We start from the raw sequence: 288,358 nt of genomic DNA on the forward strand, positions 1-288,358 counted from the left end.
CCAGGCCCTCCGGGCGAGCAAAGCTGATGTCGAACTCAGACGTGCCATAAGGATGGATCAGGGCATAGATGTCATTTGCCCTGAAACCCATCTTCAGCAGAAGCTCCACCACCTTACTCCTGGATGGGCACGCGTCATTGCCTCTCCACTGAAGACGAGCCACATTCCTACGGCCAATGTCCTGCCCGGTTGTCGGCAGGGACCAGACGGTCTCCCCCCTTTGTTCTCGGAAGGCACCAAGACCATGTCTCTCCACCCAGAGAGACAAATCCACAACTCTGCCCCCTACATTCATCGAGCTCTCCCCCCTCCTCAAGGCCTCCAGGAGGCGCTGTTGCAAAACGCCGTCCCCAGAGCCCAAAGACGAGGAGGACGCATCCCCCCTCCCTCCAGCGGCGACACTGGCATAACTTCTACCAGATGTTGTTGCCGCTGGAGGGGCGACTGGATCCTGACCCACCCCCTGACTACCCTCCAAAGCCCCACCCTCCCGTACAAAAGGTGGCATACCAGCCGGGGAATCGGGGACACCTGTTCCTGCAGGAACAGGGGCAGCAGGAACAGGGGCAGCAGGGGTACCAACAGCCGCATCCATTACCGCACTCACTTCTCCATTAGCTGCTGGACCAGGACCCATGTTACCTTTACTCTTAATTTTCTCTTTATGCCCTGAGGGCAAGTCCATGGCACCTTTGGTGGGTGGCTGAAGATGTACTTCAACATTTCTTTTACATTGGTGGCTGTAGCTCCGCCCACCTTAGCCACTCTTGGATTTGCAGTTCCCCCAGCTTTCCTTCCAGCAGCAGAAGGATGTTTACCATGTGTGGGAGGATCGGCAGACCCAGCCACCACCCCCTGCGCCCCCTCTGCACCGGAAAGGCGCTTTAGGGACACAGGGGGGACAGCTAAGCCACCACCGGTGGGACCTGGCGCCGGATCACGCCCCCCTCCCACTGGGACGTGACCAACAGCGCCAGCACCTCTGGACTGGCCGCGACTCTTCGCTTTCCGAACGCTCTTCTCCACCTCCTTTACTCCTCCATTCCCACTACTAGCACAAGTGGGCTTGGAGTTTTGGGCCGCATTAACCCTCTCTTCCCCAGTCCCCTGCACCAGACCCACCATAGAGCCCGGGACTAGGAGCTCAGGGTTACCACCCTGGTCTGACTTTTCAGCCAAACCAGAGTGCTTGGTGACATAAACGAACTTTTCTTGAATATACGTTTTTTCCTTTTTCCTCCTCTTTTTGCTTGAGGTTTCTGGGGGCAAATCCTTTCCAAAGTAGCAGGATTGTAGCCTCTCTGGGGACTCCTGCAGCTGTATCTGCCGCATTATCAGCGCCCCCTCTCCACTGCTGCTGCAGCTGTCATCGGTGTCCTCCTGGTCAGATTCGCCTGACGTGGGGGGCAGGCTGACCTGTTCAGCTGGGATGCTGGGCCCAGTAGTCCCACCTGGCAGCGACGATTGCTGCTCACCAGAGCACCCAGCTCGCCCATCCTCAGCACTGTCTGATTCGCCTGTGCTGCTGCTTGAGCACCTGGCAGAGCGCTCTTTAATGCCGCAACTGCTCACAGATGCCATTTTGCTAAACCTTTCGTCGTTTAACAGTTTTTCTTTGAAAGGCCCACTTCTTTGCAGAATCCTTTCCCTCTCCTCTGCATAAAACTCAATGGCCTCCTCACAGGCTTCAATCTGCCGCGATATGGCTAACTTCCTGGTGCGGGATCTGGCCCGCTCCGCATCATAGCGGGCAACGTGCAGCTCCTGCTTATATTTATTCAGCTGCCTCCCGACATGCCCAAAGTCCTTCATATACTTGGCAATGCGTGATGCCACATCCGCTACAGACTCGCCCTCCTTGCGATCAGCCCAACTTGCCTGCAAACGTTGTTTTGCCGCATGGTCCTCCACTCTCTTCCTCTGGCTGCGGGTCCTCTTGGGCTCCTCCAGGGGAGTCAGGGTGACATTGCTGCCACTCCGACCAGGTGTTCTCCCCTCCTGGGGTGCAGTCCTCCCTCCCCCCGACCGAGGCCAGAGGGAGGAGGTCTGGGACTCCATGGCTGGAGCAAGCCCAGCACCTGCAGCCTTTGCTGGGTAGGTTTTTCTCCAACTAGTGACCACACCCTGGATCCTGCAGAGCTCTCACACACCCAACCTTCTCCAGAGATGCACTCACTATTCTGCTGCTGGAGTCACTGTGTACATACATTACTTATCCTGTACTGCTCCTGAGTTACATCCTGTATTATACCCCAGAGCTGCACTCACTATTCTGCTGGTGGAGTCACTGTGTACATACATTACTTATCCTGTACTGACCCTGAGTTACATCCTGTATTATACTCCAGAGCTGCACTCAGTATTCTGCTGCTGGAGTCACTGTGTACATACATTACTTATCCAGTACTGATCCTGAGTTACATCCTGTATTATACTGCAGAGCTGCACTCACTATTCTGCTGGTGGAGTCACTGTGTACATACATTACTTACCCTGTACTGATCCTGAGTTACATCCTGTATTATACTCCAGAGCTGCACTCACTATTCTGCTGGTGGGGTCACTGTTTACATACATTATTTATCCTGTACTGATCCTGAGTTACATCCTGTATTATCCTCCAGAGCTGCACTCACTATTATGCTGGTGGAGTCACTGTGTACATACATTACTTTTCCTGTACTGATCCGGAGTTACATCCTGTATTATACTCCAGAGCTGCACTCACTATTCTGCTGGTGGGGTCACTGTGTACATACATTACTTATCCTGTACTGATCCTGAGTTACATCCTGTATTATACTCCAGAGCTGCACTCACTATTCTGCTGGTGGAGTCACTGTGTACATAAATTACTTATCCTGTACTGATCCTGAGTTACATCCTGTATTATACTCCAGAGCTACACTCACTATTCTGCTGGTGGATTCACTGTGTACATACATTACTTATCCTGTACAGACCCAGAGTTACATCCTGTATTATCCTCCAGAGCTGCACTCACTATTCTGCTGGTCCCACAGTAGTCACATAGACTGTCTTTTGTCTTCGCTGCTCACTGCTCTCCGATTATGAATCATCTTGCGACTCCTTCCATTCATTAGCTGCAGAATAATGCAGTTTTCCTAATAAAACGGTCTGATGGCTCCCGGCCAGGTATACGCTCTGTTTAAGCGACGCGTTTCGTTCCATCCATCTTTTCATCGGCAGCATTTTCTAACCCCACAGAAGTTAAATGATGTGTGATACGGCTGGAATTACTGTTTATTATTAACATGGGCTACTTAACAGAGATTCAATTGGCTTCTCAAGTATGTTTAGGAAATGAGGAGGTGTTTTATTATGTGTGCGGGCGGACTGAGGCCGCTTCTCCTTTGGCTTTTTATTACGTGTGCCCTTTTAACAAGTAATAAGAGGCTGTCACTGGGCTCTGTTTGTTCTCCTCTCATATCAGGCTGTTCACACTTGGTTAATATTTATACACACTTTTCTATTTTTTCATTTTACAAATTGCCTTTTCATTTATTTTTACTATTCGGCCTTCATGAAAGCGGAGAGGGTTTTTTTTTATTTACATGCTACTTCTGATGGAAGGTATTTTTTTATTAATTTCGTTTCCTGCAAGGAACTGAAGCCAGGAGCTCTACCGTAACTAAATGACTATTTAAACGGGAGAATATCGTGTATTACGAACGTGTGAATTGATCCTGCTGGCACCAATATTTACAATAATAAGTCAGCTCCTCAGAGGGAAAAAAGGACTGGAGATTTTTGCTTTTAGGATTTAAAGCGTGTTTTCCCACCATACGCTGTTATAGCATATCGACCATGCCCTTCACGTCTGAATGGTTGGGGTCTATCCATTGGAACCACCAGGATCCCTAGATCAACAGCGCCTGATCCATGTTCCCGCTCACTTGGTTCCATCTATGCCATCCATTCACTTCAGTGGAGAACATCCATGCTGAGTACCCCTGATTTTGGTATTGGCGGTGCCAATTGGTGGTTTCCCACCATACACTGTTATAGGATATCGACCATGCCCCTCAAGTCTGAATGGTTGGGGTCTATCCATTGGAACTGCCAGGATCCCTACATCAAGGGCGCCTGATCCATGTTCCGGCTCACTTGGTTCCATCTATGCCATCCATTCACTTCAGTGGAGAACATCCATGCTGAGTACCCCTGTTTTTGGTATTGACGGTGCCAATTGGTGTTTTCCCACCATACACTGTTATAGCATATCGACCATGCCCTTCAAGTCTGAATGGTTGGGGTCTATCCATTGGAACCGCCAGGATCTCTAGATCAACTGCGCCTGATCCATGTTCCGGCTCACTCGGTTCTATCTATGCCATCCATTCACTTCAGTGGAGAACATCTATGCTGAGTACCCCTGTTTTTGGTATTGGCGGTGCCAATTGGTTGGTGTAATCAGCTCTCATTCCATTTTTTTTTAACCTGTGCTGAATATCAGCTTTGGGGCTAAACGATCAATACGAATTTATCTCCAGCTTTGCATCCCACGAGGAGATGTGGATTTTAATGCTCAAGGTTCAGCCGACAAACAAGCGTTCACTCATTCATTGGCTGATTGTTGGCCTAGTTCTTTGTCGAATGCATGTTTGGAGGCATATTTGTACCCAATAGGGCCGCGCAAAAGGACGTTCAAAACCACATTGGTGCCCTTATTTCTTTGAGAACTTTTGTTAATGGTCTTTAACATGGGTCACATTATTGAACTTTCACTTGCCCAATAATTGGCCCATATGAATGTGCCACCAATCACCTACCGCATGAGTAAATACTGCACGAAAATCATGGCTGATGACACAATATGGATACTCTGTGTGTGTTTGGGGAGGAGGAGGCGGTTAGGTGTCATATGATCTGTTGGTCATCCCCTAGTAGTGTCTGAATTACCCTTGGTGAAGGCCAATGATGAGCGCTGATTTTGGTAGGAACTCATCATTGTGGTGTGTTGCCCGATGAATGATTAATATGAGAAGACCATTAACTACAGTTCAATGATTCCCATCATCGCTCGTCTACATAGGCCAGCATCTCCCTGTTCACATGAGTAGGTGTACAGTCGATCGGCGAGCATCTTTATGCTCACTTAAAATGAATGATGAGCTGATGAACAAGAGTTCACCTGTTCAATGGTTGATCGTTGGTCCTTTTACAAACAAATGTTTGGAAGAACCTGTGAACTCAGTAGCAGGCCATGTAAAAAGACCTTTAAAACCAGCTGCCCCTTTGTTTCGAGAACCGGTCTTTAACATGGGTTTATTATTGAACGTTTGATTGCCTGATAATCTGCCCATCTGAATCTACTATCAATCATCTGACAAACGAGCCAATGCTTGTTTGTTGGATGGATGCATATTTTATATGACACAAAAAAATGTTATTGTTGATGGCTCATTTCCCTTTGTGAACACGGATCGTACTTCTGTCAATGATATCTATAGGGGGTTGAACAATCATAAAATGAATCGTTCATCCCATAATAAAGTTACAAGACCATCTGCTTCTTCTTTATCATTCGACATTTAGGCTTTGCCAAAAGAGTAGCCATAAAGATCATGGTTCTGAAAACCTGTGTGTCAATCATCTACCCAATGACTCAAGGGAATACTGTATGTATCATAGCTGCTATGGGACTTCATTAGAACATTGCCCATGCCCCTGTCCACCTATCGGTGGGGATGAATCCTTGTTCTCAGACAATGCAGTATTAGGCAACAGAGTAGAGGAGATTAGGACTAGAGATGAGCGAGTACCAAAATGCTCGAGTGCTCGTTACTCGAGCTGAGCTTTTTGTAATGCTCAAGAGCTCGGTTCGAGTAATGAACCCTATTGAAGTCAAGACTCGAGCATTTTTCAAGGTGCCCCATGCTCGGCATAGGGGATATCTCTCTCTCTCTCTTTCTCTCTCTCTCCTCTGAAATTTACCCCAGCACCTCATGGTGAGTGACGAGTACTTTTGAGTATGCTAATGCTCGATCGAGCATGATCGCTCATCTCTAATTAGGACCAAGGTTCATAGATTACCTGTCTTCTATGCTTGTTGGGAAAGATGATGATCACTAGACCTTCCCTCAAGATTTCCTGTCTTGGGATGAGTAGAAGTGGAGGTGTAGTCTTCTATGTAGGCTCCTGGGAAGAGCCTGTGATCCAGGCAGCTCGATCAGAATGAAAAAAAATAGTTGACCTTGAGAATATCGATAGATGGAATAATGCAGAGATGGTTAGTGGCTGCTTTACAGGAACAACTATTAGAGAAATTCAGGTTTAAATATTTTGTGCGAAAAGTAAGACGTTCCCAATCAACATGTGTTCTTTGTCAGCTGTATCAGTTTCATCGTCATTAATCTTAATGAAATGGCAGCAATATCCAACACATCCGAATGTCAGCACTTACTAGCGAGTGTATAATTATTATTAATGGGGCTTCCATCTTATGGGACAGAGATATATACGATTATGGCTGGAAACTGATCACATTATAGCCATACAATTAGCATGTCACTGTATGTAGATGATCCTACTGGATTCATTAGTTGCATCAGAATGTCGCTGGGTTTTAAAATAATGACCTTCCTTTCTATGGAAGCCAGGCAGGGGCATAATGAGAAATTACCGTGCCCCACGGCATACTGATACCCTACCCCACAGAGCATTTCCCAGCTCCCGATGAAAGTTAGGATTATAACGCAGGGGTTTTAGTAGACACTACTATAAATCCAGAATGGTGGCACCCATGGAACTGGTGACCTTCCACCACATGGGCCCGGTCATTTTGACACACTTGCCAACTGAATCAAGGTGGGAAAAAAAAGTACAACTCCGGGAGATTTACTGACTGTGCCGCCATATGTCGTCTCAAAGATATATTATAATAAACATCACTGTGACGTTAAGGGGACCCTAAGCCAAGGAACAGTACATGATACAGTTATATATTAGGTCAAAACCAGTAAATCTCTGGTTCCATGCCCTCTTGAGTCCATGAACCATCTAGCAGCTGGCACCAAGGCGCAAGGGCTTTAGTAGACCCTATTATAAATCCAGAATGGTGGCACACATAGAACTGGTGACATTCCAGCCGCATGGGTTCAGTCTTCGTGACACACTTGCCCACTGGGTCATTGTAAAAAATAAATAAAGCTCCAGATTTACTGATTGTGACGCCGTATGTAGCTCCAAGACATATTATGTTGTCAACTGACCAATAAACTTTGCAGTAAAGACCTGAAAATAAATTCAGACCCTAGACCGGACCCCAAAATTAATCCAGAGACCTGAGCAGCCCCCTGAAAAAAATCAATTTAGAGCCCAGAGGAGACTGCTCTATTTACTTAGTACTCCTCGCTCCTAGGTTTTCTTCCAGTTGTTGCTACACACATGTTCCTGATACCGGCCATCGTCATGACACCATGCAAGTATGGCGCCTTGAGGTTAAGAGGACCCTATACCAAAAAGCGATAAATCATACTAACCATTATAAACTGGGTCACAATTGATAAATAATGGCCGTTCCATGCCCTCTTGAGTCCACAGACCCTGTAGCATTCGGCGGCAAGGCACCAGGGCCCTAGTAGACGCTATGATAAATCCGGAATAGTAGCACACATAGAACTGGTGATCTTTCAGCCACATGCCTGCAGTCTTCTTCTCTTCTGCCGTGGTGGGTTTATCTTTGGGGAGTTGGTAAAGGTTCATGAGTCTGGTAGATGGTGCTGATGTTTCTTACAATTTGGACTAAGCAGATGTGTTTCTATCCTCTCCACAGTAAGACCTCCGGTTCCCCTCTCCCCTCCCCGAGAACAATTCTGTTCAATGTTGAGGAGAAGCACCGTGCCATGGATGTGAAAGAGAGGAAACCTTACCGATCCCTGACCAGACGGCGTGACACAGAGCGTCGCTATACCAGTTCCTCAGCCGACAGTGATGACAGCAAAATACAACCAAAGTCTTACAGCTCCAGTGAGACTTTGAAAGCTTACGACCAAGACACTAGGCTGTCCTACAGCAATCGAGTGAAGGACATGGTCCATCAGGAGGTCGATGAGTTCTGCAGAACTGGTGAGTGCCAACAATGAATGTTTATGTGTATCATTTCTACATAAATTAGACCCGAAAATTCATTGCAAAACCTCCTTATAGACATCTTCGCACGGAAAACTCACCATCCAAAGCCATGCCGCTATAAGGGGGCGCCAGTACCATTGCAAGAGGGTCTGGTGGATGTCAATGAGCCCCTCTGTGGGTCAGGGTATTTAGGTACAGGGCAAGAGCAGCAAATGAAATCTTTGCCCCAGCTGAATGAAAGACGATTAGACCTAGACAGGAAGGGGTCATCGATTCATGCTGCTTGCGCCAAATTATGACCCATCTGAGGTGAACCTGAGTCAGCAACATATTGGTTTTCAGCATACAAAAAAGAGAAGGTTGCCATTTGCTAACATTTACCCCTTCCTGCCACAAGACTTACATGTATATCATGGATGGGAAGTGGTTCATGCAAAATGCCATATACGCACGGCATGTAGATGGTGCAGGACCAGGAGTTGAGCCCATGCAATTTAACTGGCAACCAGGGGTTCTACTGCAACAATGGGGATCAGAGTGAACTGCTATCCCTGCCGTTAACCCCTTATATGCTGCAAACAATGTTGATCACAGCATGTAAGGCTTGGTCCACACGGGGCTCATTTCCAGCAAAATGTCGGCAGCGGGCATTGCGCTACAGATCAGCCGCGGATAAGCCTGCCTCCAAATGGTGCAGGTTTTATCAGAAATTCCTGTGCAGAATTCCGCCCTGTGTGGACCGCAAAGTGTGAGGTCACTCTGTGCCATCATCTGCACTCCATCATCTAATTGATGGGTTACCATGGTATTGCTAAAAGATAATATACTTAAAACTGGGACGAAGAAAAAAGGTAAAAAAAAGGTAGTCAATAAAAAGTGGAAAAAATAGTAATACACACTTTTTCTGGTAAAAAAAAATGCATAAAAAAAATAGGTTTGTTTTATCAATAATAAAAATTAAAAAAAACTCTGTTCAAAAACACAATACAAGTGATCCAAAAATTCTTTACACACTACATCAAAATACTACCAATGTAAACTACAGTTTGTCCTGCACATAACAAGCCCCCGCACTGCGCCAGGTTTGGAAAAATAAAAATAAAAAATTCTGGGTCTTTAAATGCTGTGATGCAAAAACTCATTATTTTGCGAAAAGGCTTTTTATTCTGCAAAAAATGAGAGACGGAAAAAAAAGTTTAATTTTGGCATCTTTGTAATCACACCGACCCACAGAAGAAAGGTGATTATGTCATTTAGGTCTCTTGTCCACGTGGAAAATCAGGCCCGCCGCGGATTCTTCATGGAGAATCCCGCAGCAGGTCCCTCCTCCTCCGCGGACATGAGGCTAAAAAGAAGAATTTACTCACCTGTCCGGATGCTGCGGACCTGCCCTCCGTCACGGCCAGACCTTCTTTCTTCAGCGTGGCGGATGTGCTCGGCACGCCGGCAGCATGCCACGCACATGCGCCGGGCAGAAATTCAGCTGCGGGTGTACCGTGGATGCAGACGGTATCCATAGGCTTCAATAGAAGCCTGTGGGAGCCGTCCCCGCGGGAGACCCGCACTAAAATAGAGCATGCCGCATTTTTTCCCCCGCACACGCAATCCGCGCCTCAAGGGTAAAATGACATCCGCAGGTATTTAACTACCTGCGGGTGTCCAATGCATCCCTATAGGGTGCGGATCCGCGTGCGGGAAAAACGCTGCGGATTTTAAATAATCTTTTTACTGTGGACATGAGGCCTTATACCGCATAGCGAACACCATAAAAGGAAACAATGGCAGATTTGATGAGCACTTTCACTTCTCCCTCCAAAAGAATTGATAAAAGTTATACAATACATTATATGTACCCCCAAATGGAACCAATAAAAACTACAGCTCGCCACACAACAAAAACACTCTGCTGCTCGCTGAGGGGAGAACTTTAAAAAGTTATGACTTTTGAAAGATGGAGATAAAAATATTTTAAAAAATCATTGCGTCCTTACAGGAGTTGTCGAAGTTATGAAAGGCCCTCTCACCGGGGCTCCCGTGCTGTAAAATAAGAAAGCATCTGATACTCCCCTCTCCCGGCTCCCCGCTCATCCCCCGCCACCGGCTCTGGGCTCCTATGTGTTTGTTTTCAGGCTGCCTGTGATGTCCCGTAAACCTGCTTCTACAACCAATGACAGTGATAAGCCCCAAGCGCTGTCATTGGCTACGGCAGCTTGTTTGTAGACAGCTAAGGCTGACTGCAGCCTGTAACGATGACGTCAGCGGGGAGACCAGAGTCAGCGGTGGGAGATAAGCAGGGAGAAGTGAGTATCAGCTGCTTTCTTATTTTACAGCATGGAGGACCCTGTGATTGGCCTTTACATGACTCAGACAACCCCTTTAAATACCAAGCTAGGCTGTGTCCTTAAAGGGGTTTTGTGGAAACATACTTTTGTTCAAAAACTTGTTCAGCCTGCGGTAGTAAAATAACAGAGCACTTTCCGTCCCTGCTCCCCCGCCACTGCCGTTTCACCGACTCTCAGTTACTGCTGGTCTTCACTTTCCAGTGCAGGAAGACAGTGATGACATCCCCATCAAAATAACCATGTGACTGCTGCAGCCAATAACTGGCTCCCTTCAACTGGCCAATAATTGCTGTGCTCACGTGACCTAGTGTCGTGCCATTATCACTGCCCTCCAGAAAGGACCGGGGGGGTGGTGAGACGGAAGTGGCGGGGGAGCAGGGAAAGTGAGGAAGGGCGCACTCACATGGACTGAAACCGCTTGCATTTACTGAGTATTTAGTCCTTGTTGCATTTTTTTTTATGCACTGAACTTTTCACACGTGCGGAAAAAAAAACTGCCAGAAAGGCCAATGGATTTCCCTTCTTATGTAAATACACAGGGACTACACATATATTATGCACATTCATCATGCATTTTTAACACTCCCATAGATGTGCATGGATGATTTTGATCTGTAATACAGACCAAAATAGGACATGTAGCTATTTTCTTCACACGCATGAATAACGCTCATAACCCGTTTCCCCGAAAATAAGACCTAGTCTGATTTTTTTAGGATTTTCGGGGAGGCTTGAAATATAAGCACTACCCCAGGAATAAGCCCTAGCTGCATTACATGTAAAAAAAAACAATAGGAATACGTTACCTAGCAGCCCCGGCCCAGGTCCGTCCTACTGCTCTCCACAGCTCTGGCACAATTACAGCCATCGCATTGTGGAGGCGGGATTTATAAATTAGCAGAGCCGCGGCATACAAAATCCCGCATTATATCTGCTCAGCCAATTCATAAATCCCGCCTTGACAACGCAATGGCTGTGATTGGTTCATTGAGCTCTGCATTGATTGGCTGAGCAGCGTCCGAAGAACCAATCACAGCCATCGCATTGGTTCATTGAGCGCTGAATTGGCTGAGCAGCACCTGAAGAATCAATCATATCCATTGCTTCATAGAGGCATGATTTATGAATCCCGTAACCAGGAAGTGATCTTGTATGGGCGGCTGAGGACTACGGGGACCGAGCCGAAACTGGGGAGAGCAGCTGGAAGGACCTGTGCCGAGGTAATTAAACTAAGACATTCCCCAAGAATAAGACATAGTGCCTCTTTTGGGGCAAAAAGTAATATAAGATAGGGTCTTATTTTCGGGGAAACGCGGTAAGCATCCCCCAATGCAAGTCTATGGGGTTTATGCTGTCCGTATTACACGCATGTAATACGAATGGTAAATACACCCATGTGAGTGAGCCCTTTAGTGCTCTGTTATTTTACTCCTGCAGGCTAAACAAGTTTTGAACAAAACTGTGCCCACAGACAACCCTCTTACATGAGTTAAAACAAAGATCTTGAGGAGGGCGTAGGATTGAATTGAAGGAATTGCCCAGTATAAAATATTAACGGACTATTCTCATAATAGATCATCAATATTAGATTGTTGGAGGTCTTCCCTGATACCACTGATCAGCTGTTCATTCGGCCGGAACACTTTTGTACTGAGCTGATTTCTGCAGGAAGCGGACAGCTCCATTCCTACTGCAGTGGAAAGGCTTTGTATTGCAGGCCAAGTTCCCATTGAAATGAATGGGAACTTTGCCTGCAATTCCAAGCCTGGCCACTGTGTAAAGAATAGAGCTGTCTACTTCCTGCAGAAATCAGCTCAGTGCACAGGCACAGTGGCAAACAGTTGATTAGTAGGGGTCTAAGGTGTCAGACGCCCACTAATTTACTATTGATGACCTGTGCTGAGGATAGGCCATCAATAGTTTCCCATTGGACAACCCTTTACCTTCTGCTATAATGTTCATTGCTAAAGTTAATATCAAAGTGTTTGACCAAGTACAGTCCCAGATTTAAGTTGACAGTATAAATATATTCCAAAGTACGTGGTCCAGTAATTTCGGGGTGATTACGAACATTTTACATTCCTTAGAAGCTCCAGGATGTAAGATGCTCGAAATGGCTTTTCTAGTTGCATAGCACCTCACATCTTCAGGGAGCGGAGCGGCTGCACACATCTCTTAATGTAATTGCAGATGTCTAATTCAGCAGTAAATGGCTAATGAATTGCATTTTCTTGAACCTTATTAGGCTCGGTTATTGATAAAACAGATGGGATCATGTAAACAGCGGCTTTGCTGGAGGTAGAGAAAAGTCAGGAAACGTTGCATTAATCTCTTCTCAGCCGTCATGAGCTTGTTGTTACAAATGAGTGAGGTTAAGTGATCGCACCCACGACGTACTAACAGGAGGAGAACGCAAGTGACAGGCCGAGGGGCCTGCCAACGCATTCACTATCTTCTCTATCCTTACATCAGGCATGATGTCCAGAGGCGTACGGTAGCTATAGGGGATGCAGAGGTAGCAGTCAGAGGTGGGCCCTGGTGCCCGAGGGGGTCCAAGGACCTATCTGTCACATAAATGGCATATAGTAGAGGGCTATTGGGGTAGATTCATTTGTGGTGTAAATATAGCAGTATTCGAAGAGCGGACCCACAGCCAAGGAGACAGCGGGGTAGAGAAGGCCTTATCATGGGGCTCTACCATCTCCTCCCCTAGGGCGTAGTTCGGGACCCGACCAAGTCACTGCTGAGGGAGATCATTAGGAAAAAGTAACTAGCAGTTACATTAAAGCTTCTTATCACTCGTGACGCCACCATTCCGTCCTCTGCGGCGAATCCTGAAGTTGTAATAAACAGTTCACACGCAGACGAAACTTTCTGAACAAAACCGGGAATGGTCGGTAATATCTTCTAGAAGGCGGTGTAACAGGGAGGACTTCTCAGGGTAATCCGGACAATCCACAGTCCCAGTTATCTGTGTGATCCCGCTCCCGGCAACTCTTTCTCTCTCCAACATCCTACTGGTCAACACTCACGCTTAAGGTGCCTTTCTCTCTCTCCTCCTTGGTGCTTTAGTGATAGCACCGTCACTTCCTGGGTAGAGTAGACCCAGGCCAAGCTGAAGGGAAGCGCTCAGCTTCTTCCATTCTCCACACATAGACCGACCAGTGTCTGTGGGGCTCACACACTTGCAGGCTTGACTGGACTGCACTGAAAAACTACTCTTCTCTTGCATCTACCTTGCAAACACATATATAAAGCAGAGTCACATGACACACAGCAAGATACATTTCTCAGTCAAATCCAGGCATTAACCCATTCAGTGCTGCAGAGGCGCAATACACATAGCAAATGCACACTACATATAGGACCCTGACAAGCCAATTGCACGAGACAAACATATAACATTATGGAAGAGCCCCACTAATTCTGGGCCACTACAATGTAAGCCACAAATAAATCCACTACAAAACCAAGGTGTTTTAGGGTAGTAATAATAATAATAAACTTTATTTCTATAGCGCCAACATATTCCGCAGCGCTTACATAGACGGGGGGGATACAGAAAGACAAAAGTACAAACATTACAGAACCACGGTTACATAGTAATCAGCTGATGGAAACAATAGGGGTGCGGGTCCTGCTCCAACGAGCTTACATACTACAAGTAATGGGGTGATACAGAAGGTAAAGGGGCTGGAGATGTGCACGGTATGGCGGGGTGGAGAGTGAGGGGTGATATACACATAGACAATGGTCAGACATTTAGCTGTGTGACGGCAGAATAGTTATGACTGCAGGAGCGGTTTATGATGGCTAGCAGGGATTGCAGTCAGTAGGTCAGGGAGCATGTTATCAGGCGGAGAACAGAGGGGTTTGTTTAGGGAATGCGGTATGCCTCCCTGAAGAGGTGCGTTTTTAGAGCACGCCTGAAGTTTTTCGAGTCCTGGATTGCCCGGGTAGCCTTTGGTAGTGCGTTCCAGAGGACCGGTGCTGCTCTGGAGAAGTCTTGGAGGCGAGAGTGAGAAGTTCGAATTAGAGGAGTGCGCAGTCTAGTTTCGTTAGCAGAGCGGAGAGCCCGGGCTGGTTGATGGATTGAGATGGGGGAGGCGATATAGGGGGGGGGGGGCGCTGCGCTGTGGAGGGCTTTGTGGATGAAGGTAACGAGTTTAAATTGAATTCTGTATTTAACGGGCAGCCAGTGCTGACATCACCAAAGAACTGGAAAGCCGAAAGCTGAAAACTGTGCAAGACCGGTCCAACTAGACTTTAGCTTGCACACTAGTAGAGACAATGACAGATGGACGACTTCATCTCCCTGAAGGTAATTTAATGCGGAGGGTATGACGCCATGTTTTACGTTACCGGTTAACTATGTTAGGTCGTGAGTGTGACCATGTTGAGTATAGTTGGGGTGTAATGCATTGGTAAAATGATATAAGAGTTGGTAAGGCACTTATAGTGACAGCGCTATGCTCTGACAAGGAAGCCTCTCCACTGTAGGTGGCGATAGGCATGGGGTGTTCTCTTCTCCCCTCCATAGCCCATCTTTATCAACATGTGATCCTTTGCTATAGGGTTTGCCATTGCCCATCCTTGCCATGTAAATGGCCTCCTTGTATTTTTGCACTATATCTTTATTGCTACATTTGGTGCTACAAATACATGTTATCTATCTCTATAGGATATGTATCTGCTGGGTCATTATTTTGAATGGGCTCCATATACACTTGTTAGGTGAGGTTAGTGGAAGGAAGGGTCTTGTATTGAATTGACCTCCTTGGGCTTTGCATTCACTGTTCTTGATTGGACACTTTTTAAGTGTTTTTAATCTGTTTTGTGTTTCTGTTTATATGGCTAAAAGGTGTTATTTAACCCTTTCCAATCCAATGTCTGACGTCTAAAGACATTCTGATTGAAGACTGTACGCCTCTGATGTTGGAAGACACCCGGCAGGGTATTCTTACTGTAGAATACTGTCCGCTCTGTTGTCGTGGGGCCTCTCTGACAAGTCACATACTGCAGTACTGGCCCTAGCCAGCAGATGGCGCCATTGTATAATGGCAGAAAGAGAAAAGCCCCCTAGGAAACCCCGAATCCAAAATTGGATTGCAAAGGGTTAATACAGTTTTGTGGCAGTTCTATTTCCGCCGTGCAGGAGGTTTATCGGACCTCTCCTTCTGAGCTGTTTTTGGATTATACTTTAGTGGGTGTTTTCTGTACCCGGTTGGGATACATGTACATTGGGTGGCGTTCATATCCTTTTTCCATTTATGCACAGACAAAAGCACCTGGGGCGGTGTTTCTAGGACGGGGGTGTTGATACGCCCCTTAGATGTTTTTGGGTCCTTAGGGATGCAGAGCTCCAAAATTTAGCAACGTACTCTGGCCGTGATCTTGCTATGCCGCGGACCCTGCAGACAATAGTACAGAGTACAAAGGATGATGATGAAATACTGGGATGAAAATGGGTAAAAATGAGAGAGTCGAAGCGTCTCATCCCACCGAGGTGATCCCGTCATGTGTAATTGCAGATATACGGAATAAGAATGAAACCCAGTTCCAGATGCGGAAAATTTAAGTTCGCTATGCCTGTGATTTTGTGATTTCCAGTTATACTCTGCAACATTTAGGTGCAAATACCTTCCTATAGAGTTATAAAACCAACTAGAGTTCAGTAATGTTATATTTTTGCCTCTGCCCTGGTTTGTCGCCATGTAACAACGACCACGAGTACTTCACATGTTAGCAGTTAACAGAGGGAGGGAGCTCCCTCTGTGATGTCATCAGCACTCTTTCATCCAGTCACGGAGAACCGATGGCTTGTCATGCTACCAGACACCTGACAGTTTCCTCCAGGTCTACCATAGGTTGTGATAGTTAAGATAAGAAATAATATACTGCAGTACAAAGGTACTGTGTGTACTACCTGAGCTATCATAGTACAGCAGGTTCAAGTTCCCTACATGGACATAGCATTGAGAGCTGTCAGTCTACATAATCGGGGCCGGGAGAGGCCGTCATGACCCACCTCTTTGACTCGGACCTCCGTTCCAAGTCAAACTTTAAAATAGATTTATTCTGAAACACCGCAGCGTTCCAGAATAATATTGGGCAATGGGCATATCTGTCCCAGGTTCATGGGCATCATGAACGTGGTCACAAGTTTCTTTTAAGTAGGTGGTCCCCACCGCTCATTGTCAATCACATCTGTCGTTACCCACAGTGAGCCTTTGGGCTTTCGCACCCGGCACAACTCAAGTTCTAGAAGCCAAATGTAAGAAGAGCCCATAATACAGAAAAAGGGTATAATAAACCTAATGTTGTGAGAGATTGAGCAGGGCTGTGGCGGTGAAGCTTTGCGGCGGGCGCCGCTGACATGAGGACTCGACACATCCTTCTCAAAGACTTGTAAAGTTGCTTCATTTAGATGCATTTGGGAAATTTAAAAAAATGGTTGCAAAGTCTCCTCTCCCCGGGCTTCTCTTCTTGCATCAATGAGGAAACGAAATGCTCGAGGGGCAGCGGTTATCAACCTGCTTACTGCTGTCTGAATCCATTTCCCAAATAACTAAGTCTGTATTAGTGTCTCGGGAAGAAGGTGAGAAAAGTGAAGGAGTGTGAGCGGGGACTAATAGTCTTCAATACTTATCAGCTTCCACCGATCGACATGACTCCAGTTCCCGCACTTAAAAGGCCACATATCGCCTGAGACGTGAGAATCATTGCACTTCATGCCGCCTCCTGCAAATAAATTAGATTTTTAGTTAATTGTAGCAATGAGCCGCATCATTATTTTTTTGAGTTGTAGCTCCGGAGGAGATCGCTGCCGCCCGGGAATGGAGAAATGTTTTTTGACACCGATGGGCCACTGTTGTGTTAACCCTCTGCCAACCGATCACCTCGGCGTCTGTCTGTGTATTAATTGTGAGGATTTTTAGCTCAAGATTTTTTGCTGGGGTCAAAGGGCACAAAGGAAACACAAAGTCAGCAGCCAGGAATAGGTTTCAAACGTACACTTGGCCAAACTTACACTTATTAGAACAGTTGCAATTAAACAAAAAAACAGGACACAGCAAGAAAGAAATGCCTTGCCTGTCCGACACTAATACACAGTAGAACCATTCTCTACCAACTGGAGAGCTTCTCTCTGGCAGCTACTAGAAAAGCAACTCTAACAACTGTGCCTACAGATCAGGTTTTGAGACTCACACAGAGCAGCTTTCTGTGTCCCCCACCAAAGCCCAGTACTGGTTTCTTAGCTGCTACTTAAATATCTGCCCACTGGCTAACTTAATTAATTAGCCAGCAGGTGAGACTCTCCCTGTTACTCCACAGGGTGCCTTCACCTTCATTTTTATGTGATGCGTTTTTAACATTAGAAAGTCCCATTGACATTCGTGTCACAAAAACTGCAGCGATATCGTGATCGCAAGTGTGAAGGCACCCACAATGGAGAGGAATCTGGGCGATATATACCTGCCCTCTACTGCTTAGCCTGTATAACTGAACATAATTGACAGTGGTGTACTTAGAAGAGATGGGGCCCAATAGCAAAACTTTAAAGCAACACTCTAGTTTCATTATAGTGTCCAGTTTTGCCGCCCAGGAAAGTAGGGCAGGGTTTTTTTCCCCCATGCCCTTCACAATAACCTCTGGGCCAATTCTCTACCTCTGTTTTTGCTGAAAATGCAGTTCCTCTTTGGAGGAGGGCCAGTATATGTGCAGCGAGCACAACTGAGCGCGAACCAGCAACTTGGGTAAAGCAGCGAGGAGCGATAATAGGGTAGTCACACTGGTTCTACTGCTTACCTCCAACTTGGGTAATCGCGGTCACGGATGGTCAGTGAAAATAAAGAAATAAGGGACTCGTGTTAGGCAAAAACAAATAAAAACAAAAATGCGGGTAGGAGTCCTTACCCTCCTGCAGAGTTGTGTAGTACCTCAGTGTAAATGTTGTAGATGGTGGGAAGGAATCCAGCAGAAAGTCTTTAGAGAGAAACAATTTTCAACTCTTTATTGCAGGGGAGAGAGGGAATAGTGCCCCGTGCCAGCAGACAACCACGGGTCAAATTCACGGGCAGTAACGGGTGGATCACATTGATGAGTGGTAATATAGACCTTAAAGTCACATGGGCAGACATGGCATTGAAACGTTGACCCAGGGCGGCCGTGGCAACAAATTGCAGTAAAAATCTTCCAGCTTTCATCCCTGCCTTGGACCAATGTTAAATAAATATATTACTGACTCTCTTCTTCTCCCCTCTTTTGTCTGCTTCTCTCCTCTACTTTTATCTCTCTTCTCCGTCCTCACTTGACCAAAACTCATCTTCTGTTCCTTTAATTTCTGATCTCTCTCTCTCTCTTTCTCTCCATAATTCCTTTGGGCTCATACTCACACTTTGCATTCTTCTTCCCACCACACTGGTTTAACCTAGATGACCTCCTTCTTCTCCCCGGTCTCCTTCAGTCTCTATTAAGCTGGCTAGACTTAGATGGAACTCTCTAACTCCAACCCTCTCTACCTTTAATACCCTCTGTGTCTACCAATCCCGAGCGAGGGCCCAATTAACTGTCCAATACCCAAAGCTACCTAAGAATGATTGATGGGAGTGAGAGGGAGTTAACCCCTAATAAACCAAGTATTCTTGTTGCCTGATAGTTAAAACATGTAACACAAATCATTTTCCACATTTTCTCCCGAGTATGAACATTCATCCTGACACAGTGATAGATGTGCTGTGGGACCCCAATTATGGGGTACCACATATGTTCTCGCTACCCCATAGCAAAACAATGGTTCAGTCAGAACAGGGGCCTGCTATCTCCAAGAGAAACATAGCAATTAGACTGTCTGTCTCTATGGTACATATGAGAAACAGAAGAAGAAAAAAAACGGGCAGAGCATCCCAAAAGAGATAGACATATGTGGATGGTGCACTTACATACTGGGTTTATGAAAGGTGTGAGCAATAACTTTCAAAGGTGTTGCCAGCTTAGAATGCTGGTCTGCTTCTATGGTTCGTATGCCCTGGCTAATTAGGCAACACATGGATATTTCTGCCTTGAAGGCAGTACAAAAACCTTTAAGCGCAACCTGAACATGCTTTACTATCAGGGGCGTAAATAGAGTCCTACGGGTCCAAAGGCAAATTCTGAGTGAGAGGAATCATAGCGAAATTTTTAGCATCAGAACCAAGCTCACAACATAAATACAGCACCAAAACCAACTGCATAACATAAAGACAGCACCATAACAAAGCTCAGTACATAATTGTATCCGCAGAACCAAGCTTGTAGCATAAATACTGTACCAGAGCCAATCTCAGTACATAATTACAGCACCAGAGCCAATCTCAGTACATAATTACAGCATCAGAACCAACCTCAGTACATAGATTCAGCACCAGAATGAAGGTCATAACATAAATACAGCACAAAAACCAAACTCAGTCATAAATACAGCATGAGAAAAAAAAAAGCTCATAAGTACATCCCCAGAACCGAGCTCATAACATAAATACGGCACCAGAATAAATCTTATTACATAAATGCAGCCCCAGAACCAAGCTCATTACATACATACAGTAGCAGAACTAAGAGATTATGTTAAAGGTGTGCTAATGAGCTGACGGAAGCACCTCAAAACATCAAAGTGGAGGAGACTCAAGAGGAGGAGGATTATTAATGTAGCTTCACAAGATGCTGACGGTCAGCGGAAGAAGATCATCTGTCCGAGCAGACCAAGGCGGGTGATCGCCCCCCACCCTACATCCGAGTGGTTGTCCCCACTACCACAAGCTGATGGAAGGCACCCTATACGACCGCACGGGTCATACATAGCTAAGACTGGCCATGGCTAGAGGTGAAGGGGTATGTTAAAGCCCCATTCACTAACAATGTACTATATAAAAGCTGCAGAATTTCACTGCGGAACCAAGACCCGAAATTCCACAACTAGTACAAGATGTATGAAAGCGGCTAAAGGATAAGGCGGCGTTGCTTCTAGGGGAGAATATGTTAGCGCCATATAGTACTATGGCCTGTAGTATGACCTCGCACGGGCTCGGTGTGCCGCCATGAACAGGGCTCTGTTGTATGCCTGCACCCCCCCCCCCTCCCGCCATACCTTACATGCTGAAAACAGAACCTCTCTGAAGTCAGCCCCTCAGGACCCGCTTATTAGTGCGAACACACGACAAATGAATAAGAAATCCTTCGGCATGTTTGTCTCCATCACCTCTGTTTCTAAGAAGCGGAAAAAAAAATCCCCAAACAGATCGGCGCTTGAAAGCCAGGCGCAAATTACAAGTTCTCCGTAAATCAAGTTGGTTAATCTTTACAAGTTTAGCAGAACATTTGAAGTTGAGCAGCCGCAGCGTTTTGTCAGAGCAAGGAGGGTTTTGTCTGGGTGCAATTATCACAAGCTGCTTTGTACTACACGTTTGGCTGCTGTAGTCAGAGCTGTGAAAGCCTCAGTCTCTCCGCCTGTCAGACCTGTCACAAAATGCAACCTGCCTTGCTTAATTAAAAAAGGTGTGAAGTGCAGAAAGTGATTTAGCCAGTTGGATGTTCCAAGTTTTGCCAGGCTGGAAAAAAAACTTCAAACAGATGTCAGATCCCTTCGGCTTGAGAAACCTGTTCTAGTTCTTAGAGGGGATTTTTGGTGTTTTTGTTGTGTGTTTTTTGATTAAGTTGTGTAAAAAAAAACAGCATTGTTCCCAGGGGGCGCAAAACCAAAATGGGCCCCTCTTGTTCTTCTCCACTTCCCATGCTTGTTTGACCCTCATAAGACGCGCCATGTTCATGTTCTCATAGCCTATAACAATGGAGGGTATACCAGTGTACGAAGGTGGGCACTGCGCCTGGGCACAAGGACACAGACCTGGTAACTTGCCATGTAGTGTTTAAAGGGAATCTGTCACCATCCTGTTCTATAAGGTAGCACCGGTCACACTGATTACAGTAATATGTCTTCTCTGTGTATCTGTGCAGGAGTTTGGGAGAAACTTGTATTTTATGTCTCTTTGTTTTTTGTTTTCCACTTCTGTTTTTGGCAAATTGGACTTCAACATCCATGTTGAATGCAAAAAATGTGCCTAAAACGGAAAGTGTTTGGTTTAGGCTGCTCTCACTCCGAAAATCGCGCAAGATTTGTGCATTTGCAATTGCGGCATGTCCTATCTTTGGGCGCTGTTTTCAATGGGGCAAGCAGCAGCAACGCACCAAGTACTAGATGCACGCAGTGTGATGTATCCCATAGGAACCAATGGGAAACACTCCACGATCCTCGAAGTCATCGCTACTTCCACAAAGTGATGCAGGGCGGTTTTGATACAAAAATTCCTCGCATCTGCGGCAAAAATCGCATGTTGGCGAGCGTGATACCGGCCGAGTTTTATTGTCTCAGCCCATCAGGTCCGTTGTGTGAATATACCATAAGGGTCTGTTCATACTGGCATATGTGTGGTTTCATAGATCGTCCGCTAAAATTGGTTGTTGCTGTTAGCCGCTTAGTTGTTCTTGACCCTAAAAGGCCTCCTTCCCACGGACGGATTTCCGCCGCGTAATACGCAACGGAAATCCGCTGCGTTGCCCGCAGCTATTGGGTTCTATTGAACCTAATAGCTCAGTGCTTACGGTGCGGAACTCCACGGTGGAATTCCAAACCGTAAAATCACCCGTCCTCACCCACGGCATGCTCTATTTGCCGCGGGTTTACGCGCGGACGGCTTCCATTGCAGTCAATGGAATCCATCCGGCACGCTATATTCCGCTGTAGCACAGCGGTAGATAGCATGAAATCGCTTCTCCGCCCACCACCAGCCGCACTATATGACGCGGCCGACGCATCATGTGACGCTGTGGGCGTGTCATATAACGCGGCCGGTGAGTCACGTGCTCTATTGCGCATGTGCGCCAAAGCGTCATACCGGACGTAGGACGCCGGATCCGGAGGTAAGTATTGGGGTCTCTGGGGGGCCGGCCTAAGAATCGCCTGCTTTGCTTTTCTGTCCTACAAACCAAATGCATGGAAATGTATAGGTTATTTTTAGTATTGCAGTCAATGGAAACATATGGCAAGGTATAGCTGTACATTTCCACGCGCTTCACGTATACATTCCTTGTGATCAAGAAAAAATAAAGTGTTGGACTACAAAAAAGTCAAAAACTTATACTGCGTATATGATTTTAAAAATGTGAACGGACACTTTTTTTCATGTGCGTCTTTCGTATACCTGACGGATGTGAAGGTGCCAGTGTGAGCAGCGAGCTCTGTCCGATAGCGATATGGCTGGAACGCACACGGGAAAATAACACTCTTTTTGGTTGACTGTATTTCAGAATCGCCCACTATTTACTATCAGAGCTAAAAAAAAATATATTGCATCGCACTCGCCTGTAAGGTCGCATTCACACAAACGATTTTCTTGCGCGCGTTCCGTCCGATTGGGAAAATGGGAAAATAACCCATTGGTTTCAATGAGTTAATTCACCTGCGCAATATTTCGCTTGCACAGAATAATCGCTGCAGGTCCTGTTTTGGGGCCATTCCGTTTAACCCCTTAATGACATAGGAAGTACATTGACGTCCGGCGCGTTCGGGATTTGTATGGAGGGGATTGAGAGTTGATTTCGCTCCATACAATGCCGGGGTCGATTCTTTCTCACAGTTGACAACTGCCGTCAACAGCCATGATCAGCGTGAACGCTAATCGCAGCGGTAAATCTTTAAATACCCCAATTGGCTTATGGGATCTTGAACAGTCCTCTCACAATGGGATTGCGAGGTGTCGTTCGGTTGCCATGGCCTTCTGAAGGCTCCAAGGGTTGCCATGGTTAATTGCCCATGAAGCCATGCCTGTGGCTTAGCTTGATAGACTGCCTTATAATGTAATACTATGGACTTACATTATAGGGCAGGAGTGATCAAACAATCGCAAGTTCAAGTCCATTATGGGGACTTAAAAAAGAATGTAAAAATCAATTAATGAATGAATTCAGGAATGGGTGAGTGCTGCCTCTGATTGGCTGAGCGCAGGGACCAATCACAGGCAGCTCTCAGCTGTCATTCAATAGCTGAGAGCTTCCTCTGATTGGTCACAGTGCTCAATCAGAGGCAGCCCATTCAGCAGGTGGGGATTTTAAATCCCCGCCTGCTAAATACTCCTCACAGCAGTGCAGGAGAAGAGCTGGCTGGACTCCGCTGAGCCCCAGCAGCTAAGGAAAGGTGATTTATTTTTTTCTCAATCACTATTTTTTTCTTATTTTTCATGGAAGAGCTTATATTTAAAGCCCTTCTCTGAAAAACAATTACAGGATGCCGGCAGGTGGATCCCCTACCACAGCTGCCATCTGTGACAGCTGTGGTAGGGAATTCATTATTCCCTGCAGGGATGAATAATTCCTCTGCTGCATCTGTCACAGATGTGGCAGGTGCAGCAGGGAATTCTTTTTCCTAGCGGGGATGAAGGAAACATCTGCCGCATGCAACAGATGTGTTCTTCCTCCCCGGCGGGACACGGCAGATTCGGACAGGTAAGTTGTTTTTTTTCAAGCTCTTCCCTGAAAAACAATTCAGGGGTGCCGACAGACCAATGCCTTCAATAGAGCCGCCGGCATTGAAGACAATGCGTGCATTCCCTATGGTGCACGCATGTCCTATCTTTACAGGCACGCACCTGTAAAACATGGACATGTGAACATACCATGGGGAATGCATTGGTTCTAATAGAAGCTTGTTTTTGTGCGTGCGTATGTGGAGCCACCCTTATAAGTGCGCTATCACTCCAAGTTTCTTGGTCTCGCCCGTGTAAAAGCGTCCTCAATGCGTTGGGTAACGGAAGAAACCAGGATGTGGTTCTGCGGAGGATCCAGAGAATCACCATGGGGAAAACATCAAGTGGTTGCGAACAAGGCCCGGAGAAACATCCAACACGGGGGCTTTAGTTTCAGTTGGCTAGACACCCGTGTAAACTGCGAATTTCCTGCTCGGTATCCCTATTCGCCGCGCCGTGAGACTCATTATCGTGCAGCCTGTGTAGCAACATGCAGCTTGTAGTACCGCAGTCCACCACTAAACAATCACTATATCCAAAGTACGAAGTTCACCTCTTAACCCTTTCCAATCCAATTTGTATCCTGGTTTTCCTAGGGGGCTAACTCTTTTTCTGCTGTTTTACAATGGCGCTATCTGCTGGCTAAAGCCAGTACTGCATGAGGTAACACGTTGTATGGGCTCCAACAGTAGAGAGGCTGGCAATATACAGTAAGAGAACCCCGACAGATGTCTTGTATAGCGCCAACTTATTCCGCAGCGATGATGATTTTGGCCTGCGTTCTTCCATATTTGCTGCCTTCTGCATGTTATTCTCTGCTGCGCAGTTTCCTCGTACGGATATGATAGGGGTTTTAGTGAACTGCTGAGCGCTCGCTGCTAGTAAATAGTTTACCTCTGCCTGCTAGGGAGCATGGGAGTCGGCATACAAAGTGAACCCATTAGATATGCACTTAGAGGCCGTTTACCAAAGTACTAAGTACGAGGGGAAATCAGCGGCGCGCTGTGACAGACTCTTATATGTCATTACTGAAAACAGATTAAACCACTTCTTCTACAGAAAGCGGAAAAACACTGTGATTTTTTACATCTCTCTGCACATTAGATCAACTCTAATATATAATCTCACCTCCAGATCCGCACAACAGCTGAGGGAAACATTTATGGTTAAAGGGGTTCAGAAAAGTTGCCGATGCCCATGATTGTTCAGGCTTTCATAATCTCTTAGCAGAGGTTTGTGCTCCAGAGCTGATGTTCCTCTTGTAACAGGGAGTTGTTATCCTAGTCAGCCAGTCTGAAACCTGTAGACCTAGTATGCAAAGACCTGTTTTCCCTCGCAGAACTGCCTGACCCGTTGAATTTGTCCTACTCCTATAGTAACGCTTCCCAGACTTCTGCGTGTTTTGGGAGTGTGGGGGGAAGTCGGATTACATGAAGGAAACCTGTACAAAACACGAGGAACAGCCACTTTATTAGAGCCCCATCCAGTAGAACCGTGCACATCCTAAGGCCTTCATCGTGGTGTAGATTCCACTAGATGATTAAATGGTTCTGCAAGAATATCGGCCCCTGCGGACAGGAAGCTTCTTGTAGTTGTTGCAGATTCGATGGAGGTGCTGACATGTTCTGACCAGCTGACAGGAAGGGGTCAGCGATTCATGCTGCTTGCGCCAAATTCTGCCCTCCTATCAGCACGGAGCAACAGAAATCTGGATCCATCTGACCAGATACTCAGTGATCCAAGTTTTGCTCTTTTGCCCCCTGGAGTCTTGTCTTTCTGTTTCTCTTAGACACAATAGCACTGGAACTGGTCGTCTGTGGTTATATCCCATCCGCGATAAGGAATGATGAGTTGTACGTTAGGACACGTTAGTTGGAACACTGGTGTTGTATTCAGCTGCAATTTCCTTGACTGTGCAGCGCCTGTTTATCAGAATGATTCTTGACATCCTCCTTTGACCCCTTTTAGTCGTTTCCATCTACAGCATTCCCTTTCGCTGAATACTTCTATAATCACACAAGGTGGGCAGTGACATCCTGGCCCCGGCTAGTCTAGCACTGATGACCCGGCCTTGTTGGAAGTCCCTCCGATCGCTGAATTTTCTCATCTAATGTGAATTCACTCTAAATGGATCCATGAAAAAGTTACTTGATTTTATGCTGCACTCTGGGAATATGGGACTAATTTATATATATGGAAGCGCCAATCGTAAAATGGTCTGGGGCTCTTATAAAGTGGCCATTAAGTATAATTTAGCTTGGAAACCCTTTAATTGTAGAATAAGGATGATTCTCTTCTTTCTCTCCGTAGGTGGTAGTTTCACGCTACACGAGCTGGGTCTTGGTGAAGTCACGCCGCCTCATGGAACGCTCTATCGGACTGATATCAGCCTGCCACATTGTGGCTATTCTATGACTGGTGAAAACGATGCGGACAATGAAGCTGACTGCGTCTTATCACCGGAACATCCTGTGAGACTCTGGACAAGAAACACCAAATCTGGACGGAGCTCCTGCTTGTCTAGTAGAGCCAACTCCAACCTGACCCTCACCGACACGGAGCATGAGAACACTGAAAATGGTGAGTGGGTATATGGAATGTGTTACTTGTGTGTGAAGCGGTATGCCAAGATGAAGCAGATACATTGCCAACGGCTCCCGAATATACTTCAGATGACAAAGCTTGAATAGAATCTGTGATTTCATTGGTTGTTGTGAAGTGAGCCGATGTGTCCATCAACTACGGTTGGCTAATTGGTGAATTGATTCACCAGGATATACTGAAGGAATCTATTTAGAGTTGTGCTTTCGGCAAATTGATTATAGTTGGCAAGTCGATTGTTCCATTGTCTCCTATGGTCTGGTGGTTTGGCAAATCAGTTGGATTGATTTGCTTAGTTTTAGCCATGGGCAACACCTTATATATCTGTCTTTGTCTAGCTGCACTATACATTGCATGTCTGCAATATAGTAAGCACATTTTGACATGGGCTCACACCAGCTCCAGGCTTTGTGCTTGGATGTGTGGCCCCCAGAGATGACACTAGGCTCTACAGAGATGCATGTCCCCCTAAAAGAACATACATATAAAGTAATAGAAACCCCTAGTGCCCCACAGAGTAATAATGTCCCCATTGTGTCCCCATAAAGTAGTAGTGTCCCCATACAGTAATATTGACCTCACTGTGCCATCATACAGTAATAGCGTCCCCATATAGTATTATTCTCCACATGTTGTCCCCATATAGTGTTTCCATTGTGCTTTCATGAGTATTAGAGCCACATTTTGCATCCGTACAGTTTTAGTGCCCCCATTGTGTCTCTTTATAGTAATAGTGCCCCACGTGTGCCTTCATGCAGTAATGGGGCATCAACTATACCTTCTTGCAGTACTAGAGTCCAAACTATACTCTCATTCAATATTAGTGCCTTCACTATATTCCTCTACAATATTGGGGTCTCTGGAGTGCTCCCATGCAATAACTGCACTACCACTGGGCCCCCATACAATCATTGTGCCCTCACTGTACCCTAATACAACGTTAGTGCCTCCACTCTGCCCTTATACAAGAATTGTACCCCACTGTTCTCCCATAGAATATTGCCTGCATTTAGTAGTAATGCCCCCACTGTGCCTTCATACAGTATTAGTGCTCCATATAATAATTGTGCCCCCACTATGATCTCATACAATATAAGATACCTCCATTATGCCACACATAGTAGTGCCCCCATATAATACTAATGTCCCCACTGTTACTCCATAAAACATTAGTGCCTTCGCTGTGCCCCCATACAATAGTTGTGCCCTTCTTTACTCCCATTGAACACTGGTGTCTCCACTCTGGGACACACAATAATTGTGCCCCCACAAAGTACTTGTGCCCCCACTTTGCTCCCTGTAGTGCCCTACATAGTAACAGTGATGTCATCGCCCCACCTGAGCCCCTGGGAGGCCAGTAAGGCTTCTGACCAATATAAGTGATGGGACAAGAAGTCAATGCCTCGCCATTACTTTATACTGGATTTGAATCCTGAGGATGGAGATCCAACTGAAAGTGATCCTCGCTTATGGATCCCAGTGGGCCTCCTTCTCAGGCCCGGGTGCGGTGATGCCCCCCGTGAGACCACGATCATTATGCTCTTCATAGTAATGGAATAGTAAGTTGGACTGAATAAGATTTCTTCTTTTGATCTTGTTATATTTTGTATGCTGCCTAGTGGTATCCAATCTGTGACTTTCCAACTGTTGTGGTATGTCAAAATGATGGAAATGTATGGGCGGATGGTATGTGCCCGGTAGCAGGTTATGGAGTGGTGCGGACTAAAGTGGAGACGACAACTTTTTATCAAAGGCAGCTTTACTGAACAGGACCAGTCTTTACATTGTGTCGCTCCATATGAGGGTTCAGATACTTAAACATTGCGTAATAGCTTGTCACAATATCATGCATCCATATTTTGTTTGCATCATCCAGCCTAATTCTTAGGTGCTTGCATCTCCTCATCTTCCTTCTGTTGGTCTCAGCAGGGCACAAGTCTCATGGGCCATCCTTAAATAGGCCATACTGTGACCTAACCTCTCATACCCCACATAAATCGCTGACACGTCAAGCACATAATTTCTTCAGAGTTTTCCTGTACAATAACTGCGGCCTTACTCCCACGTCACATCCATCTATAAATATAGCCTGCACCCTAACAGATGCCTTGCTGCGCCATCACATAAACAATGTACATAGCATCAAACACGGCAAGTCACGTTTACCCCCCCCCCCCCAACAAGATGGGTACTCATTTTACCGACCTCGGAAGGATGGAAGGCTGAGTCAACCCTGAGCCGGCTACCCGAACCAAGCGGAGATTGAACTCGCAACCTTCAGGTCGTGAGCGAGAGCTTAGAACTGCATTTCTGCTATCCTTACACACTACGCCACATGAGGCTCTAACACAGTACATCCTAAATACATAACATGCAAAAAAAGCTATCAGCAAACAAAATATTTTCTGCGCTCACAAAATAGTGTGAATCCACAAATAGTATTCTGTCAAGAAAAATGCATAGGAGTTACACTTACTGGGGAGGAGGGGGGTATGATGACCATGAGCCCCCTCCTTGAAGTGATATCTCCTTCTGTCTCCAAATAGATGTTTCCACACGTAATAATAACACCTTTTATTCTCAGACTTCACTTAAAACAACGGGCAACGCGTTTCAGTGCGCACAGGCACTTTTCTCAAGCCATGACAAAGCAGTATAATCATTACAAATATATAGTATATGAGTCACTTACATTGCATGCTGCTGGTGTCTCTCAATGGCCGCAGCCATATTAGAGGTGTGTCTCAATTACCAGCATCATCGCGCCGGTCACATGACCGGCACGCTGGTGTTCCATCACTGTCAATAGGGCCTGATGTTAGCGGCCATATTGGGGGCGTGTTATAGCGAGCTCACGTCATCGCGCCGGTCACATGACCAGCGTTCCGACGTCCCTCGTTATTAGTGTCTCCCGGAGGTTGTGACCGTATTTAGAGGTGTGTTTTATTCGATCGTCATCCCGCCGGTCATATAGTCGGCGCAAATGACGTTCTGCCTCTGCTGGAAAAACCTGGAGATGACGGCCATATTAAGGGCGTGTCGTAGCAAGCCGACGTCATCACGCTGGTCACATGACCAGCGTTCCGACGTGCCATTACTATTAGTGTCTCTCAGTGATAGCGGCCATATTCATGGAGGGTTTACCATACAACAATGTAGGTCACATAATCGGCATTTTGACATACCACTTTAGAAAGGTAGGAGAGTGTTTAAAAGATCAGTAGAGTCATATTTAGTATATAATACACCGTGACCGGCGCGATGACGTGAGCTCGCTATAACACGCCCCCAATATGGCCGCTAAAATCAGGCCCTATTGACAGTGATGGAACACCAGCGTGCCGGTCATGTGACCGGCGCGATGACGCTGGTAATTGAGACACACCTCTAATATGGCTGCGGCCATTGAGAGACACCAGCAGCATGCAATGTAAGTGACTCATATACTATATATTTGTAATGATTATACTGCTTTGTCATGGCTTGAGAAAGGTGCCTGTGCGCACTGAAACGCGTTGCCCGTTGTTTTAAGTGAAGTCTGAGAATAAAAGGTGTTATTATTACGTGTGGAAACATCTATTTGGAGACAGAAGGAGATATCACTTCAAGGAGGGGGCTCATGGTCATCATACCCCCCTCCTCCCCAGTAAGTGTAACTCCTATGCATTTTTCTTGACAGATTACTATTTGTGGATTCACACTATTTTGTGAGCGCAGAAAATATTTTGTTTGCTGATAGCTTTTTTTGCATTCTATTCCTTTGGGACCACTCTCTTATGAGAGACCCCAATTATTTCTGCAGCTCTCCCCCTTGCTTTGGAGGATTTGAATAGTGTCGCTTTCCACTGAATGACAACCTGAGGCGCTATCTGGCGACATCTTCTTGTAAATACATAACATGGCGACTACACTGCAAGGCCTTGCACTATACTCTAAACCACGGTGCTCACTCGAATTTTGGAGTCCCATAAAGTCTGAGTCCCCTACCCTGGCCAGGGATTTAACAAATCACAGTCCCAGAAGAGTTATTACACTCATGCAGACGCTGCTCTGAGGCCATGGCGCTGTCATCTTCTTTAGCCCGCAAGTTCTCAGGGCTCGTTGGTCTGGTAGCATCATTTTCTTCTGCCCTCAGGTCGTCAGGACTCAGTAGTCTGGTCTCTCCTGGCAGCTCCCTAGCATGGGAAAACTGTTTTCTGCACTGCCCTGGAGTAGGCATCCGCCCCTTTAAGGCCTACTACTACTGGCTCGGTCTGTGGAGGAGATGTGATGCAGCCCCTTCCTTTATATAGCAGAAGCCTGAGAATATTCCTGATGATTCTTGAAGGTTGGAGTAGTCTAGACCTCTCCTTTGTTGCCTGCTCCCTGGCAGTGAGCCAAAGAACCTGTTCACTGCATCAGAGCATAGCTCAAGGTCCTCGAATACACAACAATGCAAAGTCAGCAATCGGTAGGCTTATGCGCAGAACTCCGACTTCAGCCAGGATGGACGGGCCGCTCACAGCTTGTGACGTGCTTGCTGTGGGTGGCCCGTCCATTCACCTCGGAAGTGGCTGACAGATGGAGCAGAGCAGGAAGCCGTCATTTTGACTGCTCCTGCTCTGCTTCTAGAAGCCACCGAAGAAGATGCCCAATGGAGGGGGCATGCCTGGCAATCGATCCTGGCCAGGCAAGGTGAGTAAAAAAAATTTTTTTCGGGTCAGAACCTCTTTAATACACGGAACCAGACCGACTGGCACACAGGACACAAATCACATTCCAACTCACTAGGGCTAGCATGAAAGACAGAACAACCACATAGAACAGGACAGTTCACTCTTCATGTCTAGCCACCCGCACAGACATACAGAACATGACGCTGTTCACACCTATCCACACCTGATGTCTGGCCATATGCACAACCACTGGACAAGCCACAGTTCAAACACATACCACATCTACAGGCATGCAAGACCAACAAACCCTAGAATGAAAGGATACCAGACACCAAACACACAGCAAGCTGCACAGACAAGAAAACCAGACACCAAACATACAGCAAGTTGCAAAGGAAATATGACTGCTCACCAGGGAAACCAAATCATAGAGTGAAGGGATACCAGCTTCCTCTTGCAGAGGGAGAATACTTAACTGAAAACAGACTGGAAGTGATTGGCTGGCAGGAGAACACCACACCCAGCCAGCCAAATTCCCACACCTGAGAAGGTGTGCTCCTGGAACCCTCTAGAACAACTGATCCCAGCAGCACAACTTGACATTTGGTTGGGGGAGGGATCGTCTCTGCCGTCGACCCCAAGAAGTTTTTGAAAACCACTCATCCGTCATTGGGGATGTGGCCCCTGAATAGTGAACAGTCCCTTTAATCCTACAACAGGAGATGTAAGGGAAGAGATTTCTTCAGTCCCTCACCTTTACCTCAGATGTCCTAAAGTATAAATCCTTATTTCGGCAACGACTGTCAAGAGAAGCAACTGTGAAATTCTTTTCTTGTCTTTTAGAGACTATAATTTATCACCTCTCCCGGGGAAGCTGCTAATATATTCCTCCAGGAGAAGTTAAACGAATGTTAATTTCAGATTCACTCATTTTTTTTCTCTTTAACCATTGCTGAGAATGTAAAATACAGTAGATTTCATGCCAAGGAGTCACACGGGGGCCGGACATCATTATCGCGCTGCCAGGAGACATTCGGTAGGAGGCTGCTTATTATTTTACGGAGCTTCGGGAAAGGTCCTCCTGCTGGGAAGAATGTGGAACCCATGCCAAGTAGCAGCAGATCCTTGTTAAAGTCCAATTGTCAGGCCATTTTTGAGAACTGATGAGCAATTTAGTAACAATTTTTTGCTTGGTTGTAACTTTTTGCCAATAAACTAAAGCTGGTAATTAGTGCGCCGCTCGCGCCAGAGAAATGCCGCGTCCCATAAAACGGCCTTAAATCTAGACATTCATAATAATAATCGGCAGAATAAATCTCATTAAAATAATAGGACTTCCGAAACTTCTGCAGCATAGAACATACTGAGGCTCCAAGAACACCGCAATACTTTAATGTCATTCTTCCAGGGGGAAGACTGCGAATACAAACACCACTTATGGGGCCACGGCGGCGGCAGATCTTATGTTATATTATGTAGCAAGAGGATTGGGATAGTTAAGACATTGAATATGGAATGAACCGCTACCTAATGCCGAACAACACCGCCTCCGATCTGCTGTGGAAAATCAAAGGTTATACTCTAGACCCAGCCTACCTATAGAAGGTACATTATCCCCATAAGGACCAGGCTGCTTTGTACCTTAAGGACCAGACACTTTTTAGGGATTTTACCCATGTGGTGGTTTAATTGTCCTATATTTTTTTTTTCCTTCAGCTACCAAAATTATTTTTGCTGCGTTTTTTTTTTCCGTGACATATAGGGCGATTTTTAAATATCTTCTTCACTGAGGTTTTTTTCCGTTTTATTGGTTATAGAAACCTAAAAAAATTTAACATTTATAGTTTTTTTTTAAAATTAGAATATTTACGCTAAAACAAATGGCTTACTCAACTGATATATAATATGTATGGTTTTGGATCACAGGGTGCATACGGTGACGGTTTTGGTTGGCGTCGGCTTTGGGTTATTTTCTTTTTTTATGTATATATTTTTATTATATTCTGTATTTTGTTTTACTTATTTATGTAATTATTTTTTTTACTATCTTTGTCCCCCATGACATCATATAAGACCTCTGGGGGACATTCAGACGTTTTTTAGTTTTTCTTTATTTGACACTTTCCCACTGTAGCTGGGGCATCCATAAGAGCTGCATCCATAAGAGCCCCAGTTACAGGGAAAAACATCCCCTGTAGTGACAATAGTCACTGGCAGAGCTGGTCAGGGTATACCAGGACCCTGCAGCTCTGCTGTGCCAGGAGGATCCCAGCAGTCACGTGACCGCAGGCTCGCGTAGTGGAAGTTATACTTCCACTTTCTTACTACATAGCACTCATTAAATGCTGTGCACTCGAGAAAGGAGAAGGCTGAAGGGGTTAAAAATCGCTTCTCTCTCGTCCTCCGGGTTATCAGCTGTGACTAACAGCTGACAACCCGACCTGCTCCTGATTTTTAGTATCGGCTGGGATTAAAGCCCAGGACCAAGCTCCGTAAATTTACAGTGCTTGGTCCTTAATGGGTTAACTAGCTGTTTGAATATGGGACTTGGATATAAAAATAATGGGTTATTAAAATGCACAAGTTCTGTGTGTTGCAAAACTGCACAGAACTCACCTGTTTTTCTCACCCATGTACATTGCACCTGTATGGCACGGTCTGCCAGAATCTTGGCAATCATTTGCCCCCACTCAGATCTCTCTCAGGTTATATTTACACGGATGAGAAAAGCAATTGTGAGATGCCCAAAACTTACGCCTTGAAATTGCCCATTATTTCCATTATAGTGTTTTTTCTCTCCCACGTATACTGGGAGACGGAAAAACTGGAGTCGGTCCTATTTGTGTGCGATTCTCACATGGGCATCGGACTTGCAATGTGCTGTGCGAAGCGAGTTACGCCTGAGAGTCACACTGCTATCGGCAGTGTAAATATGGCCTGGAGCCGGGGGTCCATATACCCATTGTGCCCGGCCAGTGATTTTACACCAAGCTGGACATGACTGATGATATTTTGGTGCAGTTTTTGCACCCCAAGATAGCAGGACAGGAAAATGCTATATACTAGTGCATTAAAACTGATGTGCCAGCTGCCATAAACTGCCCCATAAAGATCTGCGGGGTCATTTCTGGCATCCAGATAGCGAGGATATGGGAACCCGGCTAATAACATAAATGAATGAATACATACTTGCGCTGCTCCCCCTCTACGCCTGTTTTTCCGGTGGCCTGCCCCCTGCTGGTCTTCACTTCTAGGTGCACATCTTGTTTGTGGCATGAAAGGGGTGTAAGCGCTGGGATCTGAGGTGTCTCCACTCCTGGCGGTTAGAGCAGGAGCCCGGCTGTCAGCCCTCAGACAAGCCAGCAGCTTAAAAAAGAGATTTGATCAGGTTTAAAGCCCATTAGTGAGTTCAGTAAAAGGGCGCACTGCGGTCACTAAGGGGTTACATTCAGAAAGGCCGATGGATGGAGGCCACGCTCTACTTCTGGTGACCGTATAGCGGAGCGCTCTAATACGTGGCTCTGCCCATGCATTCAGGAGCGAGTATGGCTACCTGCTTACATCTCCACATCAGGAACCGCGGCGCAGGCAAGCGTGGCCGCCGGCAGCCGTCCCGGTCACTTAGATCAACAGATTGAGGGGAGATTTAGTCAATCCAGGAGAGCTCTGCCTACAGGGCGGCGCTGAGCTACAAGGGTAGCCGCGCCTCAGTGCCCTCTCTGGTTACATTACATTGGGGATTTACATAGGACTGCAGGTAACCGACTAAGTCAATGCGGCAAACTAGCTTCTATAAGTAATAGATTACAATTAACCCCTTAATGACGCAGGCCTTTTTTATTTTTTGGTTTCTCCTCCTAACTTTCAAAAAAATCTTAACTCTTAAGCCAGCTGCACACGGCCGGGTTTGAATTGCGGAATCCGCGATCGTATCCCGTGCGGACGATCAGTGGCATGCCGCACCAATTCAAACCCATGGAGCATCTGCACCCAGAGGAAAAATCGCAGCATGCTCCATTTTCGTGCGGGCTCCGGACGGACAGCTTCCATAAAGTCAATGGAAGCTGTCCGACCTGCGGCCCTTGCGGACAGGTCGCGGGAGTTACTTTGATAGATCAGACTTTTACGGACGCAGCGAGACCAAATATATTTATTTTCATTATACATATGAGAAAAGGGTGTTTTTTTAAAAACCTTTAATACCTTTTTTTTTTTTCAACAACTAGTAAAACTTTTTTTAAACTCCTTATTCATTTTTTTTAAAGTGCTCAATCTTGCGGTCCTGAAGTATAATGTAATACCAAAGTATTACATTATACTGCGATCTGACAGGCAGTCTATATAGCCACGCCAGATAGGCCACCCAGCTGCTATGGAACTAAACGGCACTCCGCGATATCATCGTAGGCGAGTGCGCATTGGAGCACTGAACTTCGATTGGGGCATTTAAATACTGTAGTCTGAATCACCGGTGGCTATTAAATGGTTAACAGTCTGATCGCGCCTGTATTGTATGTGGTGGATTGGCTATGGAGCGCTAGGGAACGATTTTCCCGAACGACTTCGGCCCAATTACAATATTGACGGAACTTGGACGGAAAAATAACCCACTGGTTTTAATAGGTTAAATGACAATTTTTCGCTGGCCCTGGTAGTGCGGGATCGACTAATAACTGCTATTTTGGGCTGATTCTGTTAAAGATTCGCCCATTGTTCCCTATAGGCATAGAAAAAGTCGCAGCTTCGTGCGAATACGATTTTTTTATTGTTCCTATTTAAACATCGTGCGATTTTTCTCGCAAAACCCATCCCACTCACTTGTTTGCACGTGCGATATCCGTCAGAGTTTCTCAGGCCTGTATCGCCCTCGCCCCTGTGAACGCGCCCGTACTCTTTAAAATTAGAGCCAATGGAGTACAACAATAAAGGCCGACAGCTCCGCGACTCTCTGGTCTCTGTGGAGGTCAGGTGATCACTGCCTGCCAATCAGAGGCCGCAGCCTCACCGCCCAATTCTCCTGGCATCAGTATCCCATGTTGGGTGCCATGCTGCTAGGCATTCCAAACGGTGATGCTGCGGCCACTGATTGGCAGGCAGTGGTCACCTGACTTCCACAGTCTACAGAGATCAGGAGGATCACAGGGCCGCAGAAGAGAAGGGAAAAGGAAAAGGAGAGAAGCAAGAAAACAGCTGTAATACAGGGAGGAGAGAAGGCTGAATATCGACTGGCCAGAAGTCATTATAAGTTTGTACACCTCGTGTTATGTTATCTGCCAATACGAGGAAGTCGCTAATAGATCTACCCTGTTTCCCCCGAAAATAAGACGCGTCTTATATTAATTTTTGCTCCCAAATATGCGCTACGTCTTATTTTCAGGGGGTGTCTTATTTCGCCGCGGCAAATCCGTCTGTGGCCGCTAATCCCTCAATTGGCCAGCTTTGTGGACGAAATTTCTCAGAAATCTCGTCCACATGGGACAGCAAATCTGTCACGGCAAAGCTGGGAGAAGCCGGTGTTGTGGTGTGGATTCACCGGCCACAGAAACGGAAAAGCGTGTAGCCAGGTCGCTTCAAGCGGCTGAGTGCCGTGGGTTTTGAAGCAGCGCTTTCCCGGCGGAAATCTCGCTGTTTATCGCTGTGGCCAAACTGCGAGATTTCCGCTGGAAATACGCTCTGTGAGAACCCAGCCTTAAGAATCACACACAGGTTGCCTGATTCACACACAGAGCCATAAAAAAATAAGGGCTGTAAAGTAACGTACCTGTCTGCAGACAGAAGTTCCTGTACCACTTGTAAGCAGGGATGGTATAGCAGCATCCGGCCACCAGGGGGAGCTCATCATAGCAGACATGTACAGCAGGAACAGAACGTACAGTATGGACTTTTCCAGCCAGCAAGGGGAGCTTACAACAGCATACTCGTACAGCACAGCAGGGACAGGATAACAGCAGACTGTCTGCAGATCTACCTATACATCTGGAGGTAGGAGACAACGGGGATGGCAGAAGGGGGCAGGCCTCTTGACTTGCCTGCACACTTTACTATGCATTACTATCGGGGGTGCCTTATATTAGGGACTTCTGCAAATTTCAGGGGGTGCCTTATTTTCAGGGAAACACGGTAGTAAGTAATGAAGGGCATTCGAGGAATTATACCATAAATCCCATTTTTTAGGATATTTCCTGTTATTATAAACCATGATCCTATTGGCCATTGAGCTTCAGTTGGGGTTCGCCTATCCATCCCTTTCATCACTATTGTTTCCCATAGTAACATTCCTATATGATAATGCCATTGTTCCACATTCAAAAGACCCAGTGGACAAACTTGAGGAATTTTTAGAACAGGGAGTATAGCTTTGGCTAAAGGCCCATTTACACGCAACGATTATCACTCAGAATTCGTTCAAAAGATGTCATATGAGCGATAACTGTAAGGAAAGTTACAAAGGTGAAGAAGTCCCCCATTGTTCCACAAGGGAGTTCAGATGGAAGCTCTTGATATCCTGCCACTTGTTCGGCCAAGTCCCATATTCCAATGGCAGGCTTATGTAGGAATAATACAATACTAATACAAGCCAATGAAGGGTCAGAGGGGTTTCCAGGACTGAAGTATGATGACCTCTGCCACCGGTCACAGGGGTCTGCTGATCAGCGGGCTGCTGGGCTGAACACATTGGTGCCATACACTGACCCCAATGATCATGACGTTCTCCCCTCTGCTGTGGCACAACCCCTGCAACGCAGTGACTGATCAAAAGGGCCTTTTACATGGTCTTGTTATTGGTCCAGAGCGCTTGCCCGTACAGCTGTATGCCCAATTATCGGTTCATGTAAACGAACAGACGATGAACTGATGAATGAGCGAACGCTGGTTGGCTAGTCTGATCATATCTGGGAGCATCAGACTGCTCGCTGGGGGATTGCACATCTCACCTTGTGGACTTCTTGTTCTCTCCAGCTCACACATGATAGTATCACACATGTATCACAGCTATCACATGATAGGATTAGATACACAGCTCAGCAGACAGCATCGCACATTATAGGATTAGATACACGGCTCAGCAGACTGTATTACACAGGATAGGATTAGATACACAGCTCAGCAGGCAGTATCACACATGATGGGATTAGATACACAGCTCAGCAGACTGTATCACACAGGATAGGATTAGATACACGGCTCAGCAGGCACTATCACACAGGATAGGATTAGATACATGGTTCAGCAGACTGTATCACACAGGATAGGATTAGATACACAGCTCAGCAGACAGTATCACACAGGATAGGATTAGATACATTGTTCAGCAGACTGTATCACACAGGATAGGGTTAGATACACAGCTCAGCAGACAGTATCACACAGGATAGGATTAGATACATTGTTCAGCAGACAGTATCACACAGGATAGGATTAGATACAAAGCTCTGCAGACAGTATCACACATGATAGGATTAGATACACAGCTCAGCAGACAGTATCACACAGGATAGGATTAGATACATGGTTCAGCAGACTGTATCACACAGGATAGGAATAGATACACAGCTCAGCAGACAGTATCACACAGGAAAGGATTAGATACAAAGCTCTGCAGACAGTATCACACATGATAGGATTAGATACACAGCTCAGCAGACAGTATCACACAGGATAGGATTAGATACACGGCCCAGCAGACAGTATCACACAGGATAGGATTAGGTACACAGCTCTGCAGACAGTATCACACAGGATAGGATTAGGTACACAGCTCAGCAGGCAGTATCACACAGGATAGGATTAGATACACAGCTCAGCAGACAGTATCACACAGGATAGGATTAGATACAAAGCCCAGCAGACAGTATCACACAGGATAGTATTAGATACATGGTTTAGCAGACAGCATCGCACATGATAGGATTAGATACACAACTCAGCAGACTGTATCACACAGGATATGATTAGATACACAGCTCAGCAGACTGTTACGCACATCATAGGATTAGATACACAGCTCAGCAGACAGTATCACACAGGATAGGATTAGATACACAGCTCGGCAGACAGTATCACACCGGATAGTATTAGATACATGGTTCAGCAGACAGTATCACACAGGATTGGATAAGATACACAGCTCTGCAGAAAGTATCACACATGATAGGCTTAGATACACGGCTCAGCAGACAGTATCACACAGAATAGTATTAGATACATGGTTCAGCAGACTGTATCACACAGGATTGGATTAGATACACAGCTCTGCAGACAGTATCACATATGATAGGATTAGATACACAGCTCAGCAGACAGTATCACACAGGATAGGATTAGATACACGGCCCAGCAGACAGTATCACACAGGATTGGATAAGATACACAGCTCTGCAGACAGTATCACACAGGATAGGCTTAGATACACAGCTCAGCAGACAGTATCACACAGGATAGGCTTAGATATATGGTTCAGCAGACAGTATCACACAGGATAGACTTAGATATATGGTTCAGCAGACAGTATCACACAGGATAGACTTAGATACATGGTTCAGCAGACAGTATCACACAGGATAGGATTAGATACATGGTTCAGCAGACAGTATCACACAGGATAGACTTAGATATATGGTTCAGCAGACAGTATCACACAGGATAGACTTAGATACATGGTTCAGCAGACTGTATCACACAGGATAGGCTTAGATACACCAGGGTATAAGCACATACTATAACTGCTCAGATATTTTCACTTGCTCAGCCCTATCACCTCTCATATAACGGGCGGTACGTTATATCGCAGTTATGGCGTTGCGGTAAATGTATCCCACTGTTCCGGGTCACGGCTTATTAATTACCCAATAATTGCTTGTCCCCATCCAGAGGTTATGTGTAACCCGGAGGTGGATTCTGCGCTCTAGTTAACGCTCGGCGGCTTCTCTGGGGTCTCTTTTGCTTCCTTCAGATTTATAATTTTCCTAGCAGTTGGATACAGAGGTTAGCTTAAGCAGCGGCTCCGTCCCGCCACCCAGATAAATCCGTCAGCGCCCGCAAACACGCCGCTTCAGCCAAAAACCGAGATTGAAAACACAATTGAAAATAAGCTTTAAAGTCGAATCGCAGTGTGAAGCCGACTCTCATGACGCCAAAGCATCAAACAGCGGAGATTCTGCAAGAGGAGATGGGAAAGGCTTCGACTCCTCAGCATCAGCGCAAATGTGTGATAGTCGTATCAGCAATGCCGAGGGAAATATGTAGGCCTCATGCGCACAGCACAGTCCCCACGGTTCTATCAGCGGGGAGGGGGCCAAAGGGCAACGGGGGTCCCTATTAGGGAGTTCGTTTAGCATGAGACCCCACAAACCCCTTGTTGGCTTACAATGTAGCTCCTCTATAGAAGGCTATGAGAGCCACCAGAGCCGGACCTCCGCTCTCCAAGGGCCTCATTGCACCTGCCCCTATGGTATCTACACCAGGGATCCCAATCTCACTATTTTTTGCAGGATTGTTCCACGTGACGAGTTTCAAAAAATTGCATGGCTAATGTGAATGCTGCATATAAGCAGGGGGATTTGGGGGTGCTCCCAGTCATGTCGGGGCTACCAGTTTTGGGTGGTATGTGTTTGTATGTCTCGAGTTCCTTAGTACAGAGCCGTAAACACTTTTCCATACGGCACGGTGTTGTGGTGGTGTTGTCCCACAGAAGCCATGAGAAAGCTATGGAATATACACTGTTTATACTTAATGAGAAATTACCTAATGCCTTCATAAGAAATCAGCGTCGAGCTTAAGTCAGATGACAACCTGGGGAGAATTCGTTTTCTGATCCACCAGCCGTCATCAGAAAAAAAAAGATATTTAGTGCGCTGATAGGCAGTCTACATGTATTCTGCTCGTGCAGTTTACCCACATCAGAATAGCTTAGTGAATAAATACTGTACCAGAACTAAGCTGATAACATACATACAGCCCCAGAACCAAACTCATACCATAACTACAAAACCAAGATCAGTACATAAATACAGCACCAGAACCAAGATCATAACATAAATACAGCACCAGAACCAAGTTCATAACATAACTACAGAACCAAGATCAGTACATAAATACAGCACCAGAACCAAGATCATAACATAACTACAGAACCAAGATCGGTACATAAATACAGCACCAGAACCAAACTCATAACATAAATATATTAGCAGCACAGGTCCATAACATAAATACAGCACCAGAACCAAGCTCAGTACATAAATATATTAGCAGCACAAGTCCATAACATAAATACAGCACCAGAGCCAAACTCACAAATCAATCTCAGTACATACATACAATACCAGAACCAAACTCATAGCATAAATACAGCACTAAAACGAAGCTCAGCACATAAAACACCCCTTGAACCAAGTTCATTGCATAAATTCAGTAGCAAACCCAGGTTTACTACATAAATACAGCAGCAACCAACCTCAGTATATAGATGCAATACTAAAACCAAGCTGATAACTAAATACAGTAGTACAAGTGATTGTGTTATGGGGGCGCCAGTGGGTTTTATAGCGGTGCCTCGGAACATCATAGGGCAGGAGATCGAACCAGAAGGAGGATGATTCATATAACTCCACAGGACGCTGCCACACAGAGGCTAGGTGAACCTAAGGGGGTTGATTGCCCATAGCCTACATCTGCCTGGTGCCCCCACCGTACACAGGCGGCAGGATTGCACCTAGCTAAGCTGATTAGAGGTATATGAATGTACACTTTAGGCCATTCATTTCTAGGGGTGCCATATAACAGCCCTATGTGCTGTAGGAACATGATCATGCCCATACGGCAGCCGTGTGCATCACTACTACTATCACCTACTATGAGCCTGAAGGTAGGGAAGATAAAACCACATGCTGATATCATAGGCACATAATATCACATGAGGCTTTTATCTAATGGTTTGGGGGGCAGTCTTAATTAATAGAGGGGAAATTCTCCTTCTGGATGTTGATCTTTTAGTGGCCCCTCTCTCTGGAGGACCCAGAACATCCCCCATTTATACAGACAGCTCATGAACTTCAATAGGTAACATGTAATGCTTCATTTTTCCTGTAGTAGTGCTGTTGGAAAATGGAACACTTGCCTACAAATCCTCCTACAGATTGTAGCTGATCACTGACGGGCTTTAGAAGCCGGACACTCTGTCATCTGCCTATCATGTTCAGACCTTTGTAATAAAAAGTGATCAGGCAACATAAGCCACATCCCTTTAAAGAAACCCCTCCCAGACAAATACGGAGGGGCTTCATCTATTGGACGAGCCCTGTTTTCTCATAGGCTATGCAGAAAGACAAATACGTAAGATTGTTAGATTATTCTCCACTTTTTTCATTTTTTATGTTTTTGCAGAAAAAAAAAATCATATTTATTGCCAGTTTTTTTTTTATATCCCATTTCTGATTTAATGGGCAAATTTATTTTGCAAGCTCACTATAAAATATGAATGATGTGAATTGTGGTAACTGCGCTCACTAATGATGTGTCGGCGGTAGATTGCCGCCTTTTGTTATTTTTCACATAGATGCTGCTGCTTCAGATGGATTTTACTTGTTATATGGCTTTTATTGGGCACATATGTTTTCTCTGTATTATATTTTAATGATATTTAAGTAAAAGTATCCGCTCACCGGGAGAACAATGGATGCCGACGAAGTAATTTGCAGCATATGGCGATGCTGGCATGAGACATACAAATAAAGTGTAATGTATTTGTCTGCGTTGGGGAACGAACAGACTGCTGGTGTTATAGGGGTTCAGCTGCCGCACAATACAGCCGTACATACTGGGTATCCCTATACTGGTACAGGAGGGGTGGATGTTTGCCCCCTCCCACCCCACTCTTTACCCCTTTGACAAGAGCGGTGGTCCCACGGATCAGCTCTCTCACTTGTTTCCTTTTGGAATAGACCTTTATCCATGTCACACAGGGAAAGAAATGTGAAGTGCTGTAAAATGTCACAGAGGGAAAAACTTGGGAGAGCACATTTAAATCCTGCTGCAGCGGGCTGACACTGATTGGCTGGACTGCGCTCATTATGGGGACGTTCACACGCTGCAAATTGTGTGCAGATTTTCACATGTTTCTTGATACGCACACGCAGTGGGTTTAGATTTCACTCTTGAGATTTTCTTGTGCGTTTTTTTACGCAATTTTTTTAACGTGAAAGTCAATATGTATATGGATAGATATGAGATAGTTATCAGATAGATAGATATCAGATAGATATTAGATAGATAGATATGAGATAGATAGATAGATATGAGATAGATAGATATGAGATAGATAGATATGAGATAGATAGATATGAGATAGATAGATAGATAGATAGATAGATAGATAGATAGATAGGAGAAAGATATGAGATAGATAGATAGATAGATATGAGATAGATAGATATGAGATAGATAGATAGATATGAGATAGATAGATATGAGATAGATCGATAGATATCAGATAGATAGATATTAGATAGATAGATAGATATGAGATAGAAAGATAGATAGATAGATATGGGATAGATAGATATGAGATAGATAGATATGAGATGGATGGATGGATGGATAGATAGATATGAGATAGATGGATGGATGGATAGATTGATGGATAGATAGATATGAGATAGATAGATAGATAGATAGATAGATAGATAGATAGATAGATAGATATGAGATAGATGGATGGATGGATAGATTGATGGATAGATAGATATGAGATAGATAGATGATAGATAGATAGATAGATAGATAGATAGATAGATAGATAGATAGATAGATAGATAGATATGAGATAGATAGATAGATAGATAGATAGATAGATAGATAGATAGATATGAGATAGATCGATAGATATCAGATAGATAGATAGATAGGAGATAGAGAGATAGATAGATAGATATTAGATAGATAGATAGATAGATAGATAGGAGATAGATAGATAGATAGATATGAGATAGATCGATAGATATCAGATAGATAGATAGATAGATATTAGATAGATAGATAGATAGATAGATATGAGATAGAAAGATAGATAGATAGATATGGGATAGATAGATATGAGATAGATAGATATGAGATGGATGGATGGATGGATGGATGGATGGATAGATAGATATGAGATAGATGGATGGATGGATAGATTGATGGATAGATAGATATGAGATAGATAGATAGATAGATAGATAGATAGATAGATAGATAGATAGATAGATAGATAGATAGATAGATATGAGATAGATGGATGGATGGATAGATTGATGGATAGATAGATATGAGATAGATATGAGATAGATAGATATGAGATAGATAGATACGAGTTAGATAGATGGATAATAGATCGTCCATTTGAATAGCCAGGTCAGCTATTATAGGTCTGTGGGATATTGATAGAATACACAGACAGCACGGCGTCTGATAACAAACACTTGTCTGAATGGGCCTTATAGGGAAGACGTTTTTGTAGAGGCGCTTGAAACAATCACCGCATTCGATGTTCTTACCAAATTAGCGCACTTCCTGTGATGAATGATCAATAGGCACAAGAATTTGGTAATATTTCTGGGTCGCCCCGGACCGCTCACATCACTATCTCAGTGATTGTATGTAAAGGTTTGAGAGTAGACGATAGTAATTAATCTTCCAGAAACAACCCCAAGTCTTGGCTCTGTCCGGCCCCGGAGAAGGTCTATAACGCGCTCATTAATGAGGGGGCAGCTGTACGCTGATCCTTCCTGGATCCTGCCAAGTCCTCCCCAGCTACATCGGCTTTGGCGGCCTAATCGTAAGACCAGGCCAGGACACCGGTAAATATTTGGTCAATTACTAGTAAAGCTGCAGGAATACAGATCCATAAACCCTGTCCGCGCTCCAACTCATTTGTCCTTTTGATGTTTTAATTAAGATGTTATGAAAATGTGGAAGATGGAATAGAAAATAACTCAGCAAGTGGAGAAGACTTAAAGGGGCTTTCCAGGATTAGACAAACATGGCTGCTTTCTTCCTCAAGCAGCGCCACTCCTGTCACGGGTTGTGGCTGGTTTTTCTGTTCAGCTCCATTGAAGTTAGTAGGGATGAGCTGCAATACTACACATAACCTGTGGACAAGTGTGGCGCTGTTTTGGGAAGAAAGCAGCCATGTTTTTCTAATCCTGGAGAACCCATTCAAAATGGTTTTACCATTAAAGACATTTATTGCCTATTAACAAGGCCGGTTTCACACGGCCGAGAATCTCACGCCAGTTGGATGCATTGCAAGACTCCCAAAACCTATGAACCCAATTCTTTTGAATGGAGTCATATACATGAGCGATGTTTTATCGCCCAAAAGGAAAAATCGTGCTATGTCTTATCTTTTTGCATTTTTTGGAAGTCATCGCACGGTGACCCTACACCCATGTGAATGAGCCCTAACACACGATGTACACGCGAATGTGATGCGAGGTTACCAGTGGGAAACAATTGGAAATACTTGCCAATACTCTAATGCGCCTGGAAGCCGCGTCGGAGGCTCGCTACTTCACAGAAGGGATGGGAGGCGTTTTTGCCCAACGTAGCGGAAAATGTCTGATCGCTGGGGGTCTGACCCACTGACATACAGGGGAAGCCCCACATGAATAGAGCAGGGGTCCACATGTGTGACCAGTGATCCAGTCATTCTGTGGGATAGAGGGAGATTGATGAGCGCATCGGTGACCACTAGAGATGAGCAAGCATACTCGCTAAGGACAATTACTCGAGCGAGCATTGTCCTTAGCGAGTACCTGCCCGCTCGGAAGAAAAGATTTGGGTGACGGCGGGGGGCAGGGAGCGGCGGGGGTGAGCAGGGGGAATGGAGGGGAGATCTCTCTCTCCCTCTTTCCCCTCCACTCCCTCCTGCTCACTCCCGCTACTCACTGCTCCCCCGCGCCGGTACCCGAATCTTTTCTTCCAAGAGGGCAGGTACTTGCTAAGGACAATGCTCGCTCGAGTAATTGTCCTTAGCGAGTATGCTCGCTCATCTCTATTGACCACCTGTCCCATAAAAGCGAATGCAGACCTGGTTGGGCATGCGCCATTCACAAGGGACACACAGACGCTTACTGTATTTGCAGCGCAAAATCTACATCTAATTTCACATTAAGACCTCTTTCACACGACCATATGCATTTTTACGGTCGTCCGCACGCGCTGAGAAATCGCATGAATGAAGAATAGCCCCGATCTTTAGCCGTGTGTTTTCCGCCGTTCACACAAACGGCGTATTAGCAAAAAAAATAGGCTTCAGCTCGGAAGCCCCGCGATCGACAGAAATCCGCGGAATGACTACTGATGCTTAAATAGAGGCAGCCGTCTCCTCTTCCCATCGTTGGACGCAGATAAACTCCCTTTTATTAAGGCTCCAATAGGAGTCTAGGGAAGCTTCCAGTGTCTGTCGGCCAAAGATAGGGCAAGACCTATCTTTGGGCGCAGCATATAAAATCGGCGACCGAAAATGGCCGCCGACGTGCAGTTTTTTTAATCGCTCCTCTGAATGCATATATTGGAGTCCAATGCCTCAGATGGTCGCCATTTTTGGATATATAGTTGCGTGAATAAGGCATAACACCCGTGCATATTTTGACGCAGAGCCGCAGCAGACGTCACCCCTTCAATCTAAAGGGTGGATCCAGCTGCATATCCGTGCCAAAAACTGTGTAAATATCTGCGCCAAATGTTGCGGGTTTTGGAATGGATCCGCGCTACAATCCACTGTGTGTGAACGCGCCCTTGGATAGAGCTGATCTATGAACGCCACGACTCCTCGGCTCTGCTACATCTTCAGTGGGTGCCAGCGTATGAGGTTACTGCTCCTTTGTAGCCATAAATCAGCGGGGTGGCGGCTGGTTCTGTCCGGACGCTCCTACATATACGGTACTAATAGTGACTCGCGGGAGCGGCCCATGGCATTCCCCTCCATCACACGCGGCGGCTCGCCGTTACGTATTGTCTTTAAATGATGACACATACGACGCACTATTATTTTTACTTTTATTCCTACATGAACCATTACGGAGAAATATGCCCCATCAATCCCCTCCATTCCTTCTACTCAAATCTTTCAGCACCAGCCGTAAAAATCCCATCTATGGGGGAGCGGAGAAGAAGGACGAGGGGGGCAGATCCCGCGCCGGCGTAAATCTCTCACAGTGTTTTATTCTCCGTAGGAAAGGGTTTATATCCGCCATTACTGTATATGGATGGAGAGCCGTATACATCTCTTTACTAAGGTCACTGGGAAGACTTTACGGGCTATATACCACACGTCTCATGGCAGCTCTTTAACCCTTTCGTCACTGCGGTATTTTTTAAATTTTTTTTACAAAATTTTACTCATAAATGTTTTAAAGAAAACTATGACCAGCAGGAGCGGAGCGGACCCAGAGGGGCCTATAATGTGCGCGGCTAGAGGTGAGCGAGCATACTCGTTAAGGACAAATACTCGAGTAAGCCTCCCTGCTCGTCCGCAAAGATTATGCTCGCTCGCTCATCTCTACGTGCGGCCATACGGATGGGACAGATCGGCCCGACCACGGAGTGGGGGAGCAGTTTTGGAATCACGACACTATTATTATTACTAATGATATGGGGTATTGCGTCACTTATTGTTGTGGGGCACTGTGATTATAATTTAGAGGTGGCGTTGTAGTATTGGTGTGAGATGCTGCGGCTATCATTAGTATGGGGTGGTGGCATTATGGCAACTGGGTGGTGGCATTATGTGTAGTATTTATGCTGGCATAATGGCTATCATTAAGAGGGCACTGTGTATAGTAGGGAGCACTGCAGATATCATTAGTATGGGGGTAACGTGACTATAATGACACGTGGCACTACTATAATTGGGAGGTTGCATTGTGTCTAGTTTTGCTGTGGGGCACCATGGGTATTATTAGTATGAAGTACTGTGGTTATCATAGGTTTATAATTAGCAGGTGACATAGGGGCATGTTTATTGACTTCTTTAATTTTTGCTCAAGGGGGTATGTGCGCAAAACTTTGCAACTTTTCTTCTTTCACGCCGGCCCTCTCACTTTTTCTATAAGTGGGCAGGGCTTGTTGGGAGGCCCCGGACCGGCAGATTTATGTATAATTTATACCAGTAATTGATTCATATTATGCCAGGACCCGTCTAGATGCCGAGATGCGCCTAATACATGAAGAAGTGTGCGCCTGGGGAAATTATACTTAACAACAGGGACGGCACGCTGTGTTCTGCACAGTAGTCAGAGATTACATTGTATTACATCAGTGTCCATTAACACTTTATGCAGAACATGCTAAAGCTGTCAATCTTTCAATCATTTGAAAGATTGTCTTTGCGTGTAAATGGGCCTTAAAGGGGTTCTGTCACTAAAAAATAAAAATTCTATACTTATCTATTCCTCACCCGTCAGTCTACTTACCAGATCTTCACCTCCCTTATCTTCTCCTGTCTCCTGCAGTCCAGGGGGTCACTTCACCTCCAGCTGCCTGATTCTTCTCCTTCCTGTGAGGTTATTAGGTTGTCAGTCTTCCAATGTACATTACGTCACAGCTCACAGGCAAGCAGGGGGACTGCCTATCTTATTCAGAGATTGCTCATGCGAGCTGTCTCTGAAAGAGATTACAATTCCTTCCTAGGCAGTGAAGCTACAGCACAAGGATGTGACCTTCACTGACCCAGCCGGAAGGAATTTGTAATAAGCAGCCCTCATAACAAGCTGGGCCCAGCCTGCTGTGAGCTGACCTGGGGCACTGGAGAAGCTCAACCAGGAGAAGATGTGATAAGGAGACAGACGGGGAAGGAATAGGTAAGTTTAGATAATTTTTTTTTTTATGACAAAACCCCTTTAAGACTCGTGTTGAAAATGCCAGGCTTAGTAAATTTCTCCTATTATGTCTAGCATTGGTGTGGGACACTGCGACTATCATAAAGGCCCATTTACATGGAGCGATGATCGCTCAAATTACAGTTTGAGTGACAGTTTTGAGTGATCATCTTTGCATAACTCTAAGTAGCTAATTAGCTACTAAAGAGTTAATGCAGGCGGAGCGGGATATTGCCGCGATAGCTCCAAGAACAATGCAGCTGTTTTGTATATGCAAACAGCTGCTTTGTTCTCGTTGCTTTCAGCTGGTGTCCCACTGAGAACTGCCAGCGGGATTACAGCTGAAAGAATGCTATCAGCACCGTTTGATGAGATATCAGCGTGTGGTGCTGATAAGGCTTATCGCTCAATTGTAGCTGGCTAGAAATGAGTGATGAACGAACAGTGCACGATGGTCACGCATTTACACGCAATAATTATCGCTCAAAAGATGGCTTTTGAGCAAAATTTGAGCGATAATCTTTGTGTCTCAATGGGTCTTTAGTATGGGGGCACTGTGACTATCAGTGCTCTATGATTGGGAGGTGGCATTATGTCTAGTATTGTCGTTGGGCACTGTGACTATCATTAGTATGGGGGCACTGTGGCTATCCTTGGTAGGTGGCATTATGTCCATTATTGATTTGGGGCACTGCGGCTTACATTAGTAAGGGATACTGTTATTATCATTAGTATGGGGCACTGTGGCTAGTATTGTGAGTTGGCATTGCATATTATTGCTGGGCACTATGGGTAAACTCATTAGTATGGAGGAACTGTGACTACTATTACTAGGAGGGCACTGCGCCTATAAGTGATATGGGGGTATTGCGTCTGGTATTGTTATGGGCACTATGAATGTATTTGGTGTCATTCTGTCTATTGATGTGGGACACTGTGGCTACCACAAATATGGTGTCACTGTGACATTGTGGGAACTACTGGCAGGGAGCTCTCTGCTTATTGGTTTGGGGGTGCTGTGGTTATCCTTTATGTTTATGTGTATTTTATGATGGGATCATGTATGGACAAAATCCACTTCCAACATAAAGGTAGTTGTGTGCTTGTCTATGCCGGAGGTTAAGGGGGTCTGTCAGGGTGACTGATGTTCTCTAAGGTATACCTGGGGGTGGGGTTGTCCTAAAGCATACGGCCCCCTACGGTGTCCTCCATCTATGACTGCTGTAGCTGCTCCTCGTACGATGGAGAGACTGAAGACTGCGGAGAGACATTTCTCTGCTGTCATCCTTCTCTCCGGGACGTCTGCAGCACAAGATGCCCACATCGACTTGCAATGATTGCAGGCGTTTCAGAGTGGAGCAACAATTCATTTGTCAGCTGGAGAGACGGCCGACTCCAAGCGCTTATTATCCCAAGTTCAACACTTCGCATTGTGCGGCACAATATATATGAGAGCCGCGGAATGAGCGCAGGCTGCTGTTTTTACAAAGCCAAAGCACATTACTGACAGAAAGTCAAAAGCAAAAGCTTCTGTCGGATGAGATTGAGCCGCGAGAACAACCGGAAAATGGCGGTGCATAATTCACTTATACACCGTGGAGGGAAATCTTTGACCTCCAAGTCCATTGTGCATTCTGGCAATTCATAAAGAGCCAAGGGAATACCAGGGGTCACTGCTACGGGGCCCATAGGGAATGGTGGCCCCAACTCAGGGTTGCTGCTATGCGGCCCATAGGGAATGGTGGCCCCAACTCAGGGTTGCTGCTATGCGGCCCATAGGGAATGGTGGCCACAACTCAGAGTCGCTGCTATGGGGCCTATAGGGAATGGTGGCCACAACTCAGAGTCGCTGCTATGGGCCCCATAGGGAATGGTGGCGCCAACTCAGGGTCGCTGCTATGCGGCCCATAGGGAATGGTGGCGCCAACTCAGGGTCGCTGCTGTGCGGCCCATAGGGAATGGTGGCCACAACTCAGAGTCGCTGCTATGGGGCCCATAGGGAATAGTGGCCCCAACTCAGGGTTGCTGCTATGCGGCCCATAGGAAATGGTAGCCACAACTCAGAGTCGCTGCTATGGGGCCTATAGGGAATGGTGGCGCCAACTCAGGGTCGCTGCTATGTGGCCTATAGGGAATGATGGCCCCAACTCAGAATCGCCGCTATGGCGTCCATAGGGAATGGTGGCACCAACTCAGGGTAGCTGCTACGGGGTCTATAGGGAATGGTGGCCCCAGCTCAGGGTCGTTGCTACAGGCTCCATAACGAATGGTGGCCACAACTCAGAGTTGCTGCTACGGGGTCCATAGGGAATGGTGGCCCCAACTCAGGGTCGCTGCTACGGGGCCCATAGGGAATGGTGGCCCCAACTCAGGGTTGCTGCTACGGGGCCATAGGGAATGGTGGCCCTAACTCAGGGTTGCTGCTATGCGGCCCATAGGGAATGGTGGCCCCAACTTAGGGTTGTTTCTATGGGGCCCATAGGGAATGGTGGCCCCAACTCAGGGTTGCTGCTATGGGTCCCATAGGTAATGTTGGCCCCAACTCATGGTCACTGCTGCCTGAACCCCAAGTATCATAATTTCCCATGATGCCTCATGTTTGGATCAGGAGACCCATGTTCAAGCCGGGACACTTGTCCATATCACAGATGTAGAATCGCAGCCTATGGAGGATTTTGAGAAAAAGCACTAATAGTAATGATATTCCAGGGTTGAAGCATTTGGCCCACCCTTTATATCTGGTGCTTCTAAGGTGCCATCGTTAATGTATAGTTGAACAAAGCCAATAAGTATTTCCTAGGTTTAGGGAATTGTGATGCTGACCATTAAAGGGGTATTCTAGCCATCAACATGTAACACTCATCTATGGGACATATGATAAATGTTAGGTCATGAGCATCCTAAAAGAAGGATATCCCATCTCTTCCAAAGAAGATGTCCATGATGGGGCGCAGTCATGTGGAATGGCCATTGAGCATGTTTGCTGCTGTATGGGATGTATGAAAACAGTTGAGCATTCTCACTGTCATAGATACATAATAAAAGGTAGATTAACGAGGTTATCAACGATTCTTACAATGAGGGAGCCTCTGTCCCGCTCCACAAGGACGTGCATGATAGAAAAGAGTTGTGTGAAGTGATGAGTAAGTATGCTCACTACTGCTCCATACAACTCTATTGGATGTACAGAAACAGCCAAGCACACTCACTCCTGTGCCTACATGATACATTGTAGATCAGGGGCGTTATGACTTGTGGCCATCAATGATTTTTAGCATAGGGGGCTTTGCCCATCTTTACCAAGATGTCTTTGATGGAAAAGAATTACAATAGAAGAGCGGCTGAGCATGCTCTCTACTACTCCTTACAACATTGGATGTGCAGAAACAGCCAAGCGCACTCATTCCTGTGGATATATGATAAGTGTTAGATCAGTGGTATTATAATTACTGGGGTGAGTGCCAGTTCTTAGAATGGGGAAGCCTCTGTCCCTCTCCACCAGGATGTTCCTGATAGAAAGGAAGTGTATGGAACTGTAGATGAGCATGCTCATTACTGCCCCCTACAACTCTATGGGAGAAATAAAAGTACACTTGTTCATTAATGTGAATAGATGGAAAATATCAGGCCAATAAGGTTCTTAGCACTTGAAATCTCATTGTTGCTCCATAGAACTCTGTGGGAGATATGGAAAGAATGGAGCATGCTCACTCACATTTGTAGATGTTAACAATTGATGTTTGGAATCAAAGTGCTAACGACCACTTGTCTGTGAGTCCGTGTGTGACTATGTGAGTTACATGCTACACCCCTGATCTCATGACGGTGACATCATCACAGGTCCTAAAGCATAAAACATGCATAGCCTGACAGCAGCTGAAAACACCTGTGTTGATGTCACCATCATGTAATCAGTTACCGGCTCTTAGCTCCGACCCAATCACATGACTGTGACGCCATCACAGGTGCTGCTTCACTTTATTAACAAACCTGCACAGCCGGACAGCACCTGTGTGCTGACGGGATCTGTGATGATGTCACTGTCATATGATCACTCATCCACTCTTAGCTCCGCTCTTTGATGATGTCACCATCATATGATCATTTACCTGCCCTTGTTACATGATGGTGACCTCATCACAGATGAGCAGAGCAGAGCTGTGTGTGCTGTGTGTGATGCACATGTAGCAGAGCTGTGTGTGCTGTGTGTGACATGCATGTGGCAGAGTTGTGTGTGGTCTGGTGTGTGTGACACACATGTAACAGAGCTGTTTGTGGTCTGGTGTGTGTGTCACACGCGCATGTAGCAGAGCTATATGTGGTGTATGTCATGGACATGTAGCAGAGCTGTATGTGGTGTTTGTTACGCACATGTAGCAGATTTGTGTAAGCTGTGTGGAATGTGCATGTAGCAGAGCTGTCTGCACTGTCTGTGACGCGCATGTAGCAGAGCTGTGTGTGGTCTGGTGTGTGCATCACGTGCATGTAGCTGAGCTGTGTGTAGTGTGTGTCACGTGCATGTAGCTGAGCTGTGTGTAGTGTGTGTCACGTGCATGTAGCTGAGCTGTGTGTAGTGTGTGTCACGTGCATGTAGCTGAGCTGTGTGTAGTGTGTGTCACGTGCATGTAACAGAGCTGTGTGTGGTGTGTGTCACGCACATGTAGCAGAGCTGTGTGTAGTGTGTGTCATGCACATGTAACAGAGCTGTGTGTGGTGTGTGTCACGCACCAGTAGCAGAGCTGTGTGTGGTGTGTGTGACACGCATGTAGCAGAGCTGTGTGGTAAGTGGCGCATTGCACCACCAGAAATACTGCTACTATAATTTCAACTCAACCCACAAAAAACAAGACCGCTGCGTTGACTTAAAAAGTGGGGAGGAGTAAACAAAAATGGGGAAAAAAAACAAAAACAGCCGCGTCTTCAAGGGGTTAAGTAACATCTACCTCATGTTAAAGGAATCGAAGGAATGAAAAATCAGCAGCTTCAGTTATAAAAAAAAAAAGTGCTGAGGGCCGTTTTTTTTCTCCCTCTAAAGTATGCGATTATTTTGAAAAGGAAAGAGGGATTTCTAAAACTGGATCCATTAATTGAAAGCTCTAAATCCACTTGTAACATTTGTAGGAGACATAATTACACATTGTGCGGCTGCGGTTGTGGTCTGTTATCAGGAGCGTTCAGGAAGGTTTACCGGGCTCCGCTTCCACATCAGGAATTCATAAGCCGTTGCCAGATAAAAGATGTTTCCCTCCGTTCGTACCTTTAAGCAGAGGTAGTCAAAGTCGTGGCGCATATTTGTGTAAATATTTTAATCTGCCATGAAAAGGAGCGGGGTGCAGCGTATAATTATGCTTAGTATCCCCATACAGCGCTAGACCTTTAGACGGAAACAGAAATTAAATCAGCAATCCCACACACGCGGTATCTATCCAGGTGCGGGCTGTGGAGGTGTTATATGTCAAGGAGGAGAAGAAGAATATCCCCGGCACACAGTCTTCTTAACCTTTCCAAGTCCGCGCGGTCTGTGTGCTGAGCCGGAAAGGGAGAACAAGAAGGGACAAGGCCGCGGCTGGAAGGTAGGACGCCGGAACACAATCCTTTATCGGTCACTGGACAACGCGTTTCGGTGTCAAAATGATACCTTCATTGGCATTCGACACCGAAACGCCTTATCCAATAAAAGGGTAGTATTCTTTTATCAGGTCCCGTCTTCCAGCGGGGCTCTTGTCCCTTCTTGTTTTCCCGTTGCAAAATTGCTAGTACCCTGTTTCCCTGAAAATAAGACATAGCATGATTTTCCAGAATTTTTGAGGATGCAAAATGATTTTTCAGGCTTTTTGAGGATGCTTGAAATATAAGCCCTACTCCAAAATTAAGCCCTGCTAACAGTTAATTAAAAAAGTCAATTTAAATAGTTTCCAGGCAGCTATACATGTAAAAAAGTTTAACCTTTTTGAACAAAAAAAAAAATAAGACACTGTCTTATTTTCGGGGAAACACGGTATGTCTAGGAGCAGGTCACAAGCTATCCACCATGGTACTAACTTTCCAACTTTTTTCCCTTTAAACCGTAGTCCTGCTGCACCGTGGAGCACTCCGTTGTGTTTTAGCACCAATTCGGACATTTCTGGACAAAAACGGCAATGCTAAAAATTTGGTAAATTTTTATTAAAATCACTATAGACACAGGTTCAGTTTATAAGTATATATGGGGAATATATGATAAATGATGAATGCCTGCTAAACAATCAATTGCAGGGCCAACTAGGAGGTGGAGCTGAGGTGCCTCTGTGGACCCGACAGCACTGCCCACTTCTTTAGTGATGGGGCCATGGTCTGCCTTCTGGTAGTGGAGTGACTGGAAATGGCAATGATGTTATGGACAGCTGGCTTTCCTCCCCATGGTGGCCAATAATGTGCCTCTCTCCAAAGCAGCTCTACACAGTTGAAAAGGTTGGGTGTTGGTATTGTGTTGGTATTGTGAAGATGTTTATCATGCAGTGCAAGCCCCAGATAAATGGTCCAGAGAGTAGAGGAGACAGGTGACCCATGATGCACTTGTAGCAGAAAAGCCTACAATATGCAAAGATGAAGGCACAGTCCTTGTACTTAAGATAAACCAGGCTTGTTACTGGTGGTTTGTCCTCCCAAGTTGTCTTGCTCTCCGTACTGCACTATAAGGAGGTGTTCTCTTTGCCCCGGAGTCATCAGGTTCCTAAGGACTCTCACACAAGAGGTGCTGTGCTTCATGTAGTGACAACAGGAATCTGGAGAACAGTTAGCACTGTAGGCACTCTTGGGACCACACTGAGGCTAGCACTCTAGGACACATTGTGGCTGGCGCTGTAGGGCTACGATGACTCTGGCACTTTATGGCCACACTATAACTGATGCTCTGGGAGCCATACTGTGTCCGACACTCTAAGGAGCCCATGAACCTGACACTCTAGCATCCACACTGAACCTGACTGTCTATGGACTACATTCAGTCTGGAACTCTAGGGACCACACTGTCTCCAACATGACCAAACTGTGTCCAACACTCTATGGACCACACTGTATTTGACATTTTAGGGACTATACTGTGTCTGGCGCTCTAGGGATCTCACTGGGCCTGACACTGTAGGGACCACATTGAGTTCGGCACTCTAAGGGACCACACTGTGTCTGACATTCTAGGGACCCCCCTGAGCCTGGCACTCTGGGGACCACGCTGAGTCTGAGACTCTAGGAACTATAGGTTTAGAGTCTGTGAAGCTTACAGCGAGTTAGGTACTGTGGTCATTACAATGAATCTGACATGACGGGGTGTGTTAAAAATACAGGTCATAGAGGGGAGGTTTATATCCCCTACCTTTCTGCTGTACGTAGAGCAACAGGGAGAGTGCCACCTACAGGCTGATTAATCAGGTAAGCCAGTGGGTGAATACTTAAAGTGGTTGTCTCGCGAAATCAAGTTGGGTCTATACACTTCTGTATGGCCATATTAATGCACTTTGTAATGTACATCGTGCATTAATTATGAGCCATACAGAAGTTATTCACTTACCTGCTCCGTTGCTGGCGTCCCCGTCTCCATGGTTCCTTCTAAATTCGCTGGCGGCTTGCTTTTTTAGACGCGCTTGCGCAGTCCAGTCTTCTGCTCTGAGCACGAGCCGCTTCAGTGTGCTCGCCGCTACAGCTCTTCTGCGCATGCGCAGACGAGCTGTATCTTCTCGGGAGCGGCCATTCTGCTACCATCCTCTCTTAGAGGAAGGTGCAGAGCCGCCCAGCCGAGCCGCCCAGCCGAGCCACCCAGCCGCCCAGCAGAGCCGCCCAGCCCAGCCGCCCAGGTAAGTGATGGGTGATGGACTGACGGGGGTGACGCTTGACGGACTGCTGCTGTGTCCCCGGAGCTTACCGCTGTGGCCCCGGGGCCTACCGCTGTGGCCCCGGAGCCTACCGCTGGGCCCCGGGGCCTACCGCTGGGCCCAGGGGCATAGCGCTGGGGAGCCGGGGCGTAGCGCTGGGGAGCCGGGGCGTAGCGCGGGGGGGCCGGGGCCTAGCGCGGGGGAGCCGGGGCCTAGCGCCGGTTACCTGCTGCCTGGCGGTGGGTGACTGGTCGGCCGCGTTCAATCCCGGGGTCCGGTCGGCGGCTGCGGGGCGTCTGGTTGTCAGGGAGACACAGCTGGTAGCGTCTCGGGAGCGCGCACGTCGGGCTACAGCAAGCGGCGGGAAAAGAGCCGGCGGCCATCTTGGGGAAACTTTTTATAAGTTGCTGAAATGCTGGAACTGTAAGTAGAAACCGGCTAGAAAAGTCATTTACAGGGGTAATTAGTAATGTATGCTTAATAAGGGGGACTGGGCAAAAAAAAATTTCACTGCTTCCTCGAGACAACCCCTTTAAAGGGGTTTTGTCATTAAAAAAAATTATCTAAACTTACCTATTCCTTCCCTGTCTGTCTCCTTATCACATCTTCTCTGGTTGAGCTTCTCCGGTGCCCCAGGTCAGCTCACTGCAGGCTGGGCCCAGCTTGTTAATAGATAAGTATAGCATTTTTCTTTTTTAGTGACAGAACCCCTTTAAGGAGCAGCTAGACAGACCAGCGGCTGCTCTACCTGGGGAACACAGAAAGCTGATCTGTGTGTACTCAAATCTATTGTTTGGTAAGCTGGCAGGGAGAAGTTGCCCAGCTGTTAGAAGGGTCTGTCTGTGTACTGGTTAGTGCCAGGGAGGCAAGATATTACTTTTGTTCCTGCTTAGTTTTATCCTTAACAGCAACTGTGCTAATAGAGCCGGCCACATGTCAACTGACTACTGGCTGCTGACTCCGTGTTTGGTGAAAGACACGCGTCCTTTGACCCCAGTAAAGGCAATCCGGAGCTAATCTCCTCTACTATATGGGCTTTACTATAAGTATGACCAGAAGTGCTTTAGAGGGCGTACCCAGCAAATTTAGGGGTGGGGCCTAAATCTGAAAACACTTGTTTTAGTATGTTGTGTGTCCCCATCCATCTTTTAGGAAGGGGTGGGGGGCTGCTTCCACTCTCCACCTCTGTCTCTACCCATGAAAGTGGGACTGAACCAATTCCTGCAAGCCAAAAATATTACTATTTACTCTTGCACAAGAGTTTGGATATTTCCGTATGCTCTTCTAAGCTTCTCGCAGTCTTCTTATTCCCGTAGTCAGTGGCGATGCCAGCTTTGCAGGCTAATGTCAAGCGAAATAATTATAACAGACGAAGAACAGATGACGCTAAACATATCAATGTTGTGTATCATTTCCTTGACCCTCTCCTTGGTCTCCCCGTTAATTAATTTTGCTAATTGTATTATTTTTAGAAATTAATATTAAGAAATACTCATCAGTCTCAAATTTCCGTTTTTTTTTCCTCCCTCCCAAGAATTCCCCTTTGAAGAATAAACAAATGCCTTTGGATAGGAGGTACAATTATCTCATTAAGGAGAGGTGTCACGGGAGACCCCAGCTGCGTCTTTTATAAGTCACTTTGTAGAAGTGCAGGGTCCCGCGTGGCTCGCTCTACGCCTCGAAACTCATGGATCCTGTTTAGACAGCCATAATTTTCCTAAAAGAGCCGGCTGGGTCCTTCCTGCCAACCACGCAATTACTAACCCATTGGAAAACAGTGATGTGATTAGGTCAGGTCATCACTATTGCTCATACCACCTGACGTGTTGACGAAGACTGGTGCTAACGAGGACACGGAACACAACTCCTAATTGCACATTAAAGGCTGGTTTAAACAATCCCTCCATGGACAGATACAGATTTTACTGGATGTAGTGGAGGCAGAAATGGTGCGTTTAACCCACATTTTCCCCCACCTCTGTGCCACCTAAAAATGCTCATTCTCTCTCTTCATGCTTACAGACGGGATCAGCAGACTTGGCTGCAAATTTTGCTTTGAGCCACTTCGACCTCTCTATTGCTGCTTTGCATCCCTCTCAGGGCTCTTTCACTCGGCCGCATGCGTTCTTACTAGAGATGAGCGAACGTGCTCGTTTAGGGCAATTACTCGATCGAGCATCGCTTTTTTCGAGGAACTGCCTAATCGGGCGAAAAGATTCGGGGGGCGCCGGGGGTGAGCGGGGGGTTGCAGGGGGGGTGATAGGGGGGGAGAGAGGGAGAGAGCTCCCCCCTGTTCCCCACTGCTACCCCCGCTCCACCCCGCCGCCCCCTGCCCCCCGGCACCCCCCGAATCTTTTCACCTGAGTAGGCAGTTACTCGAAAAAAGCGGTGCTCGATCGAGTAATTTCCCTAAACGAGCACGTTCGCTCATCTCTAGTTCTTACGTTTTCTTGGCCACGCCGTAAAATTACATGAACGGACATTTTTCGGCACTCGTGGACAGCGTTTTCTCGCCCATTCACACGACGGCGAGCGTCGTTTTTAGCAACAAATACGTCACACCCCACAAAACCCTCACTCTGCAAAAATGCTGTGTAAAGGGTAACCACACCGCTTTAAGGTGCTTCCGTTTTGCGTACAAACTTCGGAAGTGTGTTCTGGCCTGATGGCGGGTCTCCTGCCCAGAACTCCGAGCTTCTTATGTACTTACTGTTGAAGACATTTTGGTGCACGGAAGGGGATTGTGATAGGAACTATAGGCAGCTAGAAGGTGAAGAAGATGCCATTTCCTCTATATAATGTATAGGGCAAGTTGACATGTAGTGAACTGTTTTCCATCATGGATTATGCCACAAATCCATGCCAAGTTCCACATGTAGCAATTGGCCCCTTTATGAGAGCCCTCAGCCCTCTCATGATTGGCGTTTCCCTGTATGATAATTAGAGCGTCACCCCAGAGCGCAGAATCACATCTTGTGATAAGTTTTCCACAGATCAGTGTGAATCCACATTAGAAAGGAAAATCCACAAATCTGAGCGACTTTCAACAAGGCCGGTCATCGGTGATAGACTAGCCGGGGCCGGGATTTAACTGCAAACTGTGTCTTTCTTGTGTAAAGGTGTGGAGAGTATACCAAGGATGGCGCAATCGAGAAAAAACATCCAGCTAAAGGGGGTTCTGTGGATGGAAACAACTTGTCGGTGAAAGGGGTCAGAGGAGGATGTCAGGAATCGTTCTGCCCAACAGGCTCTGCATAGTGAAGAGCAGCAGAATACAGTGCTGGTGCTCCAACTTACCTTTTCTTAGCAAAGAGAGGCTATAACAGCAGATGAACAGTTCCAACGCCATTGCTATAAAAGAGGAATTGAAAAGTGGGACTCTGGTGGACTAAACTGTGCTGGTCAGAATTTGGCACAAGCAGCATGAATTGATGACCCCTTCCTGTTAAGCTGTTCAGAGCCTCTGAGTAGCTCCATCTTGTGGCAACTTCAAGAAGCTCTCTTGTCCACATGGAATCTACACCACAATGCATTGCTGCGATTCTGAAGACTAAAAGATGTCCAACATCTAATAGAAGGGGGTTCTAATGAAATGGCCGGTCAGTGTGCGTTGTAGAAAGTGACACTCACAGCATAACTCCACATCATTTCCACAAAAGAATCGGCTTGTAAAACCCAGGGGGTACTCTGATTTTCAGGCTGATTTTTGGAGGGAAGAGTTCTGAAAACTCCATCCTCATGAATTGTACTCTAAATTGGGGTCGACTTTTGGTCCTCACTGGACGTCGGTGGTAATTCCGTCATACCTGAACATGGCCTGAGCGTATCTTGGATGTTTGTATCAGATTCCACACCAAAAATATGTACAATTTTACCGAAATTTTGTAGTTTTGTCTTATACAAAAGTGTAAATCATCGTGACTCCATCGACACCTTATAAAAATGGTTGTTAAAGGGGCGGCTTTTATCAGCTACCTCTAGGGTTGTACCTGTCCGCTAAACCAAATGAGGTATGAAGGCCGTTGCCGGTATTCTTTTTTTACAATGTTTATTGCCAGTAAAAGATAGTTTAGGTCCGCACCGCCGGCTGAGGGGTAGCCCTCGGTTTGACGCGCGCAGCCCTGCTTGCCGCCAAGAACATTGCTGTGCCCTCCGCAAGCAAATGTACGAGAGGGAAGCTATAACTTAGGGCCAACGGGTACACAACAAGGAACTAATAGTATATTTGGGGGGCACAGAGCGGGGGACTACTTCAACAGTGAGGCCACTGTGGGGGTCACTATTACTACTGGGGCTACTAACAGAGACACTATTACTACTGGGGTCACTAATTGGGGTCACTGTCTATCTCATATCTATCTATCTATCCATCTAATATCTATCTATCTATCTATCTATCTATCTCATATCTATCTATCTAATATCTATCTGTCTATCTATCTATCTCATATCTATCTATCTATCTATCTATCTATTTATCTATCTATCTATCTATTATCTATCTATCTAATATCTGTCTATCTATCTATCTATCTATCTATCTCATATCTATCTATCTATCTATCTCACATCTATCTATCTGTCTCATATCTATCTATCTATTATCTATCTATCTATCTATCTCATATCTATTTATCTATCTATCTCATATCTATCTATTTATCTCATATCTATCTATTTATCTATCTATCTATCTCTCTCATATCTATCTATTTATCTACCTCTCATATCTATCTCCTTATCTATCTCTCATATCTATCTATCTATCTCTCATATCTATCTATCTATCTATCTATCTATCTATCTATCTATCTATCTATCTATCTATCTATCTATCTATCTATCTATCTATCTATCTATCTATCTCCTTATCTATCTCTCATATCTATCTATCTATCTATCTATCTATCTATCTATCTATCTATCTATCTATCTATCTATCTATCTATCTATCTATCCCTCTATCTCATATCTATCTATCTATCTATCTATCACCACACATCCCAACATGTCCCAAATCTTGTCACATTTTAATCTTGATGCCCCAAACTTTGTCATTTTCTTGCAGAACAGTCACGTAAAGTTATAACACCCGCCCCGATCACTAGCCGTGGCAACGCTTACATCACTCACCTGAGTCACGTGGTTCTATATGTACACTTTTATTTCCGAACATTCTGTTTTTCCATTTGAAGAGCCCCTTTAGGATTCACTGAGTCTCATTAACACCTTGGCGAGAGGAAAGTTGATGTAATTTCTTCCTAAGTACTGAACACTTTATAAGTATGGCAAAAAAAAGAACCCGTAGAAATGTGAATATCAACATGATACCGGGAGCCTCAGGCGCTTCTATTATAAAAGTTGAGTCACCCCAGTGGAAACACCCCTTCCTTGGGAATGTCTGTGACTGGCGCTCGGCCTCAGCGATTCTTTCATTGACAGATGGTGGTGTAAAGCATTTCCTCGGGCTCTTCTTGTAAGGAGTCCTGTGGGGCTATTTACCAAGCTGATTTCTGAGCCATTTTAATGTACGTTTCATGCAGCTAATTCCACTCATCGCTTGGGCTGAAATAAACCTATTTATTAAGTTAAATAACAATTTTTATCCTTATCTACCTGCATACAACAGCTGTAAGGAACTGATAAAAACTTTACCTGAAAGTCCAGCTCATTAGCACACAATTAACATGGTTGTATGAGCTACCCTGTTTCCCTGAAAATAAGACATACCCTGAAAATAAGACATAGCATGATTTTCCAGAATTTTTGAGGATGCAAAATGATTTTTCAGGCTTTTTGAGGATGCTTGAAATATAAGCCCTACTCCAAAATAAGCCCTGCTAACAGTTAATTAAAAAAGTCAATTTAAATAGTGTCCAGGCAGCTATACATGTAAAAAAGTTACACCTTTTTGAACAAAAATTAATATAAGACACTGTCTTATTTTCAGGGAAACACGGTAATACGGGTTCCTCATCTACAGGGTTAGCAAAAGTAAACTTAACAACTCCGAGGCCTCTGGAGGGAGATCTGCTGCCACAAATGAGACACATTTCAGACAACATCCGCTTCATATGATACTCTCGCCATTTCTGACAAAGCATTTTTTTTAAAAGTTGCTAATAGGTGGCGCTGCATTTATGCAAATCACATTACAAATGTTCTATAAATTGTCCTTGGTTTTCAAAAACGCTCTCCATTCGCAAGACCATGTTTTCCGTCTCTGAATGCAGTGTGTCAGGTTTAGACTCTACAACATACCAACAATGCTATGCGGCAGATCTGAAACTGATGCAGGTCTGTCCCGGTAGACCTGGTCCGCTACAGCGCCACCTATCAGTTTTTACTACATGTTTTTCATAAATGGCACCCCCCCCCCCCCCCCCCCCAACACACGCATACAGAAAAATGGACTGTCTGTATTGTGTTTAAAATATCTCTATGAGCTTAAGGCCGCATCCACACGGGCAACACGATAGCTATGCGAGAAAATCGCAGTGATATCGCATTGGTGGTCCGTGCAATATCGCTGCGTTAGCGCGATTTTGTGGTGCTACAAAGTCGCATGACTTTTTAGCGCCACCTGTGAGGATTTTCAGTGGGGAACCCTTGAAATAAAGGCCTACCCCAAAAATAAGCCCTAGCTGCAGTAAAAAAAACAAAACAATACATCAACTAAGAGGCGCTGTCCGGCTCCGGTGCCGGTCTTTTCTTCCCGTCCGACACTCGCCTTCAGTCTTCTGCCAGCCCTTCCTGTATTGGAGGATCAAAATCCCTGCCTCCGGGAAGGGCTGGCTGCGATTGGTTCACGAGCACCAGGGGCTCAGCCAATCAGAGCCAGGACTCGATGAACCAATCACAGCCATTCATTCATTTACAGCACCTGTTAGGTCATGTGTTATTTTTTTTTTTTACTGCAGCTAGGGCTTTTACAGTAGGATTTCCTACTGTTAAAGTTGCATCGCACTGCACTAGAACCGCGTTTTCATGCGATTCAACAAAAAGGAAGGTTCCATAGGAAAACATGGGCTAGAAAAAAAATCGCAGCTGTATAGAGCATGCCGCGATTGTCGCAATGTCGCAGGCAAGAAAACATCACTCGTGTGGAAGAACCCATAGGAAAGCGTGGGCTGTACATACATGCGATTTGTAGCACTGTCGCATTGTGAGAAAATCACCCATGTGGATGCGGCCTAAAGCAGACATCTGCCGTAGTTGTGGAACTGTACACAGAAAAACATGTATCATTAGAGGTGTTGTCTCGCGCCGAAACGTTTGTTTTTTTTTTCAATAGGCCCCCCGTTCGGCGCAGGACAACCCCAAAGGATGTGTTAAAAAAAAAAAAATTTATTACTTACCCGAATCCCCGCTCTGCGACGTCTTCCTTCTTCCTTCGTCTTCCTTCACCAAGATGGCCACCGGGATCTTCACCCACGATGCACCGCGGGTCTTCTCCATGGTGCACCGTGGGCTCTGTGCGGTCCATTGCCGATTCCAGCCTCCTGATTGGCTGGAATCGGCACACGTGACGGGGCGGAGCTACGAGGACCAGCTCTCCGGCACGAGCGGCCCCATTCACCAGGAAGAAGACCGGACTGCGCAAGCGCGTCTAAAAAAGCAAGAAGATATCAGAATTAGACGGATCCATGGCGACGGGGACGCTAGCAACGGAGCAGGTAAGTGCATAACTTCTGTATGGCTCATATTTAATGCACGATGTACATTACAAAGTGCATTAATATGGCCATACAGAAGTGTATAACCCCACTTGCTGCCGTGGGACAACCCCTTTAAATGAAAATAGCTTCTGTGGTTAAAAAGCTGCAAAAAAGGATCTGTGAAGGAAGCCTTGTAACCGTGTGCTGAGAGTGATAAGTAGCAATAGTGCAAATCACTTTATGTACCTTAAATGGTCATTTAGCTAAAAATTCCTCTGAAGTGCTGCCCACTAGGGGACTTACTTTCTTCTAATTTGCTGTCCACTGCCTGTTGTCATGAAAAGTCTGTATCTGGTCATAGAAATAGGCCTCATGCACACGGGCGGATTGTTGCTGCGGAATCCGGAGCGGGACGACCATCTCCGGGTTCCGCAGCAATAACCCTCCATAGCATGCTGTGGAAAAATTATGCTTCATGCACATGAACGGAAACCAAATGTGGTTTCCACTCGCGGATGAAAAATCGCAGCATGCTCCATTTTATACTGAAGTCAATAGAAGCCATCCAACCCGCAGCCCATCCGTAATTGACATTGCGGACAGGCCGGGGATTCCACAGGAAAAGCAGGATTGCAACAGCAAACCGTGTGCACCATCCGCAGTGCAAAGAAGCCGAAGGAAGACAGGTCCATACGGACACCGATGAAGAAGACAACAGGTACACAGGGTCACCCGTCGCGGTCAGCGTTGGATTCTGTGGGGGATTCCGTGGCCGGATTCCGGATGTGGCATGTGACTTCGGCCATAACAAGATGGAGAACAAGAAGGTGGAGGGTGTTGTCTCATGCAAGTCTATGCAGAGAGAAAGGAGGAAGATGAAATTACTGCAGAGTGAGAGAGAAGGTGAGAGACTCATACAGAGACAATGCTGCAGCTAGTAGCAAGTGTTTACTGTGTCACAGTAACTGAAATCACATCTTCACTTGTCAGCATAGCGATATAATGTCTTCCATGATGCTATGTTTTATGAGGGTATGCTAGAGATAGAGAAGAGGAGATCCTGCTCATAACTGTGCAGTGTATGGAGACATCATAGCAGCAGTCTACACCCACCAGCTCAGAGATACAGAAGAGATCCTGACCTCCTATGTGTATAGTGTATGAAGACATCATAGCAGCAGTCTAAACCCACAGCTCAGAGATACAGAATAGATCCTGCTCCCCTATGTGTGCAGTGTATGGAGACATCATAGCAGCAGTCTAAACCCACCAGCTCAGAGATAAAGAAGAGATCCTGCTCTCCTATGTGTGCAGTGTATGGAGACATCATAGCAGCAGTCTACACCGACCAGCTCAGAGATAGAGAAGAGATCCTGCTCTCCTGTGTGTACAGTGTATGGAGACATCATAGCAGGAGTCTACACCCATCAGCTCAGAGATACAGAAGTGATCCTGCTCCCCTATGTGTGCAGTGTATGGAAACATCATAGCAGCACTCTACACCCACCAGCTCAAAGATACAGAGGAGATCCTGCTCACCTATATGTGCAGTATATGGAGTCATAAGAGCAGCAGTCTAGAACCACCAGCTCAGAGATACAGAAGAGATCCTGCTCCCCTATGTGTGCAGTGTATGGAGTCATAAGAGCAGCAGTCTACAACCACCAGCTCAGAGATAAAGAAGTGATCCTGCTCTCCTATGTTTGTACAATGTATGGAGACATCATAGCAGCAGTCTACACCCACCAAGTCAGAGAAGACTGAGAATAAGAGACACAGCTTGCAAAAGGAAAACTGGTGATAAATACAGGATACAATTCATATAATGGTCTGATATAATGTTATTCCTTATGCACACACATGAGTTTATTCTGGAAAATCACCTGAAAGTGCGGAAACACCTTAATTAAAAAAAAAAAATCATGGAACCTCATAACATCTAGTTCAGATGCAAGGAAAAAAAGTATGTCTAACAAAGTTCCCAGCGTGGTCCGCTGCCACAGTCTAACACTTCATTACAGCTTAATGTCATGCCATATTGGCACAATGATATCGAATCTGGATTAGACGAGTGTGTTAAATCTGCGATAACTCATGCCAGGATGTGTGATTATGAGGGAAATAATTGCACAGTGTGAGTGCTTTTAAGGAGAGTGACATATTGATGAAAATGAAATAGTGCTGTTTGCTCTCTCATTATTTTGGCAACTTTCAATAATTTTGTGTTATTTTGACCGCCATCGACTTTTATGAGTACTCGCAGCTGCCGCACACAATATGCAAAGTTCACTTCTTCCTATCTTATTATCACATTGGGGGAGAGGTAGTTATTGGGCCATTTTTTCCTGTTTCTAAGTTTAACGCTTTTCAAAGTGTTTTCTATCAGCTCAACCATAGCGAAAAATAAATATACGTTTGGAAAGTAGTCCCGAAAACCTGCTACTGATACTAATTACTAGACAGCGAGTCCTGCCCCATCACGTACTGACAGGTTGTAATCACCATTTCACTCTTAAAGGTCCACAGTAATCGCTTTACTTGACACAAAACCTCACAAAATCGGTTCCACTGCTACTTTCCCCTTATTTAGGGTCACAGAGTTGAAACAAGTTTCGACGTGACTTTAGAAAAGTCCAAACATTAATGTGAAGATATAAATAAATGTGATCCAATATCTCATACGCGTGCAGTACAGATGTGGCAATTACAGCAAGTGTCGAGAAAGGAAGGAACATTCATCTTAAACTGGACATTCAAATTTCATGAATTTCATAGAAAGTATTCCAGCAATTATATTTTTGTAAATAGGGGGGCATAACACCATTTATTATGTAAATGGATGGAGCTGCGTATATACTATACTGTACAAAAATATATATACTATAATACTGCCTCCTATGTACAAGAATATAACTACTATAATACTGCCCCTCTGTACAAGAATATAACTACTATAATACTGCCCCTCTGTACAAGAATATAACTACTATAATACTGCCCCCTATGTACAAGAATATAAGTACTATAATACTGCCCCCTATGTACAAGAATATAACTACTATAATACTGCCTCCTATGTACAAGAATATAACTACTATAATACTGCCCCTATGTACAAAAATATAACTACTATAATACTGCCCCCGATGTACAAGAATATAACTACTATAATACTGTCCCCTATGTACAAGAATATAACTACTATAATACTGTCCCCTATGTACAAGAATATAAGTACTATAATACTGCCCCCTATGTACAAGAATATAACTACTATAATACTGCCCCCTATGTACAAGAATATAACTACTATAATACCACCTCCTATGTACAAGAATATAACTACTATAATACTGCCCCTCATGTACAAGAATATAACTACCATAATACTGCTTCCTATGTACAAGAATATAACTACTATAATACTGCTCCTCTGTACAAGGATATAAGTACTATAATACTGCCTCCTATGTACAATAATATAACTACTATAACACTGCCCCCTATTTAGAAGAATATAACTACTATAATACTGCCCCCTATGTACAAGAATATAACTACTATAATACTGCCCCCTATGTACAAGAATATAACTACTATAATACTGCCCCCTATGTACAAGAATATAACTACTATAATACTGCTCCTATGTACAAGAATATAACTACTATAATACTGCCTCCTATGTACAAGAATATAAGTACTATAATACTGCCCCCTATGTACAAGGCTATAACTACTATAATACTGCTCCCTATGTACAAGAATATAACCACTATAATACTGCCCCCTGTGAACAAGAATATAACTCCTATAATACTGCCTCCTATGTACAAGAATATAACTACTATAATACTGCCTCCTATGTACAGGAATAGAACTACTATAATACTGCCTCCTATGTACAAGAATATAACTACTATAATACTGCCCCCTATGTACAAGAATATAACTACTATAATACTGCCCCCCTATGTACAAGAATATAACTACTATAATACTGCCCCTATGTACAAGAATACAACTACTATAATACTGCCCCCAGTGTACAAGAATATAACTACTATAATACTGCCCCCTATGTACAAGAATATAACTACTATAATACTGTCCCCTATGTACAAGAATATAACTACTATAATACTGCCCCCTATTTACAAGAATATAACTACTATAATACTACCCCCTATGTACAAGAATATAACTACTATAATACTGCCTCCTATGTACAAGAATATAACTACTATAATACTGCCCCCTATGTACAAGAATATAACTACTATAATACTGCTCCTATGTACAAGAATATAACTACTATAATACTGCCCCCTATGTACAAGAATGTAACTACTATAATACTGCCTCCTATGTACAAGAATATAAGTACTATAATACTGCCCCCTATGTACAAGGCTATAACTACTATAATACTGCTCCCTATGTACAAGAATATAACCACTATAATACTGCCCCTATGAACAAGAATATAACTCCTATAATACTGCCTCCTATGTACAAGAATATAACTATTATGTTACTGCCTCCTATGTACAAGAATATAACTACTATAATACTGCCTCCTATGTACAGGAATAGAACTACTATAATACTGCCTCCTATGTACAAGAATATAACTACTATAATACTGCCCCCTATGTACAAGAATATAACTACTATAATACTGCCCCCTATGTACAAGAATATAACTACTATAATACTGCCCCTATGTACAAGAATATAACTACTATAATACTGCTCCTATGTACAAGAATATAACTACTATAATACTGCCTCCTATGTACAAGAATATAACTGCTATAATACTGCTCCTATGTACAAGAATATAACTACTATAATACTGCCCCTATGTACAAGAATATAACTGCTATAATACTGCTCCTATGTACAAGAATATAACTACTATAATACTGCCCCCTATGTACAAGAATATAACTACTATAATACTGCCCCCTATGTACAAGAATATAACTACTATAATACTGCCCCCTATGTACAAGAATATAACTACTATAATACTGCCCCTATGTACATGAATATAACTACTATAATACTGCCCCCTATGTACAAGAATATAACTACTATAATACTGCCCCCTATGTACAAGAATATAACTACTATAATACTGCCCCCTATGTACAATAATATAACTACTATAATACTGCCCTCTATGTAGAAGAATATATTTCCCCCTACATGCAGGAATATAACTAGAATATTACAAGCCCAAGGAACATTTTAGCAGAATCTAATATACTACGTTGTGCCTAGCGCAGGGTTTGAGGGGGCATTGTTTCTTGAACCCCTGTGCCATGCCCCACCCCCCAGACCCTGTATTAGACATTACGCAGTGTATATTGTATTACCTAGAGTATCCTTCTAAATGTGTTCCTACCTATTGGCAGAGTTTTCGCCATGTTCTTTGTCATGTTAATCGCCCGTGTTCCGTGTATGTTTACATGTTGTAACCATCTCAATAATTGAATTTCTTCAATCCAGCATCAATCTGTTTCCCCGCGGACTAAACGCAAAGACGATGGAATAAGGAAGCTGAATTTCAATGACTCGCCCCACGCTAAACATCTCTCCACAAATAAATACATTTCGCTATTTCCTCTCAGTCTCCACCTGGGCCTCCTCCCCTGCTGAGAAAGAAAATTGATGATTTCAGTAGAACACTTTGAAGGTATTAGAAAACATATTTAAATGAGAGCCTCTGCCGCTCGCGCTCCGCTTCCAGGCTATTTTGTTTTAACGGAAAGGACAAAAAAAAATATCTCTGAAATGCAAATAGCTCAAATTTTATGATCTCCAGTATACAAATAAAGGTGCGGCCTTCCTGACTGACATGGGGATGAATAGCAGAGGGTCTAGGAGACAAAATGTTAACAGTGATGACATCCGTTCATCCATTCCGGAACTTCACTTTCATAGGAATGTATGAGGGTCGCATAAAATCGCATAAATCCGGTAGATTAAGCCAAAAAAGGTTGTGACTAGAGATGAGTGAGCATACTCGTCCGAGCTTGATACTCGTTCGAGTATTAGGGTGTTCGAGATGCTCGTTACTCGTGACGAGTACCACGCGGTGTTCTAGTTACTTTCATTTTCTTCCCTGACAAATTTGCGCGCTTTTCTGGCCAATAGAAAGACAGGGAAGGCATTACAACTTCCCCCTGCGACGTTCAAGCCCTATACCACCCCCCTGCAGTGAGTGGCTGGCGAGATTAGGTGTCACCCGAGTATTAAAATCTGCCCGCCCGCGGCTCGCCACAGATGCATTCTGACATAGTTCAGGGACAGTGCTGCTGATGCCGTAGCTGCTATAGGGAGAGTGTTAGGAGTGATTTTAGGCTTCAAGAACCCCAACGGTCCTTCTTAGGCCATAGAAATCGCACCTATGTGCGATCTGCGATTTCTGTTCTCTTCTCTATATGCGCTCAATGGGGCCGGCAGCAGCAGCGCCGACCCCATTGAGAACATATAGAAGACAAATCAATCTTCTCTCCCACAGCTGTAACAGCTGTGGCAGAGAAGAACGATGTTTGCCCATTGAATTCAATGGAGCCAGCAATACAGCAGGTTCCACTGAAAGCAATGGGCTGCCGGCGATCGCAGGATGAATTGTCGGGAAATGGTTAAATATATAAGCCCTTCCCTGCAATTCATCCAGAAATGTGTTACAATAAAAATATATACCGGCGTATAAGACGACCCCCCAACTGTCACCTTATACGCCGGCAATACAGCGGAGCAAAGAATAAAAATCATTACTCACTTCTCCTGGTGTTCTGCGCCACTGCTGCAGGCTGTCGCTCCCTCCTGGTTCCCGGCAGAGCATTGCTTTCTCTACGAAGGGCTTTAAATCCCCGCCTCCAGAAACACACGTGCCTTCAGCCAATCACAGACAATGATGTCATTGAATGGCTGTGATGGGCTGAAGGCACGTGTGTTTCTGGAGGCGGGGATTTCAACCACTGCGTCCAGAAAGCAATGCTCTGCCGTGGACCAGGAGGGAGTGACAGCCTGCAGGAGCGGCGCAGAAGCATCGGTGAAGTGAGTAATGATTTTTATTCTTTGCTCCACTGTATTCCCGGCGTATAAGGTGACAGTTGGGGGGTCGTCTTATACGCCCCGTCGCCTTATACGCCGGTATATATTTTTATTTTTACACATTTCTGGATGAATTGCAGGGAAGGGGTTATATATTTAACCATTTCCCGACAATTCATCCTGCGATCGCCGGCAGCCCATTGCTTTCAGTGGAACCTGCTGTATTGCTGGCTCCATTGAATTCAATGGGCAAACATCGTTCTTCTCTGCCACAGCTGTTACAGCTATGGCAGAGGAGAACGATCTTTACGCTGACAGTGCGGGGGGGGGCCACTCTTGCCGCTATTGTGGCTTAATAGTGGGACCTGTGAACTTGAGATGCAGCCCAACATGTAGCCCCTCGCCTGCCCTATCCGTTGCTGTGTCGTTCCCATCACTTTCTTGAATTGCCCAGATTTTCACAAATGGAAACCTTAGCGAGCATCGGCGAAATACAAAAATGCTCGGGCCGCCCATTGACTTCAATGGGGTTCGTTACTCGAAACGAACCCCCGAGCATCGCGAAAATTTCGTCCCGAGTAACGAGCACCCGAGCATTTTGGTGCTCGCTCATCTCTAGTTGTGACTATTTTTGTAACGCGATTTTAAATGCTGCAACGTCTCTAAAATTTACAAAAAGAAACTTTCTTGGTAAGTGCGACTTCACATGGGACTATTATGGCCAAAACAAAAATCACTCGAGTGACCGAGAGCAAGCAATAGTCGTTCTGCGTAAACATGGCTGCCAACAGGGTGACCAATCATAATTCACTCATTAGCGCTTGCCGTTTCGTTGTAACTCGCCTGTAATATAGTCGTTGATTGATCAACGTGAAGCCGCAGTTATTTGTACTTGAACGACTTGCGAACGAATATATGATAAGCCATCTGCGTAAAAGTAAAGGACTGCGGTTCACGCGCTCCAGCGACTTTTCTGAGCGACTATCTGAATGGTGGTATCTCATGTAACTATAGTCATTCAGCGTAAATGCTGGAAGCGACTGAACGACCAACATTGTTTAGTTTCTACAGGCCTGAAAATCAAACAATGAACGGCGCCTATTTACTATGAATGGAGGCTGTTGGGAGGAGTGATCTCCGACCCGCTCACCCTACATTTAGGACCGATTCGTGTAAAAGCATAGGAGGAATAGTCGCTAGGACTACTGGACTGTCGGGGGTTTCAGTGTAGTAGGACCCTAATTCATGACCACATGATTAGACTCCACAGGCAGGGGCGTAGCTAAAGGCTCATGGGTGGAAAAGTTTATTTAGGGGCTTCCCAACTTCTCTTAACCCCTTAATGCAGAGGTGTAACTTGAAGCTTCTGGGCCCCAATGCAAAACCTGTAACAGGGCCCCCAACTATAATGCTTTATTCATAGTACTGGGCTCCTTATATGGAAAAGAGAGGCCTTATGGTTCCCCTAAGGCTCCTGGGCCCGGGTGCAACCGCATCCCCTGCATCCTCTATAGTTATGCCAGTGTCCACAGGGTCTTTTTCTGGTCTGGGACCATGGAGACACATAGGACTGCGTAGGAGCAGTATACACAAAATAGATAAAGTATCTGCCCTTTTTTTTTTAACCCTTTCCAATCCACTGTCTGAAGCCTGAAGACATTCTGATCGAAGGCTGTACAGCTGCAATGTTGGGAAACGTCCGGCGGGGTATTCCTACTGTATATTACTGGCTGATCTGTTGTCGGGGACCTCCCCAGCATGTCCCATACTGCAGTACTGGCTCTAGCCAGCAGATGGCGCCATTGTATAATGGCAGAAAGAGAAAGCCCCCTAGTAAACCCTGAATCCAAAATTGGATTGCAAAGAGTTAATGTACGGAATGGGCGATTGAAAGCATTTTTGCTACATGTTTTATTAGCCTGTTCTGTGTATTTTTCTCACAAAACCCCTCTTCTGCTATACAGCTAGATGAAGACGGGGCTGAGAAATCCTTCTTCACCTAACAGTAGTGGGTGCTCCATCCGGATGTGTCTGCAGCTGTTCTCTATAGAGCAGCTGCAGACACTGTTCTCTTCGCGCATTACAGTTTATCAATGTCACTACTATATAGCATTTATTTTTAATTGGCCTGCGCCCCTTGTGTCCCACTACCTGTGTTGTTTTACTGCTCTTCCGATTGAAATGCCCTCATCCCCTGGCGCTGTGATGTAGAAGCCTTGTATTTCTCGGACACCGATTCATTATGGCCAATTAGGCTATTTACACAAGTAGTGCGGATTAGACAGTTTCAGGTCGGACTGTGCTAAATGTTTGGTTCAGAGAGAACCCGAACCTCGGACGGTTCGTCTCTGCCGAGCCTGCTAGCTGAAGAAGAAGGCAGAAGAAAAAAAAAGGAAGGCAAAGAAGGAAAAAGGAAAGGTAAGAAACAGAGGAAAAGTAAATTTTCCTTTTTTTTTTGTTTTTCCTTCTTCTTTTCCCTTACCTTCTTTCTCCTTTTTCTTCATCTTCTTTCCCATTCTTCCTCTTTTCCTTCTCCTTTTCTCATTGCCTTAAAAAACAGCTGAAAAGTACTTGGATACACGGCTGGGTGATCTCAGAGGCTTTCATAGCTCTTCCTGAATGCCATGCACCAGGTTAAAGGGTCTTCTTGATGAAGTTCCGCTTCACTTCCAACGAATTTGAACCAAACCAAACTTTTTGCAGAAATTCAGTGAACTGGAATAATCACATTTTTCAAAAGTTCGCACCTCACTATTTGTAAGGGCTTCTCACACACCAATGGTCCATGTGAGAAACAACATTGCTGCATATCCTATTCTGGTCAGTGTCACGGATAACAAGCAATGTCCACTATCTCCAGCCCTCGGAAAGCACGCAGACCTGGATCCATGTGCGGTCCCATGCGAACTGCACCCCCAATTCTCGGAAGCTACTAGCAGATGGACATCTGAATGCGGTCTAATAGGTTCTGCAGAATTAGAAAAAAATGGATGTTTTCTACTAAAACAGCGCCACGTTGGCGCATAGATACGGTGCGGCTTTTGAAAGAAAGCATCCATGATATTCTAATCACTCAGCCCAAAATTAAAATGCCTTGAAGGTGTGAAATCAATGGGGCATAAAGCCCCTGCCCGGTGCGAATGTGTTGGAACAAGAAGGTAGGAGTTTGTAACTTATACCGAATTTGTCAAGGGAGGGGGGGGGGGGGGGGCTGGGGGGGCAACTCAATAGATGGGCTACATGCTAGATACTAGTGCTAAGCGCGGACACTGTGCGCCATTTTAATACATTTTTACCTCTGTTTTTGAATATGTTATTACTGTACTGATTTCTTCGAGTTGAGGTTGGAGGCCTCTTGCACCTGTTCGCATGACAACACTTCCAGTACTTATCATAGGAACGCTGGGCATCCAGTGGAGGTAAAGGTTTTGCTCAACTTTATAAAATCTCACAAGAGTATATAGTTTAGAGGTCTCATGTGAGGAAATCTTCTGTGCTTCTGTCCCCATGACAACACCTCCCGTTGTGGTGGCTCACTGTTACCATAGGAACTCTGGTCATCAAATGGAGGTAAAGGCTTTGCTCATTTTATGTAAAATCTCACTGGAGTGGAGCTTGAGATTACAGGCCTCCTGTGAGAAAGTCCTCTGTGCTTTGTCCTCATGACAACACTTCCTACACATCCTGTGTCGATAATAATTTATTGTTATCATAGGAACTCTGGGCCTCAAGGTAAGGTAAGAACTCTGCTCAATTTTGTAAAATCTTTCTGGAGTGTATAAGCAGTGTTACTTTATTGGAGCTTAACGTCAGAAGTCTCCTGTGAGAACATCTACTGTTTCTACATCCTCATGATAACACTTCCTGCTCTGACAGATCATCACTATCATAGATACTCTGGGCTTTAAGTGGAGCTCAGAGGTCATTATTGTAAAATCTCACTGGCATATATGGGTATAAGTAGTAAGCTAATTTATTAGAGCTTGAGTCTCTGTTGTGAGAGCACCTACTGTCCCATGACAACACTTCCTGTTCTGGTGGCTCATTGTTATCATAGGGACTCTTGACCTCAAGTGGTGGTAATGGTCTAGTAAGCCAGAATAGAGGTGATAGTGTGTTCTTATGGTGTTTGCCCTACAGCTACTAAGTGAAGCACTCCCCAAACAGCATAAAATTTTTGCTCTCTGTTATGTTGGTATAGTTTAATGTAATGTCTCCCGGGAAAATGAGAGTCCAGAGAGTCCAATTGAGGGTTACAGCGTAATTCTCATTTACTTGATCCAGAAGCATAACAGTTCAACATCAGACTGATGAAGGCACAAAACTTTGTAATCAAGTCCTGAGGATGGTGGCTTAAGCAAGGACTGCCTTTTTTGATCCATACTGTTTGTGCGGGTTTCTCACCACGGCCCCGGAGGCTGCAGCTGTGCTGTATACCACTGATCTTAATAGAACTTATTCCAAGGAGGGCTGTGAGCTTCTGTTCCCTAAACCAGCTTACTGTTTGCACCACACTCTACTCCCTTCTATTCAATCATCTTCTGAACTTTCTAGAATGTTCCAAGAAATGTTACAATTTTTCCTTCTGCCACTGCTTAGTGCTGATTGGCTGCTAGGAAAGGAGCTGAGTCAGTGGGCTGTTCTGTCCCTCTTTCTACACTATACTCAGACTACCATCTTCAAGTCTGGACATTAATACAGTGTATAACTAGTGATTTTGCTAAATGTTTAGTTCATTGTGAACCCAAACCTCGAGCAGTTTGTCTCAGATGGACCCACTGAAATTCTTCTTCTCAGTGCTAACCCCTGTACTCTACTCCTCTTCTTTCTTGCTTCTTCATGGTGGCTTAGTTATTAGTACTGTTGCCTTGCAGCACTGGAGTGTAGGTTCAAATCTTACCAAGGACAAGATCTGCATGGAGTTTGTATGAATGTTTGTAGAAATCCACACAGACATCCATGCAGATGTTGTCCTTGGTCGAATTTGAACCCTGGACCTCAGTGCTGCAAGGCAACAGTGCTAACTACTGTGAGGAGGAGGAAGATGATGATGGCTCTAGACAGTTTCATACACCAGTTTTACGAGTATTGGTAAAGTTCCGGTTCGAACCAAATTTAACTAATTCGAACCAAAGTTAACTTTTTGCCGAAATTTGGCAAACTGGCCAAACTGAAATTTTTTAAATTCCCTCCATGTATAACCAATTTAAAGGCACAGCTATACAATTTTTCAGAACTATCAATATATAGTGACAGTTCTGGGTCGCTACAAAATTTAGGTAATTTTTGTGAAATAGTAAGTAACCTCCTATCCATTGATACGTTACTTCTTCTCTTTTGAGAGATTTGGATACTTCCCCGAATACGTCTGATGTAGATGGATGAAATAAAGATATGAGCCAAAAAAAAAAAAATCAAATTTGATATCGGTCCAGAAGAATGTACAATTGGACGGGCAGAGTCTTTGCCAGAACAGGCTGTGTTCTATTTCACTGGAGACCACATGCGGACGCTTTATAAATAGGCAGTAAATTAACATAAGTAACCCACAATAGTTTCAGAAAATTGGAATTAAAATGGCGCACGTTCAATTAGAGCGCAGCTGACAACTGTCTCCTCGTCTGCGAGCTAGCTGCTTTTCTTGACCTTGTAGAACAAGCATCCTTCTTTTTGGAAACGACTGGGCTTTGACGAGCTGGATCGGTATTACTTGTAGAATTTTGATGGCGGCCGGTCACCATCTGGCTCGCGAAAAGCAGGTGCCTCATTATACAGAGCTGAAACAACGCACCAAGTTACTGCAAGAAACAGTCCAACATTCCATGGAATTAGAGAAGATCTTAAGGCGGTTTCTATTATTAAATACCGTAGTTCAAGGGATTCGAAAAAGTAGAACTTTTATCAGTCTCTGGTATCTGATGATGAAAGTCTTGGCGCCAAAACACCCCTTTTCCCGAGTTTAAAAATGAAAAATTGAGCTCTCTTCTTCCTGATCCCAGATATGAAACATTGTGGGCAAAGTGTAACACACCGGCAACAGAATGACTATTGACGAGGTGGCTGGTGGTCATCTGATGCCAACTGAGATGGAGAGTGGCAAGAGTTAGCACTGCTGATCAAGGGAGGTCACACTTTGATGCACAATAGTTATGGGCATCTTTAGTGTCCACCAATGCTTTGTATATGGTGTTCTCTGGACGTTGGCAGCTTGTGGTGGTTTTTCCCCATCTGCAGGGGAATGAAGAGAGGAAGCACACATTGTGGTAAACAATAACAGTCCTTTACTTGGCAGCTGAATTAACAGCACAGTCAATTTAATTTGGCACACAGTTTCGAAACGCTGTAACATAGTTTCAAATACTTTGGCAATTCTGGATTAACTTTTTATTAACACTGTCTTGGTTCGTCAGTGGAATCAAGTCTCAGTCTCTTTATATATTCACAGTCTCTGTCCGTTCTGTCTTTTTAGTTTTTAAGCAGGACTGGAGTAACTCTATGGATACTCAGCTTGCCCCTCAATGGTGTACTTAAATGGTGTAATTCTCTCTCGCTGAATTGGTAATTCAAAGAGTGATTGCATGCCTTATTTCTGCTAGTGCATGTCTGCAGTGGCCCGGGGTCAGACCTTTTGCCGGGGGGGGACAGCGGGGATGCAAGATGGTGCAAAGTCATGTTGGCGCTACCATCTCCTCCCAGTACCTCCAAAACCACGGCCCATTCTTGCTGCACGCAGGGGATAAAATTAGCAGCCATGCTATGGAACTCTGAGTACTTTTCTGTTCACGTGACGCCAGTGCCTCTTCTGAGTAATAAATACCCCGAGTAGAATAAATGAGTCCACAGTCAAAGATGTAGTTTCAAACCGGAAGCACGCAGTTCTCTTTTACTCATGATTTCCAACTTTGATTTCCCAAGAACAACTCATGACAGACAATCTCAGGTACAACACTTTGGTTATTAGGAGTCACTCTTCTCCAGTAGTACAACCATCATCAGTCTCAGTTATCTGATGGTAGAACTCTTGAGAGAACTTTCCGGACACAGAGGGGAAACACTTATTCCTCATTCATCACTCGCTTACTCCCTGAACTCGCTTCTCTAGCGGCATTCTTGCAGTGCAGTTGCTTACATAAAACTTGTCCTCTGACCTGCAATAGCGGGGTCAGTCCCTTCCTTCCAACATTAAGTTAAACAGAGAAGTGTGTCATACTATCCGCCAACTCCACACACAGGATCCGGTCTCTGAGCTCCAATCCCTGGAGGGGATACTTCTCATAGCAATTGGGTAAAGGTCACCTGCTCACACGTCCTCCTTCACCGACTACATCTCTACTCTCCTCGACACTACGAGCTCCGCCCCATCCTCTCTCACCACCAACCAAACCACAATGGGCAGGTTAGGGACACAGACACACCGTCACTACAAAGAATGGTGACACCAACACGAACACAGTACATAGACCAACATACACACAAAGACAATCCCACTGGGGTAGACAAACACCAACTAGAAGTACCCTAACTCTGGGCCACTAGATGTCTATGAGCTGTGTCCAATGCCAGCTACACCCAAGATTCTTGGGCACAACCTGCACACATGGGATGTGTGCGCCCCTCCCTACATGCAGATTCGGGTGCCAGATTTTTTTGCAGCAGGATCACTACTGAAAAATCTGCTATATGTGAATGTAGCCTAAGGTTTGTATGATCTTCCCATGCTTGCATTCGATTCTTCTGGATACCAAGATGCCTTCATACATTCAAGAAACCTGGTGTAACGATATTTAGCTCTGTAGTGTGTGTGTTATAGGGAAACTAGACTGTCGTTCTCAGATAAAGCCTGCTTGGCATATAAATCTGCATTCCTCTCTCTTCTCTACTTCACTGCCTGTATAAGTGTCAGTATTCTCTGCAGTACTGACATTCTATTCATATAACAGAAATTTCAGCAGTAACGTAGCTATGGGTTCTGCCGAGTACATAATGTATTTTGCGTTGATTTTCAAAGTTAGGATTTAAGTCGAGAAAGAAACTTTCTCCCCAGAAGCAGAAGATGTTCTAGCAGAAGAGAGGATGTTGCTTTGCACCTTCCGGATGAAGCAGATGGGATTCATACGCTGTCTCGATGAGGTCGGCCTCTGAAGGAAGCGATGGATTCAGAAGCCGTGAGATTCACTTGACTGCTCAGTTGCGCCCTTGATAAAATCTGTTCCTGCTTCTACCATTTCTCCTACCCAGCGCTCTCCACAACATTCCCTGCGGCTACCAGATTCATCCAAGTGTACGCCAGAACAGAGCGGCTCCCCCAACATCCAAACAATCCTCGCACTACGAGTCCTTCAGTCGTCCTCTGCTGACAGGTTCTAGTCAACTGTTAGATCTGCGTCGGGAAAAGCTGAATGATAACCAGTATGGTCGCTGTTACAAGGCTTGTCACCCAGCTAACTAGTTATACCGTCATGCAGATACGCGGGGAGCTTCGCCTAGGGTGGGGACATCGACACAAAAATATCGATAGTCGATAGTATCGCCTATCACTGAACAAACTATCCAGTATTGTAAAATATTGGTGGAAAACTATCGATATTTCGATATATCAACTTTTTTAGATGCTGTATAAAAATAAAGCAGGTCGAGGGTTAATAAAGCAACAATCAACAAAAAATATATAGTTTTCTTTTAGAACTTTAGGCCGGCTTCCCACGGCCTCGACGGCCATCACGGCGCCCCCCAGAGAACCCAATACTTACCTCCGGATTCGGCGTCTTCCGTCCCGCATCACGCTTCAGCGCGCATGCGCAATAGGGCGCGTGACGTGCCGGCCGCGTCATATGACACGCCCACAGCGTTACATGATGCGCTGGCCGCGTCATATGACGCTGCTGGCGGTGGACGGGGAAGCGGTTTCACGCTATCTTCCGTTTTGCTACAGCGGAAGATAGCGTGACGGACGGCTTCCATTGACTGCAAATAGAGCATGCCGCGGGTGAGGACGGGTGATTCTATGGTGGAATTCCGCACTGTGAGCATTGAGCTATTCTGCTCAATAGAACCTAATAGCTGCAGGCAACGCGGCGGAAATCTGTCCGTGGGAAGGAGGCCTTAAACTGTTGCATTTATTATTAACTTCTAACTATTAAAGGGGTTGTCTCATGAAATCAAGTGGGGTTATACACTTCTGTATGGCCATATTAATGCACTTTGTAATGTACATCGTGCATTAATTATGAGCCATACAGAAGTTATTCACTTACCTGCTCCGTTGCTAGCGTCCCCGTCGCCATGGATCCGTCTAAATTCGCCGTCTTCTGGCGATTTTAGACGCGCTTGCGCTGTGCGGTCTTCTCCGTGGTGAATGAGGCTGCTCGTGCCGGAGAGCTGGTCCTCGTAGCTCCGCCCCGTCACGTGTGCCGATTCCAGCCAATCAGGAGGCTGGAATCGGCAATGGACCGCACAGAGCTCACGGTGCACCATGGGAGAAGACCCGCGGTGCATCGTGGGTGAAGATCCCGGCGGCCATCTTGGTAAGGTAAGTAAGAAGTCGCCGCAGAGTGGGGATTCGGGTAAGTACTAAACGTTTTTGTTTTTTTTAACCCATCCCTTGTGTTTGTCTCGCGCCGAACGGGGGGCCTATTTAAAAAAAAAAAAAACCCGTTTTGGCGTGAGACAACCCCTTTAATAACAGGAAAATTAAAGTTACAAATGAAAATCAACAATTACAGATGAAGCATATAATTATAATGAGGTTTATGAGAAGAGGTTTTTTACCATTGGCCCCAATAATCGTTATCTAATATTAATTTGCTGCCCGCTCTTCCTTCACAAGGCTCCTTCCAGCAGACAGAACTTCACCAGATTTTGAAAACTTTCTTTTTGCAGGAGCCAAAGTAGCGACTACAGAAGGATATTATCTACCAAGCCGTACATATGGAGTAGTAGGGTGGGCATATTTACCTCCATATTTTAAAAGGACCGTCTCCTAAACCACCTGGGGGGTATTTTTAAGAACAAAGAAAGTTCTGACAGGATGTGACCATGATCTCTGTGTTTGTGGGGCTGCATTTTTTCAAGTTGCCGCTGAGGGACCACCCATCTCCATGGCATCTTGTAAACAATGCAGGGCCCGGTAACGCGAACGCAATTGTAATTGTGTTAGATGGGTCTCCTATCTTTTCTATGGGCACTGCATTCACGTTAGACGCTGAACGCACAACACGTAGCGTCTCCTTTTCTGGATGCGACCTTCGTGCGTTCAGCGCAGCTCTCCATGTTCATGTGGAAATGCATTGCCCACAGCCATTGCGTTAGAGCAAGCGTTCAGAGCCTGTGTCTAACGCCATGAACAAACGCATGTGGAGGAGGGGCCGAAGACCCCAATATTCTGAGAGTTGTTTTGCCTGGAGCAAACCTGATTGGTGACAAAGAGTCTCCTGACACTTTCCAAAAGTTTCTACAACTTGTTTATAAGTTCATTAGTGCCGAGAGCAAAACTACATCCTGACCAACACAAAGGAAATCTGGTCACCGGACCACAAGACACGTTACTGCTTTACAAATATCGATATTATATCGCCTTAAACTATCGATGTTACCGATATATCGGACAAAACAATATCGATGAAAAGTATCGCCAAAGCATTAGCGATATATCAATATTTCGATATATCGGTTTTCGATGTCCCAGCCCTAGCTTCGCCTACATAGCTAAGCAAGTTTACAGTTTCCAGCCAAGCTGGGTTGACAACAAACATGGCCGCCATAACAGCTCCGGCTGCCTTCTTACAGAAACGTCGTACCTGTCCACAGGTGATGTCAGGTATTGCAGCTCTGCTCTATTGAGGTGAATGGGTCTGAGCTGCAGTATCACACATACCTAGGGTTACCACCAGGCCAGTGATTTACTCCAAAGACCGCTGCCAGTAATTATATTTTACAAGGCATATCAATGGCCAATAAATAATAACTACTTGGTATGAGTATCTCCGGCCAACTCTGAAGTTCCCGTCAGGACGCCACTGCAGCGCTCAGAGAGGATCCCCCCCTTCCTCCCGACATCGTTACTGCATACAGTACATGCAGATAGGATGGGGAGCAGTGGGCATATTGTCTGAGCGCTGCAGCGGGGTCCCGACCCGAACCTCAGAGTGAGTTATAGTGATAATGTGGTTGCTGCCTGGCCGGAGGTACAGTAGTAGGAAGCGACCCTAACATTACTAGGGCCACTACAGGGGTCACTATTACCGCTGGGGCCACTAAAGGGGGTCCCATTATTACTGGGGTCACTAAAAGGGATGGAAATAGTGCTCGGGCCACTAAAGGGGTACTAATAGTACTGGTGCCACTAAATGGAGCACTAACATACTAGGCCACTAAAGAAGGCACTATTACTACTGGGCCACTGGAATAATGAAGGTCAAAAGATATGTCTTGATGAGCCATCCCCCTAACCGCACCCCCAAAGCACGCCTCCTTTTACCTTGGACAGTACTTATTGGTGACAAAGGTGGCGACCCTACGCACAACCTGTGGCGAATGCAGCACTGCTTTGGGAAGAAATCAGCCATGTTTTTCTAATGTTGGGCAACACATTTAGACACTTTGGGCCTCATTTATCCGAACGTTTGGCCATGGCAACCAATCACAGTGCAGCTTTCATTTCACCTCAGCAGCTTCAGAAATGAACTGCATTATTTGCTTTTAGACAGTTTTGGTAAATGAGGCCTATTAGCTTTCCCATGAGCCACGGCTTTTGATCATTCCTTCATAGTATGGTAATACTGTAGGACACCAGTGATGATCGTTGAGTTTCTGCAGAGTCTGGTCTGGGGGTCTGTATTTATTTAGCGGGTCTGGTTTGGGAAATGTAATTATAGGAGTACGTTCACACGGGGGAATCTGATGCAGATTTGTGCGCCCATTCACACAGCATGGGGCCTGGTGTATATGCACCAAGCTCACCATGCCGTCGCAAATTTCCCCTCCCTCCCCATTGCAGGCTCACTTGTCCTCTCCTCCCCGCTCACATATATCTATATTACTCCCCACTTCTACACCATTTGCAACCTGATTGGTTGTTTGGATATACTCATTCCTGGTGATTGGTTATTTGAGTTGCCTGATTTACGGTGATTGGATATTTGGTTTGGGTGATTCACGGTGATTGGTTTTTTGGTTTGGCTGATTCACGGTCATTGGTTTTTTCGGTTGGCTTGTGTAGAAGTAGGGAGTAAAAGGCTAATATGCTCCCCACATGTTCCTTGCAATTGGAGGGGGCGAGGCAGGGTTGAGCTAAGTGTCATCCCATCCCGCCTCCTCCCATTGATGGCTGTGGACAAGAGGTGGGGAGGGGGCGGGAGCTTAGCTCTGCCCATGTCCCACCCCCTTCCATTTCAGAGATCCAGTGGAAAGGAGAAGAATGGTGAGCCTGCACGGGGGGGAGGCAAGCAGAAGGTGGGAGTTTAGCAGCCATGCTGCTAAACTCCCTCCCACCTGTGGCCGCTGCCATGGGCTCCCATAGGAGCCCATGCAGCGGCCGACGTATTCCCGCTCAAAATATTGGACTATCTTTTAGACCCGACGTTGAAACGCCCAGCGCTATAGTGGGTTGGCCGGGCGCCCTTATGTCTCAGGAATACGGCTATGTGATCTGATGCATTGGAATCCAATGCATCAGATCACAGCGTATATCAGCCGGCCGTGAAAACGGCTGTCTGATATGCGCTCATGTGAAAGAAGCCTTAGTCTGTATTTAGATTTGGAGTCTGTAATATTTTAGGGGTCTAGTCTAGGTTTTGTATTTAACTAGAGGGCCTGCTCTGGGGTCTGTATTTAGGTGGTTTGATCTCAGGTCTATATTTAGAGGGTTCGGTCTTTGGTCTATATTTAGAGAACCTGTTCCGGGGTCTACATTTAGGGGGTCGTTATCTCTTTAGAGTCTGCTGTCAGGGCTTAATTTGTCTTAGGTGTAGTCTGCAGTTTGTACAGAGGTCTCATCTCCACGTGATACGGAAGACTTTCTCTTCAGTACTCCCATACTTTGATCACCAATTTTTGATCCCCAAACCATGAAATATTTGTAAGCCCCACCCCCGAGGAACGCCCTCAGACTAAAAAAGAAATGTCCTATAATATAAATTTTCAGAAACCTCAGCCCTTTTGAGATTGCATTTCTAGTACCTTTAAAATTAGGACTGTTACCAAGTACAGACTTCAGGAAATTTGGTAGCAACTTTATTAAATGTCTATTTAAAGGAGACACTAATGAAGAAATAAGGCTCAATTATTTGTATTTCTCAACAATTCCCGGAACGACATGCCTCCTAAAGACTTTTCCTGAACCTCCAAAATTAAAGCATTGTTGAGTCAGTAATGTATCCGGAGGATTAGATATCACAATGCATCCTCTGATCTATTACGGTCATATTTCTTGTTTATCTGTCTGAATGAAGGATCTTTTTGAGTGGAAACCAGTCCCCAAGGAAGATGGCAAAATAATAGAACCTTCTGGAAAAATAAAAACAAATCTCTTTATTCCAGCGCTGACACAACCTTCTCCCCCTCCGGCGGTATCCTAGGCTGCCTGGCACCCGAATGAGTTTGTGCAGATATTTTTTTTTTTGTTATATAACTGGTGAAACAAATTGGTTTTCTGAAAAGAGCTCGACAAAGTAAATAAGTGGACCAGAGGGGCCCGAAACCGGCTCCAAATGAAATAAATAGGGGAAATGGATTGCCATTTGAATTGCTTATCAGAATGGAAAAAAAAACACAGCCGAGATCCGGGAGAAAATAAATTCTGCCAAAGAATAGCAAAATGCACATCAATCCCCATTGTTTACGGAATAGGAAATATAAAGCGGGAATCTATAGTTATTTTGAAGCCTGAAGATGCCCAGGTTATGCCAGCATGGTCCATATCAGTATATACAGGCGATGTATAACTTATACCAGCTATACATATATAATTATATACAAAGGATACCCAGGTTATATAAGCATTGTCCATATCACTATATATAGGCGATGCACGACTTATACCAGCTGTACATATATAATTATATACAGGAGATACCCAGGTTATATAAGCATGGTCCATATCAGTATATGCAGGCGATATATAACTTATACCAGCTGTACATATATAATTATATACAGGAGATACCCAGGTTATATCAGCATGGTCTATATCACTATATACAGGAGATGCATAACTTATACCAGCTGTACATATATAATTATATCCAGCAGAAGTTCCCAGGTTATACCAGAATGCTCTATATCACTATATACAGGATGTATAACTTATACCAGCTGTATTTATATAATAGTATACAGGAGATACCCAGGTTATACCAGCATGCACCATATCACTATATACAACAGATGCATAACTTGTCCCAGCTGTACATATATAATGATATAGAGGAGATACCCAGGTTATACCAGCATGGTCCATATCACTATATACAGGAGATGTATAACTTATATCAGCTGTACATATATAAATATATACAGGAGATACCCAGGTTGTACCCGCATGGCCCATATCACTATATGCAGGAGATGCATAACTTATACCAGCTGTACACATATAATTATTTACAGGAGATACCCAGGTTATATCAGCATGCTCCATATCACCATATACAGGAGATGTATAACTTATACCAGCTGTACATATATAATTATATACAGTAGATACCCAGGTTATACCAGCATGCCCCATATCACTATATACAGGAGATGTATAACATATACCAGCTGTACATATACAATTATATACAGGAGATACCCAGTTTATACCAGCATGCTCCATATCACTATATACAAAGTTACAGTTACCTATAAAGAGATAGTTATAGCTATATAGCAATGCTGCAGTTCATTGTCTGGATGCTCATTGCCTGTGAAGGTCAGTAGTGCAGACCAATACACAAGACCAGAAATGATTATAATTACTGACTCTTTATAAAGCCCCGACTTTGGACCTTGCCTAATGCTCTGCTCTCTGTCCCCGGGACATGCAGGATGATTCACATTGGTTATTACGGTTGATAGGATTCCCTGCAAAGTAGTAGAAAATGTAATAGCAGTCGGATCACATGTGCCATCCTCCTCGATTTGGACAGTCAGTAATGAGCTAATGAGTCATGTCCTTCTACCAGCCAACTGAGACGTTCCCATAACTTGGTAAACCATAGAACTCATCTTCTCATAATGTGACTGCATTGCGTCCAATCACCAGCTCGCTGTTACATATAGCACAACAATGTAAAAAACTGCAAACTCTTAATTGTACATAGGGGGCAGCATTATAGTACTGTAGTTATATTCCTGTACATAGGGGGCAGTATTATAGTAGTTATATTCTTGTACATAGGGGGCAGTATTATAGTAGTTATATTCTTGTACATAGGGGGCAGTATTAGAGTAGTTATATTCTTGTACATAGGAGGCAGTATTATAGTAGTTATATTCTTGTACATAGGAGCAGTATTATAGTAGTTATATTCCTGTACATAGGGGGGCAGTATTATAGTAGTTATATTCTTGTACATAGGGGGCAGTATTATAGTAGTTATATTCTTGTACATAGGAGCAGTATTATAGTAGTTATATTCCTGTACATAGGGGGCAGTATTATAGTAGTTATATTCTTGTACATAGGGGGCAGTATTATAGTAGTTATATTCTGGTACATAGGAGCAGTATTATAGTAGTTATATTCCTGTACATAGGGGGCAGTATTATAGTAGTTATATTCTTGTACATAGGGGGCAGTATTATAGTAGTTATATTCTTGTACATAGGGGGCAGTATTATAGTAGTTATATTCTTGTACATAGGGGGCAGTATTATAGTAGTTATATTCTTGTACATAGGGGGCAGTATTATAGTAGTTATATTCTTGTACATAGGGGCAGTATTATAGTAGTTATATTCTTGTACATAGGAGGCAGTATTATAGTAGTTATATTCTTGTACATAGGGGCAGTATTATAGTAGTTATATTCTTGTACATAGGAGGCAGTATTATAGTAGTTATATTCTTGTACATAGAGGGCAGTATTATAGTAGTTATATTCTTGTACATAGGGGGCAGTATTATAGTAGTTATATTCTTGTACATAGGGGCAGTATTATAGTAGTTATATTCTTGTACATAGGAGGCAGTATTATAGTAGTTATATTCTTGTACATAGGAGCAGTATTATAGTAGTTATATTCCTGTACATAGGGGGCAGTATTATAGTAGTTATATTCTTGTACATAGGGGGCAGTATTATAGTAGTTATATTCTTGTACATAGGGGGCAGTATTATAGTAGTTATATTCTTGTACATAGGAGCAGTATTATAGTAGTTATATTCCTGTACATAGGGGGCAGTATTATAGTAGTTATATTCTTGTACATAGGGGGCAGTATTATAGTAGTTATATTCTTGTACATAGGGGGCAGTATTATAGTAGTTATATTCTTGTACATAGGAGCAGTATTATAGTAGTTATATTCCTGTACATAGGGGGCAGTATTATAGTAGTTATATTCTTGTACATAGGGGGCAGTATTATAGTAGTTATATTCTTGTACATAGGGGGCAGTATTATAGTAGTTATATTCTTGTACATAGGGGGCAGTATTATAGTAGTTATATTCTTGTACATAGGGGGCAGTATTATAGTAGTTATATTCTTGTACATAGGGGGCAGTATTATAGTAGTTATATTCTTGTACATAGGGGGCAGTATTATAGTAGTTATATTCTTGTACATAGGGGCAGTATTATAGTAGTTATATTCTTGTACATAGGAGGCAGTATTATAGTAGTTATATTCTTGTACATAGGGGCAGTATTATAGTAGTTATATTCTTGTACATAGGAGGCAGTATTATAGTAGTTATATTCTTGTACATAGGGGGCAGTATTATAGTAGTTATATTCTTGTACATAGGGGGCAGTATTATAGTAGTTATATTCTTGTACATAGGGGCAGTATTATAGTAGTTATATTCTTGTACATAGGAGGCAGTATTATAGTAGTTATATTCTTGTACATAGGAGCAGTATTATAGTAGTTATATTCCTGTACATAGGGGGCAGTATTATAGTAGTTATATTCTTGTACATAGGGGGCAGTATTATAGTAGTTATATTCTTGTACATAGGGGGCAGTATTATAGTAGTTATATTCTTGTACATAGGAGCAGTATTATAGTAGTTATATTCCTGTACATAGGGGGCAGTATTATAGTAGTTATATTCTTGTACATAGGGGGCAGTATTATAGTAGTTATATTCTTGTACATAGGGGGCAGTATTATAGTAGTTATATTCTTGTACATAGGGGGCAGTATTATAGTAGTTATATTCTTGTACATAGGGGGCAGTATTATAGTAGTTATATTCTTGTACATAGGGGCAGTATTATAGTAGTTATATTCTTGTACATAGGAGGCAGTATTATAGTAGTTATATTCTTGTACATAGGGGCAGTATTATAGTAGTTATATTCTTGTACATAGGAGGCAGTATTATAGTAGTTATATTCTTGTACATAGGGAGCAGTATTATAGTAGTTATATTCTTGTACATAGGAGGCAGTATTATAGTAGTTATATTCTTGTACATAGGGGCAGTATTATAGTAGTTATATTCTTGTACATAGGGGGCAGTATTATAGTAGTTATATTCTTGTACATATATGGGGTAGTATTATGGTAGTTATATTCTTGTACATTGGAGATAGTATTATAGTAGTTATCTTCTTGTACATAGGAGGCAGTATTATAGTAGTTATATTCTTGTACATAGGAGGCAGTATTATAGTAGTTATATTCTTGTACATAGGAGCAGTATTATAGTAGTTATATTCTTGTACATAGGGGGCAGTATTATAGCAGTTATATTCTTGAACACAGGAACCAGTATTATAGTAGTTATATTCTTGTACATAGGGAGCAGTATTATAGTAGTTATATTCTTGTACATAGGGGGCAGTATTATAGTAGTTATATTCTTGTACATAGGAGACAGTATTATAGTAGTTATATTCTTGTAAATAGGAGACAGTATTATAGTAGTTATATTCTTGTACATAGGAGACAGTATTATAGTAGTTATATTCTTGTACATAGGGGGCAGTATTATAGTAGTTATATTCTTGTAAATAGGAGGCAGTATTATAGTAGCTATATTCTTGTACATAGGGAGCAGTATTATAGTAGTTATATTCTTGTACATAGGGAGCAGTATTATAGTAGTTATATTCTTGTACATAGAGGCAGTATTAAAGTAGTTATATTCTTGTACATAGGGAGCAGTATTATAGTAGTTATATTCTTGTACATAGGAGGCAGTATTATAGTAGTTATATTCTTGTACATAGGGGCAGTATTATAGTAGTTATATTCTTGTACATAGGGGGCAGTATTATAGTAGTTATATTCTTGTACATATATGGGGTAGTATTATGGTAGTTATATTCTTGTACATTGGAGATAGTATTATAGTAGTTATCTTCTTGTACATAGGAGGCAGTATTATAGTAGTTATATTCTTGTACATAGGAGGCAGTATTATAGTAGTTATATTCTTGTACATAGGAGCAGTATTATAGTAGTTATATTCTTGTACATAGGGGGCAGTATTATAGCAGTTATATTCTTGAACATAGGAACCAGTATTATAGTAGTTATATTCTTGTACATAGGGAGCAGTATTATAGTAGTTATATTCTTGTACATAGGGGGCAGTATTATAGTAGTTATATTCTTGTACATAGGAGACAGTATTATAGTAGTTATATTCTTGTAAATAGGAGGCAGTATTATAGTAGCTATATTCTTGTACATAGGAGACAGTATTATAGTAGTTATATTCTTGTACATAGGAGACAGTATTATAGTAGTTATATTCTTGTACATAGGGGGCAGTATTATAGTAGTTATATTCTTGTAAATAGGAGGCAGTATTATAGTAGCTATATTCTTGTACATAGGGAGCAGTATTATAGTAGTTATATTATTGTACATAGGGAGCAGTATTATAGTAGTTATATTCTTGTACATAGAGGCAGTATTAAAGTAGTTATATTCTTGTACATAGGGGGCAGTATTATAGTAGTTATATTCTTGTACATAGAGGCAGTATTATAGTAGTTATATTCTTGTACATAGGGGGTAGTATTATAGCAGTTATATTCTTGTACATAGAGGCAGTATTATAGTAGTTATATTCTTATACATAGGGGGCAGTATTATGGTAGTTATATTCTTGTACATAGGAGACAGTATTACAGTAGTTATATTCTTGTACATAGTAATATTATAGTAGTTATAGTCTCGTACATAGGGAGCAGTATTATAGTAGTTATATTCTTGTACATAGGAGGCAGTATTATAGTAGTTATATTCTTGTACATAGGGGGCAGTATTATAGTAATTATATTCTTGTACATAGAGGCAGTATTATAGTAGTTATATTCTTGTACGTAGGGGCAATATTATAGTAGTTATATTCTTGTGCATAGGGGCAGTATTATAGTAGTTATAGTCTTGTACATAGGGGGCAGTATTATAGTAGTTATATTCTTGTACATAGGGGGTAGTATTATAGCAGTTATATTCTTGTACATAGAGGCAGTATTATAGTAGTTATATTCTTATACATAGGGGGCAGTATTATGGTAGTTATATTCTTGTACATAGGAGACAGTATTACAGTAGTTATATTCTTGTACATAGCAATATTATAGTAGTTATAGTCTCGTACATAGGGAGCAGTATTATAGTAATTATATTCTTGTACATAGAGGCAGTATTATAGTAGTTATATTCTTGTACGTAGGGGCAATATTATAGTAGTTATATTCTTGTACATAGGGGGCAGTATTATAGTAGTTATATTCTTGTACATGGGAGGCAGTATTATAGTAGTTATATTCTTGTACATAGGGGGCAGTATTATAGTAGATATATTCTTGCACATAGGGGGCAGTATTAGAGTAGTTATATTCTTGTACATAGGGGCAGTATTATAGTAGTTATATTATTGTACATAGGGGGCAGTATTATAGTAGTTATATTCTTGTACATAGGGAGCAGTATTATATTAGTTATATTCTTGTACATAGGGAACAGTATTATATTAGTTATATTCTTGTATGTAGGAGCAGGATTATAGTAGTAATATTCTTGTATATAGGGAGCAGTATTATAGTAGTTATATTCTTGTACATAGGGGGCAGTATTATAGTAGTTATATTCTTGTACATTGGGAGCAGTATTATAGTAGTTATATTCTTGTACATAGGTGGCAGTATTATAGTAGTTATATTCTTGTACTTAGGGGGCAGTATTATAGTAGTTATATTCTTGTACATAGGGGCAATATTATAGTAGTTATATTCTTGTACATAGGGGCAGTATTATAGTAGTTATATTTTTGTACATGGGGCAGTATTAAAGTGGTTATATTCTTGTACATAGGGGCAGTAGTATAGTAGTAGTTTTATTCTTGTACATGCGGGCAGTATTATAGTAGTTATATTCTTGTACATAGGGGCAGTATTATAGTAGTTATATTCTTGTACATAAGGGGCAGTATTATAGTAGTTATATTCTTGTACATGGTGGCAGTTTTATAGTAGTTATATTCTTGTACATAGGGGCAGTATTATAGTAGTTATATTCTTGTACATAGGAGGCAGTATTATAGTAGTTATATTCTTGTACATCGGAGGCAGTATTATAGTAGTTATATTCTTGTACCTAGGGGCAGTATTATAGTAGTTATATTCTTGTACATAGGGGCAGTATTATAGTAGTTATACTCTTGCACATAGGAGGCAGTATTATAGTAGTTATATTCTTGTACATAGGGGGCAGTATTATAGTAGTTATATTCTTGTACATAGGGGGCAGTATTATAGTATTAGATGTTATGTAAAAGAGTGGTGTGCATTAAAATGTTATAAATATTTTGTTCATTTATGGCATCTGGCTGTTAATATCGTTGATCTTTATTTTGTCCTCTGCTTTTCTTGTTCTGCACCTGGAGTTTCTGGAGCCATGTTCTCTCCACATCAGTTTCACCCCATTACTTATTAAGGAGCTGTCTGTCAGTAATTAACATATCCAGAGTAGACTGACGAGCTCACGTTAATGGGATTTTTTCTCCCTTGTGACCAGTTTAAAGGTTACAGAGTGAAAGCCCTGTCATTTGTCTGTCCTTCCCCTGGAGACTCTTTCTGTAAACATTGAAGGCTTGATGAGATGGTAGAGTCACAGGGCACATATGTGAGTACATATGTGCACATCAGGACAGGTGTGTGATCAAACTGGACGAAATCTAGTGAGAATCACTTCCAATCTGACACTTTAAAATATGAAGGACTGATGGGCAGTTGTTATTTCCATATACTTCTATTTTCAAGTACTATAATGTTAACCTATTTCAGATAATCACAGCAGCAGAGTGTTTCAGAAATCAAGTATGCTGATCATGTTGGAGGCATTAACTAATGCACCTATATTATTATCTAGGAAATTAAATGTGGGACTGCAACTCTTTCTATACTTTATTTTCCAAAATTTAAGTTTACACAAGCCATAAAGGACCGGCCGTTATTAGTCCTGCAAGGCCGTGAGTGGAAGCCAGGGTTAACAGGGAGTGGGGGAGGTAAGGGGTTAACTTAGATGTAAGGAGGAGTTGGAAAAGAAAGTGTGGCAGAGAAAGTGCGGGAAGAACAGTTGGGGAAGTCAGAGAAGAAGAGGAGAATGAGAGGCGAAGAAGGAAGATTGGCAAGGTGAAGAAATCCTACTTACCCATAGAGATCTATCATCTGATCCTCCAGGTCATTCTCCTGCTGGTTCATGTGCCAGAGGTGAGACTAGGCCTGGGAGGAATCCCGTGAGATGGTCGAGCCTTGCGCTCCGGCCTAGATCCTGCTCGGAAAAGGGGGCAGGGCTTAGTGCGCAGATGAATTCATGGAGGAGAGGAGGTGCTGGGGTGCTCGCCCGGCAATGATTTGGTCGGGGTGCCACATCACGTGAGATGGCTGTTGGTTCCAGGAGTATGGCAGAGGAGGATCCAGGAGAAGTGGCAGGATCGTGAGGACATCGGCTCGGCGGTTCAGCTTCTCAGAAGAATGTTCCGTTTGCAGAGAGATCGGTGTTGGTTCCAGGAGATGAGAAGTTGTCGCTGATGTTCCTGAGTCCAGATGGGAGTCTCGACGGCAGAGGAGAAGTTGTCGTGGGGCAGTTTAGACAGTGGCATGGGGCACGCGGGTCGCAGCTGCGACGTTGGGAGTGAAATTACTGCCTCATTTTATTTGTTTGAGTAAAGAGCACAAGGAGGATTTGGATGGTTGGTTGACTTTTTTTCCAACAGTATAATGGCAAATTGGTGATAATTTCAGAGGTATTGGAGAATTTTTACTTTGAGCTTTTTATGGATGCAGCGGGCAGCACAGGTTTGGGGGCTTATTTTCAAGGACAATAGCGTGTGAGGAGTTGGCCTGAGGAATGGAAGGAGTCGGGTTTGGTTAAAAATTTGGTGGCATTGGAGTTGTATATGATTGTTGTCACTACGTCGTAATGGGGTGAGTGTTTGAAAGGCAAGAAGGTGTGTTTTCACTGCGACAATTTGGGGGTGGTTCAGGCCATCAAAAATTTGAATGCATGTTCTTCCCCGGTAGTGAGTCTGCTGTGACATCAGGTGTTACAAGCATTGGTATTAAACATGTGGGTGGTGGTGGGGCATGTACCTGGTGTGCAAATCTCAATAGCTGATGCTCTGTCTCGTTTTCAGTAGGCAAACATAGAAGGAATAAGTTCCCTGGCTCAGCTTTCGAAACTGGTCAGCAAGTAGCGGAGCACCTGATAAAATGGAGCATTGGTGCCAGGTACAAGCGGAGCATATGAAGCAGCGTGGGTAGAGTTTTTGGAAGACATAATGAATAATGACCATAGAGAGGGAGCGTTATCGCTCTGCTTTGGGAGCGCACATAGGAAGAGATTATTAGCAGCGAAGGTGAATCGATTTAAGGCTGGGCTGGCCTTTGGCTTTAAATCGAGAGTGATGCAGGACATGACAAAAAGATTTTTGGTAGTACAGGCCCTAAAAGGTTTTTAAAAATGGTAAAAGATAACTGGATAAACATCGGCCTCTGTCATTTAAATTATTGGATGAGTTGGGAGTGGCACTGGAACGAAGTTGCTCAGGGGTTTTTAAGTTGGCTTTATTTCGGTTGGCTTTTTTGGGAAATTGGTTTCTCCTAGTAGGAAGATGGGTGGGGGGTTATTTACGGAGGACGTGAGATTTGTGGATGAGCGTCTTGAAATTTAATATACGAAGGTCCAAGATAGATCAGATGGGATAAGGAAAAAGGATTTTTCCAGGACCAGTTAGGAGGGCACGGTTGTACCCTGTAGGGTATTGGAAGCTCTATTTTGAGTTGTCCAGTGTACGGACAGGGCAATTGTTACGGCATGAAGATGAGTCATTATTATCCAGTTTTCAATTTATTGCAGTTTTCTGGAAGGTTTTTTGGGTATGGATAGTGCCAGTTTCGGGTCCCATTTGTTATGGGTAGGGGCGACGATGGAGGCGTTAAAATGAAGTTTGAGTGCCAATATATTTAGGAGGATCAAGGGATGGGTGTCAGGAAGGTTTAGGTCTTATATTAGACCACAGTTGTTATTAGAGAGCAGGGAATTAGGAATTTGTTCTATTGTAGTTTTGTCGTTTGTTCTCTCTTCTTTTACAGATCCTCTCCAGGTGCTAGTTTGGATTTTGAGGCATTCATATGTTTTTTGGGGTGCTGACAGGGCAAAATTACGACCTAAGGGAAGGCAATTAGGTTTTGTGGAAAGATCGGCGGTGTTGAGATGGATAGGAATACGGGAAATGTCATGGAGCAGGGACCTACCTGAATTTCATCATTTTGTGGAATTAGACAGGGCACTGCATATCTTAGTGCTGCATGTAGGGGGTAACAATTTAGGCAGGAGGCCTTTTTGGAAGGTATCGAGAGATATCCGGTATGATATCTTGCGCTTGTTGAAATAATTTCCTAGGCTGGTGGTTATGGTCAGAAGTTGTTCCATGAAAATCGTGGAGGGATGCAAGATCAGTAGAGATGAGCGAGCACCAAAATACTCGGGTGCTCGTTACTCGAGACGAACTTTTCGCGATGCTCGAGGGTTCGTTTCGAGTAACGAACCCCATTGAAGTCAATGGGTGACCCGAGCATTTTTGTATATCGCCGATGCTCGCTAAGGTTTTCGTTTGTGAAAATCTGGGCAATTCAAGAAAGTGATGGGAACGACACAGCAACGGATAGGGCAGGCGAGGGGCTACATGTTGGGCTGCATCTCAAGTTCCCAGGTCCCACTATTAAGCCACAATAGCGGCAAGAGTGGGCCCCCTCCCCTCCCAACAACTTTTACTTCTGAAAAGCCCTCATTAGCAATGCATACCTTAGCTAAGCACCACACTATCTCCAACAAAGCACAATCACTGCCTGCATGACACTCCGCTGCCACTTCTCCTGGGTAACATGCTGCCCAACCCCCCCCCCCCCCACACACACACACACACACACACGACCCAGTGTCCACAGCGCACACCAAACTGTCACTGCCCAGCTTTCAGCTGCCCTCATGCCACGCCACCCTCATGTCTATTTATAAGTGCGTCTGCCAGAGGAACTGCAGGCACACACTGCAGAGGGTTGGCAAGGCTAGGCAGCGACCCTCTTTAAAAGGGGCGGGGCGATAGTCCACAATGCTGTACAGAAGCAATGAGAAATCCAATCCTGTGCCACCTCCATCTGGAGCTGCACACGTGGGCATAGCAATGGGGAACCTATGTGCCACACACTATTCATTCTGTCAAGGTGTCTGCATGCCCCAGTCAGACCGCGTTTTTTTATAAATAGTCACAGGCAGGTACAACTCCGCAATGAGAATTCCGTGTGCACCCACAGCATGGGTGGCTCCCTGGAACCCACCAGCTGTACATAAATGTATCCCATTGCAGTGCCCTGGACAGCAGAGCTAACGTCAGATTACAAGCAGGTGGGCTTCGGCCCACACTGCATGCCCCAACCGGACCAGGGTTTTTAATTCATAGACACAGGCAGGTACAACTCCCTATTGTGAAGTCCCTGTGGGCCGACAGCATGGGTGGGTGCCAGGAACATAAATATATCCCATTGCAGTGCCAATCACAGCTGAGGTAATGTCATGTTTAATGCAGGTGGGCTTCGGCCCACACTGCATGCCCCAGTCAGACTGGGGTTCTTTAGAAGTGGACACATGTAGTTACAACTCCGTGTGGACCGACAGCATGGGTGGGTGCCAGGAAGCCACCGGCGGTACATAAATATATCCCATTGCATTGCCCATCACAGCTGAGGTAATAAATTCATGTTTAATGCAGGTGGGCTTCGGCCTACACTGTATGCCCCAGTCAGACTGGGGTTCTTTAGAAGTGGACACATGTAGTTACAACTCCGTGTGGACCGACAGCATGGGTGGGTGCCAGGAAGCCACCGGCGGTACATAAATATATCCCATTGCATTGCCCATCACAGCTGAGGTAATGTCATGTTAAATGCAGGTGGGCTTCGGCCCACACTGCATGCCCCAGTCAGACTGGGGTTCTTTAGAAGTGGACACATGCAGTTACAACTCCCTGTGGACCCACAGCATGGGTGGCTCCCTGGAACCCACCGGCGGTACATAAATATATCCCATTGCAGTGCCCATCACAGCTGATGTAACGTCAGCTGTAATGCAGGTGCGCTAAAAATTAATTTGATTACACTGTAGGCGAGGGCCCCCAAAAATTGGTGTACCAACAGTATTAATGTACCTGAGAAAAATTGCCCATGCCCAACCAAGAGGGCAGGTGAAACCCATTAATCGCTTTGGTTAATGTGGCTTAATTTGTATCTAGGCCTGGAGGCAGCTAAGTAAAAATAAAAATTGGTTCAGGTGCAAGTTTCAACGCTTTAATGAGAATTGAAACATATAAACATTGTTTACAAAAGTAATATGACTGAGCCTTGTGGGCCTAAGAAAAATTGCCCGTTCGGCGTGATTATGTGAGGTTTCAGGAGGAGGAGCAGGAGGAGGAGGATGAATATTATACACAGATTGATGAAGCAGAAATGTCCCCGTTTTTGATGGGGATAGAGAACGATGCTTCCATCCGCGGGTGCAGCCTACGTATTGTTTAGGTATCGCTGCTGTCCACTGGTGGAGAAGAGAAGTCTGTGGAAATCCAGGCTTTGTTCATCTTGATGAGTGTAAGCCTGTCGGCACTGTCGGTTGACAGGCGGGTACGCTTATCCGTGATGATTCCCCCAGCTACACTAAACACACTCTCTGACAAGACGCTAGCCGCAGGACAAGCAAGCACCTCCAGGGCATACAGCGCGAGTTCAGGCCACGTGTCCAGCTTTGACACCCAGTAGTTGTAGGGGGCAGAGGCGTCACGGAGGACGGCCGTGCGATCGGCTACGTACTCCCTGACCATCCTTTTACAGTGCTCCCGCCGACTCAGCCGTGACTGGGGAGCGGTGACACAGTCTTGCTGGGGAGCCATAAAGCTGTCAAGGGCGTTAGAGAGTGTTGCCCTGCCTGCGCTGTACATGCTGCCTGATCTCTGCGCCTCCCCTTCTACCTGACCCTCGGAACTGCGCCTTCGGCCACTAGCGCTGTCGTATGGGAATTTTACCATCAGTTTGTCCGCCAGGGTCCTGTGGTATAGCAACACTCTCGAACCCCTTTCCTCTTCAAGTATGAGAGTGGAAAGGTTCTCCTTATACCGTGGGTCAAGCAGTGTGTACACCCAGTAATCCGTTGTGGCCAGAATGCGTGCAGCGCGAGGGTCACGAGAAAGGCATCCTAACATGAAGTCAGCCATGTGTGCCAGGGTACCTGTACGCAACACATGGCTGTCCTCACTAGGAAGATCACTTTCAGGATCCTCCTCCTCCTCCTCCTCCTCAGGCCATACACGCTGAAAGGATGACAGGCAAGCAGCATGTGTACCCTCAGCAGTGGCCCAAGCTGTCTCTTCCCCCTCCTCCTTATCTTCCTCCTCCTCCTCCTCCTCACCGCGCTGAGATATAGACAGGAGGGTGCTCTGACTATCCAGCGACATACTGTCTTCCCCCGGCTCTGTTTCCGAGCGCAAAGCGTCTGCCTTTATGCTTTGCAGGGAACTTCTCAAGAGGCATAGCAGAGGAATGCTGACGCTAATGATTGCAGCATCGCCGCTCACCACCTGGGTAGACTCCTCAAACTTTCCAAGGACCTGGCAGATGTCTGCCAACCAGGCCCACTCTTCTGAAAAGAATTGAGGAGGCTGACTCCCACTGCGCCGCCCATGTTGGAGTTGGTATTCCACTATAGCTCTACGTTGTTCATAGAGCCTGGCCAACATGTGGAGCGTAGAGTTCCACCGTGTGGGCACGTCGCACAGCAGTCGGTGCACTGGCAGATTAAACCGATGTTGCAGAGTGCGCAGGGTGGCAGCGTCCGTGTGGGACTTGCGGAAATGTGCGCAGAGCCGGCGCACCTTTCCGAGCAGGTCTGACAAGCGTGGGAAGCTTTTCAGAAAGCGCTGAACCACCAAATTAAAGACGTGGGCCAGGCATGGCACGTGCGTGAGGCTGCCGAGCTGCAGAGCCGCCACCAGGTTACGGCCGTTGTCACACACGACCATGCCCGGTTGGAGGCTCAGTGGCGCAAGCCAGCGGTCGGTCTGCTCTGTCAGACCCTGCAGCAGTTCGTGGGCCGTGTGCCTCTTATCTCCTAACATAGTAACATAGTATGTAAGGCTGAATGAAGACATTGTCCATCCAGTCCAGCCTGTCTATCCTACTTTGTTGATCCAGAGGAAGGCAAAAAAACCCAAGGCCAGAAACTAATTAGCCCTTTCGGGGGAAAAATTCCTTCCCGACTCCCTAATGGCAATCAGACTGTTCCCTGGATCAACCCCTAATAGTTCCTACCTGCCTGTATACCCGGATTAACAATTAACCTAAGATTTATATCCTGTAATATCCTTCTTCTCCAGAAAGACATCAAGTCCCCTTTTAAACGCCTCTGTGGATTTTGCCATCACCACTTCCTCCGGTAGAGAGTTCCACAGTCTCACTGCTCTTACAGTAAAGAATCCCCTTCTATGTTGGTGATGAAACCTACTTTCCTCTAATCGTAGCGGATGTCCTCTTGTTACCGTCGTGGTCCTGGGTATAAACAGATCGCGGGAGAGATCCATGTGTTGTCCCCTCATATACTTATACATAGTTATTTGGTCCCCTCTTAACCTTCTTTTTTCTAGAGTAAATAGACCCAATTTGGATAGCCTCTCTTGGTATTCCAGTCCTGTCATTCCATGTATTAGTTTAGTTGCCCTTCTTTGAACCCCCTCCAGTACCGCAACATCCCTCCTGAGCACCGGTGACCAGAACTGTACGCAGTATTCCATGTGGGGCCTGACAAGTGCCTTATATAATGGAAGGATGATGTTCTCGTCCTTCGCCCCTATACCTCTTTTAATGCACCCCAAGACTTTATTTGCCTTTGCAGCAGCTGACTGGCATTGGTTACTCCAGTTTAGTCTATTATCTACTAATACCCCCAGATCCTTTTCCATATCACTTTTCCCTAGTGGTACCCCAATAAGTGAATATTGGTGACATCCGTTCCTCCTGCCCATGTGCATAGTCTTACATTTTTCAACATTGAACTTCATTTGCCATTTTCCTGCCCAAGCCCCCAGCTTATCTCGGTCCGTTTGCAGCTGCACATTGTCCTCCGTTGTATTAATTATATTGTATAATTTTGTGTCATCTGCAAATATTGATATTTTGATGTGCAGCCCCTCTACCAGGTCATTGATAAATATGTTGAACAGAGTGGGGCCTAAGCTGAGTAGTTTCAGCACGGCCTGCTGACGCTTGCCCACCGCTGTGCTGCCACGCCGCGCAACACCGACTGCTGGCGACGTGCTGCTGCTGCTGACACATCTTGATTGCGAGACAGAGGTTGCGTTGAAGGAGCAGGAGGAGGAGGAGGGTGCTTTAGTGGAGGAAGCATACACCGCCGCAGATACCACCACCGAGCTGGGGCCCGCAATTCGGGGGGTGGGTAGGACGTGAGCGGTCCCAGGCTCTGACTCTGTCCCAGCCTCCACTAAATTCACCCAATGTGCCGTCAGGGAGATGTAGTGGCCCTGCCCGCCTGTGCTTGTCCACGTGTCCGTTGTTAAGTGGACCTTGGCAGTAACCGCGTTGGTGAGGGCGCGTACAATGTTGCGGGAGACGTGGTCGTGCAGGGCTGGGACGGCACATCGGGAAAAGTAGTGGCGACTGGGAACTGAGTAGCGTGGGGCCGCCGCCGCCATCATACTTTTGAAGGACTCCGTTTCCACAACCCTATACGGCAGCATCTCCAGGCTGATAAATTTGGCTATGTGCACGTTTAACGCTTGAGCGTGCGGGTGCGTGGCGGCGTACTTGCGCTTGCGCTCAAACACTTACGCTAGCGACGGCTGGACGCTGCGCTGACAGACATTGCTGGATGGGGCCGAGGACAGCGGAGGTGAGGGTGTGGGTGCAGGCCAGGAGACGGTAGTGCCTGTGTCCTCAGAGCGGGGTTGGATCTCAGTGGCAGGTTGGGGCACAGGGGGAGAGGCAGCGGTGCAAACCGGAGGCGGTGAACGGCCTTCGTCCCACCTTGTGGGGTGCTTGGCCATCATATGTCTGCGCATGCTGGTGGTGGTGAGGCTGGTGGTGGTGGCTCCCCGGCTGATCTTGGCGTGACAAAGGTTGCACACCACTGTTCGTCGGTCGTCTGCACTCTCAGTGAAAAACTGCCAGACCTTTGAGCACCTCGGCCTCTGCAGGGTGGCATGGCGCGAGGGGGCGCTTTGGGAAACAGTTGGTGGATTATTCGGTCTGGCCCTGCCTCTACCCCTGGACACCGCACTGCCTCTTGCAACCTGCCCTGCTGCTGCCCTTGCCTCCCCCTCTGAAGACCTGTCCTCAGTAGGCGTAGCAAACCAGATGGGGTCAGTCACCTCATTGTCCTGCTGCTCTTCCTCTGAATCCTCTGTGCGCTCCTCCCTCGGACTTACTGCCCTTACTACTACCTCACCGATAGACAACTGTGTCTCATCGTCATCGGCCTCCTCACCCACTGAAAGGTCTTGAGACAGTTGCCGGAAGTCCCCAGCCTCATCCCCCGGGAACTTTCCAATGGTTGGGCATCAGTCACGATAAACTCCTCTGGTGGGAGAGGAACCACTGCTGCCCAATCTGAGCAGGGGCCCGAGAACAGTTCCTGGGAGTCTGCCCGCTCCTCAGAATGTGTCATTTTCATGGAGTGAGGAGGCTGGGAGGAAGGAGGAGCAGCAGCCAGAGGATTCTGAGTTGCAGCAGTGGACGGCGCAGAACTGTGGGTGGACGATAGATTGCTGGAAGCACTTTCTGCCATCCACGACAGGACCTGCTCACACTGCTCATTTTCTAATAAAGGTCTACCGCGTGGACCCATTAATTGTGCAATGAATGTGGGGACGCCAGAAACGTGCCTCTCTCCTAATCCCGCAGCAGTCGGCTGTGATACACCTGGATCAGGAGCTCGGCCTGTGCCCACACCCTGACTTGGGCCTCCACGTCCTCGGCCGCGTCCACGTCCTCTAGGCCTACCCCTACCCCTCAGCATGCTGTATTACCAGTAATGCAGAAACAGAACGCTGTAATTAAATGTGCCACTTATTGGCCTGTGGTTGGAGGCTGACTTCGCTTACGGAACGCCAGGAAATAATTTGGCGCAAGCCTGCTGTAACACTTAGCTGGCTGCGTATGATTTTGTAGAACTACTACACCCAGCACAGACAGACCCAGAACACTGAGCACAGTCACAGGCAGGCCAAATAGATTTTTTCCCACAAATTTTTTTGCAAAGGCCCACTGCCTATATTCAATCAATAATATGTCTTCTGTCCCTGCCTAAGCACTTCTGGCCCTGGAGTATTACTGCAGGGCGCAATGCTCTGCACGGCCGATATACCAAAAAAAAAAAAAAAGTGCAACACTGCAAAAAGCAGCCTCCACAGTACTGCACACTGTTAGATGTGGCCCTAAGAAGGACCGTTGGGGTTCTTGAAGCCTAAAATACTCCTAACGCTCTCCCTATAGCAGCTCCGGCACCAGCAGCACTGTCCCTGATCTCTGTCAGAATGCATCTGTGGCGAGCCGCGGGAGGGGCCGATTTATATACTCGAGTGACACCTGATCTTGCCAGCCACTCACTGCAGGGGGGTGGTATAGGGCTTGAACGTCGCAGGGGGAAGTTGTAATGCCTTCCCTGTCTTTCAATTGGCCAGAAAAGCACGCTAACGTCTCAGAGATGAAAGTGAAAGTAACCAGAACACCGCGTGGTACTCGTTACGAGTAACGAGCATCCCGAACACGCTAATACTCGAACCAGTATCAAGCTCGGACGAGTACGTTCGCTCATCTCTAAAGATCAGTAGAAAAGATAAATAAGCCGTGGATTAAGCTGAATAGGGAAGCCTCCAGTTTTCTGGTGAGAAATTGGGGAGTTCCAGTGCGGCATTTAGATTTGGAAAAGAGGGGGGATTTTTGGAGGAGCGATGGTGTTCATCTGAATTAGGTGGGAATCAACTTGTGGTCTCTGGCGATTCAAGGGGGATCGAGAAGGCGTTGTTTGTGTGGAGGCTGGCGCAGATCTGAGGTGGTCAAATCGTGCTTGCGGTGGCAGGTCCTTAGAGTTGATCACAAATTATTGGTTACGGGAGAAGCAGGGGGTGGATAGCAACCTTCCCCCTCGGTTTATTGATGGTTGGTATTGAGTCTGGCTCCTCTGGGCTCTGGCAGTAAGGGATAGTCCCTGTGGAGATGGTGGTGTGATCAAGCCTGGGAAAAGGCCAGTGGGTCTCCGAGCTGGAATGCATCTGGAGGCATATTTGGTTGATAGTTATATGGATATTTATTTGAAAAATGTTGAGGCGACAGATGTCGGGGCTCCAAGGACCTCCCCTCATATTGGAGGGGAAGAATAATTAAGGGTTAATAGTTAATGGTGAATTCATTTGATTTAATGTTGTTTTGTGGTAAAATGGCTGCTGTGGCCAAAATTATCCAAAAAGAAAAATCTGTGTTGCCATTAATCAGGTGAGGTTGGACGGGACAAGTATATATTCTTGCTGTGTAAAGGGTAAGCTACACGAGGGAAAGAATCTGTTATACCATTTTCATGCAAGTTGCGCCTAAGAGACTTTGTTCAACTCGCATTGAACAGCACAGTGACACCCTTCCGTGTGCTGTTGGATATACATGAACTTTTCACATTGACATGCATTGGCATGTCCTATTTCTCGGCCATGGAACAGACAGGAATAGGGCATGCCATGAGTTTTTTCACGTGGATCAAAAGTCCATGTGAAAAATCATCCATATGTATAGCCCCGTAGGCTATAAAAGGACCATGGATTAACACAGGGCTCCAGATTGGCTTGTGTAGGAAGGCTTAGGGTCATATATGGACAACATTCAGGCAAGATAACCTGGCAAAGTACTGATTGGACAACAACTATCTTACTTTCATTGTCATTTTTACATGCTGGATGGCACAGAAATCCAAAAGCATAGAGTACGTCATGTGATATTCCCTTTAAAAGGGTTTAACGAGACTTGGATACTGATGACTTATCCTCAGAGTAGGTCATCATTATCAGACAGCTGGAGATCCGCCAACTACGACCCCCTCTAATCAGCTGTTTGCCTGAGCACTATACATTTCCTAGTGGAGGTGCATAGTTTAGCATATGATTGCTATTCACTTGAATGGAACTTAGATAAACTTAAGCCAAGTCACAAATGAAATGACTACATTGACCAAGTGTTGCAGCCTCTTCAAACTGAAGGTGTCTTTGGTGGAAGTCCCTAACCAATCTGATATTGATGACCTATCCTGAGGATAGGCCATCAAAATTGTAATCCCTTTGAGATTCAGATGTAATTATAGTAGGTTCAAGGTTTGCAGACCAAACACTCACTGGACGTCGTGTCTGAAGGGATCCAATGGGCCTTCTGCCTTGTAAGATGAACCGATACGATAAATATCATTTGACAGATTTTGGACCTCAGCATGAGAAGAGATTCAAGTTTTACTTCTACCAATAGACTTACATTGCCTATTTTCCCATTTATGGGACTGGAGCAGGTGGTAGTTACAGAATTTGCGGGTGCTCTTGGCTCATAATGACTAAAGTGCATTCTGCTGCTTCCATGAAACCAAGTAGTTAGTAGGTTGACCTCATGGTTCAATTATACTTTTAGGAGAAGTCCAATAATATCTATAGATTTGCCCAGAATCAAAGGCAAATTAAATTTTTGATGTAGAAGAAGCTATGAGAACCAAAGACTATACCAACCAAATGATTACATCTGGCGAGATAAGAAATGACTCAGAGCTACACAAGAAAACAAAAAATAATCAAACAAACCCCAAGACTGATCATGATGTCCTCAACTTCTCATCACCAACTATGACCAACATGGATGTGAGCCTCAACAGACTCATAAAAAAAACATTAAAACCTCAGGAATGAGCATGATGTCCTCAACTTCTCATCACCAACCATGACCAACATGGATGTGAACTTAAACAGACTCATCAATGACCAGTAATGGGCTCCATAGTTGGGTTGTTGACAAGCTTTGTCAACGTAATGTCAAATCATGCCCTTCCAGCACCGTAGTGTTCCGACATTGATTAACACCTGAAGTGACAGATGACCTATTTCCAAGTATGATGCCACATTTGTGTTCCCATAATGGCTATTGACCCCTTCTCGACAATGATTTGAGCGATGGTAGAAAGTGATCATAGCTTGGTAGACCGCCGTGATCTTTTCCTCTTCGTAGCGTCTTATAAACTGAACTTGATTGAACACTTGAGTTTTTCTCAACCTACGTTGGGCTTGTAATTTTTTTCCGTTACGTTGATTGCTCACCTGGAAACTGCGCTGTAATTTAATACTTCAGAGCTGCATTTAGAGCCTTTTCCAATGGGTTCAATCAGAACTGCAGGTTTCATGTTCCATAGAACCAAATAGCAACAGCTTAAGGAGAAGCCATCATCACAGGTTGTGTAAACCTATTTACCTTTAATTGCAGGCTAAGACAGCATCATGTGCGGTTTTCTGTTACAATCAGGAGCCAGTGCGGCTGATGTTTTTTTCTCCTTTTCTTTTAATTGCTCTCCCTGGATTTAGACTCATTTATATCTTTAAGGAACGGGTCATATTGACCTATTAAAGCGCTATTTTCTAACCTTCACAACTCATAGAGGATCCAATTAGGGAAAATGGACTGTATTTAAATTCACATTTTCGTTTTTAGGGTAAGTCTATACATAATGGACTGTTTCCAACACAGATTTCGACACATTCGCTTCCAGTCCATCACAGGTGAAAACCTTATTTACTTAAAAAAAGAGCTAAATATACTACCGTGTTTCCCCGAAAATAAGACAGTGTCTTATATTAATTTTTGTTCAAAAAGGTTTACTTTTTTACATGTATAGCTGCCTGGACACTATTTAACTTGCCTTTTTTAGTAACCTGTTAGCAGGGCTTAATTTTGGAGTAGGGCTTATATTTCAAGCATCCTCAAAAAGCCTGAAAAATCATTTTGCATCCTCAAAAATTCTGGAAAATCGTGCTAGGTCTTATTTTCAGGGTATGTCTTATTTTCAGGGAAACAGGGTAATTATGATGGATTATATTACTCTTTATGGGACTAAAGTTTGCTTTGGTCCTTATCAATTCCGTCACGATTGTTTTTTTAATCTCCATCAGGATCAAGTTTTATTGTACTGCATATAGATTGTGGTGCAGAATCCACATCATACATCCATGGCCTGAACATGGCTTTATTGGCAGTTCTAAAGCTTTAGGCAATCAAGTCCCATAATACTGTAGTTTATACGATTGCAATGGTGACGGTTCTACTACCAACGAGAGTCCACTATCTGGTAGCTCTTAAGAACCAACCACATTTTTCCACTGTTTTTGCTCAATTTAGAAGGAAATAGTCAATAAATAGCAATTTTTTTTAAAGATGCCCATCTAGTAGTGTGTTGGACCTCCTTTGGCCATAGGAACGCAGTGATTAGTTGTGGCGCAAATTCTACTAGATGCTGAAATTGTTCTGTAGGAATGTCGGCCCCTGCGGACAGGAAGCTTCTTTGCTGACATGTTGTGTCCAGCTGACAGGAAGGGGTCAGCGATTCATGCTGCTTGCGCACCATGGTTTTCCAATAAATTCCCATGCATTCGCCGCTTTAATAACTCTTCCCATTGTATAACGGAATAGGATTTTACTGTCTTCCTTTTTTATATTAGTAGCCGTTCTTCCCCCAGACAACATAATATCCTGCAGGGTAAGGCCACTATTAGCTAATAATTATGTATATGGCCTATGTAATGTATACACTAAGTCATTAGGGACCTCTAGAGATCGCGAATAGTCTGGGAAAAAAAAAAAGAAAGGCAGCCTCTTAGAGGGCGTCAGGCATCCCTTTTGCTGATTGATATAGTGACTTCTCCCGGGGTCACCAGAAGCTGTAATGATATTGCCTTCTCAGCAAGTACACTGTAATCCTGTGCTGAAAAATGGGGTTGTATTAATGAGATGTCACAAAACATGTGGAAAAAAAAGAGCCAGTGGCAAGTCTATCACCATTAACCGCATTATTGGCACAGCCGAGACTCTCAAATCACATCAGCACAAGGTTAACCTCTTCCCGGCTGCCGGGGCTAGTCGTAGCGAATGCAAAAAAAACCCACCCATATAGTCACAGGAGAGTATGCTGACAGTAGACTTAGTGCATTGACTTTTTTGACTTGGTTAGAGACCCTTTCATAGGGTCTTCCAAACTGAATATAAGGTCATTTGTACAGTCAAGGACAGGATGTTGACTCAAGGACCTGTAATTTTTCTTTATCGTTGACTGATACATTAGTCTCTCGAGTGACATTAATGGGAAAGTAGGCTACATTTACTATAACCAGAACTAGGGGTGGCAAGGTAGGTGATTGTCCAGGGCTTCTCCTACCCCTGCGAACTAAAGGCAGTATTACTTAGCAATATATGGTGGTATTGGTAAAGGGGTTGCCCAGTTCTAAACTATTGATTGTCAGGATAGGTCATCAGTAGTAGATTGGTGGGGATCCGTTATCTCGAACTCCATCAATCAGCTGTTTTCTGGGCTGGTACGCTTGTGCACTGAGCTGATTTCTGCAGGAAGCAGACAGCTCTGGTGCTACTGTGGCCAGGGTTTTCTATTCACTTCACTGGAGATCTTGCAATACCAAGTCTCACCACTACAGTGCGAACAGTGCTGTCTGCTTCTTGCCAAAATCTGCAAATGCAGGAGCGCAGAAAACAGCTGATCGGTGGAGGTCCCAGGTGACTCACTAATAGATTGGTCCATCCAATCTACTAATCTATTCTAAGGATAGGTATTTATTTGTTAACAATTGGACAATACATTAAAGGAATGGAATTGGGGTGTTATCTGGGAACCTTATGGCAGTTATTAGGCCTCTTTCACAAGAATTTTGCAATTTTCAGCCAGCAGGATCGTGGCCATAAATCGCATAGACAAGGGAGACCTGCGGCTAAATCTCATGTTTTCTCACCCATTCACACGGCTGGATGCAGCATGTAGACACCACTGCCTGGGCCAGCATAAATCCTGAGAAAATCTTTCTGATGGCTCAATAGAGCCAGCTGACATGGTTTAGCAGCGCCAGCAGCTGCTAAACTCCCTCCCCTTCCGTTTGTCGGCAGCTCCCATAGAAGCCTATGGGAGCCTCCAACTGATTGTACCTGAAAGATAGGGCAAGACCTATCTTTTCCAGCTACCTCAAAACATTGTCTGGCATATTCGGCCGCCGATGTCCTATTATCACGGCTAAAAAGCGGCCATCGGAATGAATTCATTGGAATCCAATGCTACAGATAATCACAATTTCCAGCCAACGTTATATTGCCCTAACGACCTTTGGTGACTGCCGACCTGTGTAAGTTCTTTTAAGTCTTTCCTTATAAGTTTTGTTCTTGAGACTTGTTCAGTTTTATCAATGTCTTTCTATAGATTAGGTCTCTTTCTGGAGGTTGAGGGGGAGGGAGACGGCTTGTTTCTGGACTTCCTAGGTTGCTTTAAAGTTGCTGTGTGGCAATTTATGGCCATTAGATTGATGGTCTACTGACCTAGGGGTGACTGGTGAAGGCCACAAAGCCCAGTAATTGGTGCTGCTGAGCTGGTGGTGATTGCTGGCTGGTAAGATGACTGAGTGCCGTGGAGAATTCTTGGTGTTTGCTTGAACCGCTACTCACCTCGTCTGAGTTTTTCATTTGTGAGAGTTTTGATTGGAGGTAAGTGACTTCCTGGGATGGGAGATGGTAATGTTTTTATCTACAGGGTTATTTGTCCAGTGTCGGAAACTAGTTCTACAACTATTAACCCTTTCCAATCCACTGTCTGACGTCTGAAGACATTCTGATTAAAGGCTGTACAGCTCCAATGTCAGAAGAAATCCGGCAGGGTATTCTTACTGTATATTACTGGACGCTCTGTTGTCGGGGGGCCTCTCCAGCATGTCACATACTGCAGTACTGGCTCTAGCCAGCAGGTGGCACCACTGTATAATGGCAGAAAAAGAAAGCCCCCTAGGAAACCCTGAATGCAAAATTGGATTGCAAAGGGTTAAGACATCTCAAATTGCGTTTGCAGAAGTGTGCATACCTTAGGCTAAATTCACACGAACGTTTAATCTCGGCTATTTTAGGTTCATCTGAGGCATTGGATTCCAATAAATTCATTCCGATGGCCCCTTTTTAGACAAGTGAAAATATCGCGCCCGTGATAATAGGACATCGGCGGCTAAATATACCGGCCAATGTTGTGACGCAGCCAGAAAAGATAGATGTTGCCCTATCAGCTGCGATCAGCTGGCGGCTCCCATAGGCTTCTATGGGAGCTGCCGGCAAAGGGAAGGGGGAAGGAGTTTAGCAGTGGCTAGCACTGCTAAACCATATCAGCTGGCTCTATTGAGCCATTAGAAGTATTTAGCCAGCTGAAGGAATTCTGGGCTGCGGCATCTATATGCCACACCTAACCATGTGAATTAGCAAAAAAAATGCAAAACGAGACTTTCTTGAGGTTCTTACTCGCTCATGCATTTTGTTGCCCGAAAAACGCATCGCCCATGTGAAAGAGGCCTCAAAGACAGAACTTGCCTTCAAGGCTTCCACTTTCTAGCCCACCAGGGGCAATATAAATATACTCTTGACCCTTTCACTACTCTAGACCACTGGGAATTCACAATGAATCCGTTAACTACCCCAGACCACCAGGGATTTCGAAATTCTGAAAAAAATAGCAAGTTCTTGGCAAGGTGTGCTTTCTGAACTTCTACTGACGGTAGTTTTCGGTTTTTTTAGATTTTAGGGAGCTCCTGATTGGTGACACAAATAACTATACAGCTTGTCACTTCTACCCAGTATAGACAGTTAATGTAATATTTCCGCATGTTCACCTGTGATATAAAAGACGCATATGGCAGGGAAGAGGAAGAAGCTGCAATCGGTGGGATACAATTACTTGCATAATATAATCCCTCCCGATTTAATACCAGAGCTCTGGATGTGACGATAAGAAACACTGCAAAATTTCAAAGGCGTATCCTATCTTGCTATCATCGCCTTCCCTTTCATATCCTGCGTATATGCCGCTTTGATGTCACACAGCCTCCGAGTTGTACGCTGCCTTAGATGAATGACAAGGCAGTTGCAATCACACAGCCGCTTTACACGCCGACTATTAAGCTGTCAAGGAATTAAGAAAATTGAAATGTCTGTATACTATTTTATTTCCTATTTTTAAGATTTACGCATCAATTTACAGTAATAATATTTCACTGCCTACAAAATCTATAAAATGCAATATTAACAAGCTGTAAGAGGCGAAATACATAAGGAGGTTTTCTGAACTTGGAACCATTTGTAAAGAAGGGGTTCTGTCCCTGCAAAGTACAGTAATAAGTCTGCCCAGTACCTTCTTAGGCCTTAGTCAGACGGGCGTTTTTTTGTGCGATTTGCACATGCGCATGCGTCCGGCGATTTTATAAAACCATTGCTTTGCAATGGTATCGGACACATGAGCGCTTTTTATGCGCTCGTCCGATAAATTATAGAACAAAAAATCGCAGATCGCACCTATCTGCGATCTGCGATTCCTGTTCTCTTCTGTATATGCGCTCAATGGGGCCGGCGGCAGCAGCGCCGACCCCATTGAGAACATATAGAAGACAAATCATTCTTCTCTGCCACAGCTGTAACAGCTGTGGCAGAGAAGAACGATGTTCGCCCATTGAATTCAATGGAGCGGCAATACAGCCGACTCCATTGAAAGCAATGGGCTGCCGGCGTGCGTGGGGTGAATTGTCGGGAAGGGGTTAAATATATAAGCCCTTCCCTGCAATTCATCCAGAAAAGTGTAAAAATAAAAAATATATATATACTCACCTGGTCCCGGCAGACGGAGTTCAGAGCGGCCGCTGAGCCAATCAGGGGCAAGTCTGACTCACACCCCCTTCACACCCACTGCAGGCCGGCCGCTCTGAACTCCGTCTGCCGGGACAAGGTGAGTATATAGATTTTTTTTATTTTTACACTTTTCTGGATGAATTGCAGGGAAGGGCTCATATATTTAAGCCCTTCCCGACAATTCATCCCACACTCGCCCACAGCGCATTGCTTTCAATAGAGCCGGCTGTATTGCCGGCTCCATTGAATTCAATGCGCTGGACAGCTCCAGCCTGTTTCTAATGAAACGCGGCTAGGAGCAGATTTTTCGGGCGATTTTTTTGGCCCCGGTCATCCGTCATGCGATCCGCAAATCGCGCGAAAAAACGCCCGTGTGACTAAGGCCTTATGACAGTTATAGCGTCTTCTGACTTGGCCTGTGTTACATTCGTGTAGGATGCAACTACAACGCCCTCCACGAACGTCACCGACGTTTCAAACCAAGGCGCAACAATTTCCATAATGGACCAACAAATAGATAAATAATAACAGCAAACAAGGAAAACACTACTTTCTTCGGGAGAGGAAACACCCCCTGCAACCAACTACTGCTTGGTGGACCTTGCCTAAAAGCAAGACGATTGTCTTGATAAGGACGACCTGACATTTTGAACCTAAGGGACCTTACCTAGATGGAGGATATGGAAGGAGATATAGCAGATGGTGATGCTAAGATAAGGCACACATCAGACAGGAGTCCACAGGCACACCAGACACCTCCCTTATGCTTTAGGGTTCGTTTATATGGGCATGGAAATCGCACAGAAGATAGCAATGCAAAAAAAATGTGGCAAAATCACTTGAATGAATGACTTTTCTGCGCTGAAGTCCTGAGCTGTATCAGCGTTGAAACAAAGGTGATGAGCGACTGAAAAAATTTGCTGTGGTTTGGCAGTTCAGGGACGAGAGAGAGATATCGCGGCAGCAGCCCCCATGTCCCTCTGAACGGCACGTTTTTGCTTTTTAAATTTCCCGTCGGAGGTTTCCTTCATTGCAGGGACCCCCCAGGGCTTCCCATCATCTCCCTGGGGGTTCCGTTCATCTTCCTGTTGGCTTCCTTCATCTTCCTGGGGGTTCCCGTCATCTCTCTCTCCAGTGAAAGGAAGCCACGCAGAGATGAAGGGGGTTCCCCAGGGTTTCCCTTCAGTGCTGAGGACTCTCTTCATCTCAGCACAGATGAAGGGGTTCCCCCACAGGGGAGAAGAAGGAATTCCCCCGCTACATGGATGGAGGGGTTCCCCTATAAGGAAGATGAAGGGAATCCCCCGCTGCGTGGATAGAGGGGTTCCCCTGCAGAGAAGATCAAGGAATATCCCCACTGTACAGATGGAGTGGTTCCCCTGCAGGGGAGATGAAGAAATTTCCCTAATGCGAGGGAATCCCTCCATCTCCCCAGTGGGGGTACCCCTCCATCCGCACTGCTCATATAGAATTCCATGGAGGCTTCTGCACTTTGCGCATCAAATATAGGTAAGAACCTATATTTCAGTCACTGATGTCCTATCTTTGCATAGGGGAGGTTCCATCTATCCAGCTTGACTACTGTTCGCCAACTAGTCCATCTGTTATTCCAACCTAGGGCCGAAGAAGGTGCTGCAGGACACAAAAGCTAATAAAAATTAATGACAAATCTGACAATAATCATTAAATTAATAATTAAATAATCATGAATTAAATAATTATTTATAGGTTTACCAGCAGTTTATTAAAAACTATTTTTAAAGGGATCCTTAAAGAGCCATATTATAATATAACTGCTAATAAGCCAGAGCTAACAATAGAGTTGAGTCTATGTGAACCTCGCCATATAACCAACTCACTGATCCATTCTAAAAGCAGTATAGCATATCCAATGTTTCTCTGTTCCCAACCATTATCACTATAATTGTAGCGTCTCCACTGGCAACTGTGAGCTTGATAAATTAACGCTATTGAACCAAGGGAGTAGGAGAACAAATTAATGAATATTGGGACAATGAAGTGTTTAAAATGCAGTAATTATGGCTCCGCAGTCAACAGCAAAGTTATAAAAAGCACGGTTAAGTGCAAAAATAATAATATGTGGTCGTGTGTGAGGTAATTAGCCTTAATTAAAGAAGAAGCAAACGTACTAATTCAACAATTGGAGTTTTTAATTTTTTTTAATTCATCTATTTGTTGCTGTTAATTTAGTCTAAACTTAGGAAAAATGTTAAATTTGTGTGAAAATACTAATAATCATAAAAAATAATATAATAATGCAAAAAATATTTTTTATGTTTTTTTGTTTAACTTTTATCCCTATTTTTTTATTAACTTTTTATTTCCCTTTCTTTTATTTTTTAGTTTTGTCCTTTTTACAATTTAATTTTGTATTTCTTTATGTGGTTTATGTTTTATTTCCTTACCATTCTTTCTTTTTTTAATTCCATGCATTTACTATTTCTGTATATTTTGTTTCTTTTTTATTATGTTTTTATTTTTAATTGTTTCCTTTTTTTTATTTTTCAATTTTTTTTTCATTTTTTTTTTTTTATTGTAACACTATTTACGGTCAGAAGTGAATGAGACACCCAAGTACAACATTTTCTAATGAGGTCACCTCACCAGCACAGTGTGATACCATAATTGGAAGAGCTGCCAAGCTCTTCAGAGACCGAGATGGGAAGGTGGATTGGCTTTACCAGATATCAAGAAGTATAACGTAGCACCTCTGGCTAGGGATAGTTACGATTGGCTGGGAGAATTATGTAAATTCAGAGCTCGAAATGGGCATCTAAGGGGTCAAACAGCCAAGAGCGTAGTTATCTCGCCTCCCAGACATTAGTGCAGGGTGCCAGCTATATAATACAGTTGGCGCCTGCAAGTAAAGGTGCAGGCACATATTGTAGGCCACACTAGTATCTGCGGGGACCGTGCTTCAGGAGGTAGGGACCGATAAAGGAGATGGGCGCCACAACGCCAGCTCATTGGCTGCTAATAGCATTATGTGACGCTAATGTGAGGAGCCCAGACATGCAGATCGTTTCTTAATAAACAAGGAGATCTTAGCTCCTGCTCAAGGGGCCGATCAATGGATTCACTGGATCCCAAAAAGTGCCAAAGCAGATTAACGATGTGCATTGCATTATTGTATTTTTTTTTTACTATTATTTCCTTTTTTATTTTTCTATTTTCTTATTATTTCACCATTCCCTGTCACATGTGGAGGTGACATCCAAGTACAGGGCTTAGTAATCAGGTCACCTCATCAGCACAGCATGACGGTGTGATTGCAAGAGTCGCCAAGCAAAAAAAGGGACGATGTGCTTTGTTATTACTTCTGCCTCTTGACATGAGACCCGCATCACAAGTTAATAGCAATTACTGTTTCTTGGATGCGGACCCATTACCCAACAACTTTGAAGGCTACGTTATTCTATGCCAGGTCATTGATGTCTTACTGGGATCTCATTTGTATACAGGCAGGATAGAAAATAACGTGCCAAGACACACACAGGAAAGTCTGACATCCTGATCCAGTTTCAAAATGTTGCATTTTGTTCCAAAACGAAAAGAGGTCGCATAAAGAGCAAATCTACTCAATTATTACTGTACATTAAGGGTGGCTTCACACATGATGGATTTTGGAAAGACACTTCGTTTTCAGAGTTTTTCATGCAACATTTTATTATAGTTATATTCTTGTACATAGGGGGCAGTATTATAGTAGTTATATTCTTGTACATAGGGAGCAGTATTATAGTAGTTATATTCTTGTACACAGGGGGCAGTATTATAGTAGTTATATTCTTGTACATAGGAGGCAGTATTATAGTAGTTATATTCTTGTACATAGGGGGCAGTATTATAGTAGTTATATTCTTGTACATAGGGGGCAGTATTATAGTAGTTATATTCTTGTACATAGGGAGCAGTATTATAGTAGTTATATTCTTGTACACAGGGGGCAGTATTATAGTAGTTATATTCTTGTACATAGGAGGCAGTATTATAGTAGTTATATTCTTGTACATAGGGGCAGTATTATAGTAGTTATATTCTTGTACATAGGAGGCAGTATTATAGTAGTTATATTCTTGTACATAGGGGGCAGTATTATAGTAGTTATATTCTTGTACATAGGGGGCAGTATTATAGCAGTTATATTCTTGTACATAGGAGGCAGTATTATAGTAGTTATATTCTTGTACATAGGGGGCAGTATTATAGTAGTTATATTCTTGTACATAGGAGCAGTATTATAGTAGTTATATTCTTGTATATAGGAGGCAGTATTATAGTAGTTATATTCTTGTACATAGGGGGGCAGTATTATAGTAGTTATATTCTTGTACATAGGGGGCAGTATTATAGTAGTTATATTCTTGTACATAGGGGGCAGTATTATAGTAGTTATATTCTTGTACATAGGGGGCAGTATTATAGCAGTTATATTCTTGTACATAGGGAGCAGTATTATAGTAGTTATATTCTGGTACATAGGGGCAGTATTATAGTAGTTATATTCCTGTACACAGGGGGCAGTATTATAGTAGTTATATTCTTGTACACAGGGGGCAGTATTATAGTAGTTATATTCTTGTACATAGTGGGCAGTATTATAGTAGTTATATTCTTGTACATAGGGAACAGTATTATAGTAGTTATATTCTTGTACATAGGGAGCAGTATTATAGTAGTTATATTCTTGTACATAGGGGGCAGTATTATAGTAGTTATATTCTTGTGCATAGGGGCAGTATTATAGCAGTTATATTCTTGTACATAGGGGACAGTATTATAGTAGTTATATTCTTGTACATAGGGAGCAGTATTATAGTAGTTATATTCAGGTACATAGGGGCAGTATTATAGTAGTTATATTCTTGTACACAGGGGGCAGTATTATAGTAGTTATATTCTTGTACATAGTGGGCAGTATTATAGTAGTTATATTCTTGTACATAGGGGCAGTATTATAGTAGTTATATTCTTGTACATAGGGGGCAGTATTATAGTAGTTATATTCTTGTACATAGGAGGCAGTATTATAGTAGTTATATTCTTGTACATAGGGGGCAGTATTATAGTAGTTATATTCTTGTACATAGGGGCAGTATTATAGTAGTTATATTCTTGTACATAGGAGCAGTATTATAGTAGTTATATTCTTGTACATAGGGGGCAGTATTATAGTAGTTATATTATTGTACATAGGAGCGGTATTATAGTAGTTATATTCTTGTACATAGGGGGCAGTATTATAGTAGTTATATTCTTGTACATAGGAGGCAGTATTATAGTAGTTATATTCTTGTACATAGGGGGCAGTATTATAGTAGTTATATTCTTGTACATAGGGGGCAGTATTATAGTAGTTATATTCTTGTACATAGGAGGCAGTATTAAAGTAGTTATATTCTTGTACACAGGGGGCAGTATTATAGTAGTTATATTCTTGTACATAGGGGACAGTATTATAGTAGTTATATTCCTGTACATAGGGGGCAGTATTATAGTAGTTATATTCTTGTACATAGGAGCAGTATTATAGTAGTTATATTCTTGTACATAGTGGACAGTATTATAGTAGTTATATTCTTGTACACTGGGAGCAGTATTATAGTAGTTATATTCTTGTACATAGGAGGCAGTATTATAGTAGTTATATTCTTGTACATAGAGGGTAGTATTATAGTAGTTATATTCTTGTACATAGTGGGCAGTATTATAGTAGTTATATTCTTGTACATAGGGGGCAGTATTATAGTAGTTATATTCTTGTACATAGGGGGCAGTATTATAGTAGTTCTATTCTTGTACATAGGGGGCAGTATTATAGTAGTTCTATTCTTGTACATAGGGGCAGTATTATAGCAGTTATATTCTTGTACATAGGAGCAGTATTATAGTAGTTATATTCTTGTACATAGCGGGCCGTATTATAGTAGTTATATTCTTGTATATAGGGGGCAGTATTATAGTAGTTATATTCTTGTACATAGGGGGCAGTATTATAGTAGTTATATTCTTATACATAGAAGGCAGTATTATAGTAGTTATATTCTTGTTCATAGGGGGCAGTATTATAGTAGTTATATTCTTATACATAGAAGGCAGTATTATAGTAGTTATATTCTTGTTCATAGGGGGCAGTATTATAGTAGTTATATTCTTGTACTTAGGGGGCAGTATTATAGTAGTTATATTCTTGTGCATAGGAGGCAGTATTATAGTAGTTATATTCTTGTACATAGGGGGCAGTATTATAGTAGCTATATTCTTGTACATAGGAGCAGTATTACAGTAGTTATATTCTTGTGCATAGGGGGCAGTATTATAGTAGTTATATTCTTGTACATAGCGGGCCGTATTATAGTAGTTATATTCTTGTATATAGGGGGCAGTATTATAGTAGTTATATTCTTGTACATAGGAGGCAGTATTATAGTAGTTATATTCTTGTACATAGGGGGCAGTATTATAGTAGTTATATTCTTGTACATAGGAGCAGTATTACAGTAGTTATATTCTTGTGCATAGGGGGCAGTATTATAGTAGTTATATTCTTGTACATAGGAGCAGAATTATAGCAGTTATATTCTTGTACATAGGGGGCAGTATTATAGTAGTTATATTCTTGTACATAGGAGCAGTATTATAGTAGTTATATTCTTGTACATGGGGGCAGTATTATAGTAGTTATATTCTTGTACATAGGGGGCAGTATTATAGTAGTTATATTCTTGTACATAGGGGGCAGTATTATAGTAGTTATATTCTTGTACATAGGAGGCAGTATTATAGTAGTTATATTCTTGTTCATAGGGGGCAGTATTATAGTAGTTATATTCTTGTACATAGGGGGCAGTATTATAGTATTTATATTCTTGTACATAGGGTGGCAGTATTATAGTAGTTATATTCTTGTACATAGGGGGCAGTATTATAGTAGTTATATTCTTGTACATAGGAGGCAGTATTATAGTAGTTATATTCCTTTACATCGGAGGCAGTATTATAGTAGGTATATTCTTGTACATCGGAGGCAGTATAATATTATTTATATGTTTGCAGATATTAAAAAATAAGGAATTTGTTCTTTTTCCTGGGACACGATGGGAATGATAACTGTTACCTTATGTATTTCAATAGAAATTGTGACCGAGGAAACTGCACATCAATATTCTCTTCTGAATACCATTAGCAATGCATATCTTATAGGACATCCTATTATGTCTATTTATGGTCCCTGTTCTATATAACTTTTCAAGTGTTCTTTTGCATCTCTCCCACCTTCTATTCCAAAAATCCGGTATCAGACTTCTCTCGTCTGTACCTCTAGTAACTTGCGCCAGCTCTGCTTTCCATAGTCTTTATCCATAACTCATTACGGCATCTTGAACGGTGTCCAGACTTCAGCGGATATTTGAAGGGTTTGTAAATGACTCTCAGCAGCCGCTACCCGGCGAGGTAAGAGAGCGGCATGGAAGCCTAGCTGCCTTTTAACCATATTTCCCTATAAAAGTGGTTTTATTACTTGCAGATTGCAGGAGCTGCTGATAATAGCATTGCCCTCTTCCTGTGTCAATTGATGCTTACACTGACACCGAGTGGTAACATGAAGATTATGGGTTTGCTGCTGCAGTAAATGTACTTTTAAGCCAGGGGTAGCATTCTGTAACCACTTTATTTTCTGTTTTGTTTTTTTCTTCTTTTTATTTAAGACAAATTGAGTAACTAAATGGAAAAAAGACATTTGGGAAAATATGCTATATGATTCATTAATGTACCGTATACGCTGCATTGTGTAATATATCATTTTGTCAGCCTCCCTTCATGTCTGTACTTTTAAAGGGCTTTTTAATACAACATTCTAGGCAAAACTGCGCCAAATCTAATACAGCGCCTAATAGGGCGAGGCATGGCGAAGGGTTTACAGAACACAAGAAAAGTCATCCCCATGCCATGTATCCGCCCCCATCAGACCCTGCACTGAGCAGACCAAAATGTATAAATTTGAACCAAGGTGTCCTTTAAAAGTGGACCTTTCAGCACTTTTTGTACAGTACAGCAGCATTATTTTTTGTATTGTTTGGTGGTAATACTTATGTAAGTAATTTTGCAGCATCATTTATATGCACTGTTTAATGCAATTAGCTATGTGTACAGTATGTATGTCAGCATTATTTATGTGTACTGTATGATAACATTAATTATGTGTATAGTATGGCAGCATTATTTATGTACACTTTTCGATGATATTAGTTTTGTGTACAGTGCGGCAGCATTACTTTTGTGTACTGTTTGGCGGCATTAGGTTTATGTACAATATGTCAGTATTTATTTATATTGTTCTCTTTGGCTCTATAAGGCTACCAGTCCACAGGCGTTTTTGCATTGCGTTCCCCGCGGCGCTAATCTGGCCGCAGGAAATGCAGTGCAAGCTTTCCATAGCATTGCTATGGAAAGCGCAGTCCCCCTCTCTACGAGCGGAGAATCAGAGTGACTCTCCGCTCGTGGGCGGCAAATTGCAGCATGCTGCGATTTGCCACGATTCTCTGCGGCGAGCCTATCTGTCAGATAGGCTCACCGCAGAGATTCGTCAGCTGGCTCCTGCTCCCTGGTGGCGGCTCCCGTGGCGGATCTCCTCTGTAGGATATTGCAGCACCCGTGGACAGGCAGCCTTAGTTATGTTGGCAGCATTATATATGTTTACTAGTTGGTGGTATTAGTTACGTGCACAGTATGACAGCTTTATGTGTATTATTTGGTAGTATTAGTTATCTGTACAGTATTGCAGCATCATTTATGTGCACTGTTTAGTTCAATTAGTTTTGTTTACAGTAATGTGAGAATTATTTGTGTATTGTTTGGTAAGAATAGTTATGTGTACAGTATGGCCGCCTGCAGACGGCCGGGTCGGATCCCGCTGCGAGAATTGCAGCGGTACCCGACCCGAGCCCCTGCAGGGACCAGTGCGGCGCTTACCTCTCCCGCAGCCCCGGGTCTTTGATGTGCCGGCTGCCAGCCAGCCGGCGCATGCGCAGAGCAGAGCCGGTGTGTCGGGAGAGGCATTTCTGTGTGGGCCTCTGCGAGCCCCACACAGAAATAGAACATGCCACAATTTGTTCTCCGCGTGTATTTTTACAAATTGCAGCCATCTGCATAGGATTGCGTTTTGCAATGCAATCCTATGCAGGCGTCCAGGGACGGAAATTCTGCGGGAAATCCCACCGCAGAATTTCCGTACGTGTGCAGGGGCCTATGAGAGCATTATTTATATGCGATATTTGATGGTAGTAGTTATGTGTACAGAATGGCAGCATTGTTTTTGCGTACTGTTTGGTGGCATTAGGCGTATGTACAGTATGTCAGTATTATTTATGTATACTGTTTTGGTTATGTTGGCAGCATGATATATGTGTACTACTTGGTGGCTTTAGTTATATCTGCACCATGGAAGCATCACTTCTGTACACTGTTTAGTGTAATTTGTTATGTGTATCATATTTCAGCATTATTTTTGTGTGTACTGTTTGGTAGTATTATTTATGTTTAGAATATGCCAGCATTATTCATGTTTACTGTCTGGTAACATTAGTTGTGTGTACAGTATGACAGCATTATTTTTGCAAACTCTTTTGTTGCAATAGTTATGTTTTATAGTATGATAGTATTATTTAAGTGTATTGCTTGGTGGTATTAGTTATGCGCAGTGGCGTAGCAAGGTCAGGTGGTACCCGGGGCGAAATAAATGCTGTGAACTGCAGTAAAGACAAGATGGCCGCCCCATAGTCATGTACACACAATAGAAGAAAAAGAAAATCTACAAGGAGAAAATAAAAAGAGAAAAAAAAGAGAAAACGGAATATGTTTCACTATCTGGTTTTCCTTAGTGAAAAGAGTACAGATGATACAGATGATGCCAACATTTTTTTAACCAACAGAAGAGTTTTTCACAGTATTATTTGGGGGGTGACTATTTGTTTACTTATGTTTAGCATGCATTTTTTTCTGCCATTATTTATGGAGGAGTCCATCCTGATCCCCAGACATCAGACACACAGCTCTGTTACATCCATGCTGACCCCCAAACATCACACAAACAGCTCTGCTACATCCATCCCTATCCCGAGACATGACACATACAGCTCTGCTACATCCATGCTGACCCCCAGACATCACACACACAGCTCAACTACATCCATTCTGATCCCCAGACATCACATTCGGCTTTGCTACGACCATCCTGATCCCCACACATCACACACATAGCGCTGCTACATCCATCCTGATCCCCAGACATCACACACACACACAGCTCTGCTACATCCATCCTGATCCCCAGACATCACACACACAGCTCCACTACATCCATCCTGATCAACACCAATCACACACACAGCTCCGCTACATCCACCCTGATCCCCAGACATCACACACACAGCTCTGCTAAATCCATGCTGACCCCAACACATCCCACAAACAGCTCTGCAACATTCATCCCCATGCCCAGACATCACACATACAGCTCTGCTGTGACCATCCTGATCCCCAAGCATCACACACAAAGCTCCGCTACATCCATCCTGATCACCATACATCTCACACACACAGCTCCACTACATCCATCCTGGTCCCTACACATCACACACACAGCTCTACTCCATCCATCCTGACCTCCACACATCACACACACAGTTCCACTACATACATCCTGACCCCCAGACATCACACACACAGATCCGCTACATCCATCCTGATCCCGAGACATCACACACACAGCTCTACATCCATCCTGACCCCCAGACATCACACACACAGCTCTGCTATATCCATCCTGATCCTCAGACATCACACATACAGCTCTGCTACATCCATCCTGATCCCCAGACATCACACACAGCTCTGCTACATCCATCCCGACCCCAATACATCACACACAGCTCTGCTACATCCATTCTGTTCCCCAGACATCACACACACAGCTCCGCTACATCCATCCTGATCCCCAGACATTACACATAGCTCTGCTACATCCATCCTGGCTCCCCCTCATCAACACACAGCTCTACTCCATCCATCCTGATCCCCACACATCACACACACAGCTCTGGTACATCGATCCTGATCCCCACATCACACACACAGCTCCACTATATCCATGCTGACCCCCACACATCACACAAACAGCTCTGCTACATCCTTCCCTATTCCGAGACATGACACATTTAGCTCCGCTACATCCATGCTGACCCCCAGACATCACACACACAGCTCCGCTACATCCATCCTGATCCCCACACATCACACACACAGCTCCGCTACATCCATCCTGATTTCCACACATCACACACACAGCTCTACTGAATCCATCCTGATCCCCAGAAATCACACACACAGCTCTGCTCCATTTATCTAGATCATTACACATCCCACACAGCTCTACTACATCCATCCTGATCCCTAAATATCACACACACACAGCTCCGCTACATCCATCCTGACCCACACACATCACACACACAGCTCCGCTACAACCATCCTGATCCCCACACATCACACACACAGCTCCGCTACATCCATCCTGATTTCCACACATCACACACACAGCTCTACTGAATCCATCCTGATCCCCAGAAATCACACACACAGCTCTGCTCCATTTATCTAGATCATTACACATCCCACACAGCTCTACTACATCCATCCTGATCCCTAAATATCACACACACACAGCTCCGCTACATCCATCCTGACCCACACACATCACGCACACAGCTCTGCTCCATCCATCCTGATGCCCACAGCTCCACTCACTCACTCCATCCATCTATCCTGAACCCCATAGCTCCAACACACAGAACACAGCAGAGTCCTACATTTACTAAGCTCCCCCATGGTCATGTGATCCCTGACTCCTCCCACTCAGGGTATCACTTGACGGGGACATCACACAGATCCTGGAAGCTGTAGACTCTGCAGATCTGTGTGTCCCCTCATGACAGGACTGCTGGAGGAGGGTTAACCGGTGCTAGGGGGCAGTGCAGGCTCTGTGAGGGGCTTTTGGCAGACTCCAATAGTAGCTCCTCCACCCGCCGCTGCCAAGTTGTTGCGTGCCAGGACCACAGCTGACTGGCTGAGCTGTCAGCCCCCTCACTGATAGCACCCGGGATGTTCCGCACCTCCCGCACCCACCTTGCTACGCTACTGGCTATAAGTACACTAATGCAGCATTATTTTTGTATGTTGTTTGGTGGCATTAGTTATGTATACAGTATTTCAGTATCATTTATATGTACTGTTTAGTGCAATTAGTAATGTGTACGGTATGTCAACATTAGTTGTGTACTGTCTGGTGGTATAGCTATACGTACAGTATGGCAGCATTATTTATGTGCACTGTCTGGTAGCACTAGTTATGTATCCAGTATTATTGATGTAGACTATTTAGTTAGCGTACAGTATGGCAGAAATATTTATATGCAGTTCTTAGCGTTATTAGTTATGTGTGCAGTATGACAGCATTATTTATGTGCACTATTTGATGGTATTGGAAATGTCTACAGTATGAGATCTTATGTTTACTGTTTAATGTTATTACTTTTGTGCATAGTATGGCGGGTCTAATTGTTTCATCTTTGTAACACTGACTATGTCAATTAAGTTTGTGCAAACTTAAAGTTTTTGCATTTGAGGGTGGCAGCATATTCATGCGTGTGGGTACTAGGTGTACTGGTATTCCAGTATCAAACCCCCTTTAAGCCACTTGCAGCGCACACGAGGCAGCTACTTATGGGAGTGGATTATAGCGGAGTGCAGCTCGAGGTGCCGGAATAAAGTCATGTCATTCAGGAAGTCTTAGCTTCATTCCATCATTTAGACATCCAAGCTTTTCTTCCATCAGTCGTGGGTCGCGCCAAGAGCATTGTCAGCTTTTTCATTAGGCTCTTGAGCAGAGCGCGGTGGCAGAGAGCAATCAGAGGGTGTGGGAACATCCGAGAGCGGAGCTGAACGCACACAGGTTAAGTGATTTGCTTCTGTTTACCAAGAGAAGCCGCACTTTACACATAGACACCCAGTACAGGCAGGAATCAAAGAGGCCTATGAAGCCGCTCACAGCGCTGCGCACCGAGCATCCCAGGCGCCGAGGTTGTCATTCAAATACAAAGTCAACTCCCATGGTGCCCATAGGATAGCATCCTAATTAGTGGGAATTTAACCCTTTGGGGGGTTATTTGTGCTCTAGTTATATCTGTTTGACAACCATCATTACACTCTGGAGAAGGGTCATTTTAACGCTTCTGTTGGCCCAGTGTAAAAGTTTTACGAGTCACCCCCCCCCCCCTTCTTTATATCCAAAGAGGTTCCAGGAGGTCTAAAACTGGGTTTGTGTTGATCTAAATCACCTGCGCCAAAGCCTCCCTCATTATATATCTTCTCTGTACACAGCTCTCGGGTTAGCCTCCTGCTCTTGAAATCTGGCCGTTGACTAGCCAGGCTGCTATTCAGAGGATCAGTGGGGCAGACACCACAAAGTAATAGCACCACACACAATAATTCCTTCATTGTGCCCACCACAAAATGATAATGCCTTCTTTGTGCCCCATAGTAATAGTGTCCTCCATTGTTTCCCCACACAGTAGTAAGCTCCTTTATGCCTCCACTATTAGGCCCCCTTTGTGCCCCACCCTATGTTTTCTGTGTCTTCTCTTAGCTTCTATAAAAATGCACACTCCATACCCCCACAATAATGCTGGCCAATAACCCAATAATGCCTCCTTTGCCACCAATAATGCCTCTATTGTGCTCCCCTCCAATAATGCCTCTATTGTGATCCCCTCCAATGATGCCTCTTTTGTGCTCCCATAATAATGCCTCATCTGTTCTCCAATATTAATGCTTATGCTTTCCCCCCAATAATGCCTCCTTTATGGCCCCCAACAATGCCCTCTTTGTGCTTCCCTTCAATAATTCCTCCACTGTGCTCCCACAATAATGCCTCTTCAGTGCCTCCCCAATGTACTGCAGTTAGTTGAGCACCACTGCTTATACAATGCAGTGCAGGGAAGTCCTCCCCTGTCTTCTCCTCTCCTGCACCTCAGATTAGGAGGACCTGACAGGCGCGAACAATTGAAGATAAACCGGTTGCCATACACTGGACTGTGTGAAAAGCAGCGCTGAACTAATTACAGTACTGTAAGACTCTCTGTGCGGTGCCCCCTTCTTCCCAACTGGCCGGCACCTCAGGGGGGTACAGCCACTGCTCAGTGGTAGAGAGGGCCAGGAGAGGGTTACCCCTCTCTAACACTTTCTCCCATAGTTAGCTTTTAACTGTGTCTACTTCCAGAGGACAGAAGCACAGTCAGAAATGCTGCCGCTGCCAGAGGGTTTGGTGCCCCGATGGCACAATGGTTAAAGCTGCCCTGCTTGGGAGTTGTCACCCATGACTGGGCCATTGACAGTGGGGGTCATCCTCTACTTTCATCACCTCAATGAGGGTCTCATCTATTAAAACAGTCTAAGGTTATGTTCACACGGCAGAACTCACTGCAAAACTTTCTACATTGATTCTGCCTCTATAAACAACAAAGTCCGTAGTTTTTAGCCTGTCAGTGGGCAAAATCCGCATACGGAATTCCAATGTGGAAACCGAGTTTCCACGTAAGGAGGTGTCAAACCACCCTTTGATGCAGAAATGCTCAATTCCACATCGGAATTCCTTGTGCGGCGCCCAGTGTCCAATCGGAGAACATAAATACACTCATTGTCAGAAAAAAATCACCGCATCTAGCTTGGATACAAGATGTGATACGGGCGGGCATGGAAGCTCTAGCACCCTGTTCTACCACCTCTAGCTTGGATACAAGATGTGATACGGGGGGCATGGAAGCTCTAGCACCCTGTTGTACCGCCTCTAGCTTGGATACAAGATGTGATACTGGCGGGCATGGAAGCTCTAGCACCCAGTTGTACTGCCCCTAGCTTGGATACAAGGTGTGATACGGGCGGGCATGGAGGCTCTAATACCCTGTTGTACCGCCTCTAGCTTGAATATAGGATTTGATACTGGCGGGCAGGAAGGCTCTAGTACCCTATTGTACCACCCCTAGCTTGGATACAAGGTGTGATACGGGTGGGCATGGAGGCCTACAGGTTCCCTGCTGTACTGCCTCTCTCTTGGATACAAGATGTAATACGGAGGCCCCACCGTTTTTTGTATGTTATCCTGTAGTATATCGCTCCACATTTGCTAGATCGTGCAAACTCATGCACTATGGAAGTTGGCGTCCCATATGGTCCTATACATGTTCTATTGGTGATAAAGCAACACAGTAAAGATAAAATATACCGCAGCATACCCATCTTCTATAAGCCGTGCATGACCTTATAAGTTTCCTCACTCACTTTTCAGGTGTCTTCTCACACCCCTTCTGGGTGCTCTTCTTGGGGAGAGACGATGCCATCCTCCAACCAACTCACCCCCTATGTGTTTCCACGCACTTTTTGGGTGCTCTCCTTAAGGAGATACGACACCCCTCTTGACTCATGTCACAGGCCTCTCACCAACCAAGCCAGAAGCCTACTGCACACTGATGAGGGGCAAACACTTGGTTTCCTATTCTCAATCATTGTTTTATAGACTTGTTAAAAGGTTGTACATTGATTTTAAGGAATGCTGCCATCCAATAGGTGGCGCTGCAGAAGTATTGTTCCATCTTCCTTATTTGCCTCTTCTAAAAGGTATACTGCGGTCTGTAGATTAGATACCACAACATATCTATCTTTTAAGAGGGGTAACATGGTATATATGATACCCCAACTTAGCCATCTTCTATAAGGTGTAACAAAGTATACATGATAGATACCCCAAGATGTCATCCTCTAACAGGGATAACAAAGTGAATATAATGTACACCCAACATACTTATGCTCTAAGTGCTACAACATAAAAATATCTGTCATCTATAATAACAGGGCATCCTTTACATTTAGAGGAAAGAAGGTTCCTACACCAACATAGCAGGGGGTTCTTTACTGTAAGAGCAGTGAGACTAGGTAACTCTCTGCCTGAGGATGTGGTGATGGTGAACTCAATAAAAAAAGACGAGGAGCCTGGGCGCCTTTCTGGGGCGTTACAATATTACATGTTATATCACTGATTACTGAGAAGGGTCGGTCACCCAGGGATTGCCAGATTAGGGCCGGGAAGGAAAATGAGAAAAATTGGCTCCTACCTCATTGGGGGTATTTGCCTTCCTCTGGATCAACATTGGGGGGCTGAACAAGATGGACATGTGTCTTTTTTTTAAGCCTTTGTTACTATAGGGGATAAGCAGGGATATGAGAGCAGGGAATATACAGTATCTGCTATGTGGGTGTCTAGAAAACAGTGTGACGAAGCATATGGCTGCTGTACTGACAGCCGGACTCACCCAGCTTTTCCAGTAACTGACAGAATTAGAAAACCTAACTTTCCACAACCTGACGTAAGCGGATGAAGCAGAACATCCTGTAGCGTCAACGGAAATAATTTAACCATGTGCGATATAGAGTAGGTCATCATTAGAATGTGACCTTATTTGCATATAATTTGCATCTGATTTTCAGAAACATCTGTTCCACCATTGGGGGTGAGTGGGGGAGGGGCAGAGAGTGAAATCTAGGACAAACCTATTAAATTTAGATTTATTCATGGACGCAGCGTTTTCTGTATTCGGATGGTTTTTTGGACAGACTTTGATCAGTGACCCATTAAAACTTCACAAGCTGTGTGAAGATTTCCCAGTGACAGGATGAGAGCGGCATCTTTTACTGTACTCATACAAAGTGACGTGTTGGGTCTATCTATGGTTGTATTACTGATGGAAGGACAGATGTAGCAGAGGCGAGTGGGGAGCATACTATGCGGTATCAGAGGATAGCGGCATAGCACACAGCAAAATTAATATTTAAGAACTGCCGGATCTGTAGGCAATGCCGGCTAAGGAGGTAAGCCCACTACAGCAGCGGGGGTCAGAGAGAAGAACCTCCTATTTGCTGCTATCAGTGTTGATGGCAGCATGTATGGATATAACAGAGGGAGGGATTATCATCTATGATGTCATCATTCCTCTGCCATGTCATCTTGGAGGTCCAATGAGTTCACATCTCAACTGGAGGCCTTGCAGTGTCCTCCAGGTCTGTCTAATGAACTACTGTAAAGAAGTATTGCATCTTATTATCAGAGCGATCATAAGATCGCAGGTTCAAGTCCCCTAAGGGGACATAAATGAACAATAGTAAATCAAAATGCAAATGAAAAAAAAAAATATATATATATATATATATATATATGGAGGAGCTTGACTAGGTGCAAAAAATTGATGAGCAGGCATTTAAGCCTACCACACATTAGGATGGTGGCTGCTTAGTACTATATTTGCACACAAATATGGCATCTTAAGGGTGTCCAACACACAATAAAGGGTGTAAAATGAAAAGGACAAAAGGCAGGAATTGCATATTTTTTCTTACTCCGTCTCCCCAAAAAATGTGAATTAAAAGTGATCAAAAAGATAATTGCTTCTCAAAATGGCACTAAAAACATTACAGTTCACCCCATAAAAGAAGGAGCCCCAGCATAGCCCAATTGTCGAAATCAAAAAAGGTACCCCTGCCCCCACAAAAAGTAAGCTAATCAAACAAAAGTGAAAAGAAGTCCCTAGTCTAGAGAGGCCCTGAAATCATTACGCTTCCTCACATGGACTGGCCCACCGCTCCACAGGCTCTTCTTGTGGCCCCAAGTACTGATACAATAATGGGCCCCAAAGGTCCTTCAGAAGACAACCCAGCAGACAAAGGTCGATGAGTATTATAGTTCTATGGAGCCCAGACTACAAGCTTTCAAACAAAGAGAAATAACTGGAAAAAAAAATAAAGAAGTGCTTTAAAAAAAAATTTCAAAAAGTTGTGATTTATGGTATTTTCTAAAGCTTTGTGACATCAACCTACTCCCCAAAATGCTCATCCATGCGACCGGTCCGATTTATAAAACATGAGGTTACTTCTTTTAATTTAATTTGCGAGGGGGAAAGTGTAACATGAAAGGTCAGCGCTCTTCACAGTCTGATGGACATTAGACAGCAGCAGATGGTGCTTGTTAAAGGGCCGCTCAACCGCCCTCTCAGGAGAGGTATCGAATGGGTAAACTGCATCCAAAACCAATCTCATGGGATTAGGGAGCGCTTCTCCTCATCACACGGACCGCGCCGTATTTCACAAATTCTAATCCAGATTTAAAATCCGATTGAAAATATCTGAAGCTGACAATATATCCGAGCTCCGGAGATTGCACAGATTAATCACCTTATCATAAAGAGCTAATTGATCCCAGACTGACCCGGAACTCTCAGTCATTTTGTTTTAATTGCACTGTTTCTTTAAAGAACAGATCCTCCTAGAGTTAATATTGAGGGAGGCGGTAAAGACATATTAGAGGAGGAGTCACTGAGGCCGGATTTACATGGCTGATATTCTGGGGCTAGTTTAGTGCATTGTGACACCTAGGAAAATAGACTCCATTGTTTGCAATGGGTGGATTTACATGCATGATTTTTCTCTTGCAGCGACACTGTGAGACGGAAAGATTGCAACGAGACTTATTTTGGTGCGAGTCTCACACAAGCATAATACAGGCAGATGTGTGGTGTCCTTGTTCTATGCGATGTGAGTTGTATCCAGGATTCTCCTAAAGCCCAAAATCAATTCTATCTATCTATCTCATATCTATCTATGTATCCATCTATCTATCTCCTATCTATCTATCTATCTATCTATCTATCTATCTATCTATCTATCTATCTATCTATCTATCTATCCCTCTATCTCATATCTATGTATCCATCTATCTATCTCATATCTATCTATCTCATATCTATCTATCTATCTATCTATCTATCTATCTATCTATCTATCTATCTCATATCTATCTATCTATCTATCTATCTATCTATCTCTCTTCTATCTATCTATCTATCTATCTATCTATCTATCTATCTCATATCTATCTATCTATCTATCTCATATCTATCTATCTCATATCTATCTATCTATCTCATATCTATCTATCTATCTATCTATCTATCTATCTATCTATCTATCTCATATCTATCTATCTATCTCATATCTATCTATCTATCTATCTATCTATCTATCTCATATCTATCTATCTCATATCTATCTATCTATCTATCTCTCATATCTATCTATCTATCTCATATCTATCTATCTATCTATCTCATATCTATCTATCTATTCATCTATCTATCTCATATCTATCTATCTCATATCTATCTATCTATCTATCTATCTATCTATCTATCTCATATCTATCTATCTCATATCTATCTATCTCATATCTATCTATCTATCTATCTATCTCATATCTATCAATCTCATATCTGTCTATCTATATATCTATCTCATATCTAGTTATCTATCTATCTATCTATCTCATATCGATCTCATATCTATCTATCTATCTCTCTCATATCTATCTCTCTCATATCTATCTATCTATCTATCTCATATCTGTCTATCTATCTATCTCATATCTATCTATCTATCTCATATCTATCTCATATCTATCCATCTCATATCTATCTATCTATCTCATATCTATCTATCTCCTATCTATCTATCTATCTATCTATCTATCTATCTATCTATCTCCTATCTATCTATCTATCTCATATCTATCTATCTATCTATCTATCTATCTATCTCCTATCTATCTATCTATCTATCTTCTATCTATCAATCTATCTCATATCCATCTATCCATCTATCTATCTGTCTATCTATCTATCTATCTATCTATCCCATATCTATCTATCTATCTATCTATCTATCTATCTATCCCATATCTATCTATCTATCTATCTCATATCTATCTATCTATCTCCTGGCCGTTTGTCTGTCTATTAGCAGAGAATATACATAGATATCAGTGTATTTGCAGCTGATAAATCAGGGGATGGCACAGACGCTCTCAGCACCAGGCCAGCTCTAGCCTGTTGGGATCTTGTATCCACGCCTCAGTTATTGACGCTTCCTTCTGTTCCGGGCCCCTGGAGATAGGCCTCTCTCTTTCAGAGTGCTGCAGCCAATGTTTGCGGATGTATCCAACTGGCAGAACCTCGACTCCTTGGCAGATGCCACTGTGCAATCTCTATCCATGATTTAAATTTGGAAATTTTTGCCGTATAATAGTAATACATTAGGTGGTTCAAGCCTATTTCTGTAAATGAAACATTATAACACCACTAAATCAATCTATCTATCTATCTATCTATCTATCTATCTATCTCCTATCCATCCATCTATCTCATGTCTATCTATCTATGTATCTATATCATATCTATCTATGTATCTATGTATCTATGTATCTATCTCATATCTATCTATCTATCTATCTATCTATCTATCTATCTATCTATCTATCTATCTCATATAAATCTATCTATCTATCTATGTATCTATATCATATCTATCTATCTATCTATCTATCTATCTATCTATCTATCTATCTATCTATCTATCTATCTATCTATCCCTTATCTATCTATCTCTCATATTTATCTATCTCCTATCTATCTCATATCTATCTATCTATCTATCTATCTATCTATCTATCTCATATCTATCTATCTCATGTCTATCTATCTATCTATCTATCTATCTCATATCTATCTAATATCTATCTCCTATCTATTTATCTATCTATGTATCTATCTTTGTATCTATCTCATATCTATCTATCTCATATCTATCTATTTATCTATCTGTCTATCTATCTTATATGTATCCATCTAATTGTACCAAGTGACAAACTCTGCAACATCCGCAAAAGTGTTGTTCAGCTGCCCTTCTTCTGTGTAAGTAGGACAATGTACTGCCCCCCTCTAGCCCATCAGGGAGTTTTTAATTCTACCACTCTGCATGGATCAGGGCCCACCACCATCGCCATCATTGCTTTCTTCGTAGATTCCCATGAATTAGATCTCTGCCTGTTTTATTGTAGGTCTTTTGTTAGAGACACAAAGCGGTGTGCCTATAAGTGATCACAAGTCTAGAACTCAGCGCAGGGCAGGCGTTCGGAAAAGTCATCCACGGGACATGAGGTGGGGGCACCCCATTCATAGGAGGATGGGGCAGGAATGTGGCAGAGCTGTGACGGTAGAGCAATCACAGGCTGTGCGTTCATTGTACTACTGATGGGGGGACACCATTGTGCGCTACATCCGCACATTCACAGCAAACAAAAGTCCCTCATTATACGGAAATTACAAAATAACATCCCAAATCTGTTCAGGACCGCATCTGAGCAGCTAGGTGTACAGATATAGCGGAGCTGACCCGGTTAGGTATAGCAGGGTTGTGTTTGTCAGGTGCTGCAGAGCTGAGTTTTGTTAAATGTAGCGGTACTATAAATGATAAAACTTGTTTTTTTTTTCTTCCATCATTTCTCCTAACCGTTGCTCAATAATGTATAGGAAAATGTATTTATAGCATAAATTCATCTTCTACATATAAATTATTCATTTGACTCCGCACTAGGCCCCAACAGCTAGAAGTCCTGGTGAGACCTTTAGACCCCAGTGCAACACACACTGAATGAGCTGTGCAAGTATATCAATATGAACCTGTATGGCAGCCTAGTATAATATCCACCTGTACAAGAAGAGCCATCCATTATAGCACAGTGAGGCGCGAAGGAGGTCGGAATCTTCATAAACCAGTCCTCTGGCACCGAATGTGTTAATATATTTTAAAAAAACCATAAAAATAAAGGAATGAGCCCGCCGTGCTCACGCTGCGTCTGTAATTTAACGTGCAGAGAGGTAATCTGAATCTCCACGCTGGATTTTCACTTTAGAAATGGAAGCGAGAGAGGGGTGACTGCTCTCCCACAGACTGTACAAGAGATGGGAGGCTGCGTCTCTCACAGAACATGACATTTACTCAGTAACCCCTTCACAAAAAAGTTTCTGAACAATTAAATTAATGTCTTATATCTGCTCAGCAAAGCCTCTTGTAAAATAACTCCTAGTAAATAAAGTAGACACCGGCATTACTAATAGTGTATATACTAATCTGATTGTGAGTAGAGAGATAATCATCAAAGGACAGTGTCTCTTCTGAACTTTGATTCTATTATATACAATACATTACTTAATTGCTATAACCCCTCCCTAAAGATAGAAAAATGTAACTACTATACTACTGACCCCTATGTACAAGAATATAACTACTATAATGCTGCCCCCTATGTACAAGAATATAACTACTATAATACTGCCTCCTATGTACAAGAATATAACTACTATAATACTGCTCCTATGTACAAGTATATAACTACTATAATACTGCCCCCTATGTACAAGAATATAACTACTATAATACTGCCTCCTATGTACAAGAATATAACTACTATAATACTGTCCCTATGTACAAGAATATAACTACTATAATGCTGACCCCTATGTACAAGGATATAACTACTATAATCCTGCCTCCTATGTACAAGCAATATAACCACTATAATACTGCCCCCTATGTACAAGAATATAACTACTATAATACTGCCCCCTATGTACAAGAATATAACTACTATAATACTGCTCCTATGTACAAGAATATAACTACTATAATACTGCCCCCTATATACAAGACAATAACTACTATAATACTGCCCCTTATGTACAACAATATAACTACTATAATACTGCCCCTATGTACAAGAATATAACTACTATAATACTGCCTCCTATGTACAAGAATATAACTACTATAATACTGCCCCCTATGTACAAGTATATAACTACTATAATACTGCCTCCTATGTACAAGAATATAACTACTATAATACTGCCTCCTATGTACAAGAATATAACTACTATAATACTTCCCCCTATGTACAAGAATATAACTACTATAATACTGCCCACTATGTACAAGAATATAACTACTATAATACTGCCCCTATGTACAAGAATATAACTACTATAATACTGATCCCTATGTACCAGGATATAACTACTATAATACTGCTCCTATGTACAAGAATATAACTACTATAATACTGCCCCCTATGTACAAGAATATAACTACTATAATACTGCCCCCAATGTACAAGAATATAACTACTATAATACTGCCTCCTATGTACAAGAATATAACTACTATAATACTGCCGCTATGTACAAGAATATAACTACTATAATACTGCCCCTATGTACAAGAATATAACTACTATAATACTGTCCCCTATGTACAAGAATATAACTACTATAATACTACCTCCTATGTACAACAATATAACTACTATAATACTGCTCCCTATGTACAAGAATATAACTACTATAATACTGCCTCCTATGTACAAGAATATAACTACGATAATAGTGCCCCTATATACAAGAATATAACTACTATAATACTGCCTCCTATGTAGAAGAATATAACTACTATAATACTGCCCCCTATGTACAAGAATATAACTACTATAATACTGCCCCTATGTACAAGAATGTAACTACTATAATACTGCCCCCTACGTACAAGAATATAACTACTATAATACTGCCCCCCTATGTACAAGAATATAACTACTATAATACTGCCCCCTATGTACAAGAATATAACTACTATAATACTGCTCCTATGTACAAGAATATAACTACTATAATACTGCCCCCTATGTACAAGAATATAACTACTATAATACTGCTCCTATGTACAAGAATATAACTACTATAATACTGCCCCCTATGTACAAGAATATAACTACTATAATACTGCCCCCTACGTGCAAGAATATAACTACTATAATACTGCCCCCTAGTAAACGAATATAACTACTATAATACTGCCCCTATGTACAAGAATATAACTATTATAATACTGCCCTCCTATATACAAGAATATAACTACTATAATACTGCCCCCTATATACAAGAATATAACTACTATAATACTGCCCCTATGTACAAGAATATAACTACTATAATACTGCCCACTATGTAGAAGAATATAACTACTATAATACTGCCTCTATGTACAAGAATATAACTACTATAATACTGCCCCCTATGTAGAAGAATATAACTACTATAATACTGCCTCCTCTGTACAAGAATATAACTACTATAATACTGCCCCCTATGTACAAGAATATAACTACTATAATACTGCCCCCTGTGTATAAGAATATATCTACTATAAGGCCTCAGTCAGACGGGCGTTTTTTTGCGCGTTTTGCGCATCGCATGTCGGATGCGCATGCGCAAATCGCGTGACCGGAGGCGAAAAATCGCGGGAAAAATCTGCACCTACCCGCGTTTATCGTCGCTGCAAAACGCCCGTCTGACTGGAGAAAAATCGCCGTGCGCATCAAAATGCGCATGAAACTTCGTCTGACCGGCGAAAAAAATGATTTTGGTGCGCACATAAAACGGCGAACGCAGATAGGCGCGATTTGCGAATCGTCGTGTCCTATAATTTTTCGCAAAAGCGGACATGTGACCGATATCATAGCGAACTATTGGTTCTATATATGCGCGAAACGCATGCGTATACGCAAAACGCGCGAAAAAACGCCCGTCTGACTGAGGCCTAATACTGCCTCCTCTGTACAAGAATATAACTACTATAATACTGCCCCCTATGTACAAGAATATAACTACTATAATACTGCCCCCTATGTACAATCATATAATTACAATACAGAAGTATGTAAGTATTACAATACTGTATACTGCAGATAATTTCACTGACATTTATGATTTCCCCATAGTCACGGGTGTTTTCTCTGGTTGTTCTCGGACCTTGTGATATGCTGCGGGGCCTCTGCTGTATGTAAACCAGATTGTGTATATCGGACAGGACAGGCCGTGTTAAGCGTTGCCACTTGTGTCTGCGCTGAAGCATTTTGTATAATGTAGGTTCTTGGGTTTCACATTTAAATGCGTTCACCGTCATGTTTTTTTGTTTTTTTCTTTCCCCTCAAATTGAGAATTATATTTCTCTATAAAACTTGGCGCTGACATCACAAGGCCGCTCGCAGTCATATTTTATACAAATCACAACATTTCAGACTGCAGTTTTCACAGTCTACATGAAAACATCCTTGATTTACTCTCTGATTTCTTCCTCCTCACAAAGAAGCATATTATTGAACCGTGATGAAAAATACAATCTGCATTTTATTAGACACTGGGGAGATCTATTACCAACATGTCATATATTTCCATCTCGTTGGAGATTAGATCCTCCTGTATCCAACATTCTGCTTTCCCCCTATTTTACCTGATAAAAAACAGTGTAGGGACCAAAACTTAAATCCTGCCATGGTGTTACATCACCAGTTTAATGGACACTTACGGAAAAATAAAGAGCAAGTAACATAATAATCTTCCATTTTTCTCTTCTTGAAAATAGTTACCATTTTAATATATTACTGTAGGGGGCAGTATGATAGCATATGATATACAGTAGTTATATTCTTGTACATAGGAGGCAGTATTATAGTAGTTATATTCTTGTACATAGCGGGCAGTATTATAGTAGTTATATTCTTGTACATAGGGGGCAGTATTATAGCAGTTATATTCTTGTACATAGGAGGCAGTATTATAGTAGTTATATTCTTGTACATAGGGGGCAGTATTATAGTAGTTATATTCTTGTACATAGCGGGCAGTATTATAGTAGTTATATTCTTGTACATAGGGAGCAGTATTATAGTAGTTATATTCTTGTACATAGGGAGCAGTATTATAGTAGTTATATTCTTGTATATAGGGGGCAGTATTATAATAGTTATATTCTTGTACATAGGAGACAGTATTATAGTAGTTATATTCTGGTACATAAGGGGCAGTATTATAGTAGTTATATTCCTGTACATAGGAGGCAGTATTATAGGAGTTATATTCTTGTATATAGGGGGCAGTATTATAATAGTTATATTCTTGTACATAGGAGACAGTATTATAGTAGTTATAATCTGGTACATAGGGGGCAGTATTATAGTAGTTATATTCTGGTACATAGGGGGCAGTATTATAGGAGTTATATTCCTGTACAAAGGGGGCAATATTATATTAGTTCTATCCTTGTACATAGGAGGCAGTATTATAGTAGTTATATTCTTGTACATAGGGGGCAGTATTATAGTAGTTATATTCTTGTACATAGGTGGCAGTATTATAGTAGTTATATTCTTGTACATAGGAGGCTGTATTTTAGTAGTTATATTCTTGTACATAGGGGACATTATTATAGTAGTTATATTCTTGTACATAGGGAGCAGTATTATAGTAGTTATATTCTTGTACATGGGAGGCAGTATTATAGTAGTTATATTCTTGTACATAGGAGGCAGTATTATAGTTATATTCTTGTACATAGGAGGCAGTATTATAGTAGTTATATTTTTGTACATAGGGGCAGTATTATAGTAGTTATATTCTTGTACATTGGAGGCAGTATTATAGTAGTTATATTCTTGTATATAGGGGCAGTATTATAGTAGTTATATTATTGTACATAGGGGGCAGTATTATATTAGTTATATTCTTGTACATAGGGGCAGTATTATAGTACTTGTATTCTTGTACATAGGAGGCAGTTTTATAGTAGTTATATTTTTGTACATAGGGGCAGTATTATAGTAGTTATATTCTTGTACATAAGAGGCAGTTTTATAGTAGTTATATTCTTGTACATAGGGGCAGTATTATAGTACTTATATTCTTGTACATAGGAGGCAGTATTATAGTACTTGTATTCTTGTACATAGGAGGCAGTTTTATAGTAGTTATATTTTTGTACATAGGGGGCAGTATTATAGTAGTTATATTCTTGTACATAGGGGGCAGTATTAGTTATATTCTTGTACATAGGAGGCAGTTTTAAAGTCGTTATATTCTTGTACATATGGGCAGTATTATAGTAGTTATATTCTTGTACATAGGAGGCTGTATTTTAGTAGTTATATTCTTGTACATAGGGGACAGTATTATAGTAGTTATATTCTTGTACATAGGGAGCAGTATTATAGTAGTTATATTCTTGTACATAGGGAGCAGTATTATAGTAGTTATATTCTTGTACATAGGGAGCAGTATTATAGTAGTTATATTCTTGTACATGGGAGGCAGTATTATAGTAGTTATATTCTTGTACATAGGAGGCAGTATTATAGTAGTTATATTTTTGTACATAGGGGCAGTATTATAGTAGTTATATTCTTGTACATTGGAGGCAGTATTATAGTAGTTATATTCTTGTATATAGGGGCAGTATTATAGTAGTTATATTTTTGTACATAGGGGCAGTATTATAGTAGTTATATTCTTGTACATAAGAGGCAGTTTTATAGTAGTTATATTCTTGTACATAGGGGCAGTATTATAGTACTTATATTCTTGTACATAGGAGGCAGTATTATAGTACTTGTATTCTTGTACATAGGAGGCAGTTTTATAGTAGTTATATTTTTGTACATAGGGGGCAGTATTATAGTAGTTATATTCTTGTACATAGGGGGCAGTATTATATTAGTTATATTCTTGTACATAGGAGGCAGTTTTAAAGTTGTTATATTCTTGTACATAGGGGGCAGTATTATAGTAGTTATATTCTTGTACATAAGAGGCAGTTTTATAGTAGTTATATTCTTGTACATAGGGGCAGTATTATAGTACTTATATTCTTGTACATAGGAGGCAGTATTATAGTACTTGTATTCTTGTACATAGGAGGCAGTTTTATAGTAGTTATATTCTTGTACATAGGGGGCAGTATTATAGCAGTTATATTCTTGTACATAGGGGGCAGTATTATAGTAGTTATATTCTTGTACATAGGGGGCAGTATTATAGTAGTTATATTCTTGTACATAGGAGCAGTATTATAATAGTTATATCCTTGTACATAGGGGGCAGTATTAAAGTAGTTATATTCTTGTACATAGGGTGCAGTATTATAGTAGTTATATTCTTGTACATAGGAGCAGTATTATAATAGTTATATCCTTGTACATAGGGGGCAGTATTAAAGTAGTTATATTGTTGTACATTGGGGGCAGTATTATAGTAGTTATATTCTTGTAGAGATGAGGTAGTATGATAATAGTTATATTCTTGTACATAGAATGCAATATAGTAGGAATGCAAGCTTGTGTAGTACAGATATTCGTAGTACTGCAAATTTGACCTTAGTAGAAAGCTTCTTCTAATACATGTTCTGCCGTCTGGTAATGTAATATAGTGCAAAAGGGAAATTATTAAATATACACATGCTTTTTTGCAGTGTTAAGAGTTGCAGTGTTTACGGATCCTCTTTGTTATTTTTTATAAAGGATTTGATTTTGGATAAATCAGGTTCTTATCTCCCTGAATACACATTTCTTCATCATATTTGCTTTGAACAGATAGCATTCATGACGAGATGTGACAGGAGGTATCCAAGCCTTTATCACACATTCAGCTGTTTTCACAGCCATACCCATAAAACTCGTGAAATCACTGCTATACGGTGGAGCAGCATCAATCATGTGTTTCCTCAATTCATAATGGATTAAGCCGGTCATCGAAATTATGTTTATATAGCTCAATGAGACTTGTCCATCATCTGAAGTTTACGTGACCTAGTAGACCCTTAGTCAGTGGCGGTCGTCAGCGGAGGCCAGCAGACAACAGGGTGTTTTACTCCAGTCTAGTCTTTCTATTTGCCCCAAAGATAAACAGTCACTCTTTTTCCACTATTTCAATAACTTTGGGCTGATTAAATGATTCTCTCAGTTTTCCATTAAAAGAGATTGATTTGCTGTCCTTTAAGTCCTTAGTCAGACGGGCGTTTTTAGCCGCGATTTGCGCATGCGCATGCGTCCAGCAATTTTATAAAACCATTGCTTTGCAATGGTATCGGACACATGAGCGCTTTTTATGTGCTCGTCCGATAAATTATAGAACAGAAATCGCAGATCGCACCTATCTGCGATCTGCGATTCCTGTTCTCTTCTCTATATGCGCTCAATGGGGCCGGCGGCAGCAGCGCCGACCCCATTGAGAACATATAGAAGACAAATCATTCTTCTCTGCCACAGCTGTAACAACTGTGACAGAGAAGAACGATGTTTGCCCATTGAATTCAATGGAGCCGGCAATACAGCCGCTCCATTGAAAGCAATGGGCTGCCGGCGTGTGCGGGGTAAATTGTCGGGAAGGGCTTAAATATATAAGCCCTTCCCTGCAATTCATCCTAAAATGTGTTAAAATTAAAAAAAAATTGTATACTCACCTTGCCGCTGCAGCCGGAGTCCAGCCGCGGCCGCTGTCAGTTCTCCTGAACTGCTTCTCGGCACTAATCAGCCGGCGGGGCTTTAAAATCCCCGCCTGCTGAATTATCTGCCTCTGATTGGTCACAGCCCTGACCAATCAGAGGCAGGTTTCACTCACACACCCATTCATGAATTCATGAATGGGTGAGTGACTGCTGCCTCTCAGCGCTGAGCCAATCAGGGGCAGGTCTGACTCACACCCCCTTCACACCCACTGCAGGACGGCCGCGCGGAGCTCTGGCTGCCGGGAGAAGGTGAGTATATATATATTTTTTATTTTTACACATTTTAGGATGAATTGCAGGGAAGGGCTTATATATTTAAGCCCTTACCGACAATTCATCCCGGGCTCGCCCGCAGCGCATTGCTTTAAATGGAGCCGGCTCTATTGCCGTCTCCATTGAATGCAATGCGCTGGACAGCTCCGGCCCGTTTCTAATGAAACGCGGCTAGGAGCAGATTTTCCGGCGATTTGCGGGCGACTTGCGCGCAACGGTCACGCGATTTGCGGATGCGCATCCGTCATGCGATCCGCAAATCAGGTGAAAAAACGCCCGTGTGACTAAGGCCTAAGAGTGACTGCACTTTCAAGTAACGTTTGACATGTGATAGAGGCAGGAACAGGTGAAAAGTATTGACCATTGGGAGTCCTGCTATTGAGACCCCCACTGATCGCTGGAATGAGGGGTCTGAAGTGCTCACTGGAGCGCCTTGCCCCATGACTGTTTTCACTGCTTTTAGGCTTATTCGGCACTGGAATACCGCCCGCGTAGAGGTTATACACCTCTATACGACCGCCAGAAGGAGCCAAATAGCATCAAAGAGAGTCAAAGCGAACACAGCACTCAGGTGAGCGCTGTAATCTCCTCATTCCAGCGATCAGCGGGGTCTCAACAGCAGTATCCCCCCTGATTAAGACTTTTGACATGTCTCTATAACATGTCAAAAGTTAGTTGAAAGCGTAGTTACCCTTTAAGCTAGACCATTAATGCGTGATCCGTAGGGGTTAGAATAAGTTAATCGGACTGAGCCTCAGTACCAGGCTCAGCTGTATGCATGGACAAGCCATTGTGCTTATTGATTAGTGGAAGTTCCTAGGATTTAACTTCCAGTGATGAGCAATTTATAGCCATGAGGAAATTGGTCACCAAAACCACCAAAACAAAGGCTCTACACACTAATCGATAACCAGGATGGGAAACAATACTACAACAAAAAATATACTGATATCACTAGATCACCAGGAACTTGAATATCTGATGACTAGATCACTAGGGACCACCAGGGACCAGACTTTGGTAATCTGATACTTGGTACAATTGACCAAGTTCATTATGTCTAGTTTTATCAAAGTCTAGAAACTGATTCTATTATACTCATTCCATTATCTCATATTACAAAGTCCTAGTCAATGATACTACGAGAGATCACCAGTGACTGGACAATGAGATAACTAGTTTGTAGACAATGATACAACTAGAATTGTTAAAATGATGCAATGATATCGCTACACCATCAAGGACTAAACATTGGTATGACTAAATCACTGGCGATCAGTTGATGATTCCATTAGATCATCAAGAACAAGTCACTTATTTCACTGGATCACCAAGGACTAGAGATGATCGAGCGTACTCGTCCGAGCTTGATACTCGTTCGAGTATTAGGGTACTCGAGATGCTCGTTACTCGAGACGAGCACCACGCAGTGTTCAAGTCACTTCCATTTTCTTCCCAGAAAAGTTTGCACTGTTTTCTGGCCAATAGAAACACAGGGAAGACATTACAACTTCCTCCTGTGAAGTTCCAGCCCTATCCCACCCCCTGCAGTGAGTGGCTGGGGAGATCAGGTGACACCCGAGTATATAAACTGGGGCCGGCCGCGGCTCGCCACAGATGCACGCTGAGAGACATTAAGGAAAGTGCTGCTGGTGCCGGAGCTGCTATAGGGAGAGTGTTAGGCTGTTATCTTCGGCTTCAAGAACCCCAACGGTCCTTCTTAGGGCCACATCTGACCGTGTGCAGTACTGTTGAGGCTGTTTTTAGCAGTTTTGCACATTTTATTTTTTTTGGATATCGGGCATGCAGACTATAGCGTCTTCAGTCTGCAGTCATTTTACTGAGTATTGGGGCAGTGCTGGTGAGGCAGGGGCAGTGGTACAGGGAAAGAGATATACTGGCTATATAGGCAGTGGGCTTCTTCAAAAAAAATTGGAAAAAAAAATCTTTGACCATGTTCAGTTTACTGCATGTCTGCTGGGGGTAGTAGTCGCTCACTATTACCCAGCTAGATGTTACTGCAGCCTTGCGCATAATTTTTTTTTGGCTGCACTGTGCTTTCAGTAACCACAGTCATCCTCCAACAGGGAAATCCATATACAGGCTATATAGGCAGTGGGCTTTTTCCCAAAAATTGGAAAAAAATACTATATGTTGGCTGCCTGTGACCGTCTTCAGTTTACTGCGTGTGTGCTGGGGGTAGTAGTCACTCATTATTACCCAGCTAAGCCTGTGACCGTCTTCAGTTTACTGCGTGTCTGCTGGGGGTAGTAGTCGCTCATTAATACCCAGCCTTGCGCATAATTTTTTTTTGGCTGCACTGTGCTTTCAATAACCACAGTCATCCTCCAACAGGGAAATCCATATACAGGCTATTATAGGCAGTGGGCTTTTTCCCAAAAATTGGAAAAAAATACTATATTTGGGCTGCCTGTGACCATCTTCAGTTTACTGCGTGTCTGCTGGGGGTAGTAGTCGCTCATTATTACCCAGCCAAGCCTGTAACCATGTACAGTTTACTGCGTGTCTGCTGGGGGTAGTAGTCGCTCATTATTACCCAGCTAATTGTTTCCTGGCTCTGCTGTGTCCGTTACATGATCGCCGTCATCCCGCCAGAGGGAAAAAGAGTATATATATATACGCTGCATACGGTGTATGTCTGGTTTTTCACCTCACCATTTTAAAAAATTGAAGCAAAATACTTAAGGCCTACCACTGGCCTTTGGCCACTTGACTGGTTCTGCCCTGTGAATTCCAGTAGCTCAGTCATACGCACCTAGGTCTGACTACAGGCTTGCGCATAATTGTCTCCTGGCTCTGCTGTGTCCGTTACATGATCCCCCTATACTGTGCTCCCCCTATACTGCTGCTAATGATATGTTACTGGGGCCTGTCTAGACTGCTACTACTACTGAAATGGAACTAATACTGTGCTCCCCCTATACTGCTGCTAGTGATATGTTACCGGGGCCTGTCCAGACTGCTACTACTACTGAAATGGAACTAATACTGTGCTCCCCCTATACTGCTGCTTCGGAATTGTTACTGGGGCCTGTCTTGAGTGCTACTATTACTGAAATGGGCGGTTGGGCAGCATGTAACCCAGGAGAAGTGGCAGCGGAGTGTCATGCAGGCAGTGATTGTGCTTTGTTGTAGCTAGTGTGGTGCTTAGATAAGGTATGCCTTGCTAATGAGGGCTTTTCAGAAGTAAAAGTTGTTGGGAGGGGGGGGGGGGCACTCTTGCCGCTATTGTGGCTTAATAGTGGGACCTGGGAACTTGAGATGCAGCCCAACATGTAGCCCCTCGCCTGCCCTATCCGTTGCTGTGTCGTTCCCATCACTTTCTTGAGTTTCCCAGATTTTCACAAACGAAAACCTTAGTGAGCATCGGCGATATACAAAAATGCTCGGGTCGCCCATTGACTTCAATGGGGTTCGTTGTTCGAAACGAACCCTCGAGCATCGCGGGAAGTTCGACTCAAGTAACGAGCACCCGAGCATTTTGGTGCTCGCTCATCTCTACCAAGGACTAATGACTGTATTTGATCACCAGGAACAGGACTCCGGTATCACTACAGCTACAAGGACAAGGCAATTATTACAAGAGATCACCACTTCATCAACAGGTACTAGACATTAGTTTTACTTGATCACTACTCATCGATTGGTTGGCCAACCAGTAGTGAACTATTGGTCAGAAAAATAAAACTAAGAATAGTCCTATACTAGACATTAATGCTGATAGATCACTAAAGAGAATATCTTCATCCTACTAGCTGACCAGGATCTAGATAATGATAGATAAGCAAGATGTAAGATAATAATTACAGCAGATCACCAGAGAGCAGAGTAGTCAGTGAAGTTACTAAGGCATCGGGTATTGGAAACTATTACCACAAGATTACCTAGGACTAGTGATACCACTAGATCACCTAAAACTAATCATACCACTAAATCACTTGAACTTATGATGCCAACAGATCACCCATGTCTAATGATCGCTATAGATCACCTAAGACTAATGCTACCACTATACATTATGTGACTGGACCACCTAGGACCAACAACAGTACTAGATACAACTACACCAGCTAGAAATTATGATGCCAGTAAATCACATGGGATTAATCACTCCATCTAGGGGGTACGGATACCACCCACTCACCTAAGACTATTTATACCACCAGATCACCTAGAACCAGTGATGGTGCTATATACAACTAGACCTCCTAGGACTAATGATATCAGTACATCACATGGGACTAATCTTTCCACTAGATCACCTAGGCCTAATGATGCCAATAGATCATCTTGAACGAATGACAAGCTAAATTGTGTAGGAATAATTCTACCACTAGATTACCTTGAACTAATAATACCTCTAGATCACCAGGACTAATTATGTCAATAGATCACCAGGAATAATGGTACCACTATATAACCCTTGACTAAATGTTCGACTAGGTTACCTAAGGCAAATGAGACCACAAAATCATCTTGGTCTAATAATACCACTCAACCATCTGGAACTAAAGCCCAAGAATAATTATACTGTTAGATCACACTTGATCATGTAGAACTAATGATACCTCCAGATCACCAGGACTAATGAGACCAAGAGATCACCAGGAATAATCATACCACAATGTAATCTATAGTTAATGATTCTATTAGATCAGCTAGGACTACTAGCGATGCTGTTCCAGTCCACGGTCGCCAGCTTACTTCTCTAGTCCCCTCTGGGGGTCATGTTGTGCATTCTTCTCTGTATCCTTGCAAATACACAGCTCCACTGTCTGCCCCCTCTCTGTCGGCGACCCAGGTGGCATGCATATACACATGCCCAATCTCTTAAAGGGCTAGTGTACACCTTAGTTGGTATGTATGGTGCCTCAATTTGTGGTCTATGGTGCTATCCAAATGTGTTCTGACTCTCCGCTTCCTAATATCAGCTGTTCCTAACTATGTTGCATGACGCGGGTATAACGGAGTCCATCGGGTGCAGCCACCCATCTTACTCTAAACCCCTTTAACAAATGACCTCAAAATGCTTTTTCTTGGATTAAATTAGCCACAGCAGCCATTTTATTAAAAATAACAAAACATGCAACATTCTGAAATCAAAACTAGGGAAGGTCCTTGGAGCCCCAATTTCCTAGTCTGTCGCCTTACAAACCCAGGAAATAGTTGTCCTGCCTCCCACCGCACACCACCGACTCAGGAGACTAACTCATCAACCAGCTTCTAGTCACCAACCTCCCAAGGCCCGCTAGCCTTCCCTAGGCTAGCCACTCCAACCATCTTTGCAGGGTACAGCCCTGTCAAAGCCCAAGAGGCGACAGACACCAAAGGGGGGGAGGTAGCTATCCAGTTCCTGCCCCCCCCCATTTCTGCTGACTCCCAGGACCCCTCTTAACCGCTGCCATGACAATTCACACAACTCCATCTCCCCACCAAATTAATCCACAAGGGCGGACAGGTGAGACTCTTCTCTGTCCCGCCCCTCCTTCTTCTTCTTGCTTCTCCGTCTTTTTCTTCAGCCCTGGCTCCTCCCTTCCTTTTTCCAGCTCCTATCCTACTTTCTCTGCCCCACTCCTCCTCCTTTCCAACACATTCTGCTACCTTTAACTCTTCTCTCCCCATTTAACCCTGTCATGCCTGCCTCCACGTATAAGCCATGTGGGCTTCAGTTCCAGCATTCCTTCTGTCTGCTGCCTGTCTCAACCTCTTACCTGCTGAACCTGCTCTGTGTACCCTGACCTTCAGATTGTCCCTCATCCTGAAGTTACACTACCTGCCCTGACCCTGATTGATCAGGTATCGCACCTTGGTCTATTGTAGCGTCCACTGTCACATTACTGGGACCACTTGCAGAGGCAGAGTAATGGCCTGGGGTCCCCGCAGTGAAGCTCAGATCCCTACTAGAGGGGTTAGAGGGTGAAGACTGGATTTCTTCAGGTGTCACTTCTGGATTTTACCGTAAGTCAAACCATTGTATGGCACAGTAGGTCCATGTCCACTGATCCTGACAGATGCAACGGGGTCACTTACAGTAGGGTCCTGCAGATCTCTTTGGGTGCCATGTATTGACTCCATACAATTCAGAGCTTGTACATAGCTGTAACACAGCTGTCTGCATGAGGCCTCGGGCCAGTTGCCCATTGTAGGGAATGATTAACAGTAGGCGGCATAGGTTTCTCTTCTACTCAGTTGCAGTCCTCCCAATATTTTTGGATACTGCACTTTGTGAAAGTTATAAAATGGGTGTACACGGGTTTATTTCTGCAGACAGGCGGTTTTACTTTACAATGGAGGAACGGGCGGCGAGCACCTGCTGTACGCCATGATTTGTGTGTCGTTATATGCTGGGTCTGTTCATTTCAAAATCTGCACTTTCTTCCCAAGGACATTCAGAGAATGAGATGAATACTCTGGAAATAAATAAAATCTCTCTGAACCTTCCAGCCTTGAATCCTGCTGGTAAGCGACAGTAATATCTGGAACATGCGGCAATAGTACACTGCGCGACTCGTGTTCCTGTACCCTGCAGACCCATTAGGGGAGCGATAAGCGGGGAATGACAATAAAATGGGAGACATTGCCATTAAACAAGAAAATAAACCCACTGAAGTATTTTTATGTATACAGATGGGCCCACAATATGAGACGTCTTGCCAAAAAGCTTTCATGTCTTAGCAAATAGATTGCTTGGTAATGTGGCATAGGCTATTAAAGTTTGTGTATGGATGGCAGGCAGGGCCAAAAATATATCATATTGGAGGCCTAGAGTCGGAGGGGACGCTAAAGTTCCAGAAACCTATGCTATAAAAGAGGTTTAAGAATCTAGGAGCATCTAGTTAAGCTTCTAATGGCAGGTCAGGTTTTTTAAGTTGGGTTAGGGGCCGTGTTGGTGCCCTCCTTCTTAGTACTGTATATGCCCATGAGTAGAGTATAGCATGACAACTGCATTCTGGGCAATGTATATAAAAGTGCGCCTCAGTGAATTCAGTCACACTATGGCACTTACTGTTGTTCTTCCTAAGGCCTCGGTCAGATGGGCGTTTTTTCGCACGATTTGCGGATCGCATAACAGATGCGCATCCGCAAATCGCGTGATCGGGGCCGACGATTCGCTGAAAAATTTGCACCTAGCAGCGTTTTCAGCGAAACGGGCCTGATCATTGAATTCAATGGGCCTGTTCGCCCATTGAATTCAATGGATCCGGCAATACAGCCGGCTCCATTGAAAGCAATGGGCTGCCGGCGAGCACTGGATGAATTTTCGGGAAGGGCTTAAAAATATAACCCCTTCCCTGAAAAGCATCCTGAAATGTGTAAAAATAAAAAAAATTATACTCACCTTTTCCCTGCAGCCGGAGTTCAGCCGCGGCCGGCCGGCAGTTCTCCTAAACTGCTCTGTGTAGTATTCAGCAGGCGGGGATTTAAAATCCCCGCCTGCTGAATGGGCTGCCTCTGATTGGTCACAGCCCTCACCAATCAGAGGCAGATCTCACTCACACCCATTCATGAATTCAAGAATGGGTGAGTGAGTGCTGCCTCTGATTGGCTGAGTGCAGGGACCAATCAGGGGCAGCTCTCAGCTGTCATTCAATAGCTCAGGATCACTACAGGATAAGTAATGTATGTACACAGTGACTCCACCAGCAGAATAGTGAGTGCAGCTCTGGAATATAATACAGGATGTAACTCGGGATCACTACAGGATAAGTAATGTATGTACACAGTGACTCCACCAGCAGAATAGTGAGTGCAGCTCTGCAGTATAACACAGGATGTAACTCAGGGTCAGTACAGGATAAGTAATGTATGTACACAGTGACTCCACCAGCAGAATAGTGAGTGCAGCTCTGGAGTATAATACAGCATGTAACTCAGGATCAGTACAGGATAAGTAATGTATGTACACAGTGACTCCAGCAGCAGAATAGTGAGTGCAGCTCTGGAGTGTAATACAGCATGTAACTCAGGAGCAGTACAGGATAAGTAATGTATGTACACAGTGATTCCAGCAGCAGAATAGTGAGTGCAGCTCTGGAGTATAATACAGGATGTAACTCAGGATCAGTACAGGATAAGTAATAAATGTACACAGTGACTCCACCAGCAGAATAGTGAGCGCAGCTCTGGAGTATAATACAGGATGTAACTCAGGATCAGTACAGGATAAGTAATGTATGTACACAGTGACTCCACCAGCAGAATAGTGAGCGCAGCTCTGGAATATAATACAGGATGTAACTCAGGAGCAGTACAGGATAAGTAATGTATGTACACAGTGACTCCACCAGCAGAATAGGGAGTGCAGCTCTGGAGTATAATACAAGATGTAACAGCATCATGACAAGACAAATTACATAATGTAGGTACAAAGTGACTTATTTTCTTCATGTATATGTAGCTTTTATTATTTGCTATAAAAATGTGTATTTATGTTTCAGCATTTTCTTTTGCTGGCTTACAGTCACATCCTTCTACTCTCTCCTGACCAGGCCGGATGTCTTTGGAAAGCTTATCTGATTTGGTCCTTACCATTTTAACTCTCGGGGTGAATTGTATGGCACAGTTGGTGTCTCTGGGGTTGAGACCATTATACTGGACTGTACATTGTGCCCGTATACCGCCGTTGCTCTTGCGATGTGAATTTTCTTGCGGTGACATTGCTCTTTAGTTTTAATTAAAGTAAACCCCTCGCCCTCCGGATATATAAATCTTTTTGAATCTGTGTCTGATTTTTGTATCAGGATTCTAGTTGAGAGGTTGACATCTGAAATGAATTATCTTCCTGTCTGAAGCGCATTAGCGCTCCCCTTCACGTGGATGCCAGCTTCTGCCCCAAGCTACATTTCAGTTCAGCCTTGAAGAAACTGCTCAAGTCTGGATGGGTTAAAAATCGATTAGCATGTAGTGTACCTTGACGGGGAGAGACGCGGGCCTGTAACGTGAGGGAATACTGCTCGTCTTTGTTTCCTCCTATACCTTACATCAAGAATTATTTATGCTACAGATACATTCTGCAGGATTGTACGAGCCAGACGTACGTGGGATGTGCCAAAAACTACATCTCTACAGAGGCGCTCTCAGGTCACCTGTAACTGGAGCGTGGTAAAGGAAAAATCCAGCATGGAGACAATGCAGGAGAGTATTATAACCCCGTTCTAATATATAGTACCATTTAGGAAAATGGGGTTCATTCCAAGAGCCTTATTTATCAAGGCCGGCCGCCATCTTAACTCACCCAAGCAAGCATTTAAAAAGTTTTACATTCAGAAAAGTGGCGACAATCAGCATCTCGAAAGTCGGGCCAGTTCAGTAGTACAGCAGCGTATGCAGTTGTACCCTCCTTATAGTTGTATGCCTGCAACTGGGGGCAGCCAGGAGTCATGAAAGGTGCAGTAGCAGTGTGGTGGCCACAAGGACCCACCGAGGTGCCCATACTAAAAGACTGCTGCCACTCTGTGAGTTGCATAAAGGTAGGGCAGGCTGTGGTAGAGAGGAGCCACACTGGCACAGTTGGATGGGCTAAGAGTTGACAGTCACTTTGGCATAACCTGACTTAGTAGGACCTCCAGAATAGATTGAGGTCCCCACCCCGGGTTAAAGACGACTTCGGAAAGTTGTGTCACTGTTCCATAAAACATCCTTATCATTCTGGGGAACTGCGGCAATTTCCAATAGATAAATAGGATGAGGTTTTGAAAATCCCATCCACATGTAGTGGAAAAAATCCACGTAGAATAATGAGCATGCTGTGGATTTCTATAGCGGTATACATAATGCAGAAATGCTAAAGGTTTACCGTAACCAACCATTCTGTAGTATAGAAGATGACCATGGTCTACACAATAGTGTGGGAATCTAGCCAAGTCACCGCAAGCAACAAGCACTGCCCAATAAGCTGGACATTTAGAAGACCAGTCATTAGTGGTTTCAAGGATGCCCCATATTGGGGAGCTGAGGGTACGCTCCCATGCGGCGGTGATATCCTGCACAATTTGCGTGATAGGGCAATGTCATCGAACTTGAGCAGAGCCCTCATTCTATACAACCCAACTAAGCCAGGCTTCAAAAGCCGCACAACACTGTGGAGCCCAATTCTTTTGTGACTCACTATTGTCTCCACCGCTAAGACTTGGTATCTTTTTTGGTTCCTATTGGACAGAATGAGAGTTTTTCATGTATTTTTGTGCAAGGAATCAGACTATTAAATTCTGTCTTTTTTGATGGGAGAATCGAAGGGAGAAAAGTCTGGATTAGAAAGTCACTTTCAATGAATTGTGTTGCTATCGGCATTGTCTTTCTTTTGTCATGCTTTGTTGTGGCGGTTCAGCGAGTCTGTATGAAGCACCTGTCTGCCTGCATTTACATTAGGGGGCTTCACAGCACAACACAACTATACCCCAGAAGCCCCCCTGGCTCTCCTGTCAGCCCCTCCACATCTTGCATTCATTATCCATTTTAATCGCAGAGCTTTGTAGATTTGTGACAACACTCAAAGACAAGTACAGCAAAAGTTACAGATTGGAGAATTACTCGCAACCTATGAAAAAAGTAAGAGTCTTCTGGAAGGGGTTCTCGATATCTTGTAAAATGTCATTGCCAGACAGTAACATCAGTTGGGACCCCCATAATTCATAGCTTCTAGTATTGTTTTTGAGCCTCTTTTTGGGGTTGTTAGAGTTTTCTTGAACCCACTAAGGTGCCTTCGTAATTGATGGAGCCCGAAGTCAATGGAGGAGCCTGAACCACCCAATGTCATTGCAAGAAATCAGATTTACCAACACTGACTATTTGCGTGACTATTCCGCTCACGGGCATTTGGTCCATATAGAAGATTCTCTATTATATTTTTGAAGGGGGTGAACACTGTCAATTCATCTTACTATATGGACTCAGACTAATGTACAGCATTGCTCTAGTGTTATAGTGGGAAAGATGCTCCAGAAAGTGTGCCAAAAGCGTAGCATGCGCCAACATTTGGTGCAATGGAACTGCACATGCTCATTGAGTATTTGCTGATTGGTTGATGCTAGGTCTATAAAAAGCACAATTATCTGCTGCGTATTGAACTGAGTTGATGCAGGAATAAGGACTGAGTAAGTTGGGGACTGTGCTGCCTGGACCCGGGGAGGAACGGCATCGCAACTGGCCATAGCTGGTGGTGTGCAATGCTGATGGCAGGAAATGTAGAAAGTGATGGGGAATAGAATTCCTGCTCCTAGATAATGCCATCGGCTAACTGTGGCCAGTGCTCTCTGGGATGCACAGCGCAACAGACTGTAAGTGAGGCCGGCCTATGAAAGTGTTATATATGTGTACACCAACAAGGAGAGATAACAAATACCCAGCAGGTATTGGGGGAGAGTGAACTGTGAGGGACGTTTTCTGTCGCTTGGGCTTTTGAGGGTCATCAGTATACCGTTGAGTAGGAAAAGTTCATCATTTGTGGACTGAGAGATCTTAAAGGGGGAAAATAGAAAAACTACTGTAGAGGTGCAAATGCTGTATGATAAGTTCTGTAATCTTTATTCATATTAGACCAGACTGATATTAGTAAAGTATAATTGATATTAGTCATACGGTATTACCACGCTATAGTTAAAATGTATATAATGCCTAGAAAAGTGAAAGTGAAAATTCTATTGCTATTCCTTAACATTCAGTGATTTTCCTTTATTTTTGGGGTTTTCAATAAACACTTTACGCTTCACCGTATCCTGGTACCTGCGCCACCATCCCTTGATCCATTAGATTAGTAGTGACACAAGTCCATGACAAACATTGTGTTGGCAGTGGTCCCATTGAGAGTCTTTCCCATTCATTTACATTACTTGTCATTCATGTCATACTACAAGATGCAGCTTTCTGAAGCGCAACTTCAAGATCGAGTCAAGACCTTCCAACCCAACCCTCCAAGCTGAGGCAGTAATATTTGGTGCTTATTTTGCATATGTAGGTTTTCAGTGAGGTTGACAGATCAGTCAGTAAACCGCAGCTCTTGCCATATGCCCAGGCAGAGTTCTTAAGAATAGTTTTTTTTTTAGAATCTTGACTTTTTTTAATGGTTATGTAAGGGTCTCTTTACATGGGCCAATGAGGGCGTTTCATAAGGCCCAATCACAATAATCGGCACTCCTGGCATTTCACCCAGTCTGATTCGGACTCTGCATGGAGTGAACTATTGTTCGTCTCACATCCACTTCATCCTTGGACATCTCCCTATGCATGGAGTTTGCATGGAGAGATGTGCTGCCGAGAACGATGGTTTTATTGGGATGCATAAACGTTACGATGAGCTGAAAATGAGTGTTTGGCTCCTGCATTGGCTGACTACTGCTCTGTTTACACAAGGCAATGATCGGGTGATTATGTGTTCTAATGAATGTGCTTCGTGATCATCGGCCCATGTAAAGGAGCCTTAAAGGGGTCGTCCGCTTAGAAATTCACTTTTTAAATTTAACGCCAAAACAAATAGGTACGTTCCCTCTATGGCCCCAACGATTAAGCGATACAGCCCTATGATTCTCCTGGTCTCTCCTAGAAGTCAAGTGACCACTGCCTGCCAATCAGAGACCACAGCATCACCGTTTGGAATGCCTGGCATCATGATGCCAAGGATGTGGGTGTTGATGCCAGAGGAACAGGTGTTATACTGCAACCTCTGATTGGTAGGCAGAAGTCACCTGATTTCCTGTCAACATAGACCGGGATAATCATGGTGCTGCATCACTGGATTGTCAGAGCAAAGGAGCGTAAGTACCCAGGTGTTTTCTAAATCTAAAAAGTGAATTTCGATCTGGACATCCCCTTTAAGACAGGTCCCTGTTGACAAAAGGCTTCCAGTACCGCCTTTACTCTTATGTCCGATCTTTGTATCAATCTATCCATGCAACTTTCTACTTTTGAATATATATCTATCTATCTATCTCCTATCTATCTATCTATCTCTCTATCTATCTAATATCTATCTATCTATCTATCTCATATCTATCCATCTAATATCTATCCTATCTATCTAATATCTATATATCTACCTATCTCATATATATGTATCTATCTCATATCTATCTATTTATCTCTATCTATCTATCTATCTATCTATCATCTATATATCTCATATCTATCTATCTATCTATCTATCTATCTATCTATCTATCATCTATATATCTCATATCTATCTATCTATCTATCTATCTATCTATCTATCTATCATCTATCTATCTCATATCTATCTATCTATCTATCTATCTATCTATCTATCTATCTATCTATCATCTATCTATCTAGCTCATATCTATCTATCTATCTCATATCTATCTATCTCATATCTATTTATCTATCTATCTATCTCTATCTCATATCTATCTCAGTATCTATATACTATCTATCTATCCCCTATCTATCTATCTATCTATCTATCTATCTATCTATCTATCTATCTCATATCTATCTATCTATCTATCTATCTATCTCATATCTATCTATCTATCTCATATCTATCTATCTATCTATCTCATATCTATCTATCTATCTATCTATCTATCTCATATCTATCTATCTATCTATCTCATATCTATTTATCTATCTCATATCTATTTATCTCATATCTATTTATCTATCTATCTCCTATCTATCTATCTATCTATCTCATATCTATCTATCTATCTATCTATCTATCTATCTATCTCATATCTATTTATCTATCTATCTCCTATCTATCTATCTATCTATCTCATATCTATCTATCTATCTCATATCTATCTATCTATCTACACACAACATAGGGTGACTGGACGTAATGTTTAAAGCCTTTTCGGTTAGTCAGTCTATAGGACCTTGGCCAGCCCATTGTAGAGGGGCTCCATAGATCCCCCAGGCCGGTCAATGTGGGCATTAATGATCTCATCTTTGGTGTTGTTGAACATATTATATTGCCATGTATCAATCAGAAATATTGTACTTAAAGCTTTTAGTAGATTCCTAGGACATTTCTCCACAGAGGTGGAATGAGACATGGCGCTCAGTGAGAGGCAGCAGCACAGAACGAGTCTTGTTTTCCCGTCAATCACTTTAAATATGTGTATAAATTGAAAGGAGAAGAGGTTCTCGGTTTAGTTTCAGCCTTGGGCACTCAGAGAATGGGTGTTGGGGGTTTACAGATGATGGGAGGAGCTTTTTCCATTTGTACACGGCTGGGGCTACATGATAGGTCTTGTCGGGCAGTAGCTTGTGCGCCTTGCATACTCTCGGAGTCCGGGATATTAGACATTACAATGTACTTTGTCTTATAGCTGCTGCTAGGGGAGAGGGTTCTATGAGTTAGGGGGTAATGACCTGATGGTCACAATCTACAAGGGGCAAAGAAGGGGAAACAACATCAGGTTTTCCTGCCCCACAATGATAGCGCCATGGTGGCCTAGTGGTTAGCATTGTTGTCTTGCAGCCCTGGGGCTCTGGGGTCGAATCCGACCAAAGACAAGATGTGTGTGGCGTTTGTATGCTCCTGTATTTGTATTGGATTCCTCTGGGTATTATAGTTTCCTTTTGTCTGCAAAAAAAATATACTGACAGAACCAAAGGTTTTCTATTAAATCAGCGATGTTGTTGTAAAGGTTCTTGTACAAATTAGATAAAAGTCACTTGAAATGGTTGATTTCGCCTATTTTGGGTGATGTGGTTGGCCAATCATTTGCCATTTTGTTAAAGTCTAAGGGAGTTTATTCATTACTGTTGCTGGTAGGACCATTCATATGAACAACCCATGGGCAGCAGGTTACCCGCCTTGTGGTTTATCACTGTCCTATATCTCTGTGGCTGGCTTTTGGTAGGTAAATTACTGTAGATTAAAAGCCTAATTTGGCAGAGGCATTATGGTATATGGTGACGATCCATAATGTCTTCTTTGGAATGTAACTTCACATTCGTTGGTCATGTGGCCTTTCTATATCTCAGTCCTATTCAAGTAAATGGAATTGAGCTGCAATACCAGGCACCGCCAATACTCAGTGTACGGCACTGAGCTTTCAAACAACGAAGAGGCCACAGCACTCAAACCTGTCGAAGAGATGATTGGGAGCTGAACCTAATCGATCTGACATTAATGACCTGCCTGATTATCATCAATATCAAAGTCCCATTATACCCCCTTTATCATGCTGTAACCTCCAATGATCATCTGGTGTGGCTGAAAAAACTGCCAGTTCCTAAATATTTCTAAATGGACTATTATTCAGTGCCTATTAAAATCAATGGACTACCACGTACTGTATGTTCATAAGAAGTAGAGATGAGCGAACGTACTCGTCCAAGCTTGATATTCGTGCGAATATTAGGGTGTTCGGGATGCTCGTTACTCGTAACGAGCACCACGTGGTGTTCCGGTTACTTTCAGTTTCCTCTCTGAGACGTTAGCGCGCTTTTCTGGCCAATTGAAAGACAGGGAAGGCATGACAACTTCCCCTTGTGACGTTCAAGCCCTATACCACCCCCCTGCTGTGAGTGGCTGGGAAGATCTGATGTCACCCGAGTATAAAAATCGGCCCCTCCCGCGGCTCGCCACACATGCCTTGTGAGTTAGCTGAGGGACAGTGGTATCGTGCTGGTGCTGCTGTAGGGAGAGCGTTAGGAGTCAGTGTAGGCTTCAAGAACCCCAACGGCCCTTCTTAGGGCCACATCTACTAGTGTGCAGTACTGTGTTAGCACAGTATTTTTTATTTTTTTTCCAAAATTGGATCTGCAGAGCATTGCGCCCTGCAATAGGGACAGAAGTGGTGGTTAGGCAGGGAGAGTGTTAGGAGTTAGTGTAGGCTTCAAGAACCCCAACGGTCCTTCTTAGGGCCACATCTATCCGTGTGCAGTACTGTGCTGGCTGCTGTTAGCAGTGTTGCATATTTTTTTTTCTTCTCAAAACCGGCTGTGCAGAGCATTGCACCCGGCATTAATACTACAGGGATAGAATTGTGTAGGCAGGGCCAGAAGACATACATTATTCATTGAATACACGCAGTGTGGGTGTTCCTTGTAAAAAGCAGGGAAAAAATTCTATTTGGCCTGCCTGTGTCAGTCCTCAAGGCTCAGGGTACGTGTGTGCTGCGTGGAGAACGTAAAAAAATCAGACGCAACCAGCTACGGTTGAGTGCAGCCTTGCGCCAATTTCTTTCCTGCCTGGGAAATACCTGCTCTGCCACAGTTAGTAACTCTGCAACAGTAAAGTTCTGTGACAGTTTTGCAGGGCCGCAACACAGTTATTAAACTTATTATTCAGTGAATACACGCAGTGGGCCTATCCTTTTAAACAAAAGGGAAGAAAGTATATTTGCCCTGCCTGTGTCAGTCCTAAGGGCTCTGGGTACGTCTGTGCTGCGTGGAGAACGTAAAAAAATCAGACGCAACCAGCTACGGTTGAGTGCAGCCTTGCGCCAATTTCTTTCCTGCCTGGGAAATCAAATCACTGGTAATACAGCATGTTGAGGGGTAGGGGTAAGCCTAGAGTATGTGGACGCGGCCGAGGACGCGGAGGGCCAAGTGAGGGTGTGGGCACAGGCCGAGCCAGTGCGGTGGCCAGGGGTAGAGGCAGGGCCAGACCGAATAATCCACCAACTGTTTCCCAAAGCGCCCCCTCGCGCCATGCCACCCTGCAGAGGTCAAGGTGCTCTACGGTGTGGCAGTTTTTCACAGAGACGCCTGACGACCGACGAACAGTGGTGTGCAACCTTTGTCGCGCCAAGATCAGCTGGGGAGGCACCACCAACAGCATGCGCAGGCATATGATGGCCAAGCACCCCACAAGGTGGGACGATGCCCGTTCACCGCCTCCGGTTTGCACCACTGCCTCTCCCCCTGTGCCCCAACCTGCCGAAGCCCACCTGCATTAAACATGACATTACTACCTCAGCTGTGATGGGCACTGCAATGGGATATTTTTATGTACCGCCCGTTAGTTCCAGGGAGCCACCCATGCTGTCGGTCCACAGGGACTTCACAATAGGGAGTTGTACCTGCCTGTGTCTATGAATTAAAAAGCCCGGTCTGACTGGGGCATGCAGAGACACCTTGACAGAATGAATAGTGTGTGGCACATAGGTTCCCCATTGCTATGCCCACGTGTGCAGCTCCTGATGGCGGTGGCACAGGATTATATTTCTCATTGCTTCTGTACAGCATTGTGGGCTATCGCCCCGCCCCTTTTAAAGAGGGTCGCTGCCTAGCCGTGCCAACCTCTGCAGTGTGTGCCTGCGGTTCCTCCTCATGGCAGACGCACTTCTAAATAGACATGAGGGTGGTGTGGCATGAGGGCAGCTGAAGGCTGCGCAGGGACACTTTGGTGTGCGCTGTGGGGGGGAGGGGGGGCAGTTGGGCAGCATGTAAGCCAGGAGAAGTGGCAGCGGAGTGTCATGCAGGCAGTGATTGTGCTTTGTTGGAGGTAGTGTGGTGCTTAGCTAAGGTATGCATTGCTAATGAGGGCTTTTCAGAAGTAATAGTTTTTGGGAGGGGGGGGGGGGGGCCCACTCTTGCCGGTATTGTGGCTTAATAGTGGGACCTGTGAACTTGAGATGCAGCCCAACATGTAGCCCCTCGCCTGCCCTATCCGTTGCTGTGTCGTTCCCATCACTTTCTTGAATTGCCCAGATTTTCACACATGAAAACCTTAGCAAGCATCGGCGAAATACAAAAATGCTCGGGTCGCCCATTGACTTCAATGGGGTTCGTTACTCGAAACGAACCCTCGAGCATCGCGATAATTTCGTCCCGAGTAACGAGCACCCGAGCAGTTTGGTGCTCGCTCATCTCTAATAAGAAGTCCTTCAGAACAAGATCTAGTCTTTGCTACCTGCTTTGGCGGAGGAATCCCAAGTGAAGGACCTCCCATCTATGATATCTATATGTCCTCATAGGCAGGGGCGTAACTATAATGGGTGCAGTGGATGTGGTTGCACCCGGGCCGAGGAGCTTTAGGGGGCCCATAAGGCCTCTCTTTTCTCTATAGGGAGCCCAGTACTATTAATAAAACATTATAATTAGGGGCCCCGCTACACATTTTGCATTGGGGCCCAGGAGCTTTAAATTACACCTCTGCTCATAAGGTATATTGACCATGGTTATCCGATACCTCTACAGTAGCTAGAAAACCAGACGTTCACTTATATGTCTCCTCCTTTACATCTATATAATTAAAAATGTCTCCTATTTTCTTAGCCTGCCCAGTATTGTACTGGTTAGTGCAGCAGTTTGTGCTCCAGAGCTGCTTATCCTATTACAACTGGGCACAGAAAGATACAAATGTCGTCAGCCAAGTGTTTGGATCACCGAGTCCCCTACCTTTCTATAAGCCAACACTTGCCTGGGGTTGACCATCAGTACATTTAAGGGGTTGTGTCAAGCTATAAAACTGCCCCCTATGTAGTCATAACCCCCAAATACTGAAACTAAGAGGAGGCGGTACTGTATTATCACACCCCAACGGACGGATACCTTTTTTTATTTCCCTATCTTTGCATCCTACTTCTACAGTCACTCAAGTATATCAAGCAAAGCCCACATAAACGATGACATTCCCCATTGATTTCAATGGAAGTAGCCATAAAAAAAACCTGTTCTACAAGTATTGGAAGCGTACTTTAAACGAGACAAACACAACCCCCATCATTTATCTCAGAAAATGGCCGTCGTATCTGATATTTTTATCGTTAGTCAATACAATTAATTATGGCGCAGCTGCATCCCACTCAGTACTTATTGTAAAATAATGAAATTAAGAGCAGAGGCGGAGTATTGATTATGTTCCGGCTACAGTACAATATTCTGTCCTCTGCATTCAGCAGATACAAATCCTAAAATCCCGGCGGCGAGGCCCGAGGCCAGTGTCACTCGTTATTCCGTTCTCTCCATAGATGCATGTGATGAACTTGTTGTAGGCGATGGTCAGCAGCCGGCCCGATGGGAAGAAACATTTATTTAATCTTGTATACATGACTGAGAAGCTTAGCAAGCCTGTGATCTTCAGGCTTCTGGGCAGATGCACAGTGTACAGGAAAATCAAGCCTGCCATGCCTGCAACAAGATGTACAACTGTCAGCCTACGAGTCATACAGGACCACGGAGCGGAAAAGATGGCTGCCTCCTACACGCGTACGAATTGGGGCAACTCATGCTCCTTAAAAAGAGGTTTTAGGTGGCGCAGAGGTAGCAGTTGGAATCAGAACTTGGTGCCTAAGGAGGCCCAAAGCAAAAGCAGATCCTTGAAATCAGGGTGCCACATGAAAAAGTGCAAGCGGAATTTTTTTTCCTTTGGTAATGCCTTTTGTGGTTCTTTTAGATACATAATTGACATCATCAACACAAGAGGGAATGTGAAAATGTCACATGGAAATAAATAATAAAAACACCACTATACAGGCACCAATACAACCAGTAATGCCATAAAGTGATGACATACAATGTTTGGTGATCTGCAGAGCTTTATCAATGCAGACTATACACAGTACAGCACTGATAAAACAGAGGCACAGACAGAGCAGGTAATTACATCCAAGGACTCAAAGATAACGCCTTATCTGAATAGTCATTCTCTTTCCTTTCCTTTTCCATCCAACAAAGAATTCCATAGTGATTTCTCTCAAGAATTTGCGTTGCAGACATGCTTAGCCTCCTATATAAAAATACTAGAACTACTATAGTACTGCAACTATGTACACAACTGTAACTACTATAATACTGCCTCCTATGTACAAGAATATAACTACTATAATACTGACCCCTATGTACAAGAATATAACTACTATAATACTGCCCCCTAAATACAAGAATATAACTAGTATAATACTGCCCCCTATGTACAAGAATATAACTACTATAATACTGCCCCCTATGTACAAGAATATAACTACTATAATACTGCCCCCTATGTACCAGAATATAACTACTATAATACTGCCTCCTATGTACAAGTATATAACTACTATAATACTGCCCCCTATGTACCAGAATATAACTACTATAATACTGCCCCCTATGTACCAGAATATAACTACTATAATACTGCCTCCTATGTACAAGAATATAACTACTATAATACTGCCCCCTATGTACAGGAATATAACTACTATAATACTGCTCCTATGTACAAGAATATAATTACTATAATACTGCCCCCTAGGTACAAGAATATAACTACTATAATACTGCTCCCCTATGTACAAGAATATAACTACTGTAATACTGCTCCTATGTACAAGAATATAACTACTATAATATTGCTACTATGTACAAGAATATTACTACTATAATACTGCCCCCTATCTACAAGAATATAACTACTATAATACTGCCCCCTATGTACAGGAATATAACTACTATAATACTGTCCCCTATGTACAAGAATATAACTACTATAATACTGCCCCCTATGTACAGGAATATAACTACTATTATACTGCCCCCTATGTACAAGAATATAACTACTATAATACTGCCCCCTATGTACAGGAATATAACTACTATAATACTGCTCCTATGTACAAGAATATAATTACTATAATACTGCCCCCTAGGTACAAGAATATAACTACTATAATACTGCTCCCCTATGTACAAGAATATAACTACTGTAATACTGCTCCTATGTACAAGAATATAACTACTATAATACTGCCCCCTATGTACAGGAATATAACTACTATTATACTGCCCCCTATGTACAAGAATATAACTACTATAATACTGCCCCCTATGTCCAGGAATATAACTACTATAATACTGCTCCTATGTACAAGAATATAATTACTATAATACTGCCCCCTATGTACAAGAATATAACTACTATAATACTGCCTCCTATGTACAAGAATATAACTACTATAATACTGCTCCCCTATGTACAAGAATATAACTACTGTAATACTGCTCCTATGTACAAGAATATAACTACTATAATATTGCTACTATGTACAAGAATATTACTACTATAATACTGCCCCCTATCTACAAGAATATAACTACTATAATACTGCCCCCTATGTACAAGAATATAACTACTATAATACTGCTCCCTGTGTACAAGAATATAACTACTATAATACTCGTCCCCTATGTACAAGAATATAACTACTATAATACTGTCCCCTATGTACAAGAATATAACTACTATAATACTGCTCCTATGTACAAGAATATAACTACTATACTACTGCCCCCTATGTACAAGAATATAACTACTATAATACTGCCCCCTATGTACAAGAATATAACTACTATAATACTGCTCCTATGTACAAGAATATAACTACTATACTACTGCCCCCTATGTACAAGAATATAACTACTATAATACTGCCCCCTATGTACAAGAATATAACTACTATAATACTGCCCCCTATGTACAAGAATATAACTACTATAATACTGCTCCCTGTGTACAAGAATATAACTACTATAATACTGTCCCTTATGTACAAGAATATAACTACTATAATACTCGTCCCCTATGTACAAGAATATAACTACTATAATACTGCCCCCTATGTACAAGAATATAACTACTATAATACTGCTCCTATGTACAAGAATATAACTACTATACTACTGCCCCCTATGTACAAGAATATAACTACTATAATACTGCCCCCTATGTACAAGAATATAACTACTATAATACTGCCTACTATGTACAATAATATAACTACTATAATACTGCCCCCTATGTACAAGAATATAACTACTATAATACTGCCCCCTATGTACAAGAATATAACTACTATAATACTGCCCCCTATGTACAAGAATATAACTACTATTATACTGCCCCTATGTACAAGAATATAACTACTATAATACTGCCTACTATGTACAATAATATAACTACTATAATACTGCCCCCTATGTACAAGAATATAACTACTATAATACTGTCTCCTATGTACAAGAATATAACTACTATAATACTGCCCCCTATGTACAAGAATATAACTACTATAATACTGCCCCCTATGTACAAGAATATAACTACTATAATACTGCCTACTATGTACAAGAATATAACTACTATAATACCGCCCCCTATGTACAAGAGTGTATTGGGGACACTATTATCTAATATATTCTTACTTCCACAATAGTATTTAGCACCCAGAATGACTATTATTAATAAAGTGATATTTCTGTCTGCTGTCACATTGTACGGCCGGTTATTATCTCTTCGCCTCTTATTCCATGGAATCGCTAACAAAGCCATCTCATGTGTCATTGTGTTCAAAATAATGGGAGATTCAGGGTTTTCCGGGCACTTATTCATCGGGTCGAGAAATAATTTCGGTTTTCTGCTCCTGTGATATTGGGTGTTCGTACAATTATATGGTGGAATAATATCAAGAATAAGATGTTTTCTGGGATAAATTGCCAATTTTTTTTCCTTTCTATTTTTATTCTTTTTGCCCAATTCCTGTCATTGTATGAGAGAATAAATATAAAAATTATAAGATCACACTGGAATAAGCTGCTGTGTATGTGCAGCAGGAATAATATCATTCCTGCCTGTTATGTGACTTGTATCCTTCCAGAGGCGGAGGTTGTAGCTGCGGGGCTGCAGGACACAATCTGTAACAAGGCCCTCATGTACCCTGTTTCCCTGAAAATAAGACATACCCTGAAAATAAGACATAGCATGATTTTCCAGAATTTTTGAAGATGCAAAATGATTTTTCAGGCTCTTTGAGGATGCTTGAAATATAAGCCCTACTCCAAAATTAAGCCCTGCTAACAGTTAATAAAAAAAAGTCAATTTAAATAGTGTCCAGGCAGTTATACATGTAAAAAGGTTAAACCTTGTTGCACAAAAATTAATATAAGACACTGTCTTATTTTCGGGGAAACACGGTGTAAGGAGTCATTTACATTACAAGTATCCTCATATATGGAAGAGTCCGTATAGGCTCCCTAAGGCTGACCTCACACAGGTGAGTGCAGTCCCATCCTCTAATTGTGCCCTTGCACCCTGAATTCATCACCAGTCTCCCCTTTGCAGGTTTCATCTCTAAGTGCGGCTTCACACTTGACAGCGCAATATATTTGCTTTGTGAACGAGTCTGATTTGTGCGTGTGTCTGCTTAGTTTACTGTACTTTTTTGCGCATGCGGTGCTAGTTCATATGTATGCAGAGCACACCCTCGCCTTGGTTTAATGGCTGTCTAGCCTAATTAGGTCCAGATGTGTTCTTTTTTATGGTAGTGTTTCCCTAATCTCCTTGTGTACATGCACATTTGCGCATTCCCCAAAAAACTTCTATGGGGCATTTCATGCACAAGCCACACAGATGTGCAGCAGGTCCTAATTTTTTTGTGCGCGTGAGAAATACACATGCAAAAAAGTTAAAATGAACCTATTGAATTCATTGTATTTGCATTGTCTACGTGCTGCACACTTGAGCGTATTTGCGAGTATTACAAGTGCGAATTTTGTGTGCGTTCTGCATAGTGAATAGAACCCATTAATTTCAATAGGTCCATTCACGCAAGTGTATTTTTTCATGAGATCTGCAAACGCATGAAAAAATATGCAACATGACCTTTCTTGGTGCGTATTTGCATAGAAATCAATGCGCTTCCCTAAACGTAACGACATACGCGGAAAACCTGTGTATTCGATGTGCATATACACATAAAATCAAGGTGATTTTGTGTGTATTTTTGTTTGTGCACAAAGATGCAGTGCAGTGGTGCACACAAATACACGCCAAAGCTGGCGAAAGTGCACTTTGGTTGCGCAAATACACAACTTATTTGCGACACCGAAATGCTCTTACACCCCTGTGAACAAGCTCTTAGTCTTCCCTGAGCTGGTGGGTGTAGACTGCTGCTATTATGTTTTGCACACATAGAAGAGTAGGACATCATTTCGTCTATCTTTCTGTGTAGTACACTCTCATAATTAACATCATCATGGAGGACATTATACAGCAGTACTGAGCAGTTTTGATGTGATTTCAGTTGTTGCGATACAGTTAACACTTATGATAGTAAACTAAATGTGATTTAAGTCTCTTTTCTTCTGACTCCTTCCAGTAGCTCACTCCTCCTGCCCCCTTCTCGCTCCATAGACTTTGACATGAAACAGCAACAAGCAAATGCCCCTGCCCCCCCCCCCCCAAAAAAAAAACTTTCTGTGCTCCATCTCAGTGTCTCAGTTACTAGGGATGAACGTTATATGACAGCAAGCAGTGGATAGTAAATTAAAAGGGAGCCCCTACCCCTTTCCAGTGTCCAGTGGGGATTTTCAGCCAAAAAAACCCCATAATTTCCAGTAAATATCAAGTGATTTGCACATTGGCTAACATATAAGCACAAGTTTGTTCAAAGTACAATGAGTATTTAAAGCAGAGTAAAGCAAAGTAGTTGATCGTCTAGGGCACCATTGAAGTCGACACACACTTCATGAATGAAGCTTGATCAGCCTCCGGTAAAACCGCCAATGATGCCCAACTGACAGCTCTCATGGGCCTGATGTGCAGCCCTCTGGCAGAAGTAAACCCTGACAGGACCCTGGATCGAATGTGATGTGCAATCCCCTGATTGAGTCAAGGGCTGCTTTTGAGGCCCACACAATATGTCTGGTTGACCATCACAGCATTAGGATTTTTAACTGATCTGGCCAATTACGGTGGGATCCATCTCAAATCAAGTGTTTTCATTGCCTAGAAAATAACCCATTGTCCATAAATTGTTTGGGGGTAACGTGGATCAGATGAGGGGGTTTTCCTCTTTAAATCCATTGTCTCCCCAGGATTTGAGTAACAACTGACAGCTACTGATGATCTTCAGCAGAGTAACCATGTTATTGGGAAATCGGAAAACATAGACCAAATAATGGTCTAGCCAACATCTGTTATCTATGACCACATTAAAGAAGACCTGTCATGTCAGAAGGTTCTGGCTCTGCTGACTCCAACGATGTGTCCTTATTTCCTTTTCTCCCCCATATTGCCCCTTCTCAGTACTTCCTTAATTTCAGTTCCCAATGCTATAGATAGGGCAGGTGGGCAGTCTCTACCACTCACGATCAATCAAGTGGGATGGCACTCATGGATAGTGAGTGCTGAGGATCACCTTCCTGACACATTCACAGCTTCGGGAACCGAGACTAAGGAGAACTGTCACGGGGGACAGAGGGGAGTAGAGAGGAAAAGAGAGACATCGTTGGAGTCAGCAGCCGGTCCTGCTGACATGCCAACATGCCAGTTGTTTGATAGCTTAACAATTGAACTACTTGAATTACATCTTTCACCAGATAAGAGTTCTATTGAGATAGGAGGCCAAGATTTGCCCACTCTTGTGATTATGATGTGATGGACCCAACAGAACAGGGTAGCCTTGATTATAAAGTGTGGTGAACATCTTTATGAAACCAAAGTCGTATACACCCAACTTGTTAAATCTATTGTTTTACAGACCTTCAAGATGTGGAGTTGATGAATCCTGCTCTAGAACAGTGTTTCCCAACCACAGTCCTCGGGGACAGTCAACAGTTCCAGTTTTCAGGATATACTCACAGGAGCACAGGTAGATCAAACCGTGATCTTGTTGTGACAGATCCACCTGTGCTAAAGAGAGGTCTGCTGCACCCAGGTGGACTGATATTGGGAACATCAACTCCCATTGTAATTTTATAATTGTAAGGCCAAGGCAAGTTGGAGACATGTGCCATAGGATACCAAGGAACAAGATTGATGGAAGACTCAAGTCACACATTGTAATTCATGAGCAACTCGAGTCGTGAGTCATGCCTCCCCATCATCTCACATGGATACTATGTATCATAAACCTTGCCAATAGAGATCATGATGCCAACATCCACAATAGTAACAGTCAAGGTGGACATCATCATGCATTGCATAGAGAACTTTAATTTGTATCCATCTTGCATGGCACATCAGAACACACAGTACATGCCTCCATCCCGCCCTAGCCTTAAATGTGATATTTGCATATTTTAATATTGTTTTTTGTATGTGTAAATTGCACAATTTCATTATGAAATATCTATAAATATGCTTATAGGATATCTTCTCCTAGTCGATGGAGCTGGAGTAATCTGTAGAGCATTGGGTAGGGATGCCATTGTTCTTCTTTGCTACAGGCTTGCAATTTTCCCCTACTTCTCTTTAGGCGTCCTTATTTTTTAGTCTTTCTAAAAGCTATAGTCCTTTTACAAGGGGCGTGGCTCAGTAGCTCAGGGGGTGTGGCTAATGGGTGTAACCTATGCTGGCTCTCTTGATCAGACTGAAAGCAAATCCATCTTGATCTAGGGTGGTTGCATGTAAGATGTTTTGTTTTTTAGTGTTTTATTTTTATTTGGCAGTCAGTTCTGTACAAAATCAGTCTATGACCAAGAAGCAATGTATCATCTTTTCGAGAGCCGCCTATACAGTATTAAATAATGTAGCGATATAACACTGACATATATTTACCACTCAGTATTGCCATTGAATGACCAAAGATAACTGGCATACAGAGTCCAAATAAACTCACAGTAAATTGCTTAAATAAAACTCCCATACTGCAATGTGCAGCCCACAAAATGCTGAAATAATACGCAGTGACCAAATAATACCCTCTGGAACAGCCCACCTAAAACCACTATGTATTTCTACAGAATACTGCAATTCAGTTAGAAAAATACCACCATACACCACTTCTAGCTATTTTACTGCAGGAAGCAGATAGCCCCGTACATTGCATAGTGGCCCTGGTTGGTACTACAGGCTGAATTGTATTGAAATGAATGGGATTCAGCCTGCAGTACCAACCTAGCCCACTGCATAATGTTTGGCGCTGAGTGATTCCTGCAGCAAAACAGGCACAAGTGGGACATCCCTTTAATTTTAACCCAAAAACCTTCCTGGGGCCCTGAGAAATAGGAGCCTGGGGCCACTGCCCAATTTTTCCCAACCTAAAACCCAGTTTTTTTGTTTTGTTCGGTTTTAGGAGGGTGTTTTCTTTTTTCCTGGTAATGTGGGCATACAATACAAATTATAGTTATAGTCCTAGAAAACATTTACAGCGAGCAGACAATGGTTAATAATAACAAAATAAGTCATAGTCACTGCTCTGTTCCTGCCGCTCCAGCCCCACCACTCCCATCCTCACCACTCGTCTGTCTTAACTTGCCTGCAACAGTGAATGTGTGTATACACACATAAGTGCGGCAACCAATCATTGACCTCAGTGGTATACAGCTCAAGACTTCTGAAGCCAGTGATTGGCTGCTGCAGTCACGCGTGTATATGGAATTTCACCACTGCAGCCAATAAAGAACGCTAGTGAAAGCAGGAACAGCGACATTGTGACTATGTAGCAAAGTTTAACCCAACCTGATAACTTGCTGCAAAAAGGTGCCTTATCTCAACAAAAACTATTGAAAAGCTATTGAAAGGGCAAGACAAAGTTAGCTACAGTTTATGCAATGTGTCTTGTCAAGTTAAAACTTTGGTACATCTTTAGTTTGTTACACCACAGAATACCCCGCTACAGAGAACCCATCATGCTGAATATTCAGCCTGACTTATAGGCAACCGTTATAGAGAAGGAGGAGCTGAGCAGATTGAAATAAAGTTATGTAAGAAAAGATTAACTATAACTTGTGTTTTCTTGGTCCAATTCTCTGGAAAGGCTTAGGAGTCTGGTAGGCGGTTCTATCAGTGATTGACAGATATCATTGTGTGTGCAATCATACAATGACTGATAGGTCCGCCCACTGGACCCCTAAGCCCAGAATGTGCAGATAATAGAGCCAGAAAATATAAGTTACACTGAATCTTTTTCCTCAGAACCAGGGTCGTTGTATTACTATAGTGGGCCTAGTGCATAAAAAATGCTTCATCACCGCCATCACTCATTCCCCTTCTTCTCTGAACTTTGTTTGTGGCTTAAGAAAATAATAAACATTCATACTCACCAAATCCAGTGGACTACACTCCACCATCATTCTTCTCGTCTAGAGTACACTCCACCATCATTCTTCTCGTCTGGAGTACACTCCACCATCATTCTTCTCGTCTGGAGTACACTCCACCATCATTCTTCTCGTCTAGACTACACTCCACCATCATTCTTCTCGTCTAGACTACACTCCACCATCATTCTTCTCATCTAGAGTATACTCCACCATCATTCTTTTCGTCTAGAGTACACTCCGCCATCATTCTTCTCATCTGGAGTACACTCCGCCATCATTCTTCTCATCTGGAGTACACTCCACCATCATTCTTCTCATCTAGAGTACACTCCACCATCATTCTTCTCGTCTAGAGTACACTCCACCATCATTCTTCTCGTCTAGAATACACTCCATGTTACCATACAGCGCGGCACGGGGTCCCGCTGTCGGCGCGCGTCGCTCCGGCGTCGGCTCCAGCAGCCTGGAGCCCTGTGTCGAGGTTATCCCAGCAGCTTGGGACGGCCGGTGGGCGGCGGCATGGGCGTGTCCACCCGTAGGGTGCCGCCCGCACTCCCCCGCTCTTCTTATACAGCAGTGGGTGGAGTTGCCTCCTCCCACTCTCCGCCCGGGGGCGGAACCTTGTGGTTAAGAGACTGGCAGTGATGTGAGCTCACTGCCAGTTATTGGTTCTGCTTTCATCTAGTTAGTCTGTCTGCAGTTTACCTCAGCCAGTCCCTAGGTGTCTGTCAGCCCTGCTATCCTTTCTCAGCCTGTTTCTGTTGGTCCTGTTAGCCCCTAGTCTGGTCTGTCCCAGTCAGCACTAGTTGCTATTCAGGTCCTGTCTATCTGCCTGTGAGCTCCATCTCCAGCCCTGCTTGTACTTGTAAGTTTTGTTGGTTTGTTACACCTGCCTCTTCTGTCGGCACTCTGTCCCCTGTTAGTAGTTCCATCTAGGCAGTCGCCAGGTCCCTAGCCAGTGCAGGGACCGCCGCCCAGTTGTCCGCCTGGGGTTAGCCAGGGCCGAGGCAAGTAGGCAGGGACAGTGGGGTGCGGGAAGATCAGGGCACCCCAACTGGCGCTCGGGGGGCAGAGTGCCGTAACATAATAACTGGCCCTTAAAATACTTTTTTTTCATGGCGGCGATCAGCGCCCTTGCAAACCAGCTGCAAGACCTGGTGCCGGTGATCCGCGATTTGTCAGCTCGCATGGTGGCCCAGGAGCAGTGGGCGTTGTCGCAGGGGCAGAACGCCTTTACCAGTCCCGAACCCAAGTGCCCTCTCCCCGAGGTGTTCTCTGGGGAGAGGAACAAGTTTTTCGTTTTTCAACAGGCGTGTCGCCTGTTTTTTCGGATGCGTCCCCGTTCTTCGGGCTCAGAGGCCCAGAGGGTCGGGCTTATAATGTCCCTGCTGCGGGGCTCTGCCCAGACTTGGGCCTTTTCTATTCCCGAGGGTTCCCCCTCCCTGCAGTCGGTGGACTCCTTTTTTCAGGAACTCGGGGGCATCTTCGATGAGCCGGACCGAGTGGGGTTGGCGGTTTCACGGTTGCTGGCGCTGCATCAGGGGTCGCTTTGTGTGGAGGATTATTGCTCCAGTTTCAGACGCTATGCGGGCGACACTGCATGGAACGAGAGTGCCCTGAAGGACGTTTTTCTGCAGGGTCTCTCGGACGCGGTCAAAGAGCTGTTGATCTCCCATCCCATTCCCGGGTCCTTAAAGGAGGCCATGGAGCTAGCGGTGAAGGCAGATAGGAGGCTCAGGGCTGGGAAGCAGGACAGGCAGACCAGTAGAGTCAGGGAGGTCGTTTGTCCTGTTCCTTCCTCTTCCGTACCAGTCTCTGTTCCCGAACCTATGGAACTGGACCCGCTGGACCCCAAGGAGCGACGCCGAGTTCGGTTATTGCATCATCTCTGCCTCTACTGCGGGAAAGCTGGACATCGGGTGATAACCTGCCCCCTGAGGCCTCAGCGCCCACAGTCCGAATCGGCAGAAAGACTCCCAGTCCTAGGCGATTGCAGGGAGGGTCGCCTAGGACCACAGGTACGTCCTAGACTTCTAATACCCTGCCAGGTTAGATTCCGGAACTTCTCCCGCCTAGGGCAGGCATTTATTGATTCCGGAGCAGCCGCTAACCTGGTAAGCATGCGTCTCGTTGAGCCCCTGAGGGCGGAATTTTTGGCGCTGAAGACGCCAATTCGTTTTGCTAGCATTGATGCTACTCCTCTGGCTTCGGGCTTGGTACGATGGAGGACCCCAGTGTTACAACTCACTGTGGGGGGTCGCCATTCGGAAGGTCTATCATTCCTGGTAATGGAGAAAATGTCGGTAGACATGGTACTAGGGATGCCGTGGCTGGCGTTGCATAACCCCCAATTCGATTGGGCCACTGGGGAGCTAACCCAGTGGGGCCCGTTCTGCCATAGCCATCGCGCTTCCCATCCTCCCTGCTCAGTCGAGACCGCACTCAGTCCCCGAGGTCCCACTTACCTTCACACCCCGTCCGCCTGCCCTGCTGCTGATGTCGCCACCGATGCCCTGCAGGGGGGACGGAAGAAAGGGGTGGGGTCTCGTATGCAGTTGCGTTGTGAGGAGAGTCTGTCGGTGTTTGAGCCGTACAGGGCGGGACAGAAGGGGTACCGGTCCTCTGGAAATCGCAAAAAGAGGGGTCGCAGGGGGTTCCATAAGTCTGTGTCGAAACCTGTTGTCCCTTCGGTGATGCCCACCTCCGGTCCCCCGCCGCCCACCCCGGTCCGTGATGAAGTTGAATACGAGGCCCAGGAGATCCTGGATTCTCGCCGGGCTACAGGAACCTTACAATATTTGGGGGCCCGGAAGAGTTTTTTGGAGTAGGATAGCTCAGATGACAGTGATTTTAAAGTTGGAGATGCCTCAGATTTTGAAGGCAGCGTCATTGGTAGCGAGGATGGGTCAAAAGACAGTGGTGAATGGTTGGACATTGACTCGGAAGACGACCTGAAACCTGACGATATGTCAACGGTTGGCCCTGAAGGAAATGGGGCAGCCACAGACTACCGAAGTCATGGACCTGAGGATCAGCCCATGGTGACCGCCCAGGAGGGTCACATTCTCGGGTTGGTACAGCGTTTTCGCAGCCGCCTCCTGGATAAGCCTGGTCGAGTTTCCGGGGGCCCGGAGGTCCCCCGTCAGAGGGGGGGTAATGTTACCATACAGCGCGGCACGGGGTCCCGCGGTCGGCGCGCGTCGCTCCGGCGTCGGCTCCAGCAGCCTGGAGCCCTGTGTCGAGGTTATCCCAGCAGCTTGGGACGGCCGGTGGGCGGCGGCATGGGCGTGTCCACCCGTAGGGTGCCGCCCGCACTCCCCCGCTCTTCTTATACAGCAGTGGGTGGAGTTGCCTCCTCCCACTCTCCGCCCGGGGGCGGAACCTTGTGGTTAAGAGACTGGCAGTGATGTGAGCTCACTGCCAGTTATTGGTTCTGCTTTCATCTAGTTAGTCTGTCTGCAGTTTACCTCAGCCAGTCCCTAGGTGTCTGTCAGCCCTGCTATCCTTTCTCAGCCTGTTTCTGTTGGTCCTGTTAGCCCCTAGTCTGGTCTGTCCCAGTCAGCACTAGTTGCTATTCAGGTCCTGTCTATCTGCCTGTGAGCTCCATCTCCAGCCCTGCTTGTACTTGTAAGTTTTGTTGGTTTGTTACACCTGCCTCTTCTGTCGGCACTCTGTCCCCTGTTAGTAGTTCCATCTAGGCAGTCGCCAGGTCCCTAGCCAGTGCAGGGACCGCCGCCCAGTTGTCCGCCTGGGGTTAGCCAGGGCCGAGGCAAGTAGGCAGGGACAGTGGGGTGCGGGAAGATCAGGGCACCCCAACTGGCGCTCGGGGGGCAGAGTGCCGTAACACTCCACCATCGTTCTTCTCGTCTAGAATACACTCCACCATCATTCTTCTCGTCTAGAGTACACTCCACCATCATTCTTCTCGTCTAGAGTACACTCCACCATCATTCTTCTCGTCTAGAGTACACTCCACCATCATTCTTCTCATCTACACTACACTCCACCATCATTCTTCTCGTCTAGAGTACACTCCACCATCATTCTTCTCGTCTAGAGTACACTCCACCATCATTCTTCTCGTCTTACTTCTGGGGCCAGCTGTCACATGCCCATCTAAGGTCATCATGGCTATAACCAATCAATGGCCTCAAACGTATTGAGATCAGTGATTGGCTGCAGCAACCAGTCACATAAACAGGCACATGACCGCTAAGCCCAAAAGTAAGTGGAGATCTCAGGTCCTGGAGTACTGGGGGCTAAGTATATCTTGTTTAACTCCTTAACGACACAGAAGATGCAGTTACATCCTGTGAGTTTGGGACTTGTATGGCAGGGATCTGTAGCCAATCCCGCTCCATACAATAAGGGTGCTGGCTGTTTCTTACAGCTGAAGCTCACTGGCAACCACCACCATCAGTGTGAATGCTGATCGCAGCTATTAACCCTTTAAATGTCACTGTTGATTTTGACAGCAGCATTTCAATTCCCCAATTGAAGTTCGGGGGTCCCAGGCGGACCCCGCGATGTGATCGCAATGTGCCATTCAGTTGCATAGCAGCCTGGTGTCTTCTGAAAGACCCCAGCATTGCCTGTCAGATCGAGGTATAATGTAATACTATGATACAAGTTCAAGTCCTCTGCGGGGACTAAAAAAAATACAAAAAAGAAGTAACAAACAACTTTTATACAACATTATGGCGGTCAGAAAATAAATTATATTTTTTGAAAGTTGGGAGGAAAAAAATAAAATTTTAAAAAAGAAGCGGTCTTTAAGCAGTTAATTATTTTTTAAGGTCCGCAGTACTTTTCAACTATATCCACATCCTGAGAGGGGGGTTGCACCAAAATTGACTTTTAGCACCAGTACGTAGGATAGGTGATAAAAGGGATCTTACTTCTGAGACCTTACCTATCCTGAAAATAGCAATCCTGTGTCCCCCCTCTCCATCTCACTGTGGCCTCACTGCACCACCCATAGTGGGAAGGAGTTGGATGGAACAGCAGTCGCACATGCGCAGTACCACTCCATTTGTCTCCAGTGAGGGCTACCGGAGCCGAACAAATACTTACACTCGGCTATTTCCATCAGCCCCATTGAAATGAACGGAGCACATTTGACCACTGCTCCATTTAATCTCCATGTTATTTGCAAATGGGTGCAGCAAGCCCGAAGTGATAAGACAAGGGGGACACAGGACCCCCCATTCTTGGAATTAGTGGGGTTAAGACTTCCACCCGCCAACTATCCTTTGAATAGGTGATATACGCTTACATTGGGAATATTATGCTTTATATATTTCATTTATTAGTGCTTAAAAGATAGTAAAATAGAATTTTAATAGAATTAGTCAAATTAATATAAAAGTATTACAAAATGTCTAAATATAATATATAAATGAATACATTAATATTCCGCCTGAATTCTATCTGCCATTAGGAAATATTTGATATATTTAATAATTTAAGATGAATTGTGATAATTAGGCTTATTGTTAGATCTGAGCATATCTCCCCTGTAATTACTTCTTAATGCCAGCCCCAGCTAGAACAATACTCTGGGTAAATATTCTTCCATCTTCCAATATTTTTGCAGTCAGGGAACATTTTTTTTAATTTTTTTAATCCAAGTAAAACACAAGCAAACGGAATAATGTTGAATTTGAATGCGCGAGAAGTAATGAACCTGCTGTCTATTCCGCGTGACCTTATAACGAGGAGCAGAGTACTGCTAAAGAGACATTAGGAATAATTATTTATTACGCCGAGTGTGAAAATTGGGAGAGAGAATTTCAGGCGTGCCGCATCGGCGGAACACTCCTGCTAATGAGTTAATTCTCCGAAGGATAAGGGTGCAGACATGATTATTCAAAAGTTTTTAAAAATTAGAATTCCAATCAGATAACTTTTTTCTTTTACTTTTCCATTATTAATGAGTTTGCAGATTTACTGTAGAATCCCCAAAGATTTTTTCTTTTCCAATCCCAAACTCATGAAAATATCAACTTGTTAATTTACTTCACTAATTCTACCCGGTTAGTAAGACAACATGGAAGCCTTTTGGGCCTTTTTTTTTTATTTTTTACTTGTTAATGTTTTTTTAGGGCAGGGGGGGGGGGTTGCTTGCTAATTTATTAGTTTTCTTCTTAGTTCGTATCACGGCCGCCTACCACAACCAGCGTAAGCTCTGCCCAGCTTCCTCTACCATCCTACCAGAACCCAGACATGTGGGACACAAACATGCGCTCAGCCTGCTTCTAGAAGCATCAGTGCATGCCGCCATCTTTTCTTTTCATTGCACTCGCATTTGCGATGCAATTTTTTTTTTATGCCTGCCATCGGAAAGAATGGGGGAGCCTTACACAAGATGTGCCCAAAAATAAGACATGCAGGAATTTTTCTATCTCTGACCATCGATCCAAGAGAAAAATCGCTCATGTGCATTACATCATTAAATTCGATACATCATTTTCATGCGCGATATCTGGCGATATTACAATCCGTCAGATATCGTACGTGGAAATTGCCTGTGTTAAAGCCCCCTGAAGGCCACGACCATGTAGCACACCAAGTATCAGATCCACGTTAAGTTCTTCCGGAAGCTAAGCCTTAGGGCGGCTTCCCACAGATGTATTTGCACGTGCGATACGCAGAGGATAGAACCGATTGATTTCAATGGGTTTATTCTCATTTTCGTTTTTGTGCGTGTGAAAAACAAACGCGGCATGGTCTATTTTAGTGCGCATTTGCACACCTAAGGCCCTATGGAAGTCTATACATCCGATGTCCAAGCAATTGCGCAATATGCTGGGGAAAAGAACACATCGGGAACTAATTAGACTAAATTGCCATTTTACTTGGCACACACAGAAGAATCTTCTCAATATGAAGTATGTCTCCTTTAGGGTACGGTGACGTGTAGCGGCCATCCTGCGGATTTCCCACAGAGTGCTAGCAGTGTGCAAGAGTTGTCCAGAAATCCCATCCTCACACGGCGAAAAAAATCTGAAGCGTAAATTGACCTGCTGTTATGTTTATGCAGGGTGCGAGTATGGCGTCACGGACGTCACCAATACGTTCGGCCAACGTGTAATTAATGTCCACAATGGACTAATATAGACATGTGTTATATCACCAGAATGCAAAGAACACAAAATAGCGCAAACGACTAAAAATGAGCCATAATCGTTGCGTGTAAATGCTTTTTATTCGAATGATGATTTTAAGGTGAACATAAAATCCATCGTTCAGCCGCAAAGAGATAAAGTATCTCTCAACAGACCGCACGCTGTGTTCTCAGCAGGAGTCAGGAAATTACATTGTATTCTGCCGATAGCCGCGGGAAGAACAATGTAGCTGTGTGCAATGCTGAGCTCTGCAAACAGCTCCTGGATGCCTATTTACGCACAAAAGAAGATGATAAAGTATTAATGGGCATTAGTGTCCATTAACACTTTATGTAAAAAGATTGCTAAAACTTTCAATCTTTCAATCATTTGAAAGATTATCTTTGTGTGTAAATGGGCCTTAACAGAATGGGAATAGGAACATGCTGACAAGAAGGCGCGATCATGTGGGTGGGGCCGACAATGGGATGTCAGACTAGCTCTACTTCCTGATGGCGGCTGATGCCCTGCAACACCTACAGGGTGAACGTTATACCTGCAGCATGTCGGTTTATACCGTGGATTCTCAGTGTGGATTTCACCTCTTCAAATGGTGGTGAAATCAGCGTCTAAATCTGCATGCTACTTGTGGATTTTGATGCAGATTTTCTTAGGAAGTGGCTCATCATCGCCAACGCACATCGCCTTTTATCTATGAGGCTAGTAATGATCTAGTTGGCTAAGTAGTTCGTACTGTTGCCTTGTAGTCCTGGGGTCCTGGGTTCACATCTGTCCAAGGACAACATCTGCATGGAGTTTGTAAATTCCACCTGAAACTGCATGGATTTCCTCCTTTAAAAACATTCTGATCGCTGACTTTAGATTGCGGCCCGCCATGGAGACAGCGCCCGATGTAAGTGGCAGCAGCCGGTCCGCAGTGCTGCAGAGGATGTATGGGCGGTGTACTGTAAGGGATGCAAATAAACACATTTATCCTAGATCCGGCCAAGAACGGATTCTTTTCCAGCCTATTTTGTTTAGAAAATGTTTTTGTAAATTTACCCCAGGAATTCACGTCTGTAAATCAGGGATCGTTTTGTGGATCGTTTTTCGTAATTTTTACTTGTTTTTGTGAATTATTAACGAGTTCGGAAATTTTTCTGTTGATTTCCCAAATATTGTTTTTCTTCTCCATCTTCTAGTTCCAATTTACTTTGTTATTTACCTCCGGAATTATAATCGCTGAATCTGGGATTATTTTACTTTTTGGACATTTCGTGTTTTTTTTTCCTTCTAAGTAATCCCAAATGTTTGCTGTGGATGTCTTCTTGAGGTATTTTTGGTCTACATTTTCTTATTTGGTTTAATTGACCTCCATTTTTTAAGATTGTTCTAATAATACAAGCAGTTTGTGTTTTTTATCCGCCTCCACGGTGTATAATTTCTCCGTCCTTCAGCAGATAATGGCGATTAGAGCGGCGTTCTCTGACAGTGTAATAGGCCTCAGATTTAACATAAATGTTTGCAACAGTCCAAGGTTTATTTTTGTTGAGCAGCAGACATAAAGTCTCAGCCGCAAACTACGTTTTATTTGAAAGGATTTCCCTCATGCCTGATGACTAAAAAAAATAAATAGGTTCGGAACGCCAGAAGGATCGCCGGCCGCCCGGACTACGGGTCTAAATGAATATTGATTGTCCATCTGCCATTATTATGTTAGCCTTGAACAAAACCGTAGAGACCAGTCTTCACAGGGCCGTATTGCATTGCTTGGGGGAAGGTAGAATACTCCGTCACATTACTCTAACCCCAAAAAAAGATTTTTGAGACGTCAACCAGATATGAGGTCAAATTGGAACTATGGAGGCTTGGAAATTGGGACCCCACCGACCCTAGTCATTATTGTCAGTGAGGTAAAGGCAGTACATGGACCGTTCCTCTACAATTAACTATATGGGATTCCACAATGCAAGGTGGTAATACAACCATTTGACTGCCAGCTCTTTCACCCAATCAGTGCAAGCATTAGGTTATATGGCATCTTGGGAGAAATTGCCCCCCCCCCCTCCCCATCATAAGAGAAAAATGACATATATTGCATTGATAGATAGTCTGCCTGTATTATTAGTTGTGAAGAAAGCAGCAACCCCACGCAAGGACAGCTCAGTGAAAAAAATCTATAGTAGAACTAACTTCAGTACATTTATGAAGCACAAGAACCAACCTCATAACATAAATACAGTACCATAGCCAAGCTCAATACATAAATACAGCAACAGAACCAAGTCCATAACATAAATTCAGCCCCAGGACCAAGCTCATAGCATAAATACAGCATTAGAACCAACCTTATTATATAAATATAGCCCCAGAACCAAGCTCATAATATAAATACAGTAACAGAACTAAGCAATTGTGTAGTTGGGGCGCTGATGGGCTGACAGCGCCACCACTGGACATCAAGGAGAGGGAAAAATAGCCAGGGAGAGGTGATTCATGTAGCTCCACAAGATACTGCCTCATGGAAGAAGATCATCTGGCTGGGAGGACCTAAAGTGGCGATGGCCTCCAGCCTACATGCTCCTGGTGCCCGCTCTACAAGCTGGTAGCTGATGCCATGTAAAACCACATGGATTGCAAATAGCTAAGGCCACCCATGCTACCTATACATTCAGATGTCAATTTGGTCGTTCTGGTGACCCAATGGGTTACATCTAACCTACATGAGCAAAAGGAAAAATACAAAAGTACAAATTTGGCTCCTTGTTGGAGAGGTCAGGTGAAACGAATTAGTAGGCAATGAAATAGATTCAATTTGTTAAGGAAGATCTGAAGATCTGCCCTACAAAAAGTTGACTTATCCAGTAATCCTGGGCCAAGTGTACATCTAAGTGGCTGACCCACACATGGAACCATAGTAACTCATATGACCACAGTAGTATCAGAATTCACTAGTTCAGTCCTAAAAGGGTATTCTGGTTATATCAAGTTATCCCCTATTTTTACAGGAACTATCTGGTGGGAGACTGACCGCTGGGACCCCACCAATCGGCAGAACAGGGATCGCCCCGCTCTCTCCATCCATCCCCTAATTTTTAAAACTAATTCAAATAATAAAAAGACAAACTCCCCTAATCTTGTAGGCTGTGGTCCCCTGTCCATCTTCCCTGCAGTCTCCACTCACTTCCAGGTCCAGCAGTCATGTGCCCGGATAAGAATGTGACCCCTGAGGACAGTCACGGGTCTCACTGATAGACTGCAGCGGTCATGTGCTCAGACTGGCCATGACCACTGGACTTGGCAATGAGCGGAGACCACAGGACCGGAGCAGCCGGGGACTCGAGAGGTTGTTGGAGATTATTTTTGGAGATTTGTAATACTTCTCAACTGTGTCCATGTACTGCGCCCACGACTATATGTGAAAGTGATGCCGCTGTCAGTGGACCCAGTGCTGATGTGTCGCAGATGGGGGTATGGCAACACAGGATTTAGGATACAACGCAGCAGATGGAGTAACCAGAATATTTATTGAAGAACACAAAAATAAAAGGTAACAGTAGTATGGCCATGATTACACAATTAGCCTTGTACCTGCGACTGTCTGGGCGCTATCTGTTGCTAACTAGCATAGTAATAATAGTACTCTGTTGTACAATATCAAAACTCTGCTAATAATGGTACCGCTCCACAGAAATACAGATCATGGAATATAATACACGGTTTCTTCCCAGGGGTTAACACTCCACTACTACAGTCTATTGGAGGCACGGCTTACAAGCCACATTCTCTGGTATCTCTGTTATGTAAGCTCACTGAACACCCAGTCCTTTGGGCATAGTGCCCGTCTATACAACAGGCCTAATGGTTCACTACTTTTTTTTGATGGTATGCACACTTAACATTTAGGTTAAGGCTGGCCTTACTTACAGTTCTGCCGTTCGATAATCAGCGCTCTTACTACCAAGGGTTGCCCGAGGCCAAGAACACAGCTCTACCACTGCTCGTCTTTGTCTCTGTCAGGATTCAGATAACCCACCAGGTTGGGGGAACATAGGGCACTCTTTCCTGTTGGGCTCTGGGCAGTAGACACACTCCTGTTTCTCAGCCCAGCACCCATTGTCCTCTCCAGCTGCTGCTCCCTTCTCTCTCCGATGCCCCTCTCTGCTCCCCTGAGGGTGCGCCCCAATCTTTCCACCACTTCTTTCACATACTGTAAGTCCCTGCCCTCTTCTGTTGCCCAGAAATACATTGCTCCTTTTATCTGCGAGCCTCAGCCAATCATCTAGCATCCACTGGGCATACTAAGTTCTATAGCACCAAACTTCGGTGCAAATTTTGTCGCACATGGTAATTTCGGCAAAACTTTTGGCACATCTTACTGTCCATCGCCATGCCAACATTTTAACCCTTCAAGGTAGCTCTATTGCTCTACGGATAAAGTGGCCCCGGGGCCCAATGACATGAGCCAAATGTTTTTGATAAGTAGATCTCGAAATTTCTCATGCAGAAACTTGAGAAACTTTTTACCATAACCTGTGATGACTGGAGGCCAGTCAAAAGGCCCTCACATTAGTTTGGGAGATTTTGGATGTGCATTAGAGGGCTCAAAACCACAAAAGGCTCTGATGTAAACCCTCTGCGGCCAGTGCTGCTTCACGGTTGGTGACCGTATGAGCCCCCCAGTGTTACAGTACGCCCAGGGTCTGTAAGCCTTGTATTGCCCTAATGTCAGCCCTATACTGGGTGTCTATTGGGCCCAGATCTCTGAACGTTTCAGAATGGGTGTTCTATCTGAGCGTTGTGCGATCTGTTGTGTAATCGTATCACTAGTTGGTGATGAAGAACTGCTATAATTGCAAACTTCTGTCAGACCTTCTTGTCTCCCACCTTCATTTTCTTTCGCCGAGCTCCATAATGCATTTTTTTCTATCATTTTCCCTCGTCTTCAAAGTCATGTTAAACTGTGACATATTTCTTAACGATGAGATGATTAAAGGGAGCGGAACATGGGAGGTATCCAGCAGAGTAATACAGTAAAGAGATTTTTTTTTTATTATTTTTGATTTTTGCATATCTGAGCTGAGCGACATTAATCATAGGCCAAAACTGAGAGAATGAGATCAGCGCATTCTGCATAATGAACTCATGGTGAAGCTAATAGCAGCAACTCATTAATAATGCATTCATAAATACATATGTAGCCTTACAATATCTTATGTTTCTACATGTTTGGGATAATTTTATAGAATTTCGTTATCTTGGCTGTGACTGACTGACTCCTTTACTGAAAAGAAAGGAAACCATCAGCAGAGTGGTATGCATATATTACCGCATGGTGCATGTGCACTGTTATGTGGATCTTCCTCTTCTGTATTATTTTAAATAAGTATGCAAAAAGGAGATGGGAAAGAAGTACCTCCACAGCGCCACCTATTGGAAGGTCACTTCCCTTTAAAAAAAATTTGTCTGAACGTTCAACAAGCTTCGCAACATAATTAAGGAAACCAAACCAGAGTCTTCTCCAGAAGGAAAGGAAACCCATTTGTAGACAGGCTGTTTTGGGGGGTTCGCTCCTCACCAATACAGAGCATTGTACTCGTTGGATGGATGTGAGACCTTTCATGTAGGTCTGAGGAATAACTTTTTTCCTTGTGGAGAGTGCAAAGTTGGCATTGGGAGTCTTATAAACAGTAAGTCATGCAATGTTCCCTGGGTGAAAGGTATTGAGATAGGGAATGGAAAAGTACCTCCACAGCACCAACTATTGGAAGGTGGCTTTCCTGTAAGTCAGTGTTTGACCTTTCAACAGGCATTGCAACATGACTAGCAAAAGGAACCAAACCAGAAGGAAAAGAAACCCATCTGCAGACCGGCTGTTTTGGGGTGTTTACTCCTCACCAGTACAGAGCTGGGTGCTGGTTATGGCGAACATAAGATTCCTTACAACAACTCGATGCTCTCCATAAGGAGAAAATGTATTCCCCCAGACCCACATGAAAGACCTCTCACCCAGCCAGTCAAAAACTCCAAGACAGCCCGTCTGCACATGTGTATTGTTTCCTTCTTAGCCATGTTGCAAGGCCTGTTGAGTCGTTGGGGGTTGACTTATAGGGAAGTCAACTTCCAATAAATGGCGCTGTGGAAATATTTTTGAATCGCACGATGATCAGCGGATTGCTGGGATAAACTATGACCAGTTAAACATTTTCCCTGCAGCAGGCATTCAAGTGGGTATGTAGTTTGACATTACAGCTCTTCAGACAAATGAGGTTTGGCAGAGCATCAACTCAAAGTTCTGACGTATAGAGGAAGGCATCGTGCAAGCCTCCACTGGCATGATAAGGTACAGAGACAGGGGCTGTCATCATGAGACAACACCTTTAACAGGTGTGGAAGAAAACAAAGGAACTATTGGAGTACCAAGAAGGGAAAGCCAGTGTATACTTGTGCTGTATGTATACTGAATGACCGGGTGACTAAAGCCAGCAATCTACTGCCACCAATGGTTGGCTCTGGTTGTAAGGTCCTGTCTCAGTTACATTACGAAGAGCAGCTCTGGAGCACAAACAAAAGCTCCAGTAATTTTACTGTATAGTCTAAGAGAAAGCAGCTTTCCTGAGCTGACATAAAGCTCTATCCTGTGGGCCGAGATGGGTTTTTTCCCTTTTAATCAAGCATTGTCAGGCATTTGAGTTGTTTTTTTTTTTTCAATCAAGTTGTGAAAAAGTCTATCCTGCTGCAGTATTTCCTTGTTCTGTATGTTTCCAGAAAAGTTCAGTGACAACTAGTGTTGCTCGTCATGATCGGCCAAGCGATAACATCAGGCTTATTTTTGAAAAATTGGATTGGGTCATTCCGAGCCAATTGTTAGCAAAAATCACCAGAAAACTGTTTTACAATAAAAGAGAGGGGCGGTTGTGTGGTCAGCGCTGGAGTCCTAGGTTTAAATCTTATCAAGGACAACATCTGCATGGACTGTGAAAAACTCCATCCAGATGTTGCCTTTGGCCCGATTTGAACGTACAATTCCCACACTGCTAACAAGTGACCCACCACACCTGCCTGTTCTGCTCCCGGGGAGGAGAAGAACAACGAGAATAAACACATGGAGAACATACAAATACCATCCAGATGTTCCCCTTAGTCAGATTTGAACGTAGAACTCCAGCTCGGCAAGGTAGCAGCCCTCACAACTGAGCCACCATGCTTGGTCTTCCTTCTCTGGAGGAGGAGAACCACAAACATACAAGGTCCATGCAGATGTTGTGCTTGAGTGAATTTGAACCTAGGACCCCAACACTGCAGAGCAACAGTACTAATGACTGAGCCACAACATTTATTCTTCCTTCTTCCTCTTTCTTCTTCCTCCTCCTCCAGAGGAGAAGAAGAATGTGAAGGAGAAGAAGAACTATAAGAAGAAGGAGGAGGATGAAAAAGGCAAGAAGAAGATGAAGGAGAATAAAAAGACTTTATTCTCATTCTTCTTTTTCTCCTTCTCCAGTGAAGATGAACCAGGAGGAGAACGCAGGAAGAAGCTTTGTGGCTCAGTGGCCATCACTATTGCCTTGTAGTACTGGGGTTCTAGGTTCACGGCTGATTATGGACAATATCTGCATGGATTTTCTATGTTCTCTTTGTGTATATTATTGCAGTAAAATTCATCCTGGGGGCCTAAACCAGGGGCGTAACTATAGAGGATGCAGGGGATACAGTTGCACCCGGGCCCAGGAGCCTTAGGGGGCCCATAAGGCCTCTCTTCTCCATATACGGAACCCAGTACTATGAGTAAAGCTTTATAGTTGGGGGCCTTGTTACAAGTTTTGCATCGGGGCCCAGGAGCTTCAAGTTACACCTCTGAGGCCAACGTTACAGCTACATGCAAATATTACCTGATCTTCATCCACAAATTCTCCGTGTACTCCAATAGATAGCTGTCTGCGCTTGTGTATGGCCCTGTGATGCACATGGAGAATGCTGCAGGCAGGAATTGGTAGACTACCTTTTACCTAATATGTGCAGATGCTGTGAACCGCTCATGAGGGGATTAGGACTGGAGGTCCACCTTGTCTCAAGGTCCTACGGCAAGTTTACCTGTTCTCCTGTAGGCCAGTCCAAGCCTGGTGCTCTGCATATGGACAACCGGCACGTGCAGGAACTTCCATATAGATTATTATACCAGTAAACATTATTTTACTTACTAACACTTAGGAGATTATTAGGCAGACGGGGGGCAAGAATGGAAATACAAAACAGGTATATTAGTATTCACAAATGGAATAAAATTATAGATATGTAAGAAATCAGGGATTGGAATTGACTAATCCCTCATTATCCGCACACAGAACAAAAAAGAAAAACAGTAAAAGCGTTTTAGGTGTAATGTCATTATTATACACCTAAATTCGATAAGTAGTTGGAAAGGAAACATTCCCTCCTATCTTCTTCCAGGCTTCTAAATTGCTGTAAGTATTTGAACCTTGCGCACATTAGGCATTTAAGTGGTAGCGTGACATTTCGTGGAGGAAGGGGTCTGACGAGTGGGAGCGCACCACAGGCACGTCTGGCAATTATAGCGAGGCCTCCTGAGGTTCCCGTAGGCCACGACCCGGCTTTTTACATTTTTTATTGCAATTATACTTGTAAATAGGAAGAAGAGGTTGACTGTGTTTCTCAGAGAGGGGCTGTTGCCGGTGACGCGGGGTTGGAGGTTGGCTCAATTTTCGTGAATATATTACCCTCGTTATGATTAGGGAATTATTCGATGTTTTTGATTCTTTTTGTACAAAGTGTTGTTCAGATCCGGTCTACTTCTTAGAGTCCTTTTATACCGCCCAATTCTAGCTAGTTGTAATGAGCGGTAGACAAATAGAAGGATGATCAGTAACCGTTGGGTAGTTTAACAGGCAGATAACTGCAAGTTTGGGGATAAAGGATCATTACTATGATTGTTGGTCCCCAGACAGATTGCATGCATTGGGAGCACATCCCTTATTTGCATAGGAGGATGTGCTGCTGACCAGTGAGCATGGTTATGCCCTCATGAAAGATCCAACCAGCTGATGAACAGTCACATCCCAATAATGCGCCCCTCTCAGACGGGGTGACATCTCTTCTCTGCGTCGTAGAGGCGTCTAGTGGCCAACGGGCTCTACACAGGCGGAAAAAGATGGCACTACACACAAGGAGCTTCCAGGAGCCCTTTATAGGCCAAGGGGGAAACCACTTTGAGAGCCTCATCTAATCACACCACAACTCTTATCATTTACATATCTGCCTGAGATGAAGCCGCATGCCGGGTTCTGCACCAAAAGGACAACTTCTTCTAGGTGCTTGATTTATTTATTTTTTTTACAAACAGTGCAGTACAGACATAGATGTCACTATTCTACCCGTTAAAAGGGGTTGCCATATGACGAAAACTATTGTCCATATACCCTATCAGAATATATCATGTAGCCTAGCTCAGGTCCCACCTAAAAGAGCCAGAACAGAAAGCCTCTTTGTAAGAGCAGCTCATGTTCTGGTATTCTCATGCCATGAACATGCTACATATATGACCAAAGGAAAAATTTTGGAAGTCCAAAATCAGCTGTTTGCTGACAGTGCCTTGGAGATGAGCTGATGGATACAAAGGGTTAAGACTAGAGATGAGCGAACACCAAAATGTTCGGGTGTTCGTTATTCGTAACGAACTTCCCGTGATGCTCGAGGGTTCGTTTCGAACAACGAACCCCATTGAAGTCAATGGGCGACCGGAACATTTTTGTATTTCGCCGATGCTCGCTAAGGTTTTCATGTGTGAAAATCTGGGCAATTCAGGAAAGTGATGGGAATGACACAGTGACGGATAGGGCAGGCGAGGGGCTACATGGTGGGCTGCATCTCAAGTTCACAGGTCCCACTATTAAGCCACAATAGCGGCAAGAGTGCCCCCCCCCCCACTGTCAGCATAAAGATCGTCCTCCTCTGGCACAGCTGTAACAGCTGTAGCAGAGAAGAACGATGTTTGCCCATTGAATTCAATGGAGCGGCAATACAGCATGTTCCACTGAATGCAATGGGCTGCCGGCGATCGCAGGATGAATGGTCGGAAAGGGGTTAAATATATAACCCCTTTCCTGCAATTCATCCAGAAATGTGTTACACTAAAAATATATACCGGCGTATAAGGCGACCGGGCGTATAAGACGACCCCCCAACTGTCACCTTATACGCCGGTAATACAGTGGAGCAAAGAATAAAAAGCATTACTTACGTTTTTAGATGATCTGCGGCGCTCCTGCAGGCTGTCACTCCCTCCTGGTCCACGGCAGACAAGCTTTCTCCACGAAAGACTTTAAATCCCTGCCTCCAGAAGCACATGTGCCTTCAGCCAATCACAGCCAATGACAATGATGTCATTGAATGGCTGTGATAGGCTGTGTTTCTGGAGGCGGGGATTTCAAGCCTTGAAATCCCCGCCTCCAGAAACACAGCCAATCACAGCCATTCAATGACATCATTGTCATTGGCTGTGATTGGCTGAAGGCACATGTGCTTCTGGAGGCAGGGATTTAAAGTCTTTCGTGGAGAAAGCTTGTCTGCCGTGGACCAGGAGGGAGTGACAGCCTGCAGGAGCGCTGCAGATCATCTAAAAACGTAAGTAATGCTTTTTATTCTTTGCTCCACTGTATTACCGGCGTATAAGGTGACAGTTGGGGGGTCGTCTTATACGCCCGGTCGCCTTATACGCCGGTATATATTTTTAGTGTAACACATTTCTGGATGAATTGCAGGAAAGGGGTTATATATTTAACCCCTTTCCGACCATTCATCCTGCGATCGCCGGCAGCCCATTGCATTCAGTGGAACATGCTGTATTGCCGCTCCATTGAATTCAATGGGCAAACATCGTTCTTCTCTGCTACAGCTGTTACAGCTGTGCCAGAGAAGAAGGATTTGTCTTCTATATGTTCTCAATGGGGTCAGCGCTGCTGCCGCTGGCCCCATTGAGCGCATATAGAATGCATCCATAGCGAGCAGCGGGAGGGGCAGATTTCAATACTCGGGTGACACCTTATCTCCCCAGCCACTCACAGCAGGGGGGTGGTATAGGGCTTAAACGTTGCAGGGGGAAGTTGTAATGCCTTCCCTGTCTTTATATTGGCCAAAAAAAAGCGCTAACGTCTCAGGGAAGAAAGTTTAATTTACCAGAACACCGCATGGTGTTCGTTACGAATAACGAACATCCCGAACACCCTAATATTCGCACGAATATCAAGCTCGGACGAACGCGTTCGCTCATCTCTAGTTAAGACCATGAGATAACCAGTTAATATGTAGCTAATGTTGTATATGGTATTTTAAATCTAGCCAAGGTCTCCATAACAATGCTGTACGTAAAAGAAATCCAATTGATCCCATTTTTTTTAAGACCTGTAATACTATATATTCCCTGTGGGGGAGCTGCAGGATAACTTAACACTTGATTCCATATTGCCCTACAGATTACTGTACACTCAAGGGTTAGAAGTCCCAACACCAAGATATTCTGCAATCAGCTTATCATCAGGGGATCCTTTTAATAAAAAGTAATCATGGACAGTGCAGAACCACTTCAAGTTGTCAACATAGGGAGTGACATTTTGCCCTAATGCAACACTTCAGCTAAGACCTAGTATGTCAATAAACAGCAAGTATCTCAAAAGAAAGTTGGTAAATCTACTGTCCGTGTATCGCCAGGAAGAGATCTAAAAACCAAAAGATATCTCAATGACCATTAGTGCTACTAGTAACACTCTAGGTGGGCTTCCCTTTAAAACTAGCTCCGCTGCGGTCCAGGCTTGTTGTCAGGAATTGAAATATGGTCCACTTAAAGGCGAATGCTGAGTGGTATGTCCTGGTCTCAAATGTGGAAATCACCTACCAGCTATATTTTTTGCCAGGGCCATCCACCAAATTTAATATGGCCTGGCTTGTATTTCAGGAGCCTCTGTATTCCTATAGTTTGTTGCAAGCAGAAGCAAAAAAAAACATGTTTTTCTGACACATAACAGGTAATTTGGCCAGCGATACAGAGATCACCCACGGCAGTAAATGTCGCTTTCTAGTGCGCGCTCAGCGGCGAGCGGTGTATTTTTAGCCCAAAAGTGGAAAAAAACCTTGGCCAAATCATATTCACCACATGTTCTAGAGAGAAAGATTGTCTGTGAGGAGCGGGGACTTGATTTGTTTTGTGCAGCTGTAGCAGGCTCTCTAGCTTGTTGTGTAATGCAGCATCCAGCAAAATGTCTGCATCTGGCTCACACATTCCTGATCCCGCCGGCACCTGCTGGCTCACAACGGACCGAGCACAACGCTGGCGATGCAAGCCCCTTGTGCTGATATTCCCTGCTAGTGACACGGTCCTCAAGATAAAGAACAATTCCATTTCCTAAACACATAGTAAATATAGATCTTAGTTCCTTTTTTATAGTCATCGTCCCTCAGAATAGAGAAGAGATATAATATCTAATCATCTTTTTTGTACTCATTATCATTATTATAATAATACTCCCAGTGGAAAAGTATATAACTACTATAATACTGCCCCCTATGTACAAGAATACAACTGCTATAATACTGCCTCCTATGTACAAGAATATAACTACTATAATACTGCCCCCTATGTACAAGACTATAACTACTATAATACTGCCCCCTATGTACAAGAATACAACTGCTATAATACTGCCTCCTATGTACAAGAATATAACTACTATAATACTGCCCCCTATGTACAAGAATATAACTACTATAATACTGCCCCCTATGTACAAGAATATAGCAGGTATAATACTGCCCCCTATGTACAAGAATAAAACTACTATAATACTGCCCCCCTATGTACAAGAATATAACTACTATAATACTGCCCCCTATGTACAAGAATATAACTACTATAATACTGCTCCACATGTACAAGAATATAACTACTATAATACTGCCCCCTATGTACAAGAATACAACTGCTATAATACTGCCCCCTATGTACAAGAATATAACTACTATAATACTGCCCCTATGTACAAGAATATAACTACTATAATACTGCCCCTATGTACAAGAATATAACTACTATAATACTGTCCCCTATGTACAAGAATATAACTACTATAATACTGCCTCCTATGTACAAGAATATAACTACTATAATACTGCCCCCTATGTACAAGAATATAACTGCTATAATACTGCCCCCTATGTACAAGAATATAACTACTATAATACTGCCTCCTATGTACAAGAATATAACTACTATAATACTGCCCCCTATGTACAAGAATATAACTACTATAATACTGCCCCCTATGTACAAGAATATAACTGCTATAATACTGCCCCCTATGTACAAGAATATAACTACTATAATACTGCCTCCTATGTACAAAAATATAACTACTATAATACTGCCCCCTATGTACAAGAATATAACTACTATAATACTGCCCCCTATGTACAAGAATATAACTACTATAATACTGCCCCCTATGTACAAATATATAACTACTATAATACTGCCCCCTATGTACAAGAATATAACTACTATAATACTGCCCCCTATGTACAAGAATATAACTACTATAATACTGCCCCCCTATGTACAAGAATATAACTACTATAATACTGCACCTCTATATATATTGGCCATTATAAAGGCTCATCTATACTGTGGAGGATACATGTATGAATGCTGTGTCCATAATCTCTGACAACATATGCTGACTGTTCTCCGCTCTGCTCTTTTAGGACATGTGATCTCTCCCCCTTCTGGCTGTATTGTAATCCACTTCTGCATAAATGTCTCTTCAATGTAGTTTTGATTTTATGTGTTCAGGAGCAGATGGCAGGGATCCTGCAGACGGGAGAAATCCAGTTTTCATTTCCAAGCATTAAATCAGATTTTTTAGTCTTGAAACAGAAAGAAGTGTTTTACTAGAAAAGAATCAGACTCGCAAGTTACAAAGTTACATGTTATGTTGTGTTGTTATTATTTTTGTGTACACTGGTTTCTTAAATAATTGCATTTCTGGAGCTTTTATACAAGTTTAGTGTATATGAACTGTGGTGTTAGTATATATGTCGCCTCCCCTGTGTATACTGCTCAGGATTGATGATCTGCAGAGTGACTGATGGCTTTCCTATTAGATCCTGTAATATATGCTTCAAATATGTTGTTCACCTTTGTCAATCAAAACTGTTCCGAATCCAATTTCAGTCATTCATTCCGAATCCATGGATGTTCATCTGAAGTTGACGCCCTTATGTAGCTGGATCAGTCCACATTGGAAAGACGTATTAATGGTAGTTTGTAGCTATTCAGCTAAAAAGATCATTTGTGATGCATGTATGTTAGGGGGAGAAGGTTTGTGTTACATGTGTTGCTGGGATCTATAGTTCTAAGCTTCCTAGCTGCACAGCCCTCACAGGGTTAATTGATTGAACTGGCTGGGTGTGGTACTTCCTGCTAGCCAATCTCCTGGGTCTGTGCTCACATATAAACCCAGCTCCTGCTCAGTCTCTGTCTGGTGTTCAGGGTGAGCAGTCACGAATCCTTGTCTGTTGAAGTTTGCTGAGATTTGTGCCCTCTGCTGTTCATGTTCACTTAAATTCTGTCAGTTTTGTGTAAGCTTGCTGTGTGACCTGCTATCTGTGACCTGTCCTGTTGCAGCGTTCTGTATGAACTCTGTCCGGTTCTGCTGGACTCCTGGTTAGTGTAGGGACTAGCAGTATAACCAGGAGCCATGAAGTGGCCTGCTTCACGTTTTGTACAAAATGTAAACTAATGCCTGATATTTATATTCAGCTTATCATCTGTTACTACTGGTTCATTTTGGCTGCTGTATGCTCTGTGTGTCCTGTTCAGTCCCTGGCATGTGAATGCATCCTGTTCTGGTGCGTGGCTCCTAGCAACAGCTAGGGCCCAGATCCGAAGACCGCTGGGCTGCCCTTATTGGGGCAATGTCCCCGCTCAGGTAGGGCACTGTCATCCCCCGGTAGCACCGGGTCAGTTTGCCAGAAACCAGTGTCCATAGCCAGTCCACTTTGGTCGTGATCGTGATAGTCTGGCTCATGATAATTTCCAAAAATGTTGGATAAGTTTGACGTTAAGGCTCTTGGCAGAGTTCTTCACACCAAACTCATCACCACATGTAAACTATCCTTCCAAAAGTACTTGGAGTAAGGATTAAAAGCTGTATTTATTTCCATACGATAATACTTTGTGGAGCTCCTTTGGCCCTAATGACATTGGATATGTCATTAGATGTTGGTAGAACATGGCATATGTTCTGCCAACATCTGATACACTTCAGCTGGTATTTCCCTTCTCACGCTACTCCATCTTCATATCAGATGGTTGTACCTGGGTGTGAAGAATGCCTGGGAAATGCCATTTGTCTAAGTGCTTTGCTAACAGGTAAGTACGGTGGAGGTTCTGTTATGGTCTGGGGATGTGTTACGTGGCATGGTCTCAGTCCATTAATTTTACTGACAAGAATCGTGAACACGGAGGTGACCTTTACATACTAGACAATAATGTGCTGCCGACAATGTAGTAATACTCTGGGAATGGTCGGCCATACTTCCAACAAGACAGCATGGCTTGTCACACATCCAACGCTGTTTTACCTTGGTCTGAGGATATGGATATTCCGCTATTGGACTTACTACGCAGAGTCCCGACGTGAACACTACTGAACATCTTTGGGATGAACTAAAACGTTGGGTCAGGAAATATGAACAGCGAGCGTCCATCTTCGGGAGGGCACTTGCCAGACATTTTCAGGCTGAATTGAGGGAAATACCAGCTGAAGTGTATAAGACATATACACTTCATAGTAGAAAGTATGCCACGGAGAATATCTGATGGTATTAGAGCCAAACGAGCCCCACTAAGTATTACCATATGGAAATAAATACTACTTTAGATTTTTGCGCTGGGGTCCATTTACTTTTGGTAGGACAGTATATTTTTGGACTTCACTTTGTGCACAGAAGAACAGTCATGCTGGAACAGGAAGGATCATTTCCCAAACCATTACCACAACGTTGTAAGCGGCAATTGTGTACAATGTCTTTGTAAGTAAACTGCAAGATTTATATCATTTTCATTGGAAATAAGGGACAAACATGAAAACAACCCCAGACCATCACCCTCCTCTACCACATTTTACTATAGGTACTATGCATTCCAGTAGGTAGTGCTCTCCGGACATCCATCAAACAATGAGGCCTCATGTCCATGGGCGGATCAGATTCCCCATGTGGATTTCCGCTATGTGGACACCATTTATGGGAGATCGTGGATGTAATGGTTTTTCTGCGCGGATGTACACGGATGCACTGCGGATCATCCGCGCAAAAAAAAAATCTGCAACCCAACCTCCCAGCATTTTCCCCACCTCCCTAATTGATTTTTACCTTCAAACCTGCAGCGCATCCGCAGATGTAGTTGCGGATGCACTGCTGATCATTCGCACCCATTGACTTCTATTGAGCCCATGTACAAGGAATCCGCACTGAAACGGAGCATACTGCGATTTATTTTCCACACCAAACGTCTGCAAATCAAATCCGCATGCTTAAATTCAGTTGTGGATGCCAGTGCTTCCCTATGGGCACTTTAAATTGCGGATCTTTTGCAAATCAAATTCGTCCGTGGACATTGGGCCCTAGTCAACCCGCAGATTGCCATATAGTGAGGGGAGAGTCATCACTTCAGGGAACATTGCCTCTGCTCTTGGGTCCAGTGATCACATGCTTTACCTTAGGCCTCATGTGTACGGCGAGTCGTCTTCCGCACGCGGGAGCCCGCAGTGGAATCCGCCCCCGCCTGCAGCCGTGGACAGTGCTTACCTGTCCAGGTCTTCACTGCGGATGTGTAAGGAAGTGCCAGAATTCAATTGTGGATGGGCCATGGATTGGACTGCTTCCACTGAATTTAATGGAAGCCGTCTGTGCGGGAACCGCAACAATATGGACATGCTACGATTTATTTTGCAGCCCAGAAGGTCTGCAAAACAAATCTGCATGCTTTAATTAAGCTGTGGGGGCCCATATCTCCCTATGGGAAGCTTAAATTGCGGATCCCGCAATTCACATTTGCCCATGGACGTTAGGCCTTACTCCTCACCTGGCTTGGCACTGAGCATAATGGTGGGTTCACACATGCCAGAAAAAATCCACACCAGATTCCCCATGAAGATTTTGATGGGGTTTTCTCCACAGAATTCGCTCACCGCATTGCAATAAATTAATTTTACTGTGAAAATTCCCAGTATTTTCTCACCAAATAAAGCAGCAGATCCACCATGTGTGAACTCATCGTCAGGATTTTAGGATTGCTTGCAGCCGCCCTATTGTATAATGCTCCTCATGCACAGTACTTGTGCCGCTGTCACTTCCAGAAGAAGCGGCAACCCTGAGTGGTAGACCTCTCGAATCGGATACTGATGACCTACCCTAAGGATAAGTCATCAATATCAGATTGGTGGGGACCACCTGTCAAGAAGGTTTAAAGAGGCCATGGCACTCAGGTGAGCACTGCACCCTCTTCTCTTGCCAGGTACATTACGTTCATTCTTTACATATCAGCTCAGTCCCATTCAAGTGAATGAGACTGAGCTGCTATACCAGGGACTGCCAGTATGAGATGTACGGTGCTGTGCCTGGTATGTATTGAAGAGGCTGCAGCAACTACCTGAGCACAATAGCCTCTTCAAACAGCTGATTGGTGGAGGTTCCAAGTGGCTTACCACCAGCAATCTACTATTAAGCATAGGTCATCAATATCCTTGTTCTAGAAAACCCCTTTAAGGCAAAACGGGATGATTTTCAATACCACACATGTCCTACAGAGAGGTGTGTCGCTGTTTAAAGGGCTTGTGCAGGGTTACGAAAAAGATGTTTGCTTTGCCCATGGGCATGTTTGGTATTATACCTCATTGCGTTTCAAGTGGCTAAGGATGACCTACAGTCCATGGACAAGGGTGGCGCTGTTTCTGGGAAAAAAAACACACCCCTTTTTCCTTTTGGGGTAACTAGTCTGAAAATCCAGTTTTCTAATAGTGACTTTGCATCCCATTGAATCAATACGGTCATCACCAAGGACAGCTTTGGGGAGGCTGTGGGTGTACCGAGGGGTCATACACTTGGATGACTCGGTAAAAGGTGACTCAGAGTTCGCAGCGATGTATAGATCACATGACTCATAATCCGATTTATTGGGTGCAGTGCAGCGGTGACGCGCCGGCCCCTGTAATAATAGGTACCTCCATGATTTGTAATTACTGTCACGCTGAGGCTCGCCGCTCTCTCCCGGAGATGTTGTGTTCTTACATATCTCCCCGCCGTAATTACATTGATTATCCTGACATTTGTCTTTTACTTTCTACAATGAGCTATTTTTTTCATCTTCATCTAAAGAAGAAATCCCAAGAATGACAGCAGATGATGGACGCCGACCTCTAAGACGTCTGCAGCTGCTGTCTTGGCTGATGTGATGTCATCGGTGACCCCGTGAACTTTCCCTTTAAGCATCTTGATACATAGTTTCAGAGAACTAAAAGCTGACAAGCATTGAAGGAATGCAACATAGTTGCAGCGGGGCTGAATGTCACACGTAGACGAGTCCGCTTTGTCATTTGGTAGAACTCCTCATGGCTTCACACTTTGTTATCTGCAGTTTTCCAGAGAGTTTCAATGTTGTAACAATATCCGGCTCTGCAAACATCTCCATCAAACCCGTAACTAGGATTTCATATATTAAAATATCATTTTACACAATTACATTTTATTAACTCATATACTCATAAATCAATAAAACCAAAATATCTAAAATAACGCCAATATAAATATACCGCGGGGCCCTTATGTTACTACATGGAAGGCAGTTATTACGCTGGAGACGTGGAAAGATCAGTTCTGCTGCTCAATTAATGAGATCTATAGAGTCCTGATATTTGGATCACTTCCGTTCCAATTGATAAACTATTTTTGTACGCAACATTAGCGAACAAACGGCTTCTTCAAAATAGTCTATGATGTTTCCAATATCCCAACTGATTTCAGACACTGTCTGTCACACTTGTATATTTCTTCCAGACTCCGACACTCCCCACTCCACGCTCATGCCCATTATCTAGATTTGAATGTCCTTATGTTAACACAGCTGTCAGGGTTCTTGGATGTGGAGTGCTGTCATAGGGACCAACACAGGAGGCTCCTTTAACAACAGACCAATAACTTCAACCATTGGCAATATCACTTAAAATATGTCATTTTTAAGACGTACTTGAAGAGTTAATATTTTTCTCTTGTGATAGATAGATAGATAATGAGATACATATAGATTAATAGGAGATAGATATGAGATACATAAATAGATATGAGATAGATAGATAGATAGATAGATATTAGATAGATAGATATTAGATAGATAGATAGATAGATAGATAGATAGATAGGAGATAGATTTAAGATAGATAGATGGATTTTAGGTGATAGATAGATAGATAGATAGTAGAGATGAGCGAGCACCAAAATGCTCGGGTGCTGGTTACTCGGGACGAAATTTTCGCGATGCTCGAGGGTTCGTTTCGAGTAGCGAACCCCATTGAAGTCAATGGGCGACCCGAGCATTTTTGTATATCGCCGATGCTCGCTAAGGTTTCCATTTGTGAAAATCTGGGCAATTCAAGAAAGTGATGGGAACGACACAGCAACGGATAGGGCAGGTGAGGGGCTACATGTTGGGCTGCATATCAAGTTCCCAGGTCCCACTATTAAGCCACAATAGCGGCAAGAGTGGGGACCCCTCCCCCTCCCAAAAACTTTTACTTCTGAAAAGCCCTCATTAGCAATGCATACCTTAACTAAGCACCACACTACCTCCAACAAAGCACAATCACTGCCTGCATGACACTCCGCTGCCACTTCTCCTGGGTTACATGCTGCTCAACCCCCCCCCCCCCCTGCACGACCCAGTGTCCACAGCGCACACCAAATTGTCCCTGCGCAGCCTTCAGCTGCCCTCATGCCACACCACCCTCATGTCTATTTATAAGTGCGTCTGCCATGAGGAGGAACTGCAGGCACACACTGCAGAGGGTTGGCACGGCTAGGCAGCGACCCTCTTTAAAAGGGGCGGGGCGATAGCCCACAATGCTGTACAGAAGCAATGAGAAATATAATCCTGTGCCACCTCCGTCAGGAGCTGCACACGTGGGCATAGCAATGGGGAACCTATGTGCCACACACTATTCATTCTGTCAAGGTGTCTGCATGCCCCAGTCAGACCGCGTTTTTTTATAAATAGTCACAGGCAGGTACAACTCCGCAATGGGAATTCCGTGTGCACCCACAGCATGGGTGGCTCCCTGGAACCCACCGGCTGTACATAAATGTATCCCATTGCAGTGCCCATCACAGCTGAGGTAACGTCCGATTAAATGCAGGTCGGCTTCGGCCCACACTGCATGCCCCAGTCAGACTGGGGTTCTTTAGAAGTGGACACATGCAGTTACAACTCCGTGTGGACCGACAGCATGGGTGGGTGCCAGGAAGCCACCGGCGGTACATAAATATATCCCATTGCATTGCCCATCACAGCTGAGGTAATGTCATGTTTAATGCAGGTGGGCTTCGGCCCACACTGCATGCCCCAGTCAGACTGGGGTTCTTTAGAAGTGGACACATGCAGTTACAACTCCGTGTGGACCGACAGCATGGGTGGGTCCCAGAAAGCCACCGGCGGTACATAAATATATCCCATTGCAGTGCCCAACACAGCTGATGTAACATCAGCTTTAATGCAGGTGGGCAAAAAATTAATTGGATTACACTGTAGGCGAGGGCCCCAAAAAATTGGTGTACCAACAGTACTAATGTACGTCAGAAAAATTGCCCATGCCCAACCAAGAGGGCAGGTGAAACCCATTAATCGCTTTGGTTAATGTGGCTTAATTTGTAACTAGGCCTGGAGGCAGCCCAGTTAAAATAAAAATTGGTTCAGGTGAAAGTTTCAACGCTTTAATGCGCATTGAAACGTATAAAAATTGTTTACAAAAATTATATGACTGAGCCTTGTGGGCCTAAGAAAAATTGCCCGTTCGGCGTGATTACGTCAGGTTTCAGGAGGAGGAGCAGGAGGAGGAGGATGAATATTATACACAGATTGATGAAGCTAAAAGGTCCCCGTTTTTGATGGTGATAGAGAACAATGCTTCCATCCGCGGGTGCAGCCTACGTATTGTTTAGGTATCGCTGCTGTCCGCTGGTGGAGAAGAGAAGTCTGGGGAAATCCAGGCTTTGTTCATCTTGATGAGTGTAAGCCTGTCGGCACTGTCGGTTGACAGGCGGGTACGCTTATCTGTGATGATTCCCCCAGCCGCACTAAACACCCTCTCTGACAAGACGCTAGCCGCAGGACAAGCAAGCACCTCCAGGGCATACAGAGCGAGTTCAGGCCACGTGTCCAGCTTCGACACCCAGTAGTTATAGGGGGCAGAGGCGTCACGGAGGACGGTCGTGCGATCGGCTACGTACTCCCTCACCATCCTTTTACAGTGCTCCCGCCGACTCAGCCTTGACTGGGGAGCGGTGAGACAGTCTTGCTGGGGAGCCAGAAAGCTGTCAAAGGCCTTAGAGAGTGTTCCCCTGTCTGTGCTGTACATGATGCCTGATCTCTGTGCCTCCCCTGCTACCTGGCCCTCGGAACTGTGCCTTCGGCCACTAGCGCTGTCAGATGGGAATTGTACCATCAGTTTGTCCGCCAGGGTCCTGTGGTATAGCATCACTTTCGAACCCCTTTCCTCTTCGGGTATGAGAGTGGAAAGGTTCTCCTTGTACCGTGGGTCGAGCAGTGTGTACACCCAGTAATCCGTAGTGGCCAGAATGCGTGTAACGCGAGGGTCACGAGAAAGGCATCCTAACATGAAGTCAGCCATGTGTGCTAGGGTACCTGTACGCAACACATGGCTGTCCTCACTAGGAAGATCACTTTCAGGATCCTCCTCCTCCTCTTCAGGCCATACACGCTGAAAGGATGACAGACAAGCAGCATGGGTACCCTCAGCAGTGGGCCAAGCTGTCTCTTCCCCCTCCTCCTCATCCTCCTCATGCTCCTCCTCCTCCTCAACGTGCTGAGATATAGACAGGAGGGTGCTCTGACTATCCAGCGACATACTGTCTTCCCCCGCCTCTGTTTCCGAGCGCAAAGCGTCTGCCTTTATGCTTTGCAGGGAGCTTCTCAAGAGGCATAGCAGAGGAATGGTGACGCTAATGATTGCAGCATCGCCGCTCACCATCTGGGTAGACTCCTCAAAGTTTCCAAGGACCTAGCAGATGGCTGCCAACCAGGCCCACTCTTCTGTAAAGAATTGAGGAGGCTGACTCCCACTGCGCTGCCCATGTTGGAGTTGGTATTCCACTATAGCTCTACGCTGCTCATAGAGCCTGGCCAACATGTGGAGCGTAGAGTTCCACCGTGTGGGCACGTCGCACAGCAGTCGGTGCACTGGCAGATGAAACCGATGTTGCAGGGTGCACAGGGTGGCAGCGTCCGTGTGGGACTTGCGGAAATGTGCGCAGAGCCGGCGCACCTTTCTGAGCAGGTCTGACAAGCGTGGGTAGCTTTTCAGAAAGCGCTGAACCACCAAATTAAAGACGTGGGCCAAACATGGCACGTGCGTGAGGCTGCCGGGCTGCAGAGCCGCCACCAGGTTACGGCCGTTGTCACACACGACCATGCCCGGTTGGAGGCTCAGCGGCGCAAGCCAGCAGTCGGTCTGCTGTGTCAGACCCTGCAGCAGTTCCTGGGCCGTGTGCCTCTTCTCTCCTAAGCTGAGTAGTTTCAGCACGGCCTGCTGACGCTTGCCCACCGCTGTGCTGCCACGACGCGCGACACCGACTGCTAGCGATGTGCTGCTGCTGACACATCTTCATTGCGAGACAGAGGTTGCGTAGGAGGAGGAGGAGGGTGGTTTAGTGGAGGAAGCATACACCGCCGCAGATACCACCACCGAGCTGGGGCCCGCAATTCTGGGGGTGGGTAGGACGTGAGCGGTCCCAGGCTCTGACTCTGTCCCAGCCTCCACTAAATTCACCCAATGTGCCGTCAGGGAGATATAGTGGCCCTGCCCGCCTTGTCTTCTCCACGTGTCCGTTGTTAAGTGGACCTTGGCAGTAACCGCGTTGGTGAGGGCGCGTACAATGTTGCGGGAGACGTGGTCGTGCAGGGTTGGGACGGCACATTGGGAAAAGTAGTGGCGACTGGGAACTGAGTAGCGCGGGGCCGCCGCCGCCATCATACCTTTGAAAGCCTCCGTTTCCACAACCCTATACGGCAGCATCTCCAGGCTGATAAATTTGGCTATGTGCACGTTTAACAGCGTGCGGGTGCGTGGCGGCGTACTTGCACTTGCGCTCCAACACTTGCGCTAGTGTCGGCTGGACGGTGTGCTGAGAGACATTGGTGGATGGGGCCGAGGACAGCGGAGGTGAGGGTGTGGGTGCAGGCCAGGAGACGGTAGTGCTTGTGTCCTGAGAGGGGGGTTGGATCTCAGTGGCAGGTTGGGGCACAGGGTGAGAGGCAGCGGTGCAAACCGGAGGCGGTGAACGGCCTTCGTCCCACCTTGTGGGGTGCTTGGCCATCATATGTCTGCACTTGCTGGTGGTGGTGAGGCTGGTGGTGGTGGCTCCCCGGCTGATCTTGGCGCGACAAAGGTTGCACACCACTGTTCGTCGGTCGTCTGCACTCTCAGTGAAAAACTGCCAGACCTTTGAGCACCTCGGCCACTGCAGGGTGGCATGGCGCGAGGGGGCGCTTTGGGAAACAGTTGGTGGATTATTCGGTCTGGCCCTGCCTCTACCCCTGGCCACCGCACTGCCTCTTCCAACCTGCCCTGCTGCTGCACTTGCCTCCCCCTCTGAAGACCTGTCCTCAGTAGGCGTAGCAAACCAGGTGGGGTCAGTCACCTCATTGTCCAGCTGCTCTTCCTCCGAATCCTCTGTGCGCTCCTCCCTCGGACTTACTCCAATTACTACTACCTGAGTGATAGACAACTGTGTCTCATCGTCATCGTCCTCCTCACCCACTGAAAGCTCTTGAGACAGTTGCCGGAAATCCCCAGCCTCATCCCCCGGACCCCGGGAACTTTCCAAAGGTTGGGCATCGGTGACGACAAACTCCTCCAGTGGGAGAGGATTCGGAACCATTGCTGCCCATTCTGGGCAGGGGCCCGAGAACAGTTCCTGGGAGTCTGCCTGCTCCTCAGAATGTGTCATTGTAATGGAGTGAGGAGGCTGGGAGGAAGGAGGAGCAACAGCCAGAGGATTCAGAGTTGCAGCAGTGGACGGCGCAGAATTCTGGGTGGTCGATAGATTGCTGGATGCACTTTCTGCCATCCACGACAGGACCTGCTCACACTGCTCATTTTCTAATAAAGGTCTACCGCGTGGACCCATTAATTGTGAGATGAATGTGGGGACGCCAGAAACGTGCCTCTCTCCTAATCCCGCAGCAGTCGACTGCGATACACCTGGATCAGGAGCTCGGCCTGTGCCCACACCCTGACTTGGGCCTCCGCGTCCTCACCCGCGTCCACGTCCTCTAGGCCTACCCCTACCCCTCAGCATGCTGTATTACCAGTAGTGCAGAAACAGAATGCTGTAATTAAATGTGCCGCTTATTGGCCTGTGGTTGGAGGCTGACTTCCCTTACGGAACGCACAGCAGATCCAGGAAACAATTTTGCGCCAGCCTGCTGTAACGCTAAGCTGCGTATTAATTAGGACTACTACCCCCAGCAGATAGATACTGTAGGCAGCGTATAATATTATGTATACTGTTTCCCTCTGGCGGGATGACGGCGCTGATGTAACAAAGACAGCAGATCCAGGAAACAATTTTGCGCCAGCCTGCTGTAACGCTTAGCTGCGTATTAATTAGGACAACTACCCCCAGCAGATAGATTCTGTAGGCAGTGTATAATATTATGTATACTGTTTCCCTCTGGCGGGATGACGGCGCTGATGTAACAGAGACAGCAGATCCAGGAAACAATTTTGCGCCAGCCTGCTGTAACGCTTAGCTGCGTATTAATTAGGACTACTACCCCCAGCAGATAGATACTGTAGGCAGCGTATAATATTATGTATACTCTTTCCCTCTGGTGGGATGACGGTGATCATGTAACAGAGACAGCAGATCCAGGAAACAATTTTGCGCAAGCCTGCTGTAACGCTTAGCTGCGTATTAATTAGGACTACTACCCCCAGCAGATAGATACTGTAGGCAGCGTATAATATTATGTATACTGTTTCCCTCTGGCGGGATGACGGCGCTGATGTAACAGAGACAGCAGATCCAGGAAACAATTTTGCGCCAGCCTGCTGTAACGCTTAGCTGCGTATTAATTAGGACTACTACCCCCAGCAGACACGCAGTAAACTGAAGACGGTCACAGGCAGCCCAAATATAGTATTTTTCCCCAATTTTTTGGAAAAAGCCCACTGCCTATATAGCCTGAATATCTCTTTCCCTGCCTCACCAGTACTGGCCCTATACTCTGTACAATGACTGCAGACTGAGGACGCAATGCTCTGCACGGCCGATATACAAAAAAAAAATGTGCAACACTGCAAAAAGCAGCCTCAACAGTACTGCACACGGTCAGCTGTGGCCCTAAGAAGGACCGTTGGGGTTTTTGAAGCCTAAAATCACTCCTAACGCTCTCCCTATAGCAGCTCCGGCATCAGCAGCACTTTCCCTGATCTCTGTCAGAATGCATCTGTGCCGAGCCGCGGGAGGGGCCGATTTATATACAGGGTGACACCTGATCTCGCCAGCCACTCACTGCAGGGGGGTGGTATAGGGCTTGAACGTCGCAGGGGGAAGTTGTAATGCCTTCCCTGTCTTTCTATTGGCCAGAAAAGCGCGCTAACGTCTCAGAGAGGAAACTGAAAGTAACTCGAACATTGAGTGGTGCTCGCCTCTAGTAACGAGCATCTCGAACACGCTAATACTCGAACGAGTATCAAGCTCGGACGAGTACGTTCGCTTATCTCTAATAGATAGATAGATAGATATGAGATAGATATGAGAGAGACAGATAAATATTAGATAGATAGATAGATAAATAGATATGAGATAGATAGATATGAGATAGATAGATAGATAGATATGAAAGAGAGAGATAAATATTAGATAGATAGATAAATAGATATGAGATAGATAGATATGAGATAGATAGATAGATATGAGATAGATAGATATGAGATAGATAGATATGAGATAGATAGATATGAGATGAGATAGATAGATAGATATGAGATAGATAGATAGATAGATAGATAGATAGATAGATAGATAGATAGATATGAGATAGATAGATAGGAGAGAGATATATAGGAGATATAGATAGATAGATATGAGAGAGAGATAGATATGAGATAGATAGATAGATAGATAGATAGATAGATAGATAGATAGGAGACATAGATAGATAGATATGAGAGAGATAGATAGATATGAGAGATAGATAGATAGATATGAGATAGATAGATAGATAGATAGATAGATAGATAGATATGAGATAGATAGATAGGAGAGAGATATATAGGAGATATAGATAGATAGATATGAGAGAGAGATAGATATGAGATAGATAGATAGATATGAGATAGATAGATATGAGATAGATAGATATGAGAGAGCGATAGATAGATAGATATGAGATAGATAGATATGAGATAGATAGATAGATATGAGAGAGCGATAGATAGATATGAGAGAGATAGATATCAGATAGACAGATAGCTATGAGAGAGAGATAGACAGATATGAGATAGATAGATATGTGATAGATAGACAGATAGATATGAGAGAGAGATAGACAGATATATATGAGATAGATAGATAGATATGAGATAGATAGATAGATAGATAGATAGATATGAGATAGATAGATAGATAGATAGGAGATAGATAGATAGGAGATAGATAGATATGAGAGAGCGATAGATAGATATGAGAGAGAGAGATATGAGATAGATAGATAGATATGAGAGAGATAGATAGATATGAGATAGATAGACAGATAGATATGAGAGAGAGATAGACAGATAGATATGAGATAGATAGATAGATAGACAGATAGATATGAGATAGACAGATAGATATGAGATAGATAGATAGATAGATAGATATGAGATAGATAGATAGATAGATAGATATGAGATAGATAGATAGATAGATAGATAGGAGATAGATAGATATGAGATAGATAGATATGAGATAGATAGATAGATAGATAGATAGATAGATAGATATGAGAGAGATAGATATGAGATAGATAGATAGATAGATAGATAGATATGAGAGAGATAGATAGATATGAGATAGATAGACAGATAGATATGAGAGAGAGATAGATAGATATGAGATAGACAGATAGATATGAGATAGATAGATATGAGATAGATAGATAGATGAGAGATAGATATGAGAGAGAGAGATAGATATGAGATAGATATGAGATAGATAGATAGATAGATAGATAGATAGATAGATAGATAGATAGATAGATAGATAGATAGATAGATAGATAGATACCTGGGGCACATGACCCTTGTGCCCTTCCAAAATCCAATTAGATAGCTATGCGGTTGATAGATAATTAGACAGATTCCATCATTATAGCACACCATAAATTTTCTGCGGAAAGTTCTAGATGCTGTCATCACATTCTCCGTGCTCATCTCTCTGAGTGCTGTTTCTATCTCTTTACATGAAGTAATAGAGTGAGAAGATGGACTGTGGCCCAGCGTGTGGAAATTGGGGTCTCGTCAATGCAGGAAGAGAAAGCTGAGAAAAACTTTGATCAGTGCTCAGTCTCCTGAATCAAAATGACAGTTCGGTTCATTGGATTTCAGGAAAGCAATAAAAAAAAATAAAAAAAACCCGCCGGGCCCCATTGTGAATAAATTGCTTGTTTCAGCTCATGCATAGCGATGTCTGTAGCGATGTCTATTATGATTCCATTCTAATTGTGTAAATTACTCGCCGTGAAATCCTATACAAGGCGCGCATTTGTAGTCAAACATATGTTCTGCTGCAGGTAGCCAGAATTTAAGTCAACATGCATCGGGTATTTGTGTATGTATGAATAGGCCCGGCCCGGCCGCTCCACTTCTCACAATAAACCTTTGCTGTTGCCATAACAGCTGCCGGGGTAAAGAATTAGCCCCCCACCTCCACGCTACTTATAGCGCCCTTGTCACGCATAGCAAACGATGAATGTGAACATGGCATGACGTCCCCGCTCAGAACTCAGCATTTACCCCGAAAATCAAAAAAATCTCATCGAGTCATCTAAGTCTGTTAATAATTCGATTCAGCTGGTTTTTCGTAAGCTGGGTGGCAACTAGGCATGAGACAAGGGAACCTGTGACAACTGGCTGCAGCGATGGGAGTGGTACCCCACTGCAGGAAATGTTTTATCCCTTTTCCAAGTTAGTGAAGCTTAATCCATGTATAAATGAAAACTTCTATAACTTTCTAACAGACTTGTTAGCTAAACAGCCAGGACTCCAGACTGATACATTGTACATAACAAGTCCTGCTCTCAGCTTAGACTTGGAGACAGTTGTATCCAGTCTACACAGTGCTCTGTGAGCTCAGCACATCAAGCAGCAGCTGCATAGTTCTCTCTGCTACCAGTAGTTTGCTACAATGTATCAGTCTGGAGTCCTGTTTAGCTCACAGAGCATTGTCTACACTGAATACAATTGTATCCACTTCTCAGCAGAGATCGGGACTAGTTATCTACAGTTTATCAGTCTAGAGTCCAGGCTATTTCACTCATAGAGCATTATCTACATTGGGTACAGTTGTATCCACTTCTTAGCTGAGAGCAGGTCTAGAAATGTAGCGTGTAAGTCTGGAGTCCGGGCTGTTGAGCTCACAGAGCATTGTCTACACAGGGTACAACTGTATCCGCTTCTCAAGTCTCAGAGCAGGATTAGGTGTGTACGGTACTGTTGTATCTTGTCTCCACTGGAAGCTAGGGGCTGACCAGCCTTAGCTTCAGTTGACATCCCCTGTCATGCCCCTAGCTTCCTTATAGGCTGATGGTCTGCCTACTGTATTCTAATCATTTCTTTCCATCCCTATGGCAAGGCTGTGTGGCCGCCTGTGACTTTGCGCTGCCTGACACCCGGCACACAGCGGCGATTGACCCGGCCACAGAGCAGTACGGCGAATGGAGGTTGCAGGAGTACACATCGACGGAGACCTGAGCCGCCGGCGGTGGCTGCATCCGCGGAGACACTGACTGGCGGCACTACAGCACATAGGGCCAGCCACACTGACAGCGCAGGAGTGCTGACAGGACAATGCACAGTGTCGGGGATAGCAACAGCTGGCGGCCGGCCTTCACTGTGGCACTACAGCACAGCGGTGGGCAGACTAACAGAGCAGGAGCACCGAGGTGAGCTGCCTCCAAACGGCGCTGTTCAGGGCCCTGCTGTGCTGGCTCGTCTGCGCTGCGACTGGCACCGTGGCCAGCAACGCTGTCACTTTCCCCAATCTCCCTGCGGCCGCTGCACAAAGGGACCGCTGTCAGTCATGCAGCAGTAGCACCCACAGCTTTATGGCCGGCCTCGCTTCCAGCACCATGTGTGTGGGTCCCAGGAGGATCAGGCAGGAGATCCAGCTCTGGAGGTCTGTGCCAGCAAATCAGACGCTGGGGGCTTGTGCTTCAACTGAGGAGTGCTAAAGCATGTCCCCACCTATTATTCTGGTGGAGACAAGATACAACAGTACTGGTTTGTGTACAAGAGTAGTAAGCAAAAGTAGTCTTATTCATTGACAGCATAGATTTAGTAAATAGTGAGGAATTGCAACATAAATGGGTAGGTTTACTATTGAACATTTGACGGTTTTCTGGAGCAATTTGCACTAGAAAACTGTCTTACATGGTTTGTGCTGCATTTAGGCTGGATTCACATGGGCGTATATCGGCCGGGTTTTCCCGCCTGGCCGATATACGCTGCCCCTCTGATGCAATGGTTTACAATGCATCAGTACACATAGGCATATTTCTGTGGTGTAAAATGCCCGCTGATGCTGAGAGAACACCTGGGGAGGTAAGTATAACACATCTCCAGGCTCAGTGGATAACCTACTTTTAACCCATAAGCTTAGCTCATAGAACTAAAAGTAGGTGACAGAGTCTCTTTAATGACAAACTAATATACAATATTAGTAAATAAGCCCCAAAATATTATAGAAAGTTGTAGAACATTTTATTTATACATTGATTAAGCTAGATTTATATACAATCAGAAAACCCTTTTAAATAACTTAGGTTGTAACTTACTGATCAGTTGGATCCAACTGCTGGGGTCCCCACTGATCCAGACAAAGGCTATCTGGAGCATTCCTCCTATAGGCTCCTGTCCACGGACGGAATTGCATTGCGGAGTACAGATTGGGATTCTGCCTCCGGACTCCGCAGCAAATCCAGCCCCATAGCATGCAATGTAAAAACGCGATTTCCTGCCCACGAGCGGAAATCAATTGCGATTTTCCGCTCCCGGAGAAGAAATCGCAGCATGCCGCGATTTTGTGCGGGCTACACACTGTCGGCTGCCATTGAAGTCAATGGAAGCCATGCGTCCCGTGGACATTCTGCAATCATCATTGCAGAATGGCCACAGGAGCCACGTCATCTCCATAGCGTGGCGTCCTCTGTACTGCGCATGCTTGCCGAAGCATAGGTCGGCATATCCGCAGCACAGAGAAGAGACGCTGGACAGATACGCTGGGGTCACCGAGTCGAACTCCGCTGCGGGAATCCTGCATGCAGGGTCCGACCCGTCCGCGAACAGGAGCCTTAAATCAATGGGACTGCCAGAAATAGCCAAATCCATGCACTTCATGGGATCCCTATTCCCACCTTCATTGTCTTATACAGTGAAAATACAGCTATGTAATAAGTTGCCTATTGGCAAACTTCCAGTTAAGTGGATTTTAAGATTTGCTCTTCCCAAGTCGTAACCAATAGAGGTTCTTATTGTGGCTCTCATACCAGATGGGTAATGATACGAGAGATCTGCCCTCCAAGAATCTGTAAAAGTTATGTCATACTTGGGATATGAGGCCGACACAAATAAAGATCATTTCTATATGTCATTCATCATATTGAACCTCTGAAGTTCGACCTTTTGAAGGGGGATTGGTGAAACAATGACTGGCATTAGATAAGAGGTGTCTCAGTAGGAGACGGGCCGAGTCCTCCAGCGGGGAATGTTTTGTGAGAAAACACAAGTCTTATTGCTGGAGCGTCCTAATCCCTCATTTGTCACACAATATAACCTTCCGAGCAAAATATTATCTTTAGAACTGAAACCTCCTGAGAGAACTGGAAGCAGCGCTGGATCCATTACTGGCCCCCGTGACACAAAGATACACTACAAGTAGCCATGTGGCGGGGGGCTGACGTGATTAAAGTATTTAGACCCTCAATGCACAAAATTGGAATCATAGCCCCAAACCTCCCAACCTTTGAACAATGAAAAGAGAGTGAATAGTACATGTGCCGCAGATATGTTTTATGTTAGACCACGCCCCTTTTATATGGGGCGTGCTACTGCCGCTGGCCCCATTGAAAGCAATGTAATGCAGGCAACCCCTCCACAGTGATTTTCGGGGAAGGGCTTTAAATATAAGCCCCTCCCTGAAAATCATCCCTAGCTGTAGTAAAAAATAAAAAATTATTACTCACCTAGCCGCGCTGTCCGGGCTCCTGCACGTCTTCTCTCTGCAATCTCGGCACTGATCTAAAGCACTTTTTAAGAGGTGGGGATTTAAAAATCCCTGCCTCTTGAAAGTACTAGTCTGATTGGCTGGGCGCTCAGCCAATCACAGGCAGTAGTCCGCCATTCATTAAATGACAGCTGAGCACTGTCAGTGATTGGTCACAGCGCTCAGCCAATCAGAGGCAGCCCTCAGCCATTTATTGAATTCATTTTTTAATCCCTGCCTCTTGAAAGTGCTTTAGATCAGTGCCGGGATTGCAGAGAGAAGACGCGCCTGAGCCTGGACAGGCGAGTAATGTTTTTAGTTTTCTACACCTTGGGGTGATTTTCAGGGAAGGGCTTATACGTATTTAAAGCCCTTCCCCGAAAATCACTGCGGGGGTTGCCTGTATCCCATTGCTTTCAACGGGGCCAGCGGCAGCAGCGCTGGTCCCATTGAAAGCAATGGGAGAACATCACATTCCTTTGCCACAGCTGTGACAGGGGATTCCTTAATCAGCTCGGGGAGTTGCCTTATCACTGAACACTGTGACTGTGTTCCGTGATGAGGGGACTCCCTGAGGGGATTTTTTTCCGCCCAGCACGAACCTTCCCGACACACGGATGTCCTATCTTTTGCAAGTGCGAGTGTTTTGCACCTGTAAAAGTCGGACAAGTGAACACACCATAGGAAATCAATGATTCTATCAGACGCGCTTTTTTGCACTCATATGCAAGAAGGGAAATGGAATAAATCCTCCACAGTGCCACCTATTGGAAGGCAGCATTCCTTCAAGCCAAAGTCAGACTTCTTATACAAGCCTTTTAACAATGACTGGGAATTAGAAGCAAAGCCAGACTCCATGCACAGACAGCTGTTTCAGGGTTTTTGCCCTTCATCAGTGTACAGTAGGAGTCTGGCTTTGCTAGTGAGAGGCCTGGTACGGGGGTCAGAAACGCTATATTTTCTCCTTAGGGAGAGCACTGAGACGGGGAGTGAGGAGACTCAGACTCCTGGCCCCATTGAGCGCACATACACAGAACACAGTTATATGCGTCGTGTCCTATAATTCTGGCCGCATGCGTTTGTGTGCATGAAAAAGTCGCACATCTGACCGCTCCAATTGCAAAGCATTGGGTCTATATAGATGCGGATCGCAAATGCACCTGTCATACGCGTGTACAAACGACCGTGTGACTTCGCCCTAATAGTGCCTCCACTCTGTAATAATCTCCCTGCATGCCCCCTAGTAATAACGTCCCCTTCCTGCCCATAATAATGGCCCCCTCAATAATAATGTCCTCAGTCAGTAATGCCACCTTCTTTGCAGTAAAATAAAGAAAACAGTCTATTTTCACCTCTTTTGTTCCCCACTGATCCCATCCACGCTACCTCAGTTCTCCACTCACTTTGAGATAGTATGATCATGTAATCCCTGTGGCCAATCCCTTGCCTCAGCATTGGTGTTGGTGATTGGCTGCAGTCATTACATACTAGACAGCATGTGATCACATAGCTGGAGGTCAGCAGAGGCCCGCGGCGGCGTGGACCAGACTGGCGGAGAGAGCGATAGGAATGAGTCTAGGCTGGTTTTTACTGCATTTCCGGATACTCCTACGAAACATGTCTCCTGCCTTCAGGGGTAGCGGTACAGCCCCCAAAATCCAGGACAGCCCTGCTGGATTCAGGAGAGTCAAGAAAATTGCTTATCGTGTCTTAAAGGGGTAGTTCAGGTGCTGATAGTTTGAATGTGTGAATCTAACTGCGGAGATCCACATCACTCTCTAGACAGTCACCCCCTGAGTGTTCATTTAAAGGGATGGTCCAGGGAGTCTAAATCCTTACTTTGGATCATGGCCAATGCAGAGAGAGAATACTGGCTTAGTTATTAAGAAGAGCTGAACAGCCGACGATGTGACAAGGCAGAGAAGGTTCATACCACAGGATCCGCTAGGCCAGAAGTGGAGATTCCAGCACCACGGGTCCGAATAAAGATTTGGCCTCTGTGGACAACTCTTCGAATATCCCATTTATTATTTTTTGAACTGCTCTATGAAAATCTCTATTGGCATCCATTAAATTGTCCATAAGAGTTTTGACTGAACTTTCCAAAAACCCTCAATGGCTCTTAAAGCTACAGTGTCATGTAGGTACATCCCTCCTGTTTTTCCTCGCCTGCTGCACTGCATGTATAGGTGTCAGTCTGCACTGCCATTCTTGAATTCTATTAATCAGCATAAAAGCTCAAGATGAGCAGTGCTATCAATCTTGTTGTGTATAGGCATTAAAGGGGTTGTCCCGTGGTAAACTAGTGATTTTCCTATCCTTAGGAAAGGTAATCAATAGTAGTTTGGCAGGGACCCCCATCTATCAGCTCTTCTCTGGGCCAATGTGTTTGGGTACTGAGCTGATTTTCCCAGGAAGCAGGCAGCTCCTTTCTTAGTGGTCACGTATGGTATTGCAGGGCAAGTTCCTATTAAAATGAATGGTAACTTTATCTGCTATACCAAGCCTGGCCACTGCAGTAAGAACAGAGCTCTCTACTTCCTTGCAGAAATTAGCTCACTGCAAATGCAAGCACAACCCAAAAACCATCTATTAAGCAGGGCTCCCGGGTGATGGACGCTCGCTAATCTACAATTGATGACCTATCCTAATGATAGGGCATCACTAGTTTGCGACTAGACAACCCCTTTAAAAGAATCATTTTACTCCCTCCAACAAACCCTATGACGTCATAGACTGTTTGGGTATTTGCTGTGATGCTATGGTCATTTTCTATTAGCAGCCTTGTCCCAGTGGGTAATAACCTCATATAACAACACATAAATGTTGACTGTATAATCCCACAACTGCGCGGAAATCTCACTTCATTATAGACCTTTCCAGCCCTGAACGTCTTCAGACAAATCTATAAAGAGGAAAGGTCACGGCTGTCACTGAAGGTGTTCTGCTCCCTGGCCCTCGCTCTTCTTTCATTTAATACATGAATTAATTTTTTTTTTATATCTCAACTGCTGTGAAGAACTTTCCTTGTTGTAAAACTTCATTTCCATTGCCAAGGACCCAGAAGAAAATGAAATGAAATATGTATATAAGGCGGGCGATCAGAGAAGGTGCAGCTGTAAAATATGGAGAGAAGGAGAAGTCTTCAAGGTCAAACGATTAACTAACCAAACTTCTAAGAGGAGCTGCAGAATATCAAGACCATAGACAATGAGATATACTGTATATACCCACAGATCATGGCACAGAGGAAAATAACCTGCTATACATACACATGTCTATAGGGGGCGGTTGTATTCTTGTACGTAGGAGGCAGTATTATAGTAGTTATATTCTTGTACATAGGGGGCAGTATTATAGTAGTTATATTCTTGTACATAGGGGGCAGTATTATAGTAGTTATATTCTTGTACATAGGGGGCTGTATTATAGTAGTTATATTCTTGTACATAGGGGGCAGTATTATAGTAGTTATATTCTTGTACATAGGGGGCAGTATTATAGTAGTTATATTCTTGTACATAGGAGGCAGTATTATAGTAGTTATATTCTTGTACATAGGGGGCAGTATTATAGTAGTTATATTCTTGTACATAGGGGGCAGTATTATAGTAGTTATATTCTTGTACATAGGGGGCAGTATTATAGTAGTTATATTCTTGTACATAGGGGGCTGTATTATAGTAGTTATATTCTTGTACATAGGGGGCAGTATTATAGTAGTTATATTCTTGTACATAGGGGGCAGTATTATAGTAGTTATATTCTTGTACATAGGAGGCAGTATTATAGTAGTTATATTCTTGTACATAGGGGGCAGTATTATAGTAGTTATATTCTTGTACATAGGAGGCAGTATTATAGTAGTTATATTCTTGTACATAGGGGGCTGTATTATAGTAGTTATATTCTTGTACATAGGGGGCAGTATTATAGTAGTTATATTCTTGTACATAGGGGGCAGTATTATAGTAGTTATATTCTTGTACATAGGGGGCTGTATTATAGTAGTTATATTCTTGTACATAGGGGGCAGTATTATAGTAGTTATATTCTTGTACATAGGGGGCAGTATTATAGTAGTTATATTCTTGTACATAGGAGGCAGTATTATAGTAGTTATATTCTTGTACATAGGGGGCAGTATTATAGTAGTTATATTCTTGTACATAGGAGGCAGTATTATAGTAGTTATATTCTTGTACATAGGGGAGCAGTATTATAGTAGTTATATTCTTGTACATAGGAGGCAGTATTATAGTAGTTATATTCTTGTACATAGGGGCAGTATTATAGTAGTTATATTCTTGTACATAGGGGCAGTATTATAGTAGTTATATTCTTGTACATAGGGGGCAGTATTATAGTAGTTATATTCTTGTACATAGGGGGGCAGTATTATAGTAGTTATATTCTTGTACATAGGAGGCAGTATTATAGTAGTTATATTCTTGTACATAGGAGCAGTATTATAGTAGTTCTATTCTTGTACATAGGGGCAGTATTATAGTAGTTATATTCTTGTACATAGGAGGCAGTATTATAGTAGTTCTATTCTTGTACATAGGGGCAGTATTATAGTAGTTATATTCTTGTACATAGGGGGACAGTATTATAGTAGTTATATTCTTGTACATAGGGGGACAGTATTATAGTAGTTATATTCTTGTACATAGGGGGCAGTATTATAGTAGTTATATTCTTGTACATAGGGGGCAGTATTATGGTAGTTATATTCTTGTACATAGGATCAGTATTATAGTAGTTATATTCTTGTACATAGGAGGCAGTATTATAGTAGTTATATTCTTGTACATAGGAGGCAGTATTATAGTAGTTATATTCTTGTACATAGGGGGCAGTATTATAGTAGTTATATTCTTGTACATAGGAGCAGTATTATAGTAGTTATATTCTTGTACATAGGAGGCAGTATTATAGTAGTTCTATTCTTGTACATAGGGGCAGTATTATAGTAGTTATATTCTTGTACATAGGAGCAGTATTATAGTAGTTATATTCTTCTACATAGGAGGCAGTATTATAGTAGTTATATTCTTGTACATAGGGGGCAGTATTATAGTAGTTATATTCTTGTACATAGGGAGCAGTATTATAGTAGTTATATTCTTGTACATAGGGGGCAGTAATATAGTAGTTATATTCTTGTACATAGGGGGCAGTAATATAGTAGTTATATTCTTGTACATAGGGGGCAGTATTATAGTAGTTATATTCTTGTACATAGGGGGCAGTAATATAGTAGTTATATTCTTGTACATAGGGGGCAGTATTATAGTAGTTATATTCTCGTACATAGGGGGCAGCATTATAGTAGTTATATTCTTGTACATAGGGGGCAGTATTATAGTAGTTATATTCTTGTACATAGGGAGCAGTATTATAGTAGTTATATTCTTGTACATAGGGGGCAGTAATATAGTAGTTATATTCTTGTACATAGGGGGCAGTAATATAGTAGTTATATTCTTGTACATAGGGGGCAGTATTATAGTAGTTATATTCTTGTACATAGGGGGCAGTAATATAGTAGTTATATTCTTGTACATAGGGGGCAGTATTATAGTAGTTATATTCTCGTACATAGGGGGCAGCATTATAGTAGTTATATTCTTGTACATAGGGGGCAGTATTATAGTAGTTATATTCTTGTACATAGGAGCACCATTACAGTAGTTATATTCTTGTACATAGGGGGCAGTATTATAGTAGTTCTATTGTACAGTGGACAGTATTATAGTAGTTATATACTTGTATATAGGGGAGCAGTATTATACTAGTTATATTCTTGTACATAGGGGACAGTATTATAGTAGTTATAGTCTTGTACATAGGAGGCAGTATTATAGTAGTTATATTCTTGTACATAGGAGCAGTATTATAGTAGTTATATTGTTGTACATAGGGGGCAGTATTATAGTAGTTCTATTCTTGTACATAGGAGGCAGTATTATAGTAGTTATATTCTTGTACATAGGGGCAGTATTATAGTAGTTACATTCTTGTACATAGGAAGCAGTATTATAGTAGTTATATTCTTTTACATAGAGGACAGTATTATAGTAGTTATATTCTTGTACATAGGGGGCAGTATTATGGTAGTTATGTTCTTGTACATAGGAGCAGTATTATAGTAGTTATATTCTTGTACATAGGGGGCAGTATTATGGTAGTTATATTCTTGTACATAGAGGGCAGTATTATAGTAGTTATATTCTTGTACATAGAGGGCAGTATTATAGTAGTTATATTCTTGTACATAGAGGGCAGTATTATAGTAGTTATATTCTTGTACATAAGATGCAGTATTATAGTAGTTATAGTCTTGTACATAGGAGGCAGTATTATAGTAGTTATATTCTTGTATATAGGGGGCAGTATTATAGTAGTTATATTCTTGTACATAGGGGGCAGTATTATAGTAGTTATATACTTGTACATAGGGGGCAGTATTATAGTAGTTATATTCTTGTACATAGGGGGCAGTATTATAGTAGTTATATTCTTTTACATAGAGGACAGTATTATAGTAGTTATATTCTTGTACATAGGGGACAGTATTATAGTAGTTATATTCTTGTACATAGGGGGCAGTATTATAGTAGTTATATACTTGTACATAGGGGGCAGTATTATAGTAGTTATATTCTTGTACATAGGGGGCAGTATTATAGTAGTTATATTCTTTTACATAGAGGACAGTATTATAGTAGTTATATTCTTGTATATAGGGGGCAGTATTATAGTAGTTATATTCTTGTACATAGGGGGCAGTATTATAGTAGTTATATACTTGTACATAGGGGGCAGTATTATAGTAGTTATATTCTTTTACATAGAGGACAGTATTATAGTAGTTATATTCTTGTACATAGGGGACAGTATTATAGTAGTTATATTCTTGTACATAGGGGGCAGTATTATGGTAGTTATATTCTTGTACATAGGAGCAGTATTATAGTAGTTATATTCTTGTACATAGGGGGCTGTATTATAGTAGTCTTCTTTTTGTACATAGGAGCAGTATTATAGTAGTTATATTCTTGTACATAGGGGGCAGTATTATAGTAGTTCTATTCTTGTACATAGGAGGCAGTATTATAGTAGTTACATTCTTGTACATAGGAAGCAGTATTATAGTAGTTATATTCTTTTACATAGAGGACAGTATTATAGTAGTTATATTCTTGTACATAGGGGGCAGTATTATGGTAGTTATATTCTTGTACATAGGAGCAGTATTATAGTAGTTATATTCTTGTACATAGGGGGCAGTATTATGGTAGTTATATTCTTGTACATAGGAGCAGTATTATAGTAGTTATATTCTTGTACATAGAGGGCAGTATTATAGTAGTTATATTCTTGTACATAAGATGCAGTATTATAGTAGTTATAGTCTTGTACATAGGAGGCAGTATTATAGTAGTTATATTCTTGTATATAGGGGGCAGTATTATAGTAGTTATATTCTTGTACATAGGGGGCAGTATTATAGTAGTTATATTCTTGTACATAGGGGGCAGTATTATAGTAGTAATATTCTTGTACATAGGGGGCAGTATTATAGTAGTTACATTCTTGTACATAGGAAGCAGTATTATAGTAGTTATATTCTTGTACATAGGGGGCAGTATTATAGTAGTAATATTCTTGTATATAGGGGGCAGTATTATCGTAGTTATATTCTTGTACTTAGAGGACAGTATTATAGTAGTTATATTCTTGTACATAGGGGGCAGTATTATGGTAGTTATATTCTTGTACATAGGAGCAGTATTATAGTAGTTATATTCTTGTACATAGGGGGCAGTATTATAGTAGTTATATACTTTTACATAGGGGGCAGTATTATAGTAGTTATATTCTTGTACATAGGGGGCAGTATTATAGTAGTAATATTCTTGTACATAGGGGGCAGTATTATAGTAGTTACATTCTTGTACATAGGAAGCAGTATTATAGTAGTTATATTCTTTTACATAGGGAGCAGTATTATAGTAGTTATATTCTTTTACATAGAGGACAGTATTATAGTAGTTATATTCTTTTACATAGAGGACAGTATTATAGTAGTTATATTCTTGTACATAGGGGGCAGTATTATAGTAGTTATATTCTTGTACTTAGAGGACAGTATTATAGTAGTTATATTCTTGTACATAGGGGGCAGTATTATGGTAGTTATATTCTTGTACATAGGAGCAGTATTATAGTAGTTATATTCTTGTACATAGGGGGCTGTATTATAGTAGTCTTCTTTTTGCATATAGGGGGCAGTATTATAGTAGGTCTATTCTTGTATATAGGGGGCAGTATTATTGTAGGTCTATTCTTGTACGTAAGGGAATTATTAGATAAAGTCAAAGCACAACTTCAAACCATCCAAGAAATAGTAAAAACCGTTATATTTGAGACAGACAATATAGAATTGTATTGCAGGTTATTAAACGAGTTTTCCGAAAGAATTAGAAGGTCTTGGAGAATTTATCATTGTCAAGTGTAAAGAAACTGGAGACCTCATGGTCTTTGCCTTTTCTCTTTCTTATGATCACATGGAACCAAATCTCCATAGAAAAACGGTGGTTGGCAAACTGATACCACTCATGTGTTACTGATCTTTCTGTTGGTCCTTCATAAAAAACATCACAGGACCTGTCACTAACTATACATACAAATGTCGGCATATTGTGTGTTCCGATGGCCACAGCCCTGTATGATAACTTGAATGCACAGTATATATATATATATATATATATATATATATATACACAATATAATCACTCACGGCCGTTGCTGCTCCATGCGATGAAAGGTCAGTGCATCTTTTTACCTTGCAGATACATTTAATCAGAAACCTGCCTGGCATGCTATTCATGAGGACACAATGCTGATCCCCTCGCAGGGAGAACGCCCAGTATAGTTAAATGAAATACACTCTGCTCTTTATCTGAAATCAGATTAAACCAGGTCAGGACAATGGCGCAGTCACGTGTCCGGGAAATACAGCCACAAAGACCCAAAGAAAGAGCGGCGGCTAATATATAGAAACCAAATACTCCTAGAGGGGACCAGGGTAAGATGTATATCTGTCTGATGCAGCGAAGTATATTCCATTAAAATCAAAATTCCAGCAGAGCCAAATGATAGGGAGATATCCACCCTCACCTTCCCTGACAGGCTATCTATCTATCTATCTATCTATCCATGTCATATCTACCTATCTATCTATCTCCTATCTATCTATCCATGTCATATCTATCTACCTATCTATCTCCTGTCTATCTATCTATCTATCTATCTATCTATCTATCTATCTATCTCATATCTATCTATCTATCTATCTATCTATCTATCTATCTATCTCCTATCTATCTATCTCATATCTATCTATCTATCTTATATCTGTCTATCTATCTATCTCATATCTATCTATCTATCTATCTCCTATCTATCTATCTATCTCATATCTATCTATTTATCTATCTATCTATCTCATATCTATCTATCTTTCTATCTATTTATCTCATATCTATCTCATATCTATCTATCTATCTCATATCTATCTGTCTATCTATCTCATATCTATCTATCTATCTCCTATCTATCTATCTCATAACTATCTATCTATCTCATATCTATCTATCTCGTATATATCTATCTATCTATCTATCTATCTATTTATCTCCTATCTATCTATCTAGCTACCTCATATCTATCTATCTATCTATCTATCTATCTATCTATCTATCTCATATCTATCTATCTATCTATCTCTCATATCTATCTATCTATCTATCTATCTATTTATCTCCTATCTATCTATCTAGCTACCTCATATCTATCTATCTATCTATCTATCTATCTATCTCATATCTATCTATCTATCTTTCTATCTATTTATCTCATATCTATCTATCTTTCTATCTATTTATCTCATATCTATCTATCTTTCTATCTATTTATCTCATATCTATCTATCTATCTATCTATCTATCTCATATCTATCTATCTCATACCTATCTATCTATCTATCTATCTATCTTTCTATCTATTTATCTCATATCTATCTATATGTCTATCTATCTCATAGCTATCTATCTCATATCTATCTATCTCATATCTATCTATCTCATATCTATCTATCTCATATCTATCTATCTCATATCCATCTTCTATCTATTTATTAGAGATGAGCGAGCACGTTCGGTAAAAGCAGATATTCGAGCGAGCATTGCTCTTCTCGAGTATCTGCATACTCATCCGAGCAATTGTGGGGGGGGGAGCTGGGAAGCGGAGGGGAGAGAGAGAGTGCAGTGGTAGCATTTGCTTCAGTACTGGGTTCCTGCCGATGGCTCAAGATGTTCATGAGGCCTGACACAGTGGACTTCCCATCTCAGGACAGCAAGCCCCCCATATGAAATTTCCTCTGTTCCACCACTTCCTCAGATCTTCTCATCCCGGGTCTTTACAGTTTCATCTATTGCTTCATCTTTCGTAGGCAAAAAACCCTAGACACAAACAAGAATCTGGATCCAAAAGAAAAGGCGGATTTTTTTTTCCCAAAATGGCTGTAAATGTTCCATCAGGGTGTTTTTATGTCCCCTCGGCCCCCTTACATCCATCACGACTGATATTTCGGTGTAACATTTACAGCCACTATCATGTCTCACCACAATACATATTTATACTTTTCATCCCGCCTTCCTTCTATCCCTTCAAATGTCACATTTTATTTTTCCGACCCTTATAAAAAATTTCTTTCTTGTGAGCCAAGTACGTTTTTCACGCCTTACACGCCGGATCCCAATGTACTTGTCTCAACCGATCAGCTGTAGAAAAAGAAATACATAAAAATATACGGTGTATAAAATCCCGCTGCTTTTTATAGTCTCACTTAAGTGTTTCACATTTCAGAAAACACTGATTTTTAATTAAAATAGCAATGTCTAAAAAAAAACCTTTCGCAGGTGTCAAATCTTGACATCTACCAAACGGGTATTTTAAGTTTACCGATTAATTTGGCTCAATCTGCGGGCCTGACTCTTCGGCGTATGACAGCTTAACTAGCTTGTTTACGGCGGTACCCCCTGTTGGAAATACACGGTGTGAATACGGGGTTTTTTTGTTGTTTTTTTTTTAATTCTTTACTCTTTTTTCCTTCATTGAAAACCCGTAACAACAAGGCGTTTTCTCTGAGTAAACAAAAACCAGTATGGCTGCTAGCGCTGCAGAACACCGCTCCGACAATGCATATTTATAGAGGTGTCAGTCTCATTTCTTAAAAAAAGATTTACTTTAAGTTCAGCAGAGAATAAATTACTACCCCCCCCCTTCCAAATATTCAAATATTCATAAAATATTTATGAAGCCGACTTTAATAAAAGCATCACTTCATATTACAAAAAAATGCGAATCAACAAAAAGTGTGATGGCCTCATTAAAGGGACGTTATATGCAAGCGGCTGATACCTGTGAATGGGAATGTTTTGTCTGGAGGTGGAGGGAGGATGTATTGCTTCTGCTGCCAGGAGTAGGAAGAGCAGAAATGTTTCTAGATGGAGGACGCATTTCACCGATTAGTTTGGGGGCTGGCAAAAAGTTGAGATCTGTTTTTGAAGTTTTTCCAGAGGATCTGATTTATCTGTCGGTTTTTATAGCTATTATCTATCATTCTGTATCTCATATATATCTATCTATCTGCAGCGTCCGAGGAGCGGGCCCACAGCCGAGGAGACAGCGGGGTAGATTGAGGCCTGTTACGATGGCTCTACCATCTCCTTCCCTGGGGGTAGCATGGGACCTGTCCAAGTTACCACTGGGGAAGTTTCACAGGGGTAAAACAAGATGTGGTTTACCTGAAAGTCCTTTTGTCACTCGTGACGCCACCATTCTTTCCTCTGCTGTGAATCCAGATGGTAGAAAAATAAGTAGTCCACACACAGGGAAAAATTTACAGCAAAGCCAACAACGACCGGCAGTGCTCCTTTACTTGAACATAATGGTTCAACAGTCTAACAGTAGTATACGAACGCCAGCAGGAAAATGGTGCAGAACACAAAGTGGTGTGACAGGAGGGATTCACAGGATGACAGACAAGTCCACAGTCCAAGTTATCTGTGGGGTTCTGTGCCTGGCCACTCTCCTTCACTCTCTCCAGCTCTCTAACGGTCAGCACTCACATTTGGCAGACAGGCACTCCACGCTGCATGGCGGTTCCTCTCTCTCTCTCACACAGTGTTTACGGGTAACACTGGTATCTACTGGGTAAACAGGCTGGTAGATACCTCTCAGCCTCTTTCATTCCAGGACACACAAAGCAATAGGTGTCTGTGTGGCTCACTCGCAGAACAGCACTCTTCTCTCTTGCAAGCCCGTAACAGATCTCACATGCAGACACCTTGCAAAAACATATATACCAAGCACGATCATATGACATACAACATTTTACAGAAATCTCACATATCAGACAGTTAACCCATTCAGTGCTGCAGCTATGCAATACACATCATATTCATGCAACATAGAAGACACTAATAACACATAGGCATAGGACAAATGCATGCATATATTGTGGTGGGGCCCCGATAACTCTGGGCCACTACATATCTATCTATCTCATATCTATCTATCTTCAAATATCTGTCCATTATCCGTCTGTCAGTCCATTCATCCACTTATTTACCTGTGTCCCCAGCCTGTTTATCTATCTGGCCTCTAGGGTTGGATGGAGGTTGTATGGCTGCTGCTAGCAGTAGGAAGGTCAGAAATGTTTGTAGGTGGAGGACACATTTCTCCGATTAGTTTGGTGGTTGAAAAAAAGTTGAGATCTGTCTTTGCAGTTTCCCCATGTTTATCCTTGCACATATCCTTGGACTTCATAGAGGATCTGATCTTTCTACTTCCATGACGAAATATATGGGAAATCGATGGCGTAATCTGAAGTGCTTGTTCTCTCTCTTAGACCATGGCCCTTGTTCCCACCATACTTGTTGACTCTAATATAAGTGCAATCCCATTGTTTCTTGCATTACATCCCTGATTGCGGGCAAGTGGGCAGATGGATGCAAAGCAGTGATGGATCCAGATGGGCCATGTAATGGTAGACAGGGGGAAGTGAAGATCACGGAGAGCTGTCAGCTACTTCGAGCCCAATAAGCTTACTTCCCCCACCATTTCCCCACTGCCAGCTCTCAAACCCCCCTCTACAATGCATCCAGCCGACTACACAGTCGCGTGCAGCTCTCTTATTGCATGCACATGCCATGCAGTCAGCCAGAAGCATTCAGCAGCAGATTTGACAGCTGACTTTGAGTGAACAGCGGGGAAGCTAAGTACAAAACTTACACCCCCAGTCTCAGGATGTCAGTTACTTTGAGCAACTAGTTTGTTTTATAGGGGTCAAAGTAGGAGGAGCAAAGCTATGCTGGGGCTTATAGCAGGCGGAGGAGGGGGAGGAGCGAAGCTATGCTGTGGTCATAGCAGGCAGGGGGAGGAGCAAAGCTATGCTATGGCTTATAGCAGGAGGGGGAGGAGCAAAGCTTTGCTGTGGCTCATAGCAGGCGGGGGAGGGGGAGGAGCGAAGCTATGCTGTGATCATAGCAGGCAGGGGAAGGAGAGGAGTGAAGCTATGCTGTGGTCATAGCAGGAGGGGGAGGAGTGAAGCTATGCTGTGGTCATAACAGGCAGGGAAGGGGGAGGAGCAAACCTATGCTGTGGCTCATAGTAGGAGGGGGAGGAGCAAAGCTATGCTGTGGTAATAGCAGGAGGAGGAACCAATCTATGGTGTGGTCATAGCAGGCGGCGGAGGGGAAGGAACGAAGATATGCATCACAGAGGTCATCTACATGAGTGTACTGGTGAAAGGAGGGTGGAGTAAATGTTATATGGCAGTACCTGTTGCATGGGGCAGAAGAGAGGATAGGGGATGTGTTTTATGTCAGACTGTATTTTAGATCTTTTGAGAAGAGGGGGAGAGGTGTTTTACATGGAACTGTAAGTTGGAGGGGTCAGTATAACTAGGAAGGGCCACACCTGGGCACTATAAGAAGGGCCACAGGCGGCCATCATAACTAAGAGAAGCAGCAGAAAGCACTACTTACTTTAGGGGGGTAACTGAGATGGGCACTGGGAAGAGTGTGCAGAGATGTAGCCTAGCTGTTGGTCTGGGCCCAGATAGAGATGCAAAACCAAAATGGATGTCACCAATCAGAGAAGACGTCACCTGTAGGAGGTCACTATCACCATGTAGAACTGGTATTCTGGCTCTTAAGCCTTCAAAAACCTGTTTATACCCCCAAAATGAAAACATTAACTCATTCTGCAAAAACAGCTCTGTTGATGGGAAAATTAAAAAGTTATGTCTCTCAGAATATGATGAGTAAAGTAGTAAGAAACCCACCTATACCTACTGGTATCGCCGTAATCATACTGTAATTCATATATAATTATAATTACGTGCTGTATTTGGGTTTGCTGGACCTTCACCTGATGGAAGACCCAGGTAAAAACTGATTAAATAAAAGAGCTTCTACGTCTTAAAGGCAGAGCAAACTAATATTTTGTTATGTACTTTTTTTATTATTGGGGGCCCCCCACCCTACAAGTTTAATCTAAGTTCTATGAAAACTAATTTTCCGGAGAGTCCCACGGATAAGATTAATACCCCACCAGTCGGCCGGCTCCACGAGGCGGGGAGAGTAGTCTTGTCACTCGAAAATATTGTGAATATATTTTTCTCTCCGAAATGTTTCAACGCAAACGGAGGAGGGGAAAAAAAAGAATAAGAGTTATTGCCGTCTTAAACCGGGATCTTGCAATAACTCTGTAGACCGCTGGCTCCGGGCCATCGGAGGATTGAATTCATTCTGAATAGGCTAACTTCTTAAAGTGCCGTGCAAGTTAATGCCTTTCCGTTTTTCAAATTTAAGGGAAATCTATACTGCTTCCGTTTTTATGGCTTATTATGATTGGATAATCAAACACCGCTATTATATCCCACAAGAACAAAAAATGAGCTCAAGAGATAGCAAACAGTGACAATATAAGCAAATTGCCGGTGACAATTGAATACAAATATAAACCCCCAAAAAATAATGTCTTCATTTCTATTCTGTTTTTGCTGTATGCTATCAGTCCGTCTGTTGTTTCTCCGGGAAATAGGCCTGTTTGTTTTGCCGTTCAATCTCCTCGGTTCCCTCCGTGCAGAGTTTTATGATAATAGTTCCCTCAATGGGTAGAACAATGAGTTCCTTAGAACTTGCTCAGATTCGTGGAGTTTCTGACACTGTTATGCACGCACAATTAACTTCTGAGCTCCGAATTGTAAAAATCCTATTTAATTTTCTACAAGGGATCTGTAGAAATAACGCAAGGCAATGAAGATATGTTTTTGGGTTTTTTTCTTTTCTATTGGCTTGGGTGGCATAAACATTTTTTAAGTAAGTTCAATGGCATTAAACAAATGGCAGATGGTAGATGACTTTTTTTTAAAATGTTTTGTAGCCAAAAAATAGAAATGGGTAGGCTAAGGATTCGGTCAAGGATCGAGCGGTGTTGTGTTGCTCCAATCATGTCTCATTGGATGTATGTACTTTATATACCAAAATAACCCAAATGTATGCCATCTAAAGTAGCGTTGAGTGTACCGAACCAGTAAAACCCCGTTTCAGTTCAAACTTTGCTGCCGAACCCAAGTTATACCCAAAACAGGGTTCCACTGGTTTGGTTCGCTCAACGCTAGTCTTGACCACTGGTGGACTACATTGTCTAAGAGCCATAAAAGCCCTGTATATCGCTCTAAGAATATTAAACAGGGCTTTTATGGGGCTTATACAGTGTTATACGCCAGCATGGGTTTCTGGTTTGGTTCAAATTAATTCAGATCAAACCAAACTTTTGCAATAGTTTGGTGAACCAGCCAAAGCAAAGCCAAGTCACATGCTGAGACTTTCATCTCTTTCAAGTCATCCATCTTTGGTCCACCATATCTTTGAAGAAATAATATATGATCATTTTGTGTATTTTCACTAGTTCCAAGGGTTGGAAGGAGTACTCTTTCTCCTTGTGGAGACACACCAGGTTGTAGGCCAAGAAATACTTCAATGGGATAGCTGGTATTGAGTTTAGTGTGATGCATCTGCAGCACCGCCTATTGAAAAGTTTGGTCTTTTACCAAACTTGACTAAAGATATAAACCAAACCAAGTCTTCTCTGTAAGCAAAAGATAATCATCTACAGTCAGCTTTTTAGTATTCTTGACTCTCCTCATCGGTGCACACTAGGGTTCTGATTGCCTGGGTGAGAGGGCTATAATGTCAGTCAGGAGGGGTACTATTTATCTTTCTGGAGAGCACCAAGTAGGCATAAGGACACTTATATACCATGTAATGCTCCACTGGGAAATTTGGTATGCAAATGAGAGATGGTATATTGCCTTGCAGTGCCACCTATTGGAAAGTAGCTTCCTTATATGTCACCTACTGGAAGGCAGTTTCCTCATAAGTCAATGTCTGACTTCTAACAGATCTTGAAGCATAACTAAGGATATAGGCCAAACCAGAATCTTCTCCATAATGAAAAATATACCCATATAAAGACAACTGTTTCAGGGTTCTTGCCCCTCAATAGTGTACAGTAGGTATAAGTCCCTCATTCCAACTTGGCGGTCTCCACAATGAGAAACAATAGTTCCCCATGTAAGAGGCTTTGTAGAGCGAGAACTGTAAAGGAGCAGTTTGTCGATGGTTATCTATGCCTTATTAAAAAAAAGATTTTGGTTTGGCCTATATTTCCAGTTATGCTACAAGGTCAGACATTGAAGAAGAGAGAAGCTACGTTCCTGTTGGTGGCGCTGTAGAGGCATTTTCCCACCTTCCATTTGCATATCTTATTTCCCAGTAGAGTATTGCATGGTTTAAAAGTCTCCTTATGCAACTTGGTGCTCTCCACAAGATAAAGCAGGACTCCCTCAGAACAATTAGTTTCCAGAACACACAACATTGCGGTTAACTAGTGATGAGCAAACTTTTAAAAAGTTCGGCTCGACCAGTTCAGTTCAATCCAAACCCAAACTTCACAAATGCCACTAAATCTGGTGTGCAACAGTCTCACTGCACCTCAGTTTACTATTATTAATTGGAAGGTCAATTCCTATCCTTGCTATGAGATCCTGTGATTTCTGGTAATACTCCAGCTGGAAATCCTAGAAATTCGGCAAAATTTGGCATGTAGGTTTACATTTATCAATGGAAACCCAATGAGTTCAATAGGTGGCCTTCAATACTTTGGAAACTCTAAGTGGATTAGGGGACTGAAAGTATAAATAAGCTCCAATGTGGATTTAGAAGACAAACGCTGGCAGTTGGATCAAGAAATGCGGTATTAAACCTTAAAATAGGTTACATGATCACTCTGAGAGTCTTGAGTTCCTTTAAAAGTCTATTTTTTATAAATCAGGTCTTCTGAGTTGAACTTTGATGAGGAGAGACCCATAGCAGATGCAGAACCTGAGCAGCTGAGAGACGATCACCATATACAAAGGCTTAGTAATACTACATTTATTAGAAAGACAGTAAAAACCAGCACATATAGTACAAAGCCACAGAGAAGCACCTGGGTTGGCCATTATCATAAACGCAGGTTACAATGTTACCACTTGTCGGCAGTAAAATATTTATGAGATAATGAAAATATTCGATTTTATAAGGAAATTCTAAAGTGAATTGCAAGGTAGAATGTTGGACAGTATACAATGGTATCCACAGATATTGTGGGCAGGGTGTTCAATATTGGCCACACATGCAGTAAGCCATGAGTAATTAAAAGAAATTATTAAAAAGAAAATCCAGTCACAACTGCAGTTCTATGGTTAACATCAATGATATCTGTTACAATAAAGCTAAATGCTGCCCCCTATGTACAACAATATATCTACTATAATGCTGCTCTTATGTACCAGAATATAAATACTATAATACTGCTCCCCTATGTGCAAGAATATAACTACTATAATACTGCCCCCTATGTACAAGAATATAACTACTCTAATACTGCCCCCTATGTACAACAATATAACTACTATAATACTGCCTCCTATGTACAACAATATATCTACTATAATACTGCCCCCTATGTACAACAATATAACTACTATAATACTGCCTCCAATGTACAACAATATATCTACTATAATACTGCTCTTATGTACCAGAATATAAATACTATAATACTGCCCCCTATGTGCAAGAATATAACTACTATAATACTGCCCCCTATATACAAGAATATAACTACTATAATACTGCCCCCTATGTACAAGAATATAACTACTATAATACTGCCTCGTATGTAGACGAATATAACTACTATAATACTGCCCCCCTATGTACAAGAATATAACTACTATAATATGGCCCCTATGTATAAGAATATAACTACTATAATACTGCCCGCTATGTACAAGAATATAACTACTATAATACTGCCCCCTATGTACAAGAATATAACTACTATAATACTGCCTCCTATGTACAAGAATATAACTATTATAATACTGCCTCCTATGTACAAGAATATAACTAGTATAATACTGACCCTATGTACAAGAATATAACTACTATAATACTGCCTCCTGTGTACAAGAATATAACTACTATAATACTGCCCCCTATGTACAAGAATATAAGTACTATAATACTGCCTCCTATGTACAAGAATATAACTACTATAATACTGCCCCTATGTACAAGAATATAAGTACTATAATACTGCCTCCTATGTACAAGAATATAACTACTATAATACTGCTCCTATGTACAGGAATATAACTACTATAATACTGCCCCTATATACAAGAATATAACTACTATAATACTGCTCCTATGTACAAGAATATAACTACTATAATACTGCCCCCTATGTACAAGAATATAAGTACTATAATACTGCCCCCTATGTACAAGAATATAACTACTATAATACTGCTCCCTATGTACAAGAATATAACTACTATAATACTGCTCCTATGTACAAGAATATAACTACTATAATACTGCTCCTATGTACAAGAATATAACTACTATAATACTGCTCCTATGTACAAGAATATAGCTACTATAATACTGCTCCTATGTACAAGAATATAACTACTATAATACTGCTCCTATGTACAAGTATATAACTACTATAATACTGCTCCTATGTGCAAGAATATAACTACTATAATACTGCCCCTATGTACAAGAATATAACTACTATAATACTGCCCCCTATGTACAAGAATATAACTACTATAATACTGCCTCCTATGTACAAGAATATAAGTACTATAATACTGCCTCCTATGTACAAGAATATAACTACTATAATACTGCCCCTATGTACAAGAATATAAGTACTATAATACTGCTCCTATGTACAAGAATATAACTACTATAATACTGCCCCCTATGTACAAGAATATAACTACTATAATACTGCCTCCTATGTACAAGAATATAACTACTATAATACTGCTCCTATGTACAGGAATATAACTACTATAATACTGCCCCTATATACAAGAATATAACTACTATAATACTGCTCCTATGTACAAGAATATAGCTACTATAATACTGCTCCTATGTACAAGAATATAACTACTATAATACTGCTCCTATGTACAAGTATATAACTACTATAATACTGCTCCTATGTACAAGAATATAACTACTATAATACTGCCCCCCTATGTACAAGAATATAACTACTATAATACTGCCCCCTATGTACAAGAATATAACTACTATAATACTGCCTCCTATGTACAAGAATATAACTACTATAATACTGCTCCTATGTACAAGAATATAACTACTATAATACTGCCCCCTATGTACAGGAATATAACTACTATAATACTGCTACCTATGTACAAGAATATAACTACTATAATACTGCCCCTATGTATAAGAATATAACTACTATAATACTGCTTCCTATGTACAGGATTATAACTACTATAATAATGCCCGCTATGTACAAGAATATAACTACTATAATACTGCCCCCCTATGTACAAGAATATAACTACTATAATACTGCCGCCTATGTACAAGAATATAACTACTATAATACTGCTCCTATGTACAAGAATATAACTACTATAATACTGCCCCCTATGTACAAGAATATAGCTACTATAATACTGCCCCCTATGTACAAGAATATAACTACTATAATACTGCCCCCTATATACAAGAATATAGCTACTATAATACTGCCCCCTATGTACAAGAATATAACTACTATAATACTGCCCCCTATGTACAAGAATATAACTACTATAATACTGTCCCCTATGTACAAGAATATAACTACTATAATACTGCCCCCTATGTACAAGAATATAACCACTATAATGCTGCCCCCTATGTACAAGAATATAACTACTATAATACTGCTCCTATGTACAAGAATATAACTACTATAATATTGCTCCTATGTACAAGAATATAACTACTATAATACTGCCCCCTATATACAAGAATATAACTACTATAATACTGCCCCCTATGTACAAGAATATAACTACTATTATACTGCCCCCTATGTACAAGAATATAACTACTATAATACTGCCCCCTATGTACAAGAATATAGCTACCATAATACTGCCCCCTATGTACAAGAATATAATTACTATAATACTGCCCCCTATGTACAAGAATATAACTACTATAATACTGCCCCTATATACAAGAATATAGCTACTATAATACTGCCCCCTATGTACAAGAATATAACTACTAGAATACTGCCCCCTATGTACAAGAATATAACTACTATAATACTGTCCCCTATGTACAAGAATATAACTACTATAATACTGCCCCTATGTACAAGAATATAACCACTATAATGCTGCCCCCTATGTACAAGAATATAACTACTATAATACTGCTCCTATGTACAAGAATATAACTACTATAATATTGCTCCTATGTACAAGAATATAACTACTATAATACTGCCCCCTATATACAAGAATATAACTACTATAATACTGCCCCCTATGTACAAGAATATAACTACTATAATACTGCCCCCTATGTACAAGAATATAACTACTATAATACTGCCCCCTATGTACAAGAATATAACTACTATAATACTGCTCCCTATGTACAAGAATATAACTACTATAATATTGCTCCTATGTACAAGCATATAACTACTATAATACTGCCTCCTATGTACAAGAATATAACTACTATAATACTGCCCCCTATGTACAAGAATATAACTACTATAATACTGCCCTCTATGTACAAGAATATGACTACTATAATACTGCTCCCTATGTACAAGAATATAACTACTATAATACTGCCTCCTATGTACAAGAATATAACTACTATAATACTGCCCCCTATATACAAGAATATAACTACTATAATACTGCTCCCCATGTACAAGAATATAACTACTATAATACTGCCGCCTATGTACAAGAATATAACTACTATAATACTGCCCCCTATGTACAAGAATATAACTACTATAATACTGCCCCCTATGTACAAGAATATAACTACTATAATACTGCCCCCTATGTACAAGAATATAACTACTATAATACTGCTCCCTATGTACAAGAATATAACTACTATAATCCTGCCTCCTATGTACAAGAATATAACTACTATAATACTGCCTCCTATGTACAAGAATATAACTACTATAATACTGCCCCCTATGTACAAGAATATAACTACTATAATACTGCCCCCTATGTACAGGAATATAACTACTATAATACTGCCCCCTATGTACAAGAATATAACTACTATAATACTGCCTCCTATGTTCAAGAATATAACTACTATAATACTGCCCCGTATGTACACGAATATAACTACTATAATACTGCCTCCTATGTACAAGAATATAACTAGTATAATACTGCCCCCTATGTACAAGAATATAACTACTATAATACTGCCCCCTATGTACAAGAATATAACTACTATAATACTGCCTCCTATGTTCAAGAATATAACTACTATAATACTGCCCCGTATGTACACGAATATAACTACTATAATACTGCCTCCTATGTACAAGAATATAACTACTATAATACTGCCTCCTATGTACAAGAATATAACTACTATAATACTGCTCCTATGTACAAGAATATAACTACTATAATACTGCCCCCTATGTACAAGTATACAACTACTATAATACTGCCCCTATGTACAAGAATATAACTACTATAATACTGCCCCCTATGTACAAGAATATAACTACTATAATACTGCTCCTATGTACGAGAATATAACTACTATAATACTGCCCCCTATGTACAAGAATATAACCACTATAATACTGCCCCCTATGTACAAGAATATAACTACTATAATACTGCCCCCTATGTACAAGAATATAACTACTATAATACTGCCCCCTATGTACATGAATATAACTACTATAATACTGCCCCCTATGTACAAGAATATAACTACTATAATACTGCCCCCTATGTACAAGAATATAACTACTATAATACTGCCTCTATGTACAAGAATATAACTACTATAATACTGCTCCCTATGTACAAGAATATAACTACTATAATACTGCCCCCTATGTACATGAATATAACTACTATAATACTGCCCCCTATGTACAAGAATATAACTACTATAATACTGCCTCTATGTACAAGAATATAACTACTATAATACTGCTCCCTATGTACAAGAATATAACTACTATAATACTGCCCCCCTATGTACATGAATATAACTACTATAATACTGCCCCCTATGTACAAGAATATAACTACTATAATACTGCCTCTATGTACAAGAATATAACTACTATAATACTGCTCCCTATGTACAAGAATATAACTACTATAATACTGCCCCCTATGTACAAGAATATAACTACTGTAATACATAAATTGTAGAGATTTGGAAGGGGCAGTTTGTCCCATCAACACTTTTGCATGCAGGGAAGAGCTGAGGATCAGCGTGTGTAACATCTGTTACCAGTGATTCTGCTTCCTTACGGTTTCTGTAAATGCTGCTCTGAATATACAGTAATTTCTGACTTCATTATGCATAACTCCAGCCTGTCAGGTACGCGGGGGTGTATGCTGAAGACGGGGGGCTCTGTAACAAAATGAAAAATACGTTCCCAAATGTAAGAGTTTGCCGGGGAGCACTCCATCACCATTCCATCCTCTAGCCACATCGTTAAAATTATCATCCTAACCGTGTAAAGCTTCTTCTAATAGCATTCCATTACTGCATATTAAACAGAGCACAAATTCCATGGAAAGGCGAGGAGAACTTGGAAATATATTCTATAAAGTGTCACCATCAACTAGAACCAAATGTGATTGTGAGTTTTAATTGCAAATGTTGAAATTAAATAGAAGCATCGCAGGTATGAAAATTGAAGGCATATAGAACGAAATATATTTACATATTAATCCTTCTGCAGAAAGTTCCAGAGAATCTGGTAACAGTTCATTGCATAGAACTTGATATTGTTATGTTTTAGCATGCTCAAAGCACACTGATACTTAGGGATAGGATAATGATACTTGGGGTACAGCATAATAATACACTGATACTTGGAGTATGGATTAATGATACTTGGGGTACAGCATAATAATACACTGATACTTGGAGTACAGGATAATGATACTGTTACGTGTGCTGCTGAGACATGTAGTAGTAAGGTTTCTAGCAGCACAGCTACACAGGTGGTGGCGATTGAGCTGGCTAGGTGTGGTGACTTCCTGCTGGCCAATCTCCTGCGTCTTTGCTCACATATAAACCCAGCTCCTGTCAGTCTCTGTCTAGTGTCCAGTGTGAGCAGTCATGAATCCTCGTCCGTTACAGTTTGCTGTGTGTTTTGTGTTCAGGGTGTGAGCAGTCATGAATCCTTGTCTGTTGCAGCTTGCTGTGTGTTTGGGGTCTTGCTGGTTCATGTCCGTTTGTACGTTTATTTTCTGTCAGTTTTGTGTCAGTTTGTTCTGCTGGACTCCTGGTTAGTGTAGGGACTAGCAATATAACCAAGAGCCGTGAAGTGGCCCGCTAGCTTCCATGTTTTGTACTAAATGTCAACTAATACCTGGTATTTATATTCAGCTTTACTATCTGTTACTAGTGGTTGCATTTTGGCTGCTGTATGCTGTGTATTCTGGCTCTATGTGTCCTGTTGTTCTGTCCCTGCCCGTGGCATGTTTGTCCTGTTCTGGTGCGTGGTCCCTGTCATCCTCCCTGTAGCACAGAGTCAGTTTGCGAGAAACCCTTTTGTAAGTGGGGGTGCATTATGTTACGATCGTGTGGGCAAACTAAGCATGGGCCCCACACGATCATAACCAAAGAGACGGATACACGCGCAGGTGTATCAACTGTAACAATTCTGGCTCTGTGTGAACAACAGGACACACAGAGCCAGAATACATAGCATACAGCAGCCAAAGTGCAACCACTAGTAACAGATGATAAGTTGAATATAAATACCAAGTATTAGTTGACATTTTGTTACGATCGTGTGGGCAAACTAAGCACGGGGCCCACACGATTGCGATCAAAGAGGGGACTGGATGCACACACACAGGTTGCACACAGTATTCACACGGGTTTCAGGTAATTGACCCTGTGCTACAGGGGAGGATGGCATGGCCCTACCTAAGCGGGGGATTTGCCCCAATAAAGGGCGGCCCAGCGATCTTCAGATCTGGGCCCTAGCTGATCCTAGGAGCCACGCACCAGAACAGGATGCATTCAAATGCCACATGACAGGGACTGAACCACAGGACACACAGAGCCAGAATACACAGCATACAGCAGCCACAATGCAACCACTAGTAACAGATGATAAGCTGAATATAAATACCAGGGTTTAGTTGACATTTTGTACAAAACATGGAAGCTAGTGGGCCAACTTCACGGCTCCTGGTTATACCGCTAGTCCCTACACTAACCAGGAGTCCAGCAGAATCGGACACAGTTCACACAGCATGCTGCAACAGGACAGGACAGAGCACAGATCACACAGCCAGCTGTAACAGGAACAGGACAGAACACAGGATACCTGCTTACAGGCACAGGCTAACAGCAGACTACATCATATAATGCAACAACACAGACTCCACCCAGAACTCACATGTGCACAGATGAAACTCACAGCAAGTCCATGTGTCCTCATACAGGGGGGATAGACAGTCAGCCACCGAGCTGACATAGGGAGCAGTGTCAGGGATCACCAACTAACACAGAGAGAGAGACATAAGATGTTTGGAGGCTGCACCTGTAAAAGGATCTGCATATAACACAGAGAAGGACTACAGGTGTCCAAACCGTCTTTGGGAAGCAGAGAGACACAAAAGACCTGCTTGCAACAGACAAGGATTCATGACTGCTCACTCTGGAACCCAGACAGAGACTGACAGAAGCAGGGTTTATATGTGAGCACAGACCCAGGGGATTGGCTAGCAGGAAGTACCACACCCAGCCAGCTCAATCAATTAACTCTGTGAGGGCTGTGCTGCTAGAAGCACAGAAGAACAGCAGATTCCAGCAGCACATCCTAACAGTACCTCTCCTTTAAAAAAGGGGCCTCCGAACCATTTAAGCATAACAACAAAAATTATGCAACTCCTCCAAACCGTGCACGTGTACAGGATTTATCAATAACGGACCTGACACCAAGGCAACGATCGCAAAATGGGAGAGAGTAAGGCAACTCCACAAAGAGGCACTACGCAGTACAGGACTTTTCACTACGGGCCTAGTACACCGTCAATACGTCTCAACCAAGATAGGTGTAGCACAGGACTTATCCATAAGGGCCTAGTGCAAACGCCAAAACACCTGTGAAGTGGGGAGCAAACGTAACACCTAAAGTGCATGTAGCCAGAGGGAAAAGACTCAGGTACATACAATACAGGGGTCTACAAAAAACTACGCCCGTAGGGCGCACAGCCACAGGACGGACATCGGATCAGGAACACAGACTGCATAACGCAGGATGGGTAACAGACAGAGCTGGAACTCAGACAGGGAAACAGACCAAACAAGGCCCTAACATCCGCCTACCAACGGACAAGGGGACCGCATACAGATCGAGCGTCCGCCCACCAACAGACGGGTAGCTATACAGGAACAGGAATCAGGCGTCCGCAACCAATGGACAGGTGCATCAGACAGACAAGGCCCTACATCCACCTACCAATGGACAAGGGGACAGGATAACAGATCGGGTGTCCGCCTACTAACGGACAGGTAGACATACATGAACAGGAAGCAGGCGTCCACAACCAATGGACGGGTGGCTCAGACAGACAGGGCCCTAAAATCCACCTAACAATGGACTGTTACGTGTGTTGCTGAGACATGTAGTATGGTTTCTAGCAGCACAGCTACACAGGTGGTGGTGACTGAGCTGGCTGGGTGTGGTGACTTTCTGCTGGCCAATCTCCTGGGTCTTTACCAGTTATTAGTTGTTTGTCTTTTCTGTTACGTTGCGTGGCGCTTCGTCTCTCCAGGGATCCTTATAGGGACATTCAGGCCCCAGAAAGAAGACTGCTGGGCCGGCCTTTTATCGAGGCGATGTGCCCGCTTTAAGTATGGCCCTTTCACCCTTCCAGCCAGTTAGGGCCAGGCTTCCTTTCTCCCCTGGAGTGGATGCCACCATCCCGCATTACAGTGTTAATGGATTTTTCTACCATTTGTACGTTCCCGGTCACTGTGCGGTGTAGTGAACTTTGGGGCCGTACGGTCCGTACTATTGTGGTTATCAACACCCCACGCGTGTGCGTGTGTCACAGACGTGACAGATACTTGGGGTATAATGATGCACTGATACTTGGGACAGGATAATGACACGCTGACACTTGGGGGACAGGATAATGACACGCTGACACTTGGGGGACAGGATAATGACACGCTGATACTTGGGGGACAGGATAATGACACTTGGGGGATGGGATAATGACACACTGATACTTGGGGGACAGGATAATGACACGCTGACACTTGGGGGACAGGATAATGACACACTGATACTTAGGGAACATATAATGACACGCTGAGACTTGGGGGACAGGATAATGACACACTGATACTTCGGGGACAGGATAATGACACGCTGACACTTGGGGGACAGGATAATGACACGCTGATACTTGGGGGACAGGATAATGACACACTGACACTTGGGGGACAGGATAATGACACGCTGATTCTTGGGGGACAGGATAAGGACACGCTGATACTTGGGGGACAGGATAAGGACACGCTGATACTTGGGGGATGGGATAATGACACGCTGATACTTCGGGGACAGGATAATGACACGCTGACACTTGGGGCACAGGATAATGACACGCTGATACTTGGGGGACAGGATAATGACACACTGACACTTGGGGTACAGGATAATGACACGCTAATACTTGGGGGACAGGATAATGACACGCTGACACTTGGGGGACAGGATAATGACACGCTGATACTTGGGGGACAGGATAATGACACACTGATACTTGGGGGACAGGATAATGACACACTGATACGTGGGGGACGGGATAATGACACACTGATACTTGGGGGACAGGATAATGACACGCTGATACTTGGGGGACAGGATAATGACACGCTGATACTTGGGGGACGGGATAATGACATACTGGCTATCCTGATACTTGGGGTACAGGATAATGACACGCTGACACTTGGGGGACCGGATAATGACATGGTGACACTTGGGGGATGGGATAATGACACGCTGACACTTGGGGGACGGGATAATGACACGCTGACACTTGGGGGATGGGATAATGACACGCTGATACTTGGGGGACAGGATAATGACACGCTGACACTTGGGGGACAGGATAATGACACGCTGATACTTGGGGGACAGGATAATGACACAATGACACTTGGGGGATGGGATAATGACACACTGATACTTGGGGGACAGGATAATGACACGCTGATACTTCGGGGACGGGATAATGACACGCTGACACTTGGGGGACAGGATAATGACACGCTGACACTTGGGGGACAGGATAATGACACGCTGACACTTGGGGGACAGGATAATGACACTCTGACACTTGGGGGACAGGATAATGACACGCTGATACTTGGAGTACGGGATAATGACATAATGACACGCTGATACTTGGGGGACAGGATAATACACGCTGATACTTGGGGGACAGGATAATGACACGCTGATATGTGGGGGTCGGGATAATGACACGTTGACACTTGGGGGACAGGATAATAACACGCTGACACTTGGGGGACAGGATAATGACACGCTGATACTTGGGGGACGGGATAATGACACGCTGACACTTGGGGGACAGGATAATAACACACTGACACTTGGGGGACAGGATAATGACACACTGTTACTTGGGGGACAGGATAATGACACACTGTTACTTGGGGGACAGGATAATGACACACTGATACTTGGGGGACGGGATAATGACACGCTGATACTTGGGGGACAGGATAATGACACGCTGATACTTGGGGGATGGGATAATGACACGCTGATACTTGGGGGACGGGATAATGACACGCTGACACTTGGGGGACGGGATAATGACACGCTGACACTTGGGGGACGGGATAATGACACGCTGACACTTGGGGGACAGGATAATGATACGCTGATACTTGGGGGACAGGATAATGACACGCTGATTAACCAGTTCTCCAGCAGGTCACTACTACGGGCCAATAACCCAACTCAATGGCCACATTTACTGAACTTGATGGTGGAAAACATTTGAAACGTTTTACTAGCATAGCCTGCCTTCACAGACCCTCAATATCATTTGTGTCTTCTGTCTATGATCAACCTTTCAAAGACTTGAAATGCCACACCAGCTAGTCTTTCTAAGATTTCCAAAAAGTGTTTTTTTCCATCCAGAGCTTCTTCCCACCAAACATTCTTTATTATCGCAGGCGCAGATATTCTTATTTTATAAGCTGCATGTCTTGAGTCGTCTTTGGAAAGATCGGAAAATCCAGTAGCAGCTGAACCTACATCTACTTCCAGTGATTAGATACCGAGCGCCACGGCTGATGTTCTAAATGGTCGGGTAGCTCTTGACTGTCACAGGCTAATTCTCTCCGCTCGGTAGACACACAGTGACATGGTTGTCAGCTCCTCTACCCACTTAGACTATATATTCTGCTTTGACTAGAGACACAAAGCCATGGAGACGTTCTGGCGGTAGACTGCACCGTCATCCCGCGCATGGAATACTGCAGCTCCTGGCACTTTTAAAGATGTGTTGAATGCTCCCATTCAAGGGTAATGGTGATATGTGATATAAGTGACATTTTAATTATAAATCACCCCAGAAATAGAAGCTGTGAGAAAAACGTGAATTATAATTACATTTTTTCATTTTCAGAGTCTATTGTAAAATAAGACTTATTTTAATAGCTTTGGGAACCCTTATTTTTAACTGTTTCTAAGCCTGTGGAAAGTCAAGACTGAATTTTTTTATACCACCCTTAAAGGGGTTTCCAGGTTAGAAAAACAGGGTCGCTTTCTTCCAAAAATAGCGCTACCCAGATAGAACCCACAGTCAAGGGTGGCACTGTGTTGGGAAAAAAGCAGCCATGTTATTTCTAACCCTGGGCAACCTCTTATACAGGATCAGGGGTTATACAGTATCAGAAAAGCACGGTTGTTGTTTTGTTTTTTTCAAAACCAGCGCCACACCTGTCCACAGGTTGTGTACGGTATTGCAACGCAGACTTGTTCATCTCTGAGGAGCTGAGCTACAATGCCAGACACAGCCTACAGACAGTGGTGGTGCTGTTTCTGAGCTAACGCAGCCATTTTTTACAGTCCTGAACAACCCTTTTAAGACGTTTCATTTAAGGGCACCTATTCCCCACCTTAAAGGGCACCTATCCTCCAACTTAAAGGGCACTTATCCCCCACCTTAAAGGGCACCTATCCCCCACCCTAAAGGGCACCTATCCCCCACCTCCAGCACTATAATCTAAGTTATGACAGAGAGCCAGGTGTTGTAGTTTACATATTCCTGCGGTGTCTCTTGAAGTCCGCACTCTGGCCAAAAATCAGACTCTTTTTAAAGTCCCGTGTGCATGCTTCTCTTATACAAAGTCTATGGAAAAGTGTCAGATTTTAAGAGGTGGGACACAATGGAAACCAGGAAGCGGGGAGTATGAACTGTACAGCGCCCAGCTCCTGGTCACCTGCCCTGACACCACTATAACTCACGGGGATGGATGCAGGTGACAAGTTCCCTTTAAAATTAAAAAAAAAAAATGTTTAGATTGCCTTAAAATGATTCAAAAATGTCTTAATACTCCCTTTGCTTATTACCGGACACTCTTGATCTGATGGGGTTCCCCTCTGGTTTCTGTACTTTCTGGTCTTTATTGACATGGACACGTGACTGCTGCAGCCAATCACTGATCACAGCAGTGGCTTGCTACAGCCATTAATGGCCTTCAGCTGTCGTAAGTCCCTGTTAATAAGGACTTGGACAGCCAGTGATTGGCTACAGCAGTCACATGTTGGTGTCAACAGGAAGTAAGGAAATGAGTAGGGGAAAGTATCAGATTGGGTGGGGTAGAGGATCAGTAAAGTGAGTATTACTACTTGTTACTAGATTGACCCGATGATCGCTGCACAAACATAGAATGTTTCAGAAGTGATGGTTGTGAACTTCTAAATCTGCTCGGTTAGGTGATTGGAGGGTCGCTTTGTATTTGGAGCAGATATCTAATATAAAAAAGCCTAGAGGTCTCTCTCTGTTTGTCTCTCTTTCTCTCTGTTTATCTGTCTTTCTCTCTGTTTGTCTGTCTTTCTCTCTGTTTATCTGTCTTTCTCTCTGTTTGTCTGTCTTTCTCTCTGCTTGTCTGTCTTTTTGTCTGTCTCTCTCTCTTTATCCGTCTGTCTCTTTCTTTCTCTCTGTCAGTCTCTCTCATTGTCTGTCTCACTGTCTGTTTGCCTCTCTCTATCTGTCTCTTTCTGTCTGTCTCTTCTCTGTCTGTTTGTCTGTCTATTTCTCTTTGTCTCTCTCTCTCTCTCTCTCTCTCGGTATTGCTCTGCCTCTCTGTTCTTTCGTTCTCTTTCTGTCTCTCTCTGTCTGTCCCTCTGTGTCTCTCTCTCTATCGCTCTCTCTTTCTGTCTCTATGGCTCTCTCTCTGTGTCTCTCTATCGCTCTCTCTATGTCTCTCTATCACTTTCTCTAGGTTTCTCTATTGCTCTCTCTGTCTTTCTATTGCTCTCTCTGTCTGTCTATTGCTCTCGTTCTGTATGCCCAGCACTCTTGTTTTATCTGTCTATAGCTCTCTCTCTCTGTCTGTTTATTGCTCTCTTGCTCTTTTTCCATCGCTCTTTCTCTGTTTCTCTCTGTCTCTGTATTGCTATCTCTCTCTATTTGTCTCTCCATCTCTCTCTGTCTATCGCTCTCTGTCTCTCTACGCTCTCTCTCTCTGTTTCTCTCTCTATCACTCTCTCTGTCTGTCTCACTATCTCTCCCTTTCTGTCTGTCACTCTCTCTGTTTCTCTCTCACTCTCTCACACTGTTTCTCTATCGGTCTCTTACTCTGTCTCTATTGCTCTCTCTGTCTCTCTCACTGTCTATCGCTCTTTCTGTCTTTATCGCTCTCTCACTCTGTCTCTCTATTGCTCTGTCTCTATAGCTGTCTCTCTTTGTGTCTCTCTATCGCTCCCACTGTCTCTATCGCTCTCACTGTCTCTATCGCTCTCTCTGTCTCTCTATTGCTCTCACTCTGTCGTTGTTTTTCTATCGTTGTCTCTCTATCGCTGTTTATCTCTCTGTCTCTCTATCGCTCTTTCTCTCACTGTCTCTCTCTATTGCTCTCTGTCTCTCTATTGCTCTCTTGCTCTGCCTCTCTCTTGCTCTCACTGTCTCTCTATCGCTGTCTCTCTCTCTGTCTATCGCTCTCTCACTCTGTCTCTCTATCGTTGTCCCTCTATCTCTGTCTGTCTGTCTGTCTCTCTCGCTCTTGGTTTGGCAGTGCATGGTGCAGTTCAGCACTGTATGTGGTGTGGCTTAGCAATGCTTCACTCATTCCAGCGCATGCCTGAAGCACCGCAGCGCCACCCATAGACCTAACATTGTAACTGTCAGCCCGCCTGACAGTCCTGGAATGTATTAAACTCACATCTGATGATTTTCCGGCGGCGGTGAGCATGTGTGTCATCTAATGACACCAACATCATCCACCAAAGGTACAGCAAAGGGGGCAAAGTGTGGGGCAAGAAAAAGCAGGGAGGCTTATTTATATTAGATTGTTATATAGGAAAACACAAGCTAGAGTTGGTTACAGTAACAAACATACAGTATATACACTTGTAACACACAGAATGGGCCCTTTATTAGGGCCCCCATCTACTAGCGTGCTGGATCTCCTGTGACCATCAGAACCGCAGTAATTCATCGTGGCGTAGATTCCACTCGGTGATGAAATCGTCCTGCAGGAATATCGGCCCCTGCGGACAGGAAGCTTCTTGTAGTTGCTGCAGATTAGATGGCGGTGCTGACATGTTCTGACCGGCTGACAGAAAGGGGTCATCGATTCATGCTGATTGCACCAAATTCTGACTCCTATCAGCACGGGGCAACAGAAATCTGGATCCATCCGACCAGGAGAGGTTTTCCCGCTGCTCAGTGATACAAGTTTTGTGCTCTTTTGTTCCCTGGAGTCTCGTTTTTCTGCTTCTCTTAAACACAATGACGCTGAAAGTGCTTGTCTGCTATCATCGTTCCAAAGACCAACGGGTTGTGCATTCAGACACGTTAGTCGGAGCACCAGCGTTGTATTTGGCTGCTCTTCAGTTGGGCAGCATGATTCTTTACACCTTCTTCTGACCCCTTTCAGTGGGGAGTTGTTTCCGTCCACACGATCCCCTTTCCCTGGATGTTTTCGTCGATCACACCATTCTCAGAATTCTATCCACATCGTTACACAAGAAATGCCTCCGTGGTGGGCAGTGACATCCCGGCCCCGGCTATTCTAGCTCCAATGACCGGCCGCATTGGAAGTCGCTCAGATCGCTGGATTTTTCTATGTAATGTGGATTCACGCTATAACTGATCCACGGAAAACCGGTCATGTGATTTTATGCTCCGGGGTCACGGGGAGGATTGTGAGCGGGCCGGGGCTCTAATAAAGCCACATACTGGTAAATTGTCAAACATGAAGCATTAACGTGATCTGAGCAGACCCCAAGTTTTCTTACATTAATAAGATTTAGTTTAGTTCTTGTATTTTGTGGTTTGAAGGCATCGTCTCGGCCGTCGGGGTTAACTCCTCAGACTTGCGCTCAGGGTGCCGCTGACTCATCTGGCAAATTCTCCGGCGTAGCCATAACCTTTCTTCTTGCCTTTTTTGTGTCTGTAGATCCTACCCCATCGCTGCAGCACGCAGACTTCAACAGATTTGTTTTTCAACTTGCGAGACGTCTGCTGACAAATAAGACCCGTGGAAAATTTATTTCGTTTAAAATTAACCGTGCGTTGGGTTTCATAATGAGAACGCTTCAATTTTGCTCAAAATGAATTTATGAAATGTCACTGCCTTGTGCGGAATTATATCAGCGCAGGTAATTGCAAAGAAAAATTGACGTGGTTGCTGTACAAACAATTAATTATATCTGTAGGGAAAAAAAACGTAAGTTCCTTTTTTTTACCCATTGCAAGGGCGCTAACCAGGGCCGGGGTACAAGGGGAACAGTTGCTCCAAAGTCACTACCAACATGAAAATCTGAAGCTTGATGTAAATGTGAGATAGCTCCACCATCAACATGCCATTCAGGTTCAACCAAGCGCCATGCAATTTCTATGATGAAACATCTGGTGCCGATTCTCTAATGGAAACAGAACCAGGGGAGGGCGAAGATTTATGGGTTGCAGAGGTTGCACTTGATGTAGATCTTATATGGCATGGAAAACCAAAAGTGGGCCTGATGGGGTAATGGGAATTTGTAACAAAAAGTGTACGTTATGGCCATCGACCATGGTCAGCGGCGCATTCTCACCTCCGTCAGTATTCTTCTGGCCCCCGTCTTTGGGGTGGCAGATGCCACACTATTTCTCTGGCAACTGTTTCTGCCCATAGGGCACATGCACCCAGATTTTTTTCCCATGTCTATTCTTGTCTTTCACAGCTTATTTGAGGTTCCTCCAATTAGAAGCTGGCTGAGCAATAGGTTTCTACTTGTTTTGTGAAGGTGTTTCCTGCTTGATTCTTAGTTTTGACCCTCTGCCTGATTAGCCAACTTTCCCCAACTCAGCCTGTCTTGACCTCAGCTTCTTATATTGACCACACTTTACCTGAATGCAGCCTGCCCTCACCTTCTGCCTGTTGACCATATTGATTAAACTCCACCAGTTCCGACCTCAGCCTGTTATTCTGACTAAGTCCTAACCTGCCCCTTTGATACCATGCTTTAGTGCCTCTAACCCTTCCGGATCAGCTCCCACTGAACTGAGATTACTCCTGGGGAAAGCAACCTGAGTGTTCCCTGCAAAAAAAGACTAGATTCCTAAAAAAAATAAGGTTCAAAGGGAATCGGTCATTGCCTTTGAGCCCCATAAACTACATTATGGGGCTCGAAGGTGAGGGAACAGAGAGTCCCGGGAGCTGTGTTTCATACTGCCCAGCTGCTTTGTTCCAGCGTTGTGTCTCTGCAAAGCAGCTTAACTCTTCGTGTGCACACTTCCAATAAAGATTAATGGGAAATACGCATGCAGAAATAGTCAAGCTGCTAGCATGCGCCAACTGTGCAAAAACACAGAGCTAGAATGAGGCACTTGGTGAGTAGAAAACAGCTCTCCGCACTTCCTGTTCCCTCAAATTTTAGTCCCATAATGTAGCTTATGGAGCTCAAAGGTTGATGACAGTGTCTCTTTACAGAATGAACACCCCGCTCCTCTTACAGCAGCCCTCAGGAGTGGCCTAAAGCCAAATCAGTCAGTCACACATGCTGCATTATAGTGTTGTTTACACCTCTGAGTACTAGCTGGATACACCCCTGAGTACTAGCTGGATACACCCCTGAGTACTAGCTTGATACACACCTGTGTATTAGCTGGATACACCCCTGAGTACTAGCTGGATACACCCCTGAGTACTAGCTAAATACACCCCTGAGTACTAGCTGGATACACCCCTGAGTACTAGCTTGATACACCCCTGAGTCCTAGCTGGATACACCCCTGAGTACTAGCTGGATACACCCCGGAGTACTAGCTGGATAGACCCCTGAGTACTAGCTGGATACACCCCTGAGTACTAGCTGGATACACCCCTGAGTACTAGCTGGATAGACCCCTGAGTCCTAGCTGAATACACCCCTGAGTCCTAGCTGAATACACCCCTGAGTACTAGCTGAATACACCCCTGAGTACTAGCTGAATACACCCCTGAGTACTAGCTGAATACACCCCTGAGTACTAGCTGGATACACCCCTGAGTACTAGCTAAATACACCCCTGAGTACTAGCTGGATACACCCCTGGGTACTAGCTGGATACACCCCTGAGTACTAGCTTGATACACCCCTGAGTCCTAGCTGGATACACCCCTGAGTACTAGCTGGATACACCCCTGAGTACTAGCTGGATAGACCCCTGAGTACTAGCTGGATAGACCCCTGAGTACTAGCTGGATAGACCCCTGAGTACTAGCTGGATAGACCCCTGAGTACTAGCTGGATAGACCCCTGAGTACTAGCTGAATACACCCCTGAGTCCTAGCTGAATACACCCCTGAGTCCTAGCTGGATACACCCCTGAGTACTAGCTGAATACACCCCTGAGTACTAGCTGGATACACCCCTGAGTACTAGCTGGATACACCCCTGAGTACTAGCTGGATACACCCCTGAGTCCTAGCTGAATACACCCCTCAGTCCTAGCTGAATACACCCCTGAGTACTAGCTGAATACACCCTTGAGTACTAGCTGGATACACCCCTGAGTCCTAGCTGAATACACCCCTGAGTACTAGCTGGATACACCCCTGAGTACTAGCTGGATACACCCCTGAGTACTAGCTGGATACACCCCTGAGTACTAGCTGGATAGACCCCTGAGTACTAGCTGGATAGACCCCTGAGTACTAGCTGGATAGACCCCTGAGTACTAGCTGGATGCACCCCTGAGTACTAGCTGGATAGACCCCTGAGTACTAGCTGGATAGACCCCTGAGTACTAGCTGGATAGACCCCTGAGTACTAGCTGGATACACCCCTGAGTACTAGCTGGATACAACCCTGAGTACTAGCTGGATAGACCCCTGAGTACTAGCTGAATACACCCCTGAGTCCTAGCTGAATACACCCCTGAGTACTAGCTGGATACACCCCTGAGTACGAGCTGGATACACCCCTGAGTACGAGCTGGATACACCCCTGAGTACTAGCTGCATACACCCCTGAATACTAGCTGGATACACCCCTGAGTACTAGCTGGATACACCCCTGAGTACTAGCTGGATACACCAATGAGTACAATCTGGATAGACCCCTGAGTACTAACTGCATACACCCCTGAGTACTAGCTGGATACACCACTGAGTACTAGCTACATACACCACTGAGTACTAGCTGCATACACCACTGAGTACTAGCTGGATACACCCCTGAGTACTAGCTGGATACACCCCTGAGTACTAGCTGAATACACCCCTGAGTCCAAGCTGAATACACCCCTGAGTACTAGCTGGATACACCCCTGAGTACTAGCTGAATACACCCCTGAGTACTAGCTGGATACACCCCTGAGTCCTAGCTCAATACACCCCTGAGTACTAGCTGGATAGACCCCTGAGTACTAGCTGGATAGACCCCTGAGTACTAGCTGGATAGACCCCTGAGTACTAGCTGGATAGACCCCTGAGTACTAGCTGGATGCACCCCTGAGTACTAGTTGGATACACCCCTGAGTACTAGTTGGATACACCCCTGAGTACTAGTTGGATACACCCCTGAGTACTAGCTGGATACACCCCTGAGTACTAGCTGGATAGACCCCTGAGTACTAGCTGAATACACGCCTGAGTCCTAGCTGAATACACCCCTGAGTACGAGCTGGATACACCCCTGAGTACGAGCTGGATACACCCCTGAGTACTAGCTGCATACACCCCTGAGTACTAGCTGGATACACCCCTGAGTACTAGCTGAATACACCCCTGAGTACTAGCTGGATAGACCCCTGAGTACTAGCTGGATAGACCCCTGAGTACTAGCTGGATACACCACTGAGTACTAGCTGGATACACCCCTGAGTACTAGCTGGACACACCCCTGAATACTAGCTGCATACACCACTGAGTACTAGCTGCATACACCACTGAGTACTAGCTGCATACACCAGTGAGTACTAGCTGGATACACCCCTGAGTACTAGCTGGATATACCCCTGAGTACTAGCTGGATACACCCCTGAGTACTAGCTGGATACACCCCTGAGTACTAGCTGGATACAGTAAAGTGCTGTAAGATGGGGAAAAAGCTGAAATGCTGAAATTAACATTTATTTACAGTCAATATTGGTATTGGCACCAGATAAACTTGGAAAATGCCAGGGCCCACTGGAATTGCAGGTCCATTACTTTTGAATTTATCACCGGCTTTGAAATTTGCCTCCACAGAAAAGGCAATGAGTTAAGACTTAATTTTTGTGGACAGTCTAAAATGTAAAAACAGGAATGTAAATAGTTCAAGAAGCATTAAAATAATTTTCTAAAACTGGAACCTTGATTGATACTCTTAGATCTGTGTTTTTTGCTGCCATGGCTACCACTTTCTACAGAGTCTTAGTTTGCTCATGTGGGCTTCTTCTCTTAGTACAGACTGCCAATAATGAATGCTGGCTGAACCAGACAATCAATACGGTAGAGTTCAGAGTTCTTACGTCTCAAGCAAGGCTGGATTTATCCTCTGAATGTCTTAAACAAATGTAAAATATCACCTGGTCCCCTGGCACAAGTCAAATTCGTAGCTCAGCCTAATAGATTGCTGAAAGAGCATAATGCCACTGTAATAATAAGACAATGTACAGACATCTACAAGGAGCGCTATAAAATTTTCCTGATTCTTATATCGCCTACCAATGACCTTTTGGCTTAGAGAGTCTGCCGTCTAAAAAGATTTCAATGGACATTCCTTTATGTCTTATCATAGACTGTGGTCTAATTAAATTATATTCTTGGATAAAGTTTACATAAGTACTGTATATACGGTGTTATGTTCAGTGGATTCTCAAGTATCTACTAGTGGTTTAGTGGAGAAAAACCGTTTCTGTCATCCTTGGTGGTCCAGCGGTAATTCTTTGTAATCCCTAGTGGTTTAGTAGTAAATTTGTATGATCCCTGGTAGTCCAGTGGTAATTTTGTATGATCCCTGGTAGTCCAGTGGTAAATCTGTTTGTTGCTTTAGTTGTAAGAATGGCAGAAAGTTGTCTGCTCCATTGTTGGACAGCTTGTAGCTTAGTCCACCACTGGCATATATAGTCACTGTTGTTTCCAGACCTTGACCTTGACTTAGGCCACATTTAACCTGATTGATGGTAGTCTAGTGGTAAAAAAATGTGGGCTTGATTCTTGGTGATTCAAAAGTAAAGACACCATAGTCCAGAAGTTAATGTCCCAATACCCAATGCTCTCACTATATCCTTGGTAGGGACTAGTGTTGTTGCCAAGCCTCAACTATAAGCTCATCTGGCCAAGAGGTTTAATAAACAATAGTATGGCTATTAGTGTGGTAGAAGGGGATATGGGCCCACAACTGGTCACTAAAATTACTGTTGCTAACAGGCCATGACTTAGCCCACATTCACTATGAACCATAGTGGTCCAGAGCTTAGTGTACCTATGCCATCACTACAAACATGCTGGGGACTAGTGGTTTTACTGTTCTATGACTATAAGCCTATCTGGCCAAGAGGTTAGACCAACTGAGCTTTAGCATGGCAGAAGGCAATCTGCTCCATTGAAAAAGCTGGCAACTGGATCCACCAGTGGGCTATATACCATAGTCAATGTTGTTGCCAGACCCTGTTGCCGTATTCATTCTGCACCTATGATAGTTCTGCCTGTGTAAAAAGCATAGTGCAACACCAGTCACTTTCTATAGACAGTTACAAATTATTCTTGTGGCAACTGATGGGTTAAACCAGAAAGCCGATTATTCTAATTGAGATTAATTTCTATTCAAAATAGAATTTATTTTTAATCTATTTTCCCACTAAAAAAGATTCTGGAAGAGTCTCCAAGAATGATGACATTTCCAGCCCTGGATTCATTTGATTTAATTAGTTAAAGCATTAAAATTCATGTTTAGAAAGCTGCTCATTCATTTATCGTCAGGCTCCTCGAGTAGATCCACCTCCTTGTGAATGTTCCTTCTACATTCAGTGTCCTGTAGATATACACACATCCACCAAAAGGTGATTTAATCCGTGGCCATCCGGCCAATTCCCCAGCAGTGGCCACTGAAGTAAAAAATAAAGCAACTTTGCAAACTGTCTTGAAAGTTTGGCCATTTTTATGGGACTATTTAGAAACGTGGGAACGGTGGGTTTATGTTGCACATGCTGAAATATTGTTTAGTTGTGGGGTGTGAGCTTTTTTTGGCAGGCATGTATTTGAGATTTCAACCTCCCCTCATTACATGCCCATTGGTTGCCACTGAATTCACATAAATACATGCGTGCAGTCTTTAAATGAGCAATCACTGCTAAGAGAGGTTGCAGCATTGTATGTTCCATCACAGCCCAGACCTACCAGAGACCAGAGCAGCAAAAGTACTTTGTAGAACCAGCAGGGACTGTTTGGGTGAGGATCACACGTATTTACGGGTTTTTGGGAACCAATCAGCATTACGTGGTAAGTGGGAGGGCAAAATGTAAAAAAAAAGATGGGAACCAATCAGCATATGGTAGGAGGTGCACATAGAACAAGAGCAGACCTTCCTGTAAAGGTGTTGGCTAGTTGTTGAAAGAGAACAATTACCTGTTTACACTAGAGGGTAATTAATTAATCAACCAGTGACTCTTTTTAGGTGAGCTGAAATGAAGGAACTAGAAAATTAATTCTCGCTCGTCATCCATTTGGTAGCCGTGTTTACACGGACCAACTGTAGCTTACATTCGCTCTTTTTAGAGCGATGATTCAAGCGATAATTGTCCAGTGGTAGAGTCACCCTGACTTATGAATAGTCTTTATTGTCCAAGTGTCCTCAGTTTTCAAGCTGAAGCTCAACTGATCCATCCAAAAGTAACAGGAAGCCGGCAGAGAAGTTGAACCTTGGCTTGGAAACAAAGGATGTCGAGACACATTTGCAATAAAGACTCTATTAGGAAGTAACACAAAGCCACCATTCCCACGTTCCCAAATATTCTCGAAAAAGTGGAGAACCCATTTAATTAAAAAACACCTACTGTTTTATGTTTATGTCTCTTATGTATTGTCTTGGTTTTAGCCCACAACTAAACTCACGTCTTACCAATTCAGTGACGATCTTGGTCATATGTCTTCACTGCTCCCAGTCAGATAAACAGCAAACACTAATTATACTGAACCCGACCTGTGGAAAATTTCAGCAGGCACCAATGCTTGACCCTGACCATGTCTTTTGCTGTGTATTCTTTTTAATCTTGCTTCTTCTGATTTGTCACCTGATATTTGTAGTCCAAGCTCCTAGTTTTACCCCTGGTCCATCTTCCAATAACACCTTTGTCACATCAGTTGGTTTGTTGCACTCTGACCGTTCTTCCGGTGATGAACTTTGCCTTCTTTCATGACTTCACCTCTGCTTCAACTGCAGATGTTTCCAGCATCATACTCGCCACCTATTGGAATCTACACAGAGGAATCAAAAGTCTTTTTCTCATGCATCTTACACCATGATAGCGTTCCCACTGATGACCCTTGCCTGCATTCATAACTTCACTTTTGTTTCTACTCCAGATGTTCCTAGCATCATGCCAGCCACCAACCGGAAACTTCTCTAGGAATTCAAAAGTCTTCATCTCGTCTGTCTTGCATCCTGCCAACTCTCCCAGTGATGAGCCTTGTCTTCATCAATAGCTGCAGCCCTGCTTCAGCTCAACATGCTCCTAGCAGCATGGCCATCACCAGCTAGTGACTGCTCTGGGGAATCAAACCAGGAAAGTTATTTCTTTGCTGAGGAAGAGAAGATGATTCCTTAGACATTGCACCTCAGTTTAGCCAGTGCCCAACTGATTACAGATCAAGAATAGGGTGCCTAGGGAGTGGAGCAACACAGAACTGCAGAACCAGACTACAATAGGCTGGATTGTCTGCATAGGTATCATATATTAGCACAAGGTGTGCCTACTGGTTTGTAATACTTTATGCACTGACATACATTGTCTCTTGATATGTCAATGCCATTTGGTTGAGTGCTTATTTACTCCCTACGCTTTACCCAACTCTTCATCTTAGGTCCTCATACCCCTCATAGTCCAAGCAGGCCTTTGTAGAAGCCATCTTTAGGTCATAATAATAGTATCTTGGTTTGTTGCAAGCTGTTAAAATCCATTTGGGGTAGATTTCAATGGACCACCCAATATTCATGCAGGAGATAATCTGTTTGGGTTCCACATAATGGCTCAATAAATGATTGTCTGGGGAAGTTATCCTTTCCTGAGGAGTGAAAAATGTGCTGGATTCCTTTGGCCTCCAGGGTCTAGTGCCCTCCAGTGCAACATCAAAGTCAATTATGACCAGACCCCATTACATTATACACAGTGCTGAACTCTATAATACAGAGAAATGTGGTGAACTGCATTGGCACGTTCAGTCTGTGTCCATCTTTTCACTACACCTCCCATAGAATTGCTTGCACTTCTCCACTCCAAAATTTCTACTTCTGTGTGACCAGAGGACACCATTTTAATTATTTCTGCTTTACAGACTGCAGGGCCCCTCTCCTACAACCCTATTGATTTACAGCTTCACAGCCCAACATCCTCACAAGAAAAGGAAGTTGTGTAATATATATATAAAATAATATATTTCAAAACTTCACATGCATTGTAAAACTTAACTCCCTGAGGACACCGTTTGTTTTTTCATGCCAACTTTCAAAAATACATAATGTTTTTATTTTATCATCACATAGTTGTGTAAGTGCTTTTTTGAATTTTTTTCCAGAACGGGTTGTATTTTTCCATAGCGCCATTCAATATACTAAACAATATATTGAACCACTTTTTAAAAACTCTTAAAGGGGTTGTTCCGCACCGAAACGGGTTTTTTTTTTTTTTTTAAACCCCCCCCCCCGTTCGGCGCGAGACAACCCCGATGCAGGGGTTAAAAAAACAAACCGGAGAGTGCTTACCTGAATCCCGGCGGTCCGGCGTCTTCATACTCACCTGCTGAAGATGGCCGCCGGGGTCTGCTCCCTCCGTGGACCGCAGCTCTTCTGTGCGGTCCATTGCCGATTCCAGCCTCCTGATTGGCTGGAATCGGCACATGACGGGGCGGAGCTACACGGAGCCGGCATTCTGCACGAGCAGCCCCATTGAAGAACAGAAGAAGACCCGGACTGCGCAAGCGCGGCTAATTTGGCCATCGGAGGACAAAAATTAGTCGGCACCATGGGAACGAGGACGCCAGCAACGGAGCAGGTAAGTATAAAACTTCTTATAACTTCTGTATGGCTCATAATTAATGCACAATGTACATTACAAAGTGCATTATTATGGCCATACAGAAGTGTATAGACCCACTTGCTGCCGCGGGACAACCCCTTTAAATACAGAGAAAAGGAAAAGAATGCAATTTGCAGTATAAGGGCGCCCACCCACTGGCGTTTGCGATTTTCGTGCGTGAAAAACGCTGCGTTTTCGGCGCGTTTTTCGCAGATTTTTCGCGGCATTTTCGCAGCTTTTTCCATTAATTTACATTGACATTCCTGGGTGCATTAAGAGAAAAATAAGGACACATATGCAACTGACAGTTCCTATGTTAAAAATTGCAACGGACTGAAAAAAAAACGCCAGTGGACAGGAGTACATTCAAAACTAATTGCTCTTGAGAAAAAACGCAAAGGAAAAAAAATCGCCAGTGGGTGGGCGCCCTTATAGTAGTTATATTCTTGTACATAGGGGGCAGTATTATAGTAGTTATATTCTTGTACAAAGGGGGCAGTATTATAGTAGTTATATTCTTATACATAGGGGACAGTATTATAGTAGTTATATTATTGTACATAGGGGCAGTATTATAGTAGTTATATTCTTGTACATAGGGGGCAGTATTATAGTAGTTATATTCTTATACATAGGGGGCAGTATTATAGTAGTTATATTCTTGTACATAGGGGGCAGTATTATAGTAGATATATTCTTGTACATAGGGGGCAGTATTATAGTAGTTATATTCTTGTACATAGGGGGCAGTATTATAGCAGTTATTTTCTTGTACACAAGGGACAGTATTATAGTAGTTATATTCTTGTACATAGGAGCAGTATTATAGTAGTTATATTCTTGTACATAGGGGGCAGTATTATAGTAGTTATATACTTGTACATAGGGGCCAGTATTATAGTAGTTATATTATTGTACATAGGGGCAGTATTATAGTAGTTATATTCTTGTACATAGGGGGCAGTATTATAGTAGTTATATTCTTATACATAGGGGGCAGTATTATAGTAGTTATATACTTGTACATAGGGGCAGTATTATAGTAGTTATATTCATGTACATAGGAGCAGTATTATAGTAGTTATATTCTTGTACATAGGGGGCAGTATTATAGTAGTTATATACTTGTACATAGGGGGCAGTATTATAGTAGTTATATTCTTGCACATAGGAGGCAGTATTATAGTAGTTATATTCTTGTACATAGGGGCAGTATTATAGTAGTTATATTCTTGTACATAGGAGCAGTATTATAGTAGTTATATTCTTGTACATAGGGGGCAGTATTATAGTAGTTATATACTTGTACATAGTAGCAGTATTATAGCAGTTATATTCTTTTACATAGGAGGCATTATTATAGTAGTTATATTCTTGTACATAGGGGGCATTATTATAGTAGTTATATACTTGTACATAGGGGGCAGTATTATAGTAGTTATATTCTTGCACATAGGAGGCAGTATTATAGTAGTTATATTCTTGTACATAGGAGCAGTATTATAATAGTTATATTCTTGAACATAGGAGCAGTATTATAGTAGTTATATTCTTGTACATAGGAGGCAGTATTATAGCAGTTATATTCTTGTACATAGGAGCAGTATTTTAGTAGTTATATTCTTGTACATAGGGGCAGTATTATAGTAGTTATATTCTTGTACATAGGAGCAGTATTATAGTAGTTATATTCTTGTACATAGGGGGCAGTATTATAGTACTTATATTCTTGTACATAGGAGCAGTATTATAGTAGTTATATTCTTGTACATAAGGAGGCAGTATTATAGTAGTTATATTCTTGTACATAGGGGGCAGTATTATAGTAGTTATATTCTTGTACATAGGGGGCAGTATTATAGTAGTTATATTCTTGTACATAGCGAACAGTATTATAGTAGTTATATTCTTGTACATAGGAGGCAGTATTATAGTAGTTATATTCTTTTATATAGGAGGCATTATTATAGTAGTTATATTCTTGTACATAGGGGGCATTATTATAGTACATAGGGGGCATTATTATAGTAGTTATATTCTTGTACATAGGGGCAGTATTATAGTAGTTATATTCTTGTACATAGGAGCAGTATTATAGCAGTTATATTCTTTTATATAGGAGGCATTATTATAGTAGTTATATTCTTGTACATAGGGGGCATTATTATAGTACATAGGGGGCATTATTATAGTAGTTATATTCTTGTACATAGGGGCAGTATTATAGTAGTTATATTCTTGTACATAGGAGCAGTATTATAGTAGTTATATTCTTGTACATAGGAGCAGTATTATAGTAGTTATATTCTTGTACATAGGAGCAGTATTATAGTAGTTATATTCTTGTACATAGGGGAGCAGTATTATAGTAGTTATATTCTTGTACATAGGAGCAGTATTATAGTAGTTATATTCTTGTACATAGGAGCAGTATTATAGTAGTTATATTTTTGTACATAGGGGGCAGTATTATACTAGTTATATTCTTGTACATAGGAGCAGTATTATAGTTGTTATATTCTTGTACATAGCAGGCAGTATTATAGTAGTTATATTCTTGTACATAGGGGACAGTATTATAGTAGTTATATTCTTGTACATAGGCGGCATTATTATAGTAGTTATATACTTGTACATAGCTGGCAGTATTATAGTAGTTATATTCTTGTACATAGGGGGCAGTATTATAGTTGTTATATTCTTGTACATAGGAGCAGTATTATAGTAGTTATATTCTGGTACATAGGAGCAGTATTATAGTAGTTATATTCTTGTACATAAGAGGCCGTATTATAGTAGTTATATTCTTTTGCATAGGAGCAGTATTATAGTAGTTATATTCTTGTACATAGGGGCAGTATTATAGTAGTTATATTCTTTTACATAGGGGGCAATATTATAGTAGTTATATTCTTGTACATAGGGGGCAGTATTATAGTAGTTATATTCTTGTACATAGGGGCAGTATTATAGTAGTTATATTCTTGCATATAGGGGGCAGTATTATAGTAGTTATATTCTTGTACATAGGGGCAGTATTATAGTAGTTATATTCTTGTATATAGGGGGCAGTATTATAGTAGGTATATTCTTGTACATAGGGAGCAGTATTATAGTAGTTATATTCTTGTACATAGGTAGCAGTATTATAGCAGTTATATTCTTGTACATAGGGGGCAGTATTATAGTAGTTATATTCTTGTACAAAGGAAGCAGTATTATAGTAGTTATTTTCTTGCACATAGGAGCAGTATTATAGTAGTTATTTTCTTGTACATAGGGGGCAGTATTATAGTAGTTATATTCTTGTACATAGGGGGGCAGTATTATAGTAGTTATATTCCTGTACATAGGGGGGCAGTATTATAGTAGTTATATTCCTGTACATAGGGGCAGTATTATAGTAGTTATATTCTTGTACATAGGAGCAGTATTATAGTAGTTATATTCTTGTACATAGGGGGCAGTATTATAGTAGTTATATACTTGTACATAGTAGCAGTATTATAGCAGTTATATTCTTTTACATAGGAGGCATTATTATAGTAGTTATATTCTTGTACATAGGGGGCATTATTATAGTAGTTATATACTTGTACATAGGGGGCAGTATTATAGTAGTTATATTCTTGCACATAGGAGGCAGTATTATAGTACTTATATTCTTGTACATAGGAGCAGTATTATAATAGTTATATTCTTGAACATAGGAGCAGTATTATAGTAGTTATATTCTTGTACATAGGAGGCAGTATTATAGTAGTTATATTCTTGTACATAGGAGCAGTATTATAGTAGTTATATTCTTGTACATAGGGGGCAGTATTATAGTACTTATATTCTTGTACATAGGAGCAGTATTATAGTAGTTATATTCTTGTACATAAGGAGGCAGTATTATAGTAGTTATATTATTGTACATAGGGGGCAGTATTATAGTAGTTATATTCTTGTACATAGCGAACAGTATTATAGTAGTTATATTCTTGTACATAGGAGGCAGTATTATAGTAGTTATATACTTGTACATAGTAGCAGTATTATAGCAGTTATATTCTTTTATATAGGAGGCATTATTATAGTAGTTATATTCTTGTACATAGGGGGCATTATTATAGTACATAGGGGGCATTATTATAGTAGTTATATTCTTGTACATAGGAGCAGTATTATAGTAGTTATATTCTTGTACATAGGAGCAGTATTATAGTAGTTATATTCTTGTACATAGGAGCAGTATTATAGTAGTTATATTCTTGTACATAGGGGGCAGTATTATACTAGTTATATTCTTGTACATAGGAGCAGTATTATAGTTGTTATATTCTTGTACATAGCAGGCAGTATTATAGTAGTTATATTCTTGTACATAGGGGACAGTATTATAGTAGTTATATTCTTGTACATAGGCGGCAGTATTATAGTAGTTATATTCTTGTACAATGGGGGCATTATTATAGTAGTTATATACTTGTACATAGCTGGCAGTATTATAGTAGTTATATTCTTGTACATAGGGGGCAGTATTATAGTTGTTATATTCTTGTACATAGGAGCAGTATTATAGTAGTTATATTCTGGTACATAGGAGCAGTATTATAGTAGTTATATTCTTGTACATAAGAGGCCGTATTATAGTAGTTATATTCTTTTGCATAGGAGCAGTATTATAGTTGTTATATTCTTGTACATAGCAGGCAGTATTATAGTAGTTATATTCTTGTACATAGGGGACAGTATTATAGTAGTTATATTCTTGTACATAGGCGGCAGTATTATAGTAGTTATATTCTTGTACAATGGGGGCATTATTATAGTAGTTATATACTTGTACATAGCTGGCAGTATTATAGTAGTTATATTCTTGTACATAGGGGGCAGTATTATAGTTGTTATATTCTTGTACATAGGAGCAGTATTATAGTAGTTATATTCTGGTACATAGGAGCAGTATTATAGTAGTTATATTCTTGTACATAAGAGGCCGTATTATAGTAGTTATATTCTTTTGCATAGGAGCAGTATTATAGTAGTTATATTCTTGTACATAGGGGCAGTATTATAGTAGTTATATTCTTTTACATAGGGGGCAATATTATAGTAGTTATATTCTTGTACATAGGGGGCAGTATTATAGTAGTTATATTCTTGTACATAGGGGCAGTATTATAGTAGTTATATTCTTGTATATAGGGGGCAGTATTATAGTAGTTATATTCTTGTACATAGGGGCAGTATTATAGTAGTTATATTCTTGTATATAGGGGGCAGTATTATAGTAGGTATATTCTTGTACATAGGGAGCAGTATTATAGTAGTTATATTCTTGTACATAGGGGGCAGTATTATAGCAGTTATATTCTTGTACATAGGGGGCAGTATTATACTAGTTATATTCTTGTACAAAGGAGGCAGTATTATAGTAGTTATTTTCTTGCACATAGGAGCAGTATTATAGTAGTTATTTTCTTGTACATAGGGGGCAGTATTATAGTAGTTATATTCTTGTACATAGGGGGGCAGTATTATAGTAGTTATATTCCTGTACATAGGGGGGCAGTATTATAGTAGTTATATTCCTGTACATAGGGGGGCAGTATTATAGTAGTTATATTCTTATACATAGGGGGCAGTATTATAGTAGTTATATTCTTGTACATAGGAGCAGTATTATAGTAGTTATATTCTTGTATATAGGGGACAGTATTATAGTAGTTATATTCTTGTACATAGGAGTAGTATTATAGTAGTTATATTCTTGTACATAGAGGCAGTATTATAGTAGTTATATTCTTGTACATAGGGGGCAGTATTATAGTAGTTATATTCTTGTATATAGGAGCAGTATTATAGTAGTTATATTCTTGTACATAGGAGCAGTATTATAGTAGTAATATTCTTGTACATAGGGGGCAGTATTATAGTAGTTATATTCTTGTACATAGGAGGCAGTATTATAGTAGTTATATTCTTGTACATAGGAGGCAGTATTATAATAGTTATATTCTTGTACATAGGAGACAGTATTATAGTAGTCATATTCTTGTACATACAGGGCAGTATTATAGTAGTTGAAACACCAGTGAAGGTATCTCTTTTCAGGCCTCAATCACACGGGTGTATCGGCACCCGTACACCGGCGCCGATGCACCCGTATGACTGACAGTTAGAAGACAGCCATCTTTCTCCAGCGCTGATCATAGAACACATGACCGGCAATGGAGCCGGTCACATGTTCTTCCTCCCGGCGCTGCAGAGAGACGGCCGTCTTCAGGTACGTCTGTCTGCTGGTGTCAGTCACACGAGCGCCGATGCGCCCATTTGACTGAATTTTGGCTCATATTCCCTCTTACCCCTTGCTTGTGGGGTAATCTTTATGTAAACCCCAGATACCATATCTTGCCTCGATATCACCACTAATAACATACAACACTCACATATTCTGTAAGATGCTGTATAAATATTCTCTTCACCCAAATGTTATTGATGCATATTTACAATTAGCCGTGAGTTACAGATCCCTCCGCTATCGGGGTCGTATTAGGTGACTACAGGTAATTACAGATACTCCCTGTATCCGGCTTACAGGCTGACAATATGGACAATATTTGCATTTATATAATTCACATATCCTTTAGTCTATTCCTCCTCTCCGCAGATCGTTACTCGATTACGAGATAATAGAGGAGACGTCGGAGGAGTAATTCCGCTTTCTGCCGATTCATCAACATATTTTTATAATGCATAAACAAACTATGGATTAGTCTCAAGGCAAAACTCATTTTTACAGCCGATCGATAGGTTTTATCTGGGGATTTCATGCAGGAATACGTGACCTTATGATGAGGAGACGATCCATGTTATAGGGAAACGATCTTCCGGATGACATATTACCGCACTGTGCACTGTTAAAGGGACCTGACCCTACAGTTCAATATCGAAACCCTATAGTTATTATTGTGTTTATTACCGGGGGGAGCAAGTCATAATTACAGTAGGGCACGCGGTTAGTGCAGACCAAATCATAGAGAGCCATCTATAGGGTGAAGTCAGACAAGCGGTTTTTGCACGCACCTATGTGCACAAAAAATTAGCGCATCGCATAGAACCATTGGTTCTCTATGTAGCAAAATACTCGCACCTGCAAAAGATAGGACATCCGTGTGCCGGGAAGGTCCGTGCTGCATGGAAAGATTCCGCGCAGGGAGTCCCCTCATCACTGAACACTGTGGCAGCACCGTCACAGTATTCAGTGACAAGGGGACTGCCCACGGGGCTGATGGAATCCCCTGCCGCAGCTGTCATAGCTGTGGAAAAGGACCGCGATGCCATCCCATTGCTTTCAATGGCGCTTGCACTACTGCACAGGCTGCGCTCAGCTATTCATTGAATGACAGGATGGCTGAGGGCTCAGCCAATCAGACACAGCCCTTTCAGAAGGCGGGGATTTTTGAATCCCCTGCAGGAGAAAAAACTGCAGAAGAGTACCAGAGAAGCCAGTGATCAAACGCGCCGGAGCCCCGATAAGGCGGAGAGGTGATGTATTTTTTTTACAGCAGCTAGGGATGATTTTCAGGGAAGGGCTTGAAAATCACTGCAGGGTTTGCCTGCATCCTATTGCTTTCAATGGGGCCGGCTGCAGTAGCGCCGGTCCCATTGAAAGCAATGGGCACAGAGCTTTGGTCACGCGTATTTTTAACATTCGTGAAGCGGGTTTTTTTGCGCAAATAGGTGCGCAAAAAACAACGATTGCCTGACTGAGCTTTTATAGAGCTTCATAACTAAAGGGCCGGTCCTAATCGGACAATCCCTTCTCAGTATGAAGCCAACCTGTACTTGAGAAAGGAAGTGGCTCGGCTGGTCTGATACCCGAGGGTCGCGACTACCATGAATCATAACATCAGTTGTATGGCAGCATTATTTAGACATTGTACAGTAAATGGCCACTTTATTAGCCCCCCCGCCCCCATCTAGTAGCTCGTTGGACTCCTTTGGCCTTTACAACCTCAGCAAATCATCTCGGCCCCTGCGGACAGGTAGCTTCTTGTAGTTGCTGCAGATTTGATGGCGGCGCTGACATGTTGTGACCAGCTGACAGGAAGGGGTCATCGATTCATGCTGCTTGCGCCAAATTCCGTAAAGTGCTACAAAATCTGAATTCATCTGACCAAATGATGTTTTCCGTTGCTCAGTGATACAATTTTGCACTCTTTTGCACCCATCTTTCTGTTTCTCTTACACGCAATGGTGCTGGAACTGGTCGACTGCTGTTATAGCCCATGTGCTAAGGTACAGCTATTCCATTAGTTGTAGCAATAGAGTTGTATTTGGCAGTATTTTCCCTGACTGTGCAGCACTTATTCCTGACATCCTCCTCTGACCCCTTTCGATGATGAGTTGATTCCATCCACAGGATCCCCTTTTGCTGGATGTTTTTCCTCGATCATGCCATTCTCTGTATACTCTCCACACTGTGACACGAGAAAAGCCCCTGCTGTTGACAGTGACATCCCGGCCCCACTAGTATAGCACCGATGACCGACCTCGTTGGAGGTCACTCCGATCGCTGGATTTTCCCATCTAATGTGGATTCACGCTGACACTGATCCACGGAAAACTTGTCACGTGATTTTATGCTCCGGGGTCACGGGGGGAATTTCCATACAGGGGAGCGCCAATTGTGAGCAGGCCAGGGCTCTAATAAAGGGGCCACTCGGTGTATAGCACTGTTATTACTTTATGTATGAAGTAGTTATTTGGTAACTGGAGTGAAAAATCCACAGGAAATCTGCAGCAGATTTTGGGGCAGAGAAACTACATTTCACCCTTTGCATTGCAAAAGGGCAAATTTGCGCTGAAAATCCACACCATGGATTGACATGCTGCGGATTTAAAATTTCGCACTCCAGGTCAATTCACGCTCAGATTTAGGGAGTCTTTTTGTGAATGGGATTATGTAAATGCTGTGCAGTTTCATCTGTGGCAGATCTGCCGTGTGTGAATATGGCCGTAAAGTTGGGTGTCACTTTAAAACTTCCCTGAGAACTACGTCCGCGGCTCGCATTGTCTGCCAGCCTCCATGATTGCCCCGGTATTATTGCCAACTTCCAAAATGAGTTTCTGGACTTTGATATTTCAGGGAAAAAAAACATGTGACCTCATTGAGAAAGAATCCGGTGAAGTCTTTGAGATGTCTGGTGCAGAAGATTACTGAAGGTAACTGGTAAGAGACGAGAGCTGACAGGTCGCTATTAGCGTTGAGCGATTTCCAGAATTCTCAGCCCCAGACTTATCTGACATAATGAGGTAATATTCATAATATCAGCTAAACCAACATCGTAGTCTGAAGATATAGCAAGCACTTTAATGCCTCTTAAAGGGGCAGTCCAGCTAAAAATGTATGAGGAAAACAAGACGACTTAAGAATTCTAGCTGAGAAACCAGACAACCCTCATCTTTCGGCTGCCTCCATCTTTGTGCCCTGGCATCTAAGGTGGAACTTTGAAGAGCTATTCCCATCTGGGACTTTTATGCCTATTCATGGAATAGGCCATAAAAGTCTGATAGATGCAGGTCCCACCTCTGGGACCTGCTGCTCATATCTTGAGTTTGGACCCCCACTGCCCCCAGCCTGACTTTATGTGATGGTTGGGAGGATAGAAACAGCTAAGCGGACTTTACTGTGCTATTTCCGTAACTCCCATAGAAGTCATTGGGAGTTACGCAAACACAATGAACTGTGCGGCTCGCTGTGCTATGCTGCTTGCATTACTCCCATTGGTTTATATGGGATTGACAGAAGACCGCTCAGTTGTTTCCGGCCACTTTGTTTCTAGTTGTGTTCTTAAAGAGGTTATATGGCCCAACTGGGAACACAATAAAGGTGAGGGGCTTAGATTACCTAAAACAAAGCAGTTGGAGGAGGTTTCTACTGCAGCAAGCTGCCTCCTATTGTGCGCTGGTATTTCTTGAAAATGTATGTTGAAGGGGTTGTACTGGAATTTGAAGTTATCCCCTATCTACAGGATATCCACAGGATAGAGGATAACTTGCTCATCAGTGGGGTTCTCATCACTGCAACCCCCAGTGATCTTCTTGCGTATGGTGGTCCCATGTCCCCCATCCCCTTCGCTGTGTAGTTACTGCACCCCCTGCAGTGAGGAGGAGACTGAATGGAACAATGGTCTTGCAAGCACACCCACGCCATTCAGTTTCAATGGGATTCCAGAGATACCCGAGCGGCACCTGCTTGGGTATTTCCGTCAGCGCCACTACAATGAATCGAGCGCCGATCGCGCATGTTCGACCAACGCTATCTTCATACTGACATAACGGTGAGGAAAGAAGCGACTCCCGCAGTGACAGAGGAACGGGATACAGCAATCCCATCGTTGAGATTAGCGGGGGTCTCAGTTGTGCGCCTCCCACTGATCAGCAAGTTATTTTCCCTGTGTATAGGGGATAACAGCAAATTCTACTACAACCCCTTTAATGTTGTTTTATTTTTCGACAATGTATTTAAGAGGAGGTGGATATGGAGGAACTGGGTAAGGCAAGAAAGGGGCAGGAAGTAGCGCTAAGAAAATGAGTTAGGACGAGTGTCGAGACTCTCTTTGAGACTTTGCTGTGTGCAAGCGGCACTGCTCCTCTGGACTATAGGCCCCCCGGGTATGAACCCTGTAAGTGTAAATGGTGATCTCAGACCGCTAAGCAGTTCATTCAGACAAGTAGTAGAGCTCTTCTGTGTCTGACCTCTGGGAATTATCCCATACCAACAGGTCAGGGACTGAGTTCTGCCATGCTAATGGGCCAAAGACTAAGTAATCCCAGGTTAAGAGTTGGGTTTCCCATACAACTGGGTAAAGAGATGGGCTCAGTTTGTGATCTCGGTTACTGTTGAAAATAAAACCATTTTCTTCTACGGCTATGGCGGTCCCTCCTGGGTTTATCACGTGGCTGCGGACCCTCTGGTGCTCCTACTTCCACAGACGGACCACTTTGGAATCGGCGTGGCCAGAGCCCAGCCATGAGCTTCTTTAAGGGACCATGAGTAGTCCTATTGACTCGCCTGTGGAGAACCACCCAGATGACCATAACTCTACTTGCACCAGTAGAGACAACGCTGTCTACGGGCCACATTTACTAAGACTTCCATCTCATATTCCAGTGCTATTGCAATGCATGCTGGTGTAGATGGGACAAATTTAATAAGAGGCACACCCCACTCAATAAGTTTGGCACATCTCTAGCCACCTGTGCAACAGAAAACCCGAACCTATGCCAGTTATGAGCTCACACAGATTCGCACTATAATTAAATGTGTACATTCGTCGGTGGCCCTGCCTCCATCCTCTAAGCTCCATTCTCTTTTGTAGGAAAGAGTGGAGGGCAGCAAAGACGGACTAGGAGGCACAAATGTTTGCACAAACATGGCTGTTCTGCATTGTGGTCTACAGCTGGGAGTTCTATAAGCGCTGCATGCTGGCCTTTGTTTGACGCTGCAATGCAGGTGAAATGTCTGCTGTACAGTAGCATTTGTTAGCTGGTGCGGCCCGGCATCCCCGTGGATTGGGCAGGGAGACCCGAGCAGGAAAAGTTGGAGAAGCCCCGCATTAAAGTATTGCAGATCTGTGCAGTAACAAATGCCAGATCATCAGGCTGTCTGGATTATGAGATCTTTTATTACTGTGTTAGTAAATTATGGCTCACTCACACAAGCATATGTCGCCTGTGTATTACACACGTACGTTTCACACACATAATACGCAGTACTGAGAGACCATTGATTTCTATTGGGCAACACACATCTGCTTTTTTTCCATACACGTATTGCACGCATTAAAGAAAAACCTCAGTATGCCCTATATATGCACCAATATAGGCCATGGGGATTTCATATACTATAAAAGCAGGCACATACATATTTGCTATGCACGGTGTATTTTACATGCGTCGTATGCAGAGCCCTCATAGAGGAGCAGCCAGAGTACTGAAAAGTTGGAGTTGGAGTTGGAGTTAAAAGCAAGTCGGGATAAGACTCAGATGGAAGGATGAATATCACCAAATACATGCAAGTAGAAGAAGCCAGACAAAGCCTATCAATCATCCAGCATGATACATACTTGTATGGTTCACTGACGATGAAGATTTAAAGGACAAGTCTAGTCACAGGTAATAGTATTATCCATCAGTCAGAGAGCATCCTAAATTATATAGGAAAATATTATAAAAACAAAGTTTACTATATACATTTTTTGCGCCGCGTCCAAGCATGACATGCTGGGTCCGTAACCCTGAGATACTCACGCAACTGCACACATGCTAAACACCAAAAGAGAGAGAACTAATGAAAAAGAGACTTGTCAGCAGACATGGCACAATGAAAGGCAAACACCCAAAACACTTACCTAGCATACCTGCAGAAATAAACAGATAGAATGGCTACAGTACATACGAGATATTAGTTCGTATTTTGGCCAATATACTTAAGCCCATGAACCCACGACAAGGGTCCTCATTGTCTCGTGTCTAAGAAGACAATTACCTCATGAGTCCTGCCTGCAAGTGGGGCGATTGTCCCAATAGGTATGGCCTCACACAGGAACCTAAAGACCTGGCTCGCCATAGATAGAAAACAATCCAAGCAGAACAAGACACACAAGGGAATACATACCACACAGAACAGGACAGTAATACTGCCCCCTATGTACAAGAATATAACTACTATAATACTGCCCCCTATGTACAAGAATATAACTACTATAATACTGCTCCTATGCAGAAGAATATAACTACTATAATACTGCCCCCTATGTACAAGAATATAACTACTATAATACTGTCTCCTATGTACAAGAATATAACTACTATAATACTACCACCTATGTACAAGAATATGACTACTATAATACTACGACCTATGTACAAAAATATAACGACTATAATACTACCCCCTATGTACAACAATATAACTACTATAATACTGCTCCTATGTACAAGAATATAATTACTATATTACTGCCCCCTATGTACAAGAATATAACCACTATAATACTGCCCCCTATGTACAAGAATATAACTACTATAATACTGCCCCGTATTTACAAGAATATAACTACTATAATACTGCCCCCTATGTACAAGAATATAACTACTATAATACTGCCTCCTATGTGCAAGAACATAACTATTATAATACTGCCCCTTATGTACAAGAACATAACTACTGTAATACTGCCCCCTATGTACAAGAATATAACTACTATAATACTGCTCCTAAGTACAAGAATATAACTACTATAATACTGCTCCCTATGTACAAGAATATAAGTACTAAAGTACTGCCCCCTATGTACAAGAATATATCTACTATAATACTGCTCCTATGTACAAGAATATAACTACTATAATACTGCCTCCTATGTACAAGAATATAAGTACTATAATACTGCCCCCTATGTACAAGAATAAAACTACTATAATACTGCCCCCTATGTACAAGAATATAACTACTATAATACTGCCCCCTATGTACAAGAATATAACTACTATAATACTGCCTCCTATGTACAAGAATATAACTACTATAATACTGCCCCCTATGTACAAGAATATAACTACTATAATACTGCCCCCTATGTACAAGAATATAACTACTATAATACTGCCCTCTATGTACAAGAATATAACTACTATAATACTGCCCCCTATGTACAAGAATATAACTACTATAATACTGCCCCCCTATGTACAAGAATATAACTACTATAATACTGCCCCCTATGTACAGGAATATAACTACTATAATACTGCCCCCTATGTACAAGAATATAACTACTATAATACTGCCCCCTATGTACAAGAATATAACTACTATAATACTGCCCCCTATGTACAAGAATATAACTACTATAATACTGCCCCCTATGTACAGGAATATAACTACTATAATACTGCCCCCTATGTACAAGAATGTAACTACTATAATACTGCCCCCTATGTACAAGAATATAACTACTATAATACTGCCCCCTATGTACAGGAATATAACTACTATAATACTGCCCCCTATGTACAAGAATGTAACTACTATAATACCGCCCCCTATGTACAAGAATATAACTACTCTAATACCGCCCCTATGTACAAGAATATAACTACTATAATACTATTCCTATGTACAAGAATATAACTACTATAATACCGCCCCTATGTACAAGAATATAACTACTATAATACTATTCCTATGTACAAGAATATAACTACTATAATACTATTCCTATGTACAAGAATATAACTACTCTAATACCGCCCTGTATGTACAGGGATAGAGCTAATATGTTTTCCCCAATAGAGTAGAATACAGATTTGTATAAGTGTATATATCCTACACGCTAAGTATAAGTGAATGTTCTGTACCAGTTTGTGCCTTTTGAGCCCCAGTGGGTGGATGATTTTGCGGACGGTCATGTAAATGCCAATTACTGAAACTTCCCATCTTGTTTTGGTAAATCACTATTTTATTTAGAAGTCTTTCCAAAGATGTTTCTTCTTCAGTAATTACCTAAAAAACTCTGTTTAGCTTCTGAACTCCTTGCGGATCGGCGGCCCATTCTCTCCCTGACACAGGGGCACGGAAAACATTATGACTTGCAGCAGCTCTTGTAATCATTGGAAGCAGATGAGGTCGGGTTATTGTCCTGATTCTGCCATCCAGCTCTCTTGACATTTCTGCGGTTTAATGAAAGCGGAGATCCCAATTAGCGCGTTACCCAGATGAGCCCTGCGGGTGCGTGCACTACATGAAGGGCATGTCTAGCTGGGCTAAATAGAGGGTGTCGTATATGGGCCTGTGACTCAGGCGGGACCTTCTATGTTGATGCCGCTCTCATCACCTGCAGAGAGATCGCACTGTTTATTTCTCCTTCTTTACTTGTAAGTCCTTAAAGTGCAGTAAAAGTGATACTTTGCATATATATGTATACCTCACAGCTATGTAAGAAGGCCCCATACTGTGCAGCTATAGCTACAGCATAGAATACTGATGAGAGTCCTCCCACAATGCTTTGCACTGCAGTAATCTATCATCCAGGAGGTACAGAGTGACCATTCCATGCTTCCTTATTCATGAATAAAATGTCAAATATACAGTGCAAACTGACACCAACACAGCCCTTGCAGTAGGATAGAAGAAGCTGGGAGAGAATTAATATATTCAAAGTGTATGCAAAGCTTATGGGCACATAAAAGAATGAAGAGGGAAGTCCTAATTGGTTAACATTAAGCCACGCCTCTAACTCCGCTCAATTCCGCCGAGTTCCCTTTGTGCCCCTTACAGTAATAATGCACCTGTGTCCTGACACACATTCATTGTGCCCTCTTTGTTTGGCACTCACTAATGGTGCCCCCTCACAGTGATAATGCTCTATGTAGTGCCCCCTTACACAGCATGGCTGCCCCCTTAGTGCTTCTCACATAGTAGGGATACTTCTGTAGTGCCTCTGACACAGTAGTGAAATTAAATGCTGTAAGAATGCTCTCTTAGCACCCCATTCACAGTAGTGATGCCTTCCTAGTGCCCCCAAACACAGTAAGGATGCTCCTTAGTGATATTCATATGGTAAGGATGCCCCTTGCCTTCCCAGTAGTGTTGCCTGCTTAGTGCCTCTCACACAGTAACGATGCAACTTTAGTGCCCCATACACAGTAAGGATAACCGCTTTTGTGCAACTCGTATAGAAAGGATGCCTCCTTAATGCCCCTTTTACAGTAGTGATGCTTCCTCGATGCCCCACTACAATATGATGCTCCCTCACAGTACTGATGCCCCACCACACAGTAAAGATTTTCCTATCAAGCAGACAAAAATCCCCCTACTGAACCTTCCTTAGTACCCTAAACACCCTAAGGTGCACCATAGTGCCCCCCCCCCCCCTACCCTAGCCCCATTCTTACCATTAACAGAGCAGGTCTTCCCCGGTCTGTGGCTCGGCATGTAATGTTCAATGACTCTGTGGCTCCAGAATGGTTGGGAGGCCTGATTATAATCTGCATCGGTATAAGAGCATTGTGTGGACCGATGTTGTGTGATGGCTCGCTGGTTGGCAGAGTATCCCGATACAACTGTGGTCCTAGGTTTGACTCTATCCAGGGGTCGGGGGGAAGCAATATCTCCAAGGAGATTGTCTTATCCCTGCCACACAATGTCTTAGCCAGGTCTTACGATCTTTCCTGCACCATGTCCCTTCCTCTTGATTTCTCTCTCAGAAGCTGCACCATTTCTTCACTATCTACGGTATATCCGGCATACATTTGAATTTAACTGAACTGCAATACCAGATGCGGCCACAGGGACAAGAGAGGCATTGTTTGTGGAATCCTTTAGCAGCCTTTTAACCTCATTGTGTTCCAGCGGTGCTGCGATCTCATCTGCCATGCTTTCTATTTTTTTAGTTCCTATTAACGTGTCCCATGAAATCGCCTCGACAATAAACCTGTCTGCGTCTTGTAACATAACGCAATATGGATTTGGCTGTATCCGACAACATTATTGTTAACTAAAGCACAATAAGCGAGCGCCGGAGCCGCGCAGGTTCTCAGCCGTCATTATACTTATTACCATTAAGATAAAATAAAGAGCCAAACAGCAGTTTCCTCCAGCGAAGACAAGCGGCATAATGTATTATATAATGCACCGCTGCGGAGAATGGCATTGTTATTATAATTAGTGCTTTGTTGAGCACCATGGAGCTGATTTACATTGTGGAATGATTAGCTGGAGATCTTGTTTACACTATTTATATATTTGCATAGTTGGTAATAGTTATATTCACTTTCTAAGGTCCTTGGAAAATGTAGGAGAGGCTTGGAGCTTGTGCCCACCACAAACATCTCATGCCATGCACAGCACTCTATCTGCTCCCCAAGACACCGAGGTCCAGGGTCTACGTTAGCCTTCAGCTCGAAAGGTGTAGGTCTCCCTTCTGGGAATGTATCGCTACATATGGTTGAAGACCACCGGGGATTAAAGGGGTTGTCGTGATTAGAAAAGCCATTTCCATTGACTGTTTTAGGGAATTCTGAGTTCATCGAGAGGGAGCTTCTGTTCCGGATTCTCATCTATTAGCAGAACAGAGAGTGATTACACAGAGCATCCATGGAGGACCCAACACTTCCCTGTATGGGAAGTGTTTCGGGGCAGTGTCCAACTCTTCAGGATGGGGTTGGTTGATGGGTGTTGACATCTCAGGGGGGTCAGGGACCTATCTATAGTCTGGCTGTCAGAGTCCTTCAGGGAGAACCTTGTGCCCATGCCATCCACCCGGGTCCAGCTGCTCGGGATCGACGCCTCAGACACCACTTTGCTTCCAACTAGTACTCCTTCTAGCCTCCAGGCTCTGCTTCACTAAGAAACGGAGCTCACAACCAATTCAATTCAACTGGTTTATTGTTGTTACGTAGAGCTTGTTTTCTCCCTGAGCACTGGGGGCCCAATTAGTGGACCTCCGTAGCACATCCCCGCTTCTCCAGCTCATAGACCTTAGGCTCAGCACTTCACTGACTCTATCCTGACTCACTCTCCCAAGGGGTGGGCATCTCATTCCAATATATACCACACCCTGGCTGCCAGGTATCATTTGGCATGTTGCACCAGGCATGGGTTGCCCATACCAGCGTTCCTGGGGCACCATTTTAAACCAAATGTTAAAACATAACAGGAGACAGTGATGTCCAGATGCAATTCGACTCCCTCTTACATCTTCATTACACAGATGATCCATTGATATAAGCATGAACTATGCAGGGATGTTGAACACTTGCTGACGAGCTCTACAGCTGATCACTGGGGCTCCAGAAATGGGACACGTAGGGCTGGTTTCACCAATGTTTTGATCTGCAATCAACAAAAGGTGATTTCCAATCAAGTAGAAAACATAGCACCAATGTGGTTCAGCCCGTGATTGGAGTTCAAATCTCAGATCATTTTGATGCCTTGATTTTCGCAGATCAGACTAGTTGATCCAAGTTCAACTGGCAAAATCCAATCATATGTTAAGCCTATTACATTATAAGGTCTAGAGCTCATTCACACCAGCGTTATAGGATTCTGTTGTTTGGCTCTGACCTAAATGCCGAACAACGGTAAAACCAGAAGTGTCTGATCTTACATGTGCCTGACCCGAACGACATTGGCCGAAACCTATTGACTATAGTGGGGTCCCTCTGGATTCCGTTGAGCACTCCAGGATGCAGAAACATTTCTTGCAGCACTATTTTGTCCTGGATTTTAATGGACATCTGTGAGGAGGCTTTGAACCTGCGAAGTAGATGTCAACGAGCCCTTACTTCAGTTATGTGCGTAGTTAGATGAGCCCTTACTTCAGTTATGTGCGTAGTTAGATGAGCCCTTACTTCAGTTATGTGCGTAGTTAGATGAGCCCTTACTTCAGTTATGTGCGTAGTTAGATGAGCCCTTACTTCAGTTATGTGCGTAGTTAGACGAGCCCTTACTTCAGTTATGTGTGTAGTTAGATGAGATTATCATTCATCTTAGTAAATTCTTGAAGTCCCCCTGAAATAACAGTTTTAGAGCATGTTTTCTTAGAATTCTACATTGTGCTGCTTCTATTTGTAACGCGTTTAACCCCTTCACGACATGTACATGTATGACGGATGTCCACCGAGATTGCCATGGTAATATTTCTATTACACCCTTCTTGTGGCACTTGTAGTCTCTTGGGAACTAAAAAAAACTTACAAAACAATTTTAAAAAATATACAAAAATTAAATTGAAAAAAACTTTTTCCAATTTTGAACATAGAGTGTAAACAATACTAAAAATTTACATAAATAGTAAAAGTAACATTTTTTAAAAACATAACACAATGATGAAATACAGTAGATGAAGATACAGTAAATAATACATGCTGATGTCACTGAATATATTGTAAGGCCCATTAATCAGAAATTCTTCATGCATGTGAAAAACTAGTATAAAACATGAAAATCAACATCCTGGGAATCGTACCCAGGACACAACGGGAACAGTGCCGGCCGGGGACACTGGCCTATAAATATATGGTTATAATATTAAGGAAAATGTTATACTCGTCATCTTCAGGGGTATTCATAGAACTGTGAGAGTTCATCTGTGGGTGAAATTTATTAATTGAACCAGAAACGTGAAACATTATTGCTTTTTTCAATTATTCCAATTCACAATACCCTCTTAAAGGGGTTCTCTATTTTGGACAATTTCTTTTTGTTAAAAGAGTTCCTACAAAAATAGGCTGTTCGTAATGGGTCCCACCAAATCAGCAGAGTTCAGCTGTAATCTGTGGTGAAATCTGGCAGCAGGTGTTCAATTTCACTGCAGCTCCCCCACAGGGAAAATTAAGCATTACATGGTTTCCATTAAAATCAAAGCAATGAACCAATGTGGTAGGACCTCCAGAGAGAGGGGGAGAGAGAGAGAAAACCACTTTTTGTAGTTCGAGCTGCAAAACCAGCTCAAGATGCAGTTGTCCAATTCAGGTCTACATGTCTAAGCAGCTGCTGTGGGTTGCCATATTAACCCTATTAAATGCTTTTTGTCACCAGACAGGCCACTTAAAGGGGTTGTCCCATTGTATACATTTTTTTAAACAGCTGGAAATTGTTGCCAGCTAGAAATGTCTTGGAAATGTAATATTACAGGATGGCCATTCACAAGGCCATTTACAGGGTGGCAGAGTGTCCCCCAGAACAGGATGCACACTTACTGAGCGGTTCTCCGTTCTGGGTCACAAAAGGAGTCCCCAAGTGAGGACTGCAGCTCCATGGAGTTCATATTTCCTGATAGGGCATATAACCAGCGGGCGTGCTCTTGGCACAACCCCTCTAATTTTGGGGTATTCACTGTGTTCTCAACAAAGAGACTTAATGGCTTCCCAACCCTCTGGTTGAAGGCAAGGGAGCTGGGAGAAGTAGACACTTGTGCTGACATGGTGTTTCTGATTGGTCTAAAGGACTCATGACCCTTAAAGGAACTTCCCAGGAACTTGCCTTTATGGTCTATCCTTAGGAAAGGACATCAACTTGTGATCGTGGACAGTTCAGCCCACAACCCCCTTCAATCAGCATAATGTAGCTCTGCCTGGCATTGCAACTCAGTATTAATCAAGTGCAATTGAATATTACATAGCTCAGGATGTGCTGCAGTACCAGGCACAACCACAAGTACATAAGAGGCAGCCCAGTGACTCAGTGGTTAGCACTGTTGCCATGCAGCACTGAGGTCCTGGGTTCATATATGACCAAGGGCAACATCTGCATGGCGTTTGTATGTTCTCCCTGTGTTTGTATCCTGGTTTCCTTCTACACTCCAAAAACATGCTAATTAGACTGTGAGCCCCAATGGAGACACCAAGTGATGTATAGCGCTGCCGAATAAGCATATGCTATATAAATGTGTAAAATGAATGAGGTGCTGTGCCTGGTACAATAGTGAGGGGTAGGAATACCCATTTGATTGGCATAACATCTGGACACCTAATCACAACACCAGGCACAATAAATGGGTGCAGATGTATTCCCTATTATATCTATGGCTTGGCAGACCTTTAAAAAGGACCTGTCATATGTCTTTTTCAGGCAAGCTGATTGCATATCTTTGCAGCCACGGCCCCGCTGACTCTATCACCGCCTACCTTTTTTTCACATTTATCCCCAATGGAATGTACGGGCTCTTCTAATATACAGCTCCCAATGCTGTAAATCTATCAAGTAGGCAGTGTCCTCTGTTCACTGCCAATGGGTAATGTCAGGTTTCCTCTGCCAACATACATCACCCATTGATGATGTCAGCGGGCAGAGGAGAACACCCGCTTAATAAGTTCACTGTACCAGAAGTCGGATCTCTGAAGGGCACATACGGGTGAATAGAGTATAAAAAGTAGACAGCCAGCGATCGGGCCAGCCCTGTTGACATTGACCCGTGACAGGTCCTCTCTAAATACCCAAAGGGTATTTGTGGTAAGGAGGTACCATACCTGTCAATCAACTGATGTTTATAGGATTGTCCTGCAAAACAACTTGCAAAGTGCGTGGGACTTATGTAAATTTACATTGAAGTAGGCAGTATTCTCTGGTAATAGGGGGATGTATCTCGTGAATGGGGTTGCAAATGTTGGGAGGTAAGGAGATGCCCAGAGTCAGACTAGCTGACAAAAGTAAGGCAGAGAAAAGCTGGGCAGAGCACCCATAAGGGTTGGAGCTTAAGGCAAGGTTGGTGCACAGATGTAGAGTCTATAGATGGGCAGACAAGAAGGTAAGGAACAGCTGTTGCCAGGTAGTACATTGGTTGACTAAAGGTCATGTTAGCATTGCAATGCTGAGGTAGACAGAGATCAAGGTGAACTGAAGTTCTGGCACAACCTGTTGGTAGGTGGTTGCTCAAGGAGAGGACAGTCTGTTTGGGCCGTCGCCTACCCCAGGTTGCACCAGAGCCTGAATAGACCTTGATCTGTCTACCAGCCTAACAAGAGCAGCAGAGGACCATCCAGTGGGCCCAGGCTCTGACAAAATAATGGGCCCCAAAGCTCCAGCAGGTGACAACCCCCTGTGCAGGTAACTTTGGAGCAATCACTTACCACCATGGTCTATTTCTTACGGTATGAGCACAAATAACATATCCTATTGGTGGTACGTCTTGTGTGTATAATGATAGAACAAGGATTATGATGTGATTAAAGGGAGAATGAAGATAGTTGGATGGGAATCATCTCTACTGGGGGCTCCAGGACCCTGGTCCTACACTGGATGTACTCTTGAACCTGGATGCCTCTGGAAGGTTATTTTCATGGTTATTTTGTGAGTCTTTTCATGATAGAGATAAGCATTACACATTATAATCCCCGAATGAACAACGAGCCGAGGCGAGCGTAAGGTATCACAAGCTCCTACAAAAGACACTATAACACTGGGGAAAGAGGAAGAAAAAAAACTGTCTGCTGGCGTCTGCATTATAATTTCGGCATTCATTACCTGGAAATGCGGGGCAGAGACAGTGGGAGCCTTTCAATACGGAGGACTTTTTGTTAAATATCGCTTATGTATTTCAGGCAGTCAATCTATTACCATTTCAATTTAGCGTCTCCAAAAATGTTCCTGTTGCAGCGCCTGATTAGAGTCCCCACAGGAGATTAATAACACGGGGATCAGCCAGAAACCACTTTCCATCCCATATCTATTGAATGTGATGCGAGCCTGGCAGTGAATAGTACATGTGCCGCGTGTGCCCAACAAAAAGCCATAATCGAAGCGTACACTTTATCATCGGTTCTCTATGGATATATGTACTGAAACCCTGACGGAAAGGTCACTTATACAACCGCAATATAGAGGAGAGGTGGCTGACGGGCTTCTATTAGATAGATAGATAAATAATAGATAGAATTTGTTAACCCCTTAACCCGTTTGGACATACATGTATGCCCTTAAAGGGGTTGTCCCGCGCCGAAACGGGTTTTTTTTTTTTCAAACCCCCCCCCCCCCGTTCGGCGCGAGACAACCCCGATGCAGGGACCTAAAGAAAAATCCGCACAGCGCTTACCTGAATCCCCGCGCTCCGGTGACTTCTTACTTATCGGCTGAAGATGGCCGCCGGGATCTTCTCCCTCGGTGGACCGCAGGGCTTCTGTGTGGTCCATTGCAGATTCCAGCCTCCTGATTGGCTGGAATCGGCACGTGACGGGGCGGAGCTACACGGAGCCGGCATCCTGCACGAGCGGCCCCATTGAGAAAAGAAGAAGACCCGGACTGCGCAAGCGCGTCTAATTTGGCCATTAGACGCCGAAAATTAGGCGGGCTCCATGGAAACGAGGACGCTAGCAACGGAGCAGGTAAGTGAAAAACTTCTTATAACTTCTGTATGGCTCATAATTAATGCACAATGTACATTACAAAGTGCATTAATATGGCCATACAGAAGTGTATAGACCCACTTGCTGCCGCAGGACAACCCCTTTAAGCATTAGGGATTCTATGGAGTGGGATTGGGACATACATGGGGGGTGCCGAGACTGTTTTGGACAGCTGACACCTACTGGCTCATGTGATCAGAGCTGTTTACCCTGATCCTAGCTGTATAACAAATCAAAATTAAATATATATATTTGGTAACGTATCTATCAAAATAATGCATTATACAAATACAGAAGTTCACTTTTTTCATTATCAGGCAACCAATCAGAGCCAGCGCTGGCTCTGATTGGTTGGCGCTCGATCTAATCACAGCACTCGCTTGCTGGAGGCTGGGTTTTCAAAGCCCCATCACCGGAAAGAGAGTGATATGTCAACGCAGAGGACACGGAAGCCTGACGCAGCGCCGGAGACCAGCGTGAGGGACTCAGACGCCGCGGGCTAGATGAGTATTAATGTGTTGTTTTTTTTAATGTAATTTAGCTAGGGCTTATTTTCAGGGCATAAGGAAAAGAGATCCAAAAACAAGTCGACTTTTATTTTTCCAAGGATTAAAAAATGGATAAACATTGCGCTGAACATGTTTCAACTAGACAAATAGCCTTTCTCTACTGCTATAGCATTGTGTCCAGACATACAGATATATATACACAACTAAAAGACTATGACCATTAAAAACACGTGTTAAATCGCTGTGACTGGTTCTGTTCATTTCGTCTGCTGGATGTGTCCATCAGAACTTGCTTGTTGCATACACCCTTTGTGTGCCTGCAGATTGTTTGGCTAATATTTTAAGCCTCCCCCGAAAATCAGCATAGGGCTTATTATTAGGGTAGGGCTTATTTTGTGGAAAACACGGTATATCTATTAAAACATATTTAAATTATTACAGGAAAAAAGAACTATATAAAGTTACTGACCACCAAAATAAAGTTACAATGTCATTTTTTCTGTAATGTGTACGCTGAAAAAAACAATACCCCACAAAGATGGCAAAATTGCAGGGGAATTTTCTTCCCATTTCACGCCACTTGGAAATTTTAAAAAACTTTTTAGTACATTAAATAGCACTGCTGAAAAAATAAAACTCATCCTGCATCAAATGAGCCCGCAGACGGCCACATCGACAGGGAAGAGTTTATGAAAGTTGGGAGAAAAAATATAAAATACAAAAAAAGGTCTGCATCCTTAAGGGGTTAAATAATCACATTTATGACACAGTGTAGCAGATGACTGCAGTGGAGGAAGGTTTGTATCTCAGTAACTAGTGATACATTTGCTTTTTTGTTCCTAACTGAAGCATAGCATGTTCGACCTTAAAGGTTACAGCTGCTGTTATACAGAGTTCACTGCTCCACCTGATACATCAGACTGCGGCGCTCCCATACCCCTGAGACTCCCTGCTCCTTGGTCAGTTAATCTTCTTCTCATTTGCTGCTGTAATATCACCACTAGAGGAGCTGTTGCATTGCACTTGGTTATTTTTTTCTGAAAGAACAGATAAACCACTAAATGCCGACAGGGTAATTGGTTCAAAAAGTAAGATTCGTTCAGTGAGGCGCAGAAGAGGGAACTGCTATACGATAAATATATGCCTATATTTTATTCCATTATACTACCAAATATGGATTCTTTAAAGAGAGATTATTTCTAAATTAGCTTCTCATACGTCTTAGATAAGTGAAGACTGTGATCTAAGAACACAACTCATTTATTAAATCAGTTTTATATAGAATCATTAGAGTCCATTGGTACTAGGAGATTTCTTTTATTACAATACAGGAATCTATAGGGATAAAAGTACTACTATAATATAACTACTAAAATGCTGCCCCCTATGTACAAGATCATAACTACTATAATACTGCCCCCTATGTACAAGAATATAACTACTATAATACAGCCCCCTATGTACAAGAATATAACTACTATAATACTGCCTCATATGTACAAGAATATAACTACTATAATACTGCCTCCTATGTACAAGAATATAACTACTATAATACTGCCTCCTATGTACAAGAATATAACTACTATAATACTGCCTCATATGTACAAGAATATAACTACTATAATACTGCCCCCCTATGTACAAGAATATAACTACTATAATACTGCCCCCTATGTACAAGAATATAACTACTATAATACTGCCTCATATGTACAAGAATATAACTACTATAATACTGCCCCCCTATGTACAAGAATATAACTACTATAATACTGCCCCCTATGTACAAGAATATAACTACTGTAATACTGCTCCTATGTACAAGAATATAACTACTATAATACTGCCCCTTATGTACAAGAATATAACTACTATAATACTGCCACCTATGTACAAGAGTATAACTACTATAATACTGCCCCCTATGTACAAGAATATAATTACTATAATACTGTCCCTATGTACAAGAATATAATTACTATAATACTGTCCCTATGTACAAGAATATAATTATTATAATACTGCCCACTATGTACAAGAATATAACTACTATAATACTGCCTCCTATGTACAAGAATATAACTACTATAATACTGCTCCCTATGTACAGGAATATAACTACTATAATAATGTCCCTATGTACAAGAATATAACTACTATAATACTGCCCCTATGTACAAGAATATAATTACTATAATACTGCCCCTATGTACAAGAATATAACTACTATAATACTGCCCCCATGTACAAGAATATAACTACTATAATACTGCCCACTATGTACAAGAATATAACTACTATAATACTGCCCCCATGTACAAGAATATAACTACTATAATACTGCCTCCTATGTACAAGAATATAACTACTATAATACTGCCCCTATGTACAAGAATATAATTACTATAATACTGCCCCCTATGTACAAGAATATAACTACTATAATACTGTCCCTATGTACAAGAATATAACTACTATAATACTGCCCCCTATGTACAAGAATAGAACTACTATAATACTGCCCCCTATGTACAAGAATATAACTACTATAATACTGTCCCTATGTACAAGAATATAACTACTATAATACTGCCCCCTATGTACAAGAATAGAACTACTATAATACTGCCCCCTATGTACAAGAATATAACTACTATAATACTGTCCCTATGTACAAGAATATAACTACTATAATACTGCCCCCTATGTACAAGAATAGAACTACTATAATACTGCCCCCTATGTACAAGAATATAACTACTATAATACTGCCCCTTTGTACAAGAATATAACTACTATAATACTGCTCCGTATGTAAAAGAATATAACTACTATAATACTGCCCCCTATGTACAAGAATATAACTACTATAATACTGCCCCCTATGTACAAGAATATAACTACTATAATACTGTCCCTATGTACAAGAATATAACTACTATAATACTGCCCCCTATGTACAAGAATAGAACTACTATAATACTGCCCCCTATGTACAAGAATATAACTACTATAATACTGTCCCTATGTACAAGAATATAACTACTATAATACTGCCCCCTATGTACAAGAATAGAACTACTATAATACTGCCCCCTATGTACAAGAATATAACTACTATAATACTGCCCCTTTGTACAAGAATATAACTACTATAATACTGCTCCGTATGTAAAAGAATATAACTACTATAATACTGCCCCCTATGTACAAGAATATAACTACTATAATACTGCCCCCTATGTACAAGAATATCACTACTATAATACTGCCCCCTATGTACAAGAATATCACTACTATAATACTGCCCCTATGTACAAGTATATCACTACTATCATGCTGCTCCCATTGGATACATTTCACTAATGTAGAATGGAATGTCACTTTAAATAAACTTTAGAATTTCTTTCTAGTCAGGGAAATACAATAATGCTTTCAAAATATAGTCGATACAAAATGTACACCGCAGACTCCTAAATATACCGTTTTCTGTTACTTGCCATGTGAATCTACAAGCCAGTAAACAATGCTGCTCTCCGATTCCTCCTAGATTTGTAGATATTCATATTTTTGTAGCTAAAACAGGAATTGACTTGTTTATGAACACGTGCTCTTTATGGTGATCTGCAATCCGTTTTCTGTGTGAGCCTCCATTGTTTATAGAAGGCTGGTGGAAGGGGCACCTCCTATTCAGGGAGGGACACAACTGTCAATCACCTGTCTGGCTCAGGGGTTTAAAGGTCTGGAATTCCAGCTGTGCCCCATTCACTACCAAACCAAGAGACTTGGCCTGGAAAAGCCTGATTTCCCTACCTCACCCCGTAAACAATTAACTAAAAACCTGCAATAATAAATAGATGGAACGGGCTTGAAAGGGAACAGCGAGTACAGTATCCAGTCTAATTGGGGGGGGTGAAGATTTGGGCCCCAGAATCAGCTATGCAAATTGGTCTTTGTGGGAAAAAAACATCATATTGAAATGTCACAGTATGGAGGAGCTCGGGATTATTGGAGCTTTAAATCAGAAGAGGTTTAAAGGCCTCCGCTTCCTAGCTGGATCCTCACTCCTACTGGGAAGTAACAGAACACGTGCCCACAGATGCCCGTCTTCATTACGCATTGGTCTAGTAATTCAGTTAGACCAAATTATTCATTAGAAACATCCTTCATGTGGTGTCATTCCAATGAGAAGGTTTTAAACGAATTTTACGCAAATACTGTTAGAAATTTTTAATCATTTTTATATTTTGCATTATTTTATTTTTTTATTTTTTCTATGCGTATTCCTTAATGTTGTCTATAATTTCATAGTTTCTCATTTTAAAAAATTATGTACTTTTTAAAAAAATTGATTCTATTTTTTTAATGCCATATTTTCCTGGTCTATGATTTCACTTTTTACTATATTTTCTAGTTGCCATTTTTCAACCTGTATTCTGTTTTTAAACATGTCCCATGTGTTTCTATTTTCCCAGTCCATAATTTTCATTTTTTTTAACATTTATTTATTTTATAGTTGTTATTATTTGAATGTTTTTAGTTCTGTGACCTTTTTTTTCATAACCATATTTTTCCCAGTCGATGATTTCAGTGTTTTATGTAATATTATGTATCCTGTTTAAAGTCTTTAAACTGTTGCATGCCTCGTAGCAGATCCTGTCCTCTGTTTTTCTTGCATTTGCTAAAGAAGTGACGCACACGCAGCTTTTTCTTCTTTAGGATCTAAAATAGTGGATTTTTTAAAAAATGAATTAACTCCCATATTGTTTGTCTTATTTCTATAATGCCGACATTATGCAACTCAGGTGATTCCTAAAGCCTAATTGTATCACAAAATGTTACAAAAACGTTTTATTCATTGTTTATAAACCCCCTGACTCATCAAAGGCTTTTGTTTTCAGCAGCGATGCCGTACTTACATCTCACAACTCGGTAATGCTGGCCCAGTCACATGACTATTTAATCTTAAAATTCAATTTTTTAAAAAAATATTTCAAAAATTATATTTTTTTGCAGTAAAAAACCTTTTGTTCACACCCGGATGTCCAAAACATAGTTTTTTTACATTCATTTGGCCATTTAGTTATGGATACATATTTTGTATATACGGAAGCCTTTCCCAGAGTAACATGGGCTACGCTAGACAATGGGACGAGGCTTAGCAGAAAGGGGTGGAGCCTAAAGTTTGCCAGCGTGTAACAAACTTTTGGTGCAGAAATAGGGATTTAAAAGAAGGTAAACCAACAGGTGGCATAATGTTATCTATCAGTGTATAAAGATGTGCCGGATTTATCAGATCCACTCTTGGCACATCCAGTCTAGCTCTACGCTGTCTGCATTTAAGGCTAAATTTAATTCCCAAATGGGGGAGATTTACCAAAGCTTTTTTGGCATATGAAAGTGGCAAAATTTGGCGCGAGCTCCACATGTGCAAAAATGGTGAGACTTTTTGATTCCCTTTACATGGCCCAATTTGGTGTCTCATCCATGTTAGATTTTTCCGACATGGAACTGACAATTAATGTTGAAAATCTAAGGCTGAATTTTGGAGTTCTGCTGCGGATTTGCATGTGGATTCACATAAAGACAGGGGAGTCGGGGAGAAGACGCACCAGAGCCCCGACAGCGCTGCTAGATGATTTTTTTGGCTGAGCGCAGGGACCAATCACAGCCATATAATCATTGCCGGCCCCATTGAAAGCAATGGGATAGCATCGCGATACTCTGTCACAGCTGTGGCCGGGGATTCTTTGTCCCCATGGGGAGTCCCCTTGTCACTAGACACAGTGCTGTCACAGTGTTCAGTAATGAGGGGACTCCCCGCGGGGATTAACGGAACCCTCAGGGAGTCCCTTCATCCCTGCAGGGACTAAGAGGTTAACAACAGGACATTTGAAAGATGCTTCTGGCCAGAAGTGCCTTATAAGTGTCCTGCTGTAAGCAGTGGGGAAGCTATTCTGTGTGCAGGAGTTTCCATTAACTCCTTCTCCCATAGGAATCAGTCCAAACTCCGGCAAAACGCGCACCATGTCCTATCTTTTTTAGGTGTGCGCTGTTTTGCGCTGCTAATTCCGCACATATGAACGCTTCTATAGGAGCCCATTGGTTCTTTTAGAAGCATGCATTATGTGCGCGCAAAACCCACGCTCGTCTGACCAAGCTTTAGGCTGGCTGCACACGGCCGTGACGGGCTCTGCCGGGAAATTCTGCGGCAGAGCCCGTCACGGCGCCCCCCAGGAGACCCCATACTTACCTGCGGATCCGGCGTCCTCGCTCCCGCATGACGCTTCCCCGCCCACCTCCGCCGTGTCATGTGACACGCCCACCGTGTCACATGACGCGGACGGCCATATCATATGACGCGGCGGCGGTGAGCGGGGAAGCGTTTTCACGCTATCTTCCGCTGTGCTACAGCGGAAGATAGCGTGAACGGACGGCTTCCATTGACTGCAATGGAAGCCGTCCAGGCGTACACCCGCGGCAAATAGAGCATGCCGCGGGTGAGGACGGGTGAATTCACGGTGCGGAATTCCGCGGTGGCATTCCGCACCGTGAACACTGAGCTATTAGGTTCAATAGAACCTAATAGCTGCGGGCAACGCGGCGGATTTTCGCCGCGAATTACGCGGCGAAAATCCGTTCGTGGGAAGGAGGCCTTAGGCTGTATTCATACATGCAGTCTTTTGAGCTAAGCACAGGAGTGTTTACAAAAGAGATGAGCCATGAGGACACGTTCTCTAAGACCTGTATGTCATACACCGGTATTAGTAATAGGCTTGGCACCGAGTACAATCTGACAGATTTATGCACGCTGTGAGTCACAGAACATACTGCTTCTTGGAAACATTCCATAGACCCAAAAATGTATCAAAAGTGAAGAAAGACAACATAAAAAGCTCCTATTCTCCAAGATTAGACGGTGCAGATGTTTGCTGAGAGAATGCGCTCATGCACTGAGCTGATTTATGCAGGAAGCAGGCAGCTCCGTTCTCATTGCAGTGGCCAGGCTTGGTATTGCAGGCTAAGTTATCATTGAAGTGAATGTGGACACGGTTTATAATACCAAGTCTGGACACTGGGGTGAGAACAGAGCTGTCTGCAGAAATCCGCTCAGTGTACAGGTGCATAGGCCTGGCAAACAGCTGACGGGCAAGCGTCCCAGGAGGTAAGCCCCCACCAATCTACTATTGATGGCCTATTCTCAGGTTAGACCATCAGTAGTTCACTACTGGACAGCATCATTAAGGGCGCTTTAACACAGAATATTCCATAATACGCTGCAGAGTATTCTGTCAGGTGAAAAAATCTGCACCTAAATTTGCATATTTAAAGATAGGCGCACAAGGAGGAATCCACAAAAATTCACAACATCCTCTATTTTGGTGCGCAAATGTTAAGGCACGATAGGAGTCTATGGGGGTGCGCACCCAATCCCCACAAGATTATGCATATAAAATATATTCTCCTGATATGGACCATAAATAATGTAAATGAGCCCTAAGGGTGCGTTTACATGGCGGATTCCATTGCGAAATTTTCTGTGCGCAATCCACCTGTAAAATCAGGGCAGAATTCCACAGCTATTCGGCCACGGATCCATATGTGGATTTAGCTCTCTAAATGGGTAAAATCCTCGCATATATACCCGACGCATTTCTGTGCGCATTCGTGAAAGAAGTAACATAAATTCTTTCCATGGATTCAAGCACAATTAGTCGGAAATTCCACTTGCAGATTTTACCCAGTGACAGCGCTAATTATGTATGCGGATCTGTGGCAAAACCCCCGGCGGAATAGCCGCAGATATTTGCAATGGTTTTCTGCGCGGAAAATTGCGACGTAGAATCCCACGTGTGAAGATACCCGTCTTCTGCCAAAAATTTGTATCAAAATCTATCTTCAGACCTGCAGATTTTAGTATGGCTTCTGACAGTGGCTTCTGCAAAATTGGGGAACATGCAAAAGCACCCCAAGGACTTATTCACACGGGCGTATTCTTCCTCAGTATTTTGTGCGCCAAACCAGGAGTGGAATCTGAAAAGGGAAAGTATAATGGAAAGATCTGCATGTTTGCTCTATTTAGGACCCGCTCCTGCTTTGGGCTCACAACATACTAAGGGGAAAGCCCGTGTGAATAAGCCCTAAAATAGAAAATTACAAAAAAGTTTTGAAATGCTTTAGAATTCTTCAGTAACGTAAGTAGAGGACTTTTTTGAAGTCGGCGTACCGAAAATCTGTTCATCACTAAATCTACACAAACTACCGTGCGCACGTTTGCAGTTTAGCGCTTTTATATTTTTGCACTTTTTTTTCTCCCCTCATGATTTTCACTGCAAAAAAAAAAATTAAAAAATACACAAATCCAATAATTTAACCCTTCAAACCCCAATGTAACTCATCCTTATTATCTGATGCACAGAAATTCCAGAGACTAAACCAAAAAAAAATCCCAAAGCTCCTGAGGCAGGTGAGCAAAGTGTGCGCCTCTTCTGTGCCCAGTTCTGATCCCTGTGTGTGTTTGTGTGTGTTCACAGGTCCTCCCTTGCATTGTTCATCTGCTTCATCAACCCCTATTGAACAAACCCCCTCCCCTCCCCCTACCCCAGGAGCCAATGGTTGCCAGAGGAGGCTGATAGGCCAGCCAGCCCAGCACTCAGAGTCTGGAGATTTTGCACACAATTCACTCTTAGTTAAAAGTGGTTCTGCAAACCTGGGAGTCTCCGCTAATGGTGAGTGCCGCTCATATCTTCTATTACTGCGGTGGGTGCTACATGTTGTGCCCGGCGGGCGATCTTACCCCATGCCCATTGTATGCTGGCATGTGCATGCAGGAGCAGAGCCAGCCTGGGATTCCCTGCTGCCCTGCAGGCGGAGAGCAGCTTTCGCTGTCCTGCATGTCTGCTCTCCATTCGTGCAGGATTAACCCTTCGTGGGCTCCTGTGATATCTCTGAACTGATACATTTAGTGGTACAGGAGGTGCAGGCTGGGGGGCTGTTTGCTCTTATTGGGATGTTTTGTATTATTTGTTTTCTAGCAGATTGTTACTTTTGTATCGTAACTGCAACATTCTACAAACATCCAAGATTAACCCTTTAGGGGCCCTATTGGTAGTAGTGAATGCTGTGGTGTGCTTTGGGACAGAGCCTTCTCCTACTATAGTAGCTGGAGACATCTGCAGCCCTTTGCATTGCTCTGTCACTGGGTAGCATTATTGTAACTCTCGCTACTGCTGTATTAAAGTCCAGGACTACGTGTGATTATAGTGTGTACCGGACCCATCCGGGGGTGTTTTTTTTTTTTTGTTTTTTTTTACATGCTGACCAATCTTGTACGTAAATAGAAATTGTAGCGATTCCTTCTTTTTTTTTTTTCAATTTTTTTTTTTTTTTGTTAGTACGTATTTGTGCTAGTAAAAAAGAATAATGCAATGAATGCCCATTAGCATCCGTGTTCACTGTCTTTTTTTTTTTTTTTTTTTTTTTTTTATGGGTCGTGACAAAATTGGCATTACATGGGCCTTCCAATTATTTTTTTTCTTTTCTGAAAAACGTATAACGGGCAGTGAAAATGGTGTGTCATTTCATGAACTAAACTTGCATACAACAGTGTGAATAAAGCCGTAAGGGACCTTTCACACGGGGCGGAATAGGCCGCACAATGTACTACAAGCTGCGCTAAATTTCGCACCAAAATCCGCAAGCTACTTGCAGATTTTGGTGCAGAATTGAAAATGGCTTAAAACTTACCAGAAATTCCACATCAAATTCCGCAGATTTTGTTCTGGAACTCTGCAGCTGTGAATTTGGCTGTCCTGTACCAAGTGAAAGGTCCCTAAGGGTAGGAACTGGCTTTAAAGTACTTTTACAGGACCTCTTTCTGGCACTGGCAGTCCGCTCTGGTTAGGGGGCTTTCATACAACGTTGCAGAATATTGGAATCCTGGAATTCCACACCAAAATCTGTGTGTCTAAATATGGATTTTGATGCAATTACCGGTAGAATTCTGCATTTTTTTTCCCAATTCTGTATCAAAATCCGCCAGTTAGCAGCACAGGTTTTGGTGTTGAATGTTCCACAGGAGGGCATATTCCTAACAGGATAGCTTTTCATCTCTGAGTATAGGAATCTTATGTCGGGTTATTATGGCATGCAGTATATATACCTATATCCTACAGCACGTGTGTGAGGTTGTTTACATAGGGTTAATCATTAGGGGCACAAACTGGCCTTCCGTATTATCACGGCAATGGAGATTATAGTTTTAACTTCAGATGTGGCAGTACGAACCTTGTCATTGTACTCTTGAGTTCCCATTTGCACAAGGTCAAAGTGATGCGATGGATTACCTTGCAGTCCTAGGTTAAACTTCAGATACTGCAGACAAACTAATCTCTGCTGTTCCTGATAAACTGAGCTCTGTATATATAATATACAGATATAGCAGAGTGGGGGATTCTCTTTTATGTGTGCAGTGTTATGGATAGGGAAAGCTTATCTTAATCACTTGTAGCAGAGCTTCTCATACTGTCTTTGGTTTTACATAGGACTGACAGTGAACTCTAGGAGAGTATTGACACAGCCCCTATAACATCAGCTCTGCTACACTTATAATAAAATGTTCCACTTCATAGCAGAATGGCTTTAGTGCTTGTATTCCAGCACAGTGCATGTTCTCATGTTGTTTATGTAGTGCATGCTGGGTTGACCCTTGAGGATATAAACTGGCGTTTCTGCTTAGATTGGGGTGAAGCTTTGCTGTTTTATGGATTCTTAGAGATGTACTATTGCTTAGTGAGATAGTAGAAAACGTATTTGTCACTTAGATCAATCACACTGACGCTATTGGATTTATTAGTAATGGGTCCCGCCATGGATACGAACCCTAGCCCCGAGTTTTGGACCTGTAACTGTGCCTTATGCATATAACTTCTTACATTGTTCATTACCTTCCTCTACAACATATAGTAAATGGTCCTCACCTTAAATGTCTGACATAAGATGGTAGGTTGTGTGCATTTAGTGCCCCAGCGCAGGTTTGGTACCCATGGCGGGACTTAATTGAAATAATGACATTGCCATTTGTGACTGGTGTCTAAAAACTGCGACCAAAATGTGTATGATGTAAATTGTTGCTTTAGTGCCCTCCAGTATGGATACAATTCTAGAATTAGCAGTGATATTGAATTAATTACCTGAGAGATAAAACATTTTAAAATGACCCTCCAGCAACAAGACGTCTGCCCAGTATTAACTGCAGACCTCAAACACTGTAAATGGTTATTACAGCTTTTCCCTCCATGTAATGGCATTTTACCTGCAGAGCCCGGTTAATATTGCTTTCATGCTTCCCTTGGAAATGACCTGTAGGCAGAAGTTATTAGCTGGTTGACCATGTGCGACTGCTGCGCTGCTTTCAGGAGAACAGGCATACGAGTTCATCTCGGACCAGCACGGTGCGCCCCTGTCCTGCTGTAGATGGGATACTGGCTGCTTTTCCAGTACAATCCATGATTCCTTCCACAGCTTTGTGAATGGAATTGCAGCTTGCACTTGACCGATATCCCATCTACTAATGTTTGCCCAAGTTCCTCAGGAGCAGAACCGGATTGGACGGACAGCAGCCACAATATTGCCTCCATTGTACCCCTCAGGTGTTGCATCCCTCCCAATCTATAGGTGTGAGCTCCATAACTTGTCCCATAATGTCAGTTTTCTGTTGGTTTTACACATGACGCACCTTCTTCTCTTTCTTTACATGGCTTGTCTGTGCAGGAAGGCCTTCCGCATGATAGCATGTGTTAAGGCAGTAGAGCTCGGGACTAATGAGAGCTGGGTGCTTGGTGTGAACACACATTGCAGAATGATGGTAGCAGTGGATTATGGGTGATGTCGTACATGACTGTCATGGAGGCCATGTGGAAATCGCCCTTGTGGGCAGGGTAGTAAATTACAGGCAGAAGGTAGAGTGATGGTGGAGACTGTTTATACTGACCGTAATCACTGCGAGGAGTCTACAAGATGCGTTGGGTAGGCCGAATACCTCTTTGAGGATTTGGTGGTGGTCGGTGTACATTGTCGTTCTTCATATTCTTTCGTGCACGGGTGTCTATGAGCTTTAGGCCGGACCCACACGAGTGTATGTTTTTCCCCTCCGTACGCCCGTGTAATACGCAGTAACTCACAGGCAATCAATTACACTGCCGTGCGGAGTTCTGATCACATTTAGAGTTGGAATAGTGTAATACCGCAGCGCAAAGAAGAACGCAGCATGTTCTATTTAGCCACATATATGTGAGATAGAGCCCGTTGTTCTCTATGGGCGTGCAAACTCAGTTCCATTACGCAGGAGTTTGCCAAAAACCATGAGAAGAGGGGTCCTGTCATAGCTTTCCCACACGTAGTCCATCAATGGTTTTGTTTTGACCCGTTATGTGGCCGTGATTTTCACAGGCGCGTAATGCGACTAAAACGTGTTCGTCTGTTTAAGCCAAGTAAGCGAGCCCTTAGTCAATGCCCAACCTTCTTACCGGGCTTGTAACACGACTAGGGGTATAGGCCATGCCATGGTTGGGCTTAGAAGTCTCCTTACATCTCCTTGGCTCTCCACAAGCAGAAGCTTTACCCCTTGTGACCCACATGGCAGGCCTCTCGCCCAGCTGGAAAGCTACTGCTGTCTGTAGGTGCCGATCTTCTCTTTATGGAGCGACTTCTGCTTTGGCTGATATGCCTTGAGTCCATTCACCCGGGTGACTGCTGCCATGCGAGTTCTGCCCGATTCCGAGACGTACCCAACTTACACAGAAGACCCCGTTCATATGCATGGCTTACCTGAAGCGAGCGATTTCTCTCCGGGACCCATAGTCTGAGTTCGAAAAATCACTGCAGCTCCTATTTTTGTGCAAATTTTTAATTTTTTTTTTTTTTCTACAAAAATCAGCCTATAATTTCTGTGGAAGCAGTAAGAAAAAAAAAAAAAAAGACTTGCAATCCTATGCCAATGCGATTTGCATGCGAGCGCGCTGCATTTTTAACGCAGGTAACTATGGGGACCGCGTGTCGTAAAGAACCAGGAAGTGCAGAGACAAGAAAAACGTGTGCCAATCGCATGGGAAAGCATGTGTGGTAAGAAGAATTACACCAACAGGACGGGCAGCGATTCTCTAACTTGGGCTTGGAGAGCGAAGGCACTTGTGTGAATTAACCCATTGATGTAAATGGGTATTTTCCCATGCGAGTTCGATGCATCTCAGATTTGGACAGAGCTTGAATGGGGAAGGAACTTGTTATTTGTATAGCGCCAATTTATTCCACAGCGCTTTTAGGTAACTTATTTATCACCCGCCAGCCACCATTCGCAGTAAACAGGCCGTCGTTCGTAGATGCGGACCGAGGAGTATCTTATGGTCTGCCTGAAAGATGCCATCAGCCATTTATCACTCATCGTGCAAACTCCTCGATCTAACGAGCAATCGGCACAATAATTGTCACTTTGCAAGACATGGAAATTACCTTCCAATAGGAGGCGCTGCAGAGACATCCTAACAGCTACTATTTGTTTTTGTTTTTTTAAGTTAAGCTCTGCACTTTTTTTCATGTAGGCAAAAAAGTAATGGGTGTGTTTTTGGTGTGTTTTTGGTTTTTGGTGTGTTTTTTGGGTGTGTTTTTTTTTTTTTTGTTTTTGGTGTGTTTTTTTTTTTTGTTTTTGGTGTGTTTTTTTTTTTTTGTTTTTGGTGTGTTTTTTTTGTTTTTGGTGTGTTTTTTTTTTTGTTTTTGGTGTGTTTTTTTTTTTGGTTTTTGGTGTGTTTTTTTGGTTTTTGGTGTGTTTTGTGTGCATCTGTGTAAATGTTAGGAGTGTTTAATCCGATGCAATTATTAACATTTTATGCCGCTGCCGGTATTCCTGCAGAATGATGTTTACTTTCTCCGGTTTGGGGTCATGCTCCGGGTCCGCTCGCTTCTGTAGAGATCGTTTATAATTGAAAAAATGTTTTTATTTTCTCTCATTGTTTTTGTGCATTTGTTGTTTTAACCTTTTTATACATCGAGACTTTTCCCATTAAAATATTAACCCTTTCACGCTTTCTAGCTGAACTCTGCGCCTGATTAATTGAGAAAAATCGAATCATTTTTAGTGTTAGCGCTTCTATAAAATATTTTTTTTAAAAAAACTTTTCAGCTGCCACTTTTGAAATATCACCTCCCACAGACAGTGATGATTGCAATGACTGCGCAGCACAATATCTGCCGAACAAAGAAGATTATGT

General features: G+C 43.2%; 2 protein-coding genes across 2 annotated transcripts in view; both read left to right on the forward strand.

The window, feature by feature from the left end:
- Positions 1-7,868: 7,868 nt before the first annotated feature.
- LOC136607062 (teneurin-4-like) lies at positions 7,869-183,664 on the forward strand. The gene is made up of 4 exons (XM_066589022.1): positions 7,869-8,091; positions 26,306-26,575; positions 166,482-166,643; positions 183,471-183,664. The coding sequence occupies exons 1-4, from the start codon at positions 7,869-7,871 to the stop codon at positions 183,662-183,664; spliced, it is 849 nt and encodes a 282-aa protein (XP_066445119.1).
- Positions 183,665-282,794: 99,130 nt separating this feature from the next.
- The window catches only part of LOC136588774 (teneurin-4), a 294,083-nt gene continuing 288,519 nt past the window's right edge, over positions 282,795-288,358 (forward strand). The window contains exon 1 of the mRNA XM_066588238.1: positions 282,795-282,823. The gene's annotated coding sequence lies outside the window, so the exon portion shown is untranslated. The remainder of the gene's footprint in view (positions 282,824-288,358) is intronic.

The sequence above is a fragment of the Eleutherodactylus coqui genome, chromosome 1 (assembly GCF_035609145.1).
Source record: "Eleutherodactylus coqui strain aEleCoq1 chromosome 1, aEleCoq1.hap1, whole genome shotgun sequence".
In the NCBI taxonomy this organism is placed as follows: Eukaryota; Metazoa; Chordata; class Amphibia; order Anura; family Eleutherodactylidae; genus Eleutherodactylus; species Eleutherodactylus coqui.

What these genes read in the sequence shown, in the direction of transcription:
- LOC136607062 (XM_066589022.1), top strand. Translation starts at nt 7,869, where the DNA reads ATGGATGTGAAAGAGAGGAAACCTTACCGATCCCTGACCAGACGGCGT. An exon ending in GCATGAGAACACTGAAAATG is followed by an intron (nt 26,576 to 166,481) that starts GTGAGTGGGTAT and finishes ATTGTTTTACAG; the next exon opens with ACCTTCAAGATGTGGAGTTG. An exon ending in TCCACCTGTGCTAAAGAGAG is followed by an intron (nt 166,644 to 183,470) that starts GTCTGCTGCACC and finishes CTCCTCCTCCAG; the next exon opens with AGGAGAAGAAGAATGTGAAG.